Source organism: Stenella coeruleoalba (assembly GCF_951394435.1).
Source record: "Stenella coeruleoalba genome assembly, chromosome: 2".
Lineage (NCBI taxonomy): Eukaryota > Metazoa > Chordata > Mammalia > Artiodactyla > Delphinidae > Stenella > Stenella coeruleoalba.
Window position 1 is genome coordinate 116,812,567 of NC_137147.1, and position 288,358 is coordinate 117,100,924.

The 288,358-nt window shown below is 43.5% G+C and overlaps 3 protein-coding genes and 1 pseudogene across 12 annotated transcripts; 2 read left to right on the top strand and 2 right to left on the bottom strand.

Moving 5' to 3' along the window:
• The first annotated feature begins 1,029 nt into the window (after nt 1-1,029).
• LOC307182804 (uncharacterized protein) lies at nt 1,030-15,280 on the top strand. Of its 3 annotated transcripts, none has more exons than XM_079914325.1 (5): nt 1,030-1,967; nt 3,703-3,769; nt 4,324-4,409; nt 9,273-9,346; nt 14,066-15,280. In XM_079914325.1, the coding sequence occupies exon 1, from the start codon at nt 1,057-1,059 to the stop codon at nt 1,516-1,518; it is 462 nt and encodes a 153-aa protein (XP_079770451.1). In that variant the 5' UTR covers nt 1,030-1,056; the 3' UTR covers nt 1,519-1,967; nt 3,703-3,769; nt 4,324-4,409; nt 9,273-9,346; nt 14,066-15,280. The 3 variants fall into 3 exon arrangements, with proteins under 3 accessions (XP_079770451.1, XP_079770452.1, XP_079770453.1); XM_079914326.1 differs by having other exon boundaries at nt 1,030-1,718; nt 14,066-15,279; XM_079914327.1 differs by having other exon boundaries at nt 1,030-1,398; nt 14,066-15,277.
• Nucleotides 15,281-15,643: 363 nt separating this feature from the next.
• Nucleotides 15,644-140,109, top strand: CHD2 (chromodomain helicase DNA binding protein 2). 7 transcript variants are annotated; one of them, XM_079910698.1, is made up of 41 exons: nt 21,341-21,453; nt 22,129-22,227; nt 31,830-31,884; nt 33,175-33,379; nt 35,152-35,383; nt 38,793-38,879; nt 40,641-40,702; nt 46,899-47,006; nt 49,700-49,840; nt 51,345-51,478; nt 52,702-52,927; nt 54,260-54,360; nt 55,502-55,546; nt 55,720-55,898; nt 57,541-57,665; nt 60,573-60,789; nt 62,681-62,770; nt 63,639-63,829; nt 72,480-72,668; nt 83,507-83,669; nt 84,009-84,161; nt 86,630-86,701; nt 89,746-89,895; nt 90,654-90,802; nt 91,828-91,924; nt 92,425-92,517; nt 94,629-94,799; nt 95,738-95,913; nt 101,645-101,686; nt 102,265-102,404; nt 107,675-107,813; nt 108,007-108,157; nt 109,278-109,400; nt 110,842-110,970; nt 111,875-112,015; nt 113,753-113,887; nt 117,580-117,758; nt 119,696-119,795; nt 122,447-122,660; nt 133,920-134,166; nt 139,327-140,109. In XM_079910698.1, the coding sequence occupies exons 6-41, from the start codon at nt 38,793-38,795 to the stop codon at nt 139,658-139,660; spliced, it is 5,193 nt and encodes a 1,730-aa protein (XP_079766824.1). In that variant the 5' UTR covers nt 21,341-21,453; nt 22,129-22,227; nt 31,830-31,884; nt 33,175-33,379; nt 35,152-35,383; the 3' UTR covers nt 139,661-140,109. The 7 variants fall into 7 exon arrangements, with proteins under 7 accessions (XP_079766822.1, XP_079766821.1, XP_079766823.1 ...); XM_079910696.1 differs by lacking the exons at nt 21,341-21,453; nt 22,129-22,227; nt 31,830-31,884; nt 33,175-33,379 and adding exons at nt 15,644-17,170; nt 17,519-17,651; XM_079910695.1 differs by lacking the exons at nt 22,129-22,227; nt 31,830-31,884; nt 33,175-33,379 and having other exon boundaries at nt 20,956-21,453.
• Nucleotides 51,489-52,134, bottom strand: LOC307180464 (translation machinery-associated protein 7-like; annotated as a pseudogene). The gene has a single exon. The product of its transcript is annotated as a translation machinery-associated protein 7-like (transcript).
• A 15,050-nt stretch (nt 140,110-155,159) lies between the features above and the next one.
• RGMA (repulsive guidance molecule BMP co-receptor a) lies at nt 155,160-199,741 on the bottom strand. Its single transcript, XM_079910180.1, has 4 exons — nt 199,335-199,741; nt 180,319-180,434; nt 164,999-165,516; nt 155,160-157,525 (listed from the first exon to the last, which is right to left on the bottom strand). The coding sequence occupies exons 1-4, from the start codon at nt 199,346-199,348 to the stop codon at nt 156,809-156,811; spliced, it is 1,365 nt and encodes a 454-aa protein (XP_079766306.1). The 5' UTR covers nt 199,349-199,741; the 3' UTR covers nt 155,160-156,808.
• Between the last annotated feature and the right edge of the window lie 88,617 nt (nt 199,742-288,358).

Consider the following 288,358-nt stretch of genomic DNA (forward strand, 5'->3'; position numbering starts at 1 on the left):
TGGCAGGTAGACTATGATTGTTCAGGTTCAAACTATCCCTTTAACAAACACTCCCTAAAGGGTGGAATCTGGCCCAACCAGGATTATGAGATACTGATTCATAATGCCGATGGACACCGGACATACTAATAGCCTGCCTCTCATAAACAGGCAACAAGAAGCTTACAAACCCTCAAATAAGTGGCATTTCAATTCGGATATTGGGCTAGGGGGATGCGCTGGTTTTAAAAAACTGGCCCAAACTCTGTGACCCTTAGGGAAGGACTGGTTGTTTAGAAGAAAAATCTTGAGTTCTATAGCTCCTCAGATATGGCTGCTTGCCCAAGGGCTATGAACCTGCATCTTGTTTGCTCGTCATCCTGTCAATCATTTTCCTTTTTTTTAAAAAAAGAAGACAAAAATCTGAAGTCGAAAACACCGAATTCCAAGCTTTTTCCAGGGGCGAAGCCCTTATCTCTAGGGCACTGTACTAATAATACTGGCCTGGCCTACCCCGCTCCAGGAACCCCCTAGCCTTCCCCGAGGGGTCCGCACTGCGAGGCGCAAAGCAACAGCCCAGCTCTAAACCCAAAGGTTCCATCACCAGCCAATCGCCAGCTGGGATCCCTCAAGAAAACCAGAAACACCTACGGAAGGTGAATGGCATTAAGACCAGCCTATCCGCGGGGACTCAGCTGAAGGGGTGGGGTCAGAATTAGCCAATAGTATTGAAGTGGTTGTTGTTAGGCGGGAGGAAGACGCCTGCGAGCGTGCGTGGGGCCGCTCCCGGGAAAGGGTGGAAGGAAGCTCGCAGAACCAATGGCCGCGGCGGGCGGGCGGTAGTGCGCATGCGTACTGTGACCTGGGGCTGCGGGCGGGAGGCGGGGAGGATGGGGGGAGGGGAGCGAGCAGGAACGCGGCGGAGGCTGCTGCCGTCGCAGCAGCTGCCGCCGCAGCAAAGAGGCCATGTTGTGTGGTGTGTGGGGCGGGGGGGAGGAGGGCCGGGGGGGGAGGAGGAGGAGGGAGTAAAGCCGAGAGAGGAGACGGGAGAGAGACACCACACACACACGGCACAAGATGGCCGGAGAAGCAGCAGCACCTCGAGCTGTCAGGCGTTCCGCCGCGGCCGCGGGGCCCGCCGGCTGGCGGGGACTTGCGCCCGGGCGGCCCGCAGGCCCGCGGGAGCGAAGCGGCCGCGGCTGGCGCGAGGCGGGCCGCGCGCCGGGGTCGGAGCCCGCGGCAGAGGCGCCCGGGGCGGCCAGGCCCACGACGCGGAAAGCGCCGCTGCGGCAGCGGCCGCGGAGGCTCCCCGGGGCCCGGGCGGCTCGACCCGGTACGGACGGGAGGCTCGGGCGGGCGGCCCGGCGCGGGACTCGGGTGCGGGCGACCAGGAGGTGCCGACCGCGGCGCTCGGACCTGGTGAGTGGCTCCCCGGCTCCTTTTATTGTCCTTTGTCCTTGGGAGGAAAAGCAAAATGTCCTTGAGCGCGCGAGCAGGAGGGGGCGGCGGGCCGGGCCTCGCCGGCCGGCTCTCCCCTAGCGGCCCCATAGGCGCCGCTCTCTGGCTCTCCGGGCGGGAAGCGCCGCGGGGCCCGGGGCTGGGGGCGCGGGGGCCCTGCTGAAGACCGGGCGGGGGGTGGCCTCGTTGCCGGGACCGGCCCCGCCGGGAAAGGGGCGGCGGCGGTGACCGCGGGCGGGAGCCTGAAGGGGACTGCGCGAGGAGAGCCCCTTTCTGTCCTGGTGAGTTATTTTGATATTTAGGGTAAAAAAAAAAAGAAAAATCCTTTTCAGGTTGTCCGACGGGGGAGCTTTTTAACCCCTTTCCGGTGAGGTGGGAACTCATCTTCGTTTTCGAATTTAAAAGAACAATGGAACCCTGACTACGTTTCAACAAAAATAAAACTTGTTTTTTTTTTTTCCTTTTGGGTGTTGGCTTTTAACTCTTTCAAAGCCGATTTTGAAAACGGCTGCAGTGTTGCAGATGAGAAGGTACTTGCTGCTTGTTCGAACCTTTATTGATGTTAAGGTTGTCTTTTAAAAATGCAAGTTGGAGGAGTGCTTCTGGTATTTCAGAAATTACGAAGACAAGTTTACTATGTCGTCAAGGCTGTTTAATGGAAATAGATTTTAATTACGGTGCTAGACGATGACGTTTGATTAAGGTAGTTTATTTTACTGAGTAATTACGCCAAGATTATTTGACATTCTGATGTTTGAACAATGATTAAATCTACTGTTCGTTACTTTTAAAAAGATCATAAGGAGCCGTTATCTGTAACTTAATCACACCTGAATGTTAGACCATACTTGGGTTAGTTCCTAGACTTTTAAAAGTTTAAGTTCATCATTTGATGATTTAAAAAAATAATGTGTATTATCACAAGCCACGGTCGACAGAACTTTTACAAAGGAATATTCTGACACCAAATCTCTTTGTGAAGTTACTTTCTCGTAGTGTAAATATTAAAGTAGGACTGCTCGGTAATGGGCGATGAAGAGGAGCCATATTTGTTGCATTTGTTGCATGCATAAAAATTCAGATATGCTCAAAACGGAACAGTATTTTAATAGTGTATTTTGGTTTTTAAAAAACTTGTAGAGTCCTCTGTATAGTCTAGGAATTTAAAAAAATTGTCTGAGAGGGAATTTGAGTTTAGTGATTTGAAGAACAAACCACAAATGAACAAACCTTTGTGTATTTTAGAATATATTTGTCTTCATCCTGCGGTAGCTCTGGTGTTGTAGAGGTGCAGATCTACGTAAAAATAGTGTTGGGCAGATTTACGTAGTACTTATAAAATCAAAGATACTGGTGTAATGGACTGTGTTTCTGAGGATATTTTTGTCAGTGACATTGTTTTATTTTCCTAATAGCATTCATATAGTGCTACACGTTACATCAGTTGCGCATATCTTGATTTTAGAGACTCTTGGTGTTTAAGTAACAATTTGGTTTTTCAAATCAACATTTCTGAAATTTTTGAGCACTGCAAGTCGTTTGAAATTAATATTCTGAATCTAGTTTTCTTGAATAGCGAAATGCAGAATAATTGCTAGCAGTTTAACCTCATAAGGTCTTTTTACATGAGAAATGGGGGAAGGGAGAGACTGAAAATGTTCTAGACCCCAGTTTGAAATTGAATAAAGGACATAGATACTACATGTTTTAGATTTGCTTTAAAGACAAAGCTAATATCCCACTTGGTGGGATCAAATAACTTGTGGTTTAAAAATTTAAAGTAACCAGTGGCCATTTTAACTTCACTAATTTCTCCTGGAGGAGTTAATTTTTAATTGCTCATAATTGTAAAAGGTATTTCTAGATGGTAAAGAAAATTTTAAGTTGATTTCAGTCTTTAAAAATGGTAAACTTTTCCTTTGTTTTCGTGTATTGCTTGCCATCAAAAGAAGAATAAAAATGAAAACAAGGTCATAATCTTAAATCTGTCCAAAGATGTGAATTTTTTGTTTTTAATCTCAATGCCTTAATCTCTAGTGTTTGTTCATACAACCAAAAGATGAGGAAAATAAAGACTGATAGATATTAAGATAAATAACTGCACCCTTAAAATTTACAGGTAGCGTGTCGATGAGCCATTTCTTGAATTTGTCCAATGATCGTTGTCTCTGGAATATTTTCTCATTGTTTCATCACAGTGAAACTTTGGCCAAGAAGTGTTTAAAAATCAAAACATTGATAATCATCTTCCTTTTTTTTTTTAAGGTAACTTACAAGATTAAAATTATATTTGGTTGATGATGGTTCTGAACAAATACAGCTCTTATTTGAGGTAAGAGTGGGTAAATTTTTATTACTTTGACATAAAAGTAAACTTACTAGGTTTTTATTTTTTTTGATAATATATGTTTTTAGTGAATAGTGATTATGAGTAAGTATCTGAAATAATTTTACAAGGTCTTTAAACCTTTTCATTGTATGAAAAGTGTATCTGCATAGCCATTGTAACTTAATGTGCCTTTTGAATAGTTTAAAATACTGAAGGTCCTTTAAGCCTTTGTTTAGTTTTGGGAACAAGAAAAAATATTATACTTTGAGGAAAACCATAAACCAAAGATATGCTTTTTCTTTCTTGCTATTTAATATACTATGCAAACAATTTAAATCTTTTAAATATTTAAAGAGATAAATTTTTTGGGAAATTTAAGCTAGTTGCTATTCATACTAATGGATTTTAGGAAAGAATGCTTTAAAAATCAGGTTTTGTGAGCATAGATTTTATTTTTTCTTCTATGTAATAAAAAGTTTTAAAACACATATTAGTATTTGGCTATTGGTGGTTCCATCAATAAATTGTTTAGAATATTGTTTTTTTTCCCCCAAAAGGTATGCCATTTTGAAGACTGAGACCGTGGAATTTTATCCTTGAGGATAAAGGAAATCTTTGCGATAGTCTGTATTTTATATAGCAAGTAAGTAAATGTTTTTATGCAACATCTGAAATCTAATAGCTACCAACAGAAGAATATCACTAAAGTTTGTCAGTGCGACATAAACTGTAGACCTTATCTTGAAAAAGGGATAAGAAAAAACCCATCAAATTCTTTACCTTACATCAAAGCAGTTCTGTGTTAATGTTAAAATAGTTGATACGTGTAATTTACATCAGTAGTGAGACATTCAGTATTTTTCAATTAAATGGTTTAGAATTATGGTTAAATCAGTAGTTGAGTCATCAGAATTACGTATCTTTACAATCTGAAATGTACATTCTTTAGCCATTTTTTTGGTGATGCAGATTACGTTTTAGAAATGGCCTAGAATTTTGTATTTGCAGATCTTATGATTTATCTTAAAAGAAGTATATTTCAAAAACTTAATAGACCCTCTCATATTCTAGTTATTATGTAAAGGATTTAAAATACTCATTTTACCTGTTTTTATGAGTCTTTTTTCCATACAGGTGCAAAAATAAGTTATAGGAAACTAGAATGTGACTAAAGAGACTTCTAATCTATAGCGTAGTCTTTTTAAAGCATAAAAGGAAGAAATAATTTCAATATGTGTATGGTATTTTGACATCTTAAAATTAGATACATGAATGAGAAAAATATGTACAGAATTTTCAGGAATTACTTCTTACTCTTAACACTGAAAGGGGACGTTACTGTCAAGCAGTGTATATTAGGAAGGGATTTATCAGAGGAAATATATAATGAGATACCTTGGGAAGTTTTAAAAATAGCCAAATAAACAATTAATTAATGTAAGGGCAGGTTTACCTTTGTCCTTGTAATTTTTGTGGAAAATTCATCGTTGGTGTTGGCTTATTCTGTTGATTCAAATAGGTGATAAAGGTAATATTTTTATTGCTTTTGCTTTAGCTTTTTTTGCTTTTCAGCCCTTTTGCAGTTTGATCAGATTTGTGTTTATTATAGTGTACAAAAGAAAACCAAATGTTAGACCTTTAACAATGTTTTAAAGATGTAACATATAAAAAAGTTAAGACGTCTTTCATCCCAAGGTCGTTTAACGTAAAAATGCCAAGGTTAGGGTTTCCTCTTTGTAAATGATAGGATATTAGGTTGGCATTCAGATGAGGCTGGGCACTGTTATAAAAATTGAGAATTGGGCCTCTTAAGACACAAATGTATGTGAAGTTTAACCTAAGTTTAAGTATAAATTGGCAGTAATTTATAATGGCCTACCAAAGGCGTAATTTGAACCCATAGAATAAAAAACGAATGGTTAAAGAAGATTAGAAATGTTAAATGAAAATTTGTATCTTTTTTAGTCAAGTATTAATAATTATAAAAATAACTTAAGTGTTGTAGTAACTCCGAAGTTAATGTAATGGAGTGTAGTTTTCTTTTTATCACCAACAAGATAAAGGATTATAAGTCACATTTTAAAAAGACCTACATGTACTTCGACCTTCATGATAATATTTAGAGTCAGTGTTTTGAAATCTGCTGCTGAGCCAAGCCTGTAAAATTGGCAATATATTTGGTGGACAGAAATAATGGACACATGGGGGCAAATATAACTGAAGATACTGTTGTTTTAAATTACTGTATTTCATAAATACATTGTTTAGTTTACTACTATTTTCTGCTTAAGAACTGAAGTGATAAATACTTAAATATTTGTTTTTATTTTAGCATTTTGAATTCTTGAATCATAAAAGTCACCTGATCAAGTTGGTGATTGGCTTGCATTGCGTTTGTTATTATTGGTAATAACTGTTTAAAAAATTCCCTGGAGTTCCACAGAAATGAAAGAAGCCATGCCCCATAGTTAACAAAAGGTTTTCATGAACTACGACATAATAAGAGGTTGGATTATGTGGAATAGGTAATTTTGAATATAAATTTTCTTTCAAGTTTCGTTTACTGTTCAGTTTCTTGATTATTTAAAAATTTGGACTGCGGACAACCAATTATTTTACCTTTTCTCCTCTGATTTTCTTCTTTGTTGAGAGGCATAAGGGGAGAAATGTTAATTTGAGGACATCTCCATCTTCTGCATTAATGAGAGGTGTGTGATAGAGTGGAAAATATAACTGTGATTCAGCAGTCAGGAGACCCAGCTTCTAATGTAAATTAGCCCTGTAATCTAGACGATTTATTCACTGTGGACCTTAGTCTCCTAATTTGTATAAAGTATTTGGAATTTCCAATTTCTTAAGATACATTTTTGCTCCTGAATTGTGTGGTAAAAATAGAGTGTCTAGTTCTCTTAAACTGTAAAGTAGTTTTTGTAATTTTTGCATTGCAAATCATGGATGTTATTTCTTTGTTGAAGTTATTTGAATAACATGAAACCTGGGCGATAGTGCACCTGACTTTCCTAATTTTAGGTGTTCTAAAATATTAATAAATAGTATAAATGCAGGCATAATGGAAAGTTGATCTTAAAAAGCAGTTAAGGTGTGAAATTGTGTTTAAAAAACAAAGATTTAGAATGCTGCAGTGAAAGCATTGTTTTGATTTTTTTTTCCTAATTATTAAATAATTTAAAGATTAGTGTATTTAATGTAACATTTGCAGCTGACCATTGTGAGTATAAATGATGATTTATAGCTTACATGCTTGACTAGGCTATATAATTTCCCTTAAGAAATCTATATTTCAAAGATAAATATCCTCATCTTACCCACTGCCTTTCCCTTCCAGATTGAGCGGGCCAGTACAAACTTTTAATTTTCAAATTGACTTATTTCTGCATATAATTAACTTTTACAACTTAAATTCAGGGATATTCTGGACTTTATAAATAAAAACTATGCTATTTGATTGTTTACATAACTTTCAAGTAACATGTTTCCTACAACGGTTTTATTTATACTTTGTGTACAGCTAGATAATCCAGTGTTTTGGAAAACAATCTTTGTTTTTTGAAATTATACTACTTATTTGAAATTGAATATTTCCCAAAAAGCAATTATATCCTAATGTGTGTATTACATGGTAGTCAAAATCATTTTAATTTAGGTTATCAAGCTAAATATTTTGCTTAACTTTAATGCTTTATGAGTTGTGACAGAGTTTTCTTATGACTGTTAATGACTTTATCACTAGTACCTTATTTTTGTTGGTGGTTTCTTATATTTCACAGTGCTCTCGGATTTTATTCTTAATTAAAATGTAAAAATTGTTTTCAGGACTTCAAAAGGTGACAAAACCAAATCTAAGAAAAGCACAAATGGGCTAGTAATGATAATATTAAGACTTGACTAAAGTCGTCTTTGCCTTTTATTATAAAATGAGCAGCAATCAAAGTTGTTATTTATATTATACCTATAATTTCATACTAAATGAGGATCCTCGATACTGCAAAATATTAAAGATAGGAGTATGAGCAAAATTATCAACTTTTGTAATCTGCTTAAGGTGAACTTGGCTTACCCCCCTTTAAAGGAAGGCAGAGTACTACTTTGTCAATTTTTGGTAAGGAGATCGAGTGGTAGATTACATTGGTGTCAGTAATTTTTGTGGTGGTGCAAAGTGTGATCCAAGTCCTCTGGTTTTGATGCAGTGAGCACCCCGAGCCACATACTTGTACTGGTAGGTAGCCTTTTTATAAGCGTGTTGTCAGACTAATGTGATGGGTTTCCCTCAGACATTTCTTTCGGGGGGATTCCTTAAGTCATTTCTGCCCTTCTCTTAGGGGTTAAATCAATTTATTTTACTTGACTGATTTAGGTTTTGTCATTGTTCGGTGTAACTGTCTCCTTTATAAGATCAGATTAAATTTGGAAGCTTAATAATGCTGTGTTTCTTGTAAATTGCTTCATTTTATCAACTTGTTGGGAGGATATTTTAGCACCTTGCTCTTGAAAGAAATCTTGAAACAGATCTTACTATTTCTTGGCCTATGACTAGTCAAAACGATTAAAGGGATTTAAATTTGGTAAGATACTCAGGAACTTGCTTTATAATTTGAAAAATTGGAAACCTTGGTCATGGAAAAAGCATTTAGGTAGCTTAGTTTTAGCTTAAATCCTAAACTTTTGCTTTCTAAAAATCCTTAAATTGATACACTTTAATATTGAACTTTTGAACAAAGCTTTTTGGGTAGTTCTACCTATTATTGTGATTATTATAATCATACTTTGGCACAGGAGTGACTGGAAAAAGTATATACCTGTATTCAATTTATTTGAGATACAGGAAACATCTTCCATGTTTATGAGGTATTTCAGTCTAACCAGTGAAAAGTAATGGTTATCAGTAACCAGATAAAAAGTAATTTTTATCACGCACATATTTTAGAAAGGGTTAGTGTTGTGTAGGTCAATATAATTAGTAGAGAAAAAAATTTGAAATTATGCTTAAGGTTTCTATCCTAGAATAGAGTTGATTAAAGTACATGATATTATGAAATAATATAGTAATATTGAAGAGTGAGAAACATGGCCTTGCCAGGTTGGTAATGGAAGCTTTCCTTTAGAAGTCTGGAAAGCAGATTAGCTGAAGGACCAAGAGATAAAATAGTTCTGTACTGTTAAGGAAGGAGTGATGTTGACTCTGTTAAACAGCTGTTTTGCAACCATGACTGCCTGTTAGGGAGCCCAGATTTTTACGTAGGAAGTTCTTGGGGCCTGAGACATAACGTGCTTTTATAGTAACTTTATTCTACAGGTGAGCCCTGTGAACAGCCAAACTTAAGATCCTCTGGATCAGAACTTTTGATTTTCTGCTTGGACTGTATTTATAAATACATGTATGTCTCGGTCTTCTGGCTAGTGATCCTGTTAAGATGTTGAAGTTTCCAAATAAATCTGTTTTTTTCTTTTTCTGTACATACAATTATATTCTTTTTGATTTCTACAGAAATATGAATCCTGAGGCTGAATTATCTAAGGGGCCAGTACAACGAAAATAGATGTTGGTGAAGAATTTATTTAGTAAGTTTTCCTCAATTTACATGTTTAATTTGTTTTTTAATTTTAAATATGACTTTAGAAATTTTGAGTAACTGAGTCAGAGTCTGTAAAAATATAGAGGGATTTAGTGAGGCTCAAAGCAGTACAAAAATAAATCAGCATGGTTAGATGTATATGAAGTTTATTATTAAAATCTTGCACGTTAATTTACTCCAACCTTTTATTATTTTCTACTTTTTTTTACTTAAGCTCAGGCAGAGTTAAAATGGAAAAAACCCTACATTTGAACATGCTTTTAATACTGCACCCTAGGACTTCCCTGGTGGTCCAGCGGTCAAGACTCCACGCTTCCACTGCAGGGAGCATGGGTTCGATCCCTGGTAGGGGAACTAAGATCGCGCATGCGCTGTGTGGCCAAAAAAACCCACAAAACCCTGCACCCTAGATCTGGGTGTTGGTAAACTCCCCCCTATTTTTATAAGTAAAATTTTATTGGAACACAGGTATGCGCTTTCATTTACACATTATCTGTGTTTGCTTTCCAACTCTGGCTACAGAGTTGAGAGTAGCTATAGCTAATGGCCACAAACCCTATAAAATGCTTAGTATTTTTTCCTGTTAGGCAACCTTGCGTACTCTTTCCCTGGATCCTTCCTTTTTGTCAACTTCACATGTGTAAAACTCAGAAGCCCTTAGGTTCTCTTGGTAATAGAGCATACTTTTAATGGATTTCATTGTTAGTAATTCAAATAAATGAAGTAATTATGAGCTTTCCTTAAACTTGAAAGGCCAACAAAAAGTTTTTCTTCATACTGGGGTTTTGCCTTGATATTAGAAGGTTTGGTTACTACTACTACTGTGGAATTTCTAATTCCCCATCTGAGAAATAGTGGGAAAGAGTTAGTGGTAAGACTGTAGAAATGGATTTGGATGAATTCTCAAAAGCATTTATTATTGACAGAACTTTTTAGGTATGATAATTATTTAGTAGTTGTTTCATAAAAGTAATTTTTTGAATCACATTCGGGAATCTAGATTCTAGATGATAATCTTTGCTTCTAATTGCTACTTCAACTTCTGTTGTATAAATGGCTACTAGAGCCTGTAAAATAGTGAATATTTTTTTTTTTTTCGATGGGGGATGGTGAGAGCAGAGATGAAAACTTTACTAATGTAGTGTAATTTATTGACTTCATGCCTTATATTTTAAAATGATTGCCTGGCACATAGTGGATGCTCAATAAATACTTGTTGATTTATTGTATATACTTGCTATTAAACATTATCAACTAGTGTTTTGGGTCTAATCTAGTAAAAAGTGAAATTCATTATTTATAATGCTTTAAATACTAATTTTTAGATATGCTTGAATGCCAAAACTTTGACTCAGTAAAAGTTACAAGAAACCACAACTTTCAATCTTTCATGGACATGTAGTCAAGTTTTAAACTAAAATGGGATAATGGGGAAGATTTGATTTGATTGTAAAAACCTTAAGTAAGATGACTCTTTCTTAGCATAGTTGAACAACATAGTTTAGCAATGTTGTGAACAGCTGGCTGGGTTTTTTGTAGTTAGTTTTTATGCCCACTTTATTTAGGACCCAGATTTGTTAATAAGTTTTAATCCTGTTGAGGAGTCAAGCTTTTTTGGTAATAAGACAAAATATGTGAAGTCAGTATTAAATGTTTTCAAATTTAAAGACAATACGAAGATTGAAACTGTCATAAGTACCAAGAAGCTTAATTACACGATGAGAATGATCATCATGTAAGCATCAATTTCTGCTTCTTATTGTAATTTTGTACCCATTTGTCCCACTGGTTTTACAGTAACAAATTGTAGTATTTATTAGAGCCACTTGTTTAAAAAATTAAGAGTCATTAATCTTTTTCCTTGTACTCTTTCCCTGTCCCGCACATTTTTTGTTGCTATTAAAATGGGGGTTTGCTGGGAAGTAGAGGTAAGGAAATTGAACCCCTGTTAAACACATCCAGTAATGAATCACTTGCTTGCATTTCAAATAACAACTTATTTTACAATATCCCAGTGTTTTTTTGAACAAATTTACTGAATTAGAATTTAAGACCTCCTTGCTCAATTTTATGTTTTTAATTTCTGGATGTATAGTATTTGGGGATTTTAAGCAGTAGCAGGTACTTATCACCTTCTTACCATAGAAGTTTTTTCTTCTTGGAAATTATCTTAGAACAAGCAATTTGTTCTTAAAAAAAGGAGGTATAAAATAGTGAACATCATAGTGGAAAAATTCTCCTAACTTTTCATAATATTAGCTTGAAGCTTGTATGTTTGATGATGGAATTCTAGATCAAACCATCATCTCTGCAGTATGTTTCCAGTAATTCACAAATCTGGAAAGATGTGGAGTAGTAGGGCTTAGATACTAAACCCTACTCAGTTTTCTGTACTGATCTTATTTTAATGCAAAATGAAATGCTCTTTAAAGCAGAAAGTGTTTTGTCTTTTACAAGTTGACCCCATGATCCTAGAGCTTTCAGAGATATCATGGCCACTGGAATATAAATTATTTTGATTCATTAAGGTTAGTTTGTAGGTCCTCAGGTACTTTGGTTACTGTGGTATATTGGAGGTCTATTTATTGAGGTCCTTCTATATACCGGGTAATGTAAAAGCTATAAATGTACTAACTCATTTAATCCTCACTACTACTGCCACGTAAGGTAGGTACTACTGTTACAGATGAAGAACTGGATTTTGTTACCCAGAAAATTTCCAGGGTCAGAGAACTCATGCCTGCTTTCTTTTTCACTTTTTAACTTTGCTTATTTGCAAATTTAATTTTTGCAAGAAATTGGAATTCCATGAAAATAAATGGATTTTATTCCTAAATCCTTTACTGTTCTTTTAGGTGCTTTGGTATTTGAGCACTTTTGCTTATTAACAGAATTCTTACTTCTGGGTTTTCATTGGCTTTATAGGAGTGCAGATTGATCATGGCTTTCTTGTAGCATTCTTTTTCTTCTCCTCCCCCCGCCTTTTTTTTTTTTTTTTACCATGTTAAATATATGACAGTGTATGTGATAGCACGACCAATATGCTAGTATTTTTTAGTCTCTATTTTTGCCACACAAGCTGGTGCATTTTATTAATTAGTTTTGATATGGTTTTAATATCATTTGGCTTTCTTTTGAAATTTTTTTTAAAAATGTCGTTTTAAAAAGAAATTTCTTATAGTGTCTGCGATGAGTTTTTTACCTCTTGTGGCAGAAGAATATAAAGCACGGAGTTTATCACTTAATGTACTAGATTGAATAAAGTGCACCTATAGCCATTGAAATGACTAGCTTGATATGAATGCATTAATGTCACCGTTCATCATAATAGTATTTACATTCCCAACTCATTGAGAGATTGATCCTGCATTGTAACAGTAGAGATGGGGAGAAATTGGTTTATAATTAACTCTGCAAGAGGAATGATGGTGTTTTTATTTTTATACTTCTATATAGAAATATGTCCCTTAATTGTAAGGAGTGAACAAGTGGAAGATATTTTACTGATATGGGGAATAAATGAGTTATTTTTAGTTCTCCTTTTAGGCTGGAGAGAAATCGGCAAAAAATGTTTTGGGAGGAATAGCTTTCGTTTGATGCTTATTACTGATGTTGTGATGCTCATTTTCAGTATTTTTTTTAATGAGTGGTGGTGTCTCTTGGTTAATCAAATGGTTTATTAAGTAGATTTTTGTATTGTATATAATAGACAAATCCTCATTGTAGTTTTGGAATCAAGGTACTAACTATCTAATGAGCAAAAAATGTCCTTATATTTAATAATCTCCTAGTCAGTCACTCAGACTTCATTGCTATAAATTTAGTTGGAGAGCTGCAAAATTTATAAAGAAGACCAGGGTTAAAACTTATTTTTCTAATTATGTTTTATCATGATGAATCAGGACCATTTATTTAATGGTAAAATATCCTGGCTTCCTTTAATCTCCTTCAAATTATTTAAGCAATGAATTTTTTTAAAACAATGAGGAACATTTGATGTTTTTGCAATGAGAATATTTGTATTGAATTTGAAATCTGATAGCATTTTATGGCAAATATCAAATAAGGCAGGGAAATATTTTGCATTTCTGATCATTTTGTTTTCTAGTGGCTACCTATTTCCTGCATTCTCGTATATGTAGCTAAAGATGGTGACATCTATATTGGCCATTTGTGTTATCTATGCAAAATTAATTAAGATCTGTTGGACTGAAAAACTGCTATGATCCACTGCTTTGGTTTTTTTTTAATCCTTTAAGATTCTTTTCCATATTTAGTTTTATTTGAAGAAGCTTGGAAAGTTTTCTGCATTGAGATTTAGAATCCATAGTGTTGCTGTAATTTAGCCTTCCAGAATTTTTGAATTTGAATTTTTGTTTTCACTTCTCATGTAGACAGTATAACAACATTACATTTAACTATTAAAAATTTGACTCTTCACTGCCACATTTTTATGGTTACTGTGTATCTGTGACAGTAAAAGAACTTTGTTACTGGTGTGCAGTTTTGCCATGATTCTCTTACTGAGAAGTATGTGCAGCACATACAACTTTAATATAATACAGTTTTATAGTTTAAAGCGGTTATAAAATTATTAAAGCTTTGTGTATGGTAAGAGTATCTTCAAGGTGGGTGGATGTTCTCTGAAGGAATAAGATTATTGATATTCCAACAGCATTTTTTTTCTTTTAATGTTTTCATCAAGCACCCAGTCAGCTTGAAGAGTCTCAAATGGACCCTACCACTGAGAAATCAAGATGGCAGTCCACTATGGGGAATTGAGAAAAATGGATTAATACAAGAGTGCTGTGATAATATACAACCAAGACAGGGTTCTTTTAACATGGATTTCATGAAATGAATGAAGATATAGGTTTCTTACCCAGCACAAATGGACAGTGAATTTGACTTTCTAGAGACTTTGTATCATTAAGAACATTTTTGACATTTGGAGAAGAAAGATGGCACATTAACAGATGATAGTTTGTATGCCTGGAATCTTTTGCAGTTTGATCTGTATGAGTATGATCTTGTGGAATGTTAACTTTAATAAAATTTCTAACACTTTAAAATTTCTCAGTTTGGGCTTTTTTTCTTTAAGCTGAAGCTTCATTAAATACTCGGTGTCGCCTTAAATAACACTTTGACCTTTACAGTTGCCCAGCAGTAAAGTGTACTGAATAAAGCTGGTAAAATGGAAATGGTGTACTGGAAAATGTTTTACTTGGTTAATATTTGTCTTTTTACAAAGTTGTGGAAATTTGTGCTTTAAAAGATGGTTGTCCAGTTAAAATGCTATTTTATGCTTTCTTGAAACATCTTACAAAATAGGTTAACCAGTGGGTAATAATAGAATGTTTAATTTGCTGTGAGATTTTAATGAACTTTTAAAACAAAATGCCTTTTGCCTCAAAATTCAGCATGAGTGATACAATATTTTTCTGACTTTGTTTTGATGGAAAAGGTCCCTTTTACCTATACTTATTAAATATTATAAATAAAACATCTTGCAGAATATCTGAACACTTAAATTCAACTGAATCCTCCTATTGTCTTAATATTAGGTGAAGAGGTGTTGGATTTATAAGGGAAGGTAGGGAGGTCCTTAGGGTATTCACAAAAGGACTTGAAATTTTGGTGTCAATAATGTCTGCAATAGATTTTATGAAATAGGATTGATTACTGTATTTTTATTACTCTGTACATTTAGGAATTTAGAATAAATGAACCACAGTATGTCATAGATAACTTATGTTTGAATCCTAGGTGAATACTGGTTTCATTCATTGATAACTAAAATCAGTTTCAGTTACTATTATGGGGTGTAGTAGGCTTTTGATAAACCAAATGAATTGTTGATTAAATTTTCCCGTTATACAGAGAAGAAGTAACAGTGCAGCTTTAATTTTCTTTTGGTGAGAAAGTGTTAATCATACCATGTTTGTGATTAATGTCAAATAGCAGGGTATACATGTAGATGATCAATATATATGCAGTATTTGTTCTCATTGGCTGATTTGAGTTGGTTGGTTTGTATAAATCAAAATTGAGATTTTGGATTTTGATTTTGGTAGAGAATTATCTTGTAGAAAGTATGGGATTGAAGCTGGGTTTTGATTATGGATTTTACATTTACCTAGGTGCGACATTGTTGCTTTTGTTGGGTATAGATCTAAAATGGATTTCTCAGTGAGGGAAGGACAATTGTTCTGGCAGATAATAATGTTGAGTAAGGAAAGTTGATTTGATTTTTTTTTGGTTGTGTGAATGTTTTCTTGGGGTGCTTGTTGAGAAAGTGTTGAATAATTTGGTTTTGGCATTAGTAAATTTGTTTCCTTAGATCTCACGGTTTTGATATTTAGGAGAATTTGCCCTGTGACATTACTTTGATAACTTTCCATCAGATATGACAGATTGTTATTAGTTTACCATTGTTGAAATGGGTATATACTTAGAATTTGATTAGATATACAAGGGAATGGTTGAGATATATGTGTTGTGTTGGTTTTGGAGGTGGAGTTTCTTGGGTTTGTTTTTTCATGGTAGTTACATGCTCTTGAATTTAAGAACATTGTTTTGCCCCCATATCAGTGTGGTATGAGAATTTTTTGGGTAAGGTTTTGGCAAGGTTATATAATGGGTTAAAGAATTTTGTGAAAGTACGAAGAAAATTTGAGATTCTTGAATAAAAACTAGTTACATTAATTTTTGCCCTAATGCAACTGAACACTAGGGAGGCGCTCTTGAGTTGTACCCCTTTCTTCCAGTTGGGATGGAAAATTCCCCCTTAAACTTAGTCCTTAGATAATTTCTAGGCTTCCTAAAGAAGGCAAGACTTGAATTTAATTTATTAAGTTGAGGTTTTGCTTTTATTTAGAAACCATTTTACCCATGGTGGGGGGTAGTTTTTAAAAAGATTAATACTTAAGCTGAGCTTTATATACTCTAAGAATTATCCCTCTTTCAAAATGGCTTGATAAAACACCACTTCCTGTCCAGAGAGGAAGTTATTTTAGCTCAAGGACTGAAATATTTAGCAGATCTTTAGACAAAAGGAACAAATTACATTTCTCTCTGGCTTAAAAAGGGTGCTTGAGCCAGAGGGGGTTAAGAAACCCTCCCCCCTCCCCCTGATGGGGTGGTCTGGAGGGGCAGGGAGAGGTGGGGGTAGGGGTCCTTAGGCTCCCTGGGATGGAGGATCTTTTTTTTTTTTTTTTTTTTTTTTTGGTGGAGATGAAGGGGTGGGTCTATGGTACATCACCTGAGTTGTGGGGTAAATGTAGAGAGTGTCAATCAAAGGCAGAGCTCTCAGAGCTGGGAAGGAGGCTCTAGATGGCGGCTGTGCCTTAGAGAGAGCGCGCTCTGCTCCCTGCCTTCGCCTCACTTTACGCAACTTTCCCTAACTTTCAGGCAGCCTCAGGGGGCCCCCGCAGCCCCCTGCCTGTCCTAGTGACTTACTGGGGTCGATTCGAACCTTTTTTAGGGAGAAAAGCAGCTTTTGGGAGCTTTCTTTTCGTGCCTTGTTGGAAAGAAGCAGCCGTACTGAGAGCCCAGGTCGTTGTTTTTTCCAGCTTAGAAGCCATGGCGCACCTCCATTTTTGTGCGCTCTGCTAATGAGGTTTTTTTTCTTCCGGACCCGTTTTAGGATTAATTGTTGCTGTATTTTTTTGACCAGTTAACATATTTGAGGATAATTTTATTTATTTTTTGTTTTTTAACGGAGAATTTTGTTTTTATTTTTAATTATTTGGATCTGATATTTTTCTACTACTAGATAGGACTCTTGCTTTGGACCTACTACATGGATCAGGTAAGTTCATGATCATTAGTGATAATTTAAAAGATTTATATGTTTATGTTTGCTTTATTTTCTGTAAATATGAGAAATTCCTGGATGACGCAATAAGATACAGAGATTGTTATTTGTATCCAGTGTGTTACTTTGAGAAACTTTCCTTATTGATAGTGATGATTCTCCCTGTTCGGTTTAGCCTGTTTTTATGTGTTTTTTTTTAAAGAAAAAATAGAAATATTTTGCTTTTTGGTGCTTAACCGCTGTTGTGTTATAACAATATCGTTACATCGTCAGGACTTTGTTCCTGATAATAAAATCCATCGATAGAAGCTGGGACCTTACCTTTCTTTCAACTTTTGACAGTAAATACCTGGGCACAGGACTTCAAAGCAAACACAGATTCCCCCTCCCCCTTAATATTTAAGAATTAAAAGATGATGAGAAATAAGGACAAAAGCCAAGAGGAGGACAGTTCGCTACACAGCAATGCATCGAGGTATGAGCTATCAACTTTCTTCCTTTTTTCTTTTTTTTTGGGGGAAACCTCAGCTTACATTGTTCACCTTGACAGACAAGGATAGCTATCTGTTTTATTTTAAGTATTTTACTAATTTGGATTCGTTTTTTAAAGCGTGACCTTGAGATTGCTAATATGCCACACCCTAATTTTTTGGTAGCAATTTATGAAAGTTAAGTTGTGACTTAAGGCCTCTTACAGCAGTCAAAAGGTAAGGTACCTTTATTCAAGGGGGCCTTTCCTGTAAACTACAGTTTTTTTGTCAATAAATTTCAGTTTTTAGGTTTTCGTGCTGTAGGAAAATGACCTTGTCGGTTTAGCCATTGCTGCATTGCACCATTTTACATACAAGGCAAATTTTTTCTTTGAAGAATCTAGGATACCCAAACTTGTAACTGAAGGCCATAGAGGAGCCTTGTGGTAGTAAATTATAGTAAATAGACATTTGAGAAAGTTATATGAATGAAAAAATGTACATTTTAAAATGAAATTGCAAAAAGGACCCTTTGACTGATGCCTCTCAGTTTATATTTTTATTTGACTCTGTATTTCTTTTGATACTCTTGACATTTTAGGAAATTTTGATAAGATTTATCAAAACCTTTACTCTCGATGATTACAGTTCCTGCATTTATGAGATCAGACCTGTGATCACAGAAATCTTGGAATACTATTAATATGCTTTTATTTTGTGTTTGCTACTGATTGTAATTGTATGTTTTATATTTAAAATACTTTATGGTTTGCATTTGTATGCTTATATTCAGACAGTGCTCTCTGGTTGGTAGATGTAGTATTTTATCCTTGCATTTTAGTTGTAGCTGCTTTAAATTTATTGATTTATTTCGACAGAGTCGCCTGGAATGCTTTATCTCCTGAAGCTTACAAATGTACTGTTTGTTCAAATCATGATTTGTTTCACATTTGTTGGAGTTCACCATATTAGTGACTAAGTAATAAAGCCTCTAAGATGTTTTGTTGTATGAAAAGCCTCTAAGATGTTTTGTATGATCTGTATATTAATTTTTTAAAGTATATATGAATGCATTTCTTGATGTGTGTTCTATGAATTGTCATGTTATAAATTTTAAATCATGCATTTAACAAGAATTTGATTATATGATTTTTTTTCTCCCCAGCTTTGCTCTTTTATAATTTTATATAAACAATATACTTTATTATTAGGTTAGTGATTTGAAAGTTTTGAAAATGGTTTTTTAATAATGTTAAATTTTTATGTTTTATAAGACTTAAAATATTTTGACCCTTGCTTTTAAAAATACCTTTCCAAATTCTTTTGCAAATTGAGTTGTCACATAGTTTGGATTACTGTCTTTGGAATTGAATTGCCCATGTATACCTAGGTTAGATTTAGGACAGAAAACTTCTCTACTGATTCTAAACTGACTTTTCTGAAAAGTGATGGTGATTTGAACAAATAGGAATCCCCAGGTATCTTTGACAAATTATTAAAGATTCAATACCTAAAATTGGTACTCCCTTGAGTGTATGATTTGCATATCTCACATGGGTTTTGGCTTTCTCAGGCAAGGTTTGTGGTTAACATCATTGATCAGACTCTGCTTTCTAATTTAAAAAAATTAAGCGGTGTTGTTATTCTTTCTTTTAATGATACTCTGACCTGGAAAACTACATGGAAGTTGCCATGCATTTGTCTCCTGGTAATGAGGTTGCAGCTTAACTAGAGGCATGCACTGTACTTTTAAATGTCTTTTTTTGTCACGTATATTTTGATTCATATACCTGATGAGTGTCAAAAAATATTTGAGAGACTCCTTGAAAAGAAGATGGAGTGTTAAATTACTTTTACCCCAAATTGCATACCTTAATACATGCACATAATTATGACATCACTTCCTTTTAAAATTGTAAAGCTATAGAATGTTAGTGGTGTTTTATTGTAGTAGATTAATGTTATTTTTAAGTGAGCTAAAATTAAGGTGACTGTTATGGTAGCCAGAACTTGGTTCCTTAATCCATCAGAATTTCTCCATAAGGACCTAGTTTCTGTGGCATAAAGTCTATAGCGTTTAGGGAATACTACAGATATCCACTTTTGCAGCCTGAGCCACAGGAGAGGAAGGGAGGAGTTTGCAGGTCAAGTAAACTTTTTGGTCTGAGATTTACTTTAGCACCTGAAAGAATTGAGTGTAAATTTAGGTATGGCTGGTATGCTCCAGTTTTTGGAAATAATGGCAATACTTAACAGTCATTTTGTAAGTTTGTTGTTCTTTTGAAGTTAATGCTTAAGTATAATGTTATACTTTGTATATCATGATTTTTGAAGGTTAAAAAGTTCACTTTCAAAAACATTTTAAAGATACTTGATATCTAAATTTTTAAATATCTGAAACAAAGTTTTCGTGATAGACATATATAGAAAGGTATACCACACACTTATCTAAAATAATTTGCGGTTTGGGGTAACTTCAGTAATATCACAAAATGGAAAGAGAAGGAAATGTGAATGGAACTGCACACAAAGAGCTGTGTGTTCTAGGACGCTGCGTTTTCAATTTATCATAAGAACTGAAACAGTTTATTAAATTTATCTCCAAAACGTCTGCCTCTGAACCAGATTTTATTTTGATAACCTGAGGTGCGGGCAAAATCTTTTTAATCAGCCTTTTAGTTGTTACTCTAAAAGGCTGGGGATAGTTAGAAGTTGGCATAATGCAGTTGCTTGTGGAGTGGAACAGGGAGTTTTTTAAGTGGCAGCCATTTTATGATGCTGATAATTCTTAGGAATCGGGATTTTTTGAGAAGATTGAAAATAAAGCGAATTGAAACCTGAAATACCGAAGTATCTCCCCCCTCCTCCTTTTTTGTTCTTTGGTACTGAAATAAAGGGCAGCTTGGTAGTTAGCGCCGGCAGCAGCTCTCTGAGCCCCTGGCATCTTGGTGCAGGTCCAGCTCAGTCACAAAATGGCTGTTCCTTTGTGCCGCAGCGCTGACAGACATACTGCATTGCACTGTGTACTCGCCAAACAGCAGGAAGTTGCCGTGCCGAGTTCAAAGGCCGGCCGGCGCCGGCGCCGACTGCTGATTGGCTGTGCGCGCGCTTGGTAACAGCGGGTCAACAGCGGCGGCCTGTGGACAGGCTCCGCCCTGCGACGTCAGGCGCCTCGTCGCCGGGAGGAGCGAACGCAGTGACGTTAGGCTGCGTGCGCAGCCTACGTCGTTCCTCTTCGCCTAGGCAGCCGCACGCCAAGGGCCACGGGGGTGGGAGCGGGGGTGGGAACGGGGGAGGGGTGGGGGGGAGGGGAAGGGAAGGCTGTCTGGGACTTTCCGGTGGGCGCCCTCCTGCGCGATTTCGCCCCAGGCGGCGCCCTCCATCCAGCTCTGTGGCCGTCTCCACCCTGCAGCGTGTATTTTTTGCCCATCCCTAGGAATGGTTTTCCTCATTTAGAAGCGGCTTCTGCTTTTGGAGAAAGTAAAAGGCACTAATCGGAAACCTTCAAGTCGAAAACCTGCCAGTTTTTATCGTTTTCGCTTTCCTTTCTCATATCCTAGCGGGTCTTCTTTTTTTTTCTTTTTTGTGTTCACTGTGAAGAGATTAGTGAGTTTGTTACCATTGACCAAAAGCGTTTCACTATCAAGAGGAGATATTTTTATTTTAATTGAAACTTGTTAACGGTGTTACAGCTGTTGTTTAATACATGGCTCATAAACAAAGGGAAGATTATTTGAACTTGTCCCCGTGCATTTTTACTTGGTACCAAACATTTTCTCAATTGGCATTTGATGGCGAAAAACTCAGGTCAGTATGTGCAAAGTGATTTATTTTTAAGATTAACAACGGGATAGTTAAGTAGAAAATAGCTAAAGATATTCACCTGACCAGTAACTACTAGGTTACTAATATTAGGTTAACTTAAACAACAGAATACAGCAATAGGCATCCATAACTGTGCAAACAGGTGTTAGAAAACAACTCTTCTTAAGTGTTAAAGCACTTGCTGAAGAATAGTGACTCCCAAAGCTTGGCCAGTAGTGGAATTACTTGGCAAAATCTTAGGAAACTTCTCAGATCCCCCATTCTGGAAATTTTAATTCAATCCTGGTAGACTTGTTAAAATGCTGTAATGATGCTCATGGTCTGCCTTGTTTGGAAACCCTTGCAAGGATTTCTGGTTAAAAAAAAATCATAGCTTACCAACGGTGACTGTAATTTGGTCACACGTAATGAATTTAAGTAAGGAAAGACTATATTGGTGTTTTCGTAATCGTACCCTGGTGAAAAGTTTTTTCTAAACTTTTGGAGTGTTTTTAGCAATAACTGGAATGATCTGTCACATAGTTGGCAATAGTTCAGAAATTTTTTATTGAGTAAAAGTATGGTACTTTGAAAGAGATGTTTACCTGGGCATATCATGAGTTTCTGAATAAAGTTTATAGAAGATAAAATTCACTACATTATTAATTGGTTTTGTAGGTTCGCATAGTCTTGGTTCTTTACGAAGAATTCTTTGTGGAAACTTCAGGTGAAATTGGGTTTTCAGTTTGTTTTATAGACTCGTTCATCAAAGCTTCTGTAAGTGATTTTTAAAGTATATGCTCAAATATATATGATGAAATTTTTAACAGTCTTAGGGACAAATACTTAAGAATTTGATGATCATTAACATGTTAGCAACTTCTGAAGGTGATATAAAGCAAGAAGAAGAAAGGTTCTTTTTGTGTATTGAGACTGAATTCTGGTTAGTTGTATTAAAATTTTATTTGCTAAATACCCTAAATTAAAAGATAGAATTAAATAACACTGCAGTGGTGTTCCAGGATATGAACTGCTCTGTTGTAGATGTAATAAATATTGTTACTATGTGAGTTAAAATGAATATTATGATATAGCAGTATATCTGTGAACAGTTTGCATGCCACTTGGAGCCAATTAACTTTAAAGAACCAGAGTATTAGGTCTGTTCATTGAGCTTTCTATGGGTTTTCCTCCTGTGTGCAGAATGTAATGAAATGGCAAGAAAAGTGCTGATTAATCTTTCCTCTTTCTTTTGGATTCTTGTTTTGAAAACCTGCAGTTTCCAGTTGATATTTGGCTCTTTGGAGAGTAACATCTTTTGTAAAGGTTAAGCAGTTGCAGGAAGGTGGGCAAACAGTATTTCATAAGAAGCTTTAGTTATAAAAAGTTTTAGCAAGTTGTTGTTTGAGAGATGAATCTGGAAGTTTAGTTGAATTTTACCTGACAGTATGTGAAACTCACAGATTTTATAATTGATTGGTTTACTTACCCCTTCCCATATATAGCAAACCCTGACAACTGTGAGAGATACCTCCTACGACCACCTATTTTCAGACTCCTATCATTCATTACTTGTGACCAAATTACAGTCACCATAAAATGTGGCACAGTCAACTTGCTCCTGACATAAAAATTAAGTGACTGCTCTGTGTGACATTTGGTAAATTTATTCTGGGCATGAGCATCAGTTTTTTAAGGTCTTTTAGCTTTTTTGTTTGTTTGTTTTGAAAACCTTAGAACTCAGTTGACTTTCTTAAGGAGGGCGTTTTAGCGAAGAAAGTGTTCTTTTTAATCACCCAAGAGTTATTTTGCATACATATAAAAACAACTATGTTGGGCTACTTAGCTGGTATTTGGTACTATAGCTGAATAATTCCCTCCTGCATTTCAATCTGATTGATTGGGCACTGAATTCAAATTCATATCTCACCAAAATTGCCTATTACTATTTCTTTGGAACTTCAGTGTTATTAGTATAAATCCAAACAACAGAAGTTGACACAATTCACCAAATGCCCAGGGTCTGTTTTATGTTTATTTTGTTTTCAGTAATTTAGCACAGTGTTGGAGCACATATTTTATATGTTATGGCCTTGCCCCTAATCAGTCTAAACTAATTGATAAGGGAAGTCTGAGGGCAGAGACCCTTTTATTAAAAGCTCCTCTACTGGGTGTATTGGAGGTGGGGGGACAAGGCTTTGCTTGGTGAAATAAATCATGGAGAATGTAGGTGTATGGAAGGCACTCATGCTGCATTTCAAAGCAGTTCCAATTTAGCATCTTACTGTTAACATGTTTGGTTAAGTCCCTTTTTTTCTTCCAGTTTTATTGAGATAATTGACGTACAGCACTGTATAAATTTAAGGTATACAGCATAATGATTTGACATACATACATCATGAAATGATTACCACAATAAGTTTAGTGAACATGCATCATCTGGTAGATACAAAATTAAAAAATTGTTTTCCTTGTGATGAGAACTTTCAGGATTTACTTTTTAAACAAATTTTCTGTATAACATACAGCAGTGTTAATTATATTTATCGTGTTTTACCTTACATCCCTAGTACTTATTTGTCTTATACTGGAGGTTTGTACCTTTTAGCTATCTTTATTCAATTCCCCCTCCCCACAGACCCCTCACTACCCCCCCATCCCCCAACCCTGCCTCTGGTCCACAAATCTGATCTCTTTTTCTGTAAGTTAGTTTGTTTTCGAAGTATAATTGACCTGCAACATTATGTTAACATGTTTGGCTAAGGTCACCATTTTTGTTATTTTAGTGATAGCTTCTGGAGAGTCCCCACAGTTGAGGGGAAAATGTGATTACTCTGACATTGATGGGGAGAGTGTTGCAGAAGAGCAGCAGCTGAGGCATCATTCTAAAGATAGTCTTGATTTTATACTTAGGATCCAGTTCTGATGAGTTATTTTGTAATTTGTGAAGTCTTTAACTGTTCCTTCCGTGCCGAGCAAGAGCTGTGTACAATGATGGGCACTAGTGCAGCATTTACTTTAGTACTGAAAACTTTTCTTCCCAGTTTAGGCTAATGAAGTACACTGTTGGAATTTTCTCATTTCTGAAGTGTGGATATGGGACTTCCCTGGTGGTCCAGTGGTTAAGACTCCGAGTTTCCACTGCAGGGGGCTCGGGTTCGATCCCTGGTCGAGAACTAAGATCCCGCATGCCGGGTGGCATGGCCAAAAAAAAAAAGTGTGGATAATGACAGTCTTCACTGGGTTATGAAGATTAAATCACACAATGCCTATAAAGTATTTAACAAAGAGAGACTGTTACACTGAAAGTACTCAGTAACTGCAAGCTGCTAGTAATATTTTATTACTAATGCTTCATCTTTCTTTTTCTGTTCTAAGTCCCTCTTTTTTTTATATATAAATTTATTTATTTATTTTTGGCTGCATTGGGTCTTTTGTTGCTGTGCGCGGGCTTGCTCTAGTTGCGGCGAGCGGGGGCTACTCTTCGTTGTGGTGCTTGGGCCTCTCATTGCAGTGGTTTCTCTTGTTGTGGTACATGGGCTCCAGGCACGCGGGCTTAGTTGCTCCGTGGCATGTGGGATCTTCCCGGACCAGGGCTCGAACCCGTGTCCCCCGCATTGGCAGGCAGATTCCTAACCACTGAGCCACCAGGGAAGTCCCTCTAAGTCCCTCTTTAAGAGCCAGGCTGCCCGTGAGGTTCTGTGGCTGGTGGCCTAGCCTCCCACAGGAGTCTGGTCTATTTAGGCAAGTTAGGAGAGAGGTTTGTTAAAATGATTTTAGGAGGCAGGTCCTCTTATAGTTAGTTGAAACCTTGGGTGTATTTTGCAGTTAATCCTTTAATTGTTTTTATTTTTAAAATTTATCCCCCTGAGAAACCCAGCCTTTTGAAAGGAGCATATGACTCTTTCTGGAGTAGACCAGCTTGTGTGAGTCATAGCCCTCCTCTTGGCAGTCACTCTGAGTAGATGCCTTATTTCCTCCTTCTGGAGCTGGTAATTATTGCCCTGGTTTACCCTCTGTCTCATTTCCCTCTCAAGCTGTACAAGAGTGAATAATTAATACCAAGGTGCAGTGCTGTTTGGATATAAATGTAACTACAGTAATATTTACAACAAAATCTAATTGGCGGGACTTCCCTGGTGGCCCAGTGGCAAAGAATCTGCCTTACAATGTAGGGGATGCAGGTTTGATCCCTAGTCAGGGAACTAAGATCCCACATGCTGCGGGGCTACTGAGCCCACACACCTTGACTAGAGCCAGCGTGCCGCAAACTACAGAGCCCACACGCTCTGGAACCCGCGTGCCACAGGTAGAGGGAAGCTCGTGCACCACAACGAATATCCTGTGTGCTACAACCAAGACCCGCCAGAGCCGAAAATAAATTAAGTAAATAAATAATAAATAAATCTTAAAAAAAATCTAATTGGCTGTAGCTTGCTTTTACTAATCAGTCTTCACCATAGCGGCATTTGATTTAACATAATGCCTAATGTCCAGTTTATTGTGTTAGACCCATAGTCTCATGATTTGTGTTTTGGGTTTCCTCTGCTTTCTTCATTTCCTTTACTTTTGGTTTGAGTTGTTGAATTCTATTTTTTGTTTCTACCTCAGACCTTGGAGAGCTTCTAAAAATACCAATGTCCAGCCCAACCCCTGTGATTAATTTTTAAAAGCTCTCCATGTGTTTCCAATTTGCATGTGTTGTTTCCATATGTTTGCATGTTTCCCCGTGTGTTTCAAATCTTCTGATGGAGCACTTGTTACATTTTTTTCTAATCCTTTGTCTCTCCATTCCTTGTCCTATTTTCTCAGTTCCCTTTTTAGGGCAGCTTGAATTTGGAGGTCTGGAAGCAATGGGGGATGGGGTGCTGATAAGGGGGAGTTGTATGCTTGATGGAAGAGGAAAAGTTTCCATTTCAATGTCATGCCAGATCCTGCTGTAGCATACCTTTGAAATGTTTATACTAATGGGATGTTTTCACCTCCAATTGCTTTAAGTTCTAGTGCTATCTCTTCGTTACTGTGATTGTCTACTTGAACCCGTTTAGAGACCTCCAAAAGTTTGGATTCCAGAATTAACTTTGAACAGTTACATTCCATTCAGAATTCCTTTTCCCCATAGCTGATAAAGGTAACTTAGGGCTAGAGCAGTGGCCCTGGCTTGTGCTGTGAATCAGTTATTTAGAGTGGTATTTGTCACCCACTGGTGGGTTGTGAATTGTAACCAGCGTTAAAAACAGAACAAGAGAATAGAATATAAAAATAAACCTCAGGGTATTGCATTTGTATGAGTTCTTTCTTAGCCCAGTCGTGGCTGGTAATCTTTCATTTGGATTTTGTCATGAAGGAAAATAACATGTGAATACCAGGGTAGATTTGCATTTTATTGAGTGTTCACTGTGTCAGGCACTGTTTCAAGGAGTTTTGAATGTATATTTTATTTAGTGTGAGGGTTAGTGTAGCAGAAATGATAGTGACCTCCTTCCACTAGCATTCCCAGGTTAACTGTCACAGAGCTTTCTTCTTTTGAACTTCTGTGGGTGGTCCTGCCTCCTGCTGAGCTCTTCTTATACTCTTGTCATCCTGTTCCTTCAGTGGGGTTGTATACTTAACGAGGATTTATAGTTACTTCTCCTATCCGTTTATTCTGGTTCTGCTTACAGTTGCGCAAACCAGTAGATGAAATGATCATTGAGATTTTTCATTGAAAACTGCATTGATTGTTTTGGAGAGATTCAATAATCGCTAACAATAGTGCCTACTATGAGCCTGCAACTTGTTCTAAGTCCTTGATATGTGTTACTTTGAGTTGTCCTCACATCACGTCTGTGAGGTAGGTAGGATTATCACCCGTCTTTTGTAGATGAGAAAACTGAGGCACAAGGGGGAATAAAGGGTAGCTAGAACTGGATTCAGACATGGGCAGTTTGGCTCCAGGATTAGATAGGTAAGAGGAAACTATGTAGGTGATTGGGGAAGATAGTAAAACTGTAGACTAATTGTGTACTCTGTTTGTCTTAAAAAACTTTACATTTTTAAAGAAACCAAAAGCTGAAAATCACTGGTGTGATTTATGCCAGAGACAGATTGCTTTTCAAAAGGCGGTGATTTTACATGGAAAGATTCAAGTTAACTTGTATCCAGTGATTTCCCCTGGGGGTAGTTTGAGAAACCGATGGGGGAGTAGTATGAGGAAAGGTGGTGGGTGGAGGGGTGCTGGAGACGAGAACCTGGCCCTCCTCTGGTTGGACAGACTCCAGCACCACACATGCACTTTGGATTTGGCCACAGTTTGTAGAGACTGAGCTTTGCTTCTAATTTTTGTTTTTTGTTGTGGTAAACTTAGTTCCAGCATAGGCTTTGCATCAGAATCACTTGTGAATTTAAAAAACCCGGGCCCATACCTGATTGGATTTAGGGGGTCTTGTAGTGGGAGGGGAGGGAGGGAAGAGGAGAGAGAGGAGGGGAGGGGAGGGGAGAGATTGTCAGAAGGGCTCCAGGTGTGTCCATTGCAAAGCCAGCGTTGCGAACACTTGTCCTATAGACATGCCCTCTGGGGAAATGGTTCCTGAGTGTGGTGGCTGTCAAAAACCTTAATTAGAGGGCGCCTTCAGTTCCAGTTGATAATGCTGGTTGATTTGACCTTAAAATGGAGGCAGTATATGGCTGGTAAGTTGTCATTTTGAGGGAAGGGGGTGATGGGTCAAATCCTTGCAGTGTTCCAGTTCCCTTGCTTGATTAAAAAGTTGGTTTCCTCTAAATTTAGCTTTATATAGGCATTTAAGTCCCCAGATTTACTTGCTAAGAATCACCTGGGGTGCTTGTTAAACATATTCCCAGGCTTCTTCCCTGGAAGTGTTGAGTTCAGTCATTCTGGGGTGGTGTCCAGGAATCTGTATGTTGAACAACAGCCTCCCTTGATTCTTGCACTGAGGCAGGTTTGGGAAATAAGGGCTAATGGAACGGGACTTTGGGTCTCTTTTCTGTTTCTTTTTAGCTGTAGAATCTCGGGCAGGAACCTCTGAGCTTGTTTCTCTGTCTTTAAAATAGGAGTAAGGGTATATAGTATGTCTCTCTTGGGGAAGTTAGAATTAAGTAAAATACTGTTTTTTATAACACTAGTTTTCAGCTTGGGGACACCACCTCCTCCCCCAGCAAGACTTTTGGCAGTGTCTGGAGGTATTTTGGGTTCAGGTCGGGGTGCTGCTGGCATCTAGTGGGTAGAGGCCAGCGATGTTGCTCAACATCCTACAATACACAGGACAGACCCCTTATTCCCCCGCAACAAAAAAACATCAATAATGGTGAGTGTGAGAAACTGGTCTAAAACACTAAAGTGCTTGCCACAGCGAGTGTTGGCTGTTATTAAGAAAGTTGGGAGGCCTCACTTTTCCTTTTCTGTGGCCTGATTCAGGGACTTCACTTTACTTCCTATGACAGTGTGGTCGTAAGTTCCACATTTACTACTGAGGTTAGCAGCCAGGACTTTTAAATCTCCTTTGAGCTTTGGAGTTGCTAACTTATAAAAGTCTAAAACTGTAGCCTGAAAGTTGTTAATAAGGAAAGATAAGACTCAAAGGGCTGAAAGGAACTCCTGGTCAAATAAGTTCATCTAACCTCAGGGTTCTAAATGTATGTAAATACATCAGTTGGCATGGTAGATTATAGGGAGAGTTCTCTCTGTAACTGCCTTTCACCGCATGAAGGGTTAGTCTTCCATGTTGTTACCCGAGTAGAAAGCTTGCCTCGCCTTTTATGTTAATCCTTAGTGCTCTGCCAGACCCACATTGGGATAGGTATTTGCCAAATGAATATTTAATTTGTACCTTACCCAGGCTTCTTGTTATAATTCACTTTTCCGTAATGATATGTATGCCTGGGTTCCATTTGTTTAATGCTTCCTAAACTATGTAGGACTACTCAAATGTTTACTGGTTATTGGGGAGCAGAGTAGCATAATAGAGATAAAGGTGACTTCTGCCTGGTACCAGTTGAAAATTTTAGAAATACGGTTATTAAAAGTAGATTTTTCCTCCATTATCATTGGGTTTCTTAATCTTGGGGTGGGGTGGGCTGGTTTACTGGTGGGACTGAATTAACCCTTTATCTTCTGAAACTACACAGCATTTTTGTGTGTATTTTGTCTCTTACATATATGTACCTTTTTCCGAAAAGAGGATCCTTAGCGTTTCCAGTGTTAAAGTGAGTTCCAAAAGAATTGCCGAATCCTAGGAAGGTCTACTCCGGAATACTGATCAGTTCTCCAGTGTTAGAAACAGCTCTTTTTTGAGAAATTAAGAAAAATTCAGGGAAGTTCAAAGAATAAAATTAGAGTTTTCAACAAGTTAGATATAGTTAAAATCCTATTCACCCCTTTTCCCTAGTCACTTTCATGAACTTGGCATATAAAAACCTTGGCATTTTAAAAACGCACATGGTTCATGTAATATATTTTGTGTTTAAAAAAATATGATAGTTTTGAAATTGTCATATTGATATTTATAGGTCTGATTCATCCCTAGTCTTAGCTGTTGTAGTTAATTGCATAGTATGAATGTTTCACATTTTATTTTTGCATTTTCATACATGAACATTTAGGTTATTTCCTTTTTTTAATCTTATGAGCAGAGCTCTGAACATTTTTATACTTTCCATCTCCTGCACACATTTGATAATTTGTTTAGGTGATATACCCACTGATTAACTCACACGATTCATGCATATTTCTAGGGTAATATGCCAAATAGCTTTCCAAAGCTTCTACTGATTACTTTTTCAGTAATGGTATATGAGTACTATTTTCCCTACTTTCTCATCATACTTTAATGTTAACCAGACTTTAATTTCTGCCAAGCAGATTAATGTGAAATAATATGTTGTAAATACACTTCCCAAATTACCAGTGAGGTTTAATTACCTTTTTATATGTTTATGGGCTACTGCAGTTTGGGTTTTGTAATTGTCCATTTCCTTTGCCCAGTTTTTTATTGGATTTTTCTTTGCTATGTAATTCTTCATATGTTGTATGTATAAATCCTTTGTTGTGTATACATTGAACTTTCTTTTCTCAGTCTCTTACTTGTCGTTGAAACTGGTTTATAATGTAGCTTATTCTTAAGAATCATAGGACCTGAACTAGAGGTGGAGGAGATCTTAAAGATACTGTTCAATTTATTTAAGGAGCTACATCCAGTATTTTTTTCATCAGTAAGAAACTCGTGACTTAATCTTTGCCTTTCTATCCTCTTATGACACATAGAAGTGACTTGTCCTGCACCACCCTTGGAATGATTCTGGCCTTAATCTCTTGTTGGGTGGTTTAATAATCTGTTTAACTGATTATGACAGGGACAGCAACACCACTTAGAGGTTAATAGTAGTGTGGATTTCATAATTCAGGCTGTGGGGCTGGGGGGTGACATTACACGCACTTGGGCTAGGCCTCTTACGTAAAATGAAGGATTAGAGGGGAATGTTTGCAAATGGCACAGAAGTGCTCCACAAATGTTAACTATTTTAATATTGATAGAACATAGTCTGGAGATAAACTTTATGGAATGCCAGTGTAGATGGCTTTGCGTTTTTACCAGATTTTGCTTTCACCACCACCAACAAAAAGAAAATACAGCTCTGCCAAGCAGTTCAGCCATTTTGTAAGTTTAGGAAAATAAACAGTACCCAGTAAGTGCTGAAATGGCAGCTCTTGGGCCGAGAACCCGCAGGCTTGCTCTGTAGCGAAGTGTTGCTGTGCTGCCCTCTTGTGGTTATCTGGGAAGCGGTGATTAAAAATTAAAAATGGAACAATAGCTATTAATGCTGCTTGCTTTCAGAGTCCAGTTGTAAGAGACACTTAATCACTCCATTTTTGCCAGCTTCAAAAAGGATTTTGAACAGATGTCAAATCTTTTTTATCAGTGAATGAAAAGAAGTAAGCTTTTTTTAAATAAGCATTTTTCTATTGGAATTGAAAAACTCCCAATTTTGACTTGTCCCTTTTATTTATTTTTGCATTGTATTTCCCTTGTGATGATTGTTCAATCAGAAATTATAAAACTTGTTTGCAACTTAGGTTTTGAGTAATTTTTAGGTAAGCTTATTTTTCATGAGGATTCTGTATTTATGGTGGTTAATCATTCCTGGAAATTCCATTTTTAATTGCCTTATAACTGTTAATGCCATTGGAAATAAGGTAATTTTATTACTTTAGGTGAAAGCTTAGCTAAAGGACTACTCACCCACTAACTTGATTTGTCCCTTTTTTCAGTCCTGTGGACATCCCACATCTCCTACTCTAAATCAACGTTACAAACTATAACTTAATATTGATAGTATTTATTATTATCATTCAGCATTAATAGTGAATCTGCATAACATTTCAGGAAATATCCTGCCTTTGGAATGAATAATTAGACCGTCAGTGCCTTAAATGTGAAGGTATTTATAGTTTTTTCCTAAATATTCTTTTTCTCTTTCAACATTTAGAAACTTGTCCTCCTAGGAGAAGTATGCAAATTAATTCATTTATGTCTTTATTAAGGCTTATTTTTAAAAACGTTTTTTCCCCCGAATATTATTTTAGGTCTCTTAAATCTGACTTGTTTTAGAAATGATGGGAAAAAAAAAACAACACTTGGTCTCACCCTCATTCATATCTTTAGCTCATTTTGTATAGGATTGGGGATACTTAACGTCCCTTGCCTTGAATTTGACTCTTCTGGTTGGATTTTTTATGAACCATTTGAAACATTAAAAAGATTAATACTTACATAACAAATGACTATGAACTCAACCACTCAGCCTCAGTCATAAAACCCACCAATATCATTTTTTTTTTTCCTTTGGTCTGCGTCAGCTCTTAGTTGAGGCGTGCAGGATCTTTATTCGTTGCGGCGCAGGCTTTTCCTCGTGCGCGGGCTTCTCTCTAGTGTGGCGTGCGGATTTTCTCTCTCTAGTTGTGGCGTGTGGGCTCTGTAGTTTGCGGCACGGGCTTAGTTGCCCTGTGGCATGTGGGATCTTAGTTCCCATGGACCAGGGATCAAACCCGCGTCCCCTGCATTGGAAGGTGGATTCTTTACCACTGGACGACCAGGGAAGTCCCCCACCAATATCATTTTCTGATTACATCTACCTCCCTCAACCCCCAGAGGTAAATACAATTGTAAACTTGATGTTTATCTTTTCTTGAGTTTGACTTTCAGAGTTACTAATTTTTTTATTTTTTAATTGCACCAGTAAGTAGTTCATGGAATCCACTAGGTACTCAAATAACCCATCTCACAGAGTAAACCACTGTTAGCAATTTGGTGATTAAAATGTATTTATGCACATAGACATAGATTTGTTTTTTACCTAAAAGGTGTTATATGTATTTTTATGTTTCCAGAGTTCACTTTCCTACACAAACACAAATACAGAGCTGCACATGAAGGCATATATACAAAGATATTATAGTTTTATTGGTTATAGTGAACAATTTGGAAATCTAAATACTCAGAAATACAGAGATATGGAAGTGTATCACGGATATTTGTTGCTGGTTGGTTAAGAGAACAGTTTAAAAATAACCTAAATGTTCCATTAATAAGGGGGCAGTTTAAATAAATGTAGTGTATTCATTCTATGAGGCAGTTTAAAGAGAATGAGATATTTGTATACACACATATACCCTGATGTGGGAGTTGGCATTGCATGTTTACATCATATTTGCAATGATTTATGTCACAGGTTAAAAGAGGGCACAGGCCTGAGATGATCTAGGACGGAGACCCAAGCCATGGAGGCCAGAGCCTACACCTTTTAACTGTACTTCCTCTTTTATCCTCTTGCCTGGTGACCACCTTCTGAGTGGTCACAGGTGGAGAAAAAGTGACTTAAGATGCCTTAGTCAGCTGGACTAGTCAGCTTTCCTGTGCAAAGGACCAAGGAGTCAGTAAGTATAATGAGGCCTTGTAGGTACTCAGTCGCTGTTACAGGGATGCCTGACTGGTTTTGGATGTTGTGTAACAGGGATAAGGTTTATTTTCTGAGTCTCTAAGGCTTTGAACTCTTGTGGTAAAATAGAATATGAGCTTTTTAGAGCCACACTTGAGGTGGAATTCCTGCTCCCCTCCCCGACTCCCCCAGCACTTTCTAGTTTTGTCATTGACCAGGTTATTTAAAACTTCTCAATTTTTTCATCCTTCACATGGGAATAATAGTGTCTAAAAGCGTTGTTCTGGGAAATAAGCAAAGTGAACATGTAACGTACTCAGCGTATTGCCTGGCATCTGTTAGATGATAGGCAATTAATAAATGGTCTTCCCCTTCTGCTCCCCTTCCAAGGTAGACGCCCTCCCCCTCCATTTATTCTCACTGCTTTCTCATCTTAACTAACGTCCCCTCAACTGCATTGTGCTTGCTGTGGATCACACTGGACATTCCCAGTGTACTCTCCTGTTCATTCTGTGGACATGTTTGTCAAGTGATAGTGCCTCATTTCTAGTTTGGAAGGGAGTGGTGGTAAATAACAAAAATACAAAGCCTCTCTCTCTTTTTTTTGTTTTTGTTTTGAGCCTTTCTGGTTTCGTGCCGTGTGTCTTTTATCTCCTGGTTGCTAAACTCGGGGTCCTTTCTGCTGATGTTACTCTAGGTTGTGGGTTGCTGCTTGCCTCCTCCTCTGCTCTGCCTCTCCTAAATGAAAAGATAGCTTTTAAGCGGAAGAGTTGAGTGAGCTGTACACTTTTTTCCTGTAGAGTCCATCAACTTTAGTCTTTTTGCTTTAGAGTATCCTCACTCCTATCAGCATGCCCATGAATTACTTTTTAACTATTGGAGAACAGGGGGTGGTATATTGCCTTCAATCTTCCCTGGCCGCCTTTGTGTGTGTGTGTGTGTGTGTATGTGTGTGTGTGTGTGTGTGTGTGTGTGTGTGTGTGGCTTCTGCTTTCATCTACCTACTTACCATTGCTCTTTCCTGGGAGGGGTTTGGAATGAGGAAGGGGTGGGGGTGTGTGGAAGCCAATGGCAGTCTTCATTGGGTTAGGCTCTTTGTTTATTCTTTTCTGTTAAGTCTACCAGTTCTGGGACTCACTGCAGGAGATTTCAAGGCAGGAGTTCTGGTTTGGGGTTCATGTGTATGTTTTAATTTGCACCTATTTTTCAGAACCACTGATTGGATAATTGCAACCAGATTGCATTTTTATTCTTTGGGTGACTCTGCCTTGGTTTTGTTTTGTTCTGCGTTGGTTGCTTTTTTGTTTGTTTGTTCGTTCGTTTCATTTTGGTTTGGTTTTGTCTCTTAAGGAGGGAGGGACTGATGATGAACAAATAAGACTTAGTGGATTTCAGGCAGATGGACCTGGTTTCAAATCCTACCTGTGTCATCTTGGGAGAGTTATTTAACTACTTCTGAGCTTCAGTTTTTCCTCATCTGAATGAAGGACAAAATAATATCCCCCTTTTAATTTTTTTTTAAAAAAGCTAATCTATATAAATTAGGTGGCATATGGCATCATGTACCTACTCAGGAAATGGTAGCTATTAGGGATGTTGAGAATGGGACTAATGACATTGTTTGCAAATAAGACTATAAAAGTGAATTAGAAAATTTTGATCTTGTATTACCAAATTACTATCTGCTGTCATATTAACACTAGGATTTTTATTTTAAAACAGATTTATGTGGCAGTTCTTAAATATTTAATTTTTTTTTTTTTTTTTAAGTCATTCAGCATCTGAAGAAGCTTCGGGTTCAGACTCAGGCAGCCAGTCGGAGAGTGAGCAGGGCAGCGATCCAGGAAGTGGACATGGCAGCGAGTCAAACAGTAGTTCTGAATCTTCGGAGAGTCAGTCAGAATCTGAAAGTGAATCGGGAGGTTCCAAATCCCAGCCAGTTCTTCCAGAAGCCAAAGAGAAGCCAGCCTCTAAGAAGGAACGGATAGCTGATGTGAAGAAGGTATCGGCTTTGCTGTACAGTACAAACGTGCTGTGAGCTAGGACCAGCTGGCAGACCTTTGTTTCCCACGGAAAACTCCTTAGTGTATCTTGATAATGAAAATTCATCTACAGCCACCTTTTCTAATAATATACTGTCTGTGGGTCTAAATGGGGAGTGCTTTCTGCTCTACTCATTAGACACAGGGCTATAAGGAAAATAATTACATAAACCATCAAATTATAGGGCAGAAAGACCAGTTTTTGTTATTTTGGTTTTTAACATTTAAAAAAGGTGGTTAAAATATATATTTTTTAATACAGCACTGAATTATACCAGAGAAAGTCATTCACAGATGATTGTGGAATGCAGTTGTAGTGTGATGGATAATCCCAATTCAAGAATAAGGGTAGTTTTTGTTCTATTGAAGAATGGAAGGAGAAATACTCCTCACAGAAAAGAAATTATCTGTACCTAGGCAATGTAGGTATTTGCTTAACAAGAATCTTCCAGCAGAGAATGCAAAAAGGCGAAAATAGAGTTGCATAGCATTTTTTCATTGATGTCCAAACTTTGGGATGCATCCCTTTTGGGGAAGAATTAATGACTTGGTCTAGTTAGTCATGAGAAATGCAGCTGATGTTTTAAAATTCCCTTTTGAGAGAATTAAGTTAGAATCACTGAAAATATAAAAAAGATTGCTTTTAGAAATTTAGAAGTAAAATGTCTTAAAGAAACTAAAAGCTTTATGCTAAATCAGTTTTTCTTCTAAAATACAAACCTACATCTGCACACAAAGATTTTTGTAGCGATACAAACAATTTAAAGTTACCTGCAAGTTTTACAAAATAGCTTCAACAATCCTGAAATTAAAAAACAAAAACTGCTTTTATCTCTTGAAACAGAATTGGGATTAACTGTGTTATTTCATTTCTTCTATTCCCAGCGTAGTCATTGCTTAATGGTAAGTGACGCTTAAGAGCTGGTGGGAGGTTGGGGAATGCTGATAGTAGTGTTAGGGATAGGAAAATGAAAGCTGTCCTTGCTAATTAACTCATCACCAGAGAAGTGACCTTCTAACACTCAAGTGTTGTGCTTTGTTGCCTGCTCAGTGTGTGGTGACCTTTCACAAGAGACATTTCAGGTGGTGACCTATTTCAGAAAGACCCTGAATGTCGAAGTACCACTTAGAGATCTTCTCTGAGTGTCATTCAGCTCAGAAATTTACCTGCAGAAGGTCTTGCTTGGCCACCTTTTAACTTTCTTCTGTACAGGGGAGAGTTCCTTACTTGCAGATAGTAAAAGAAGCCATAGAAAACACGACTTGCGTCAGGTGTTTAAAACTTTGCTGAAATCGTGCTCACTGTCTGGAATTCACAGTTTAACTGTAAGACCATATACATATATATATATATATGAAACTCCCTTTAAAGAGATAAAGGGGAATAAGACTGAATTTTAAGATAGAAGTACAGCTTTAGGCAGGAATATTAAAGTTAAGGTGATAAGTTCCAAAAAGTTAATAAATACATAGGTGAATGTACTAGCCAGTTAGAATGATTGGATTGTGACTTTAAAAACTATTATTCTAAAATGAGCTTCTAAAGAAAGCTCATTGTTTTCTGTACACACTTCCCTTTCACATGGTAGCTTTTTATTGACTAGTTGAATTAGATATCATTAGCCCTCAAAAGGACAAACAGGAACACAAGATGATTTTAGGATGTATGTATTACAGTATATACTGTGATAAAGTCCCAACAGGTGAGCCAGAATGCCTGTCTTTTTAAATGGGAAAACTAATTGATGTAGTGCCATTTAAAGCATTGAGCCACCCAGTTAATAAAAGCTCCATAAATACCTGTGCTGAGTCATTTCATAGCTCTAGGAGAGGTCCAAGAAAGGATGGGGGAGGGGTTGGCAGGCAGCGCTAGAGCAACGCTCTTTGCTGCCTTCCTTTCTCTGCCCCATTTGTTCAGAGCGTTTGGCATGTGCTGCCTCTTTTGCCTAGATTTCTTTCTGCTTGGTTATTACTGACTCCTGGTTGGGCCTTTTGTCCTCCAACTCATATTATTCTAAGGTTGTTAAGGATTTTCTACTTTTATAAACTGAATTTATAAACTGAGGATGCTGGATTACATGATTATATGGCTTCTGGTTCTAAAATGCCTCTTCCTAGAACATCATGCTTGTTCCCTTTGGAGGCCTTGTTTTTCTTCAGCTTACTTGGCTTTTTTTTTTTTTTTTTTAAAGGCACTGTTGATTATGTCCTTCCTTGGCTTAGTGACATTATGTGTTTTTGGATCGTCTTTCATCATTTTTGTCTTTTTGGGGGTCCACTTTCCACACATTTCACGATGAGCCTCAACCTGTGGCTTCTCCTCTTGCTTCACTCCAAATATTTTCATGACGTTAGCTGTCACCCGTGTTTCGATGACAAACCCACATTTCTAATCTTGGCTTTTTCAAGCATCTCTTCTACGTGTTTACCTCCTGTTGAGCATCTTCACTTCATTGTTCCACAATCCGTTTAAATTCATTTTGCCTGTAGGTGATTGATTTCATTAAAAGAACACACAACATACCTGTTAATAGTTATCTGTGGGAAGGAGAGTGAGGCTAGGGGTTAGACTAATTGTTAGAGGTGGAAGAAGGGGGGCCTTTTATAATTTTTTATATTTATTGATTTGAGTCTTTTAATAAAATAGTGTCAGTATATTGTGAAAAAAATGTTCTCTTCAACTGATTCCTCTTTAAACTTTGTTTGATCACTAGTGAGGATCCTTACTAAAAATCAGGTCTTAAAGGCAAAGGGTTAACTACTGTTAGAGAATAAAATGAAGTGTGCTAGAGCAAGGGTGCCACTGGGTCTCATTCTGAGAACTTCTAGCTAAACATAAGAAATACCGAATTTGCCTGTATCTGGCATGTTACACATCCTGAGGAATTAAAAAAATATGCAAATGCACTGATTCTTATTTAATGAGAGTTGGTGGTGGGGCCCTGCTGATTTTTTTGAGTTTCTCAGATGAGTCTTGTGCAGTCAAAGCTAAAACTGAAAGCATTAGGGACTTAAAATTCATCAGTAAATATTTTGTCTTTAGTGGAAGCAGTTGTTCTCTTATGTTGCCATATTATTCAACTGTAAGTTTATATTTTAACAATGGGTAAGCAGTGTGACCTCTAGTTTAAAGCCATTTAGTAATGAAGAGGCATCGTTACAACTTTAATGAGTTCTCGGATAATACGCCTTATTCTTTTTAAAGATGGTCCTTCACTGTCTCATAAACAAAGCTAACAAAAAACCCCTTTTGATATATAACCAAATAACTAATTGAATTCTCTTAAATTGAAATACGTATTCCAGTAATGTAAATAGTAAATGGGGGTCAAGAAAAAACGATTCACGCGTGGTCTATTAATTTTACAGATGTGGGAAGAATATCCTGATGTTTATGGGGTTAGGCGGTCAAACCGAAGCAGACAAGAACCATCACGATTTAATATTAAGGAGGAGGTAAGAAAAAAAAAATGTTTCAAGGTGATACATTCAGACTCCTTAATTATCTTATCCTTTTTGACTCTGATATGTATTACCATTAACGAGACTGAACTTCAGGCATGGGAGTTAAGTGACTCGAAAGTGAGCTTTCTCAATCTAATACAGAAGAAAAGCCACATGTGGCTTTTAAAAAAATAAAATTACCAGAAAGATCATGTTTTGTGATGCTCTAGTAGAGAGTTAGATCATTTAGAGAGTTAGATCATGTCATGTGAATGCTCTAGTAGAGAGTTAGAGTATTATATAGAACTGGCCTCAAATTCTCTCTCTTTTTTTTAATGTTTCTCATAGTGCAGTTGATTATAGCAAGAAGTTTACTTTTTAAAATACCTAGTTTCTAAATCTTCTAGATTTTGTTACCTGGGTAACTAAGCACATGTAACAATGGAAAGTAGTTTCAGATTTACTGCTGAGAAAGGAAGGAGAGTTTGCTTAACTTAAGTATTTTATTTTACCTAAATGGTTTAAATTTGGTTTCCTAGTTCATTTTTAATGTGCAGTATAAAATGTTTAACACATATTTACTCTCTGATCAAATTGTCAGAGATTGAATAGATTGATGGTTTTTAAAATTAGTGTTATGTACTGGGTTCTGTTGTTTCTATAGAATCAGACCTTTTCTCAGTTTGTGTGATGTTTTTACGGAAATCCTCTTAAGTTTTACCTCTATGTTAGGTTTATAGACTGCATTCTGAAGACGCGTTCTTTGGTCTCTCAGTGAAATGTCCCCTCTCTGCATTCTTAGGAGAACTTTGCTATTCTTAAATATATAATATCTTTCTGACGAAAGTTAAATATTAGTAGCCAAAGGTTAGTGAGTTTGGGGTAGTAAATACACTTAAAAAATTTAATTGACCGTAACACCTTCATTGCATTTATGGTGTTTTATTTTCAGTGACCTCTGAGCTGGTTTACCTTAGCTACCTTTTTTTTTTCCCATGTTTGTTATAACCAGCCGCATCTTTTCTCTTTTGTGTATAAATTAACACATTCTCTGTAGGGCACAAGACTAACAGCAACGGGAGTACTTTGCCAATTTGCTTAACTTGGGAGAAAAAAGAGTTGTTCAAATGTCTGTGACTGTAAAGTTACTTGGCCTTGTGCTTTTAGCAGAGGGCTGCTGGCTCATGACTGAACATGCTCTTTAATGAGTCTGAAATGAAACAGGTCCGTAGTCACCGCCTTTAATGGCACACTAAACGTGTGGCATTTTAGTGTGACAGTCTATATCTGCAGCATCCACTTTGATCTCCATTAGACATGTGTCTTTTAAAATGTGTATTAATTAAATTTAGGTAAAATGAAAAATCCATTCCTTGGTCACACCAGTCACATTTCAGGGGCTCAGTCACATGTGGCTGCTGGCTGCTCTGTGGGCCACTGCAGATACAGGACATGTCCATCATCACAGAAAATTTTATTGGACTGTGTTCTTTCAGAAGTCAAGCTGAAAAAAATATTTCCTGGCGTTTGTGTTCTTTCAGAAGTCAAGCTGAAAGAAATATTTCCTGGTGTTAGAAGTAACTCAGCAGTAACAGACAAATTAATTTTCAAAGCAAAAGAAAAGGGAGCACCACCAATCAGATGCTTAGGTTCCTTTCTGTCTAAAAACTCATATTGAATATATTGAGTAGATTGTTGAACCAGGGGGTAGTGTTATCCCTAAGAACTGTGAATTAAAGTCTGTAATCATTTTTTCCCCCTCACACACTGAAGGCAAGTAGCGGGTCTGAGAGTGGGAGCCCAAAAAGAAGAGGCCAGAGGCAGCTGAAAAAACAGTAAGTCTTTCATGGGGGAAATTACTTGATTTGGTAGTTTGGAGCATGTGAGCATTTCTGGGACTGCCTTCATTGTGTCTGTAGCGCACCCCAGGGCCCAGAGTCCACTTCTGTCTCTTGCTATCTTGGATTCCTGTTCATCTGAATCTGCTGCAGCAGCAGTGGCATTTGAAGCCCAGGATTCTTAGTTTTTCACATGTAGGTGTTAGGCTACTTTATGGGGCAAACCCCAGCTATTCCATCTGATTTGCCCAGTTAGCCCAATTATTTTTTTTCTTAAAAATGTGCACGAATATCAAACATATAGGCATTTGGTATTCTATTGTAGATAAACAAGGGACACATTTAGATTGGCTGTTTTTCCTATTCATTCGTTCTTTGTGTTGGCATGGCAAAGTTATATTGGTTGGACACCCATTTTAGTATGAAATTTCACATTGTTGTTTCCATGTAGTTTTACTATTGCAGTTCATAAGCCAGAAAATTTTAATTCATGGGCTTAATATGAAATCCCTTTATGATATAGATTATATATTTGTTATTTTAAAACTTAAAAAATTCTACTTATGGTAAAAAAAATTTGGCTTTTTTTTGGGGGGGGAGAAATAATTAAAAAAACCTTTTTTGGGGGGATGTGTGGATCCCTTTGACAAACTGAATTCTACAGCCTGTCTCCTCAGAAGAATACTCAAAACCCTGCACACAAATTCAGGGGGTTCTCATGGTAAACGATTGTCCTTGGCTCCCACTGAGAGCCCCAGTTATATATTCTCTGTTTTAAAGTATTAGTGATCGTTAATTTAAGTGTTTGGCCTAAAGCAAAGTAATGTGAGTTTTTAAAATCCATTTCCTCCTCTCCAAAATAGAGTAATACTTATTCTGCTGACCTAACAGGGTTATTAGAAACTATGCTAAGAAAAGTCAAGTAGTATTTAATATTGCCCTGCCCACAGGGCATATGATTTTCATTTGTGTTTTAAATATTTCGTTAGAGTTGGAGAAATGATAACTGTAGGCAAGCCTGTACTTCTTGGCAGCTCAGAAGGCTCTTGTTCCCCAGTCCCAGGGCCTGCTTGGGAGACTCTGTTCTCAGCTTCCCAGGCTAATGGCCTTTTGGGGGCTTTTGGGAAGTCCATGCATGTGCTTTTTCCTCCACCGTCTGGCTACATTCTGCTGGTCTCTTGGCTGGAATCTAAATGGGCTGTACTTGAAAACATGAACTCCTCGTTTTTTTTCTTTCCTTTTTTTGGCCGTGCTGCATTAATTCCCCAACCAGGGATCGAACCCGTGTCCCCTGCAGTGGAAGCGTGGGGTCTTACCTACTGGACCACTGGGAAGTCCCTGAACTCCTCATTTTAATGGCTTTATCTGGGTGTGGAGAAGCCTTCCATTTTTTCAGTCCCTGTGTAACACATCGGACTTACTCTTTTGACTGGCTTCTGTATTTATTTTCCCTCTCCTATCAATCCTGAGAGCTCTCCAAAGTTGGCAACTCTCAGTGGCCTTCATGGACCATTCTTTCCCTTGAGTAGAACCTTTTCATTCCTTGTGGGGGGTTTGTGTCTTCTGTGATGCTGCTTTTCTACCCCTGGCTGCTTCCATAGGAACTTAGCAGAAGCTGAGGTTCTCCTCATGCTTGTTTATTTGGGCCCTGGGCTGGCCTCACTTCTTGTCATCCTCTGGGCAGCTGGAGAGTACTAGGGCTTATGGGGACCTCTTCTCTTCTAACATTAATTAGAGGAGGTCCTACAACTGCTAAGGCTTAGGTTGCAAGGCATAGCACTACAGGGGCCTCTGTGATCTGAGCAAGGGTAACAGAACCCAGTGTGTGTGCACATGAATTTCAGAATTGAGAGACTCACTCAAAGGGAGTGGAAATTTGGAAATATTAGCACAGAAAAGTGTTTTTCTGAAACCCTGCCCTGCAGATTGTATCACAGATTTTAAAGTTTTTAAAAGGAGCCATTTTTAAACTTTTTTTTGGAATTAATTTCAAACTGTAGCAAAATTGTAAGAATAAGAGTAGTACAAAGAATGCCTGTGTACTTTACTGAGATTTACCGTTGGTTACCATTTTTGCACCATTTGCTGTATCGTTGTGGGTGCTCTCCTTATATATTGCACACATGTTTCAGACTAAGATTCATACATCAAGGTCTTTCACCCCCGAGTTCTAAGTGTGTATTTCCTAAGAATAAGGATTTTTTTTCATAAGCACAATACAGTTTTAACGTAAATAGATTTAACATTGCTACAACCCCTTTGTCTAATTTATATTCCCATTTTGTCAGTCAACCCAATAATGTCTTTCATAATATTTTTCCACCCCCAGGACAGGATCCAATCTAGGGTTAAATATGTTAGTTGTCAGGTTTCATTAATCCAGAGCACTTTCACAGACTTTCTTTGCTTTTATGACATTGACACTTCTGAAGGTACAGTCTTGGAAGGGAGTAACTCTCCTTGAGTCATGTGAATTAGCATTTTAAAAGCTTAGAAGAGGAAAACATTTTTTGAATTAGTTGGCAGTGTTGAAAATTGAGGGATGGTATGTAAGAATCTAGATTTCTAGTTTTTGAGAAAAGCTGTCGGTGCTGCCCCATATAACACTGGTCTTTGTAACCTTTGGAGAGGCCGTGAGTTCTCCATTTGACCCCATTTATGGTCCTTACCTGGCCCCAGTGGGTATTTGAGATTGTAACCCCTGACTTAAAGTCATACAAACAAAATTTTGAGTTTTGCTTCACCCACTCATGCTGGTTTGATCATTGAACCCTTTTTATGTAGTCGCTATTCATGTTACCCTAATTTGTGAAATGTTGTATGGGATTTCTCCTGACTCGTTACGGTCCCAGTAATGCTTAACCCCACTGTACAGTGGTTCCAAAACCCTCTCTCCCAACTGGAATTTCAAAAAGTATTTCAGCTGTAATCATTTGAAGTTATTCTCCTGGGATTATAGTTATTTCTCCCTTTCCATTGCTTTGAATTGAAAGTCTGTCACAGTCCTGTGACACTGGAAGAGAATCCTCGTTAGCCCCAGATTTCCCCTTTTCACTGGGAATTGGTACTGAAAGGCATTCTCTACGGGAAAATCTACTGAAAATCAGTGAAGTTAAAGCAACTCTTTCCCTCTTTTCCTTACCTGCCTTCTAAAGTGGAGGAGAAAGGAGTTCCCTTCTTTGAGCTCTTAGAGACAGTTAATAGGAAGCCTCAATGGCTCTTGACCAGAGTTTAGGCCCATTTTATTTTAAAATGGCTTTTGTTCCTTCCCTCCTTTACAGTTCAGATTTGATTTGTGTCCTATCAACCACCTTTTCTTAGTAAAGGAAGAAAACTATACCCAGTTAACTTGCATTCTGACTTTTTCCTATCTATTTATATTGCCTTGAGGCCTCAGTGGCCAAATCTTGGTAGTTTTCTCCCCAGTTCCCAAAATTTTGGCAAAAATTCCATTGATTCCCTTTTAGGGAATCCCATTGATGGCCTCTTAGAGCTGAATCTGGCAATTCAAGTCTCCTTTAATGTATGAAAAATATTTTAATCACGATCTTATATTTTAGACTTCTCTTCATTGTAGCCCAGCATATAATATACAGCTTAGTCAGGGAGTCTCCCTCATAAAATTTGCATTATATGAGAAGCTAGCAAACTAGAAGTGGACATCGGTTTCACCTGTTGGAGAGCCAGGGTTGGGCAGTAATCTTTTTGTAATTGATTGCCTTTTTCACCCCTTATACAAAATGACTTAGTATTGCTGGTTGTAACTTACTTTTTTTCCCCCTCTATTCTGGAAAATTAAAATGAAGTTTGAAGTAATCCAGCCAATTTCAAATACACATACATAAAACTCATTTAGATCTTTTAGGCCTCTGATTGTTCAGATCCTCCCAGAATGTGTAACCCTGGCTTTAATGTTTGCAGATTCTGTGGTCTTCAGTAGGTTATGGTTGAGAGTAGCAGGGTTGGGGATTTGACATGTACCAAACAGCTTGTTCTCCCTGGTCTTGAGCTTCCCCCTACCTGGGAAGAGGCCTTTGAACCAGACAATTTGCTAATTTTTTGTACATTCTTTTTTTTTTTTTTTTTTTTTTTTGTGTGTGTTACGCGAGCCTCTCACTGTTGTGGCCTCTCCCGTTGCGGAGCACAGGCTCCGGGCGCGCAGGCTCAGTGGCCATGGCTCACGGGCCCAGCCGCTCTGTGGCATGTGGGATCTTCGCGGACCGGGGCATGAACCCGTGTCCCCTGAATTGGCAGGCGGACTCTCAACCACTGCGCCACCAGGGAAGCCCTTTGTACGTTCTTATATTGGGAGATTCTAAGTCCTCCTGGTTGTCTGTAAGTCTACAAATCTGCAGTTTAACTGGAAAACTAGACTCAACATCCATTCTCTCAGTGTTTACTGCCAGTTTAGTCTCCTAAAGTTATGGAAGTGGACCTTATTAGCTACCCTGATATAGATTCTCAATTTCTGGCAGAGTTATGTAAATTACAAATAATACTTGACTGTGGATCTTTCTCATCTGATCTGCTCTCCCTTAGGTCTTACGTGCATGTTCTTTCAAGCTTGTTTCCTGTGAAACCACTTCTCTCCAGTTTGACTGTGTGAGTTCCTTCTAAAGGGTAAACTGTTCTGGACTTGGCCCAAGGGAGACTGTAGCCGTAGGTGCCAATCTCCCAATTGCTGGAGACATCTTCCTTTTTTCCTTCCTGGTCGTCACCATCTATTCCTTGGATTCCTTAGCAGACATTTATTGTACGAGGCTCTAGGCAAGGAGAATAAAGCAGGTTCCCAGAGTATAGTTTGCTTTAAAGAGAGAGTGAAGGATATTAGGTGACAATAGTAGGCCTTAATATCTTACCAGTCTGCTTCCGAAAGCACCCTACCTGTCTGACAGTCTGATAGGACTCATTCTTTAATTATTTCTTTATTTAACAAAGATGTATCTCCATTTGCCTGCCTTTGTGCTAAGCTCTGGTACAAAGATACCCTGCCCACATGTAGTGACCTACTGTTAGGTAAATGGATATGAAATGGTAGTGCCAGTAGAACTTGAGTAATGTACGTAGAAGTGCTCCACTGCCTTTTCATGGAAGGGTTGAAAAACATTTTTTCCTGTGATGTTTCCACTAATTCAAGTGCAGGGTGGCTCCTGGACCTTTTAGGAAGGTTCTTCCCCTATTACTTGGACTTACTCTCCCATGAAGAATATTGATTTGACTTTGCAACTTGGCAAGAGTTGTCTTTAGCATAACCTCATTTTCTATACACAGACCCAGAGACACAATGGTAATTGTTTTGTTTAGAGAGAACCCCAGGTTCTTGCCTATTAAGTTTTTTTTTTTTCCTCTAGATATTTCATGCCCAGTAGCTATTATATATGCTCCTTCCTTCTTCCCTGCAGGTGAGAAATGAGCTGAGTTTATGTGATGTCTTGTTTGGTATTCAAGTAAACTTCAAAAACTGTTTGGGGATAGTAGGGCACCTATAGGGTATGGCTCTCCCAAGTCTTCTACGATCTTGAGGAGCAAAAGAATACCTACTGTATTTAATAATTATTAAAAACTACTTCATTAGTTGAACAGGTTATTTAGTAGGTAGTAGATTTATCATTGAAAAATAATTTTGGGGATTGTTTTCTCAGTGTATTCTAAAGATGTTAAAATAACTAGTATAGTAGTTCTCAAGTCTCTCAGCATCATCTGAATTTGTTAACATTCAAATTTTTAGGCCTCACATTACACCTACTGAATCAAAAACTGGCTGTGGCCCAAAAATCTCTTTTAATAAGCCCTTGAGGTGGTTCTGATCCATGCTAAAATTTGAGAACCTCTGATCTAGTATATATTATGGCTTCAATCTGGTCAATGATAGTAGTAAATAAAAATAGAATATTAGAGATTTAGCAGGATTTTTTTTTTTTCAGAACAAACGGTTTAAAAAATACAGCCTTAGCTTCCATTTTCATTTATTTTTGATACCAGATATAAAATAGGAATAGATATTACACAGCCTAGGAAGGAACACAACCAAAATTTAAATGGAGCTACAACAAATCTTTTAGCATAATATCTAAAATATACATGTTCTGCCTTTTTGGCTAATCAGATTGTCAGATTTGTCAGATTCTTCAAGCTAAACAAATCTTGAAGAATTCTTTTAGAAAAAAAAATTTTGCTTTGCTTTTGATCACAGAGAAAAATGGAAACGGGAGCCCTCAGAAGATGAACAGGAACAAGGCACCAGTGCAGAGAGCGAACCAGAGCAAAAAAAAGTGAAAGCCAGAAGACCTGTCCCCAGAAGGTGCAGTGTTTGCTTGAACATCTCTGCTTCTGGTCGAGCTTAGTTTGTGTTAGATTGAGAAGGACGATGTAGTGCTAGCCTGAAGGCCTTAATTGATGGGGTACAGTGTGTTGTGATTCCGGATTTTGAATGTCTGGTTAACTTCTTGCCAGCCTGCATCATTAACAAGTAATTCGATTACTGAGCTACTTATATTGATTTTGTGTGTTTGCATGGTATGTAGCTCAGAGTGGATCTTACTGTTCATACTCCAGGCAGACTAGTTTTGAGGAGCGAATGTATCTTCCACTCTTAAAAAAAGCTCCCTGTGTATTTGACTAGTGTACAAGTTCTTTTTGGGAGAACTAATTGTTAAGTTTAATTGGCTGGTTCAAAGCATACTTTACTGTTTATTACCCTGTTCTCATAATCTTTATAACGTTAAGCAGAGAATCTGTGCAGGGAAGGAAGTAGGTGGCGATGAGAGGAAACTGGTAATTTTTGATCAGACATATGGCAATGAAAGGTAGTGGTGATGGGGAACGGAAGGCAGGAGGCAGAGAGGCCCCAGGAAAATTTACCTCCTTGTAGTATTGCTTAGGATGCTTTTGGCAGATACTGACTTTGGGCCAGATCCCACTCACCACCTATTTTTGTATGGCCTGCGAACTCAATATAGCTTTTATAGGTGAACATTTGTAGTTTGGTGATGGGGAACACTAAATTTGAACCCTAGCGAAGTGAAATGTTATCCCTTCAAAAAGAATTCTGTTCTTCTCGTTAGTAAATGTTGTATTACACAAAAAAGTACTCAATGATTATTATTTTATTTTGACTTTCGTCCATAAAATATTTGTTAAAATTTATTTTCTCTTGTTATATAAGTACCTATTTAGTGGCCTCAACTTTGCCTCTTGTCTGAGAAAGTAGAAGATACTTATCCTCTAGCCATTTACAGCAAACATGTGTCTATCCCTGGCTTAGGACATTGTACTTGACCCCTCACCTCCCACCCCAGCAGGGAAATTCATCAGTGAGTTTTGTCTCCTTTCTTCTCAGTTTCAGTTCTCAGGGCTGGAATCCACTCCAGTTCTGTCTTCTAGATTTTACCCATCATTTATTGAGTCTCTGATCATCTGTCTGTGTAGTGTTGGTTATGGCAGGTATGAGAGAAACAGGTGATAATGATTGTGAGTTTCCGTCTCCCTCTTTCTCCTTTCACCTTTTTACCACTGATGGAGAACTTGGGGATTTCCTTTTGAGAGCTCCTAGTCTGTGGCTCTCAGTCCTGGCTGCAGGGAAGTCAATAGAGGGGCCACCTCCTCAGTTCGTTCCATTGGTCTGTAGCAGGGCACAGTCTCTCAGGTAGCCTTCCTGGTATATTTAATGTACATAGGAGAAAAATATATGTGCAGTTATTTCTTGTCCTTTACTTCCTTTATACAGATTATAGCATTCCATGCATCATCTTCTGCATTTTTCTTTCATTATCTTGGAAATCTTTCCTTATCAATGCACAGAAAACTCCCTTTTTTATGGTTGCGTAGTATTCTTTTTATTGAACTAGTTCCCAGTTGATGAATGTTTAGTTTTTCTAATCTTTTGTTACTGCAAATACCACAGTGAATACCTTACTGTGTCTGTATCAGTCTATATCTGTAAAGTCAATTCCCAGAAATAAAATTGTTATATTTGTAATTTTTTTAAAAATAAATTAATTTATTTTATTTATTTATTTTTGGCTGCGTTGGGTCTTCGTTGCTGTACACAGGCTTTCTCTAGCTGCGGCCAGCAGGGGCCACTCTTCCTTGCCATGTGCATGCCTCATTGTGGTGGCTTCTCCTGTTGCGGAGCACGGGCTCGGCGCAGGGCTTCAGTAGTTGTGGCTTGCGGGCTCTAGAGCGCAGGCTCAGTAGTTGTGCACGGGCTTAGTTGCTCCACGGCATGTGGGATCTTCCTGGACCAGGGCTCGAGCCTGTGTCCTCTGCATTGGCAGGCGGTTTCCCAACCACTGCGCCACCAGGGAAGCCCTTTCATTTTGATAGATATTTCCAAATTGCCCACCAGAGAGCTGTCATCAGCAGCGTGCTGCATGTGTATTTTTATGTCAGGTGATCTTGAGGAATAGTTGAGAACCGTTGCCTCAGAACCCACAGTACAGTTTTCCCTTCGTCCCTGCGGGGAATTGGTTCCAGGACCCTTGTAGATACCGGAATCTGCAGATGCTCAAGTCGCTTCCTTATATAAAGTGCTATAGTATTTTCGTATAATCTATGCATCTCCTTCTGTATACTTTTAATCATCTGTTGATTACTTATAATACCTAATACAATGTAAATGCTACGTAAATAGCTGCTAATGCTCAGCAAATTCAAATTTTACATTTTGGAACTTTGTGGAATTTTTTTTGCAAATACATTTTTGATCCATGGTTGGTTGAATATGCAGATGTGGACCTGCAGATACAGAGGGCTGACTGTTCCTATAAATGACTGAAGGGTGTTAGCAGTAGAATCACTTTCGTGTTTCTAGTGAAGCAGATCTCTAGTGAATTAGAATCTCAGGGAATGGGACCTGGGAATATTCATGTCTAACATTCCCCGGGTTAATTCCTATGTATGAACCCTGCTCTGGGAAATAACAGTTATATAGATTTGAAGTAGACAACAGATGATAAAGTAAGGACTTCGCCATTTTTTCTTTTCTCATTTTAGAGCAATGCCCAAACCTCGTGTTAAAAAGCAACCTAAGACGCAGCGTGGAAAGAGGAAAAAGCAAGATTCTTCTGATGATGAGGATGAAGATGATGAAGCTCCCAAAAGGCAGACTCGCCGCAGAGCGGCTAAAAATGTTAGGTAGGTGATGCCCCAGAAGGTTTTCATTAGTGTGAAGGGAAGGTGATAGTGTAGTTGGCTAGAGCTTGGTTCTGATAAGTCCAGAATTAGGCATTTGATAGGTAAAAATAATGACCTGTGTCTTGAGGTTGTATTCGGAAATCTGGTCAGGGTTCTTGCAAAAAGAATGGTTCTGGCCAATAGGAATATGGAAAGAATAGTGATAACTCATTTCAAGCCTTCATTCCTATGAAGAGAACTGCTTTATTTCAAGTTCATGTTTCGTTGAGGTGGTAGTGATGTTATCTTCATTTCATAACATCCTTTTTTAGGAAGGACATTAGGATTGTATTTTCACTTTTGAATTGCTGTTTGAATCAGCCAAATTCTTTTGTTTCAGCTTATGTATTATTTGGATATAATAATCTTATCAAGCTTACGATACGATATGAAGCATTAATAGAAAATGAAATAAAGGAATAGATATATGCAAACATAAATATTTTACTTTATATGAGTCAAAGGGTATTTAATTTCCTTTTAGAGGATATGCAGGTTTCTTTTGGTCTACTTAAAGATGGTGAAACTGAGTCCTGGAGTTATTAATAAGCTGTTCAATGTATCCAGTTAATACTTTGAAAGCTAGGACTAGGTTTTGAGTATGTTAATATGTAGCTCAGCACTTTTTCCTCCTACAGCTGTACTGCATCCAGAATTGTGTTTTTCTCTTCTGTAACCCCCAAACCATTTGTTGTTAATATATGGTGGAAGGTTACATTTTAATATTTTATTACCAGGAAGTATGCTCAGTAACTTGAGAATACTTAAATTTCATATTCTTGTTATTGGGAGACAAAATGCAGGGTCGGTACATTCAATCTTAGATGTATTGCTCCGCTTTTGTGTAATGGAATACTAGTAATTTTTGTCATTTATCGTGCATTTTCTTTCTTTGTAGTTGTTTCCTTGTTTATACATAGTAATGACCTCATTAAAAAATGAAAACAGGGCTTCCCTGGTGGCGCAGTGGTTGAGAGTCCACCTGCCGATGCAGGGGACACGGGTTCGTGCCCCGGTCCGGGAAGATCCCACATGCCGCGGAGCGGCTGGGCTCGTGAGCCATGGCCGCTGAGCCTGCGCATCCGGAGCCTGTGCTCCGCAACGGGAGAGGCCATAACAGTGAGAGGCCCACGTACAGCAAAAAAAAAAAAAAAAAAAAAAAAAAGAAAACATAAGAAAACATAGGAGTGTCTTTGTAGTAGTTTTCTATGTCTTGCTTACAGAAATCACTGTAGTCAGTTTCTATTTTGAAATATGTTAGCCTTCCTGCAGCTATCTGTGAACATGCATTAATACTTTAAGCAGGAAAAAAAATGAACTTCAAGCCCACTTTATCGTGGCTGATCTGCACAACAGCATGTTGCAGCCAAAAGGGTATGGTTCCTCGTCCTAATGATACTATGTATGGTGGTGTTTGAATCTGAAAAGGTAGTTTCTCATTTATTCGGCATTATTCCTCATGCAGTTATAAAGAAGACGATGACTTTGAGACTGACTCAGATGACCTCATTGAAATGACTGGAGAAGGAGCTGATGAACAGCAGGATAATAGTGAAACTATTGAAAAGGTCTTAGATTCAAGGCTGGGAAAGAAAGGAGGTATGTGAAGACAACACTTCATTTTTGCCATAGGTGGCAACAGATGTTATGGCAGGGAGTCCAGATGTTTAAACAGGAATAGAGTTAAGGATCATCATTGCCTCAGGCACAAGGAACAGCTTACTTTTTGCCAGATTTCTTAATGCCACCTGTGGCCAGGGACCCTTCCCCTTGGCCTTTGCTTTTAGCTCCTTGAGTTACTTCTTCTGCTCTTTCTGTTTCTGCTTGCATGCTTCACCTTCCTCGTCCATCTGCTTAGCCTGATCCTTGGGTTGCTTCAGGGGCTTCTTGACACCTTTGCGGCCAGACATGACACCTGCTGCCCCTTCCCTGCCATTGGAAGCTAACAAATTACTTTTTATATCTGCTCAGTAAGGCCCAAATTTTATGTATTGAGCTCTGAAGTGATGAATTTCAGTCCATGCCCTTATTTGTTGTGAAATGTGGAAGTTTTTCTGACCCACAGAAAAACTGACCTGAGACTATAGGGCTGTGTCCCATATGTCTTTGAGATTTTAAAATTGAGCTGGTTAAAGATGTTTTAATATCTTAAAAACCAGTGATGCAGCAGAGATTCTTGATTATTAACATTAAGTAAATCTACCTTTAGTTACTTGTTTTTGAATCTCCTTGTGATAAGTGTCAAACGCGTTAAATACATATTTGGACAGTAGTGAAGAATTTTTTATATCCAAATTGAGATATCTCACAACTCAGTTTTTTAAAGTAACCTTTCCATACAGGAAATATCAAAATAATACATAATTCATTTTTCTTTGTCTTTTTTTTTATCCAGGCTTACTTGAGGTTAAGAGAGTCAACAGGGAGTTTTGGGTGGTTGAGTAATTGGGGAGATTTTAAATTCTCTTACCTTGTTCTTAATATTCCTGGAGAGAGAGACAGATTTGTTTTCTGAGTTAGTAGGGACCAAAACAAAAGGATATTGCTGTTCCATTTTTATTATGTTTGGATACAGAGATTTCTTTGATTTCACCAGCAAATTTTGTAATGTTTTAAGTAGTGAAAATTGGGTTTGCATCATGAAAATATTTGAAATTGTTGAACATGTTCATTCTGTATTGTTTGTGAATTTCTGCTTATTTCGAGTCAAAGGATTTTGGTGCTTCATCCATAAAGAGACTTTTTAGACATCTGTGTATTTGGGAAGCTTTTCAATGTCTGGTTTAATATGCTTTTTAAAATTTAACTGAATCCTTTTTCAGCCACTGGAGCTTCTACTACTGTATATGCAGTTGAAGCTAACGGAGACCCTAGTGGCGACTTTGACCCTGAAAAGGATGAAGGCGAAGTCCAGTACCTCATCAAGTGGAAGGGCTGGTCGTATATCCATAGCACGTGGGAGAGTGAAGAGTCCTTACAGCAGCAGAAAGTGAAGGGCCTAAAAAAACTAGAGAACTTCAAGAAGAAAGAGGATGAAATCAAGCAATGGTACATTATCCATCCTGGATAAAAGAAATACATTTGCAGCCTGGAGGAAGGGAAGGTTTTTAACTAGTCCATGGAGAACACAGCTATCTAGAATATCAAATTTTGCCTTTAGCATCTGAATGAACGTGGAGGCATCCACGATTACGTTTTATAAAACTGTGAGCTGAAGATAGTATATATTTTTGTGTGTAGCCACCAAGTCTGTAGAGTTTAATAATAACTAGCTTATGGAGCATTTTTCAGACATGATCTCATTAATCCTCACAGTAATCCTATGAGATTTGTACTGTTGAACAAAATGTTTTTTTGTGGGAAGAGTGAGGTACAGAGCAACTCTGTGAGAGGGCCCAGGATTGGAATTCTGGTAGCCTGAGTCCAAGGCTAATGTACTTAAGCACCTTGTTACTTTCTGTGGTTGTCCTGGGGTAGCTTGGATGTCAGGAGTTAATAATCTAGAACTCTCTGGGTTATGATATACTTAAAACTAATCTTGGTTTTACACAGTTTACAGAAAGGATGTGACAGAGATGTTCTGAAACTGTGATAGCCTGTGGTTTGTAGTTTACTTACAGCTTTGAGCATGTTAGGTTGCATCTGAGACATACGTGGGGTCACAGCATACACACAACTAAACTGACAAAAAGAAGCATAAGTTCCCCCCGAAGACATATGTGTCAGTGTCATGTGATGAGGTTATTTTGTGTTAGGAATAGGGACAAATGGGTTCCAATTCCTGTTTTATTACTATGCAAAATCTGCTGCTTCAGTAAATCAGAAATTTTTTTCTTTGAGTTGAAAACAAAAATATGTATCCCTAAGATATGGGTAGTTTGTAAAGCGATTAGAATTTTAAAAATGCTTGAAAGCTATAGCAGTATTCAATTTCAGGTTGCTGGTGTTGTCGTTTTATAAGTATGAATAACTGGTTTTCTAAAAAAAGCCACATTTAATCACGCCTAAAGCCCATACATATTTGAAAAAAAGCAGGTTTTCTTGTAAATCTGGAAGAGTTTTATTGTCCTTATCTATTAAGATATATGAATTTATCACATGAATTCATCACCCAAAATAGTTATTGTTAGGTTTCTTTATTAATGGGCCACATCAGAGAGAACAACTGGTGTGTCCTATAAGTCTAAGGTTTTTAGTGTTTTCTCTAAGTCTTACGTGTTTTTCTTAAAATCTCTGGCCTAATTATTAGTAAAAGATTATTAAGGGACATATGAAAGTAAAGACTAAGTTTCCTTTCCTACCTTGACTTTGCATTGACAGATGTATATGGATCCCCCAAATCTAATAAGTATTTATTTTTTCTGTCTGTCTTCTGTCCAGGTTAGGGAAAGTTTCTCCTGAAGATGTGGAATATTTCAACTGCCAACAAGAGCTGGCCTCAGAGCTGAACAAACAGTATCAGATAGTAGAAAGAGTAATAGGTAAGTACATGGAAACTCATCTAAGCAGTGTTTGAGCTCCAGGAATAATAGAACTTTTTCTTTTGGGAGTAATGTATATATATTGAAAAAATGTGGGACTTCGCTGGTGGCACAGTGGTTAAGACTCTGCGCTCCCAGTGCAGGGGGCCCAGGTTCGATCCCTGATCAGGGAACTAGATCCCACATGTATGCCACAACTAAGGAGCCTGCCTGCCGCAACTAAGATCCAGTGCAACCAAATAAATAAATAAATATTTTTTAAAAATGCATTTTTGTAGGTATACTTTTGGAGAATAGACAGATGCCTAGATTTATTTTGAAGGAAAAGCTAACAGGCTTTACCAGTAGATTTGGAGATGCGGGGAAAGAAAGAGGTGGCAAGGATGGTGCCAAGATTCTTGACCTGAGCAAATAGGAGACTAGAGGTACCATTTACTGAAATAGAAAGAATGGAAATCAAGAACTTATTTTGATATTTGTCAGTTTGATATACTTCTCAGTCATCTAAGTGGATAGTATTGTGAAGGCTGTAGCATATATGAGTCTGGAGTTTAGAACTCAGTCCGGGCTGGAGATTTAAATTTGAGGATATAATCCGTATGTAGATGGTATTTAAAGCCTAAGGTTTAATGAGATAATCAAGAATGTGTACGTGGTGCGAGTAGAAGTCAGAGGGCGTTCTAGCTTTCGGAAGTCAGGAAGAGAAACCAGCAGAGGAGAGTGAGAAAGGACAGCCAGTGAGACAGGGGGAGAGCCAGGAGAGGGAGGTGTGCTGGGAGCCAGGTGATTCACGCGGCTCGGGCAGGAGGAGGCGCTGCCAGTCAAAGAGGACTGGGACTTGATCCTTCAGCTTGGCAGCAGGCCTGGCCCTGGGGAGATGGACCCATGAAGTGGTGGGGCTACAGGCCTGATGGGGTGGCTTCAGGGGAGAGTGAGGGGACAGTATGAAGAAAGCTCCCCTGGGGAGCCTTGTTGTAAAGGGGGAACAGAGAGATGGGGTAAGTGCTGGATAGGCTGCTTTTTCTTTTCTTTTTTTAAGATGTGAGATAGTAGAGTATATTTGTACTCTTATTCATAGGACCTAAAATGTCACCGTTTTCTTGGTTATGGTGATAACTTACCCAGCTTTCCATTTATTTAGCTGTGAAGACGAGCAAATCTACACTGGGTCAAACAGATTTTCCAGGTAAGCAAGACAACTTGTTTATAAATACTGTTTAGCATTTAAGAGCAGGTCATGTTTTGCAGAATATTTACAGCTTTGCCACATGGTGTTTCCTTGGTTATACATAAAACAGAATGTCACTCCTCTCCTTTAATTGACAGTTGCTGATCTGTAAATTTTTATATGTGAAATAGCTCACAGTCGGAAGCCGGCACCTTCCAACGAACCTGAATATCTATGCAAATGGATGGGACTGCCCTATTCAGAGTGCAGCTGGGAAGATGAAGCCTTGATTGGAAAGAAATTCCAGAGCTGCATCGACAGCTTCCATAGTCGGAACAACTCAAAAACCATCCCAACAAGAGAATGCAAGGTGTGGTGACTGCTGGCTTTTGAATTTTCAGGGGAAAGGTGTATTGCTACAAAGGGTTGACCACATAGATAGATGTTGGGAAGAGAGAATACCACAAAAGTAAGTGATAATTCCTATTTTGAAGAGAAAGAAAATGACTTAACCTTGACATCAAAGGAAAATAATTAAAACAAAAGGAGAGGATGAGTTGTATAATGGCTTTGCTGACTTCTTTAATCTTCTTATTTACACAATTAGATATATCTAATATGGAGATATTGTAGAGAATACTGGAAAGAATTAAAGCACTTTAAAGAGAAGTGACGGGAAAGAGGAGTGTCTGAATTCTAGGTTATAAACTAAATATATAGGCTCTTTTATTTGCTAGATTGGTTGTACAGTTCCTTTTCTTTCTTTGGAATTCATTCCCTGTGTAAATTGGTATGCTTGGGTCCTCAGTAGTAAATGTTTATGTAAGACATGGCCTCTCTCTCCAAGAGGTTGACATTCAAATTCATGGCACCAAACCTCTATCTGTGAAAAGCAGTGTGTAACTGAAGGTCAATGAGTGTGATAAAGACTATTCCAGAAGTAGGAGTCACTGAGCCACAGGGATCATTGAAGCGGTTTTAAAATGAGGAAATTGTGGTGCTTGAAGTGCCCTGTCCTTGAAGACTTGATTGGAGCTGGTTAGACAGACAGAAGGGGGCCCAGGTTATTGGCCTCCCGTGAAAGATATTAAGAGAAAGATGTTCTTATAGTCAGTAGGAGGACCACCGGACCTCAGGGTAGGAAGAGAGGGAGGTGATATTGGCGAGTCAAAGTGTGTATGTCTTGAATACCTTGGAGAGTATTTGGATTTTATTCTGTGGGTCTTCATAAGCCTACCCTCCTGAGCAGAGCAGCAGGCAGGAAACAGTATTTCCTTTAGAAAGTTTCATCTAACGGCCATGTGTTGGAGACCAGAGTAAGCAGTTGTTAAAGCCAGAAGGTCCCACCAGGAAGGTGTCGTAGAAGCCCACGGAGGGAGAATTAGTGTGAGGATGGGGGAAGTGGCAGCAGCTGGGGGGTCGGATGGGAGAAGCACTGTGGGGCAGATGTGGCAGAAGTGGACAGCCAGAGGCATCTGATTCCATTTACTGCCAGCTGCTCACAAAGGAGAGCTGCAACTAACAATAATTACCTTATCAAATACGTTATTAGGACGACACTTCTCATAATGGGGCACTATTCCAGAGAGTGCTAATCTTCAGAGAAATGTTCCCTGAGAAAAACACTATTGTGGCCAAATAACTTTGGGAAATATTCCTGAATGAGTTTCTCCTGTAAGTTCACAGCATACACAAGAATGTTGAAAAGTCATGAGCCGTGAAATTTATATAAGTTTTTAATCCATTGTTTCCCAATGCTATTTAATGATGTTCGCAAACTTACTTCAGGAAAGGAGCAATGACTAAACATTATTTCGGGATGCAGTCTGGCTTTGGGAATGCAGACCACAATGCAAGAGCTCGTGGTGGGTTGGGTGTGGTTGGTGATTCAGATGTGAAATTTAAATTCTTATGCTTTGGTGTAGAGCACAGAAATCATGGCTAGCATTTTAACATAGGAACAGGAGGAACGTTTTCTTCAAACCTGGGCTTTGTTAAATTTTGCATTTCAGGCCCTGAAGCAGAGACCACGATTTGTGGCTTTAAAGAAACAGCCGGCATATTTAGGAGGAGAGAATCTGGAGCTCCGAGATTATCAGCTAGAAGGTCTCAACTGGCTTGCTCATTCTTGGTGCAAGTAGGTAGAAAAATATGTTTGATGTTTTCTCTACTGTTTCTGGCTTTTTAAAACTGTTAGGTATAAAGAATTACTTCCTTTTCTTGTACATTATAGAAATAAAAAAATTATGTGATTGAAAAGGGCCACTTCTGGGAGTTTTTATGTATATATAATTACCAGTTTAGTCTGAAGTAAAAAGTACTTTGTTATTTAGTTATTTGGGGGTTAATTTCTCATAGCCAGAGACCTATGTCTTACTATGTTATTTATGAGTATAAATAGCAAGGTAATTTGCCCATATCTTTAGTGGGGAAGGAGTTATTCTCAGAAGAAAGAAGAAAATGTCTTTTTTCCATTCAGTTGTCTTTCTGAGCCAGGGAAACCTTTAATTTTACATAGTGGTGCTGAAGAGTGATGTGACCCCCACCCCCCCTATTGCTGTACAGGCCATCCCTTGTAGAGGAAGTTCTCTGACAGTTGGACTTGTGAAATTATATCCTTTACTTTTTTGTAACAAGATCACCATAGTCTTGGAAAAAAGAAAAAGAGAGATGAGACAACGAGGTTTAAAGGTACTTTGAGGCTGTACTCATAAATTTTATTCACCAAATTCAATCGCAAATTCAAGTAGTTCCTAATTACTATGTATTAGGGACCTAGGTAGGCCTGGAGAATTTTTTTTTAAGATTTTATTTATTATTTATTTATTTTTGGCTGTGTTGGGGCTTAGCTGCAGCACGTGGGATCTCTGTTGAGGCATGTGGGATCTTTCGTTGCGGCGTGCGGGCTCTTCGTTGTGGTGCGCGGGCTTCTCTCTAGTTGTGGCATGCGGGTTTTCCCTTCTCTAGTTGTGGCATGTGGGCTCTGTGGTTGTGGTGCACGGGTTCCAGACCACGCGGGCTCTATAGTTTGCAGCACGTGGGCTCTAGTTGAGGTGCGTGAGCTCAGTAGTTGTGGTGCGCGGGTTGCCCCGAGGCATGTGGGATCTTAGTTCCCTGACCAGGGATGGAACCCACGTCCCCTGCATTGTAAGGCAGATTCTTTACCACTGGACCACCAGGGAAGTCCCAGGCCTTGAGAATTTAATAGTGAACCAAGACAAGACAGGATTCCCCTGTCTTCATGGGACATACGGTGTGAGAAGTACCTTTAATGTATGTCTCCAGATTCCTTCCCCCACATGTAAACTCTTAATTTCTTAGTGTTTTATGGCAAAGCAAGAATTCTTATTTCAGAATTAGACTACAGCCTGAAGACAAAAACATGCCAGCTTCTTTTCTCAATGCCGAAAAGATGGTTTTTAAGTTACAGAGGTGCATTTACAATGACTTTCCCAATTGAACCATGTATTACTCTTTGTCTTGTAAAAATTTATGTAATATTTAACGTTCAATATGAGAATCAGAGATCTTGAGGAGATTCAGTTTCTGTGACTGAGAATGGAGTGGAGGTCTGATGTTCTAAATTCCTTGAAAGTTATTTTTGTTTCAGAGAATAGTGAGACCTGATCTTCCTAAAGGACGGTTATAAGCTAGGTGGAGCCTTAAGGAGTTGTGTAACTAACCCTCTTGTTCTGTAGTTGAGGGCTCTTAGGAGCCCTTGTCCAAAGTCACACCATGTAGAGTCCTGAGCCAGCATTTTCTACTTTAAACTAATTCAGAATCAGCTGAAAAGGGCCCAGGCAGCTACTAGGCCCTGGTCATGGGAACCCTGAGTTAAGTAACATGCTGTTTTGGTCTAGTTCCAGAAAAGCAGGCAAATCAATCCAAACTTTCTTTCATGTGTATAAATGGACAGTGGCAGTTTGCTAGGGAGAGGAAATGTTGGAGAAAATTAACCCTGTTTCCTCCCCAGTGGTGTGAAAAGGTGAGAGAAATATGAGGAAAATTACTCAAAGGAATCTCTTCTTGGTGAATTAAATGTCTTGTTTTTCTAATCGATTAAGTTGTCTTTGACTTGAATATTGGTTTTAGTTCTCTCCGGTCCACTGATTAGGCATGTATTATATATGTGTAAACCTCCCATGGCCTGATTTTCAAGAACCTTGTAATATTTTCAGACTTATGGCATACATGCAGTCCTGGTTTCCTGTCAAATGGGCTCTTTTCTATTTCTGGAACATACTTTCCTAACTCTATTTCTTTCAGTTTAAATTAACTTAATTTACTTAAAGGTTTTTTCTTAATATCTTTACAATACTTTTCTATTAGGATCCTGTTGAAATCCTGCCTCCTGCCTGTCTCCTAGAGCCTTGTTTCTCAAAGTGTGGTCCAAGCCATATACCCATAGCACAATATCCAGAAGTACTTGTTAAACAATACAGATTCTTGAGCCCTTCCCCAGATACTCTGATTCAGTAGGTCTGGGGTGGGATTCAGAGATCTGATCTGCAGCCTACCCCTGCTGTAGAGTAGTGTATTTAAAACAAGCTCTGTGTACCTGCAGCATTTAGGTCTAGGGAGCAGTGTATGTAGCATTAAACAACCCAGTGGCCTGCAGTGGAATGGGTGGGCACTTTGAACAAAGGCACATGACTGTCAGCCTGTAGGGTTCATCAGCAGTGGGGATAGCCCATCTGCCCTTGCTTTCTGTACTGATGGAACCCAAGGTCATGTGCTTGCATACACCGATATAACAAAACCTGCCTTCTCTGTTACAGGGGATAGATGTAAAAGACCAAAATGCAAGATAAAGAACATACAGTCTGAATAGGCTCTTGTAGTAATCCAAACCTTGATAATACTTAGATTACTTGTTACTCGACTGTCATATGTAGGAGAGTTAATTGCAGAGGAGAGGAAAGACATTAGAGGCTCACAACCCATGTCTTGCTTGGTGACATTGTGAGGCATTGATGCCTTTGCTGTTTGTGCACGTACTGTTTTTTTGTGAACTAATGATCTTTTTGTTTTTTTCTTTCTGCAGAAGTAACAGTGTAATCCTTGCTGATGAAATGGGCCTAGGAAAGACCATCCAGACCATATCATTCCTCTCCTACCTGTTCCACCAACACCAGCTGTATGGCCCCTTTCTTATAGTCGTCCCTTTATCCACCCTCACCTCATGGCAGAGGGAGTTTGAAATCTGGGCACCAGAGATTAACGTAGTGGTTTACATAGGTGACCTGATGAGCAGAAATACGGTGTGTAAACAAAAAGAATTGGGATAGAATCTGTGTTATAAATGTATTTTTGGAAATTGACCTAAAGCCATTATAGCCTTCAGTAAAATTGTGATTCTGACACGGTGCTATGCCCCTGATATTGGGAGATTGATGTATCCCAAAAATACAATTCAGTTAGTCTTAAAAACATATGCTTACTTTGTAAAGAACAGCAACAGCAGTACATGAATGGGAATCTCTTTTAGTTGGATTGCAGTATTAAGTTTTTCTTTCCCCTGTACTTTCAAGACCACTTTATTTATAAAGGATTATAAGATAGAGTTAATGCCTTGTGGAATGTTAATATTATTTTTGCTATTTGAGCAGAGAGATATTACTGAAAATAATTGAGTTCTTAGAGTTTGTTTCCTAACCTTTTAAAATAGTGAGGTGGCATAACTTACAAGAAAGAAATAAAAGGACAGTGAGCCATTTCAGAGCTGCAGAAAAGACAATTATCTGTCTGATACCAAAGTTAACTTGAGCATCAGGAACTTAGAACACATGGGCTTAAGTTTGTCTTTGTCTGGCAAATCTTTTTCTTGATAACAACTTTTTTTAAGGTACTTACTATGTGCCAGGCCCTGTGCTGGGTGCTTTATGTATATTACCTATAATCCTTATGATAATCTTCAAAGTAGATGATATTGTTTCCAATCTCCTGTTAAAGAAATTGACTCAGAGAGTTTAACACTTGTCCCCAGGCCAGCTGGAATGTGGCAGAGCTGGGATTGGGACAAAGACACGTCTGGTCCCAGACCTGTGCTTTTTTACCACTGTGTGTATGTTGGAATAAACTGTTTCTAGGGGATTGCTTATAATAAGAGCAAGCCATCAGGAGTCCTCAACGTTTGAGAGAGATGTTACAACCATATATTACCATGCTAATGCAAATTCATTTTTATTAAATATTTTCATTAAAATTTTCTAACCTAAACTCTGGCAGACTTCATTGCTCTAATTTTGAGTTTCTAAGTCTATAGTAGTTCTTAAGTTTGTTAATCCATTCGTTAACCATTAACAAAGTTCTAGATTGTGCAGAATTGCTTCAAGCACTACTGCATTGAAAGGTGAAGACAAAGAAAGTGAACTCTAAAAAACTGTGAAATCAGGGACATTTTCTTTTCTTTCCAGTACTCCTTTTCTTTGTTCTTCTTCCCACTTTGTGGTGAGTCCCTGCAGCTCTCCTTGACTTGTCCTCCAGTTCTTAACTTGACAACCAAGCTGTAGGAGCTCTGTCATGGGCCATTGTGCTTGCTGGGTGTCCAGTTAAATACATTATATTATACTTCAGTACGAATGTTAGTTTTTGTGTTCCTTTGCGTTGACGTGATTTTCATTCATATTAAATTGTATTTTCATCCTGTAAGCCTCCCTTTCCTTTTTCTTGGGGGCCACATCGTTCTGCTGTATGATTAATGAAATTTCTGACCAAGCCAGAGGTTGGAATTTGTTTTATTTACTAATAAAAATATGCCCTACCCAAAGAATGATCAAATTGTATTTCCTTAAGAAAGTTCTTATTCTGGGAGATTCCCTAGATAAGTTCAAGTTACCAGGGTTTTAATTGCTGATGAAATGCATTTTTGTGGTCAAATATATCGGGGGTGGAGGGGGGCAGAGGGAGGTGACAATTTATTTGAATTCTGGCAATAAAGTTTTTGCTGCTCCACGATAGATCTTTTAATTCTAACTCATATTGCTCTATACTTTGGTTGCTTAGGTCAGTTTAGAATGTATAAGGTATTCATTAAATTCTAATCAGATTTAATTTTTATTTGGTATATTTATTGCATCTGTCATAAGACTTGCTGGTGATATAGAAAGGTAAAGGTAGAAATTATATCTTAATGATTGTTTTCTCTTATAGATACGAGAATATGAATGGATTCACTGTCAGACCAAAAGGCTGAAGTTCAATGCACTTATAACAACATATGAGATCCTCTTAAAAGATAAGGTGTGTAATTGGTAACCAAAAGGCTAAATTTTCGAGTGTGACTTGTCCAAATGATGGGGTCTTTGCCTCCCCCTTGCCATGTTACTTTTCTTTTCGTATTTAAAAAAAGCAAACAAATGAACAAACAAAAAAATCCATGAAGAATATTAAGGTTATTAGAAAATAAACAGAACCTTACAGTTGAAGGGGACCTTGGGTCACCTAAGCCAATTGAATTAAATAGGTGAAAGGGATTGAGGCCAGTAACTTACTGGAGATTCTAGTGAGTCATTGGAAGCTGGTCTTGAGTGCCCTCTCAGGTACTTCCCATCTTATTATTAAGCATTTCTCCAGAACAGATGTTGTGTAAGGGTCTCTGAGGAGGAGGACAGAAAAATGAATCTCTTAAAATTATCTCCTTCCCACAGTTACTAAGAAATGTATGTGCCAGGTGATCCCAGTGGTGATAATAAGCATAAACAAGTGCAATTTGGTGGCTCTTGGTGTTTCTGTGCTTCAAGGTTGGGGTGGAGAATAGGCAGAGAAGAATCTTGATTAAGGAGAGACTGCAAAATCATGTATTTTTTGTTTTTGTGTTGTTCTTGCCCAGCATACCAGTTTTTGTGTTTTCACTTTGAGGCATGCAGCAAAACCTGGCCTAAAAGACCCCCCCTATAGCTTTTAGAGGATGATCTGCTCTTTTGAGTAGACACCAGTCTGTTAACTAACGGAATAAACAGAAGAGTCCTGATATACTTTAAGTCAGTGAAGAATAAATGTTTCTATGTATACCTTCGTGATGGTATTTGTACAGAGATAATTAACACTTGAAAGTACTTTTGGGTTCCCTTCTGACCTGGTGGCTCGTTCTGTTTTGTTTTTACTTTAGACTGTGCTGGGCAGTATTAACTGGGCCTTTCTGGGAGTGGACGAAGCCCATCGGTTGAAGAATGATGACTCTTTATTGTATAAAACTCTGATTGATTTCAAGTCCAACCATAGGCTCCTGATTACGGGGACCCCTCTTCAGAATTCCCTCAAAGAGCTCTGGTCCTTGCTGCACTTTATTATGCCGGAGAAGTAAGCTCCTTCCTATGTGTTTCAAAAGATGCTAGAATGTCTGAAATGCCAATGCTCTTTAACTTTTTTAGTAAACCTTAGGGAAAACAGATGGCATGGTTTGGGGAAAGCAAAGCATTGAAGCAGCAACAAAAGTAGTAAAATGTTTCATAACAAATGATAGAAAGCTCAGAAATCAGTCTGTTAAGAAAGAAAGCATACTGTCTACCAAACATTTGAATCATTTAATGCTTTGGGGGAAATAATTGATAAATAGGAAACATCACACCTTCTCCCTGTTGTTATAAGGTGATCAATATAATTGAAAAAAGTATACGAGGTACACAATCTGACAAGTATTAAAAAATATCTTAAATCTAACCTTTTGATAACAATAGCACTGGGTTTAGGTCTCATTAAAATCTAACTTAGTAAAGAATTGTGGAATGTCTTTACTGAAAAGATTTTTGTGGGGAAGATGGTATGCACGTTTCATAAAACTTAAAATTATCCATTGGTGTTCAATGATACTTAAAATGAAATCTAAATTCTTTACCCTGATTTGGAATACCATACTTAGTCTGACCCATCTCATACCACTTTCTCCATTACTAATTGTGCTCCAGCCATTCTGGCCATATTTCTGTTCCTTTAACATGCCAAGCATTGCTATTCTTTTTGTCTGGAATGTTTTTTCTCCTCCTTATCTTCATATGGCCAGTCACTTATTAACATCTTTGCCTCAGCTTATATGACCACCTCCTTTTAGAGGTCTCCTCAGACCACTGAACCTCAAGTTCCTTATCAGACATGCTTATCATCCATACCCCGTTTTATTTTCTATATGGCACCTTTCTCTTTTTCATTTATTTCCTCATTCATACCATGTCATTAATTAAATTATGCATTCAGAAGTAGCAGAGATCTTATTTACTTTATTCATCCGTGGTCCACATTGCCTAGAATGGTACCTGGCATGCAGTAAACAGTTAAATTGAGAGTTGTCAAATTGACAGGTAAATGCTCCACAGTTTTGTTTTTTTTTTTAATTTAGAAAAGACTTGAGTGCCTACTGTATGCCATAAACTGAACAAATAGAGAAATGGTCCCTTTCCCCATGTGTTACCTTTTTTTTTAAATAGCCTATTGGGATATAATTTACATACCATAAAATGTACCATTGTAAATATACAAATTAATATTTTTTTAGTAAATTTATAGAATTGTGCAACCATCACCATTATCTACTTTTAGAATATTTTCCTCACTGAAAAAAGTTCCCTCTTGTCTGTTTGTAGTTAATCTCTGCCTCAACTTCTAGCCGTAGGCAATCACGAATCAGCTTTAATCTCTAGAGAATTTACCTTTTCTAGAAATTTCATCTAAATTGAATCCTAATAAGTAGTGTTTTGATTTTGGCTGCTTTTATTTAGCATAATAATTTTGAGATTCTCCCATGTTACAGAGTTTATTAGGAGTTATTTTCTTACTATGGAGTGATATTCCATTGTATGCACATCCAGTCACCAGTTGATGGATGTTTGGATTGCTTCAGTTTTGGATTATTTTGTCTTTGTGTGGACGTATGACTAGATCTATAGGAGTGAAATTGCCAGGTTGTTCAGAAAGTGTACATTTAACTTAAGAAACTACCGGCTGTTTTCCAAAGAGACTGTACCATTTTATATCCTCAGCAGAAATGTTTGACTTTTCTAGTTTGTCTGTATCATCACCAATACTTGGTGTATTGTCAGTCTTTTGGATTCTAGCTCTTCTGGTGGATGTGTAGTGGTATCTCATTGTGTTCTGACTTGCATTTGTATAATGACTAATAATATTGCACATCTTTTCCTGTGTTCATTAGCCATTTGTATATCTTTGGTGAAATATCTGTTCAAATCTTTTACCCATTTTTCAATTGGATTTTTTGCCTTCTGAGTTGAAGAGGTTTTTATTTTTATTTTTTAAGTAGTCTATATTGAAGTGCTTTATATTAGACTCAGATCTTCTCTAAGTAAAGGCTGTAATACTTCATTTCTCCAATGCAGGTGGATGCCTTTTATCTTTTGCCTTATTGTACTGGCTAGAACCTCCATGTTGAGTAGAATTGGTGGGAGTAGGATGTTACAGAATTTTTGTTAGGCACCCTTTATAAGGTTGAGGAAGTTTTCTTGTAATTCCTAGTGAGTGATGAATTGAGTGTTGGATTTTGTCATGTGCTGTTCTTTACCTGTTGAGGTGACCATGTGGTTTTTGCTGTTTATTCTACCAGTATGGTACGTAACATTAGTTCCTTTTTAGATTAAGCCAACCTTTTATTCCTGGGATAAATCCGAGTTGGTCAGAATGTTTAAGATTTATGTTACTTGTTTTTAAAATATTTGATTAGGATTCTCAGTGTTGCCTTGTGAGCTTTAGCTTCTGTTTGTGGGAAAATTTTTAATGACTATTTCTGTTTCTAGTTATAGGTCTATTCAGGTTTTCTATTGCATCTTGACTTAGTTTTGTTAATTTGTGTCTTTCTGACAATTTGTTTATTTCATCTAAGTTGTCTAATTTGTTGGCATAAAGCTGTAGTATTTCCTCATAATCCTTTTAATTTTTGAAGGATCAGTACTGATCTAAATAATTTTTTGATTATGGCAATTTTGTGTCTCATCTCTTGGTCTTTTTAGGTAAAGCTTTTAACAATTTTGGGGATGTTTTCAAAGAAACTGGCTTTGGACGTTATTTTGTTTTTTTCTCTATTTTAGAATTTCATTTATTTCTACTCTCATTTTTATTATTGCCTTCCTTTGTTTTTCATTTAATTTTCTTGTTTTCTGTTTTCTTAAGATGAAAGCTTAGATTATTGATTTAAGTCTCTTTCTTCCTTTTCTCAATATAGGTACTTAAAAGTATAGGTTCCCCCCATGTCCTACTTTAGCTGCATCCCATAAATGTTGATATCTTGTGTTTTTGTTTTCATTCAGTTTCACCTATTTTTGAATATCTCTTTTGACTTTTTCTTTCATGCATGGCGGTTTTTTTTTTTTGAGAAGTATGTTATTTAATTTCCAAATATTTAATTATTTCCCAAATGATCTGTAGTTTACTTTTATCTTAGAGAACATGCTTTAAATGAATTGTTACTTGTTATATGCTCTAGTATGTTTTCTGTCTTGGAGAATATATTCCATGTGTACTTGAAAAGAATAATGTTTATTCTGCTTTTGTTGGGTAGAATTCTATAAGTGTCCATTAAGTCAACTTGGTTAATAGTCTTCCTTCTGTATCTTTGCTGACTTCATGTCTAGTTGTTCTATCAGTAATTGAGAATGAAGTATTTTAATATTGAACTACAGTTGTTGAATGACCTACTTCTTTCAGTTCTGTCAGTTTGGGGGTTCTGTTGTTAGGTATGTGCACATTTGTATTTGTTACATATTCCTGATTTATTGACCTTTTTATCATTATAAAATGTCCCTCTTTATCTTTAGTAATATTTCCTGTTCCTTAGGTCTATTTTGATTTTCTTATAGCTCCTCAGCTCTCTTCTGGTATCTGTTTGCATGGAATACTATTTTCCATTGTTTTACTTTGAACCTGTTTATTTGGGTCTAAAATGTGTCTCTTATAGACAGCTAACAGTTGGATCTTCCTTTTTTCTCTAGTTAGACAATCTCTGCCTTTTGGTTGGAGTATTTAGTTCATTCACATTTAATGTAATTATTGATATGGTTGGATTTATGTCTGCTATTTTGCTTTTTCCCTCTGTATGTCATATTTCTTTTTTGTTTCTTTCTTACCGCCTTCTTTTGTTTCAACAAGTAGTTTTTAGTTTTCCATTTAGATTCTTCTGTTAATTGATTTTTTTAAGTTTTATTTTGTAGTGGTTGCTCTAAGGTTTTTAGTGTATACATCTTATCACAATTTTCTTAAAATTAATACTGATTTAATTTTGGTAAAATATAGGAACTTTTCTGCATCATAGTTCCATTTTCACCTCCTTCCTTGTGTTGTAAACCTAGGGCATCCGAGCTTCAGTAGTTGTGGCTTGCAGGCTCTAGAGCGCAGGCTCAGTAGTTGCACATGGGCTTAGTTGCTCTGAGGCATGCGGGATCTTCCTGGACCAGGGATCGAACCCATGTCCCCTGCCTTGGAAGCCGGATTCTTAACCACTGTACCACCAGGGAAGTCCCTTCCCCCTTTTTTTTTTTTGCGGTACGCGGGCCTCTCACTGTTGTGGCCTCTCCCGTTGCGGAGCACAGGCACCGGACGCGCAGGCTCAGCGGCCATGGCTCACGGGCCCAGCCGCTCCGCGGCACGTGGGATCTTCCCGGACCGGGGCACGAACCCGCATCCCCTGCATCGGCAGGCAGACTCTCAACCACTGCGCCACCAGGGAAGCCCCCTTCACCTTTATTTTTGAAGAGTAGTTTAAGACTCTTCAGGAGATGGGTAGAGAAACTTGACTACTCTGATTATGCATGCGCTCACTATAGCTGTTAGTAGAACAGGCCTAGACTGTTTCCTTTTTTGCAGGTATCCTCACTATAGTATGCTTCTGAGAGAGGAGGCCCCTCTGCACCCCTGCTCCCTATGCCTTCTGTTAGAACAGGGTTTCTCAACCTTAGCACTATTGACATTTTGGGCTGGATAATTCTTTTTTACAGTGGGGGCTCTCCTTTGCATTATATGATGTTTGACAGCATCCTTGTCCACTACCCACTACATGCCAGAAATGACTCAGTTGGGACAACCAAAAATGTCTTGCAGCATTGCCAAGTGTACCCCAGAGGGGCAAAATTACCACCAGTTGAGAAGCACTACGTGAGCGGGTTCCTCAGTTCTTCCCACATTGCTCATTCTGTCCTCCTCCACCCTCCCCACCTCGTCTCACTGCTAATCTTTTGCCTGTCCTGTTTCCTGCTCACCTGGATCCTCTGTTCCTTCCATAGAGCTCTGTTAAGTCAACAGTAGTCACCTTTCTGAGGAGGGAGGCAGTTGCCCCCTTCTCTTTTTGAACATTGTATCCATTCTGTAATGAATACCCTGTCCATCATGTATTAGCAGAAGCCCATGTTTTTATAAAGTGTGCTTTTCAAAGGTTATATGTGCTGTAAAACAAATAGATAATGTATAAAAGTTTAGAGACAGTGGGGGTATCAATTATTAGTTATTAATCTTTGTTTTCTGAAATGGATAAGAATTTTCATGTATATTACTTTATAGTTTTTATATTGTTTTCTCATATCTAATTTTTGATACACTCTATACGTTTAGCCTCAGATTGTAATAAGAATATGCTATCGTAGAGAGATGATGAAAATGTGTCTCATATCACACGGTTAATAAGTGGGTGGACTGAGTTCAGTTTCTGGTCTTCTGTGACCGAGGCCAATGTCCTTTAAACTTCAAATTCTAAGAGAAATAGTGCATCCTTCATAGCACCACTGAGATGAACTAAAAGCATTCTACATAGTAGGGATCTTGAGGCACTGTGGGAACATATGTGCTTGATATTTAGAAAAAGAAATGTGATGCCTAGTTTCCTCCAATGAATGATTAGCTAAGATTTGCCCTTCTGTACTTGGCTACTGAAGTGGATGGTAGGGATTTTGGCTCCTAAATGGCCATAATTCATTTTTTGTTGCTGTTAAGCACCTGTGGCATTCCACCCAGCATGGGCTACGTTTTGGAAAGAGAGGAACTTTGAATTACTTTTTCCATTAGAGATGATCCTTCAGATAGTGTCTGCCAAAGTTTTCCATATGGCCAGTTGGATTACTTATTGAAGGATGGATTGGGGTTAGAGATGCACTGTGTGTGTGTGTAAGAGAGGCTTTTCTCTTTGCAAACTTTGTTTTTAAAACATTATTATTTTCAAACATTTTTAAAAAACCATTATTTTTCACAAAGATGCGTGTATAAGAAGGAAACCCATTAGTTAAGGAGTGGAGATTTTCCTTTATTTCTGCCTGAGCTTACTGTGTGGATGACAAATCCTGTGAAGTATTTTCCCCACCCTTAGTGGTAGTTTCTGAGGTTCATTATGGCTCTATACAACCATTTGTTCTTTTTAAGGAAATGATCCACTGAAGAATTGTTATTGTACAGAAGAGAATTAGGTTTGCTCAGGTAACTTCTGGACTCTCCCCTCCTCAACTGTGATAGGCCGTTGTTCTCAACATCCAAAAGTTAGTCGTCTTTTTAACCAACTAAAATGCTGTTTCCTTTGTGCAGAGTCAGTCTGAGCACCTTTCCTGCATGGCGGCTCTGGCCAGGAGCCTACCCTTACTGTATGTTGTTAGTACCCTTATTATAGGTATATATCAGTGAGCCACTTTGTTTTGTATGTAGTATTTTGCAAAGCATGGAGCTTGGTATTAAAGATAGAGCTATGACTACATCAAAGAGTTCAGCTTATAAAGATAATCATGTGCACATATGTACTTCATGCCCACCCTACAAAATAACTCAGTTTGATAATTTTCAGAGATCTTACCTCTTAGTGTTGAAATCTTTTTTTACTTCTGCTTCTGCTGTCTAGGCCAGTCTGTGAATTTTTTTGCACTTTTCCTTTCACATATTTATCTCATGACTTCTAGTATAACATTCTCACTGCTTTGATTTAATTTTTTTCTTTGCTATTCCTCAGTAGAGTGAGCTTCTATTTTTCTAAAATCCCAAGGTCTGGAAAATTTAAATGATCAAAATTGTTTCTACTTTGGTGAGAGACATGTTAAATACAGAAGTTGATTAACAGGGAAATAACTAAAATAATGACTCTCTAGGCTGTGGTGTGGTATCATTATAAGTTCACCACGATGACCATATACCTTTTATATATGTGGTGTTATAAATTGACGGTTGTCTATTGCAGGGAACAGCAAACTTTTTCTTAAAGAACCTGGTAGTAAACATTTTCAGCTTGTAGGCATTATGGTCTCTGTCACAGCTACTCATCTGCTGTATAGACAGAAAGCAGCCACAGGTAGTTCATAAATAATTCAATGTGTATATGAAGAAATAGTATCTCATATTAACTCCTTTAATGTAGTAAGAGTACACTAGGTGGGTGAAAATATTTGTTCCCTAAAACAGTAGGGGAAGTAAGTCTTGTAAAAAAAAAAAAAGTTCATTATTTAAGTTTTTAGACTAGTAAAGTTTTAATTAATTATAATATGTGTTACATAAATTAAAACATTCTCTTGAAATTATCTCCCAGTTCTTCAGAAAATGGCCTGATATATAGTGATGGTCCCTCATTTCCAGTTGCCTCATGCATTTTGTGTGTGAGATGGTATTAACATAGCTTAGTTTACATTGTTCCTTTTAATCCTCTTATCAGTTTTAACTCTTCATTTTATTTTATGTTCCTAGAGTATCTTCATAGCAGTGTGACAAAATACAGTTTACTTTAGTTTTGTTGAGCTAGAAGCATTAATTATGTTTATAGATCTCTACCCCAAAAGATCATTTTGTCTGCTTCTCCGAACACGGTTGTTTCAGGCATTACCAGCTGTCACTAGGGCTGATACTGATGCCCCTAGTGCCTGATGAAATGCTTGGCCATTCATGAGTTCAGAAATGACAATGGCAGCAGACTCTCTTGACATCCTTTAGCCCGGTGACAGTGTTGGCATTTGCTGTCTTTGACTTTCTGTCTTATCAGAGAGCGTATTACATAGCTCTTGGTAATGTCGAGTCACTGAGTTTATCATTCTGGGACTTCACTGGCCTCAGCAGAGCTGGGCCTCCTGGTGTCAGAAAGCAGACCATGGGGCAGCACCTCACGCACTGGGCTCCAGTCTGCACACAAAACTAAACAACTTCTTCCAAGTGCTTTGCTGGCTTTCTAGTAGCAAGTCAGAGCATATTTTCCTAAGCCTCATGAAATAAATTTCTTTCAATTTTTATTTTTGAAAGAAATTTGATCATAATGTCCCGTACTGGATTTCTGCCACAAATCCTTTAGTGACCCAAAGATGGTTAAATTAAGATTTAAACAGGAGAAACTTTTATCTGTAGAGTTCAGGCAAAATTATTACGGGTGATAACATTTTAAAATTCATTAATAAATTTTGTGTCTCCAAGTTCTATTAGTATTAAGTTGTATCACTTATATTGCTCTTCTTGTCTGGGGGCTGTCACTTGTTTACTGTCATTATAATCCATTAACTTTTTAATCTATGAGCAGTGAGGATTACTGATGGAAGCTGTATAACTTGTACCTCTGACCAGTGATAGCTGTAATATCACCACTAATTATTCTTTGACCTCTGAATTTTGTTTTCCCAGTAAATTGCAGCTTATTAAAAGATACCTTATGATTAATTTTTCTGCCTAACATTTTATCACAGTAACTTATTATGTTACTTACATACTACTTGCATGATATACTGAAATATTTTGTGAACTCTAGATCCAGTCTCAGAATTGGAAACCTGCTGTTATCTAGTGTAGACTGATGGAATTGATTGAGTTGGTTTTCCCTTGCCTTTTTGTTTTCCCCTCTCTTGTATTCAAGAGCTAGTGACTGATAAAATTTATTTTTCCTTATAGGGAAGACTCTTTTTTTTTTAACAGATTTTTTTTCCTATTTGGTTCCTTAAAAAAGAAATTTTAGTTGGAAAAATGTTTTTTTTCTTCTTTGTAATTAAGTAACACTATACTATGTCATCTCTAGGTTTGAGTTCTGGGAAGATTTTGAGGAAGACCATGGGAAAGGGAGAGAGAATGGCTATCAGAGTCTTCATAAGGTGCTAGAGCCTTTCCTTCTCCGGAGAGTGAAAAAAGATGTGGAGAAATCCCTTCCTGCCAAAGTGGAACAGATTCTCAGGGTGGAGATGTCAGCCCTTCAGAAACAGTATTACAAGTAAGTTATTGGCTGGGTTAAGCCTGAGTGGGATTAGGATCAGTACCAGGGGTACTTCCCTTGTGGTGCAATGGTTAAGAATCCGCCTGCCAATGCAGAGGACACGGGTTCGATCCCTGGTCCGGGAAGATCCCACATGCTGTGAAGCAATTAACCCTGCGAGCCACAACTACTGAAGCCTGTGCACCCTAGAGCCCGTGCTCCACAACAAGAGAAGCCACCGCAATGAGAAACCCATGCACCACAGTGAGGAGTAGCCCCCGCTCGCCACAACTAGAGAAAGACCAAATGCAGCAGTGAAGACCCAGCGCAGCCAAAAATAAATAAATAAAATAAATAAATTTTTTGTTTTAAAAAAAGATCAGTACCAGGGGGCTCCCCTGGTGGTGCAGTGGTTAAAAATCTGCCTGCCAATGCAGGGAACATGGGTTCAAGCCTTGGTCTGGGAAGATCCCACAGGCCACGGAACAACTAAGCCCGTGTGCCACAACTACTAAGCCTGTGCTCTAGAGCCTGCAAGGCACAACTACTCAGCCCACGTGCCACAACTACTGAAGCCTGCATGCCTAGAGCCTGTGCTCTGCAGCAAGAGAAGCCACTGCAATGAGAAGCCCGTTTACTGCAACGAGTATCCCCCGCTCGCTCGCCGCAACTAGAGAAAGCCTGCACGCAGCAACAAAGACCCAACACAGCCAAAAATAAATAATAAGAAATAAATAAATAAATTTTAAAAAAAAAGATCAGTACCAGGAAGCCATGAGATATATAACCGACAAATAAACTGCCTTTTCCAGTGAAGCCTCAAGACAGATTTAAGTAGCAATTTATTTATGGTCAGAAAGAGGAAGATTTACTGTTCTTTCTTTTTTAGGTGAGAATTTGCACAGTACTTTTCATTATCTTAGTGGTCTGAAATATATGTTCTTAGGCTTATCCCCCTGCTAATAAACAGGCATGCTTTACTCATTCTCTTCTCTGCCATTCATTCAGTCATTTGCTTCAAGTTCTGCAACACGCGAGGCATTTTGCTAGATACTGGAAATATGAACGTGAATGGAATGTGTTCCTGTCAGAAGCCTGTTGTTTAGTAGAGAAGACAGACTAGAGACAAATAATACAAAGTGTTGTTTATAACTGAGGCATATGCAGGGGAGTGTGGAAGTTCAGAAGGAAAAGCACTCACCTCTGTACCGAAGGGTGAAGACTCTTCTTCTAGCACTCCAAGTGGCATGGGCAGGTTATGGACTTGGTTTAGGTTATAATATGTTAAAGGTAAAATGGTGGGTTTGAGACAGAGGGTGGTATATAAGGTACTTGTCATGGGCTTTCAGTTTTGATGATTTAAAGTTGGATCTGGAATGATTGGAAATAATTGTATTGTCATGAAAATTACAGTCTTTTAAAGTTAGAGGTCTGGTAATCTTTCTAATGATACTCCTTGCTTTTTTTTTTTTTTAACATTGTTACTGGAGTATAATTGCTTTATAATGTTGTGTTAGTTGCTGCTGTATAACAAAGTGAATCAGCTGTATGTATACATACATCCCCGTATCGCCTCCCTCTTGCGTCTCCCTCCCACCCTCCCTATCCCACCCCTCTAGGTGGTCACAAAGCACTGAGCTGATCTCCCTGTGCTATGCGGCTGCTTCCCCCTAGCTATCTGTTTTACCTTTGGTAGTGTATATATGTCCATGCCACTCTCACTTCGTCCCAGCTTACCCTTCCCCCTTCCCGTGTCCTCAAGTCCATTCTCTATGTCTGCGTCTTTAGTCCTGTCCTGCCCCTAGGTTCTTCAGAACCCCCCCAACCCTTTCTTTTTAGATTCCATATATATGTGTTAGCATACGGTATTTGTTTTTCTCTTTCTGACTACTTCACTCTGTATGACAGTCTCTAGGTCCATCCATCTCACTACAAATAACTCAATTTCATTTCTTTTTATGGCCGAGTAATATTCGATTGTATATATGTGCCACATCTTCTATTCCTCTGTCGATGGACACTTAGGTTGCTTCCATGTCCTGGCTACTATAAATAGTGCTGCAATGAATGTTGTGGTACATGACTCTTTTTGAATTATGGTTTTCTCAGGGTACATGCCCAGTAGTGGGATTGCTGGGTCGTATGGTAGTTCTATTTTTAGTTTTTTAAGGAAGCTCCATACTGTTCTCCATAGTGGCTGTACCAATTTACTCCCTGCTTGTTCTTAATTAATACAACTGAATAAAAACAAGAATTTAATTTTCAAAAATTACTATCCAACTTTTTTGCTTAACACTGCCTTGATTTTTTTAAATTTTTTAAAATTTTTTTACATCTTTATTGGAGTATAATTGCTTTACAATGCTGTGTTAGTTTTTGCATTATAACAAACTGAATCAGTTATACATACACATATGATCCCATATCTCTTCCTCCTTGCGTCTCCCTCCCTCCCACCCTCCCTATCTCACCCCTCCACGCAGTCACAAAGCACCGAGCTGGTGCTATGCGGCTGCTTCCCACTAGCTACCTACCTTACGTTTGGTAGTGTATATATGTCCATGCCTCTCTGTCTCTTTGTCACAGCTCACCCTTCCCTCTCCCCATATCCTCAAGTCCGTTCTCTAGTAGGTCTGTGTCTTTATTCCTGTCTTACCCCTAGGTTCTTCATGACATTTTTTTTTCTTAAATTCCATATATATGTGTTAGCATACGGTATTTGTCTTTCTCTTTCTGACTTCACTCTGTATGACAGACTCTAGGTCTGTCCACCTCATTACAAATAGCTCAATTTCATTTCTTTTTATGGCTGAGTAATATTCCATTGTATATATGTGCCACATCTTCTTTATCCATTCATCCGATAATGGACACTTAGGTTGTTTCCATCTCCGGGCTATTGTAAATAGAGCTGCAATGAACTTTTTGGTACATGACTCTTTTTGAATTTTGGTTTTCTCAGGGTATATGCCCAGTAGTGGGATTGCTGGGTCATATGGTAGTTCTATTAGTAGTTTTTTAAGGAACCTCCATACTGTTCTCCATAGTGGCTGTACCAATTCACATTCCCACCAGCAGTGCAAGAGTGTTCCCTTTTCTCCACACCCTGTCCAGCATTTATTGTTTCTAGATTTTTTGATGATGGCCATTCTGACTGGTGTGAGATGATATCTCATTGTAGTTTTGATTTGCATTTCTCTAATGATTAATGATGTTGAGCATTCTTTCATGTGTTTGTTGGCAGTCTGTATATGTTCTTTGGAGAAATGTCTGTTTAGGTCTTCTGCCCATTTTTGGATTGGGTTTTTTGTTTTTTTGTTATTGAGCTGCATGAGCTGCTTGTAAACTTTGGAGATTAATCCTTTGTCAGTTGCTTCATTTGCAAGTATTTGCTCCCATTCTGAGGGTTGTCTTTTGGTCTTGTTTATGGTTTCCTTTGCTGTGCAAAAGCTTTTAAGTTTCATTAGGTCCCATTTGTTTATTTCTGTTTTTATTTCCATTTCTCTAGGAGGTGGGTCAAAAAGGATCTTGCTGTGATTTATGTCATAGAGTGTTCTGCCTATGTTTTCCTCTAAGAGATTGATAGTTTCTGGCCTTACATTTAGGTCTTTAATCCATTTTGAGCTTATTTTTGTGTATGGTGCTAGGGAGTGATCTAATGTCATACTTTTACATGTACCTGTCCAGTTTTCCCAGCACCACTTATTGAAGAGGCTGTCCTTTCTCCACTGTACATTCCTGCCTGCTTTATCAAAGATAAGGTGACCATATGTGCGTGGGTTTATCTCTGGGATTTCTATCCTGTTCCATTGATCTATCTTTCTGTTTTTGTGCCAGTACCATACTGTCTTGATTACTATAGCTTTGTAGTATAGTCTGAAGTCAGGGAGCCTGATTCCTCCAGCTCTGTTTTTCGTTCTCAAGATTGCTCTGGCTATTCGGGATCTTTTGTGTTTCCATACAAATTGTGAAATTTTTTGTTCTAATTCTGTGAAAAATGCCAGTGGTAGTTTGATAGGGATTGCATTGAATCTGTAGATTGCTTTGGGTAGTAGAGTCATTTTCACAATGTTGATTCTTCCAATCCAAGAACATGGTATATCTCTCCATCTATTTGTATCATCTTTAATTTCTTTCATCAGTGTCTTATAATTTTCTGCATGCAGGTCTTTTGTCTCCTTAGGTAGGTTTATTCCTAGATATTTTATTCTTTTTGTTGCAATGGTAAATGGGAGTGTTCTCTTGATTTCACTTTCAGATTTTTCATCATTAGTGTATAGGAATGCCAGAGATTTCTGTGCATTAATTTTGTATCCTGCTACTTTACCAGATTCATTGATTAGCTCTAGTAGTTTTCTGGTAGCATCTTTAGGATTCTCTATGTATAGTAAGTATCATGTCATCTGCAAACAGTGACAGCTTTACTTCTTCTTTTCCGATTTGGATTCCTTTTATTTCCTTTTCTTCTCTGATTGGTGTGGCTAAAACTTCCAAAGCTATGTTGAATAAGAGTGGTGAGAGTGGGCAACCTTGTCTTGTTCCTGATCTTAGCGGAAATGCTTTCAGTTTTTCACCATTGAGGATGATGTTGGCTGTGGGTTTGTCATATATGGCCTTTATTATGTTGAGGAAAGTTCCCTCTGTGCCTACTTTCTGCAGGGTTTTTATCATAAATGGGTGTTGAATTTTGTCGAAAGCTTTCTCTGTATCTGTTGAGATGATCATATGGTTTTTCTCCTTCAATTTGTTAATATGGTGTATCACGTTGATTGATTTGCGTATATTGAAGAATCCTTGCGTCCCTGGGATAAATCCCACTTGATCATGGTGTATGATCCTTTTAATGTGCTGTTGGATTCTGTTTGCTAGTATTTTGTTGAGGATTTTTGCATCTATGTTCATCAGTGATATTGGCCTATACGATAGGTGTTAGCTCTTCTCTAAATGTTTGATAGAATTTGCCTGTGAAGCCATCTGGTCCTGGGCTTTTGTTTGTTGGAAGATTTTTAATCACAGTTTCAATTTCAGTGCTTTTGATTGGTTTGTTCTTATTTTCTATTTCTTCCTGATTCAGTCTTGGCAGGTTGTGCATTTCTAAGAATTTGTCCATTTCTTCCACGTTGTCCATTTTATTGGCATAGAGTTGCTTGTAGTAATCTCTCATGATATTTTGTATTTTTGCAGTGTCAGTTGTTAACTCCTCCTTTTTCATTTCTAATTCTATTGATTTGAGTCTTCTCCCTTTTTTTCTTGATGAGTCTGGCTAATGGTTTATCAATTTTGTTTGTCTTCTCAAGGAACCAGCTTTTAGTTTTATTGATCTTCGCTATCATTTCCTTCATTTCTTTTTCATTTATTTCTGATCTGATTTTTATGATTTCTTTCCTTCTGCTAACTTTGGGGGTTTTTTGTTCTTCTTTCTCTAATTGCTTTAGGTGCAAGGTTAGGTTGTTTATTCGAAATGTTTCCTGTTTCTTAAGGTGGGTTTGTGTTGCTATAAACTTCCCTCTTAGAACTGCTTTTGCTGCATCCCATAGGTTTTTGGTCGTCGTGTCTCCATTGTCATTTGTTTCTAGGTATTTTTTGATTTCCTCTTTGATTTCTTCAGTGATCACTTCGTTATTAAGTAGTGTATTGTTTAGCCTCCATGTGTTTGTAATTTTTACAGATCTTTTCCTGTAATTGATATCTAGTCTCATAGCATTGTGGTCGGAAAAGATACTTGATACAATTTCAATATTCTTAAATTTACCGAGGCTTGATTTGTGACCCAAGATATGCTCTAACCTGGAGAATGTTCCATGAGCACTTGAGAAAAATGTGTATTCTGTTGTTTTTGGATGGAATGTCCTATAAATATCAACTAAGTCCATCTTGTTTAATGTATCATTTAAAGCTTGTGTTTCCTTATTTATTTTCATTTTGGATGAGCTGTCCATTGGTGAAAGTGGGGTGTTAAAGTCCCCTACTATGAATGTGTTACTATCGATTTCCCCTTTTATGGCTGTTAGTATTTGTCTTATGTATTGAGGTGCTCCTATGTTGGGTGCATAAATATTTACAATTGTTATATTTTCTTCTTTGATCGATCCCTTGATCATTATGTAGTGTCCTTCTTTGCTCTTGTAATATTCTTTATTTTAAAGTCTATTTTGTCTGATACGAGAATTGCTACTCCAGCTTTCTTTTGGTTTCCATTTGCATGGAATATCTTTTTCCATCCCCTTACTTTCAGTCTGTATGTGTTTCTAGGTCTGAAGTGGGTCTCTTGTAGACAGCATATATATGGGTCTTGTTTTTGTATCTATTCAGCCAATCTGTGTCTTTTGGTGGGAGCATTTAGTCCATTTACATTTAAGGTAATTATCGATATTTATGTTCCTATTCCCATTTTCTTAATTGTTTTGGGTTTGTTATTGTAGGTCGTTTCCTTCTCTTGTGTTTCTTGCCTAGAGAAGTTCCTTTAGCATTTGTTGTAAAGCTGCTTTGGTGGTGCTGAACTGTCTCAGCCTTTGCTTGTCTGTAAAGGTTTTAATTTCTCCATCAAATCTGAATGAGATCCTTGCTGGGTAGAGTAATCTTGGTTGCAGGTTTTTCTCCTTCATCACTTTAAATATGTCCTGCCAGTCCCTTCTGGCTTGCAGAGTTCCTGCTGAAAGATCAGCTGTTAACCTTATGGGGATTCCCTTGTGTGTTATTTGTTGTTTTTCCCTTGCTGCTTTTAATATGTTTTCTTTTATTTAATTTTTGACAGTTTGTTTAATATGTGTCTTGGCATATTTCTCCTTGGATTTATCCTGTATGGCACTCTCTGTGCTTCCTGGACTTGATTAACTATTTCTGCCTTGATTTTTAAAAATCTTTTTATTGTGCGAAATCTCAAATACATACAAAAATAGAATGGTGTGTATCCATAATCCAGCTTTTATATTTACTGACTCCTGGCCAGTCTTAGTTCATCTGTATCTTCTTTTGCATCCCCATTTCCACCCCCAGGTCATACGAAACATATTCCAGGTCCAAATCGTAAGTGTTTCTGTATATCTCTAAAAAATAAGGACTCTTAAGAGTTAAGTAAAAAAAACCCCAAAACCCCCCAAGCTCATGGAGCAGATTGGTGGTTGCCAGAGCCAGGTGTTGAGGATGGTGAGAGAAATGGGTGAAGGGAGTCAAAAGGTTACAGACTTCAGCTATGAAATGTATGTCACGGGGATGAATTGTACAGCATGGTGACAATAATTAATAATTCTGAAGTGCATTTTTTTTTTGAAATATGCAAGAGAGTAGATCATAAAAGTCCTCATCACAAGGGAAAAAAAGTTGTAGCTATTTATGGTGATGGATGGTAACTAGACATTGTGGTGATCATTCTGCAATGTATACAAATATCTCATCATGTTTTATGCATCTGAAACGAATATGACGTTCTATACCTCAATTAAAAAACGTTAAGCATAATTTCAATACTATTTTTATTATGCCTAAACCCCCCCCCCCAGTAATTCCTTACTATTTTTATAATGTACAGTGAGTGTTTACGTTTTCCTGGTTGTCCTAGACACACACACACACACACACACACACACACACACACACACACACACACACACACACATTTTGCTTGTTTGCATTGGGATCTAAGTAAGCTCCATACATGATGATTGGTTGATGTATCTCTTAAGTTTATTTTAAGTCATTTTCCCCTCTGTCCTTCTAAATTTTTGAGTGAAGAAACTGGGTTTATGTTCCATAAATTTTTTTCACAGCCTGGATTTTGCTCATTCCAGCTCCATGGCATCATTTAATATTTTCCTGAGAACACATTGTTTCCTTTACATTCACAGATAAGTGTAGAAGGTTGGTTAGACCCAGAATCCGTGTATTTCACAGAAGGCAGTCTATCATAGAAGGTTGTCTTCTTGTGATATTAGCAAATGTTGATGAGCATTGCCTAGATCATTAATTCATTAGGGATTACAAAGTGGTAATATTCAACTTTTGTTACTCCTTTGTTTATTAGGTGGAATACTTCTGTAAAAAGAAACTTCCCCACATCAATGAGGAACAGTTCATATAGGAAAGACAGAATAAATGCATGGTTCTTTCTGATTTTCGAATTTAAAATTTTTCATCTATTTACTGTTTTTTTAAATTGAAATACAGTTGTCCCTTGGTAACTACAGGGGTTTGGTTCCAGGGAGCCCCCTGGCCCTCCGCTCGGATACCAAAATCTATGGATCCTTAAGTTCCTTACATAAAATGGCAAAGTATAGTTGGCTCTCTGTATTTGCAGGTGTGGAACCTGTGGATGCGGATGGCTGACTGTACATTTGACATATAATGTTGTACAGTTTAAGGTGTGTAGCATGTTAATCTGATGCATTCATATATTTTAATCTGATGGCCATTGTGATAATTAGCCCCTCTATCACATTACATGATGATCCCTTCTTTTTAGTGGTTGGGATTGTTAAATCTAGTCTCTTAGCAAGGTTGATGATTATATAATACATTGTTGTTGTCTGTATTCACTGTACTGTGCATTAGATCTCTAGGGATTATTTACTACCCATTCCAGGTTTGTACCCTTAAACATCTGTCCTATCCCCCACTCCCCGCCCCCTGGTAACCACTATTTTACTTTCAGTTTGGCTGTTTTAGATTCCACATATACATGATATCATACGTTACTTGTCTATCTCTGTCTGACTTATCTCACACAACATAGTGTGTTCAAGGTTCATCCATGTTGAATTTTTGACGTTTTCAAAAGAAAAAATGGATTATCTATCTTCCTTCAAAGGTTTGACCAATGAGACTTATTGGTACGATTTCAATATTTTTGTATGATTATTGATTCATCAATAAACATATTTATTTCTGTTTTATTCTGTTGCAGTTATTATCTATACTCATGGTCTAATGGTCCCAGTTTTAGCCAGTGGGAACTTGTTCAAGTTCTTTTGACAAAATCCAAGTTGTAGTTGATAGCTTCTTTGCTTTCTGGAATGACAAAATGCTCAGATTCGTCTCGTTCATTTCCTGCCCCAGAACTAGAGTCAGCCAAAAAGCTTCACATCCTGTTTCATTGGAAAATGATATTTGGAGGTCACAGACGGCACTGGGGGTGCTCTTTGCAATTGCAGTGGACATCATTCACTGGTCTTTAAAGTGGACAGAGTTAGGAAATTTGTTTGTTTTTAAAGATAAAAATACATCATGAGTTTTGTCCAGTTAAATAGTACTACAGAAATTTTATTTGACCTTAATGAACTTATACCCATGCCAAAAATTCGACTTCTCAAGTGCACCAGCCTAATTCACACTACACACACAGTCTTAAAATAATGGTGCCAGGATTACCACTAGCAAGATGAAGAACAAAAACAGGTTAAGGTTTTTTAAAATAGTATATTTTTTTTTTGTTTTTAAAGGTATATCCCACTAGAAATGGTAAGAGGCTTAAAGCACTTGAGATGGTTTTTCTTCTCTTTGGTTAGGTACTGACTGGATACAATTGTTTATTTACTTCATTTTAGTGGTTTTTTTTTTTTTTTAGAGATTGGTTTGTTTAATTTTGTTCATGATTATTTATAAGATTTATAGAGTTCCGAAGGCAAAACTGCCATGCCTGCTATGTTCAGAGATATCTGGCTTCTATCCTTGTCTCCCCCATTCTAGTCCCTCTTTTCCTTAGGTAAGAATTACTTTTATATTTAAAAATCTTAATGTTTATCTTTCCTTTATTTTTTAATTTTTAAAATATAAGCAGATGTTAACTTTTCTTATTGCCTCCTTGTGCAAGTGGTAGCATGCTGTATGCATTTTTCTATACCTTACTTTTTTCACTTAGTGATGGGAATCGGCTGTGCTGGAGAGCACTCCATAGTAGTTTATAGAGACAGTCCTTTCTTTTTACAACTAAATAGTGGATCTGTAGCATAGTTTATTCAACTAGTCTCCTAGTGATGGACATTTGGATAGTTTCAAATACTTTTATAAATAGTGCTACGGTGAGAATCCTTGAGAATTCCTCTTTGAGATGGATTCCTAAAAGTGTGATTGCTAAAAGTGTAAAGAAATTTCACTACTCAGAAAAAAAGCAGTTCTAATATTTTCAAACTGGGATATAAAACATACTCGTTATGAACACTGTATTATGTAAAATACCCTTTTACAACAGTTTAAATGGATATGTAGCTTCTATCTTTTTTTTTTTTTAAACATTTATTTACGTATTTATTTGGCTGTGCCGGGTCTTAGTTGCGGCATGAGGGATCTTTTAGTTGCAGCATGTGGGATCTTTTAGATGTGGCACGCAGGCTCTTAGTTGAGGCATGCAAGATCTAGTTCCCTCACCAGGGGTGGAACCCAGCCCGCCTGCATTGGGAGCGTGGAGTCTTAACTGCTGGACCACCAGGGAAGTCCCTGTAGCTTCTATCTTTGGTATATCTAATTTATTTAACTGATTTTCTAATTAGAGACAGCTTAATTTCCACTTTTATACTACAATAAAGACTGCTTCAGTGACAGTCATTGTTTATATAAAATACATATATGTAATATATGTTCTATGAATATATATATTTTGTTGCTATTATTTTCTTTTAATATTCCTGTGTTCATCCAGGTTGAAATAGCCAATAGAATGATTAATGGTCTGAATCTGACTGGAGATGTGTGAGGGTTCCTGGTTAGGTGGCAGGAGATATAAAATAAAGCATCCCTCCCTGCCTTTTTAACGCCCCCACCCACCGCCTCCCACCCTCAGTAACACTATTTCCTTTTATAATCTGCTGGTATCCCCAACTCTCTTTCTTTGAATCTAATAATATCATTATTATCTTAATTTGCAGATGGATTCTGACTAGAAATTACAAGGCTCTTGCCAAAGGAACAAGAGGCAGCACATCTGGTTTCCTTAATATTGTGATGGAACTGAAAAAGTGCTGCAACCACTGTTATCTCATTAAACCTCCCGAAGAAAACGAAAGGGAAAATGGACAGGAGATTCTTCTGGTGTGTGCTTACCTTGTTTGTAATTGCTTTCTTAAAGACACTTTAGTTTCTATAGATGCTTTTTATCAAAATGCTCCCTTTCCTCCTCGGTAATTTCAAGGAGCATCAAAAGAAGCTTTAAAAACAGGTGAGAAAAGTCAAATAGCTAGGAAAAATCTGGAAAGTATATTGTCACAGATACTAGGTAAAGGGCATTTTAGGAATTGCTTGTCAGCTAGATTGCAGAAGTCTTCCAAAAGCTTAAAGATGATTTTAAAAATATGAACTCTTATTAGAGAGGAAGGGCAGATTGAAGTATGCTTTTGAACATGATGATTAGAATGTCTTTTCAATCTTCAGTCCTTGATCAGGAGCAGTGGGAAGCTGATTCTATTAGATAAACTGTTGACAAGACTTCGAGAAAGAGGGAACAGAGTCCTTATCTTCTCTCAGATGGTGAGAATGTTGGATATCCTGGCTGAGTACCTGACTATTAAGCACTATCCTTTCCAGGTGAGGATGCTTGGTACTTGGGGTCTCTCCCTTCCTCCTTTCCTCCCTCCCTCCCTCTAGGTTGTATGCTTTGCTTGGTAAATTATCCTAAAGGAGAAAACAAGAGTTTTCTTGTTTCAAACAAATTGAGATAAAGGTTCCAGGCGGGTCTTAATTTTTACTTCCATGCCTTTAGGCTACCCTGTAATGAACAAGATCATGGGAGATTATTCTTTTTTGGTGGGTGAGGGATGGGGATAGAAGTGTTGTTAGATGGTATCTTACATCTCTGAGCCTGTGGTAAAAGTAGCGAGGAAGGAAGTGTGAACCTGATGACAGAAGCCCAAATCCTAAGAAAGAAAGAAAAAGAGAGGTGACAGTGTTTTATATTTCACCCCAAAGGAAGCTGACCCTGGCCGTGAGGCTGGGGAACTCAGGAGAACAGTATACTTGAAACCTTGCTCGTCCCTGAATATACTTTGCAGAATTATAATTTTGGGTTTTTGTCTTCATTCATTAATCTCTTGTAAGATGAGAAAAATAAGGGGGAAAAAGTTTCTTCAGCATAATATTTTTCTACGTGTTAGACAATGGGAAACTTATCTCTGATTTATTTATGGATGTGTGCAATTTACCTTGACTTTTGGCCTAATATTTTTATAATGCCTTGATTTTTTTAAAAAATTAATTTTATTTTTGGCTGTGTTGGGTCTTTGTTGCTGCACGCAGGCTTTCTCTAGTTGCGCCGAGCGGGGGCTACTCTTCGTTGCGGTGCGTAGGTCTCTCATTGCAGTGGCTTCTCTTGTTGCGGAGCACAGGCTCTAGGTGCACAGGCTTCAGTAGTTGTGGCACATGGGCTCAGTAGTTGTGGCCTGTGGGCTCTAGAGTGCAGGCTCAATAGTTGTGGCACACGGGCTTAGTTGCTCTGCAGCATGTGGGATCTTTATGGACCAGGGCTCGAACCCGTGTCCCCTGCGTTGGCAGGTGGATTCTTAACCACTGTGCCACCAGGGAAGCCCTGCCTTGCATTAAATAAACTTTTTCTTTAATTTTGGATGGACTCATGCAGTTATGCTGATACTGAAGATACTTGAAGGCAGTGATTCTCTCTAAGAAGGCCAAGCTTTAAAACTCAGTAACAGGTTTTCTTTCAGCATACCCTGAAAGGCGTTGTTATATCCACAACACTTTGTGTGGTCTTTCAGCAGTTGTCTTAGAATATAGTTAAATACCGTGGTTGTTACCAAAAATAGCACAGTACAGAGAGTCAGTGATCTCTCAGTACATCTGACCCCTGGGAGCTTTCAGGTCTAGCTCATCATTTGGGTATCAAGTAAAATAAGAATATGTTACTTTTCTCTCTAGGGAATGAGTAGTCTGGTGTCTACTCAGGTTATCATGCCTAATGTCTTCTCTTAGAATATTGAAAAGAGGGCATTTGGGTTTTCTCATTTCAAATACTGGTTGTGAACCTGCCATTTAGACTTATCTTTGGGTCAAGGCTCTCAGTAGAGTTGGTAGTCAGAAAGAAGAAAGGGGGTTCCCATGTGTGATTCTACCTGTGATCAGGTGGCTCTGGGTTTGGTGGACAGAGCGCTGAGCTGTAGGTCCTTCCACAGACTCCACCCCTCCCCTGTCACTGATCACTGGTCAGCTGACATCTGCCCGGTCAGTTTTGCCTTCGGTAAAATGAGGTAGTTTATCTCAAGTGGTGATTAAGGGGAAGTAATGTGAAAATGATTTTAAAGAGTCCGAAATGCTTTATATATAGCATACAAGTAGGAATTCTTCAGTATTTACATATCATATGGTTTCTCTATGGTGACATTGTTTTGGACCTAGAATTGACATATAGTCTAATGTAAGAATTGTATGTGCTAGTAAATGCCAGAGGCTCTCTTGAAGATACATTTTGGCTGTTTGAACACTTTGCTCTGATTTTAGAGTGTAATTTTCAGAAAAGCTGGGATACATGACTCACTTAATTTTAACATTTTCAATATTATGGGAAAATGTTTTCCAAACAAAATTATGTAAATAATTTTTTGGTTTATGGAGCACTTAATAACAGGGCAACTTTTAGCCATGTAGCTAAGGAGCACCATTTTCCTGCAGGAGCTAATTATGAGGTGACCAGTGGTACTATTTCCTAATCTCTTTGGTACGCACAGATGTAGAAGCAGACAAAGCCTCTAAGCACAGCTTGGGTTGCCACCTTTCTCCTTATGTCCTGGTGGCCATTCTGATCCTTGGATAAACCTAGATGGCCCTTAGAATCAGAAGCTTCTGACCTTGAGTTTGTAACCGGAGAGCTTGGGGCAAAGTTGGGTGTGCTGCTGAAGCACAGCCCCTGGACAGCACTTTGCCAGTGTGTTCCGGTTATTTTTACTCAGTGGGTGTTGGAGTGATGAAGGTTACAAGTCTGGTGTTCTATTTTGAGTGTAGCTGATCTTCCTACCTTATGATTTTCTTATGGTTTATTTTTACAGCGTCTGGATGGTTCCATCAAGGGAGAAATCCGAAAACAGGCACTGGACCACTTCAATGCAGATGGGTCTGAGGTATAGCATGCATGGCTTTGTTATTTGGGCAGCTTGGGCTCTGTATCAAGGGGAAAGCCTTTCTAGCTTAATGTATTCTGTTTCAGAAACATTTCACAGTGCAGCTCTCCTACCTGATAAGGGAAGGAGAAATCACTAAAGATGCCTCTTAATTTTGTTGTTTGTCAATCCAGAAAAGCATACGCATGCTTGTTTATCTCCCCTGGTCTGGATTAATGACAGAGTAGTTCCGGTATCAACTGAGGGTTCTCTGCTGGCTTTCAGATGCCAAATTTCTGGGCCTAGAAGAACCGCAAGGCGAGGGTTGGGGAGGGCTGGCTGGTAGGATTAATTTTGACATGTATGTTACATCAGAAGGTTCTGATCTATACTTTTTTTGCTGACTTGAGTCTTAAAAAGTATGTTTGCTATGTCTCAGATTTGTTGGACCCCGGCAGGATGTGGCTTAATTCCCTTGCTTGAGCTAATAGCAACATTGGTTAATCTGTTAAGTATCCAACTTGAATTTGGCATTATAAAGTATTTTGTTTTTAAGGTACATGTGGAAGAGTACTTAGGACAAGTTAGAAACCGTGGTAACCTTGTAATTTGTGCATATCAAACTGTTAAATACCACGGGATGTGAGAGAAGAGGCGAAAAGAAGTTTAGTGTAAGTAAGGCTATAGTGGTGTGAGGAGTTAAGAAAGCTGTGGTGAGGGCCAGAGGTAGAACTAGAAGTGTTTTGGAGAGAACGTTAGAGCTTCTGAAGTCTGGGCCCCTATTCTCTATAAATAGACCAGGCTTAACTTTCTGCTTTCTCAAGAGCTTTGAACACTCTTAATGTCTGTCTTTCAGTCCAGAATGGTATGACTCCTGCCCCTTGAATAGCACATAAGCCTAGTTAGACTATGGTATTCTGCCTATTTCTCCAGCCTAAAATTTTAGTTCTCCTTGAGGAATTTTGGGCACTAATCTCTTCAGAACCAAGGCTCTGAATGGTCAAGGAGAAGAGGAATGTAATTACTAAAAACACTGATAACCATCTAATTCCATCTTCCTCTCTCTCCTCCCTATTTTCTCAACTGTAAAAGCACCACGATGCCCTACTTCATAATCCTGCTGTGACGACTAAGTGCCATGCTCCACACACAGCACTGAGCGCAGGGCCTGGTACACAACAAGCACCCCATCAGTGTTACCTGTTTCTCTTCTTCAGTATTTGTTGAGATTGGTTTTGTGGTCCCTACTATTAGTTTAAAACACAGTGTGAGTTGAATGTTTCATATCGCCCTTTCTCAAGAAAAAGCTAAAGTGGCTTTCTTCATAGTTCTGTTGATTCCCCTGTCCGATGGCTAGATATAGAATAGAGATTCCTTACCATTTTCTGCAACTCTGAGTTTTCTTTTAATTAATTTAAAAAATTACTTTATTACTGGGGGAAAGTAATATAAACACATTTAGAAATTTTGGAAGATGGTGAAGAGTACAAAGAAGAAATACTATACAAAGAAGAAAACTTCCATCCCAGAGAAGGCTTGCTATTCACATTATTTGGGTGCATTTCCATTCATCCTGGAAGAAACCCTTTGTTTCTTTCTATGTTTGCCCAATTGGGATCATGCTGCATATAGTTTTGTGCTCGCCTTTCATTCAAAATTCTACTCTGAGCATTTTCCCGTGTCATTAAATATTTTAAAAAACTAATTTCTAATATTTTCTCATGCCTGTTCCATCATTTATTTGACCATTTTATTGTTCTCAGATGTTTAGCTAGGATATGAGCATATAAAAAAGATTTTTGATACATTTTGCTAAATCACTCTTTCCAAACAATTTATATTCATAATGTTTATGTATGAATATTTCCATTTTACCATTTGATAATAGGCACAAATATCTTAATATAATTCATATTGTCTTTGATAAAGAGTGACATTGAAAATATTTCTTATGATCATTCAGACCCCAGATTTCATTTAAGTTTTAGGTGTCTCATTCTCAAGTGTTTACCTGCAGGCTTCTCTTCAGAGTGTGGTGTTGCTTGGTATCTCCACCAAGGCTCACAGACTATGCTTCAACCCCCCTGTTAATCAGTTCTTTATTGGAATTGTTTAAAGCTCTTGTGAGACAGCTCTCTCCATTTTTATTTCTACGGCATAATGTTGGTGAATGTGACTGTTATTTAGAATGTGGAGACCTTTTCATTGCATCTGTGTATATGTGTTAAATACACCCATTTATCAAAATGTAACTCAGAACTACCAGTTTTTGAGTGCCATTTCCAATGCCAGAAAGGTGTCAGTCTTTGATACATGACCAAATTCCCTGGAAATAGAAATGTTTGGCTTTGGTTTTCTCTGGCTCAGAGTTTATTCTCTGCCTCCTGCCCATTTTTTTTCTGAGCACTCAGATGCAGGCTGGTGTACTGTTCCTGCCCAGTCTCTATTATCATTGCTATGGCAACTGGAATATGTCAGTGCCTGGGTCTTTCCCACACACTGCTGTTCGGCCACACCTGCTCTGGTTTTCTTTGTGCATGTTCTGTGGTGATTGAGGATCCTGTGCTGTCCAGTGGTTCAGTCATGTGATCTCTTAGTACAGTGTTTCTGTATTCCTCACCAGCCTAACAAATGAATGGACATTTACCCAATAAAGTCTCCTTGCTCATACTGACTGCCTTACATGGCATAATCCACCTTTACCCAGGAAATAAGTATCTAAGCAACTTGCTGAAACGATCCTCATGATAATTAAGTTTGTCTGGTTTCTGTTAACTGCTTGTATACTAGTTTTAGCCAGGAGAGAACACCAATTCTTTTGCTCCTGTTGCCTTATCAGATTCTACTTTACTCCTTAGTTCATTGCACTGACTCTTACCTCTTAATCAAATGAAAATTCACTCTGCCATCAAGTCCCTGACATTCTTGTAGCCTCCATAAAGTTTGTCCATCATATCTCACTTTTCTTCACACCTGCAGGGGTTTCCAGGTATAAGGGCTTATTGGACTGTGAAACTGTTTCTGAGAAGGCCACTGCATAAAGTAGTATATTGCATTGTGTACAGGACTTCTGTTTCCTGCTCTCGACAAGGGCTGGTGGCCTGGGAATCAATTTGGCTTCAGCGGACACAGTTGTCATCTTTGATTCTGACTGGAACCCCCAGAACGACTTGCAGGCACAAGCCCGAGCCCACAGAATTGGTCAGAAGAAGCAGGTCAGTGGAGAGGGGCCTCTAGATATGGCTTGGAGGGGAGGGGGCAGGGGAGGTTATTCAGCCCTTTCAGGATGTTTGTAAAATGCTTTTTTTTTTTTTTTCCTGTTTTGTCTTCATTTCCCCAAGGGTAGATGTCTGTTTGTTAATTAGTACAGAGAAGCTGTCTTTGGGGCTGAGATGAGCTTATAGATATGAAACTATTCTCTTTTGCTGTTTGAAAAGTATATCACCAATAACTTTCTGGCTTACTCAAAGATATATGATGAATAGACTTAGAATTGAAATTTTCCATCTATTTTATTACGGAAAAGTTGTTAAAATATTCTAACATTGTTCAAGATGGTCTACTTTTATTACACACGAACAGTATTAGCTCTGTGGTATGTTGGAAACGTACACACTTGTTTCCTTCGTAGATGAATTTCAAAGTCTGCTCTAGTACTGGGTACCTCTTTAAGTTTCATATGTGGCCAAAGATTCAGTTTCAATGAGACAGATCATTCTTTAGCAGCATTTTTATTGTTAGAACAAGGCTATAATAATTCCTTAGGGGCTATTTTATTTAAGAATGTAACGTGCTGCAAATAGTAAAAATATTGCATGTACAATACTTAAGTTGTCTGCTTGGATGGATGGCTTACAAGTGATATGCCATAGCAGAGAACAAATATTTTTTTATTTTCCCCCTTGGTTTTAGGCAGAGGTAACTTTTTTGTATGTGTGATCAGGCATAAGCATAACATTTCCTTTTCCTACAGGTAAATATTTACCGCTTGGTTACAAAGGGGACCGTGGAGGAAGAGATCATAGAACGGGCCAAAAAGAAGATGGTATTGGACCATCTGGTGATTCAGCGCATGGATACCACTGGCCGGACAGTTCTGGAAAACAACTCTGGAAGGTCCAAGTAAGTGCCAGAAAGATGGGAGAGGTAGCAGAGTCAATTTTATGTCAACATTTGGTATAATTCATTTTTCTAATAGGATGCTTTACAACAGACATTAATCTATTAATTACCTGGAAAAGGCCAAGCCAAAATTGCAAGAAGATGGCATTTTCATTTTATTTTGCTCCCCCTGTTTCTCCTTCTTCTTCGGGTTCTTTTTTTTTTTTCCATATCAGCTCTTTTCTTATGTGCCCTCTCTCTTTCTTTCCTGCCCTCCTCTCTTGCCTTTTGCTTTTGGCTCTGCCTGTGACATATGACACAGCAGCAGCAGTGGCAGCTGTGTGCTCCCCATTGGGCTTTCATCCTGGCACAGTGTTGCCTTGGACTTTTCAGCAGTGAGAACGCACCAGATTGAATTGGTATCTATTTCTTGGTAAAAAAGTTTGTGTGGAGATTATCTTTCCTATTGAAAACAGAAGGCTATAAAAGGAAAGTAGTTAAGTTTTAGTTGGCTTTATTTGGAAACACAACTATTTCTCTTAGAGAGTTTACATTTTGACCAAATTGTTGAGTATCTTCTGAGGCAGTCCTGCAACTTATGTTACAGGTGAGATCAAATGAGCCCTTCCTAATTAGATGATGATAATTTTCCATTAAAGAGGAAACTAGGCAGAAAAAGCTTGTTCTTTTAGTTTGGACCAGAGATGAGGAGTTTGAAAATTCATGGTGAATGATAGCTTTCTGAGTCAAAGGACAAAGAGAGAACTCCCTTCTCTCATGTTGCTAATTATCTTTCTTGCTTAACCATGTAACAGATGAATCAACAGGAAAATAATTGATTTCTTAATCTTTTGTTAGGTTAGGTTTACCACTGCAGACTCATCCTGTGGATTAAAAAACATGAAATATTTGTGAGATCATTTTTCTTGTGGCAGAATTTATATCTTCACCAGTAATTTGACCTCTTTATGAAGAATAGATATTTAGAACTCCATAGAGGTTATCTGACATTCCTAAAAGATTACAACTACATTTTATTTCTGCAGTTCAAATCCTTTTAATAAAGAAGAGCTGACAGCGATTTTGAAATTTGGAGCGGAGGATCTCTTCAAAGAACTCGAAGGGGAGGAATCAGAGCCTCAGGTAGTCAACAATAAGGGAAAAAAATTTCTTGATAAGTATCATCTGTGAGAGTCTGAAATTTTCTGGAAGCGATTCTGAGTCTGAGGCTTTTATAAGGAAATAGTAGTTCATCTGTGAGAGTCTGAAATTTTCTGGAAGCGATTCTGAGTCTGAGGCTTTTATAAGGAAATAGTAGTTACTTGCAGAACATAGTTTCTCTTTTTTTCTTACAGGGCTAAAAGCTCTTACTAAATTGACTAGGAAAGAATGAGAAAAGCATTTGAGGATTTTGTCTTTGGTCTTTTTTATTCCAATTTTATTTCTCATAATTTCTGAAGTTTCATCTTATCATTTGTATAAATAGTAGTTTGAAACATTAGATGTAAAGGACATGAAACTGAGAGTGTGAAAGAAAATGGAATATCAGAGAAGAGAGTCGGTTTATTTGCACCAGTCATTTTCAGTAAATGCTTACCACTGCTTGCCTTTTTACCATGTTGGTGTTGCTCCTGTTCTTTTAGGAAATGGATATAGATGAAATTTTGCGCTTGGCTGAAACCAGAGAGAATGAAGTCTCAACAAGTGCAACAGATGAGCTTCTGTCACAATTTAAGGTATGAAAATCATTGTCTGAGAAAGTCTTTGGCATTGATTCATGAACCAAAAATAAGTAATGCCTGTCAGTACTTTCTGGGTGCAAGGGACTCTGCTTTTCTATTTACCGAAGTTGACTCATACCCCTCAAAATCATTCTCTAGAGTTCCAAGTATGACGTGGGTATAGACCACATAGTCCTCCCCATAGGGGTCACCACTGAAGCGGTCCATCCTGCCCAGATTCAGTGGGTAGAGGAAAAGAAGTCGCTGTGACAAGGGCTGAGAATAAGCTGTCAGTGGGATAGGTGGAGAACTTGGTAGTGTGGAGCTCTGGGAGGGGTGGAGAGGTTGTGGGAGAGACATTAATAGAATCATAAGAAAGAGAGGTCAAAGGTATGAAAATCGAAGGTGACAGTTGGGAAGCTCTTGACTTGGTGGGATTTTTTTTTTAAGGACAGTTGTGGGGTAGTTAGTGGTATTTGATAGAAAATTAAGTGAGATCAGGACTAAATGCAGGACTAAATCACCTGATGAGTAGGAGATGACAGCATTGAGTATAGACATTATTAAAAAGCTTAGTGAAGAGAACAGTGAAAGTAATTTATGAGGATAGAAGGATCAAGCAAGGCAAAGTTTTTTAAAGGTGTTACCACGTTTCTAGGTTGAGGAAAGAAATTGAGAATAGGGAAATACTGAAGGTTCTAAGGAAAGAAGGAATATTTGGTTGCACATTGCCCAGGAGGAGACTGGAACAGATATAATCAAAAGCACAGATGGAGGAACTGGCCTTTGAAAGAAAAAGGAAAGTATACACTTCAGGAAATAGAGGGGAGAGAAGATGTAGGAGTTCCAACTGGTGACCTTAATTACCAGTAAATTAAGTGAGGTGTTAGCTGAGAAGTGGAAAAGATTTGGGATAGTCCCATCCAGGGGCCAGGAGTTGCCAGGAGGAACTTGGTTTAGGGTGTAGAGCTGAATTTAGAAGATGGGGCTTCACATTAGAGCCAGTCAGCAGGATCATATGACTTGCTCCAGAAATACTTGAGGTCAGAGAAGTTGAATCAGTTGGCCATCCCAAGGTGGGAGAATTGGCTTGGGAGGCATCGAAGAGTCATTAAAGTGGCAAAAGTTTCCCAGATTCCAGTGAGAACGTGGTTGAATGGATTCATCATGGTTTGGTTCCATGCGTGTTAGAGAAGCAGGGAAGACCTGGAGGTTACATTGATGGTTATGTGTGGTAGACCCGTAAGGGCTGAGGAAGAAGTGTTTGAAAGGAAGCATTATTTTGTGATGAAGTCCAAGGTTGGCCACAGGTAGAAGTTGTCTTAGTGGAAGAAAAAGGAAGGAGTTGAGTGGATCACAGAGCTCTAGGATCAGAGTTAATGTGTCTGTGGATGCAGAGGATGGAGGTGAATTGTTAGTGTTTCAACTGGATTTCACTTCTATGGCTACTGCTTCCTTCTTAAACAGATGTAATCTTCATGATGGTGTCCTGGTCTAAATATATTAAATATTTGATATGAAATAAATGGAATATTCTTCCAGGTTTGTTTCAGTTTTTTGCATTTTGTGTTCTTGTTTTTATTCCTAAGACTAATATGCAGTTTTGAGCATATGAAATTCTTACAGACATTTAGCTTCTATACTTCTGATAAAAATGAATAAGGTAACCAATAGCTACTGCTTTGAGTTATGGGTTGTTTCAAATGAGCTCTATTCAGTAGCGATTTATAATGTATAGGACTGTAAGTTTGTAATGGATTAGTATTAGGTTTTCAAATGTTATAATCTAAATAAATCTAAAATTTCTAATTAGTACATTAGAAAGTATGTATGATTTAACAGCAAATCTTTCAATAAAACTTATAAGGCAGTTTGTAGCTTTATATCTTTCCCTGTTTTTCTGTAAAATTTCTGATGAACTTTAGGATTTGGCAAGTAGATTTTGTTGAGGGGGGCGATAAGGGAGAGATGAGTAGAAAATTGATTATTTGATTATGTAATATCACAGGAGTCCTATTATCATTCATAGCATGTTAAATTAAAAACAGTGCTTGAGTTGGTGTGTTAGTAGATGGTGTTTGGGAAATAGGGAAATGTCAGACAATGGGTTGTCCATTTGTTTTAAGGTTGCCAACTTCGCAACAATGGAGGATGAAGAAGAACTAGAAGAGCGTCCTCACAAGGACTGGGATGAGATCATTCCAGAGGAGCAAAGGAAGAAAGTAGAGGAGGAAGAGCGGCAGAAAGAGCTGGAAGAAATTTATATGTTGCCTCGAATTCGGAGTTCCACTAAAAAGGTGAACAAGTAACATGAAAGATATGGAAGTATTGATACTTCTTATTTTGTTCACCTTATGTTGTTGTCCGGATGTGTGGAGGGTTCCAGGGTAGAGTTATAGGAAACCTAGCAGAGGGAAATGGAAAAATGCACAAGGCTCACGTGCATACCTATGAGCCATTTGATCTTTGCAGATTGGCTCTTTGTGAGATGGCTGGACAGGATTTGAGTTTGACAGAAGTTTACATTTTGCCCTTGAGATTAGAACCAGTAAGTCTAAGAGTTTGGTTCTAATTGGCAAGGCCTTTGCCTTTCAGAGTCAAACCTCTTTTCACCTTTAAGTGTTTGTTTATAGCACTTGGCATAAATACTTAGTAAGAGATTATATAAAGGTGCTTCAGTTTACAAAGCTCTATCATAGGCACTATCTAATTTGATTTTTGCAACAACATTTAAGTAGATAGACTGTTTTATTACCCAGTTGTTGGAGATAACAGACTCAGGTTTGTCTGAGATCCTAGTAAATCAGTATTAGCTAATAGTAGCTATCATTGAGTATTCCCTGTATGTCAGGCATAAGTTAATGCTTTTCCACTTACTGACTCATTTAATTCGTATGAAAACCCTGTATTATAGGTGCTATTGTCCCCATTTTACAAATGGAAAACAAAGGCATGAAGAAGTAAAGTAATTTGCCCAAGGAAGTAAGCATGAAGCCACAATCCAAATATTTTTATTCCAGTTTACTTAATGACATTACAGTATGTCTCTGGCAGAATGACTGTCCCAAGCAGGTCTTCTTTCATCACATGCCATCTGCCTCCTTCTTTCTTAAAGGGAAATTGACTTGCATGATACGATGGGAAGTTCTGAGTATTAAGGAGTTAAGATGGGCTGGTCTTAGTCCTTGGATCTTTTGGACCTGGCACTTGCTACAATGTGACTTTGCCTTTTCAGGCTCAGGCAAATGACAGTGACTCTGATACTGAGTCTAAGAGGCAGGCCCAGAGATCCTCTGCCTCTGAGAGTGAGACAGATGACTCTGATGACGACAAGAAGCCCAAGCGCAGAGGGCGCCCCCGAAGTGTGCGGAAGGACCTCGTGGAGGGATTCACTGATGCCGAGATCCGGAGGTTAGTGGGGGCTCTGCTCTCCTTCCCCCTCACATTTGGAAGGACATGCTGTAAGCCTCAGATTGATGGATCCCTGACATTGATGACAGGGAGGTCAGAGGAAGGCAAGGGGGACTGAGTCATGCTCCAAGGCCCCAGGATGATTCTCCCTTCTCCAAGGTTTTCCTCAGTTGAGCTCTTTCTTTTTGTTTACTTCTTGTTCTGGGTTCTGAACATTTCACAAAGAAAGTCCAGCCAAGAGGAAAGAGGCTGTTGGAGGTAAACTTGGGCTGAAACTTTCTTTTTTGTTTTTATTGAAGAATATGAATAAATACATACATACATATGTATCAATGTGTATAAAAGAAATGGTATAAATATAAAAAATTAAAGTAGTACAGATAACCCCAGTTTACTTTCCATCAGTGTTAGTGCTGGTATCAGTTTGGTTTATTGGTATATACAACATACTGTTCTGCAGCTTCTTGTCACTTATAACCAATTTTAGGCATCTTTCTATGTCAGTACTTACTACACATTTGTTGGTGTCTGATTCACACCCCTTTTCCCTCCAGAAAAATCTAAAATTATTGCTTCCAAACCACTTTTCCCCTAGCTGCCATGTTATTTTTTTAAAAAGCTGAAGAAAATAGAAAATATGAAAATGATTAACTTTATGATCTAACCCAAATTTTAGCTGTTATCAAATAGTCCTTTTAGGTCAGTATTTGATATCACAGGGTCTTTGTTTCCCACTAAATGTTATACCTGTTCTTTTATTCTTTCTTTGTTTAATTTATTACGGAAAAATGTAAATGTATACAAACATTGATAGAATATTAGCACACCCCCTCCCCGGGTATTATTTTAACCATTATGAGTTTGTAGTCAATCTTGTGTGTGTGCCATATTTCTATTTTCCCCTACCCTCAGTGTTATTTTGAGAAGGATGTATATTCTGCTGCAGTTAAGTGGAGTGTCCTATAGATGTGTTTTAAGTCTATTTGGTTTACTATTGTTCAGATCTTCCATTTCCTTATTGATCTTCTGCCTGATCTATCCATTATTGGAAATGGAGTATTGAAGGCACTATTATTGCTGTATTGTTTATTTCTCCCTTCTGTTCTGTCAGTTTCTGCTTCATATGTTTTGGGCCTCTGCTGTTAGGTGTGTATGCTTTATAATCTGTTGTCTTGATGAATTGACCGTTTTCTCATTATAAAATGTCCTTCTTTGTCTCTAGTAACAATTTATGTCTTAAAGTTTATAACTTGGTTAGATATTAGTGTAGACACTCCAACTCTCTTTTGGTATTGTATGTGCAGTATCTTTTTCCTTTTTTATTTCAATCTATTTGTGTCTTTGAATCTAGCTTGCAACTCTTGTATGTAGTATATAGTTAGATGTTTTTCAAAAATCCATTCTATTGATCTCTTCCTTTTGATTGAAGTCTTTAAACCATTTACATTTAATGCAGTTACTTATAAGATAGAATTTATGTCTGCATTTTGCTGTTCATTTTTTATGTCTTGGGTCTTCTTTGTTCCTTTATTCCCCCATTACTGCCTTCTTTTATATTACATATTTTTTAGTATACTATTTTAATTCTCTTGTTTCTTTTATATTTTAAAAGTTATTTTCTTAGTGGTTTCCCTGGAGATCATAATTTTTTTAAAAAATAAATTTATTTATTTATTTATTTTTTGCTATGTTTGGTCTTGGTTTCTGTGCGAGGGCTTTCTCCAGTTGCGGCGAGCGGGGGCCACTCTTCATTGCAGTGCGCGGGCCTCTCACTGTCGTGGGCTCTCTTGTTGAGGAGCACAGGCTCCAGACGCACAGGCTCAGTAGTTGTGGCTCACGGGCCTAGTTGCTCTGCGGCATGTGGGATCTTCCCAGACCAGGGCTCGGACCCGTGTCCCCTGCATTAGCAGGCAGATTCTCAACCACTGCGCCACCAGGGAAGCCCCATGGAGATTATAATTTAATGTTTTAACTTAGAACAGTTTAGTTTGGACTAATACCACCTTAATTTCAGTGGTATTCTAAAACTTTACTCCAGTTTAGGTACGTTTCTTCCCCCTCTTTTGTGCTTTTATTGTCACACAGATTATATCTTTATAAGGCCACCAACACAGTTATATAATTATCGCCTTATGCAGTTGATAGTTAAAATCATTTAGGAGAAGAAAAGAGTTACTGACAAAAATACATATACACTGTCTTTTTATCTACTTACTCAGGTATCCTCCTGAGGCTCTTATTTATTCATGTGGATTTGAGTTATTGTTTCATGTCTTCTCATTTCTGCCCAGAGTACTTTCTTTAGTATTTCTTTCAGGGCAGGTCTGCTAGCAACAAATTCTGTCTTTTTATTTATCTAGGAATGTCTTAATTTCTCCTGTGTTTGTTTTTTTTTTTGCGGTATGCGGGCCTCTCACTGTGTGGCCTCTCCCGCTGCGGAGCACAGGCTCCGGACGCACAGGTTCAGCGGCCATGGCTCACGGGCCCAGCTGCTCCGCGGCATGTGGGATCTTCCCGGCCCGGGGCACGAACCCGTGTCCCCTGCATTGGCAGGCGGACTCTCAACCACTGCGCCACCAGGGAAGCCCTCTCCTGTGTTTTTGAAGGCTAGTCTTTATTCTTTTTCTGTCTTTCACATTGGATAATCTCAGTTGACCTATCTTTTTTTTTTTTTCTCTTGTTGTTGTTGTTTTTTTAAATTTATTTTTGGCTGTGTTGTGTCTTCGTTGCAGCAAGCAAGGGCTACTCTTTTTTTTTTTAATTAATTAATTTATCTTTGGCTGTGTTGGGTCTTCGTTTCTGTGCGAGGGCTTTCTTTAGTTGCGGCGAGCAGGGGCCACTCTTCATCGCAGTGCACAGGCCTTTCACTGTCGCAGCCTCTCTTGTTTTGGAGCACAGGCTCCAGACGCGCAGGCTCAGTAGTTGTGGCTCACGGGCCCAGTTGCTCCACGGCATGTGGGATCTTCCCAGACCAGGGCTCAAACCCATGTCCCCTGCATTGGCAGGCAGGTTCTCAACCACTGTGCCACCAGGGAAGGAGGACTACTCTTCATTGCAGTGCATGGGCTTCTCCTTGTGATGGCTTGTTGCAGAGCACGGGCTCTAGGTGCGCGGGCTTCAGTAGTTGCAGCATGTGGGCTCAGTGGTTGTGGCACGCGGACCCTAGAGCACATGGGCTTCAGTAGTTGCGGCGCACGAGCTTAGTTGTTCCTCAGCATGTGGGATCTTCCCAGACCAGGGATCAAACCTGTGTCCCCTCTATTGGCAGGCAGATTCTTAACCACTGTGCCACCAGAGAAGTAAATCCCTCAGTTGACCTATCTTTTAACTGATTTTTTTTCTTCTGCTAATTCATATCTAATCCTGAGCCTCTCTAGTGATTTTTTTCATCTTAGTTATTGTACTTTTCAGCTCCAGAATTTATATTTGACTCCTTTATATAATTTCTGTCTCTGTTGATATTCTCCATTTGGTGATATATTATTCTCAAATTTTCTTTTAATTCGTCAGACATGGATTCCTTTAGTTCTTGTATATTTTTATAATAGTTGATTAAAACCTTTGTCTAATAAGTTCAACTTCTGGACTTCCTCAGGGTCTATTTCCATTGAAAACCATCTTCTTCCCTGTATAGGGACCATACTTTCTTGTTTTCTGTAATATTTGTTGAAAACTAGACATTTTAAGTAATACAATGTGGCAAGTCTGGAAATCAGATTCCCCCTGCCAGCAAGAGTTTTTTTGTTTGCTGTTTGTTGTTGTTGCTGTTTGTTTAGTAACTTTTCTGGGCTAGTTCTGCGAAGTCTGTCTTCTCTGTCTTTTGAAGTCTCTGCTCATTTAGCTTAGTGGTCAGCTAATGATTGGACAGAGACTTCCTTAAACACCTTAAGTCTACCAACCAGTAAATCTACCAGCCTTTGCTGAAGGGCTACTTGTGTATTTTGGGGATGTCTTCAATGTTCTGATAGGCAGTTTACAGCTCTGCCTTAGCCTTCAGTTCCTGTTTGTGCAGAGCCTCAGTGCCAGCCAGAGGTGAGAGATTCACAGCTTCTCAGGTCTTCTCTGTGCCTGCACATAGCCCTGCATATATGCAGCCTTCTAGATACCCAGGAATATGCCTGAGCTTTTCAAAGACCCCTGTGCACATCTTTTCCCCCAGGTTTTTCCATTGCAGTTTTTGGTCAGCCTGTTCATATTGCCAACTTATAATGCTGCCTCAGGCAGCTGTGGTGTTAAACCTTTGCCTCTAATTTTTTTTTGACCGATGAACTACAGACAGTGTTCTTCATACAGAGTCAGGTCAAATGAAGACAAGTCTGAGAATGGAGCTTCTCAGGGTGCTGTCAGTCAGGTCAAAATAGCACTGTTCCCTGGGGAAAGAGCTTTTGGGGAGCTCTAGGCCTGTTCTGCTCCCTCTAGTGGCTGCTGTGTTGCTTCTTTGCACAGCTGCAGTAGTTGGGAAGGTATAGTTTTCAAGGCAGTTATGGAGCTGGGGAGAGGGCATGGGAAACAGAGCAAGTCAGAATGCCAGAGAGCTCACTGTTCAAACTGAGATTCAGCCATTTTCTTGAATAAATGCTCATAAGATGGCTGCAAGCCTTTGGTTAATTTCCAGCATTCTAACAAAGTTGATTTTGACAGTTTTGCCAGTGTTCTTGTTGCTTTTACGGAGGAGCGGATTTTCAAAGGTCCTTACTCCACCATTCCTGGAATGCTTCTCTGTCTCAATATTATTTTGAAGTAATCACAAATGGCATATTATTTCAGATGTAAAATATTTCAGTATATATCAAGAAGAAGAAACGTAGAGTGGAGGAATAATTCTCAGGTTTGCTTTCACATATATATAGTACTTTCCTAATCCATGCTATTCCTTTAATATTGTTTCTTAGCTATTGTTATATTCATCCCCATTTTCTTTAATTGCTGTGCCCTCTCTTTTCATTTTTTTTCTCCATGGTATCTCTCCCTTCATTTTTATCTAACCAGGTAGTTTGGCATGTTACAGTGATGCCCTTGATATATCATGGCATCTTGCTTCTTTAGTGAAAGTCTAGTGGTTGGCTGTAGGGAGGGGAGTGGATTAAACATGGATTGGCGTATAGCATGGTTTAGGCTAGAGACTTGTGGAAGGATAGATTAGATTTTTGGCTGGAGACAATGTTTGGCAGAAGGAGTCAGAGTTTCCAAAAGAGTTTTGCCTAAAATGTTTAAAATCATATGTTTATTTTACTTTGCCTCATTACAAAAAGTATTTGAGGCAGTCCTAAAAACCTTATATTTGTATTATTGACCAGAAAGTAACGGAAAATATTGCAGTGTGGAATTGAAAGTAACAATAGTGGACTGAATAGACCACTTAACTGTACTGGATTTTATTATAAGAGGTTGTGGTTTTTAAATCATTTATTATGTATTGAACTCCATAAACTTGTACCTTCTAAAAATGATAGTACTAGAGTTAAGTCACCATTCTCAATTATGTTGCTAAGCAGTTTCATGACCAGTCACTGAGAATAACGTTAATCTTTGGTTTGAATAGATTTTTAGCACTCACTATTTTAAGCTGGCCATTTTCAAAGGCCACCTTTAGTTCATTTAGTGGCAGTTGCAAGGATTGGGCCCAGTCTTTTTGACAGTTTTTATGGCTCATATTTCATCACAGGATGTGTTTGCATTAATATAGCTGAAGTCTTTTTTTTTTAATGTGATTTATTGATTATTTTCTTAGGTTCATCAAGGCGTATAAGAAGTTTGGTCTCCCTCTTGAACGGTAAGCTTAGTAATGTAATAGTTCCTTATCCGCCTCTTTTTCACTTCTGTATTGTAGAGGTTTCTTTTTTTGGTTCTACTTTCCATTTTTAAGGTCTGGCACCTTTTGACAGCCTGGCTTTTAGACATTAATTTACTCACCTGCTCCAGATGACTTGGAGATCAACGAAACATATTGTACATGTAACTGTACTTCGCTTCTAGGAACATTGCAGTGAATGAAAGTAGGCTAGAGAAAGGAAAGTGAGCACAAAGAAACAAACTAGTGCAAATAGCTTTGGGGCACTTCACCTGCTACTGTTATCAGACAGCGCATTTAGTTAATAAAGAAAGATGAACCCTTTCTCCTCTGTTTTTTGAAATTAGTCTGTTTTTGTGGACTATTCCAAGTCAAATTCTTTATGATGGAAAGTAAGTCATCAGTCACTGTCCGAGGGTTCTTGTTGGAAGGATCAATTAAGGCATGTAGAGAAAGTGTCTTTGCAGGAACAAACTTATGTGAAACCAAGTGGTAGTTCACGTGACATTAGAAACGTGGGCACAGGGCCTTGAGGTATCCCCGTATTTGTCTTTCCTCAGGCTGGAGTGCATAGCACGTGATGCTGAGTTGGTAGATAAGTCTGTAGCAGATCTGAAGCGCCTAGGGGAATTGATTCACAACAGCTGTGTGTCAGCAATGCAAGAATACGAAGAGCAGCTGAAAGAAAATGCCAGCGAGGGTAAGTCAGCATGTCTCCCTCAGTGATTCTCAAAGACCTGGCACTTGTGGATTGGGATCTCTGCTGCTAAGCATCTTTTTTTTTTTTTTTTAAGATGAACACACTTATATCCCGTGCATCCCTAATTTTTTGAGGTGTGTATTCTCACCTGCCTTTACGTGAGGTCAGTTTTTGGGGTTTTTTTTTTTTTTTTTTTGGTACGTGGGCCTCTCACTGTTGTGGCCTCTCCCGTTGCGGAGCACAGGCAGGCTCAGCAGCCATGGCCCAGCAGCAGGCTCAGCAGCCATGGCCCACAGGCCCAGCCGCTCTGCGGCATGCGGGATCCTCCCGGACCGGGTCACGAACCCGTGTCCCCTGCATCGGCAGGCAGACTCTCAACCACTGCGCCACCAGGGAAGCCCGTGAGGTCAGTTTTAAGATACCAAAGATTTACTCACAAATGAAGTTGATTTGCAGAAGGTGCAAAGTAATGAACAAGATGAATGATTTCTTTTAATGTTACTGTAGAAAGTTTAGATTGGTTTGAATGATGTAAAGATGTGAGTGGGTAAAGCTGAGTGGACACATTGCATTTTGGCTGTAAGTGAGGACATTACAGACCACAGACATCAGTAATTATCTTGGATATACATACATGTATTGTTTCGTTGTGATAAACTTAAAGGATTTAGAGAATTAGTTAGAATAAAAATAGTAGATGAATATTGTAAACCTTTTTGTTGCAATGAGACTCTCTTTGGCACTAGAATTTGCTGTAATTCGATTCGACCTGTAGTGTGTTTTGTCTTATACACCAAGAGTGCTTTTGCCTGTCCTTTAAAAGCAGGAGGTGTCAGGAGAGAGCTGAGGTCCTTGTTGTTAAAGGACACCCTTATAGTTGAACCTCAAACAAAAAGATGAGGGTGTGGTCATTCCACAGTTCACTGGACTGTGGTTTATCTGTGCCATTGCCCCCATTCTTTTGTCACCCTTCACTGACGTTACAGGAGGCTCTGTCATCTGTGATTAAGTATTCAGGCCCTGGAGGCAGCCAGTTTACCTGGAATCTTGGTCCTGCCATTTCTTAGCTGCAAGACCTGAGACAAGTGATAGCCTCTTAACAGTCTCATGTGCAAAATAGAGTAGTAGTCTGTGCCTCAAAGGGTTTGGATGGTCACTTGAATAATTCCATACATGTGAAGTGCTTGTCATCACATCTGGCTTGCAGTATTAGCTATTTCATTAAGTAAAGAAGTATTTGTGCTTTGAAATTTTCTTCTTAAGGCTGTTACTAAAAGTAATAGAATTTTTAAATCTCTTGAATATAGTCGAAACATTTTTAGATTTTTTTTTCCATGAAAAAAACTTAAATAACTTGAGTGGTTTGGACAGTGATCCAAATATGTGCTTTTATAGCGCCAAGAATACATCCAAAAGTAAATCTTAACTTTACAGTGTTTTTTTTTTCCGTGTAACTATTTTGAATAAGTATTATATTCACATGGCTCAAAAATGAAAAACAGGTATCCCTATTTCTTGTCTCCTTCTAGAAATATAAAAATACATATGTTCAAAAAATGGAAAGATACTGTTTTAACACACTTGGTGCTGTAGCATGCACTGTTCTGTACCTTGCTTTGTCCATCTCACAGCATATTTGGAGATATTTCCTTGTAACAGTCCCTTCCTTTCCACATGTTTCTTTTCTCTGCATGTTCACATTCTGCATCTGGTTCATTGCTTCCTTCTGGCATTGCTTAACTTGTTTCCATATACCTGTATTTTCTATAAATTGGTATTTAGCATATTCCTGAGTCCAGGTAAACATTTCCAATTCTAATGTAAGATTATTGATATCTCTTTGCTTAAGTTGAAAATTTTGTTCCTAAAAATGTTAACATAATCATGTATTTGTCTTATACATTATACACGTTTCCAAATATTAGTACCAATTTTACTGTTTTTATTTGTGTGTTTTCTTCTTTCTTTCTTTGGCTGTGCTATGAGGCTTGTGTGATCTTAGTTCCCTGCCCAGGAATTGAACCTGGGCCATGGCAGTGAAAGCGCCAAGTCCTAACCACTAGACTGCCAGGGAATCCCCCTGATTTTACTGTTAACTATAAGACTTCTTAATGCAGAGTTTGATTTCTTTGTGTTTCTTTTTGTCCTTAAAATACACCTCATTAGCAGTACACAAAGTACTATGTTTTAAAATTATTTGAAATTGTTCTTTTCTCTGTGTGGTTATGCTACCAACTTAATATATAGTTTAGTATCTTTTGTTTTCTTTTCCTTTCAGTTTCTAGGGACTACTTTTCTCCTTTTGCTGAAACTTTGTTTCTTTAATTATGTAAAACATTTGCATGGCCCAAAGTCAGAACAAAACCAGGAACACGATGAGAGAATCTTGCCTTCATTCCTGTCCCCCCAGTACTGTTCTCTTCCTCCCCTGTAGGTAATCATTTTGATTAGTTTTGGGCTTATCTTTCCATTGTTTCTTTTTAAAATTTTAAGTCTGTGTGTGTGTATTTCCTCTATCATACAGGAGATATCATACATTATATTCTGTTCTGCATCTACTTATTTTTACATATGGCGTTCACTCCATCTTACTGTGTAGCGTTCATACTTCCTTCCTTTTACAATTGCACAGTATTCCACTGTGTAGATAGATGTTAATTCAAACTTTATTGTCCCCTAGTAATAAATATTTGGGTTGTTTTCAGTCTTCTGCCACTATAAATAAAGCCACAGTGAATAAATAGTTTAATGAATATGCTGTTTCATATCTCTGCCAGCATATCTTTGGGATAAATTTCTGGAAGTGGGATTGTTGAGTCCTGGGAAAAATGCATATGTAATTTGGTTAGATACTGCCAAATTCTTCATAAATCTGATACCATTTACATTGCTACCTACAGTGTATATTCATACACAACAGAATGTATTGTCAAATGTTTGGATTTTTGCCAAACTGACTGTTGGGAAATGGCATCTCACTTTTCTTTTAATGAGCAATGTTGTGCATCTTTTCTGAGGGCCACTTGTGAACTGTCTGTACATATATTATGCCCATTTTCTATTGAGCTGTTGGTCTTAATTTTTAGGATCTCTTTTTCTTGTCTTTTTTTAAGAAGATTTAATACAAGGAATTTAAAAAATTTTTTATTTATTTTATTTTTGGCTGTGTTGGGCCTTCGTTGCTGCGCATGGGCTTTCCCTAGTTGCGGCGAGCGGGAGCTACTCTCCTTTGCGGTGCGTGGGCTTCTCACTGCAGTGGCTTCTCTTGTTGCAGAGCACGGGCTCTAGGCATGCGGGCTTCAGTAGTTGTGGCACACGGGCTCAGTAGTTGTGGCTCACGGGCTTAGTTGTTCTGCGGCATGTGAGATCTTCCCGGACCAGGGATCGAACCTGCGTCCCCTGCGTTGGCAGGTGGATTCCTAACCGCTGCACCACCAGGGAAGTCCCAGGATCTCTTTTTCTGATAAAAGTTGCCAGTGTTCTCCTCCAGTTTGTGATTTGTCCTCTCACTTTGCTATGGTATTTTGTACAGAAAACTTAAAAAAATTTTATATAGTCAAATTTATCAATCTTTTACCCTATTGTTGTTTTGGATTTTGATTAAAAACATTTTCTCTACAAAACAGAAACAGACTCACAGACATAGAAAGCAAATTTATGGTTACCAAAGGGGAAAGGGATAAATTGGGAGTATGAGATTAGCAGATGCACACTACTATATATAAAAGAGGTAAACAACAGGGATTTAATATAGCACAAGGAACCTATTATATTCAATATATTGTAACAAACTAAAAAAAAATTTTTTTTTCTACTCTGAGGATATAAAGGAAGTCATTAAGATCACCCCCACCACCACCAATACCTATGTGATTTCATTTACTTTTATATCTCTGATTCACTTGGAGTTTTTCCTGGTATTGCATCCAGGTTTTTTGGATTTTGGATTTTTCCTATATGGCTACTATATGTCTCAACAGCATTCATTAAAGATGGTTGATCTTTTCTCCACTGCCTGATTTTTTTTTTGTTTGAAGAGCTACATAATCTGTTATGGATTTACAATATTAGTATCCTGTTAATGGACGTTCAGCTTTCCAATCTTTTGCTTTACGGTGTTGTGGTAAATAATCTTGTGTGTATGCCATTTGCGCCATATCCTCCCACCAGCATTGACTAGAATGGCAGTGTCTGTCTCCTCTTAGTCTCACCGACATATTTTCAGATCTTTGAGTTTTCCCAGCCTGAGGTTAAAAAGGCTATGTCTATATATTTAATTTGCATTTCTCTTACCATGAATGAGGTTGAGTATTTTTCACATGGAACCATTTGTATTTCCTTTTCTGTGAATTGTCTCTTTATCCTTTGCCCATTTTTCTGTTGCAATCTTTTTATTTTACAGATGAGGAAACACAGACCCAGAGAGGTTAATAACTAGAAGTGAGAGGGGAAAGGGGACAGGGGGTAGTTTGTGCAGATCCGGGAATAAATCCCAGATTTCTGATCTTCAGAGGAGGTGCCTTTCCCGTTTTGCCACATTCTGTTCCAGAACTCATCAGTATTGTTGGGAATAGCATTTGCAAGTGAAATTCTTGTGGGTTATATGAGAATCCCTAAATAATTGTTTATAATTGTAGTGCCATTTCATCGACTTGAATGTTAAAAAAAGAAATCTTTTCTGAGGCTCTGAGCCATCTTTTCCCTCACAGACAAGTGTCATTATCATGCATTTCGATTTGGACTCTGGTTAGAATTGACTGCTTTGTTTTTACTTCTAGGATTACTTTAATTGGAAACTCGGGCTAGGGTAACCTTTCCATGACTTCTTTTGTTCATCATTTCAAATGTGTTAGGTATTAACTTGATCTCATACTTTTTTAGTAGAGAAGATCATCTTTTAAAGCACTTAAAAATCTGTTGATGGGTTAGAAAAGAAAAAACTTCAGCATTAATATTACTGCTTTAAAATCTTCTTTCATAAATTTTATTAATTTTAGAGCCAAAGTATAAAACAGGAATAAGAAGATTAAAATACAATTATAAACACTACTGGATTAAAAAATTCTAAATCTTAAAAAACTGAATTGTTTAGAGATTATTTTACAAACATTAATTGAGAAAATTTTTTGCCTTACTTGATTATATCTTTGAATTAACGATAAACCAGAGATATACGCTGAGGGAATAAGAGTTCAGGATTTGTTGACCTATGTTTTTTGTGAAACTTCAGCGAATTCTCACTTAACGAATATGAAATTGGTGTTCTTTAGGGAAAGGACCAGGGAAAAAGAGAGGCCCAACTATCAAGATATCTGGGGTTCAGGTTAATGTGAAATCTATTATCCAACATGAAGAAGAGTTTGAGATGCTGCATAAATCTATCCCTGTAGACCCTGAAGAAAAAAAAAAGTGAGTATAATACATGCCCATGCATGGGTGGTTGTGCCATTAGAAAACAGATTTGAAGTTACAGTTACGTGTAGTTATGTAGTATTTTCATTATTTTTTCTCTAACATACCAGAGTGCTTTGCTCATTGGTGTTTATTCCCAAGTCAGAAAGACCCTTCCTCTAATGTCCTCCTGCTTTGGAAATCTTTTCAGATACTGCTTAACCTGTCGTGTCAAAGCTGCACATTTTGATGTCGAGTGGGGAGTAGAGGATGATTCTCGCCTATTGCTGGGAATTTATGAACACGGCTATGGAAACTGGGAGCTAATTAAAACGGATCCAGAGCTTAAGTTAACTGACAAAGTAAGTATTTCTGTGATGCTGGAGATGTCTAGAAGATTTGTTGTATAATATTTTTATATTGATTACTTACTTTTAACTATTTTCTGGGGGGTGGGGATCAAATTGGAAATTAGAACAATAGTATATTCCTGGGATTTCTTTATCCCTGGAAACATTACCATCTTTAGTGGACTGTGGCACTATTTCAGAGATGACAGTTATAGCCAGGTGAAATTTTTGGGAAATTACAGGAGAAGCCTTCAAATTCTGATTTTTCTTGTAGGTCAAATCTCATTGCAACAAATACCAGGGTAAGATTATTAATAATAAGAGCATTTCTCGGCCTTAGTTGTTGGCACTTTCTTTAACGATATTTGAAACAGCCATATTTCAGTTCTACACATGAAGAAAGAATGAGCCATACCTTGGTATTTTTTGTAATGGAATTAAACTGTGGCTGTACTTCTCCCACAAAATCGAGCCTCCCACCCTATCCGTTGCACATCAGGCTACCAAGTATAGTAAGGCCGTGCTCAGAGCTGTAAGCAGGGAAAGCTGGCTCAAATTTTAGTAGGATGCGCTCCATGTTGTGCTCCTGGCAGGGCTTTTCCTGGCACGTCAAACAATGCTCATCCCAGGTGCAATGTTCTCAGAGGGTGACAGCACCCTGCCATAAGCACTGAGACCAAATCCAGTCTGGCCTGAGAGGTCCAGCTGTGTCCTGGCATAGCTCAGTGCTTTCCAGCAATGCTCTAAGAAGCATTTTCAATCTAAAACGAAGCTTTAACCTAGCTCCAGGGATTCCCTGCTCCTGGAAGGAGGAAATCCACGACGGCTGGGATGCTCTAGCAGATGAAGCCAACAAGCCCCTCCTACCTGAGTTGTTCTACCCTGTTAACAGCACAGGTAGGAGCCAGTGGGAGAGCTGGATTTCTCCATCCCATTTTGTAAAACGAGAACGGCTCATAAGGGATTTTCAGTGACTGGGAGCCATGGACATGAGATAGGATCTGAGGCTTTATCTGTATTTTGGGTGGTGGGGAGGGAAAGGACTGCTCAGTTGTTTGTCATCTCTGTTTATCCTGATCCACTAACCGGGCCGTGGGCCGTGGCGGGTACTTCTCTTCCTTTCCTGTTGAAGATCCTGCCAGTGGAGACAGATAAGAAGCCCCAGGGAAAGCAGCTGCAGACCCGAGCGGACTACTTGCTGAAGCTGCTCAGGAAGAGTCTGGAGAAGGAAGGGGCCGTGACGGGCGGGGAAGAGGTGAGTGCAGCTGCCAGCCGGGCACCGTCCAGGGGTCTGAGGCTCCAGCCCTGCAGGGTTAGGTAGGGGAAGAGATGCCCTCTCCAGGCATCTCCACAGAATGCTAACCCTCTCCTTGTCAGGTGTTGGTATTGAGGTTCCAGTAATGATGGTTTGGTTGAGTGATGATAGTAATGTTCATTTAGTAATTGACCTAAACATCTTGGCATTCTCCTCAAATATTGCCTCAAAATAGTCCTCATTTCTCCCAGTGCCACTGGTCTAGACATACTGTTGCTGTATCTTTATGCTCCTTCCTCAATTTTGGAGTATAGTTCTCAGTACTGCGTGAATATCACTGGGTTTGCCTGTTGTTACAGCTAATACTCGGCTGCTTGTAATCATGGGTCCCAGGGATAAAATGGGTAATTAGGATACACAGTTAATTCAGAAACTGGACTTCAGTTACACTTGCCTTACTTGCTCAGTGAAAAATTTCAACCGAGTTACTAATGGACTCATCTGAGCTTTAGCTTTTATTTCCCCAACTTTTCATTTCAATTCAGGCTTAAAAAGATGAGAATCACAGTTAGGAGATACTATAAGTTACAGCCAGTAGTAGCAGCCTTTGTGTGTGCATGTTCCTTAAGTGCTCTTAGAGCTATGCCATTTGTATTAATTTCCCTATATTATAAAGAAAGCAAATTTTAGAAAAAAATCCAATCCCGTACCTTGTCCGTTTTTGCGTAGTAGTGTCATAATTAATGTCATTCTTCACATAGTATGTTGAGGATATTCTGTAAGTTAGGCTCTGGGGAGATAGATTGCATCATGTTTTTTTTATTTTTTTTTTGCGGTATGTGGGCCTCTCACTGCTGTGGCCTCTCCCCTCGCGGAGCCCAGGCTCCGGACGCACAGCCCCAGCGGCCACGGCTCACGGGCCCAGGCGCTCCGCGGCACGTGGGATCCTCCCGGACCGGGGCACGAATCCGTGCCCCCTGCATCGGCAGGTGGACTCCCAACCGCTGCGCCACCAGGGAAGCCCCTGCATCATGTTTTTACTTGCTTAAATTACTGTATCGGTTTGAGTAGATGAACACCTTTTCATTATTTTTAGATATAACATGCTTCTAGTTTTTTTAATGTTACTCTTATTTTATATATTATCTTTATTTATATCTTTGTACATAAGGGTTTTTTTTCTTCTTTTGAATTTTATCTTTAGATTGAATTCCAAAAAATGGAATCAGTAGGTTCAAGGATATGGATGTTTTTGTGTGGCATAGGAGATTTATATAGTTTCTTTTTTTCTACTTCAGGTAAAATTGGTTGCACTCCTTTGAATTTTCTCTTGAGTTTCCTTGTTTGAATTATATGGCTGCTGCTGTTCCAAAGAATCATGATGTTATTTGGTCATGCTTTTGAGGGACTTGATTTATCATCATTTTCTTACCCTTTCCAGGCCAAATTAAAGAAGCGGAAGCCTCGAGTAAAGAAGGAAAACAAAGCACCGAGGCTGAAAGATGAGCATGGAATTGAGTTTTCGTCTCCTAGACACTCAGATAATCCATCAGAAGAGGGAGAAGTAAAGGTATGAGGCTGAATTTCAGTTGAGATTATTTTTAAGTTACATTTATTGTGCCAACTGGTATAAAATTATCTGAAATGTGTTTGGTTTACATTCCAGAGTAGATAAAATAAAAATAGAAACTATGTTATGTCTTTGCTTAACCTGTGAGAGAGGAATATAGTTGTTCATTTAAAATCAGCAATTGAAAATTCATAATGGAAGGAAATGAAGGGAACCATGCACATTTCAGTGATAAATGGCAATTGACACTCAGCCTCATTGCTGGGAGCGATAGGGAGTGGTGGAGACTGTGGTTAACCAGGGAGCTCATGCCTAATATATAGGGGCAGCTGTTATGCAGTTCATTGTTGGGCCAAACAAAACTCATCTGTGGATCAGGTTTGGCCCAAGGCCTGTCAACTTGTAACCTCTGGTCTAAGCAAAAGGAAAAGTAACTTGCTAGCATTCAGTCTGTTGTTTCCGTGACTGAAAACTTTATGGGATTTTATTTTGTTACTCTTCAAGTGTAATTGCCCTTTGAGGTTATTTCCAGGAAGATCAGCAGTGGGTATGTGAACTAGCATGGATTTGAGTCAAGCATGCATGAATTCAAATACTAGCAACCTTACCAATTACTACCTGGCAGGTATATAATCTCTTTGTTCCTCAGTTTTTTCCATCTGTGAAATGGGAATGATAATGCCTGTGTTGAAGGGTTGCTATGAGAAATAAAGAGAAGATGTAAGTGAAGAGCATCTGCCTCTACAGGCTTCACTTTAAGGAGATAGCTTTAAGGCTGTATGCTTGAGAACATGCTTCTGTGGACACAGTGATGAACCATTGGGAGCAGTGCTTTTTTTTCTAGAAAGTAAATGAGGAAATGTAAAGTTTGTGGCAAAAGCTCATAACCTTGTTTGTTTTCTAGGATGATGGCTTAGAAAAAAGTCCAATGAAAAAGAAACAGAAGAAGAAAGAGAACAAGGAGAACAAGGAGAAACAAATGAGTTCTAGGAAAGACAAGGAAGGGGACAAGGAAAGGAAGAAATCAAAAGATAAGAAAGAGAAGGTATCGATGTCATTCTGCTTACTGAGATGCCTGCAGCCTTTGAAATTCCCTTCTAGGATTTAGAAGTAGAATGGGGTTTGAGGGCCCTGAAATAATTGTCGTTTTATGAGTATATCCCAGAAGGAAGGATGGGGCTGTCAGGGGGATGCCTGCATCTCTTCCTGCAGAGAGAGGGGAGTGTGTGAGTTGTGTTCTTTAATATAGAAGCCTTTATTTGCTCTTTTATTACACACTTCAGAGGGGGTGTTGGAATGAGACAGGACAGGTAACTACTTGATACATGTTCTCAGACTACTTGATACATGCTCTCAGACTCATACATGAACTCATGTTCTCAGAAAAGCACAGTCCACAGATGAATCTGAATATGTGAAATACTATCAAATACTATCAAGAGTTAAGCTTCTGGAGTAGAAATAGATGAAAGCCCTACTATTATTATATAATCTTCATGTTGGGGTTTTATGAAGTTCATTCCAAACCACAGAATTCTGGTACAGTGTTGCATCTTGCTGACTTCTGATGAAATTATTCTGCAATTAATCTTTAATCATTGTTAAAACATACAAACAAATAACTGCCTTAATTCCACCATCCAGTCATAACTCTAAGAGATTTCTTGATGAGCACCTTTGGAACTTTTTTATTATGCGTATAAGAACAAATATAAAATAAAAATCAGACCAGACTGTTCGGATAACCTTTTCTCCCCACTTAGCAATATATCACAAACAGCTTTCCAAGTGAATAAATAAAAGTTAAAATCATTTTTAATAGATAAGGAAGATTTTGTTTGATTATAATATTTTGGAAACAATTTTAAGTTTCCCATATTGAAATTGCTTTCAAATTTCTAATGTTATAAACTGTATTGTAACAGATACCTTTCTTTGCATCTGTGCTTCTGCAGAAAGGTATTCTTCTTTTAAGGTGAAATATTTAAAAAATAAAAGCACAAAGAATGATTTAGCCAGCATCCATGTGTCCACTACCCAGATACTGCAGCTGTTGTTAACATTTTTCATGTTTACTTCAAGTGGGTTTTTTTTGGGCTACTGTATTTGGTATCCATGCACTCATTACTGGGACTCCCCTCTGTTTCTTCTCCCAATTTCATTGCTCTCCTCCCTCTTCTCTCCTCCGTAACACTGCCCTGAAGTTCGTGTGAAACCTTCCTGCCCATGTTTTTATACTTTTACTACATATTACATAATCGCATAATCGTAATCAAAGCGTAGTATTGTTTTATGTTTTTAAATGTTCATACATAAAATTTTTTATATGTATCTCTGTCTCCATCCTTCTGCACCCTTTCATGGATAAATGAACTTTACCCATGTGGATTTATGTAAATTTCAGTCACTTGAAATATTTTAGTTAATACAGTTTCCAAGATCAAAGTGTACTTTCATTTTGAAGTTGCTACAAACTACTCTGTGAGGGCTCTGCCAATTCACAATCTTAACCTCTTGATGACATTCTTATGCATTTTATGGATTAGGGAATAGAAGCCAGAATAGCATTGGTGAAGCTAAAATTATAATTGGCTCTGTTTAGAGACAGAAGTGGGAATGACATATGATTAAACTGTTAATCAAATAGGTTTGGCTTCATGATGTCTCAAAACTGAGGCCATCCTGTGTACCCACTCGTAGTGATGTGACATAGCTGAGAAGTCCAAATTGCAAGACAGGAGTACACAAATGACAATGATTCCTTGTAACTCTTTTTTAAAAGCCTAAAGGTGGTGATGCCAAATCTTCAAGTAAATCAAAGCGATCTCAGGGTCCTGTCCATATTACAGCAGGAAGCGAACCTGTCCCCATTGGAGAGGATGAGGATGATGATCTGGACCAGGAGACATTCAGCATAGTAAGTCCTGAAGTTGAGGAATTCTGGGGTCTGCAGCCACAGTGCTTGCTGCGGCTTTGCCTTTCATAGTTCCCGCCACACAGCCTCAATCGGTCTAAGCAGCATGACCTGAGACGAGGCTGGGGTCCTGGCTGCGTGAGCTGGAGCGGTGGCGAGCAGGGCCTGTCTTATGTGTTCCCGTGTTGTGGGGCTAGGAGCCAAGACGTGGCCTAGGATGTGGTTCATCTCCTCATAGGAGACAGGGCAGGTGAGGGGAGGAGTCATGGACCAAGCCTTGTATGGGGTGGAAACAGGCCAGTGCGTCCTCAGGCACTTAGGCCCTTAACTGGAGCTGCATGTGTATATTTCGTTGTGTTGCACTCGCTTCCCTTCCCCTCCTCTCTTGAGGTCTTTTCCTTTCCCCAAACTTCCACACATCACTGTTCACTTGAATAGTTAATTTAGTTTCAGAGAGAAAGTGATCTTCCAAATCTCAAAATATTCCTGCTCTGGGGAAGCAAAGCATAGAATTTTGACCTCATCCTGTAAGGCAGTCTTCTCTCTTTTCACCCTTTTATTCCCGTGTTCCCAGAAACCTGTATGCATACGTGTATATTTTTTTCTCTTCGCACTTATCTCATTTTTCTTAAATCTCTTTACTCTTCTTCCTGTAAGCTCTCTGAGGGCAAGTACTGTGTCTTATATAAAGTATGTGTAGATGCTAGAAGTAGCTCAATAAATGAGTAAATGAATAAATTCATTACACAACCAGCTCTCTGATCTGTTTCCTGCATCTTCCTTAGCCCAGTGTTTAAAAGAGAAAATCATAACTAACGCTTCTGTGGTAGCATACTATTTAAAAAATTGCTCTTATACAACATTGTAAATCAACTATACTTGAATTAAAAAAAAAAGAAATTGCATTTACATACTGGCTCATTTACTCTTGTTTTTATATTATGATATCTTCTAAAAATACAGAAAAATTTCAGGAATGTAATAGGCATTGATAGAGGTACCATCAAGTTTTGTCAGGTCTGAATTTTTTAAGGCTCAGGCTATGGTTTGTTCTGGTCATGGTTTGTTACCTCCCTAGAAGTGACCACAATTCTAATTTCATTGTAGATCAAATCGTAATTCTCATGCGTGGTTCTAGAGTTTTACTACTTAATGTCTCTAAAGACAGTAAGTAATAGCTCATATAAACAGCCAGGCATTATTAGTGTGCTTTTTGTGTTTTTTCTCCACAACAACCTATGAGGTAGGTAATTATCTCTATTTTACCCCTTAAAAAGTAAGGTGAGGAGAGTTAAGTAACTTGTCCAAGATGTAGAGCAAAAATTTGAACCTATCAGTAAATGCCACACTGTGTGTATCCTGTAACTTGAGTTTCCTCCCTCAGCATGTACACTTTTGAGATTTATCCATGTTGATAATTATGTCTCTGATTTCAGTGTTTCATATTATTCTGTTTTATGACTTCCACGATTCATTCTTTCTCCTATTGATGGACATTGGGGTTTTCCAAATGTTTACTACTACAAATTGGCTGCAGTGAAATTGTAAATATTTTCTTATACACATGTGTAAGAGCTTCGCTCGTGTGTAGCTTGAGCAGAAAAGCTGGGTGTTTCTTTGGGTCTGCACATCTACTGCTTTTAGATGTTGTGGAATTAGTCTTCAAAGTGATTGTAGAGATTTGCGCTCTTTCCAGCAACGAATGTGAGTTCCAACTGCTTCCCAGTCTCGGAAACACTTGGTAATTTCTACCTTCTTAATTTTTGCCAATCTAAGAGGTATGATCTATTGACCAGTGGTGTTGTTGAACATTTACTTTCATATTTATTGGGCATTCATGTTTCTGGTGAATTGCCTTTTCACATCCTTTGCCTGTTCCAGGTAATTTTTCTCTTCTTACCTTTTCTATAGGAATCCTGTATCCATTCGCAATACTAATCTTTTATCTGTTACAGTCATGTATCTTCCAGTTTATTTTGTGTACTTTTAAAAAATTTAAGTACAATACTGAAAAATAAATCGTAAGTATATAGCTATGGAAATTATCACAAAGTGATGGAAGTTTGTCAGATTTTCACTCTTCTGAAGTTACATGGACATGTGCCTTAATAGTTCCTTATATTAGATACTTAGTGGCTGACAACCATGCCCTACAGGTCAGAGAAAGTTTCTTAAATTATTTTGTGATAATTTCCTCCTCAGTCCTTAATTTTATCCTACTTTTTGGATGTTGAACTTTGGGAGTGGTCCCTAATATTATCTTAAACTTTCTTGCATTTCTTCTTTTCTAACTCTACTTTCTTGGAGATCTCCTCAGCTTTATCTGCCATTATTTCTTTTGAGGTTTTCATTTCTCTTGTCATGTGTAATTTCCAAGATCTTTTTTCCCCATATGGTTCTCTGAATGTTTTTATATTTCTCTTAGATTTGTTTTCCGTTGCTCATGTTAGATATTTTTCAAATGGCTTGGTAATCCTTGGTTGTCTGCTCGTATCTAAGAGTAGGGACTAAACATCTGATTGGAAGCTCTGAACATGTGGGTTGGGCTTGATCGACTTTGAGAGTGTTCTCTGTAGGGTGATCTGGCTGGGCTGCTTCCTTGGAAAACTTCCAGTGGGGAGTCAGCATCATTTGGTTCTTCCTCTTGGGTGGTCAGATTTTGGGGACGAGAATCCTCCAGTCTCCTGACTGGAGGGTTAAGGCCTGGCTTTCTTCGTTCTAGAATCTGAGAGGCAAAAAATAAATAAATAAAAAGACTGGGCGGTGGCTTATCTAATATGCATATATTCATACAGTGCTATTCTCAGTGTAGTAGCCTTGCCTCTCAACTATGCCTGTGTAGCCCAGTTCAGAGACTTTTCTTTTATCCTCTCCAAAGAATAAACCTCCATATCTTTTGTCGGGCAGAGTTGGAAGTCTGGGCGTCTATTATAAATCTGTTCCTCTTAGGCAGTCTTAAAAAAATAAAACAAAACAAAACAAAATCCTTATTTTTAGCCCTCATCCCTACTTCCAGAGATGCTTAGCTAGCCTCTGCAGGAATTGCAGTATAAATCAGGTTGGTTCTCAGCTCTTTCCACTGCTGGGTTAGGATTTCATTGTCTCAGGTCTATTGAGTCATTTCGCTTGCTGCCAATATTTTGTTGCTGTTGCTTCCTCTCATTTTCCATGTCTTTGTGGGCTTATCTCTTCTTATGGCGATTTCTTTACTGTTGTTTTAGTGGATGGGGAGGGGGAGAAAAAGATTCTTGTGTTCAGTCTACTATCTTTGTCTGGAAACCTTTCCCTCAGTTTCTTACAAGTCTAAAGGACTTGTAAATATTTTATCCTGTAGTTTTAGATAGTTTGTGATGGGAGGTTTTCAGGTTGGGTCTATAATTTTGCTTCTCATTTATCTTCATAATGGCCTTGGGAGATTATCATGCCCCTCTTGCAGATGAGGAAACAGAGCAGCGTTTTGAGAGGCCAAGTAAGCTGTAAAAGTCATCGCTCTGAGCGATGGAGCTGGGACTTGAACCTCAGGTTTTTCCGACTCTAACATTTATACTTGTTCCTCTGCCATTACCTGCTTCTCCTCTAGTGATTATGTGGCCTGGGGGGCGCTGTGTGTTCTCTGGGAATTTAGGGCCCAGTAAGCACAGCTGAAGCTGTCTTTGCTGCAGATGTTTTATGTCTCTACTCTTGGTCTGTTCCAGTGTAAGGAGAGGATGAGGCCTGTGAAAAAGGCACTGAAACAGTTGGATAAACCTGACAAGGGGCTCAGTGTACAGGAACAGCTGGAGCACACCCGGAACTGCCTGCTGAAAATCGGGGACCGGATAGCCGAGTGCCTTAAAGCTTACTCAGACCAGGAGCACATCAAACTGTGGAGGAGGTAAGCAGCCACAGCCTCGAATTGCCTGGTTTGATTTGATGACAAAGTATGTGTTGGGGTTCTGTTTTGTTTTATGCAACATGACACAGCCACCTAATGAAGTATTTTTTTTCCCAGCAAAAGCAGTCTATTAGCAGCATACCTGCAGGCTTCAGTTTTCTTTTCCTGAAATAGGCCATTCCTCTGAGACCAGTCTTTTGAATGGGTAGGATGATGTCATTATTTTATGAGAGAAATACCGTGATACTGGATTTGCTGGCCTGTCCTCAGAATAAAGACTCAGTCTTTAGACCTGGAAGGGATAGAAACCATCTGTAATTTCACTACTTTACCCATCTCAGGTTAATATTCAGAGATAATATAATAACTAATTGGTTAGTTCTCTGCTAACCTCATGAGAGGAAGCAAAGGCTAAAACCACCAGAGCTATGAGTTCTCTTCTCTTTAATAATTGAAGAGCTCTAGTAGTTATTTGGATTAAGGCAGTTTATCCAGAACTTCAGTTTGTAAGGCATTATGACTTACATATATTCATTTATATACTCACTTTTGATGTTTTAAGAAAACATGACTGGAATTTCTCAAAGACAATTGTAACATTAAGTCTCTTTCCATACTCCACAGTTACGTTGAACTCATATATTGATAATTCATGGTTAATGAAGTATCTTTGTATAATATACCTAATATCAGTGGATTGGCTTTTGAGTGAAAAAGAGATTTAAGAAAACCTTCTGTCATGATGCTATCCATAGCATGCTTCACACCCGTTAAAAAAAGAAGATCTAAGTTTTGAAATGTGGCTTGACTTTCCTTTTACACTGTTCCCAAACCAGATCCCTGTATCTAGCCATCTGGCTTTCTGTAACGAAAATGCATCCTAACGTATAGATCCACGAAGCTGGGCTGGATACTGTGGCCCTGGACTGCTGTGTGGTTCATAAGCAGTTCCTTGCCCACTTGTGAGGAACTGTCCACGATGAAGTGGTGATTGGAAGATCAAGTATAGTAGGAATTCCAAGAAGGAATAAGCACATGCAGAGGAGTAGTGAGGGAGGGAAGTCTTCTGAGGGCTGGGCAGGTACACTCGAGCCGGCATGGAAGAGCAGAGTGGACCTGCTTAGATGAGGAGAGGTCTCAGGCTTCAGCAAAGCCTTGAAAGTGGGACAGTGAAGGGCCTGGGAGGGTCTTAGGGTTTAAAGGCAGTTCGTTAAGATGACTGAAGCCCTATTACAGAAGGCTTTAGAAAGGCAGGCAGTGGTTTTCCACACTGTGCAGCAGGTTTACTTGTCCGGAGCCAGGGCAGCATCCTCTGAGTGGCATGGCACGGTGTGGTGTGACTGCTCTCCAGGAAGTGTGGGAGGATGTGAGCCTTCCATTCCAGCTCACGGAGGTTACCTGTGACTCCTTGTCCTACACACCCGTTTTACCAGTCACTCCCCTGTTGACAGTAATGGCATGCTAGAGTGAGTGCAATGGAATTGGAGGAGAAGAATCCCTTGAAGTTTTAAGGTAGAAATGACAGGCCTTGGTGGTGACGACCGGGAGGAAAGAAGGGGCAGCAATGCAGAGGTGCCCAACTGTACATAGATCCCCACCTGGGATATGGCGGTGATGACATTGCCTGGCAGAGTCCAGGGAGTGCAGAAGGTGGAGGAAGACGTTAGGTCCGGAGTCCTAGGTGCCAGTGAAATAAATTAGAGGGGTTTTAGCTGTGAGACAGACCCTCGTCTCCAGACCCCTAGGTCAAATTCTATTGACAGTAGCATTTAAAGGTGTGTTTATTACTGTTGCCAAGACCTGAAAGATTATTTCTGTAACTTATTTTCTATACTTGGAGAGGATTCCACAGCAAAATTCAATAACTTGCCATCTATAAAGAGAATAGTTATTTTTAAAATCCTGTAATTCACCAGAACAAATTTTTTTTTTTTAAGGAACCTATGGATTTTTGTTTCCAAGTTTACAGAATTTGATGCTCGAAAATTGCATAAGTTATACAAGATGGCTCACAAGAAAAGGTCTCAAGAAGAAGAGGTAAAATACAAACTTCATCCTAATTCATACAAACAGATAAAAACCATTTCCACAGAAAAATTCCTTAATTACTGTTTTTTTCCTGAGGAGATGATCATAGACTCATAGGTTGTTGGTGCTAGAAAGGGCATGGGTTCTCTGCCCTTACTTTGCAGATGGAGGTCTAGGTCCAAGAGGGGGTGCAGGAGCCCACCACAGCCCAGCCTGTCTTGGATGGTGGGCTCTTCCACTGTGTTAGCTGTGCAGTTTCTCCACATGTTCCACGAGTAGTCAAACTAACACTTAAGACCCGATGGGTAAAATAGCCAATGTATTGGAACCACACAGTGTGGAAATTCTGACAAGGAGTTGTTCCTCTGTGTTCTTACATCCTGGAATCATTTATTCACCAGGGCTTTTCTTCCATATGCACATGTCTTATGGTAGCTTATAAATGTGGCTCCTGAAAGATAACAGTTATGGGCAGCACATAATTTTTCTGTTCTTTTCTGGGCCACATGTACTTGGTGTCCTTCCAGCTTTTGTACGTAGGGTCCCAACCGCTCATGTAAAGGAGCAAACATGAGAAGGTGCCCAGAAGCTGCCTCCCATTCTTTGGTGGAGGGGCATGGGCATGAAGTGATTTGGCCAATGCTGCAGGGGCAGCGTTCCTTGTTCAGGCATGTCCATTTGCAGATCTGGTGACTTGTCACGTGGGCCCTACCCCAATTAGCCATGTAGCGCCAGTCTAGGAACATTTAATACCTCCTTCACTACCATGTCAAGGCTGAGGTCTTATGTCTCTCATCCCCTCCTGTATCCTCAGCACCTGGAATGGTGCCAGGCGCAGGGCAGGTGCTCAGAAGTATTCGTTGCATGAGCATATCCTGTGCCCAGCACTGTGCTGAGCTGTGGAGGAGCACCCTCAAGTGGTTTATAATTTAATTTTACATGGAAGAATATGGTAGAACAGTAATATACAGGAATAATATAGTAATACTGCTGAATGTTACTGTGAATTTTAAACATTGTAAAAAGTCTCTGAAAGAATAGTCAGGAAAAGCCCCAGGAGGGAATGAAATGGTTGGGGAAAGGCCCTCTAGGAAAGAGTGAAAGTTAGGATGAGTGAAGTTGGGCAAATGATGTAAAGGGTAAAGGGCTTCATTAGTCTAGGTATCAGAAGTTAGGATAAGGTGAATAATCAAAGTAGTGGTCCCACTAGTTGGGGTTATAGTATACATTCACAACCTTTCTGGAGGACAGTTCAGTAAGATTTACCAAAAGACTAAAACATGTAATTCTCCTTCTAAGAATTTAGTCGAAGGAGATAATTAAGGGTTTAAACATGATTATATGGAAATGACTCGATATATCCATATCAGGGAATTTTCAACCATAAATATAATATTGTGGAAGTAAGTATTCACATAAGATTTTTACAATACATTAAGTAAAAAAAGAATATCAAATAATATTTTTGTTTAAAAAAATACGCACACACGCACGCACGCATGCGCACACACACAGCAGTTCCCCCCACTGTGGTTTGCTTTCCACAGTTTCAGTTACCTGCAGTCATGGTCTGAAAATATTAAATGGAAAATTCCAGAAATAAGCAATTCATAAATTTTAAATTGCGCACTGGTCTGAGTAGCGTGATGAAATCTCGTGCCGTCCTGCCCTCTCCCACGTGGGACGTGAATCATCCCTTTGTCCAGCATATCCACACTATATGCTACCTGCCCATTAGTAACTCGGTAGCTCTCTTGGCTCTCAGATCGACTGTTGTGGTATTGCAGTGCTTGAGTTCAGGTAATCCTTATTTTACTAAATAGTAGCCCCAAAGCACAAGAGTAGTGATGCTGGCAATTCGGATATTCTCTTATTGTGCCTGATTCATAAATTAAACTCTCATAGGCATGTATGTATTGGAAAAAACATAGTACATATAGGGTTCAGTACTATCTGCAGTTTCAGGCGTCCACTGGAGGTCTTGAAGTGTATCTCCCATGGATTAGGGGGGTCTACTGTATTATGTATAAACACGCAAAATGGCTCAGAAAGACATAGACCAAATTATTAACAGTAATTCCCTTGGTGGTAAAATTTTAGGTCACTTCACAGTTCTTATTTTTTCCTTGTTATATTTTCTGATGTTTTTATGTCAAATATTTCACTTGTGTGGTAAAGGTATGGTGTTACTTAAACATTCAGATGTTTAGCTTGATGACTTTGGCATGGGAACTAGTTCCCACTGGGCCAGTCAGGGGTTGTTTGTTCGAGTTAGCCTGAAGAAGTTGGTGGTCCCAGTTTTACATGGCCTGAGAGCAATTTCCAAGAGTGCTGACAGCCTGACCCCTGTTCCTCGCCCCGTGCAGTGATATCCAGTGGCCTGGGCCCTTTTGCTGACAGCTGCAGGTCACTGGAGATTGGCTTCTTTGTAGTGGCCTAGCAGGTTGAGCAGCAGATGGAGCTCTGTGAGGCTTTCCCTGCCCTGGGAGCTCAGTGGAATTTATGAGCATATTTTTCCTAAGAAGGTAGTAAACAGCAGGGAAGCCGAGAGGGACTTGTCAGAAGTCAAGAGGGAAATATTTAAAGGTGATGATCTTTATACTGTTCTTGGGAATTCCACCTGGGATCCTGAGGGTCTTTGGTTTCCTTTTACTCTACAGGAGCAGAAGAAGAAAGATGATGCGATTGGTGGTAAAAAACCATTTCGACCAGAGGCCTCGGGTTCAAGCCGGGATTCCCTGATGTCTCAGTCCCACACCCCGCACAACCCTCACCCTCAGAAGCCTCATTTGCCTGCCTCTCATGGCCCACAGATGCATGGACACCCAAGAGATAACTATAGTCACCCCAACAAGAGACACTTCAGTAATGCAGGTGAGTCATTAAGTGAAGTTTTTTTTTTTTTTTTTTTTTGTGGTACGCGGGCCTCTCACTGCTGTGGCCTCTCCCGTTGCAGAGCACAGGCTCCAGACACACAGGCTCCGGACGCACAGGCTCAGCAGCCACGGCCCACGGGCCCAGCCGCTCCGCAGCAAGTGGGATCTTCCCGAACCGGGGCACGAACCCGTGTCCCCTGCATCGGCAGGCGGACTCTCAACCACTGCACCACCAGGGAAGCCCTAAGTGAAGTTTTAAAAGCAGGTGCCCAGGGGACTTCCCTGGTGGTCCAGTAGTAAAGAATCCGCCTTCCAGTACAGGGGATGTGGGTTCGATCCCTGGTCGGGGAACTAAGATCCCACATGCCGCGGAGCAGCTAAGCCCAGGCGCCTCAACTAGAGAGCCTACGTGCCACAAACTGCAGAGCCCACACACTCTGGAGCCCGCATGCCACAACTAGAGAGAGAAAACCCACACGCCACAACTATAGAGAGTGTGCGACTCAGCGAAGGGCCCACGCACCGCAACTAAGACCCGACGCAGCCAAATATAAATAAATAAAAATAAATAAATAGATATACCAAAAAACAAAACAAAACAGAACTCAGTTGTTTAAAAAAAAAAAAAAAGGTGCCGAAAGAAGAATCACTTTTTTTTCCCAAAGACAGTAGCTGGACCTTTGTGCTTTTATTCTCTTCCATCACTTTATTGTCCTCTTTTTTCTCAGTGAGATGAAGCATGAGACAAAGATCCAAAAGGCTGTTAATTCAAATCTAAGAAGAACATGACCAACATAAATAAGCAAAAGACAAATGAACGACTCAGGGAAACAATTTACATTATATATGGCAGTTAAATGATTAAAACTGCTAATATTGAAAAACTCCTTATGAATTGATAACAGAAGGATAACCAAATAGAAAAATGGACAAAGGTTAGGAATAGGGAATTCATTTGGAAGAGGAGATTCAAGTGGCCAGTAGGACAAGATGAACAATTGCTGCTAGGGAAATGTACATTAAAGTAACAATAAATTAAACCAATTTCTTACCCATTCAGATCTGCAAAAATTAAAGGGTGAAATGCACACAAGCTGCTAAGAGTGTGAATTGCTACAGTCTTTCCAGAAAATAATCTGAAATGTCTAAATACGTAGGCCCTTTTTCTGGAAGTCTGTCCTGTAGTAATGCAAACACATACATGTATGAGGATGCTGTTACAGCCTTATAATGGCAAAAAGCTGGAAATAAATTGCCCATTAATAGAAAAATGGTTAGATGAATAATAGGACATTTGTACTCTATATTATTAGCAGTTGTTAAAAAAATGAGTTGGCTTTATAGGTAAAAAAAAAAAAATTGGAGGGAAAAAAGAGCAACAGCAACAGCAGAATCTCTGTTGTGTGTGTGTTTAACTTTATTGAAGTGAAAATCACATAACGTGAATAAACGTAACCATTTTAAATGAACAGTTCAGCGGCATTTAGTACATTCACAGTGTTGTGCAACCACCACCTAAATCAAGTGCCAAAACACTTTGCTCACCCCAAAGAAAAAACAGTTTTCATTCTCCCCTCTCCCCAGCTTCCGACTACCACCAGTCTGTCTTGTGTCTCTATAGATTTACGTATTCTGGATTCTTTGTATTAAAGGAATCACATGGAATTGTACAATATGTGTCTGACTGCTTTCACTTGGCATCCGGTTTTCAAGGTCCATCCGTGTTGTAGCATGTATCAGTATTTCATTCCTTCTTGTGGCTGAAAAATATCCCATTGTATGGTTAGACTAGAATTTGTCTTTTCATTAGTTGACGGATCTTTGGGTTGTTTCTGCTTTTTGGCTATTGTGAATCGTACTGTTGTGCACATTTGTATGCAACTATTTGAGTACCTATTTTCAATTCTTTTAGATGTATACCTAGGAGTGTGGAATTGCTTGGTCATGTGATAATTCTATGTTTAACTTTTTGAGGAACCACCAAGAAAACACCAAGCTGTTTTCTGTTGTATATATTTGAATAATATATTTGTATAAGCATAGAGAAGGATGTGACAACATACACACACCAGTTACCTTAGGCTGGTAAAAATGTGGACGGATTGGAGGAAATTAATAATTTCTCCATTGTCTGTTACTTCACTGGTTACAATGAGCGTGAATTACTTTTAAAGATAAAAGTAATAAAAAAACATATAGAACAAAAGCTTAAAAGAATATAGTATATATAGAAGCATAGTATAAAATTTTACAGAGTCAGGTGTTCCATAATCAAAATGAAGTATACATTTTTTTCTAAACTTCAATGTTAGGATTTCCTTTTTTTTTTTTAAGTACATTCTAATCTTCCAGTAAAATTCTCAAACTTCTAGGAAAATTGATTTTCTCCATCTTTTCCTCTTTTTTGGAACACATTAATTATAAGTATTTAAAAATTCTTGACTGTTATTTCTAATATCTGAATTATTGTGAACCATTTGTATTGTATGCTTTTTTTTTTTTTCCCCTTGGTTTTCAGTCATACAGCCCTATCTTTTAGCATGTCTGGTTATTTTTGATTAGATGGTAGGCACTGTGTTTTAAAAATTGTAGAAGCCCCAGATGATGTCACTCTGCCCCAGAGAGGATTTATTCTTTCCTCCCCAGGCACATAGGGTGGGAGACAGTCATCTTAATCTAGTTCTCGTTTGGTCCCCCTGTTCCTGGGGTTTGGCTATCCAGGGTACTGGACGGAGGGCCTGCTGCACTCTCTGCCCCACCCCATTGGCAGGTCTTAAACTAGGATCTTGGTTTCCTCGGCACCGTGAGACAGCCCTGAACGGCTCTGCTTTTCACAAGATATCTAGCTTAGCTTTTTAGCCTCCTGCTCCCTGAAGATTCAGCAAATGTTCTAAGGGAAAACTGGCTGTGTGTTTGCAGTCCCTCAAGTGTCCAGTGTCCCTCTAGCTTAGAAAGACCACCAAAAGCTCTGCCGGTGTCTCTGTTTCTCCAACAGTGGTTCTCGGCTGGGAAAAGCCCAGATATTCAGCTTCTTGCCCAGGCTCAGAGTCACAGATCTCCTCAGTGGCTGCAGAAGTCAAGTCAACTATTATTACTTCTGAGGGTTTTTTTTTGCTCTTCGGAATCTTAGTGCTTCTAGTCTTCATTGCTTTGGCTGCTCTTTGATGTCTTTAAGCAGATTATTTTCTGTTTATCTGGTGTTTTCTTATTGTTCTTGGCAGAGTGTAATTCTGTGGCAGCTACTCTGAATTACCTGGAAGCAGAGGTTCCATGTCTTTTAATCTTAAAAATCTTAGTTCAATTAATTGAACACCATTTTATTAGTGGGGGGAGGTAATGACTGTACAAAAAGATGGCTGGGAAATGTTTCCATGTTCTTAGATGTAGTTGTATCAGTTGTACTGATTTTTCTCCTGGGATTAGACTGGTTTTATGTCATTCATATGATGTCACTGATTTTATATTCTGATCCTTTGAAAGGACTCTTCTTATTAAGCTGACTGTAGTCTTTTATTTAAACTTCGGATTTCTCATCCCTCTCCTTAATAGTCAGTACTTCCTAACCAGTTGTCTACCCCACGGAGGGTTCAAGAAGAAAGAAAAGCGCCTTTTACTTTCTCTGGAAATAAATGACTTGGCCATCTCCATAGTACCACAGACCTTGACACCCTGTTTGAAGCCTACCTTTCTATTTAGTTTGAAGCCATCTTTAGATGATCCTTTCATGTTGTGAAGGTGTCTTTTTTTGTTGTTTGTTAATTTTTAGGTTGAATAGTCAGAAGTGTTTTAATTCTTGGTTCCCTGGCCTGCTCCACCCTGGGTCAGCAATGAATTTAAGCCACTGGTCGACTATATATTGTTTTAATGGTATAAATTTCTAAGCTACACAGGTTCCTTTATGGTATTATTCTCTGGCTCTGTAAAAAATGCTAGAAGGCCAACAAAATGAGTAGACATATATTTGGTGGCACGTCTTTGATCTTAACAAATTGTAGCTGGAAGATGGATTTCCCATGAGGCCACATAGTTCCTACTAGTTAAGCCTCTGTATTAGTTTCCTGAGACTGTGGTAACAAAGTGTACAACAAACTGGGTGGCTTAAAAGAACAGAAATGTATCCTGTCATAGTTTAGGAGGCAGAACTCTGAAATCAAGGTGTCAGCAGAGTTGGTTCCTTTTGGAGGATCTGATGGTGAATCTGTTGCACGCCTGTAGCCTGGCTTATACTGCTTACCAGCAAGCCTTGGTGTTGTGGCTGCACTGCTCCAATCTGTTTTTTTTTTAATTTAATTTTATTTATTTTTTTATACAGCAGGTTCTTATTAGTTATCCATTATATACATATTAGTGTATATATGTCAATCCCAATCTCCCAACTCATCCCCCCCCCCACCGCTTTTCTCCCTTGGTGTCCATACATTTGTTCTCTACATCTTTGTCTCAATTTCTGCCCTGTAAACCGGTTCATTTGTACCATTTCTCTAGGTTCCACATATATGCGTTAATATACAATATTTGTTTTTCTCTTCCTGACTTACTTCACTCTGTATGACAGTCTCTAGATCCATCCACGTCTCTACAAATGACCCAATTTCGTTCCTTTTCATGGCTGAGAAATATTCCATTGTATATATGTACCACATCTTCTTTATCCATTCGTCTGTCGATGGCCATTTAGGTTGCTTCCATGTCCTGACTATTGTAAATAGTGCTGCAGTGAACATTGGGGTGCTAGTGTCATTTTGAATTATGGTTTTCTCAGGGTATATGCCCAGTAGTAGAATTGCTGAGTCATATGGTAATTCTATTTTTAGTTTTTTAAGGAACCTCCATACTGTTCTCCATAGCGGCTGTATCAATTTACATTCCCACCAACAGTGCAAGAGGGTTACCTTTTCTCCGCACCCTCTCCAGCGTTTGTTGTTTGTAGATTTTCTGATGATGCCAGTTCTAACTGGTGTGAGGTGATACCTCATTGTAGTTTTGATTTGCATTTCTCTAATAATCAGTGATGTTGAACAGCTTTTCATGTGCTTCTTGGCCATCTGTGTGTCTTCTTTGGAGAAATGTCTATTTAGGTCTTCTGCCCATTTTTATTTTTATTTTTATTTTTATTTTTTTTTTAACATCTTTATTGGGGTATAATTACTTTACAATGGTGTGTTAGTTTCTGCTTTATAACAAAGTGAATCAGTTATACATATACATATGTTCCCATATCTCTTCCCTCTTGCGTCTCCCTCCCTCCCACCCTCCCTATCCCACCCCTCCAGGCTGTCACAGAGCACCGAGCCAATATCCCCGTGCCATGCGGCTGCTTCCCTCTAGCTATCTACCTTACTACGTTTGTTAGTGTGTATATGTCCATGACTCTCTCTCGCCCCGTCACAGCTCACCCTTCCCCCTCCCCATAACCTCAAGTCCGTTCTCTAGGAGGTCTGCGTCTTTATTCCTGCCTTACCCCTAGGTTCTTCATGACATTTTTTTTTTTTCTTAAATTCCATATATATGTGTTAGCATACTGTATTTGTCTTTTTCGTTCTGACTTACTTCACTGTGTATGACAGACTCTAGGTCTATCCACCTCATTACAAATAGCTCAATTTTGTTTCTTTTTATGGCTGAGTAATATTCCATTGTATATATGTGCCACATCTTCTTTATCCATTCATCCGATGATGGGCACTTAGGTTGTTTCCATCTCCGGGCTATTGTAAATAGAGCTGCAGTGAACATTTTGGTACATGACTCTTTTTGAATTTTGGTTTTCTCAGGGTATATGCCCAGTAGTGGGATTGCTGGGTCATATGGTAGTTCCATTTGTAGTTTTTTAAGGAACCTCCATACTGTTCTCCATAGTGGCTGTACCAGTTTACATTCCCACCAACAGTGTAAGAGTGTTCCCTTTTCTCCACACCCTGTCCAGCATTTATTGTTTCTAGATTTTTTGATGATGGCCATTCTGACTGGTGTGAGATGATATCTCATTGTAGTTTTGATTTGCATTTCTCTAATGATTAATGATGTTGAGCATTCTTTCATGTGTTTGTTGGCAGTCTGTATATCTTCTTTGGAGAAATGTCTGTTTAGGTCTTCTGCCCATTTTTGGATTGGGTTGTTTGTTCTTTGTTATTGAGCTGCATGAGCTGCTTGTAAATTTTGGAGATTAATCCTTTGTCGGTTGTTTCATTTGCAAATATTTTCTTCCATTCTGAGGGTTGTCTTTTGGTCTTGTTTATGGTTTCCTTTGCTGTGCAAAAGCTTTTAAGTTTCATTAGGTCCCATTTGTTTATTTTTGTTTTTATTTCCATTTCTCTAGGAGGTGGGTCAAAAAGGATCTTGCTGTGATTTATGTCATAGAGTGTTCTGCCTATGTTTTCCTCTTAGAGTTTGATAGTTTCTGGCCTTACATTTAGGTCTTTAATCCATTTTGAGCTGATTTTTGTGTAAGGTGTTATGGTATTAGATCACTCCCTAACACCATACTCATACTTTTACTTGTACCTGTCCAGTTTTCCCAGCACCACTTATTGAAGAGGCTATCCTTTCTCCACTGTACATTCCTGCCTCCTTTATCAAAGATAAGGCCACCATATGTGCGTGGGTTTATCTCTGGGCTTTCTATCCTGTTCCATTGATCTATATTTCTGCTTTTGTGCCAGTACCATACTGTCTTGATTACTGTAGCTTTGTAGTATACAGTCTGAAGTCAGTGAGCCTGATTCCTCCAGCTCCGTTTTTCGTTCTCAAGATTGCTTTGGCTCTTCGGGGTCTTTTGTGTTTCCATACAAATTGTGAAATTTTTTGTTCTAGTTCTGTGAAAAATGCCAGTGGTAGTTTGATAGGGATTGCACTGAATCTGTAGATTACTTTGGGTAGTAGAGTCATTTTCACAATGTTGATTCTTCCAATCCAAGAACATGGTATATCTCTCCATCTATTTGTATCATCTTTAATTTGTTTCATCAGTGTCTTATAATTTTCTGCATACAGGTCTTTTGTCTCCTTAGGTAGGTTTATTCCTAGATATTTTATTCTTTTTGTTGCAATGGTAAATGGGAGTGTTTTCTTGATTTCACGTTCAGATTTTTCATCATTAGTGTGTAGGAATGCCAGAGATTTCTGTGCATTAATTTTGTATCCTGCTACTTTACCAAATTCATTGATTAGCTCTAGTAGTTTTCTGGTAGCATCTTTAGGATTCTCTGTGTATAGTATCATGTCATCTGCAAACAGTGACAGCTTTACTTCTTCTTTTCCGATTTGGATTCCTTTTATTTCCTTTTCTTCTCTGATTGCTGTGGCTAAAACTTCCAAAACTATGTTGAATAAGAGTGGTGAGAGTGGGCAACCTTGTCTTGTTCCTGATCTTAGCGGAAATGCTTTCAGTTTTTTACCATTGAGGACCGTGTTGGCTGTGGGTTTGTCATATATGGCCTTTATTATGTTGAGGAAAGTTCCCTCTATGCCTACTCTCTGCAGGGTTTTTATCGTAAATGGTGTTGAATTTTGTCGAAAGCTTTCTCTGCATCTGTTGAGATGATCATATGGTTTTTCTCCTTCAATTTGTTAATATGGTGTATCACATTGATTGATTTGCATATATTGAAGAATCCTTGCATTCCTGGAATAAACCCCACTTGATCATGGTGTATTATCCTTTTAATGTGCTGTTGGATTCTGTTTGCTTCTATTTTTTCAAGATTTTTGCATCTAAGTTCATCAGTGATATTGACCTGTAGTTTTCTTTCTTTGTGACATCCTTGTCTGGTTTTGGTATCAGGGTGATGGTGGCCTCGTAGAATGAGTTTGGGAATGTTCCTCCCTCTGCTATATTTTGGAAGAGTTTGAGAAGGATAGGTGTTAGCTCTTCTCTAAATGTTTGATAGAATTCGCCTGTGAAGCCATCTGGTCCTGGGCTTTTGTTTGTTGGAAGATTTTTAATCACAATTTCAAGTTCAGTGCTTGTGATTGGTCTGTTCATATTTTCTATTTCTTCCTGATTCAGTCTTGGCAGGTTGTGCCTTTCTAAGAATTTGTCCATTTCTTCCAGGTTGTCCATTTTATTGGCATAGAGTTGCTTGTAGTAATCTCTCATGATCTTTTGTATTTCTGCAGTGTCAGTTGTTACTTCTCCTTTTTCATTTCTAATTCTGTTGATTTGAGTCTTCTCCCTTTTTTTCTTGATGAGTCTGGCTAATGGTTTATCAATTTTGTTTATCTTCTCAAAGAACCAGCTTTTAGTTTTATTGATCTTTGCTATTGTTTCCTTTCTGATGTGATCTTTATGATCTCTTTCCTTCTGCTAACTTTGGGGTTTTTTTGTTCTTCTTTCTCTAGTTGTTTTAGGTGCAAAGTTAGGTTGTTTATTCGAGATGTTTCCTGTTTCTTAAGGTAGGATTGTATTGCTATAAACTTCCCTCTTAGAACTGCTTTTGCTGCATCCCATAGGTTTTGGGTCGTCGTGTCTCCATTGTCATTTGTTTCTAGGTATTTTTTGATTTCCTCTTTGATTTCTTCAGTGATCACTTCATTATTAAGTAGTGTATTGTTTAGCCTCCATGTGTTTGTATTTTTTACAGATATTTTCTGGTAATTTATATCTAGTCTCATAGCATTGTGGTTGGAAAAGATACTTGATACAATTTCAATTTTCTTAAATTTACCGAGGCTTGATTTGTGACCAAAGATGTGATTTATCCTGGAGAGTATTCTGTGTGCACTTGAGAAGAAAGTGTAATCCGCTGTTTTTGGATGGAATGTCTTATAAATATCGATTAAATCTGTCTGGTCTATTGTGTCATTTAAACCTCTTTTTCCTTATTAATTTTCTGTGTGGATTATTTGTCCATTGGTGTAAGTGAGGTGTTGAAGTCCCCCAGTATTATTGTGTTACTGTCGATTTCCTCTTTTATAGCTCTTAGCAGTTGCCTTATGTATTGAGGTGCTCCTATGTTGAGTGCATATATATTTATAATTGTTATATCTTTTTCTTGGATTGATCCTTTGGTCATTATGTAGTGTCCTTCTTTGTCTCTTGTAATAGTCTTTATTTTAAAGTCTATTTTGTTTGATATGAGTATTGCTACTCCAGCTTTCTTTTGATTTCCATTTGCATGGAATATCTTTTTCCATCCCCTCACTTTCAGTCTGTGTGTGTTCCTAGGTCTGAAATGGGTCTCTTGTAGACAGCATATATATGGGTCTTGTTTTTGTATCCATTCAGCAAGCCTGTGTCTTTTGTTTAGAGCATTTAATCCATTCACGTTTAAGGTAATTATTGGTATGTATGTTCCTATTACCATTTTCTTCATTGTTTTGGGTTTGTTTTTGTAGGTCCTTTTCTTCTCTTGTGTTTCCCACTTAGAGAATTTCCTTTAGCATTTGTTGTAGAGCTGGTTTGGTGGTGCTGAATTCTCTTAGCTTTTGCTTGTCTGTAAAGCTTTTGATTTCTTCATCGAATCTGAATGAGATCCTTGCTGGGTAGAGTAATCTTACTTGTAGGTTCTTCCCTTTCATCACTTTAAATATATTGTGCCACTCCCTTCTGGCTTGTAGAGTTTCTGCTGAGAAATCTGCTGTTAACCTTATGGGAGTTCCCTTGCATGTTATTTGTCATTTTTTCCTTGCTGGTTTTAATAATTTTTCTTTGTCTTTAATTTTTGCCAGTTTGATTACTATGTGTCTCGGCGTGTTCCTCCTCGGGTTTATCCTGTATGGGACTCTCTGCGCTTCCTGGACTTGGGTGGCTATTTCCTTTCCCATGTTAGGGAATTTTTCGACTGTAATCTCTTCATATATTTTCTTGGGTCCTTTCTCTCTCTGTTTTCCTTCTGGGACCCCTATAATGTGAATGTTGTTGCATTTAATGTCCCAGTGGTCTTTTAGGCTGTCTTCATTTCTTTTCATTCTTTTTTCTTTATTCTGTTCTGCAGCAGTGAATTCCACCATTCTGTCTTCCAGGTCACTTATCTGTTCTTCTGCCTCAGTTATTCTGCTATTGATTTCTTCTAGTGTAGTTTTCATTTCAGTTATTTTATTGTTCATCTCTGTTTGTTTGTTCTTCAATTCTTCTAGATCTTTTTTAAACATTTCTTGCATCTTCTCGATCTTTGCTTCCATTCTTTTTCCAAGGTCCTGGATAATAATAACTATCATTATTCTGAATTCTTTTTCTGGAAATTTGCCTATCTCCACTTCATTTAGTTGTTTTTCTGGGGTTTTATCTTGTTCCTTTATCTGGTACATAGCCCTCTGCCTTTTCATCCTGTCTGTCTTACTGTGAATGTCTCTCCATTCTCTGTCTTCATCTCTCCATGGCCTTCCTCTCTGTGGCTCTTTCTCCCAAATCTCCCTACACCTTTCTCTTAACAGGATCTATCATTGGATTTAGGGCCCACTGTAAATCCAAGATGATCTCAACTGAAGATCCATCATTACAACTTCAGAGACCCTATTTTCAAGTAAAGACACAGTCAGAGGTTCTAAGTGGACATACATTTTGGAGACCACATTTCAATACAGCATAGCCTCCTTTCCTCTACTTCTGTGTCTTCAGTGCCTTTTTGGATTCAGATACGTGTGATTCTTCTCCTCAGGGGAAAAGGGAGGCTTACTGAAGCTATAACAAATTTCAGTTTGGCTCTATCCTTGAGAGTTACAGAATCCAGAGTTAGAGCAATCACGTTTTACAGGAGGAGTGCCATTCTTTTGGTGTGGGCTAAGGAAGAAGAGTAGAATCAGTAGGTATAGTCTGGAAAGATTTTCAGGAACCAGGCACAGCTGATGGTACCCGCAGGTAAATAAACCTTAGATGTGTAAATGGAGAGTATTACCTTGTGGCTGTGAAACTCAGCAGTGCCTTTTTCCAAATTAATGTTTGGTGTGGTTTTTTTGTTGTTGTTGTTGTTGTTTGTTTTAGTGAAATCTCATTTTAAGGGTAAGCCCCAGGTTGGAAGGTAAGCAGGTGTAGAAAATGAAAAACAGTAAAAAAAAAAAAAAAAAAAGAAAGAAAGAAAGAAAATAAAAAACAGTGGTTCTTGAATTTCAGAAGGATAAAGGTGAATTTTCTTTTGCCTTAAAATTTTGGGGAAAGAATTATGGACTCATTACTTGTATGATAACCAGCAGCAAAAAGGTCAAGAAGGAAGAAGTGTAGTGTTTGTAACATGTGTCAGGCCTTTTCAGTTTAAACTTTAGTGGAAGTGAAATGCAGCCAGTTCTTGGAATCACGAGATCATTATTTCTCTTTCTGCAGATCGAGGCGACTGGCAGAGGGAAAGAAAGTTCAACTATGGTGGTGGCAATAACAATCCGCCCTGGGGTGGTGACAGGCACCATCAGTATGAGCAGCACTGGTACAAGGACCACCATTACGGGGACCGGCGACACATGGACGCCCACCGTTCAGGGAGCTACCGACCCAACAACCTGTCCAGAAAGAGACCTTATGACCAGTACAGCAGTGACCGAGACCACCGGGGACACAGGGATTATTATGACCGGTATGCAGAGGGCCCTCAGACACCAGGCACTGACCTCTGCCAGGGGCTTACTATTTATAGGTGGAGAGACAAGCAACAGAAACCTCATGTATTTATCCGTCAGATGCTCATTCTTACCCTGTGCCAGGCATGGTCCCAAGTCTGGTGCTGTGTTTCTGCCGTCCAGGCATCTTCAGAATGTTGGGGAGAAATCATGATGTAGGCAGCTGACATTGTGTGCTGAGTGGACGGTTGAAAGAATGGATTTTTGAGTTTTTCCTGAGGGCTGAGGAAGAGGGGAGGCTGGTGATTCTTGGTTTGGGCCCTGGAGAGTCAGCAGAGAGAGGTGGACTAGGCGTCACAGGCCCAGGCCAAGGATAGGCCCCCAGGAAGGGATGCCCAGAAGATGAATAGGTGGTTGGATGTGGGGGTGGGGCTTGAATGCCGAGTTACAGGTTTTAAGTTTTATTCTCTGGGCCAAGGAGCCATTTATGGTTTCATCATCACACTTGTGCAGGGGGAGTTTTCTGCCGTCCTCTGAGGAAATCTAGAGAAGTGGTAGCCATTAAGTATCAGAGTCTGCAACCAAAATGATTAAGCTCTGTGCTATGGTGTCGGCCACACTAGGTGGGTACCAGCCTGTGGTCCTTTCATGCTAGGAGCCCGCAGTTTAGCGGTCAGAGTCTTTTGAAGTTGTCCCTTCTCTACAACTATATAGTATCATGATATGATGGGCCAAGGTTTTGTGAGAGTAGTTGTGAGAGTTAGCACTAAGTACAGGAAGGGCTGAAGAGGTTTTATCTATTCTTCTTAATTTCAGGACTTAGCTGTATTTTAGCTTCCTAGCAACTTTGGTTTCCCCGAGGCTAAAGACATGCTTTGACTGCACCTTGAAATTAATATAGGAAAATTTCATATAAACATCTCCGTGTCCTGCCTTCTTTTGGAGGATCTGGTAATACCAGGCTGCTTTAGCACAGCAGCTGTGGCCGAGCAGCAGCAGCCTGTTAGGAGGGATCTGTACCCCTCACCCCCCACCCTTCTGTACCATCTTGTCTGACTCCAGTGGGCATTTGCCCTACATTCTTTTGTGTAGATGTGTATTTCCATTTTGTATCATTTCTCTTCTGCCTGGAGGACTTTTGTTTTAGTGTGGGTCTGCTGGTGATAAGTTCTTTTAGCATTTTTATGTCTGAGGAAATCTTTATTTTGTCTTCACTGATGAAAGATATTTTCTTTTGGGTATAAATTTATAGATTGACACTTCCTTTCAGTACTTTAAAGATGTTCCTCTATTCTCTACTTGTATTGTTTCTGATGAAAAATCTGTCATTTTTCATGACAGATTTTTTTTTCATGTCATTTTTTTATGTCATTTTTCACTTTATCTTTACTCCTCTGTACTAATACGTCTTTTTCTTCATCACTGGTTTTTAGCAATTTGATTATAACGTGCCGTGGTATATTTTTCCTTATGTTTCTTGTGCTTGGGAATTCTTGGATCTGCACCTTTATCATTTTATCAGATTTGGAAAATTTTTTACCATTATTTCTTCAAATACTTTTCTGTTCCCCCACTCTCCTTTGAAGATTTCAGTTACACCTGTGGTAGGCTGCTTGAATTTGTCTCACAGCTTACTGATGCTAGGTTTATTTTTTTTAATTCTGTTTTCTCTGTTTCATTTGGAAAGTTTCTGTTGCTTTGTCTTCAGGTTCACTAATATTGTCTTTTTCAATGTCTAATCTGCCTCGAGGCCCATTTATTGATAGTATATTTTGTATTTCTTACATTGTAGTTTTATCTCTAGAAGTTGCATTTGGGTCCTTTTTTTTAATCCTCCATGTCTCTCTTTGACCTTTTGAAATCTGGTATACAGTTTCAACATGGTATTTCTATCCTTGTCTGCTAATTCTATGATTTGGGTCAGGTTCAACTGATTGATTTATTGCCTCATTATGGGTCTTATTTTCCTGGTTCTCTTCTTTTTCATATTATTTTCCATTACAGTTTATTACAGGATGTTGAATATAGTTCCTTGTGCTATACAGTAGGACCTTCTTGTTTATCTATTTTATATATGGTAGTTTGTATCTGCTAATTCCAAACTCCTAATTTATTCCTCCCCCACATATTTTCCCCTTTGGTAACCATAAGTTTGTTCTCTGTGAGTCTCTGTCTGCTTTGTAAATGAGTTCCTTTGAATCATTTTTTTAGATTCCACATATGAATGATATATGGTATTTGTCTTTCTCTTTCTGACTTAACTTCATGTAGTATGATCTCTAGGTCCATCCATGTTGCAGCAAAACGACATTATTTCATTCTTTTTTATGGCTGAGTAGTATTTCATTGTGTGTATGTACCACATCTTCTTTGTCCATTCATCTGTCAACGGACATTTAGGTTGTTTCCATGTCCTGGCTATTGTAACTAGTCCTGCTATGAACATAGAGGTGCATGTTTCTTTCTGAATTATAGTTTTGTCCAGATATATGCGCAGCAGTGAGATTGCTGGATCACATGGCAACTCTTATATTTAGTTTTTTAAGGAACCTCCTCTGTACTGTTTTCCATAGTGGCTGTACCAACTTAAATTCAGTTGCAGGATTCCCTTTTCTCCACTCTCCAGCATTTGTTACTTGTAGACTTTTTATTGATGGCCGTTCTGACCGGAGTAAGGTGATACCTTATTATAGTTTCGATTTGCATTTCTCTGATAATTAGCGATGTTGAGCATCTTTTCATATGCCTATTGGCCATCTGTATGTCTTCTTTGGAGGAATGTCTGTTTGGTTCTTCTGCCCATTTTTTGATTGGGTTGGTTTTTTTTTTGTTATTGAGTTGTATGAGCTGTTTGTATATTTTGGAAATTAACTCCTTGTCAGTTGCATTGTTTGCTAATATTTTCTCCCATTCCATAGATTGTCTTTTCGTTTTGTTTATGGTTTCCTTTGCTATGCAAAAGCTTATAAGTTTGATTAGGTCCCATTTGTTCATTTTTGCTATTATTTCTCTATGCCGGGTAGTTTTTGATTAGATACCTAGTTAAGTGTTGGACATTTTTGTATTCCTATAAACGTTCTGGAGCTTTGTTATGAAACACAGTTAGGTTACTTGGAAACAGTTTGATTCTTTCAGATCTTGTCGTTAGGATTTGTTAGGCAGAACTGGAGCAGTGCTCAGGCAAAGGCTCATGATTTCCCAGCACTGAGGCCAGGACCCTCCTGGTACTCTACCAGTGCCCCTTGGATCTTGAGGTTTCCCTATCTGGCTGGTGAGAAGAGAACAGGCACTGTTCCAACTGTGTGTGAGCACAGAGCACTGGCATCTCATCCTTCTCAGTGTTTTTTTTCTCCTGGCCTTTGGGTAGTTTCCTCACATATACACCCTGAGCGGTATCCAGCTGAACACTCGAGGGGGAAGCTTTGCTGGTCTTTGAACTTCTTTCTCTTTGTAGAACTTACTTCTCTTGCACTCTACACTTTGAACACCCCCACCCCAACGCAGGAAGTCAGGGCTTCTCCTGAGCCGGTGCTTGTAAGGCTTATCTCATTAGTTTCTCTTCCCGTAGGGTTTGCGGTTCTTTGTTATGTGACATCTGGTGTCTTGAAGACCATTGTTCCATACATTTTGTCCCTTTCTGATTGTTTCAGCAGGAGAGTAAGTGTAGCCCCTGTTACTCCATCTTGGCTGGAACATGGACAGTCTCTCTCTTTCCCTCCCTCCCTTCCTCCCTTCCCCTCTCCCTCTCCCTCCCTTTCTTTTATTCAGGTGAAACTCACATAACATAAATTTATTACTTTAAAGTGAACAATTCAGAGGCATTTAGTACATTCACTATGTTGTGCAAGCACCACCTCTGTCAAGTTCCAAAACACTTTCGTCACCCCAGAGAGAACTCTGTAACCACTAAGTAGCCACTCTCCATTCTTCTCTCTCCCTAGCCCCTGGCAACCACCAGTCGTCTTCATTCTGTTTCTTTGGACTTACTTAGTCTTGATAGTTTGCATAAATGGAATCATACAGTACGTGGCCTTTTGTGACTGGCATTTTTGACATTTACCATAATGTTTTAGAGGTTCATCCACATCGTAGCATGTATCAGTACTTCATTTCTTTTCATGGGTGAATAATGTTCCAGTGTATGTACATGCTAAATTTTGTTTATCCATTCATCCATTGATAGGCATTAGAGTTTTTCCACCTTCTGGCTCTTGTGAATAGTGCTACTGTGAACATGGTATATAAGTGTTTGTTTGAATATCTTTTTTCAGTGCTTTTGGGGTATATACCTAGGATTGGAATTGTTAGTCGGTGGCAGTCCTATGTTTAACTTTTAAGGAACCACCAAAATGTTTTCTACTGCAGCTGACCTATTTTACATTCCAACCAGCTATGTGTTAGAATTGCAATTTTCCCACATTTTCACCAACATTTATTTTTAGTGTTTTGAATGTAGCCATCCTAATGGGTATGACGTGGTATCTCATGGTAGTTTTGATTTGCATTTCCCTGGTGATTAATGCCCATTAAAGATGTTGAACAGCTTTTCATGTGCTTAGTAGCCATTTGTATATCTCCTTTGGAGAGATGTCTGTTCAGCTCCGTTGCCCATTTTTGAGTTGTATTGTTTGTCTTTTTGTTGTTGACTTATACAGATTCTCTGTTAATAGTATAACAAGCAGTTTGCCATGGTCCTGACTAAAAATTTTAATATTCTTCACATTGAGTACGTGTTAAAATAATTTAATTAACCCTGCACTTATTGTTGCATATTAGGTTATAATTTTTGTTGTTACTAATAACTTACAAAATAATTTCTGTGGCTTTTTTTCTCCTGGGCTGGGTCGAGGAACATGAGGACGTTTGTAGATCTTGCCAGCTTTCCTGAAGGGAATGTGAGTTTACAAAGCCATCAGTGATTCAAGTGTGTACTTGTTTCACTGCAGACCTGATGAGGCTTATGTCCTTTCATAGGCTGTGTTTCGCCAATAAGTATAAAATAGCCCTTTGTTACTACTTTAGTTTTGTTTTTTTCGATTCCTAGTAATGTAAGTATTTGCATCTGAGTTTCTGGAAGCGTCCTTAAATATGAGTGCATGAGGAAGAGCCAGTGGATGACGGAGGAGGGGTGGGAATCCGGCTTTGGTCTCCAGCTGATCCTTGCATCTCTGTTTCAGGCACCATCACGACTCCAAACGGAGGCGATCCGATGAATTCAGGCCTCAAAATTACCACCAGCAGGATTTCCGACGAATGTCTGATCACCGCCCCCCTATGGGCTACCACGGCCAGGGACCCTCGGACCATCACCGCTCTTTCCACACAGACAAATTGGGGGAGTATAAACAGCCCCTTCCCCCGCTGCACCCCGCAGTCTCAGATCCTCGCTCGCCCCCTTCTCAGAAATCTCCTCACGATTCCAAGTCACCCCTGGATCATCGGTCTCCTTTGGAGAGATCACTAGAACAGAAAAACAACCCAGATTATAACTGGAATGTTAGAAAAACATAAAGGACAGCTTGGAAAGAAGGGGAGTGCAAGAGTCATTAAGCACCTGGATGTTTTTGGTCTGATCCACAGGAGCCAGTTACCTAGACCAGTGATGGCGTTTCTGGACACGCTGCTGCTGTCAGCTCGCCGCTGAAGGAGCACTTCAGGGAGTGGGGGGCCTTTCGCTCGGTCCAGCTTTGATTTGGGTCACCACTCCCGCACTTGGGCACCCCATCCCATTCCAGCCTTGTCCTGGCCTCCCACTTTGATGGGTGCTAGGAGGAAGAGGTGACGTTTTGTCTACCAGCTTCACGGGCTGTTCCCCAGTGAAGGAAGAAAGGATCTTAGAGTCGTGAATGTTTTATCACCAGGGCTGGCGCGCCCTGGACCTCGGCGCGTGGTCGGGGAAGGCGCGTGTGCACGAAGGCTGCTGGGACCTGCTGGACAGCACGGGGTTTGGTTCACCATGACGTGACAGATGCTGCTGTTGGGGGGCGGGGTGCGGGGGCGAGCGGGTGGGGTCTCGCATCATAGGACTTGAAGGGGAGCAGGTACCCCCCTCAAACGTGTTCTTGGGAGAAGTGACACTCGGCCTCATCATGTGACACCTGTGGTGCTGGGGGCGTGGGGGACTGAGGGGGAAACACTTCCACAGCGGCCGCTTCCCCACCAACACTAAGTTTTCCCACACTGTACATTTCAAAGGTTTGGTCTCCCAGGTGGGCCTCGCTTGCCCCCTGTGCCAGGGAAAGTAGGGCCTGTGCAGCTGACTTCTGAGGACTGTGAGTCGGGCAGCATTGAAGTGGGCGTGGGTCCTGTTTGGTTGGGCGTGGGCTGCATGCAGGGCAGGCGGGGCGAGGGCTGGGTGTGTGTGGCCAGGGCACGGGAATCCCTGGTGGATTCCGATTCCTGGGATGAGCGGTAACGGTCCTGGGCCTGGCGAGCAGGGGGCTGAGGGAGCAGGCCTGCTGACGAGCTGGTTGCTGGCAGCACCAGGGCGGGCTGCTGGGGAGGGGCGGACGGGTTTCCCAGCCTGGGGGGTGGTAGTGCGGCAAGTTGGGGAGGGCCAGCGTGGCAGCTGGTCACCATCCGCAGCTGCGTCGGAGTTGCCTTCGCCCAGCTTGAAGAGGTAAGATTCCGCAGAGTCACACATCTCCTGCCGCTCATGTGGTGGGTGGACAGACACAAGTTGCCTGTGGTGAACACGTTTCCACTGCTAGTTGGAGATCATTAGAATTGAACTCAGTATCTTTTAGAATGAAATCAAGTTAAGTGTAAACCTCAGTTCATTTTTTTTTTTTTTCCAAAACAGGAAACATCCAAGGACAGGGTAGAGTTGAATTGAGTCAGGATGGGAGGCAAGTTGGTTACATCCGTTAAGGAGGCTCCTTTCATTTTACTGGTTCTGGGGCCTTCCCTTCTGTTCACTTTAAATATAACTTGCCAGTAATTGTTAGAGTATCCAAAGGCCTTTCTAGATGGAGACAGAATAACTGACTTGAACATACAGTGTGCCTATACGTGTCCAGGCTCAGAGCTGCTGGAAACCCTTCCATTGGGCATATACAGGATTGAACTCCCTGCACTAACCCGAGGGGACTTCATAAAATCATTATCACTTACATGCTGGTATCCTGGGCAGCACCATTAATGCCTTTACTGTTGCCTCACCAGTGAAGCAGAGGTGGCTTTGGGGGACCGTCACACTCTGTTTCCCAGAGCATCCTTGGGCTCGCCTGTGCTGAGGTCCACATGAGAGTCTGGGTCTGCACAGCTCGTGAGGGGAGCTCAGTGGGCCCACCACCTCCTGATCTATTTCTCCTCCTGGTACTTGGCGTCGTTCACCCTGGGCTTGTACGACACGTGCCCGGAGCACAGCCCCAAGGGACCACAGTGGAGCCCCCGGCCACCGTCACCCCAGTGAGGACGTGTGAGACTGCTCCGTGGGGGAAGATAGGAAATCATGTCTCTGCTTTGGCCACAGGTTGGGCTCCTTGCCAACAGTACTGACACTACCTGTGCTTGTCTTGCTCAGGCCAAAGGGGACGGGCAGCCTGGCTTGCAGATCCTTGAGCCATCCGTGGGCCCTGGAGGTGGGCAGGGTGGGCCCTAGCACGGCTTCCCCTGTGGGAAGTTGGGTCGTGTCCTTTTCAGTTAGAGGAGGCCAGGAGGAGGAATTGGAGGGCCTGCATTTCAATGCTCATCAAGGTTTTTTTTTTTTTTTTCCCCTGAAGTTCTTCGTAGGAGATGTGAGTTATTCCCAAAGATGTCTCATCATGAGGAAAAAGGAACTTCCTTTTGTTCACATTCAGGATTTTTAGTGCCATATGATGTAGCAAAAGGCAGTGTCAGCCATGTCAGTGTTAAATTGATTATGAAAAGTACAGTATCCCCATAAAAGCATCTATTTTAGGTGTCGGAGTATGTCTGAAGGGTGGGTTGGGAGAAAGGCATTTCCTCATTGTCCTAAATCAGTATGAATACTATATGCTTATATCAAAACCAGAAATTTGCACAGGTAGGAATTCTCTCACTTGTGGATGGGAGAAGCTGCCCCCGGAATCTGTGAGGATGGTATTCCGTGGAGCCTAGCTTTGAAAGATTTAGTTATTAGGTAGAAAGAGCAGGGGCTGAGGAAGAGGGAAGTTGAACAGAAACCCGGATTCACGTGTATGTCCTAGTCCTAGCAGAGGACACGGTAACTCCAGACTCGTCCCCGCCATCTGTCGCTGGCCCCGGGCTCCCCTTCCTTTTAGGCATTCCTTAACGCTCTTTGATGGGAACCCAGAACGCTTCTCACGTCCTGCTGCAGACACTCTAGCTGATGTCTGAGAGCCGCATCAGGGTGCGCGGTGCAAACACGATTCAGTTATGAATTCACACAGTGACACTGAAATCCTACAGACCAAAACCAGTGCGTCAGCAGGAGCGGTGGCCCGGGGCCCAGTGCCAGCGCTCGCTCCTCTGGCTCATCCGAGGGCTGCCGTGTCGGGCGAGGAGAGCCAGGCCAAGGGTCCAGGCTGCTTTAGTCCATCTGAATCCCACTCGGTTGGGGACAGATGGTTTTTCTTTATTGTAAAATTGTGGACTTTTAAAACCTGTTGACTAAACAGTAATTAATTTATATTTGTGAAAAATGCCACTGTCCTAGTGATTTCTGATGTAAATAATGTTGTTTATATAGTATGTATTAAATTTTCCTACATTGTAAAACTGCTGTACTTTTGATTCTTGTATATTAAAAAGTGTTACTAAGGATTTTTAGAATTGGGCGAACACGTTGCATTGCATTGGCGTGACCCGCGACTGTGCATGCCTCCTCGTCTCCCTTCCCTTGGTTGCTGGGTCAAGATTGACAGCTTGCGAAATGGAGCCTTTTAAAGTTGCGTCTCTTCCCCCTCCCCAGGCCCAGTTGTGTTGTCGGGTCCAGGTCCTTTCACCACACGTTCTAGATTTTCTCTGAGTAGCTGAGGCTGACAGTCCCCCGGCCCAGCAGCAGTCGTCTTAGCCCGAGTCCCTGCACTTGATGAGGAGTTGTCGCCAGTGGCTGAGCAGAGCCGCCTTCAATTTCCCACGTTGGTCGTGCCGGGCGGGGAGGATCCCGGGGAGACCCGTGCCGGTCAGGTGCCCATCAGCAGCGGTCCCGCAGCCCCCCCGTCAAGAGGAAATCAGAACACCGGGTCCGCCAGCCTGCAGCCTTGAGGGTAATTTTACGGTTGGGCTGTATATTCTTGAAGGGGGGAAAAGAGCACTTGATAATGGAAACACTGACACAAATGTTAACTTGAGCATTTGGCACGGGGCTGGCCCAGCTCCTGCGAGCCCCAGACAGAGGAAGGGTGGCACAGCCGTGGCTGGCGAGCCGTCTGAATAGGAGGCGGAGAAGTTTGCCAGACCCAAAGGGTTTTGCTAATACTTAGGTGACTCTGGAACCGAACTTCAGTCTTTGTGAAGGTCTTAATTGCTAATAACCAAATAAACCCGTGTGTCTGCTCAGGGCTGAGGGCTTAACTCCTGTGACTGTCAGCCCAGGACACGTGGCTGCAGGGAGCCTCGCCCGCCTGGTGGTGCCGGGGTTTTAGTGCATGCAGTGGGAATCAGAGACTCAAGAGCTGAGGGGGTCTTCCTGCCTATAAACTTAGCTCACAATCGTGTTGCAACTCACAGCTCGGCTGGAACAACTTTGGGAAATTTTAAGAACAAGTGCAATAATCAGCTTATGATTTACAATAGCAACCAGGCTTCTAAACTGACCGCTGCCAAAAAACGCCTGCGTTTTACTGGAAGGAGCAGGCCCAGGCCCCTCCCCGCTCCCTGGCAGGGCCTCACACATCTGGCATCAAGGCAAGTCCTTCTCAATTAGCGCCAACAGAAAGGTCACTTATTGAAACACAGGCCCCGCAGTTTGCCAGATCTGTGGCTCTTAAAGGAGCAGGACCAGGTTTGTCTTGGAGGCAGCCTTTCCATCACGTTTTGAGACTGGAAAACTACTGGGCTCATGTCACCTCCCAACCTGCATTTGTTCTGCTTTGGGAAGTGGGGAAGAGACATGGCTCATCGGAGTAAATGCTTCTTACCCTGTAGAAACCAGGGCCCTGGTGGGTCTGCCTCTGCTGCTGGTGGTGGGGTCCTAACCTGGGCTGAGTCTTGGGGATTCCTGGTCGGTTCTGTGCCGTGTGACCGGGCTTTATGTGGAACACAGGCAAGTCTCTGACCTGCAGACTTCCGACCTCGAAGATGGGCAGAATGACAGCCACTTCCTGGGGCCAGTGCTGCCCCACAGAGGGTTCATACGTGCTGTCTTTTTCTTAATGTCTTTCGTGATCCAAGAGGGAATTGTCATCACTAAAGCATGGTCCCCACTGACGCCATGCACTGGGTTGGCCTTGGGGGGCAGGGATGGTCTAGGAGGCGGGCAGGGAAGTCAGTGCCTTGTCTACTTTGGTCCTTCCCTGTGTGCAGTAGGGCAGGTGGATTTTTCACCTTCATTTGCACACGAACCAGGCAGCTCCTAGGGTTAATGTAGTTTGTAAGTGAGAGCTCCAGCTGTGGGAAAGGAAGAGGTTTGCAAGCGCCGGGGACCACCTGGAAGGAGACAGCATCCATCACTTCTCAGCTGGGGAGGGTGCAGGTAGAGGAGGGGAGGTCAGGGGTACCTAGGATGTAGCAGCCCTCACCCTGGAGCCGGCCAAATAATTGGAGCTGCCTGTCCTGGGAGCCCGGGAAAGGGGCTTCTGCAAAGCCTGCTCTGGGCGATTAAACCCAGGGAGGAAGGCCCAGAAGGGACTGGAACCATCTAAACACAGAGACAAGGCTCCCAGTCTGGTGGGGGAGACACAGCTGGGACTAGACAGTCATGAGAGAGAGGTTCTCCCTGTGGGCCGGGCCCTGTTCTAGGTGGTGTGGACACGCACAGGAAGGACGGGGCCCTGCCCTCTTTGAGTTGATTTCCTAGCTAGGGTGATTGGGGAGGCAGACCCTAGGCAAGCGAACAAAAAGAGGACACGAGGTCTGACAAATACCAGGGAGAAAAGAGCCAGGAGATGAGTAGAGGGCAGGGGTCCAGGGAAGGTGTGAGGACCAATGGGAGGCGTGGGTCTGTGAGCTGCACAGACTTGGCTTTGAACCAGATGGCGTTCTTGGGCGACCTTGCTGCCTCTCCAAGCCTCAGACTCAAAGTCCGCATGAGAGCCCTTGGTCAGGCTCTGGTGGCCTGAGTGAGGTCCCTGAGGGGTCCCTGATGGGCTCGGCACTTGTCGATAAAGGGGGATGTTGGGCCATCCTGCGGTGCTGGGAACTGCACCTGGGAGACGATTCTTGGGGACCCCAGCTGGGGTCTGCGTTGTGTGTTTTGGGATCAGCTCCCGTTCTCCGATGGAGGGCCCTGAGCAAGTATGGTTCTAGAACTTTCCTGCAGGGGGCAGCAGATTTCCACTACAAACGGCCTGTCTCCGCCACCACCTGAACCCAACCCTGGGAGGGCTGAGCCATCACTCCCCTGCCCCCTGGGGGCTGTTCTCCTTGGTTGTGAGCCCACACTGGAGCCAGAGACCTGGAGGCACCTTGTCCCTGCCGGAAGTGCGACGGGGCGGGGACACAGGAGAGGGCTAGAGGCTGCAGGGAGAGGCTGGCCTCACCTGCCTACACAAGCAGGAGGCCCAGGGCCGTGCTGACCGCCACCACCCAGCCTCAGGAGGGGCCTCAGGCAGCCCGGTGGGCTCTCTGCCCCCCAGGGTTGACGGGGCAGCCCTGCTTCACGGTCACCTCCAGCCATCCTTCAGGGATACACAGGCTCCTCCCAGCTCCAGCCTCTCCTCCCTCCCACCTCCGTGTGGCAGGAAGAGGGTCCGCCCTGAGCCGCAAGGCCCAGGCATCGCTCTGCTGGTCCCCCGTGACCTTCCCCTTAGCTCTAAGCTCACTGCTTTGGGTCCGAGGCCATGGGCAACAACCTGCCCTGCTGGCCACGCTCATCTTCTCTGTATCCCTGAGCCCCCGGCTGCAGCCAGCCCAAACTGCCCCTGCAGCCTCAGATGTTTGACGGTCTGCTTCTAGGCCACCGTCCCCCTTTTCTCCACCTCCTTCACCTCCGCATGCCTGTGAATCCTGTTCAACCTCAAGATGCAATTCAAGCTTGGTTTCCTCCGAGCAGCCTCCTCTGACCCTGCTGTCCCTGTCCCGTCTCTGTCTGTCCCTTCCCGGTGCCCACAGATGCCACCAGAGCCCCTGGCATACTCTGTTGCCCCCATGTTCTCATAGCCGCCATGCCCCCCTGGAAAAGTGGGGCTCCCAGCGGGGACCAGGTTTCCTTCACCTCCAGCTCTGAGTCCTGACTTTGCATGGGCCCTGTGGGTGCTGGGCTCGAAGCCTTCTCTTGTGAGGTGCCCAGAGAGGGGACCCGGGGAGAGGAGGGCCGGGGTGCTCCCTTCCCTGGAGGATGAGCATGCTGGGGGCTCGGGCCAGAGCTCAGGTCCCAGTCGGCAGGCCTCCTGGACCAGGGGGACATTTAAAGCAGTTAGAAGCCAGTTCTGGGCAGTAGAACAACTTCCCCAAGGCTTCCTGGCCTGCCGGGCATTAACCCTTCATTTGCTGGATTTTTAGAATCTCCAGGGAACGGACTGGGAGCACGATGAGGCTTTAGAAGCCTGGGGCAAATATTAAGTAGAGGCAATTTACTAGCCCTGATGGTATTATTTCAGCATCGTAGCTCCTGGAAGGGTGGCTATGCTGCGGCAGGCATGCGGTTCCTGGTCTCCGGCTGCCTCACCTGCGGAGGGAGGTACCCAGGCCCGGCCTGGAGCTCACTGTACCAGGCAGGAGGGTGAAAGAGGCAGCAAGGTCTGCGGTGGCAGTAGCAGGGTGGAGAGCCTAGTGGACTCACCCAGGAGGGCCCCAAGGCCCGGGGAGGAGATCCAGGGCCCTCATAGCAGTCTGGCTGACAGCATGGGTACCAGAGAGAACATCTCACTTCAGATCAGGCTGCACCCCGACTGCTGTGACCTGGGCCAGGTGTTAACCTCTCGGGGTAGGGGTGGGAAGTGTCACCCACTTGATGGGGGAGCAGTGCCCGGCCGTGCTAAGCGCCATGCAGGGGGAGCCTTAACTGCTGTGGCCAACTCCTCGGGGCTGCTGGTCCTCAGCATGGACCAGCCTGCCTGGGCCTGGTCATCTGGTCTGTCCTGAGGCCCAGCCCACTCCCTGCCCTGGAGAGGCTGGAGATTAAGGCTCTGCGGGCCTCCCTGCCTCCTTTTGGGGCCACCTCTTCCCACGTTGCTCTGGGCTCCTGTGGTGCCCAGCCCCCCACCCGGGGCCTCTCTGCCTACCCCTCTGAGCCCCGTGTCACGTCACTCTGTCCCCTGCACGGAGCCTCACGGCCCCCTTCACCTCCTGAGTTCTGCTCTGACAGTGGGTGTGGCTGGGAATCAGATTAGCTAACTGTCGCCCAACTAGGTCCTAGTTCAGTGTTTCCTGAACTTGGGGCCAACAGATGTACGGTGGGGAGGGTAGTCCTTTGAGATTTCTAGAAGAATTGAAATTTTTGTATATTTTCGTATTGATGGACATCTTTTTCAATCAACTGAAGCGAATCCTGGGTCATTGGGAAGGGCAGGAGGGAGAAAGGAAGCCGGGACTGGAGGGGTGTATTGGAGCCGAGGAATCAGTGCTACTTCCCCGGGGGGACAAGGGAACTCACACCCGAGACGGGCTTCCCAGGGTCAGAAGACTGAAAGGCAGGGGGACAGATGACAGGCAGCTGAGCTGGGGAGAGCCTGGCCCGAACGCTCCCACCTCCGCCCCCCTCCATCGCACAGAGAGGGCCCACTTAGGGTCTGCAAAACATCACGCATTTCTTAAATTAATGCTGTCCCTTTGCGTTTTATTGGTTTTGTAGTTTTGTATGGGCTTAATTAATAAATGTCTTGATTTTATAGTTGAAAGGAGCTATAATTACAAAGATTCTCTCCCTAAACTCATAAATTACACAATGAACTCCAGCCCTGGAGGGCCTGGGGAGATATTGGCCCCTAGAAAGCATCCGTATGTCATGTACCTTTGGGAACCCCGAGCTGGTCACGGCCTTGACTTGGGTGTGAGTGAATAAAGCAGCTTGAGTGATAGGCCCGTGAGCAGAAGCCACCACCTACAGAGGGCTGGTTACTGGGTGCCAGGCTCTGGGCCTGTTTATTGTGTTTTCTCTTTGAGTCCTCACAAAATTGCCATGAGGTCGGATTTATCCCCATTTTCCAAGTGGGGATCCTGAAGCCCAGAGACTTGAAGTAACTTGCCCAAGATCACACAGCTCAATGGTGGAGCTCAGATTCCAACGCGGCTCCTCCTGCCTCTAAAGGCCGAGCTTGTCCCTGCCTTGTGCAATGGCTTCTCCGACTGTCACCCAAGTGCCTTTGACTGGTATTATCTCATTCTCCCGACGGCCCTGTGACCCAGGACTAGAGAGAGAGGCTCAGGGGCAGCGTGTGGCTGCCTCAAGGCCAGAGAACAAGGTGAGCGACGTGAGGACCAGCGCAGGGCCATTTCCCGCCGCCATTCTCATCCCCTTCCTACTCTATTACACCCTCTGTAAGTCATCTGGGGAGGGCGGCCACACTCATCTCCTGGAGCACTGCTGTGTCCTCAACACGAAGCACAGCCCCAGACACGGCACAGGGCCTCAGTGAATGTGTGTGGACTAAATGAATGTGTCCCCAAACCCACACCATGACCGGACCCACAGGGGAAGCACCAGCTGGTGTCTGTGCAAGGACCGAAGAGAGAGAGAAGGGAAGGTCAGCACCCAGAGGGAGGGGCCTGGGTCCTTCCTGGAGGGATTCACCACCCACTTCCACCCTGACCATTAGCAAAGGGCAGGATGTGTCAACTCACCAAGGCAGATGCCGGAGTTGCGCTGCCCGGCTCCCCTTGGCATTGGTCCCTGGTGGTCCAGGCCCCCGGCCTTGACTTGAGGGCCACCTGGGAGCCCTGTTGACCAAGCCCCTCTGATGGAGCCCAGGATTCCAGTCCCCTGAGCGGCGGGAAGGGGGCTCCGCTGTGACAAATCAGTCCTTGGATCAAACACTTGGCAGGGCGCCTGGCACACGGCAGGTGTCCAGAACAGGTAGCTGTCATGGCACTGGCTGGAGACTCCAGTCCCCATGCATTAGGGAGTGGGGTCCACGCCAGCAGCTGGATCATGTCTGGGATTGCCAACAAGGCTGACCCCAACCTGGGAAAGCTGATGGCCGCCCCTGGACTGGGGTGACCCAGCCGAGACCCCACAGGCAGCCCGGGCTGTCTCCTCCTTCGACCCCAAGCCTCTCAGGCTTCAGGCCTGGCATACCTTCTTTCCCATCCTCTTTCACTTCAGGGTCTGTTGAGGTCCCCCTACCTGCCCAGACTCCAGGTGGGGGTCTGGTCCCCTGCTTCCCCCAGGACCAGAGCCTTGGCTTGATGCCAGCCCCGTTTTGGGGCTCCTCAAGGGAGGAGCAGGTGGGTGGCATGGGGTTCACCTGGAAACCAGGTTGATGGCATCTGCCTGGTAGGGCTGTTGTGAAAATGGTCAAAGGAACTGCAAGTTCAGGGCAGGTGTGGGCGTCGCATTTTGTCTGCAGGAAGACCACGTGAGGACACGCGGTCATCATCCCTCATGGCTGGGAGAGCTGAGGCTGACCACACGTCACCCCCAACCATGAAGATGAGGCAGGTACGTGATTCTCCCAACACAGGACTACTCCATTTAAATTATTTGACTGTTTCATTTAAAGTTCTCAAAATTCCTTGGAAGAATGTTTGAAGAATTTAAAATCCTCACTCCCTCATTTCCTTACGTCACACAGTCAGTAGGTGGGTGACAGGGCTGGGATCCTGGGCCAGGTCTGGTCCTGGAGCCTGGGCTCTTCCCTCTGCCCGGGTGTCCCCCTGCCCACACCACTGCCCATCCCTGGTCATCCAGGCCCACCCAACCCAAGGCACACACCCCCTGCCCCCAGGTGAGGGCTTGGCCTTGGGCAGGGTGGGGCTGGTCCAATGGACCAAGCACTTGCACTGCCTCCTTGAGGGCGTGCTTTGGGGACGGCCTCTCCACCCATTTCTAGCCCTCTCAATCCCTTCAGAGGCCTGCTTTCCGGGGTGTCCCCCTCAGCCCCAGCCAGGTCATCCACGTTAATAAAGTGCCCGGCCCCGGAGACAGCGGCTACTGTGGCTGGACTTGTGCACAAAAGGAGCTTGGAGTGAACTTGAGACCCAGGCCCCAGACCTTTTCCAGCAGACCTTTCCGAGCATGTCTTTGTTCTCCCCGCCGGCAGATCTGCTTGGCCAGACAGTTTGCTCTGGCTAAAGGGGCCGGCCTGGGGAGGGCTCTGCTTCCTGCGGGAGGGAGGGATGAAGTGGCAGGAGGAGTTCAAATGCGGAAGAATCTGTGAGCCTTCCCAGCACTGCTCTGGGCAAGGATGGAGTGATGCCCAGCGACATGCCTGCCTCGGCCTCGGGGATCCAGGCTGCCTGGGATTGCGTCCCCCAGTTCCAGAGACACCCTCGCCCCCAGCACATCATGCCTTGCACACCTGCTGCCTGTTGCAGTTTCTTAATTAAGTCCATCCTTCTGGGACCTTCCGAGCGTGTTCATTTCTGTTCCTCTCCTTCAGGGCTCTTGCACCAAACCCACGTCAGAGGCAGGAAAGGATTAAATGGTCAAAGGTGCCGAAAAGCCTGGAAAGGTGGGGAAGGTAGCTAAGAGGGAGCTGTGGAATCAGGTGGTAGAGTCTTTGGTCCCACTGATTCAGGAGGTGATGATTTCCCAGGGACAACGGGCACCTCCCTGGGATTAGGGGTCCTTGGACTCCTGATTGGTGCTGGGGCTTCCCCCTGACCACTGGCCAGAACACCAAGCTTCTTCAGCCCGTGTGGGAGCTGCATGAAGAGCTCTTGAATTGTTTTAAGGCCAATCAGACCAAAGAGATGTGATTCCTGGGCCATATTCAAGAGATGAGCACATGGTAAAGGACCGTGAACCAAGCAGGGTCCCCACCCTGAGTGTCTGGTGGGAGACAGGTATGTGAGGCTAAGGGTGGGCCTTTCCTTCAAGGCGCCCTCTCTCCGGATCTCATCGGTCAGCCGGGGAGTGGGCGGGTGCAGGGGCCCTCCTGGTGGGGGAGCTGCCCCAAGCAGGCTTACTGGAGGAGGGAGTCCGTGAAGGTGGTGTGAGCTGGGGGGAGGAGATGGGGAGGGGCTGACACTAGTGGGGGTCTGTGGTCTCGTTGGTGCTTCCTTCCGTGTTCTCTCTCATTTTTGTCTGTCTTCCCAAGAACCTCTGCAGCAGGACCACTGGCTTCATTTTGCAGATGAGGAAACAGGCCACAGGTCCCGCGGCCAGCAAGTGGCTGGGCCAGCACTTGAAGCGGACTTGTTCCAGCCCACAGGGGCTCCAGCACATCGTCTGGTAGCTGTGGGGAGTAAGTATGCGCCTCCCAGGCTTCCCTCCTATTCTTTTAACTTCCTTTTTTTCAAATTTTAGCATTGCTGTCCTCATCAGGATCAGAACTTTGGTCCATGCGTAATTGGGTGTTTGCCGTAAAGCCCAGTCTTAGTGAAGCCAGCTGTCCTGGGCCACCCAACCCACCAGGTTCCCAGGATTCTGTTGGGTTGTGGCCTTCAGGTGTCTTTATCCCCTGAGTGACAGCCGGGAGACCCCTGCCAGTCCTCTTACCGACCACGGCTTTGCAATCGGCTCGTTCAGATGTAACACATTTCCCTTTGGGAGGTTTATTCTGTGAGCGTTGCACTTCTTAAGAAGTTTTTCTTGGAAGTTTTGTCATTTACATTTAAAAATTAAGAACAACCCAGCTGCGTGTGCTTTCTAACGTGTCCTAAAGTAAGATCTGGATGTCGGGGTCCGGACCTGCTCCTCCTGTGGTCCTCCCGGGCTCGGTAAGTGACACCACAGCTTCCCCGGGTGCTGAGCCCACACACCTGGAGGCAACACCTTGGTCCGCTCTCAAGTCCTCTCGTGCCCCAGAGCTCCACCTTCACAGTGAACCCCAAAGCCCGTCATTCGTGCCACCTCTGGCTCTGCCACTGCCCTCCCACTTCTGGCTGGCTTTGTGCCGCACCCCCTGATGGCCTTTCTTCCCCGCAGTGATCTCGCTCTTTGCTGGAATGATTCCTTTAAAACCAGAGTCCAGCCCGTCTCCCCATGCTCAGAGCCTGCTAGCAGCTTCCTATGGCAACTAGAATAACAAGGCCTGTCCTGCTCCAGCTGCCTGTGACCTCACCCTGCACCCTGATCCATGCACCTGGCTTCCTGCGGTCCACACCCTCTGGGCTGCTGCTGTGCCAGGGCGTCTGCACTCACCGTTCCCTGTGGAGAACGCTCTCCCCAGATCTTTGCACGGCCCATTCTCCGGATTCACGCAGGTGAACTAGTACGAGGTCCCCGCTGACCCTACCAGAGAGGAAAGCTTCTCTCCACCACCCCCCGATCCGGGGTGCATCTCTCTCGGGTCCTTTGACCCATGAACCTTTCCTTCATGTTGCTGTCACATGGGACAGTCGCTGATGTAACTGCTTGGTTAGGGACCCGTCTCGCCAACAAGAATGCAAGGGAGTGTGTACAGATCTCTGTCGCATCCCCCCAGCACCCGCAATCACGAAAGAGTTATCCAATGAATCAAGGAACACGGGCAGTTGCAAAGGGAGGAGATGGCCATTTCTGGTGGCCTCTGCATGCTGCCGGGGCGCCAGGGCTCCGTGTGCAAGGCAATTTATGAGCGTTAGCGCATTGGATTTCTGTAATGGCCTTGGGAGGTAGGTACTCCTAATTCCATTTTACAAAGAAGGAATCCAAGGTTCAAAATATCCAAGGGAGACCACACAGCGACGGGCAGAGCCAGTTTGGATGCCAAGTCAGCCTGCCGTCTGAGACCAGGTGCCCCCACCCCCCGGCCCCAGTCCGTGCAACCTCCGGCTCCACCCTGCACGCCGGCATTGCTCTGATGAGCCCCATTCTGGCCTGGCTCAGATGGGTTCTCGGTAAGCGGGGGCGGTGGAGCGCAGAGAGGGGCCCGCAGCTCCATCTGCTAATGCGTTTACCTCCAGGCTGACTGGCCTCGGCTGAGCTGGCACAGAAGCGTCCCTGCTCCAAACCCAGCCTGCGGAGTAAGATGAAGCTGCTTCTTGGGAATCATTTAGCTCACGACTCTGTGTTCCATATTCATGATGAAATGCAAATTTCCATGTTCACTGAGGGCAACTAGTAGCATGGTACTTGGAAAAGAATTCCAGCTGGTTAAGTTTAGGGTCCTGAACAAATTCCAAACCAAGACTCTTTTCTGGCCAGTGCCGCAGCTTTTTCATCTGATGGTGAACGAGATTTTTTTTTTTCTCTCCCGTGTGCCCTGGCCCTGGCTTCTCACTAATTTGTTCTTCTGTGCTGGCCAAGTGCCAACAGCCCTCGTTGGTTCCCCACCCCCTGCATGAGTATTCATTTCATCTCACTTTCTAGTGAGGCTGAGAGGACTATCAATTTGGGTGACTGGGTAAGATGCGTGGGGATGTCCCAGCCTTGTTTCGTCCCTTCCAGGATGGTTCTTCCTCCCAAGGCCCGGACTCCTGTGTTCTCTCTGGGAGCCTGCTTAAGAACAGGGCTCTAGAAATTTCTCCCTTCCTATTTTTAGCTTCCTCCTCGGCTTGGGATTGGTGTACATGCTCACTCTCTGGTTTTCTCGGTTCACCTCCCCCCCGAGGTTCCAGGGTCCACGTGGCCCTCTCCCCTCTCCTTTCACCCACCGTCTCACTCAGCCCCTCTTGCCTTGGGGTAATAGTGACACCGACACTGGACACTCACTGTGTGCCAGGCCCTGTCCTTAGTACTTCACAGGAATTAACTCGCTGAATCTTCAAACAACCCTATGGGATGGACACTCCCCACTTTACAAAGGAGGGGATGCATGCTCAGAGAGGTTGACTCGCCCAAGGTCACAGAGCTAGGAAAGTGGAGAAGCTGGGACGTGGCCTGGCTTAACTGGGCTGCTATTCTGCTGCCTGGCATTTAGTATGAACAGCAGGGACTTTGGGGGCAAAACAGGCCTAGGTGTACATGTTGACCCTGCCCTTGCTAAGGAACCCTAGGCCAGTCAGTCCATCTCCCCGAGTCTCTCTTTTCCCATCCGTAAAATGGGCATGCATTTGTTCCTGACTCACTGGATAACTTTATTTTTATTATTTTTTTATTATTCATTATTATTATTTTTTTAATTTTTTGCGGTACATGGGCCTCTCACTGTCGTGGCCTCTCTCGTTGCGGAGCACAGGCTCCGGACGCACAGGCTCAGCGGCCATGGCTCACGGGCCCAGCCGCTCCGCGGCATGTGGGATCTTCCCAGACCGGGGCACGAACCCGCGTCCCCTGCATCGACAGGTGGACTCTCAACCACTGCGCCACCAGGGAAACCCTGGATAACTTTAAAAGATGAAATGTGAAGACCTGAAGCAAGCTTCAGTCCTGTGCACACTGATGGACCCTCTGCAGTGCCACCACCCTTTCCCTGGGCTGCAGGCGAGGAGGGGGACCTTTGGGGAGGGAGGCAGCCACAGTTCCAGATCTGGGGTCCTAGGCTGATGGACTCCTCCTGGATCCCAGGCCAGCCCACCCAACCTCGTCCCAGAAGGCCCTTCATGTCCCTCCCTCCACGTGATCATCTGTCTCCAAGACGGTTCCAGCTTTGCGAGGGAACCTGGACCCCTCAAGCCCCAAAGGCAGCTCATCACAAGGAGAAAAAGTAATTTTAGAGAAGGAGGGGGTTTTGGTTGTTTAATTGCTTCTCCTTCTGCAGGCACTCACAACACTCAACTCGCACACACACACACAAGCGTGCGCGCGCTGCCCGCTCCCCTTTCCCTGGTAGATACACTGTAAGGGGGCAGCCACCACCAAAGTCAACCCTCCACCCCGAAAGGAACCAAAGTCCGTTCAGATAACAAACTCCAACACGTAGTCCAAAAGAAAGTAACAAAACAAAACAAAAATCCCAAACTTTACTTGCATTTAGCCATTAATAAATAATTTACAGTATGTACACGCGGTGACACTCCACACAGGTCGCAGACACGGGACACAGTGAGGGGCCCCCACTTCCAAGCAGAACGTGATCAAACACAACCAAAATAAAGTGCTTCACTTTTTACTTCCAACATAGGGACCATCTACAAACCAGCAGGGAGGGGCTGGGGCTGCGCCTCCCCCCCACCTGCCCGCCTAGCCCACGGCTTGGCAGAGAGAGGGAACCTCTCGGAGGGGGAGGCAGGGACCAGTCCGCAGCCTCCCGGGCCAGTGTATGAGAGGTCCCTGGGCAACAGCAGAGGGACGGTCGGGGACAGTGGGGCCTGCGGGGCTTCTGGGAGGATCGCCCTCCGGGACACGGCCGCGCCTTTAGGAGTGGAGCCCAGCTCGGTGCTGGTCCCCAGGGTTCTCTGAAACAGCAGCAGAGGTGGGACTGGTTCGGGGCTCCTCGGATGGGCAGCTTGGCTGACGTGAGGTGGGAAAGTCTCCTGGCTGTGTGGCCACGGGGCTTAAGAGAAAGGCCTAGAAGGAGGAGATCCTCTCAGGGATGCTAAAGGCTGAGACACCTTCCAGGCCCTGCTCCTTTCCCCAGAATGCAGACCTGGGTGGACAGGGCAGGGAGCAAGGATCTGGGGGGCAGGTGAGGAGAAAGCAGAGGATCAGGGCAGGCCAGCTGGCCCCATCCGCTGAGTCTCCAGCCCGCACCCTGCGGCCTCAGTTCCCCTGCTCACCGCCTCTTGCCACCTGCTGGGGAGGAAGGAACAGAAATCAAGGGGGTGGCTCTCTGTTTAGACATTTAGAAGCAAAGACTCGACTTCCAAAGAACAGTGGGGACCGGGGGACAGGAGGATGGGCAGTGGGGGAAGGCGCCAGAGCAGGCATTGCTCAGAGCACGTGCCGACGACATGTGTCGTCCCCCACCTGCGGGGCCTGGTAACTGGGGCCTGAGCCTGTGCCCAGCCAGGGCGCACACGGTGGTCTCTCCTTGGCTCGCAGGGAGGCCACAGGCGGGAAGGCACCAGGAGGACACAACTTTTTGGCCAAAGGGTTACGTTAGTTTTCTAAAGATGCCAAGCAGCACCCCGGGGGTGTCCTGAAGCCCAAGAAGAAAGGATGCCCGGCCCAGGGGTCCAGCCTCGAGGCTACCTCCGCCCCCCCGTCCTTGTGTGTGCGAGTGTGTACGAGTGTGTGTGCGTGGGGTGGGCGCAGGTGGCCCGGGATGCGCGTGCAGCAGTCAGCCGGGCCTGTTTCAGTGCATTGCAGGGGTGAGGGCAGGTCGACTCTGCCCACGCCCAGTGTCTCTGTTGGGGTGAGGGCTTAGGCCTGAGGGGCTCTGATTTGCACATTCACACGGCGGGGCGGGCGGAGAGGGGCAGCTCTCCCTCTGCACAGCTCTATGTCACAAACGTCACAGCACTGGTCACCACAACCTTGTCCCGGGCCCCGGGGGAGGGGAGGGGACGTCCCACGCCCCCAGCCCTTGCCAGCAGGCAGCCCAAGGCAGCGCGGAGGTGCGTGGCCGCCGGGGCTCCTGACCCCTGCAGGGACTGCGGGGCCACCGGGAGGCCACCACCGGCCCTCGTGCAGCCGCCGACCAGTTCGGTGACGCCTCGCTCTCGGTCCTAGGTGGCCTCCAGCAGCACAGGAAGCAGGGGCAGGAGTAGAAGGCTGCCGAGGAGGGGCCAGGGGGCCGGGGGCAGCCCTGCGGCGGCCGCCCGGCCCGGCGGCTCCCGAGTCCTCTCGTACAGGTGCAGCTTGTCCTTGTTGGAGTGGAGCATCTTGACGTCCTCCAGGGCGTAGTAGGCGGCCAGCGTGAAGTTCACGTCTCCTGTGGTGAGCAGGTCGAAGACGCAGGCCTGGTAGTAGAGGTCCTCCACGGGCAGCTTCTCCTTGCACTTGGCCACGGCCGTCTCGTATGGGAAGGTGTCGGGGGCTGAGGGGGCGGGGCTGGCGGCTGGTAGCCCGTGGGCGCCGGGGCTCTCGGCGCCGGCTCGGAAGGCCTGGAAGTCGATCTGCTGGTTGAGTGGGCAGCCCCTCAGGCAGAGGTAGAGGCCCTGGCTGTCCCGGTCTTCCACCGCGTTGACTACCTCCTCGGGCATGCGGACCGCGAAAGTCAGGTAGCCACCCACCTGGCGGACCACGATGGTGGTGCCGATGTACTTGGCCTGGATCTCCACGTGCTGGCCCGACACCTTCTCGGTGATCTTCAGGCTGTTGGCCCCGTGCTTGTCGCCGCCGTTCTTGGAGCCGTCGGCGAAGGCGGCAGGGAGCTCGTCCATCTCGGCCTGGTACACCTTCTGGTCCACGCACTCCTGGAAGTTCTTGAAGATGATGGTGAGCTGTGGGGCAAGGGGGCAAAGAGAGGGGGTGAGGCAGTACCAGGAACTGTGGAGGGGACAAGGCCCAGCCCCAGACTTACAATGCTCTGGACTGAGCGGAGGGATGGCAAGAGCCCCCAGGATGTCCCAGACCGCCCCTTCCCCACTGTGGTCACTGTGCAGTGCCACCTGCCCTACTCATTTAATATTTTTCTTTAAAACAATTTGCATTTTTGCTTAAAAATTTTTTTGACTTAGGGAACTTTATACTCCTCTCCTAAATAGAAAACCGGCTCATTTACTATATACAGAGAGGAAACATAACAAGAAAAGCATGGCTAATTAAAAATGAAAGGTCGTTACCCACTGGAGTAGGCTGAAGAATGGCCTCCAAGATATCAGGCGCTAATCCCTGGAACCTGTAAATGTTACCTTATATGACAAATGGGAGCTTGCAGTTGAGATTAGGTTAAGGATACATTATCCTTAACTTATTAAGGATAAGAAATTATCCTGGTGGGCCCTAAATGTAATCACACGTGTCCTCATAAGACGGAGGCAGAAGAGAAGGCAGGGTTTCCACAGAGGCAGAGACCAGAGGGTTGTGGCCACAAGTTGAAGGATGCTGGCCACCAGCAGAGGCCTGGAAGAAGCAACGAACAGACTCTCCCCTGAAGCCTCCAGAAGGACTGGTCCTGCTGACACCTTGATGCTAGCCCCTTAAGACTCATTTCAGACTTTCGCCTTCAGAGGTATGAGAATAAATTTCTATTTGTTTGAATCACTTAGTTTGTGGTACTTGTTACAGCAGCAATAGGAAACGAATATGGACCACAACCAAAGGACCATAAGCCACAGGCCGAACATAACAGCAGGTAGAAGAGACTGATGTTCAAAGAAAGAACAAGCAGGCAAAATCCATGCAGGCAGGCAGGCAGAGGTCAGCAGAGGCCACCGCAGCAGGGCTGCCCTGCGGGGTCTCCCAGCCGGGCCTTGGCAGTAGCAGGAGGAAGAGGGAGGGGAGGGAGGTGCCAGTCAGCAAAAGGGAGACGGGGGCTCCAGATTAATGGGCAGCCCTGGCCAGGGGAGCAGCGAGGCACATTTCTGCTGGAGCCTGCAGCCGGGCTGAGGGGCTGCGCTGAGCTACCGGAGAAGCAGAGGGCTAAGCGGCTCCATCAGTAACCGTCCTCCTGCAAACCACAGACACAGGCACACTTGCTGCATTTATTACTTCTGGGCCTGTGCGGCGCTGCAGGGAAGGTGACATTACCTCGGATTTATAGACAAGGAAATTCGGGTTCAGAAAGTAAAGTGACTTGCCCAAGGTCACACAGCCAGCAAGAGGCAGAGCTGGGATTAGGCTCTTGGTTTCCAGTCCCTGGGCATTTTTGGCCAAAAAGTCATAGGGTGGGAGGCCTGGGAGAAGGACAAGAGACCAACAGTCCGGGGAGTGATGTGTTTCCCCTGTCACCCTGGGTGAGACGTCTGGCTGTTCTTTCCTCCGTAACCCTAACCAGGAAGATGGGGTGGAGACATGAGTGAAACTGGGAAACTTGCCCCCGCCCTGTTCCTGCTGGACTCTCAGCCTGAAGCCAGGAAAGGAGGTGGGGCGATGGGGGCAAGATGGTGCCCAGGCATCTTGGGACCTCCCGCTAAAAGCACCCCACTCCGGCCCGGCCCCAACCTCTTCACGGCCCCCAGCCACCATTCCCAGGCCCTGTCCCCTCATCCCCGCCACCAAGCCTGGAGAAGAAGGGCCTCACCAGCTGGGGTACCACACCTCCTCATAACGTCTGTAGGCCGAAGGGGCTCTAGCAAAGGGCGGGGGGCTGCTGACGACATGTATGGTCGGCCGTGGCTGAATTCTCTGCCTGGGCACCCCAGGGGGATGTGGCAGTTGAGGGACATGAAGATGGCCTGGACAGCTCTCGGGGTTGAGGGCAATGCAGCAAAGCACTAGGGGAATTTCTGGCCGAACAGTGGGTGTATGACAAAGGCGAGGCCCCAGACTTGCTAGAAACCAAAGAGGAAACCCAAAGCAGCTCCGATGGGGAAGGGAAGGCGGGGAGAGCTGCCACAGGACCTCAGCTCAGGCAGGAGGGTCAGGGAGAGGCCGGCCAAGACAGGCGGAGGGGGAGGTGCCGGTGGGGCATGGGCCAGGGAGTGTCTGGCTGCAGTTCCGGGGTGGCTGGGGACACAGCCAGGAGGGGGAAGCCGGCAGGGAGTGGCCTTGGCTGGGGGCCCCAGGAGCAGGTGCTGAGACACCTAAGGACTGGAGAGGGGCAGCCTAGGGGCTGCAGAAAGTTCTAGGCTGAGCAAACCCACAAAGTAGCAAGAGCTGGGCTGGAGGTGTCGCCGGCTCTGTTTCACGGCTGCTCTGCGCGTCCCCTCACGCCAGTATAAAGCTCAGGGGCGACCAGGCAGGGAGTGTACGAGGGGCCCTCAGAGGGAACGCAGAGAAGACCCCAGCCCTTCTCACCCCGTTCCTGAGAGATGTAAGGATGAGAGGAAGTCTGAGAGGGGCAGGCCACAGCATGACTTTGGGGAACTCCAGGGCACCTGGGCCTTGCTGGGTCCCTTCCTCCGTCAGAAACATTAAAAACTACATTCATGACGGAGATTGGGATTGACATATACACGCTACTATATATAAAACAGATGACTAATAAGGACCTACTGTGTAGCACAGGGAACTCAATACTCTGTAACGACCTATATGGAAAAAGAATCCAAAAAAGAGTGGCTATATGTATAACTGCCTCACTTTGCTGTACACCTGAACCTAACACAACATTGCAAATCAACTATAGGCCAGCAAAACTCTTTTAAAAGAAAGACGCTGCATTTTGGGACTGCATTGGCGTAAAGATTAATAGTCTAGGTTGGATCATGTTGGCTTTTTCCTTCTGACTTTAAAAGGAAAGAAAGCCTTCTCGTGGCCCTAGAAGTCTTGGGGCCAAGGCACTGCGCCTGTGGGGCCTGACGGGTGTGCAGGGGGCATTCTGCGCGGTCTTCATGGGACACGAGGAGGGGCTGGTGCTCTGAGGTCGAGAGCCGGAGACCCTGCCAGAGGCCACAGCGGGCTACAGCGGGAGGCCCGCGTGCACAGCTCCCTGAGCCCGGGGCTCTGCTTCCCCGTCTCCTCCCTGGAGGTCACAGGCTGGTCCCGGGACGAGGCTCTTCTGCTTCGCTGTGGGATGTCCAAGGTGGCTGCAGCCCCTCCATCCTGCCCCTAGCCCCACGCATCATCGAACCCCACGAAACTGCCGCTCCTTCACTGCCCAGACCTATGAACGTGGCGACTTCACAGGGATCCACCTCCTGCTGCTTCCTGTCTCCATCCTAGGCTCCTGCCCTGATGAGGCCGCCTGCCTGCCTGCTTGCCTGCGGGGGGCCGGGAGGTGGGCCAGCCGGGGTGGTCTGGGCAGTGGGTGGTCCTGCCATGGGGGGAGGGGTGTGCAATGAGGGGCTCTGGTGTCCCTGCCTGGTGTGCAGGGCCACACAGACACTGGGGGCGGGGGAGCAGGGGGGTGGCGTTCCCAGTGCCATCGGCCTCCCTGGAACAGGAAAGGCTGGTTTCGCTCTAACCGCCATCTCTTGCGGAGACAGTCTCCTGGAAGGCTGACAGGCTGCTTGACTCTTCCTGGCACCGGTGCCAGGGACTCAACCACAAGGAACAGCATGAAGGGGGCCTGTCGAAAGCCAGGCGGCTCACTGCCCACACAGCCGCAGGCGTGGCTGCCGCTCCCGCCTCGGCTGCCCCCCTTCCCCGAGGGGCTCGCGCCCTCTCCACTGCTGGGCACAGGGCAGAGCCCGAGTGTCATCAGAACTATTCATGGAGCGCCAACTGTGTGCCAGGCCTGGGGCTGGGGGCTGTGTCCACATGAGGGGAGGAAACAGCCCAAGACCCCCGTCCTCACGGTGCTCACACTGCGGGGGTGGAAGTCACAGACTAAGCGGATGAAGGATGCCGTGTGATGGAATGGAAGTGCAACGGGGAACATGCGAGGGGGCCGCCGTGGGGGGAGGCACCGAGATCCGAGCTCCTCTCCTCCCTGAGGCTCAAAACGGGGTGCCCCCAGCGCAGCCAGAAAGAGGAAGACAGAGCAGGGGGCGGGCATGGGAGGCAGTCCCACGGGAACAGGAAGTTGAAATGTCAGCTTGGGCTGGAAACACTAGATCTCGACCCTCCACAAGAACAGAGGGCTAGGCAGGGTTGGACAGTGAGAATACCGGGCTCCTGGGCAAAGCACCACGGCTGAGGGGATGGGAAATCACAGAAGCCCAGGTTCCACCACCTCGGGGATAAGAGCCCACACTCTGCCTGGCTCTGCTGCTGCCCCTCCCGTCCTGTCCTTCGGGGCCAAGCTCAGGGCAAGGGCAAGTAGGAGGCCTTCCCCGGTGCTCTGTGCAGAGCCAGTGCCCCGCCCCAAGACCCTCAGCATCCTGCTGCCCCACCCAGCACCCATCACCAGCATCCTGTGGCTATCTTTGTGCTCCACTATTAGCCTGGGAGCTGCTGAGACGGAGGCGTCGCCGAGCACAGAGGCTGGCACAGAAGAGCTGTTTGGTCGATGTTTTCTGAATCAGCGAAGGAACACACACACCTGAGTAATGGAGGCCCAAGAGAACAGGCAGAGGCAGGCCGAGGGCACTGGGGAACCAGCCACCCATGTCTCTCACCCGGGTACCATGAGACCCCAGTCGGCCCTGAGGCCTGAAGCTGGCTTGGCCACAGACACGGACTCACTGCCCGGCCTCCAGCAGAGCCTTGTGCTGCCTCCTGGCCGATGGGGAGATAAGAGAAGGCTGCTAAAACTCTTCACCTGCTGGGAAGATCAAGGTGGCCCTAGGTCACCGCGGAAATGGGTTGGCTTGATCAAGGGGCTCTGCTGCAGAGCCCCAGACCCTTCTGGAAGCTTCATGCTGGGACAGGAAGGGAGGCGCTCCCATGCCTACTTGGGCAGTTCTGCTGGCCAGTGCCCAGCAGTGAGCCTGAAACAGAGTGAGCATTTGAAAAATGTGGGCTAAGTGAATGAATGGAATACAAGAACAAATGAACGAATAAGCCGTTTGGTTTGTGGACGGCCCCGCTGAGCTCAGGGTCCCACTGTGTGCCAATAGAGAGCTGAGGGTGGTATCCAGGGGTCCGAAGCCCAGGCACCTCACCCCGGCCTGCAGGACCCACTAGTATGTGACCCAAAGGCTCCTTCTCTAGCTTTCACCCCCAGTCAAAGGGGCCAGCAAGCCCCCCTTGCTGGTCACTAACCACAACTCCTCCCAGGTCTGTTGTCACATCTGACGCTTACACCACCCTTGTCAGGAGGGGTAGGCCTCCTGAGGTCCACAGCCCCCTCACGCCCTCAGACCTCCTGTGTGCCCCCCTGCCAGCTGGGGACAGGGAGGCGGGGTCCCCCTTGCACAGTGTGTTTGCTGCTGAATTTGGAAGCCGCGGCCTCAGGCTCCAGACATTCATTTATCTTGGCTCTAGGGAGGGAGGCGGGTAGGTGAAGGCGGTCGCTGCACAGAAGGCGGCCGGCACCTTGATTCAGGCCCCCCCTTAGTCTGTGGAGGGCTGAGAGGGGGGAGGGGGAGGAGGGAGCCCTGGCCGCAATTTGCTGCCCACTGGGCTTCATGGCCTGCTGCCAAAGGCCTGTCAGAGCATCCATGGGGCTAAGGCCTGCTTGTTTCCTACCCAGCAGCTGGTCCCAGGAAGAGACCCCTGTGGGCATGCAAGGGCCACCGGAGCAGAGGGAGGTGGCAGGAATTTTCCTGGCTGCCAGGTCACCTCAGTGTCCTCCTCTGGGGCATGGAGGGACGAGAAGGAACAGAAACGCCCTTGTGGGCCAGCCCGGCACTACCCCACACACTGCCTTGCAACGTGCTCTTCCTGGGAAAACAGACCCGCTGCCAAACTGGAAACTCCAGGGGCTCTGGTGGCCCAGGCCCCGGGGAGGTAGAGTTGTCCCCACGGCCTGGACTCTAATCGTCCACCAGCCTCCTGGACCTGAGACCACGTTCTCCGGCCGAGTCTGAATGTGAGGTCACGGGAGACCCTCCTGGAAAAATGCGAGGGAGAATCTGGAGTGGACAGGAATGTCCCATTGCCTGGGCCACGGGCCACGTCATGGCTGCCTCTGGCTGTGGCTCTGTGAGTAGGACTTGAGTCCTGCCACCCAGACACTGAAGCCTCCTTGGGTCAGAAGATGACTGGCTCTCGGTGGCCTCCGGGGCTCCAGATGGGAACCTCCTCTCCTGGCAGTGAGAACACGCTGGGCTCTGGAGTCCCCTGGCTCCGGTGAAATCCCAGCTTGGTTCCCAGCCGAATGCACTTTGGGTGGGGAGGCCACTTTCCCTCTTACAGCCTCAGGTTCCGGAGCTGCCCTGGACAGACAGGCTGCATGGGTGGCCCTGGGCGTGCTCAGTGGGCTGATGCCCTGTCCTTACTTGTTCCATCTTCCCTGTGCCCAGACACCACGGCCCTCTCTGCTCTGAGGCTGCAGGCTTACTGTGTCGGTGTGGGACAGAGACAAAGGGCAGGATGGTACCCTGCAGCCCCGACTGGCACCAGCAGCATCCAGCAGCCGTGGCCTCCAACCGGCGTCCTCAACGCCCTCCATGCCCCAGAATCACTGGGGGTTTTAAAAAAAGAACACATCTGACCCCCACCCAGAGATGTGGTGTCAGAGCGGCCTGGGGGGTCCAGAACCATTATCTTCTAAAATCCGCTCGGTTCGTAAACGTACAGCCACAATAAGAACCGCTGGGCAGGACCGTCACCTCCAGGAGGCTGTTGGGTCCGCTTGTCTGGGGCGGGGTTTGACTCCCACTGGACAGTAAGCTCCGCGATGATAACGACAGAAACATACCTGCATATCGGCTCCCCTCTATTGGGATTTGACACTGGAGTTCTAAGAAAATATAGTTTGGGGCAAGAAAAGACTATCCCAGAAGTTTGAATGCTCTGGGAGTGTTTTTAAACTTTCTGGACCATTGACCCTAGTAAGAAATCCATCTTACTTACAGCTAGACCCAATGTGCACGCACGTGAACAAACGCACACAACAGAAACTAAGTTTCCTAAACGTTTACTCTTGCACTGGGAAAGCATTCACAAACTGCCTTAATATAGGCTAGGTTTGGCTATCCTGTTCTACCCTGCGCCCCGCAACCCAGACCCACCCCCAAACTATGCCTGTGTGCTAGCTTCTGGCGCCAGAAGGCTGATTTCAAAGACCCCTAGTGGACGGTGTACAGCAGCAGTTTCGGAAACACCGCACTCTGGGCAAAGGGCAGAGGTGGCTCCAGGGTAGTTCACCTGACGACAAAGAACGTGCAGGACATTCCTTCCTAAATAATTTGCTCAGTTACCGACGAGAGGAACATGGCGGGTCAGGGGGCGTCTGGGTCGGGGGGAGGAAAGTCCGGGCCCTCCTGACGGCAGGGCCTGGTGCCGTGACCCGCCTCACCACCCCCGGCCCCCCTCCCCCGTACCTTGCTGGTGGCGGTGGCGGCTGAGCCAGGCAGCACCGGTGTGTTGGTGACCTGCACGTTTAGGTAATTATTGTCGATGAGCGGCCAGGCGCCCTGCACCTTGCAGGTCTGGAAACGGTCTGTGAAAGTCCGGAGGTGCGGGTCCCCGAAGAGGCCGCAGTGCGTGTAGTTGGGGGCGGCCGCGCGATTGTGGAAGCTCTTCTCGTAGTGGCAGATCTCGGGGCTGTCCGAGCGTTCCTGGCTGTCCCCCGGTGGCGGCGGCAGCGTGCGTAGGTGCGGCTGCGACGTGGGGCCATCCTTGGAGCAGTTGTGCTGGCTCATGAGGTCCTCGATGCCATGGACGGCAGAGTGGTAGGCCAGGTCCCCCCGGCAGGTGCGGGCTGTGCGCCGCGTGCACAGGGCGTAGGTGCGCAGCGCCGCGCAGAACTCGGGGGCGTCGTCCGGGGCCGGCGCGTGGCTGCCCGCCGTGGCGCTCCAGAACTCAGAGTTGCACTTGAGGATCTTGCACGAGGAGATGGCTGCGGATACAGGAAGGGAGGCGCCGTCACGTTGGGAGTGGTGAACCCAGGCCTCCTCCACCCCCGTGGGCCAGGGCTGTGGGGCACGTGCAAGGGACAAAGGACGCCTCATCTCAGGCGTTGGAAGAGTCCCTGCAGGCGCGGAACCTGCCTTTCCCACTTTCCCGATTCTTCTGCGCAGCCATAATGACCCTGAGTGGCTAGGCCTGCGGACCTGCAGGCTGAAAGGCCTGGCGGAGGACTACCGGCGCCCCCCCCCCCGCCCCCCCCAACCGCCGCAAGCTCTCCGCCCACCCTTGGGCCTTTGGCGTCTGTTGACACTTTCACAACTACCGCCAAGAATTTCGGCACAGCAAAAGAAATCTGGCAGGGAATTAAGCCCCACTATTCAGTATGCGTTCTGATCTCTGCCACTGTGTGACCTTGTACAAATCACTTAACTTCTCTGTGCCTCATTTTACTTATCTAGAAAATGGGGTAATATAGTATCCACCCTATGAGGTTGCTGAAAGTGTTAAAGGACTTACCCCGGCACCGGGCACAGAGCAGAAGCTCAATGAACGTTGGCTAGTGTGATCATTATATTAGCCCTGGTCACAGAGGGCCTGGTTCTGTCACTTCGTCTGCAGATGAAAGGCAGCTTCCCTCTTGGTCTCCGGAGCTCCACCCCCCATTATTCTGCTCAGGAGAGCAAGCTGGGAGGCAACTGAGTGGCAACCTTGGATCGGCTCTAATTCATGCTTTTTTTTTTTTTTTTTTTAAGGTCACTTTAAGCGTTGAGACCTTAGTGATAATTAGCTACAGATAATTATCATGCCTGAGAACTGTGACCTCAACACACCTGCATCTTGTACCTAGACACATGGAATCCGCCCTTTCCCGGCCTCCTGGATTCCTCTGCACGGCCCATAGTGACCAGAAGTGGCAGCAGGAGGGACGTTTCTAAACAGGCTTCCAGGTGCAAAGGGGCCGGCAGACCAGCTGCGAGGTGCAGCTTTCGGTGTCTCAGCCCAATCAACAGAGGGGAAGGAGGCGCTTGCTCCAGCCACTCCTGGCTCGGCCACTCATCTGGCTCTTAACCTTGGAAAAGTCAGTTTACTTCTCTGTTGCTGGCTTTTTACCTATAAAATCAAGTTGTGCCTGAAAGCAGGGACAGAAGTATATGAGGGCAGGCTAGCAAAAGAACCATCCAGGCAGCTGCCCTGTGTGGCCCTGGTCTGTGCTGCCAGGCCCCGTACCTGGATGCCTGGGCCACCGAGCTCAGGGAGCTCTCCCACCTCTGCAGGTGCGGGCGCCGTTCTCCTGGAGCTGGTGTGACTTGCCCCAAGTATATCTGGTAAACACGGTGCTTGTCCTAAAATTCAGGCTTTTCCCCTAACTTGACCTGTATTTGTCACACCTCTGGTAAACAAGGTCATTTCAGGAGGTATCTGGGTGAGCATTTTTCTTTTCACTTGAGAAGTCACATATTTAAGTATGTATTAGGAAAAATAAAACAGATTTGATAGAAGAGCTACAGATTTCCCATTTTAAGTGGAAGCAGCATGCTGACCTAGAGAAGCAGACCTGGTAAACGATAGGGGGTGACCGCTGTGAAGAGGTGCCCGTCCAGGGAGACCCCCTGTGTGGTCGCCCTCCCAGAGCCATGTTCCTGGCCCAGGTCTCCTTTGAAAGGCGGCTAGAAGATTCTCCGGCCCCGTCATCTTCATGATTTCCCAACCTGTAGAAGATGCCCAAGGGCCTAACATCCCTGTGGGCGGCAAATGCTACTGTGCCCTGAGTGGGAGACGGTAAAGGGGGCCTCGAGGTGGGGGTGTGTGTGGAAAGGATGCCGTGGAGAACGAGCAGTGTGGAGGAACACAGGTCAGGGGAACTGGCCGCTGCAGCTGCCAACCGTCCACCTCTGGTCTGCGGCCTCCCCGTAATGCCCACTCCGGTAGCCTCGGTGATTACAGGTGAGCTGACCTGCCATTCTGCTTTCTCAGAATTCTGGAGGTAGGCATCTCAGGGGCAACTACCCCAAAGGGACTCGGGCCTCATGCTGAGTGGCAGCTACCTTGGCTCTGCCCACTGCCCACTGGCCCACCAGCCCTGGGTCCCCCTCTGGCCTTCACCTTGCCCAAAAGACAGAAAAGACAGTGCCCGTCCCTTTACAGCCAGACCACTGCAGCACACGCAGGGCTGTGCTGGCCTCAGCTCTCCACCAGAGCCAAGCTGGGGTGGCACAGACTGAAGTCCCAGCTAACTGACTCTGTTCCAGGCTCAGTGGCCTGGGCCCTGCAGGCCTCACCTCATTCAGGGCCCCGGGCAGCCTCACAGGTGGGCACTACAGCATCCCCGCCTCCCAGAGAGCAGAGCCAGGCTCAGCGAGACGGACTGAGGTTCCACTGTGAGGAGGAAGCAGGATGTGAATCGAGCCCCTCAGACCTGAGAGCCCAGGCCCTTGGCGATGCCAAGACCTCGGACAACCTTGGTGCATTCACGATTCCCTCCACCGGCCGCTGGGTGGTTCAAAGGCACACTCCGCCACAGGTGGGCTACAGCCTCTCCCTGAGGACCCCTCCCGCGACGCTGAGAGACTGCCACCCGCCAGGAGGCCCATGGTCCACACGCTCCGCGGCGTTGCCTCCACAGACTGGTTTCCAGGGCCTGTTTCTCAGGGTGCAGCCAGGGGTGGGCAGGGGCTTGAAGGCTGGGGTCGGGATGCTGCCCAGGGCAGGGCCAACCTGCACACAGCGTGGGACGCGTTGGGGGTGTCCCATTCCCGACCCCTGTCATGCGTGGCTCTATTCCCCCCAAACGGGCGACGGGGGGGTCTGCTGTCTGCACAGCCTTGACACCTGGGCTCAGAGCAGTGTCTCAGCTAAAGAGCTCTCTGGTGTGTCTGGAATGCATGACCGAAATCCCACTCCGGTGCCCTCAGAGAGAGTCCCCGAAGTGCCCTGGGGTCATCGAGTGGATCTGTTCAGAGCCGCGCTCCTCGAATGGGCCCACCAACCACCGGGCTCTGCCTCCGCCGGGCCCAGTGGGCCTGAGGTCTGCACCGCTGTCAGGTGCTCTGGGGGTCATTTTCTCTTCAACAGCCCGTCACAGAGGGGCCAAGTTGCCCGTCACCCCCCCGGCTCCCCCGCAGGTCTGGAATGTGTGAACGGGGCATCTTCTCGGGGGGTGGGGGGCGGGGGGGCTGCAGGCAGAGAGGGCAGTGAGGAGACCGGCCTCCCGAGGAGCAAGCCCAGCTGCGACCCAGCTGCCAACACTGAGCAGCCCGGGGCACTCAGGCTGTCAGCGCTCGGAGACAAGGCCTTTCATCTCTCTGTTCACCGTGGCTCCGCCCCTTGCTCCCCCCGCCCCCTCCTGAGCCACAGGTAGCAACCGGCCACCCCCTGAGGGCGCATGGCAGCTCCGCCCACCACCCGCAGGCGGCGACAGGGGTTGCTCTCCCGCTGCCCTCGCACCCAGGGCCTCCCTCCAGCCTCCATCCCGGCGGGGCGGTGGCGGTAGAGGGGCTGAGCTTGAAGTCCTGCCAATCCCATTTCTCAACCCTCTGGAGAACATTCTCGATGCGATCGTCCAGGGCTGGGCCAAAAGTGGGGAAGTCTGAAGGCGACGCTGGTCGCGTGGGATGGCGGGCAGAGTGTGCGCCGGAGGGAGGGTGTCTGGCCCAAAGTCCCACTCTGTCCCCTACGAGTAGTTGTGGGAATTGGACTTGACCTCAGTTTCCTTAGCTGTGAAGTGGAGGTAACACCCACCTCAGAAGCTGCTGAGGACTGAGATGTACTTGGCATGCCTGGGACCCAGTGGGCACTCAACAAATAAGGTCCCCGACAAAGGTCTCAGAGGGGGACAGATACAACCCCCCTGTGAGGTCGGAGGTTAAGTCACCAGGCAGGGGACGGAAGGGCATTGGATGGGAGCCAGCCCCTCCCTCTGCCTCTTCCCTAGCGAATCCCAGGGACTGCTCCCAGCCCTCTACCCTCCTCCTCGGGTTAGGGCCCTGGCTGGCGCTCCGACTGCCCTTCTGCCTTGACTCAGATCAGCTGGGTCTGGCCAGCTCTTCCTGCCCACTGCCCACTCACACCCAAAGGCCCAGCCCCAAAGCCCACCTGGATCAGTCCAGGACCATGATGCCTGGGCCCACATTTCCCTGATGTCCTGGGTTTCCCCAGCTGTCCCGAACCCTTGGGCCTTGCACATCTTCCTAAGGGTCTAAGAGGAACCCCAGGCGCTCCCATCATAAGGGAGAAGCTTCAGATCAGGGTGGGGGAATGGTGTATAAGAGGCCACTGAGAGTAACGAGAGCTGGGACCAGAATTGGGGGATATCCCCTCTGCCCTCTCTCCAGGTGGTAACGCAGCTCTCCCAGGCCTGTCTGCCATCATTTCCTGGGGGCCTTAGGGAAGGGTGCCAGGGATGCCAGGGCTGGACAGTCCCCACGGGTGGCGAGCCAAGGGGCCCTAACCCCCATGGAGTCATCCTGCCGCCCTGTGTTCCACTCCAGTAAATCATAGACTGAAGGCTCCCCAACCCAGGTCAGGGACCTGAATGTAACCTGGCCCAGCATCAAAAGGAAAAGCTCTGGACTGTGGCGTCACCTGCCAAAGAGACCCCAGAGGGGCTGATTTTTATGTGCTGTATCTTAAAAAAAAAAAGGCAGACAGACCTGAATTCCAGGCAGTAAACCTTGGGCTTTTCTGATGTGAGTGTTCAAGGAAGAAGGAAGGAGAGGAAAGTCCGAGAGTTTGAAACATCTTACTGCAACTCGTATGAGTGGGAAGAGGTAGCAAGCTTTTCTGAGCGCGGCTTCTTTGGTGCTTTCAGTGCGACAGAAGGCGGCCTGCTGCCCTGTTCCTGCCTGGCGCCTGCAGACGGCCACCTCGCCACGGTGCCACGGCAGCCCATGTGCGCACGGCCAGGTGATTAAAGTTCTCCTGAGCTCCTATTTCCATCTCAGACGCTGCGTCCTCAGGCACCGGGGGCTCTCAAAGGGCCCCTCCTGACCCTTGGTACCTGGAGCTCCACCTCAGACACCCAGGAAAATGCAAAGACCCTTGCACAGACTTCATGCTCCTCGGAAGCCTATTAGGCACGTTTGGATTTGACTCAAGTCTCTTGAGACGTAGAACTTCTGGGATTAGCTACTAGGGAACAAACAGAAGAGAATGCAGAGGCTGCAAAGACAGTGGCCAGCCAGACTCACCCCCAGGAATCCCGATTCCCTCTGGCGCCCCGTGATGCCGGACACTTGGCTCAAAAGGTGGGGTGCAGGCTGGGACCCTGGGCAACCACTGGACCCGCTCGCTCCCAACTTGTGCGGTTAGGGCCAGGCCTCCCACGTCTCTGTGCAATTGACTTTGTTAAGATCACTTTATCTAATGATCACTTGGCGACCAAACTCCATGTGGGCTTCCCGAGGCGCACCATGGAATTTTAGAACCTGGGGCCTGAGGGATGCCACAGGTCACCAGTTTGTACCTCCAGCCAGCCCCCATGGCAGGAAATCTGCCTGCAGCATCCCTGCCCGGTGGGCGTCCGGCTTCCACTGCCATTGGGACTCTGCTGGGCAGGGCTGGCCCCTCCTGCTCTGGACAGCTCCAGCTGTGGACCCACAACTGCCCCCCAGGGAGATCCGTGGGGCTTTGGCCCTTCTCTAGAGCCACACAGAAAAGGCTCAAATGTAACCCTGCAAATACTGGAGATGGCCCCTTGGCTTCCCTGTGTCACCTTCTTTGGTCTCACCCTCTGGCCACTCCTCTCTGTGGGGCTCACTGAACTGTCAACCATCGACGCCCCAGCTAGGGTGCCACCTCCTCCCTGAAAATCCCGAGAATCCTCTGACTCCCACACTCTACGCTCAAAGCATCTGTGCTCCGGCACCCCACATCTGTAACCTTTCACTTCTGCAGGAGGTGGGCTCCAGACTGCCTTCCTCATGGTCTGAGATGCAGCAGAGAGAAATCACAGCCACACACGGCTTGTCTGACTTAATTCTCTTCCTTTAAATAGCAACCCAGCTCCTCTCCGAGCAGAAAGACGGGGGGAGGGGGTGGGCAGCGGCAGCCAGGAGCTGGAAGCTGCAGCTGTACCAACCCAGGCAGGATGAAAATATTTATGCACCAGCGCGGCATTAGCCGCTTTCAGAGACCTCCTTTGAACTGTTAATCAAGCCCAATCTTTCAGAATAATAGCCTGATTATTACCGGCTTGTTTGCATAACAAAGAAGCCCAATAAAACTTATTTTGCTGAGCGCCACGGGGTGTGAAGGCTCGGCCCTGAGAAAGGAGTCTTAGGAATGCAGGAGCCGTTCCTCAGCCCGAACCCAGGAATAAAGACAATGCAATTTGCCACCAAGAAAAGCCCAATAGACCAATAAATTACCCTCGTGCAAAGGGATTAGATCAGGTTTCAGTTGCCGTGTAGGAGGGGTGGGGTGAGCCGGGAGAGAGAAAAACCTGCCTCTTCTTAAAGGAGTATACGGCTCGTTTGAAGGCAAGCCCCACAGTCACGTTGGCTTTGCCTCCGTGGTTCACAGGGTCCCTGCCTGGATTCATGGACTTGCTGAAGGTTCTGGACCCCACGAGGTGCCCGGCACGGTGCTTCCTGCCATTCCTCGAACAAGCCCCAGTTGGTTTCTGTGCTCAGGTGGAGTCAGCTACACAGACCCCCGGGATGCAGGGAAGAAGACACGGTTCATTTGAACATAGACTTAAGGATGGAGGCGTAGAGGGGATCAGGGAAGCAGCCTTTCCACCAGGTCCTGAAGGGCAGTGGGATTTGACAGGTGATGCAGGGCAGAGGTCCAGAAGCCCAAGTGGCTCCGGAACTGCTGGGACTGGCCGGAGGTGAAATGCCGGATGGTTGAGCGTGTGGCCGCAAGTTTGGGGCCAGGCACGGAAGCCCCGAGTGAAAGCCGGCGATGAAGCAAATGTCGTTCAGCTTCAAACTGCTTTTCTCCGCTCTGTGTGGGGCTGGGATGCAGCAAACCCCGTTTCCCCGTTCACCCAGCTCCCTGTTAGATTGCACCACCGGGGAGCACTAGACGAGGCCCAGCCAGGTTAATCTCAGCACCACCATCCAGCCCTGGCCCTTCTTCCCCTCCAGCCGCTGCTCCGAAGTAGCCAGACCAGCCAGGTAGCGGCCCTCCTCCGAGCCCTGGGCCCCCAAGGTCCTCTTCCCTTTGTGCCTCCAGCCCCAGGAGTGGAAGTCGCTTCCTGCAACTCTGTGTGTGCCTCCGTGGTCCCTTGTGGCCTCTTCCGTCCTCCCACGCCCATCTAGACACAATCCCCTGTATCAGGTTCCCTCTGTGGCAATACCCCATGTGGTTTCTGTTTTCCTGACTGGACCCCGATACGCCAGCCTAAGGATTTCAGACCAGATCCCGCTGACCGTGGGGAGTCCGCTGGATAACCTTCAGTAAGTACCTGGCATGATGAGAACACTATTTTAGGAAGTGGCATAACATTAAGAGGCGATGGCTTTAATTAGGACAGAAGCAGGCAGAGCAGAGGGAGGGCAGCTTCAAAGAGAATTCACTGCACAGCCTCTGTGGAAGGAGCAGCACAGAAGCCTGAGACGCCCCCTGTCCTCACTGCCCACCTGTCCCAGGCAGCGCCGATGCTGGGGCTCGCCTCTTAGCAACGAGTTGGGATGTGGGTCCCAAAAGAGGTGGGAAATGTGCTTGCGCCCCGTGGGAGACCCAGGCTGGGCACCAGCAGCAGAAGCAGTGGACAACTCTCCACCCTCTCCTGTCCCTTAGCACCGAAGCTGGGAGGGGACAGTGGATGGATCTAGCGCCAGAATTTGGCAAGCTCTTGCCGGGGCAGTGTTCTGGAGTCTCTTTGCTTGAGAGATGCCTGTGGCTGCCGGGTTTGTGTCGCTCCATCCAGGTGTCTGGCGTCAGATACCGAGAGGAACACACCCAGGTGAGGGACTGGATTTTTCACCAGGTGCAGCCGACCCTACCTTACTTCACCCACAGGCAGCCAGAAGCGATCAGCTTTCCTCAGAGGCATTCCTCCCAGTTCAGCCTAAGAACGTTCCAAGGAACCGACCTAGCCCGTGACTCCAAAGCGTCTCTCGCCCCTTGAGAGCACTGGGACTTTTCTCAGGGGCTTCCTACAGGGACCTGCCTACCCGAGAAGAAAGCCCGGGGCAGGAGGAAGCTTCTCAGAGAATCTGCATTGGCTTAGGGAGTGGAGGAGGGGAGATGGGGGAGCAGCGGTTAACTCACTGCTAAGTGTGGGCACAGGTGGCCGAGTGCCACTCACCAAGCTGAGGCAGGAGGCGCTGCCCCCTCGTCACGCCCAGCCAGGCTGCTCTGTCCCAGCCTCCACACGTGCCAAGTCGCTGCAAGAAACCAGGCCGAGTGCCAAGGAAAAGGGCACACCCACCGGGGCCACACGGAGCCAGATCAACAGCCACAGCTGAGAGGACGTTAGAAAGCACATGTGCTCACCCTCGGGCCCAAGGCCACAAGCAGCCCTGCAGTCAGGCAGCTACGGGCTCCTCTGGGTTAGAAGGGCCCATGGCGGGCAGGGGCCAGGCACAGGATTCCATGCCCAGACCACCCTGCCTTAGGGCAGAGAACTAAGCGACTCTGGGTTCCACGAGCAGGATGGTAGGGGCAAAGACATCACTTTTCAGGTATAAATGAAGCTTGTAGGCGAGCAGTTGGGCTTCCTACTTGGAGGCATAACCCCTTTTCCTGAGTCTAGGACTGGCTCTAGAGGTGACAGTTTTCCATTCCGGTTCTGCCTCTAGTAACCCTGGGCTCATCTGCTTGGTTGCTCCGGGTCAAAATTCATTTGAAGTGGCTTTTCTCCCCCACTTCCATCTGCAGGCAGGCCTTCCTCCACCTTCCTCATGCACTGGGAAGGCACACGCCTGGCTGGTGCACACCCGAGTGTGAGCCCGTGTTCATGGAACATTCCTCAGCATGGGGAACTATAATGGGCTCCTTTCTGCAGGGACTTGGGCGCAGAGGGATCACTTCAATAGGCGTCTCGGTATTCTGACTGCCCAGGTGAAGTAGTGAGTGAAATGAATAAATAAGCAAAACCCAAAAGACACAAATCTGACTTGGGAAAATTTGCACCATGACAGCTCTGCCAAAGTTGTTTTCCCAACCTACGGCTGGGTGGCATGTGCTTTGGAATGCTAAGCCAGGGATAGATAGGGAGCAGAGAGGGCCTTTGGGAAGAGGCAACAATGTGAGATCCATGGAAGAGCGTGGTCACTCTTCATTCTGCTGTCTAATTATATCTCCAAAGTTTCTTATTCTTTTCCCCCCACCTTAAAGCCTTATACGCTACATAGCTCCAAGTGTAAAATGCCACGTAGCACGTTTAACGAGTGTTTACCCAAAACCTGGTGTACGGAAAAGGGCAGGGGTCTGGGCTCTACTCCTGGCTCTGCCACTAAGTTGTGCGATGTCAGGCAACCTCTCTGACCCTCTGGTTCCTCATCGATACAGAGGGAATGATGCTCACAGGGGAGGGGTGACCATCTCATGAGGTGACATAGTTCAAGTATTTAGCAGAGTGCCTGGTATATGTGGCCGCTCAATAAACGGAAGAGCTTTAAAAACTGTTGTTCTTCAAATGATCATATTTTGGAGAAAACAATATGAAGGTATTCTGTCTTGAAGGTTATTCATGAATGTCAATTAGTGATGGTAGCCTGTGGGAGACTGGAATTTGCGTTATTTTCATTTTCTTATTTATCCTTTTCGGTCTTTAGATTTAAAAATGAGTATTGTCTTTATAAGCAGAAACAAATTTTTTGAAAAAAAGATTGGGGTATCTGGACATCCCCCACCCCAACCCTGTGGTCTCTGCCTGTTGAGCAGAAAACAAACAGACACACAAAAAACCCAAGGGTCCTGTAGTTTCCAGGACTGTGCCGGGTGTGTTTGGGGTGCAGAGCAAAGAGAAGGGTATAAAGAAACAGGAAATGGGGTTCCTGCCCTTATGAACAGCTCCGGTGATTTAGAAGAGGACTAAAAACCCAAGACCCAGGAAGCAACAAGGCCAAGAGGAAGCACAGGCGTCAGCAGTCCAGGTGACAGGTACCCAGGTCACTGGAGGGACGGCACTGGACCCCAACAGATGGCACTGGCCTTGGGCTTTAATCTAGTGGGCATTCCCGTTCCAAACTGGGCAGGGGCCTCAGCAAGGCCTGAGGGCTGCCCACCGTTAAGGTAAGGTGGGTGGTGACAGAGTATGGGGAGACCTGGAGGGGCCTGGAGCCTGGGGACATGCCAGGGAATGAGGCCAGGGATGCGTGTGGGACCAGATGCCAGAGGGTCCTCCCTTCTGGATGCTCCAAAGAGGGCCACAGAGAGCTGTGAGTGCCTGAGCAGGCATTTTAGAGCGATTCATTTGGCAACTTGGAGCGTGAGGGTGGGGCACCTGGGAGGCAGGTCCAAGCTCAGCTGCCTGCAGGTGACAACGGGAACAGGCAGGAAAGGGTGGAGGAAGGAGGCCCGGCGCCGGGTGAACCGACAGAAGGGAGAGGCCACTTCACACCCAGGACTTAACGGTTCTGGGCAGTGGGGTCTAACAGACACAGGCCAGGCACTAGTCCAGGGGACAGGAGGAGAGTCTAGGGAGACCCACCATCCTGGTGTGCCCAGGACTCAGAGGGCTTCTAAAAACACGGGACTCTCAATTTTAAAACAGCGGAAAGTCCTGGGTCCACTGAGATGAGTTGGTTACCCTAGAAGGAACAGTGCCTTCAGTTTTAGGCAGGTTGAGTGTAGCCAGGCATTACAACGGCATGGTACCCCCAATCACTCAACCAAACATAAATTGGGGTTTTCTGCCCACTTCTGCTGAGGGCCTTGCACATTGCACCCGAGAGGGAAATTTTAGCAGGAACCATATGACCTCCAACATGTAAAGTGGTCCCCACGCAATCCTCTCACCTCCACAGAGACCCGGGACCCCAGTTCCCCATCTCATGGAGCAACTTTATCTGAGCCCATGGATCACCTCTCCCCAGTTCTCCTCTGGGCACTGGGGTGACTGCTAGCAATTCCTCCAACCTTGCAGAGGTTTCCCTTCTTAAACCAGAAGACCATAGATCATAGATCCTCTCCTTACTCTCCAACTCATCCTCAGGGCCAAAGCGACCAAGCATCTGCAGGATTTTACATCCTGCCCTCCCTGGGAGCCAGGGCTCTGCCCTGAAGGCCCCTTGGTGTGGCACACACCAGCCTACTGGCTGACGCTGCTGCCATCCGGCTCTTGCAATGGGACTCATTTCAGTCTTTCCCTCTGGGACACAAAGTCCTACTGGAAGGACAAAAACACGGTAAGTAGGTTGACTTGCTTGTACGTTTTGAATAGCAGCTCCGAGATAAATATTCTCATCTCTACAATGACACAGATGTACTTGGATACTGCAGAGGACTTGCGTCTCTGCAAGCCTTAGTTTCTCCACTGAGGACTAATCTTTCTAAAACAGCTGTGGTTTAAAAGGAAGGGGAAAGAGGAAAAAAGAAAGGCCCAGGGCAATGATTTTTAGAACAGTGGTCCTCCCACTTGAGGTGCATCGGAACCCTCTGGAAGGCCTGTTACAGTACAGACTGTGCATCCCACCCCCAGAACATCAGCTTCAGTAGGTTTCTAACAAGTTCCTGGGCCGGGGGGGAGGGAGGGGGTAGATGCTGCTGGCCCAAGGACCACATTTTGAGAACCACCATGCTGGAGTATAGCGTCCATACGTAGCCAATGGGAAACATGCCAGCATGTCTACAACACGTGACTTTGCCGGGTTCCTCTTAGAAATCTGTTTTATTAAGCCAGGGTGGTTTCAAAGTTTAAAAAAGTATCTATTAATTGTGTTTTGAAGCAGACGCTATTAGTGAAAGACTCTCCTAAGAAGGCTTTCTTGGCCTCCTGCCACCCCCCCTCCCAGCTAGACCACAGCAGTGGCCACTCTGTCCATCTGCTGAAGGCACAGCATGGTCCACGCAGACACCCTGAGAGCCCAAGGGACACCGAAGGGCCCCTGTCCTTCCACCAGGACTGAAGGCGGACGCCAACCTTGCTCCGATGAGGGCGCCGAAAGCTGTCCCTGTGTCAGGACCACAGGAGGTGTGCCACGCACGCTGAGTACATGTAAACACTCTCAAAAGACACAAACCCTCTCAGTCTAGCGGAGGTTAAGGCATCTTTCTCCACATAACTATGTCCAATTTAATTTGCAGTCCTATGGGTTTACTCCTGGAAGCCATTCAAGTCGACTAGCACTGAACAAGCCTATGCTTTCACGAGGCTGCTCCAGCCAGATTCCACCTGTCTTTAGAGGGAGGGGCTGGCACACAGGGCCCCTGACTGTCTCCAGTGCTTTCTTTTTTTTTTTTTTCCTCTAACGCCCACCCAGCTGCCCAGCAGACCTGCAGGTTCTCTGACTCGATCCCCAAGCAGCCCCTCTGGCGACAGTCCACCTCTTTGTGGTGGAAATGACCCATTTCATCTCTTAAGAAACCGTCTTCTTGACCCAGGTTTCTGGAGCACACACGTTTTCAGAGCCCCCAGTGTATTATTTCATGCGGGCATACTGGAAGCTCAGTTTTCAGCAAGGTGGGCAATTTTGACTAAATGCGGCTGTCAGGGCCTCAAATTAGAAGAAACATTAGCCAGTTGGCATGACAGTGCAACAGCTATCTGCTCTATCTGCCAGGTTTTAGTTACCGGCCTTGAAGCCAAAAAGAAATGGGCTTCTTGGACACAAGTGATGGAATTCGGGTTATGAATTCTATAACCCACCAGCTCTCCTCAGACGATGGGGGAGACTTTTAAAATAAAGTTTTTAAGATGGAGAAATGAAAACAGCAAAACTCCACCACCCAGCCCTGACAGCTCCCTCCTACCTCTGAGTACTTCCTGCCAGCCCTTCCCTTCCTCTCCCTCCAGCCCAAGAAGTTAACAAGTGCTGCCGCTTTAAGAGCGGGAAGGTGTTGTTTTAAGGGCTTCTAAGCCCCCTTTCTCAATTTCAGCTCCAAGCTGAGATCACATCTCCCATGGCAGCTAAGGGACAAAAGCCATTTATCAACCCATCTGATAAAACTTCCAATGGGCTGGATCTTTATCTGGACCAAACCGAGATGCACACACATTACAAACTTCTGCATCTCTAAAAGGGGGTTTTCTTCTTTTAAGAAGACGATCATTTCAAATTTTAGTTTCTTAGTTCTTGGGAAGGACCCAAATCAGCCTTCCAGCCAGAACCTTCTATAGGTGGGGAAACTACCTTTAAAAAAAAAAAAAGGGAGGGAGAGTAGGACTCCCTGCTGCTTGACCCTCTATGGAGGTTGTAACATTCTGGGGCGAGGGTGCACGGGGTCTAAAGGCTCTTTAAGGCATTGACACCCCCCATTTTGTCTTTGGCCGGGGCATCCCCAATGGAATCCAGGGCTGCGAGCAGGTTGTGACTCTCCGGGGACGCCCTTGGGGCGCGCGGTGCCGGGTGGGTTTTGGGGGGCCCCGGAGCAGGGCTGGGGCGGGAAAGTAAACGGATTCCTCTTCCCTTACAGCTGCCTTGCATGTCCTCCCACCGGGAGCCCCAACTTACAGCCAGGCCGAGTCCGGACTGCCCAGTTCTGCCAGTTCCTGAAACCCAGCTGGCTGAGGAGCAAAACAAAACAACCCAATCCCGGTCTAACTCAAGTCCTTTCTTGCAGAGCTCGGTAGAGCGCTGCGGCTGCGGATCCGTTCCGCCTGCGGAGCGAAACAGGCTCTCATTTTTGCAAAAAAAGACACCTCGGCATCCCGCAGCACAATGGAAACAGCCAGGAAATCTCGCCTTGCATCGGGGACCATTTGACCCGTGACGCTGGGTTTATTTGTATTTTTAGCGAGGGGAAAATGGGTACAAAGGGTTTAACTGGCATTTCGAGGCTGTGAGTAGCATATGGCAAAAATGGAATAAACTTTCTTGAAACATTAAAAAGAAAACAGACCCGGGATTTAAGTTTCGTGCCTTCCCCCTCCCCCTCCGAAAGGGGGGGAAAAAAAAGTAAAGAAACTGGAGCGTTTGGGAAGGAACAAATGCTTCTCTGTGGAGTTGGTCTCCCTTCCCCCAACAAAAACAAGAGGTCCGGGCTCGGAGGAATTTGAAAGCAGCGATCTGCCAAAAACATTGTGAAAAACTATGGGGGATTCATTGGAAACAGATGGGCTTTTTCAGCTTTAATTCTGAAATTCTCTCCCTTTCTGACACAATAAAAACAAACAGGGGGCGACGCGGAATGTTATCAAACAGGAATAAGGGCCCTTCGAAGCCCAGTCCGTGGGCTTCCCCGCGTGGGCGAGCGCGGGGGGGAGGGACGGGGTCCCGCGGGAGGGGGCGGTCCGGGTCAGGCCTGGGACCTCAGGGGCGCCCCCAGCTCCACCCCCGGGCACCCGGCAGGTTTGCAAACTGCTGGGCGAGGAGCTGGAGAAAGTGCCCCCTGCTCCGAGTCCGTGCCTCCCATTCTCCCCCTTCTCGGGGGCCCCTAAGGGGCGCATCCCGGTACCCCCTTTTTCTCGGAAGTTGGCAGACGTCCCCGGCGCCTGCGACCTCCCCGCCTGGCTCTTTTTCATTATAGCCTGGGAGGGGTTCCCCCAGGTCCCCACTGCCGCATCCATCGCGCCTTCGGCGGGACGCGGGAGAAACAAAGACGCGTGGAGATGGGAGGCCGGGGGGCCGGCGAACTTGAGCTCCGACTCACCGACCTGTGGCCCGGCGCTGCGAGGAGACCCGGGGAGCGGGCCCCGCGCGCCCGGCCGGCTGTCCCCGGGCCGGGGGCTGTGCCTTACCTGCGGGGAAGCTGCAGAGAAGGAAGGCGAAGGTCGGCCAGAATCCCAGGGCTGAAGGTCCTGCCCCTCTCCCCATACCCATCCATCCAGCTCGGCCTGTTACCACTAGCCTCTCCCTGGAAGAAGAGTTCAGAAGAAAAGAAGAAAATAAATCACGCTGCGGAGAAAGGGCAGCCTCGCTCCGCCGGCGGGAGCAGCGAGCCGGGAGGCTCGGTCCATCTCGGCCGCGGGCGCCCGGCGCGCCCCCCCTCCCCGCGCGCCCCTCCCTCGCCATCCATCACCCAGTTCTCCTCCAATGTCGGCGCGGCCCCGCTGCCCCAGCCGCCTCGCGTTCCGCCCCCTCGCGCTCGGGTTTCAGCGCGGCCCGCTGGGGGCTGGGGGAGAAGAGCTGGGCGGGGACCGAGGCGGCCGGGCTGCGGCGCAGGCCGCGGGGACCTGGGGAACCCAGGGCTGGAGGACGGTGGGCGCGCCCCGAACCCCGCGGCTTTCCACGCAGAAAAGGCCCAAATGCCCCGGGACAGCCAAGGCCGGCAGAGAGCAAGGACGGCCGCGCCCCCTTCCCCCATCTTCCCTATACGTATCCAACCCAAGTAGAAACTGAGCTTGGAGAAAACCCCCAGGATCCCTTTACAACTAGACTGCTGTCCCGAAGACGCCACCGACACCCCGACTCATTGCTCTCACTCAGATGTGTCCCCAGTGCAGGAGGCTGAAAAATCCGCTTCCGAGTTGTCCGGGGTTGGGCGGGATGGCCCACTGGATGTCGGCCACTAAAGCACCTCGAGGCTCCCTCCCTACCTCCCGCCCCTCCCTTGGCCCCGGGCCACCCACCCCGCCTGGGTTCGGCCACCTCCAGCATCCCCTCCAGGCACCTCGCTGCTGCCCCAGGACTCGTACTGGCCGCTCTCCGGAGTCGGGGGCCTGCGAGCCTGACGGAGGCGGCAGGGCAGCTGCCACCCCAGGAGGTGTGGATGCAGCGGGCCCCGCGGTGCGCAGGGCCTGGACGCTCGGCGCCGCCAGGGCAAGGCCACCAAGGCCGCTCTTGGGAGAGCATCAGGGTGGTGACTTCCTTTAACTTGGTCACTTATTTTTCCAGGAGCAAAATGTCTCCTCCCCAAGATTCCCTAGGCCCCGCAGCTCTCCTGCCGCTGCTGGGATATTTAAGACTGGCCACTTCCCCTGAGAAGCATCTTTTGGATGGAACACAAATACGCCAGAGCAAGTGTTTTTAGTCAAACCAATTGCTCCTTTGGCCCCCCTCACCTCACTTCCAAGCCAACTCATCTGGTTCTTTGGAAAAAATTCTGAGTTTTTATCCAATTTAGATGTTTCTTTTAAGCACTATGGCAGTCCTCACTTGCTGAAGGCCACAGAGGCTGCAGGGCTGCGTCTGCATTTAGGACTCTGCCTGCTGGGAGGGGAGTGAAGCTCTGAAGGAGAAAGCTTTGGGCTAGGGGAAGAGGACCCTAGGTCTGTAGATGGAACCCAGAGCAGTAATACTTCTGAATCTGGCTTCTAGAAAACAAGTACGAAAGGGGACTAATGTCTCAAGCACCGCACCATGGGGCAAAAACAAGCTGTTGTTTCCTTAAGGCAAAATGCTGTGATGGCTACTGCTGGCTTTACAATTTGGGGTGCCACCGTATTTCCCTCAAAAATGTGGGCCTCACGGGGCTTCCCTGGTGGCGCAGTGGTTGAGAGTCCGCCTGCTGATGCAGGGGACACGGGTTCGTGCCCCGGTCCCGGAAGATCCCACATGCCGCGGAGCGGCTGGGCCCGTGAGCCATGGCCGCTGAGCCTGCGTGTCCAGAGCCTGTGCTCTGCAACGGGAGAGGCCACAACACTGAGAGGCCCGCGTACAGAAAAGAAAAAAAAAAAAAAAAAGTGGGTCTCAGTCCAACAGGTTCTGTCTAATTATCATTTCCCCAAACCGGGATTCATTTTAAGCCCCTGTTGGCAAAATGCTACAGGTTTGTCCAGTGAAAGGCCACCACCTCAAAATCCAGATCGCGGTTCGCGTTCCTCAGGCTTGGCCCATCCAGGAGCCAGATCCACCATTTATTCTCTAGAATCGCAGGACAGCCCTGGCACACTGAGGCAGGCACAGAGCCAGACTGCACACAGGCACCTTTGAGGTCCACCAACGAACACCCTTTGCTAGATCCTGCCTTACACAAGTTAGTTCTAAAGCTTCTCGCTAACGAGAGAGAAAGGATCCATTAGCATTCCCAGCAGCCCCGACTGTAAATTCACCACCACCACAGCTGCAGCATCTCTGGGTCGTAGAACGTGGCTTAGGATCCAGCAGAGAGGCCGTGCAGGCTTCAGAAGGCCTGGAAGCAGGCCCTCCCGGTGCTGTCCTTGCCCAAGAGTGTGCACCTTTGGCTGCAGCCTCTACACCTCAGTTTCTTTGTCTGTAAGGGGCAGGCTGATAATACTGTCACCCCAAGACTGCAACTGAATACAAGCATCCCTTGGAGATCTTGGGGGTTCCATTCCAGGCTACCGCAATAAAGCAACTAATGCAATAAGCACGTCCCACACATTTTTTTTGCTTCCCAGTGCATATCAAAGTTATGTTTACACTATACTGTAGTCTGTTAAGTGTGCAGTAACATTATGTCTAAAAAACAGTATACCTACCTTAATTTAAAAAATATTATTGCTAAAAAATGTTAACCATCATCTGAGCCTTCAGCGAGCTGGAATCATTTTGCAAGAGTAACATCAAAGATCACTGATCACATAACAGACAGAACAATAAAGAAAAAGTTTGAAATATTGAGAGAATTGCCCAAATGTGACACAGAGACACAAAGTGAGCAAATGCTGTTGGGAACATGGCATGGATAAACTTACTGGATACAGGGTTGCCACAGGCCTTCAATTAAAAAAAAAAAAAAAAAGCAGTATCTACAAAGCACAATAAAACGAGGTATGCCTGCACCATCTGGGAGGGGCACTGGGCCATGGGAGCTCCCCAGCCTTCCGGCCAGGGGACTGGCTGTCATTTTGGGAGGAGATCCAATTCCTACGGCATAAGCAAATCATTTGGGAAAGGGACGAAAAGGGCTTCCTTCTCAGAGGAGAAATGTATGAGGCTGAATTTGGACATCACAGAAGTAGAGATTTGGCTTTTACACAGTTTAGACTATGAAGAGAAATCCAGCTACAAATAGAGCAATATGAGGTTGTGTTGACCTTGAGGAATCTGTCTATACCGGCCAAACCAACCAGCTTATTGACAACTCCACAAATCTTTGCAAAAATAAGAAATTCTTGAAATGTTGGGTTTTGGAACTCAGCACGCTATTTGCCATAGAAACTCACTTAAATCAAAGTGTAGTTGACTTCAGGGCTTCCCTGGTGGCGCAGTGGTTGAGAGTCTGCCTGCCGATGCAGGGGACACGGGTTCGAGCCCCGGTCTGGGAAGATCCCACATGCCGTGGAGCGGCTGGGCCGCTGAGCCTGCGCGTCTGGAGCCTGTGCTCCGCAATGGGAGAGGCCACTACAGTGAGAGGCACGCGTACCGCAAAGTGTAGCTGACTTCAGACTGACAGCTCTCATTATAGAGTCTCACCACTTACGCATTTTCCCCTGGATGCAGCCTGGGCGGAGGGGCAGAGACCTTTTCATGCTCCTGTTCCCCTTCCGCCAGTCCTGGCTGTGGAGGCCCCACCACTGAACCCTCGCCCCCCCCATCTCTCCCTCTCCATTTTCGGGGGGTGGGGTTGTGTGATGAAGGAGCAGGGAGCTTCTGAAAGGCGAGGTTTACGTAAGGTTGAAGCCCTCCCAGGGGCAGCGGTGGGGAAGGAGTCTGGCTTCCCCTGCCTCTGGGTATGAACAGGGTGTTCTCAAATGCAGGGCCTGAGTCATCAGTCAATAAATACATATTTAGGACTAGTACATGCTAGTCCCTGGGGTATAAAGAAATCAATAAGACAACTCCTATCTTTGAACTGCTAGTAGAAACAGATATTAGAGGAAGGTGAGGGGCAAAACAGAGGTGAGGAGTGAACAACTAACTACCTGGGGAGGGCTTTACCGAAAGGGTGGTGTATCTTGCGAGGTACCTTCAAGGATTCATTTTCACTAAGAATGATAGTAATAATGGCTCATGTTTCAGCGTGCTCTTACATTATGTCAGGTGCTGGCTAAGTGCTTTACATTTCTAGACACTTTAAGCTAAGGTGGGTTCTATTACTATCCCCATTTTGCAGATGAAGAAACTGAGGCTGAGTGAGTTTAAGTACTCACCCAATTACCAGCTAATAAACGGCAGAGCCAAGCACACCGAACCCCACCCCCGACGTGCTGTATGTGCCTTTCATTCCGATGGTGCAGGTCCACACTGGGCTTAAAGTCAAGACAGATAACTTAACAATCACTTTCAATAAGGCATAACACAGGCGCTGTCGGGGAGGCACAGAACACGGGCGCCAGGGGCCTCCAGCCCAGCCTGGGGTGCAGCGTGGGAAGGGAAGTTTTCCCAGTTGGGAATGTGCCAGGGGAAGGTGGTGGGCAAGGGAGGAGGAGGAGGGCAGGGCTTCCAGGTAGAAGGAACACTGAAGAAACCGTGTACCAAGGTGTGGCTTGCCTGAGGAGCTGGAAAAGCTTGAGGATGGCTATAGGAGAAAGAGGTGAGGCTGCAGAAAGAGAAAGCAGGAGCCTGGGGAAGCCTGGGAAAGGCCAGCACATGCTCTGCTAGGGTGTGCATCTTTAGCACTTGGGAGCCCCACCCAGAGCCTCACAAAGGAGAGGGGTATATTCTTTTGGGAGATCATCATGGGGGATTTAACAATAATACAAATGCCCAGGCCCCACTCGGAGCAGCTGAATCTGGATCTCGGGAGGTAGAGCCTTGGGTATCAGCATTTTTAGTCAGCTCTCCTGGGTGACTAATGCGTAGGGACTTGTAGGTTCTAAGTTCCATCACCCTCCATCAACCGTGGGTGCACATAAGACCCAGGATGAGTCAATCAGTTTATCCTCTTGGACTTAAAGTCCAGGCAAGACAGAGAACCTAATACTTGATTTCATTAAAGCAGTGACTGGCACATGACCCAAGATGACCAATCAGAATCTGTCCTGAGACTGTTGCCATGAGGGAGCTCCCAGTTCTGATGTCTGATTCCTCCATAGGATGGGTCTGCGGATAGTAATCTGACGGGAAGGTGAGTATTGATGAGTGCTGTGGGTTGAAGCTGTGTTTGCAGAGTTGGCATACTGTTTATACTAAAACTGCATTGTGTCTGGTGAGCTCTTCAGGGACTGATGGCGATTTTCAGGGCTAACCACCCCCATGCCACTCTTCAGCACATGATTCTCCCTGAAGCTCCTTCTTAGCTCCTCGGAGCTCCACGAGGACCTGCTCCAGCTATGGGAGCCAACAAAGTCCTTGTTTTGCTGAAACTGGTTTGATTTTGGTTCCTCTCACATCTATGCACAGATTCTTGACCAATCAGGAGGAAGCTAAGGTCCAACTGGTCCCAAGAAGTATTTTAGCCATCCTCAGAAGTGCAGGGATGTGTTGTTGATGGCTCTTAATCCATTATCCATTTACTGGCAAAATTTCTTGAGCCTACTCCCATCCCCTCCACTCTCCACCTTTGAAAAAATTTTGCCCTATACCACATTTTGAGGAACTCAGTTGCTTCATTGACAACTCAGAGTGGGACCCAATCCTGCTTTGTAATTTGTCCCTCAAAATCCTCTTTCAAACTTCAAGGGCTACGCTGGGTCTGTCCATCTCAGATTTGATGAACCAGAGCTGCTCAATCTCTGCATAACCTTTAAGGTTTTATAGACTTTGATCATGTCACCTTTCTGGCTTCATCTTTCCACACTGACGTCCTTAAAGAACAAAGCAGCCCAGCTTCTCAGGAAAGCCTTCTGCCTGGGTGATTACTCACCTTTCTACAGTTTTGAGACATTTTTCTAGGAGAAGGTCATAAAACTGCCAGGTTTGGGTAGAGCCCAGGGAGAAGACTATTTTTGGCTTAGTTTCCAATACCATTTCTGAACGCTTGGTCCTGCACAGTCTTGGGCAAACAAACATTTTGCAAAGACCCCCAAGATCCCTTGGGGGCTATAAACAGACTGGACACAGTCCGTTATTTTTGTAATTTGGGTTGTTTTCCTAAATGTATTAACTGAGGCTTGCCCCTGCAAAAGCTTAATATGTATCTTCTTGCAAACTCATAAACTGGTCCTGCAGTTAATCACCATTTGTTTGCCATCTCTCTGGAGAGCCTGGAACCATTTCATCTGCAGGCCTGGAACCAGTCATTCCTCCAGATGATCTATGGACATTTAAACAAAGTCTGGGAGCACCAGTGATCCTTGGGGATCCCCACTGTTTATAATTCTTCATCTAGAAAAGTACCTGTTTATCCTCTTTTTTTTCCTGTCTCTAAGGACAATTCCGATCCATGGAGATTTCCCTTTATGTTTTGGAGGAATTTACTATTGGAAATGACCTTTGGGGTGGAACTTTGTCAGAAGGAATTTTGAACGTTTAAACATAATTCATCCCTGGGTTGCTCCAGACCTGTTTCTACCTCCTCAAGGAATGCTAACACATTGGTCCAGTTTCATGTTCTCTTTTCAGAAAGCGTGTTGTGCTTTGGCCAGTTAATTAGGACTTTACAAAATGCTTGCTGATACTACTTTTTTAGTATCTATTCCACAAAGTGGTTATTAAAAGTGACCCTTCCTGGATAGGTGGGCTTCCTTTGTGGGCAGGGGGCCCAGCATGTACGCCCTTGGGTGCAGGCCAGGTGTGGAAGGAAAGTTGGATATTTTGGCCACAAGGATATGACTGCCATCTTTAATTGCCATTGCTCCCTTCTCTCCAGACGTTCCTGGGGTAGAGGGCCACAGGCTGTCCTTGACCTATTTGTTTCCATGACAATTTAGGAATCTCCCTGCTTCTCTTCTTCCAAAGCATTTTTGGGTCTCACTGCCCTTACTCTGGCATCAAGGAACCTCTTTACTGTTGATTTCGGAAAGCCGTCCAATGTGTTCCCACTTTGGCTTATCTTGGTTTTGTTTGTTTGCTGTAGCTTTACTTTCTCTGTGTGTGCACACTACTTCCGTGGCTTATGAGCTCTGTCCCTCACCCTGAGGGACGCTTATTCTTAGTAATTAAAACATACAGATTTTATTCCAATATTTTAATGGTTTTTTGAAACACACATTTCCCTGACATTCCAACAGCTCTTCAGAAACTGAAGAGATATGTCACTTTCTCTTCGAACTCTCTCAATGGATTTAAAACATTAGCAGATTTTATTTGCTCTTGGACATGTCTTTTAATGTCTGTGATCAGGTTACTAAGATCCACCCCCCACCGACCTCCCCCCCCCCCGCCCCCGCCCCCGCCACCCCACTCGCACATGCAAGGCAGATTCTTTTAATTTATTTGTTTTTCTGTTTCATTCATTCAACAAGCATGCACTGAGTATTAGGCTCTGAGTGGGTTTTGGGAGTTTTCGGATAAGCAGCAGACAGTTCGCCCAGGAAGTCCCCAGGAAGCCCAGGGGCGCAGGCAGATGTGGAGACAAATAATTCTAGTTCTGAGGACTCTGAGAGGGGTGATTGTGTGGTGTCTCAGGAGCCCCACGTTTATTCCCCATCCCTGTTGCCTCAAATTAACTTGGGACTTTACCAGGCTGAAGAATCTTTTAGAATGGGGGGTCTTTGTCAGTAGCTTCTTTAACGAACTTGACCACTGACTGCAAAGCAAGACTTCATTAGTACCAGATCTGGTGACAACTGTGTCACCATTGGCCTCATACTGTCTGGTACACATCTGTCAAAATTCCACCTTGTGGACAAATCACATCAGACTGCTCCGTGGGGTAGCAACATCCCTGCTCAGGAGTTCACTTTGGAGGACCAGATTGGCATGGGACATCAGCATGGAGTGTCCACCTCAGAAGCTTCCAGAAGCACACCCCTGCTTGGTAGGCATGGGCATATTCATGATGCTGGAAAGATATAAAAGGGATTTTTTTAAAAAAGAAAATGCTAGGAGAACAAATTTTCTGGACTTTCCGTTTCCTTCAATCTAACATCAAATTTGTTTCAAGAAATTGAAACAGTAATATGCACACATGTTCAAAAATCAATTTCCTGTTAAATGAAATCAGGTGAGTATCCCTGGAGGCCATAACTATCAACAGTTTCATGTGCATCTTTCTAGATATTTCCATATGCACATAAGCACACATAAAAATCAACCAATCAATCAATCAACCTATTTATCTATGTAGCTAGCTATCATTTTACCAAAAAGTATTAGCAAGCCCTCAACTGCTCCCTCCCCAGTGGGTATTTCCTTTTTTATTCTGACTTTCAGCGAAATAGCCCTATGAGTCCCTCCATTATGTCAGGAGCTGAGGACTCCAAGAAGAGTCAAAGGGGATGTACGTATGTAGAGGTAGACTTAAATATAAAACAGTCCATGTGAAAAAAGAAGCAGACTCAAAGGTACAGAGAACTAGGGGTCACCAGTGAGGAGAGGGAAGGGTGGAGAGGAAATATAGGGGTAGGGAATTAAGAAGTGCAAACTATTAAGTATAAAATAAGCTACAGGGATATACTGTACAACAAGGGGGATATAGTCAATATTTTGTAATAACAATAAATGGAGTATAACTTGTAAAAATTATGAATCCCTATATTGTACACCTGTAACATATAATATCATACATCAACTATACTTCACTTAAAAAATAATAAATAAATAAATAAAATAAAATAGTCCATATGAGGAATGCCAAATGCCTTTTAAAACTACATCCTAGGGCTTCCCTGGTGGCGCAGTGGTTCAGAGTCCGCCTGCCGATGCAGGGGACACGGGTTCGTGCCCCGGTCCGGGAAGATCCCACGTGCCACGGAGCGGCTGGGCCCGTGAGCCATGGCCACTGAGCCTGCGCGTCCGGAGCCTGTGCTCCACAACGGAAGAGGCCACAACAGTGAGAGGCCCGCGTAGCGCAAAAAAATAAATAAATAAATAAAACTACATCCTCTTCTCTTCCTGGACTTCAATTCTCATTCGAAAACACGTCTTGTCTCTTCTCTCATCCATAAGTCAGACAACACTCATTTACCCCAACTTACACTGCAGAAGGCAAGTAACCTGCCTGAGGTGACCCAGCTGGCTTGGTGGCAGAGTGGGGTTTGGGCAGGTCTGGGTGACTCCCAGCTGTCACACCACCTCTGATGAGCTCACTAACTCCTTCCCAGGCATGGAGATGTTTGGTCTTCTCTCTGCCTCCACTGACCCTCGTGCATCTCTGTACTCATCCTCTTACTCAGAACAGAAGGAAGGACTCCCTTTGAGGTCCCCCAGCCTCAGCCCAGGCTGGGTTGGAGCCCTCCTGATGACATGCTAACAGTTTCTGAGGTCACATTTCCATAATTTAAGCCCCTCCTTCCGTCCTTCGCACCTCTCCTTCTTGACCTCTGAGATTCTCAGTAAGCTCCTGGGGCAGCCTCATTTATTCTTTTGATACCTCTCCCCTTCCTTGCTAACTGGGATTATAAGCTAGTTCATAGCTGGAGTTTCATGTATGAAAGTCTTCCTCACTTTCCTCTTGAGCTCTTGTCTGCGACTCCAGTGCACACCTACTAGCTGGTCTACAGTTGCAAATTCTTCTGCCTACAAAGCCCAGTACGAAGTGATAGTATTTGTGAATTGCTTCATTGTCGGTGTTCAGATTGAGAGTTTTTAGACACTGCAGTGGATGTGGGGAAAGAGAGAGACCTGGGATTTGGAGCAGTTCTACTTCTAGCTGTGTGGTCCCTGTCCTTTCCTACCTCTGGACCCGCAGCTTCTCAATCTGCAGAATCGTGGCCTGGCTGCCCACCACATCCCACCGCCCACCCCCAGGGGGAGGGCGGTCTCCCAGCTTCACAGTCTGGTATCTCTAGGAATTCAGTGAACTAGTGTTGGCTTTGTAACTAACTGGCCTTGCCCATACCTGACTCTGAGGACCCATCCTGGGGCCTCATCTGGAACATTTCTGGGTTCTCCCAAGAGAAATGTTGCTGAGCAAGTAGGAAATGTTATTTGAAAAGTGACACTTCTATGTTTTAGTGTCAGCATGAAATTCTTCAGCAGTCATACCCAGCAATACTACTGTATACCTGAAACCACACCTTGTAAACATTTAGTAACCTCTTGTTTTAAAGCAACTTCTGGGTACCCATACTGAGATGCACCAGGTTCCTGTAAGGGAGGACAGACCACCCAGTGTCTGCTTCTCCCCATTCCAGTAAGTTCCTGGGAGAAGAACCAACTTGGACCCATTTATCCACCAAATGGCAACTATTTGAATTGATCAGCGAGTCTGCGTCTCTCTCCCAACCAGCAGAAGGCCGCAGTATTTGGATTAATGAACAAGTCGGTGCCGAGCACAAATACCACAGACATTTAGCAATAGGAACAGAGGACCAAGTTATTCATCAAATTCAAAATTGTTTAGAATGGCTAATGCAAAGCTGAAATGAAGATCCCCAGCTGATGGGCGGTGGGGAAGGGTGCCAATCGAGAAAGAACAAATGTGTTGCTTATGTGACATTAGCCTCTACCACGACGGTATTCTTTTCTTCAATTTGTTGGAGGCTGAGGGAATGTCTGCACTGTTACATTACAGAGGCAATATGGCACGCTGGCCAAGAACATGCAGTCTGAACAGACTGTCTAAACCTCAGTTATCTCATCTGAAAAATGGGGATAGACTCTGGCTCCCTCAGAGGATTATTGTGAGGATTAAATGAGTTAACACAATAATAGAAAATTTAGAGCAGATGCCTGGCATAGAGTAAGTGTTGATAAGTAGTTGCCAATGTTAGTTTTATATCATGGATAAGAACCATTGTTTTGATTGTAACAAAGTATCTACTATGTACCTGATTCTGCTACAGCCTTTGTATGCGTGGGGACGGTGGGGAAATCTGTAGCGTTCCCCAAGGACTTTTATTTAATTTTTTAAATTTAAAAATATTAAAAAAATATTAATACAATTTTTAAAGGTTACACTCCATTTACAATTATTACAAAATATTGGCTGTATTCCCCATGTTGTACAATACATCCTTGTAGCCTATCTTACACCCGATAGTTTGTATCTCCCACTCCACCAGCTCTGTATTGCCAGCCCCTCCCCACTGGTAACCACAGGTTTGTTCTCTATACCTGTGAGTCTGCTTCTTTTTATTTTGTTATATTCACTAGTTCGTTGTATTTTTTTAAATTCCACATATAAGTGATATCATACAGTGTTTGTCTTTCTCTGTCTGACGTATTTCACTTAGCACAATGCCCTCCAAGTCCATCCATGTTGCTGTAAATGACAAAATTCCATTCTTTGTTTATGGCTGACTAATATTCCATTGTGTGTATGTATATGTCAGTGTGTGTGTATATATATCTCTATATCTAATCTATCTATCTATCTATCTATATGACATGTCTTCTCTATGCATTCATCTGTTGATGGACACTTAGGTTGTTTCCACATCTTGGCAATTTTAAGTAGCGCTGCTATGAATACTGGGGTGCATGTATCTTTTCGAATTAGTGCCCAAGGACTTTTAGATAACCTTGACTTCTGGGTGGGTTCTAAGTGCATGATCAGTTATACTCAAGTTTTATTGATCAACCACTATAAGACAAAGTCTCCCACGTAACTGTAGGGTTGTCTCAACTATGGGATGGGCACAGCTGTCTCCAATTCAAAATGAGGAGCCTGAGACTCAGGGAGATTATGTGACTTGTCCAAGGTCACCAAGAATATAAATGGCAGAGAGAGGCTCAAAACCAGGCCTTGTGATGCCAAGTCCAATGTATTTCCCACCAAATCACAGCTACTTCTCATCTTCACTGGGGTTTACTTTTTCCTGTTATGCTCCATATGTATAATGATGGGTCATTCATTAGAGATGTGAGCATGTTTAGAGATATACTGTTTTCCATAAACAAACAAAAATATTAAAATGTTTTAAGGAAAGAAAAATTTTCCTGAACCATCTCCCCTACTCCCCTAAAAACTTATGAAGTTGAAATACTTATAGATTCTTCTTCTTTCTTTTGGATGTTAAATGGTATCTTTAGGTCAAGGTTTCATAGAGTGCTTACCTGACTTAATAGCCTCTGAGTGACAGGTAAATATAACACAACAAGATGTTTAGGTAAATCTATCTACAGTATCAATTCACCGCAGTCCGTTCAGACCTCAAGCTATTCAGAGCATGTCTTAATTAAATTCAAAGCCAGATGGGCTTCCACCCCTAGAGATTGGTCACTGACCCAGAAAGGGAGGACTTACGTGCCATCTTGGTTTGGGTGCCGTTTTGGCTTGGGTTTGCTTTGCCCTCATTGACTCTTGGCCCAGGTGTGTGTATGTAGGGAGCAGTATGCTCCCTAGCAATGAACCCCTGAAGTCAGTAGGCTCTGCCAATAGCGTCCATTTGCTCATGAAGAAATCAGATGCTTGGAGTTTAGGGATCTCCTTTCTCAAAATGCTCTTAGCAGAGAAAAATAAAAGCAATGTAAAACTCTCACAGCATTGAAGAGGGTGGCCTCTAGCTTTTCCTTACCATACGATCTTGAGATACCCAAGGATACAAAAACAAGTATGCTTCAGGATAGTAAGGGAAGCACTTTGAAATCAGTATTCCGAAATTTCAAACTATTTTAGCTGCACTGACTGATGTAAAACAACACAAATTAAACTCCCACGAATCCCTTGCTCTGGGGCAGAATGACCTACCAACCTTAGGAGTGAGGGGTCATTAGCAGGTCTGGACCTGTGAGGGGAAGCCCCCATGAGCCTCATCACGTCTACAGGTGAGTCTGCACTCAAAGCTCTCTCTCTCTCTCTATTTTTTATTTTGGCCATACCACACAGCTTGCGGGATCTCAGTTCCCCGACCAGGGACTGAACCCAGACCGTGGCAGTGAAAGTCCCGAATCCTAACCACAAGACCACCAGGGAACACCCATAAGCTCTACATTTCTTTTTGCTTGCATAAATGGAAGCCCATCTGAGAAAGTGCAATTGTCTTAAAAATCTATTTATTATTTATATTCTACCTCTTTCCATGAAGGATATTAAATGTAAATGAAAGTTATGTACCAAAACTTCCAAACAAACATTACTTCTTATTCTTTCCAATTAATTCTTATCCTTTTCAAGGTACCAATTGTTTTGAAGAAAGCTGGTAGTTTTTACAATTCTGTGAATGAAATATGCATTTCCACGTGCTCTTCTGTTATGAATCTGTCACATTCACACTTGTCAAGTGGAGCACAAGGTGCTGGATGGTGAGCCAGGGTTCAACTACAGACCACGAGAGAAACTGAAATAGGGAAGTTCATTACTCACAGGTCCTGGAGGAAGTACCTGGTGCACTTCTAGGGGCCACATGGGGAAGGCAAGGCCCAGTGCAAACAGAAAACAGGACCTGGGGCACATGTCTTTTTTTGTGTGTGTGGTACACGGGCCTCTCACTGTTGTGGCCTCTCCCGTTGCGGAGCACAGGCTCCGGACGCGCAGGCTCAGCGGCCATGGCTCACGGGCCCAGCCTCTCCGCGGCATGTGGGATCCTCCCGGACCGGGGCAGGAACCCGTGTCCCCTGCATCGGCAGGCGGACTCTCAACCACTGTGCCACCAGGGAAGCCCTGTGGCACATGTCTTGATTAGGGTCTGTGGGCAGAGTGCTTTGGGGTTCCTGAGCTAAGGCCAGATAGGTCAATTCAAACCAAAAGAGTGAGCTTTCGGTGAGCCTGATGGAGGTCTTAGCTGACGGGTGCACAAGGGGTAGGCCCTGGGGAGGAGGGGAGACTGTGGGTCACGAGGGCTGGCTGCTACCTAGCACATGCACTTGTATGAGGGGGCTGGTGTCAATTTAAGGTCCTCACAGGCCACTTGGCCAAACAAAATGGATGCAGAGGCAGCAATACCATGGGGTAGCTTAGCTGCACCCTCAGCAGTCCAAGGGACTTGTTCTTGTAAGAGTCATCTATTCTATTTTATTCTATTCTATTCTGGGGCCGAAAATGCACACTGGCAGCAAATTTCCAAGTCACTGCGATGGCCCAGCAGATGTTTCCTGAGCTAGCCTCTTTGACAGCCAGGTAAATGCATTCCTGCAAGGGGTAACCAGGAAGATGTGGTAGTCTCACAAGTGGATTGGACTTTGATGAAGAGGATAAAACGGTGGAAGCACCTTGAACAACTAGATATCATGGATTTTAAATAGCGAACCTGGAGGAAAATACACACTGTGGTCCAGATCAATTGGGAAATGTATTAAAAAGTCTGTCAGGAGACTGAATTCTCAGGTGGAGTGTTCACATTGTAACCGACAAGGCTTATACCATGACGGATGTTTAGGAAGCCATCATGGGTCAGTCTTTGTGTGTTCCTATGCTTCCACCTGGTCTCGTTTAAAGAAGTCATCAAGGAGAAAACTCCTAAAGAGGACGAAAAATTGTTTGCATCCACCTTCAAGAAGAGTAAGTGTGCTAAGAAGAAGTAATGGGAGAGTTCTCAAAAAACTAAAAATACAACTACCATATGACCCAGCAATTCCACTCCTGGGCATATACTTGAAAAAAAAACAGAAACACTGATTCTAAAAGATATGTGCATCCCCATGTTCATAGCAGCATTATTTACAATTTACAACTGCCAAGATATGGAAGCAACCATAGATGTGATATATATACATGCTGGAATACTACTCAGTCATAAAAAAGAATGGAATTTTGCCATTTGCAGCAACATCGATGGACTTGGAGGGCATTGTGCTAAGTGAAACAAGTCAGACAGCAAAGAAGAAATACTGTATGCTATCACCTATATGTGGAATCTAAAAAACACAACAAACCAGTGAATATAACAAAAAAGAAGTAGACTCCCAGATATAGAGAACGAACTAGTTGTTACCAGAGGGGAGAGGGAAGTGGGGAGGGACAATACAGGCATAAGGGATTAAGACATGTCAACTATTATGTATAAAATAAGCTACAAGGATATATTGTACAACATGGGGAATATAGCCGATATTTTATAGTAACTATAAATGGAGTAAAACCTTTAAAAATTGTGAATCACTATATTGTACACCTGTAACCTATATAATGTGGTATATCAACTACGCTTCAATAAAAAAAAGAATAAGTAATGGTACCGAGCCTCTTGCTGAGGACTGAGGGAGAATATCTCTGCTCACAAGGGCAGATATAGAGTGGGTATCATCAGGAACCAGGACAGATCGTTGTTGTCAACCAGGGCAAGCTGCTGCAGAGACCTTGAGCTCGGAGCATCTCCAAAGACAAAAAAATAAAACAGAAGTGGAAACCACATCGGATGGTAACTACTAAACGATACCCTAGTGAGATATCAATCAACAAGTTTTAGGGCACTGGTACTCATACCCACTCATCTCTGTTATGCCCTGTGGAGGACACAGAATCTGTAAGAATTGGTCTTGTTTTACCAGATTGTTGACAGAATCTTTTGTTTTCAAGTTTCTGCCAGATTTTCAGACTCTGGCAAACCCAGGGTCCTGATTCCTGAAAGTTCTCCATCTTGGAATGTTGCTTTAAACAAACAGTTGAAAAATGAGAAGTAAACTCAACCGGCAATTTTGTCATTATTTTCCACAAAAACAGTGCCTGCTACACTTTAATTTTTTACAGTCGTAATCTGGATATCATAATTTTATAAGGTACATAATGCGTATTTATGTTTGTCAAGTAGCAGTGACTTTAAATCTTTCAAATGGGGCTATAAAAGGTACTTGCATTTACCATTTTTTCTGATTTCTGCCCAAATCTCAAAATTTCTTCTTCCTCTTGCCCACAGATTGTGAAGTTTCACACCTCAGTGGGTATTCTTGCCTCCTGACCCAGAGGCTCTAGTGTGATACAGCGTTTTCTACTCATAGGTCAGACCTGGCTAAGAAACTGGCATCGTTTTAAAAGATGTTCATTTGCCACCAAGGAAACTGACTTCTGCCTGACCTTGTCTGCACACTTGAGCAAGACAGTTCTTCATTCTTTCCATTGCCCTGTTCATTGCTCTTCAGAGCTCTGTTGCTAAGGGAAGAGAAGCTGAAATTGTGGTGTCATTCAGTCAAAATGAGAAAAAGAGAAGCCTGTCATCTGAATGGGGCTGGATACCACAGGTGAGAAAGCCTGGCTCTCCTTCAAGTTAAGTCTATGTTATGTTTGCTGAATGGATAAACAATGAATGTTGTTTGAAAAGCAAAGCCGTTCTCCAGAGAGCCACAGGAACACTGCAGACACGTCAACGTGGTTTGAACTTACACTTGGGATGTTGTAAGTCAAGTTCTAGAACAGTGATCTTTAAGTAGGAGTGCCTCCTTGTTTCACAGAAATAACAGATTCCAATAAGCCTGAACTTGTTTATGATCAGTTTCATCTGGGTATATCCTGTCTCTTTTTCTGGATGGCAGGCTTCTGGAGAGATAGGTGAACACATCTCCTATGGCATGCCCTATTTGGGGGCCATACTTGGTAAAACCAAGTGCTTGAGTTTGATTCATTTGGTAGCAAGGCTGTAGGGAAAAAAGCACTTTAAACTTACAGAACCTTGGCTATTCCTCTGCACCTCTCTGGGCATCAGTTTCCTCTTTTGAGCAGTGGAAATGCCAGCACCTCTTCCTGCCTGCTTCCTAGAAGCAGCGAGCATCACTGTGAGAGTGACTTGAAAAACTCCCTGTCCCGATGTTAGGAATGCTGACTACCTATTCATTTTATTTTGCATCTCCTCATCTAAGAATTTCTGTATTGGGCTCCCACAGGGCGGGTGAAGAGCCAAGTCAAGGGTCATATTAACCAGGAGCTTCTCATCCTCCATTCTGTATTATTACACCCCCTGGGGATGGAGCGAGTCACGCCTTGGAGAGGCTTGTAAGGAAAGAAAGCAGACAGAGGTTTCTTAGCAAAGGTCAGAGAAGCCCTCTTTGAATAAGATGCCAGGTTACTGCGAGACCCTCTTTGTCATAAATCTAGTTATTAAATAAACACCTGCAAACGGCGAGGCAGTTTGAGATAGCGTGGGGAGTGAGCAGATAAGCCACTCACCACTCCATATGTCTATTCAGAGCATAAGCACCTGTCACCTGGGAGGGAAATGATGGGAGCAGGGCTATTGAAAAAAGGAGGCTGGGACCTCCCTCACCGCCACCACAGCTCAGAGGATCTTAAGGGGGCAAGGGTCCTCCCCACAAGGAGAACACCACACTGCTCTACAAGGAAGCAGACTACACTTCAGAACAAGGAGAATCCAGCTCAGTGCTAATATCATCTGGCCTGGAAGGTGGCAGCAAAAACCAGGCACCAAGGACAGGGAGCCCCACCCACAGTCTTTGTCGGCTCAGCTGGCTGTCCAGCGAAGTCCGCCCCAGTTGCTAACTGGAGACCATGTCCCTCTCATAAAGGAGGCCTGCTTGTCACTCGCTGTGGTAGTGGAACAGCAGGAAGCCTCTTCTTTGTGTAAAAAAAAATGCCATTTTGGTATATTATACCTTTCCTGTACAGATCTGCACCAGACTCTTTCCCAATTCTCTCCTTCAGCTGCCCTTTAGAGCACAGCCAATCCCTTTTCTAGGGGTTACGGCTCAAGATTCGCCTGAAAAATCACTCATCTGTGATACACGGGAGAAGACCACGGTCCGTGCATAGGTTTTTCCGATTTCTGGGACAGATGCCCAGAGAACAGGCACAGACTCACCGGCAGGCAACATTTTGCGTTATGTTCTTGCTAGAGGACCCTCAAGCCAGAAGGAGAAGGTGACGATCTCCTCGAGGTGACAACCTGCCACTCAGTACGAGGTGCAATTCTGGCCCTTGAGCTCGGCGTGCGGAGCTGGGGGCGTCGCTGAGCTCCCGCTCAGCCGGACTGTAAATACACCTAGAAATACTCATCCCAGGACCCGCCTGCTGGTTCCTGCCTCCACGCCACGCGCCGGAATCTCCTACTTTGAGAACATCCAACTTCTCGGCCTAAAAGAAACGCGCAGCGTACCATTTCCGCTAGATGGCGCGATTTCCCCTAATCCGATCGCAAGACGTCCGATTTATAAAATAAATACAATCCAACGCCTTCCGAAACCACACCACATAACAGCAGCTCGCAGGCTCCCATTAAAAAACTCAATTTGGGGGAATTGATTCTACCTCCGAGCAAATCTTATGCAATTACATTAAGAGGATGCAATCAAGAATTGCATCCGAGCGTCCCCCACATCGGTCCTCCCCCTAAATACACCTGTTCCCCTGCCCCACTCGTTCCCTGGGATGAGCCACGGCTCGGGCCACGCGCGCAGCCGTCGCGGTGCCCGGGCCGCCGGGCCCACCTGTCCACTTAGGAACGTCAGGGCCACTCGGGGATCCTATCCCTTTAACACTCACCCCAAGCCCCTCACCTTCCTGCGCACCTGCCCTCCCAGGCGAAGGACCGCTCGGACCCGAGCTCAGACAGTGCGCCGCGTCGACGCCCCCCGGGGCAGGCGCTCCAGCCGCGACTCTGCAGCTGGTTAGGCAGCCGGGCGCAGAGCAGGAGGAGGGGGCCGGGCGAGTCGTGCCAATGGGGTTCACGGCTGGACAGCCGGGTGGCACGCTCAGTCCCAGGCTCCGCGGGCCGATTGCAACGGCCGCGCGGGAGAAAGGGAGCTCCCAGCACGCGCACAGTGGTACAGACGTTCGCCGGGTCTGCCCAACCACGCGCGCTGCCGGCTGCCCGGGGAGAGCATTTTAGGAAAAAAGAGCAAATACCAAACCACAAAAACTTTACTGCTGCCAAGAGCTAAAGGGATCGAGGCGCAGCAAAGCTCCAAATCTGGGCAAGATGGGAGCAAGATGAGACGCAGGGTTGGGGAGGACCACAGCGGTGTCGTGCCCCGAGCAAGTGGCGGCGGCGCCTCCGGGATGTCAAGAGCCGGGTCCGTCTCGCTCCCAGCCCGCGCTTACCTTGGCGGCTGCATGAGCCCCTGCAGCCCGCGGAGGGTGGCGCTGGCGGGGCTGCGGGCGAAGAGGGGGTGCCGGGGCGCCGCTCGTCGGCCCCGGGGCAAGGTGGGAGGGGTTCGGCAGGCGATGGTCCCCGCCGCCCGGGCCGGCTCAGCAGCGGCCCGGGGCGCGCCGCCTGCTCCCGGGCTGCATGCCTGCGAGCGCCTGGAGGAGCCGGCCCGTGAGCGAACGGCTAGTGCTTCCCCAGCCTAGCGGCTCGGGCGGCGCAGCCCGCGCTCGGGAGACTACTGCAGAGTCAGGCTGTTCGGGCTAACCCCCTCCCTCGCCCGGCCCCAGCCGGCAGCCGCGGAACGCGGCGTCGAGAGGTTCGTTTGCGCGCGGAGGGGAAGGGGCGGGCCGGCCGCCCGGGGCGCAGGCTGGGGGCGAGGCGGGCGGGGCCGGCGGGGAGGGGGCGGGAGAGGAGGTGGGGGTGCGGGCTCGGATTGCCCCGCCCGCCGCGGCAGCACCTTCACGCATCAGCACCAGTGCGGCGGTGGGGTACGCAAGCTGCAAAGTCAAGACTTCCCTAAACGCAGGGTTAGGGGGGCGCGGGCGGCAAGTGCGGCGACCCGCGAGGCGCCTCCAACTTTCCTAATCTCCCGCTGGGATGTCCTGGAGAGTACGTTTCCATCATCAGTTCCATGATGGTCCAAGGGTGGGCGGGCGCGGGGTGTCACTCTGAGGTTTCTGGAACAGACAGTCACATCCACGAGAAACGCTGCTGCTCTCTGCAGCGATGCACCTTTGTTGTACTGAGATGTTTGTTTGTTTAAGAATCTTCTTTTAAAAAATGAACATAAATGTATTAAATGTGTAATACGCGAATACGTTCTTGTGTACAATTTTACAAAGCTCAGGCGTATCTAGAGTAAAAAGAAGACCATATCACATCCCCTCCGCATGACTGCGGCTCCCCAGAAGTAACCTCGGGTCAAGGTGTGCTCCGCTGCGGGTCTTTCCGGTCCTTGCTCTGCGATTTTACGTGCACACGCACGGATTGCGAGCGGATTTTCACGGACTTTTCAAAAGAATGTTTCGCCATGCAGCGCGCATGCACACACTGGCGAGAACACGGCCACTTCGGCCGCGGTAAATTCCCCAGAGGCTTCCGGAGTCCAGGGAAAGATCTTTGCAGTGAAACAGCAAAGAGCCACCCAATCGCCCTGTGCAAATCTGAAACTCTAGCCGGGGCATGAAGTCAGCCTGAACACACAGCTCACGCCTAAATTAGCATTGCACGGTTAGAGAAATTTGCTAGTGCATTTCAAACAGGGTTATGGCCTTCGCGTTCTCACAGAAAACAAGCTGTCTTGGATTTTGATACGATGAGAACTCTTTGGATTTGCAAAATAAAAAGGTATCATCTACATTAAAGCGCGATCGTTATTTATGCTTGTGGTCTTGAGGGGTGTGGTTTTAACTCAATATTCTGTTTTATTGGCATTGAGGTAATCTATAGCTGGGATAGAAATAAAATCCATGTGATTTAGCAGAAAGAGATTGGGTATTGGGAGCGTTGGTTTCTATAATTAGCTCTGACCTTGGGCAAGAGTTTTAGCTCTGTTGGGCCTCAGTTTCCTCATCTATAAATAGAGGAGTTGTACTGGATGTTGGGGGTGGAGGGAGAGAGAGAGAGAGAGAGAGAGAGAGAGAGATCCAGCCCTAATACTTGGTGAACAACAGACTTCTTCCTTTATCCATCTTTCAACTCAGCTCTAACCTCGCCTCCTTAGGGATGGCTCTCCCAGCACTGCATGCTTTCCTTCCTAACACTGATCTCACTTTGCAGTTATGCACTGGTTAGCATGACCCTTACCTAGTTGGGCCTCTCCCATCAGACTGTATGTGCCTTGAGGGCAGTAACCAGGACCGCCTGGGGTCATCATTACATCCCTAGCACTTATTTTAGTGCCTGGCATGTAATAGGCACCCTACAAGAATCTCTGAATGACTATCACCCAGATAGTAGATTTCTTACTGCTCTTCCAAATCCCTTGGTATTTTTAAAAGATCTGTAAGTGGAAACATTTTAAAATGAAACCTTTGGAAAGTACCCAGCAGGGTTTTTCCATCTCGGGGGGGACAAACAGTCCACTGTCTAGATGAGGACAGACGATTCTTAGCCTAACCACAGGCTGTGGAGACAGCCAGCAGCTATTTACCTTGATGAGCATCAGCTCCCATGGAGAAGACAACGAATATTAATGCTACTCATTAAGTGCTTGATTAAGTTGGAACCAGGCATAGGCAGTTGCAATGCATACACGAGCACTCAGAGTTAAATGAGGCCGTGGGGTGTGTTTAGTTTGCAAATTAACAAATGTACATGCTCTGAACCAGCCATCTAGAAACATTCCTAATATCAAGCTCCAGGGAATGCTTGCCTTTCTTTACTGCAAAGGGTTTGAATTCCTTAAAAAGTTGCACGGGAAGTGGGCTAACCTGGGTTCAAGAGTTAAAAAAACGATTAAGGCTATTATGAAATAAGGGGTGGGGGGGAATGAATGTCTAATGCAGCATAAGACTAATATTTCTTAGTCTCTCTCTTGTCCCATGCAGAGTTGCCAAGGGAGAGGTTAAAATCTGGCTTCACATTTAAATAGGAAAACAGGAGTGCTGGGGTGTCCATTTCTCGGCCACTCTTTTCTCTTGTTTGGAAGGGGTAGGTACTGTCCCGGATGCCCCTCCAACCCCCTTGCGGAAGCCTTCGTTTTCCGCGGAGAGCTTTAGTCTTCCAGGAAGGATGCTGTGTCAGTGAGGCTGATGGGGCTCCAGCTGGTGGGAGGAGGTGCCACCCCAGTGCAGGGAGCGCCTGTGCTACTGGCGGGCGGGGCAATGTGCTGTCTGTTTCCAACGAGAGATGGTACCTGCTGGCAAGAGGGCACCCTCAGAGAGTGGATTCCTGGTGAAATTGATTAAGGATTTCTTCCCAGCTGGCAAAACAACGTGAAGTGATTGGCATGACTCTCCACTGAGGGCTGGCACCAGGAGCTGTCCCTTCGGATTGGGTGTCACCCCATTATGTTTCTCTGGGTAAATTCAGGTTCAAAAGTAAAAGTGCAGCTTAAAGGAGAAGGTCAGGAGCTGTCGTAGGAGCCTGTTAAAGGGAGGGGCCGGCTGCCACATCCTTGGCTTCAGTCAGACGCAGCGAGGCAATGGGTGCTGAGGGCTTACTTGTTTTGCATAGACGAGAAGACGTTGTGCTAACTGGATGTGTCCCAGAGGCATCACCTGCTCTAATAAATCTAGTGTGTTTTGTGTCAAGCAGTTATTCTACGGCTGGCACTGTGCTTGACCCTGCAGTAGGCGTTTGCTTGAGGAACACAGCCTCTGTCTGTAAGACACTTGCAGTCCAGTGGAAGAAAGAAAAGCAAAGCAAAGAGGTCTCCGTAGTTGGGGCTTGGAGGGTGCCTGAGCAGCTCCATTTTTCATCTCATCAGCCCCTCTCCTCATATATTGTAATTAGAGTGAAACGTGGTGCTTGTGTAAATGCAGCTTTTTTTTTTGTCCTGACTTTTTTTAAAAAAATTTTGAATTTTATTTAATTTATTTTTTTATACTGCAGGTTCTTATTAGTCATCAACTTTATACACATCAGTGTATACATGTCAATCCCAATCGCCCAATTCATCACATCACCATCCCCCCACCCCAGCGGCTCTCCCCACTTGGTGTCTGTACGTTTTTTCTCTACATCTGTGTCTCAATTTCTGCCCTGCAAACTGGTTCATCTGTACCATTTGTCTAGGTTCCACATACATGCGCTAATATACGATATTTGTTTTTCTCTTTCTGACTTACTTCACTTTGTATGACAGTCTCTAGATACATCCACGTGTCAACAAATGACCCAATTACGTTCCTTTTTATGGCTGAGTAATATTCCATTGTACGTATGTACCACATCTTCTTTATCCATTTGTCTGTTGATGGGCATTTAGGTTGTTTCCATGTCCTGGCTATTGTAAATAGTGCTGCAATGAACATTGGGGTGCATGTGTCTTTTTTAATTATGGTTTTAATTATGGTTTTAATTATGGTTTTCTCTGGGTAGTTTTCTCTGCCCAGTAGTGAGACTGCTGGATAATATGGTAATTCTGTTTTTAGTTTTTAAGGAACCTCCGTACTGTTCTCCATAATGGCTGTATCAATTTACATTCCCAGCAACAGTGCAAGAGGGTTCCCTTTACTCCACACCCTCTCCAGCATTTGTTGTTTGTAGATTTTCTGATGATGCCCATTTTCTAACTGGTGTGAGGTGATACCTCATTGTAGTTTTGACTTGCATTTCTCTAATAATTAGTGATGTTGAGCAGCTTTTCATGTGCTTCTTGACCATCTGTGTGTCTTCTTTGGAGAAATGTCTATTTAGGTCTTCTGCCCATTTTTGGATTCGGTTGTTTGTTTTCTTGATATTGAGCTATATGAGCTGCTTGTATATTTTGAGATTAATCCTTTGTCTGTTGATTCATTTGCAAATATTTTCTCCCATTCTGAGGGTTGTCTTTTCATCTTGTTTATGGTTTCCTTTGCTGTGCAAAAGCTTTGAAGTTTCATTAGGTCCCATTTGTTTATTTTTGTTTCCATTACTCTAGGAGGTGGATCGAAAAAGATCTTGCTGTGATTTATGTCAAAGAGTGCTCTTCCTATGTTTTCCTCTAAGAGTTTTACAGTGTCCAGTCTTACCTTTAGGTCTCTAATCCATTTTAAATTTATTTTTGTGTATGGTGTTAAGGAGTGTTCTAATTTCATTCTTTTACATGTAGCTGTCCAGTTTTCCCAGGACAACTTATTGAAGAGACTGTCTTTTCTCCATTGTATATCCTTGCCTCCTTTGTCATAGATTAGTTGACCATAGGTGCATGGGTTTATCTCTGGGCTTTCTATATTGTTCCATTGATCTATGTTTCTGTTTTTGTGCCAGTACCATATTGTCTTGATTATTGTAGCTTTGTAGTATAGTCTGAAGTCAGGGAGTCTGATTCCTCCATCTCCATTTTTTTCCCTCAAGACTGCTTTGGCTATTCGGGGTCTTTTGTGTCTCCATACAAATTTTAAGAATTTTTGTTCTAGTTCCGTAAAAAATGCCATTGGTAATTTGATAGGGATTACATTGAATCTGTGGATTGCTTTGGGTAGTATAGTCATTTTCACGATATTGATTCTTCCAATCCAAGAACATGGTATATCTCTCCATCTCTTGGTATCATCTTTAATTTCTTTCATCAGTCTCTTATAGTTTTCTGCATACAGGTCTTTTGTCTCCATAGGTAGGTTTATTCCTAGGTATTTTATTCTTTTTGTTGCAATGGTAAATGGGAGTGTTTCCTTAATTTCTCTTTCAGATTTTTCATCATTAGTGTATAGGAATGCAAGAGATTTCTGTGCATTAATTTTGTATCCTGCAACTTTACCAAATTCATTGATTAGCTCTAGTAGTTTTCTGGTGGCATCTATGTATAGTATCATGTCATCTGCAAACAGTGACAGTTTTACTTCTTCTTTTCCAATTTGCATTCCTTTTATTTCTTTTTCTTCTCTGATTGCCGTGGCTAGAACTTCCAAAACTATGTTGAATAATAATGGTGAGAGTGGACATCCTTGTCTTGTTCCTGTTCTTAGAGGAAATGCTTTCAGTGTTTCACCATTGAGAATGATGTTTGCTGTGGGTTTGTCATATATGGCCTTTATTATGTTGAGGTAGGTTCCCTCTATGCTCAGTTTCTGGAGAGTTTTTATCATAAATTGGTGTTGAATTTTGTCAAAAGCTTTCTCTGCATCTATTGAGATGATCATATGGTTTTTCTTCTTCAGTTTGTTAATATGGTTTATCACATTGATTGATTTGCATATATTGAAGAATCCTTGCATCCCTGAGATAAACCCCACTTGATCATGGTGTAGGATCCTTTTAATGTGTTGTCGGATTCTGTTTGCTAGTGTTTTGTTGAGGATTTTTGCATCTATATTCATCAGTGATATTGGTCTGTAATTTTCTTTTATTGTAGTATCTTTGTCTGGTTTTGGTATCAGGGTGATGGTGGCCTCATAGAATGAGTTTGGGAGTGTTCCTTCCTCTGCAATTTTTTGGAAGAGTTTGAGGAGGATGGGTGTTAGATCCTCTCTAAATGTTTGATAGAATTCACCTGTGAAGCCATCTAGTCCTGGATTTTTGTTTGTTGGAGGAAATGCAGCTTTAAGGCCAGTCTCTGGCCTTTCCTTCTAATGAGACTGCTGGTCAGAAGCCCCTACAGACTCTTTGGAGTTGACACTGCAAGGTAGAGGAGCAGAAGAGACAGAAGGAAAGTGCGCAATGTCACGGGATTTAGAAGGCATGTTCATTACTAGTTGGAAGGATTGGGAAAGTCTTTAGAGAAGTGTTGCTTGAGATGGTCTCTGATGGATGGACTTGATTTTAGTGTATGGATGATAGGGAAGGAATGAGAGTATTCTAGACAGGGGCGTGCCATGAAAAAAGGCCTGGAGATAGCAAAAGGTGGGCAAGTTCGTTAAAGAGTGGTTAAATATAGTTGGAATTCGTGTGCTGGAACAGAGATGTCATGGAGACAGCAGGTTAGGGTGATAACGTGGGAAAGCTTGGTTGCAGAATGACTAATAGGGAGCCATTGACGGTTACTGAGCAGAGGAATAATGTAAGTGAAGCTGCACTTTAGGCAGGTCAATGGAAGATGGTTTGGAGAAACAAGAGGTGGAAGACCAGCCAGAAGTTTCTATTAATCTTGGCACGTTTTTGTCAGGAGCATGACCCAGGGTGCTAAGAGTGTACTGGGAGGTATGAGGCTGGTAAAAGACCTACATGCTTTGCAGAAGTGGGAGACAGAGGAGTATCAAATTGTCAGAGGGAGTAAGTGCTCATTATAGAGACTGGTAAGGTATGAGGACAATCTTGGAAGGGGGTGGATGGCTATTGGACCAATCAGCGTTGTCTCCACATGGGAGGGAGCCCTAAAACCATACTGAGAAAATCACCCAATTTTCCATATTTGATAGTATGTACATGTGTTTAAGCTAAAACCCAGTGCCTGTGCTCATCATAAGAAAAGAAGACTTAGTTCATTCATTGTTTCTCTGCAGCTTTCTTTCCCATAGGCCGGTCATTTGCTGTCTAGTGGCAAGGACCAAAATAAGGTAAAATAAAGGTTTTTTTTTTTTGTTAGATAAGCAAACTGTCAGCCTCAGGAATAGAAAGCAAACAACACATGTCTTCATGGCCGTTTCATGCATTTGGACAATGGAATAAGGTGGTGGGAAAGCAGGCTGTTCTGTGAGGCTTCGCTGGCTGCTCAGCCAGGAGGAGAGCTCAAAGGTTTGGGCAGCCACAGCTGCAGGAGAACAGCTGGGATGTGGTCGGTGAGCACATCCACCCACCCCTCAACAGCATCCACAGAAGCCTGTCCTTGACAATTCAGAAACCTTGGGGCCAGCTGGCATGCTGCGTTCCGTCACAGTGACGTGGCCAGGAGGGCAAGGCTTGCTGACTTCTTTATCTCAAGGCAGGATCAGTTTGGGTTTTGTTTTGCTATCGTTTACTGAACGCTGACGGTGCCAGCACATTCTCTCTATGTTATAGATGCTTCCTTACTCCTCATAACACTCTCTGGGGTGGGTGCAATTCTCATTTTATAAAGAACTGAGATTCAGAGAAGTTAATGAGTTGATAAACACGTGGCAGAGTCAGGATTCAAATCCATATCCACCCGAGTCCCCAAACAGTGCATTTCCCACTAAGCATGTGGCCCATTTTCCTTACCGTCCTTCTCCACCTCTCCTGCTTAGGTTTAAGCCAGAAACATCTATACCCAGAGCTCTGGGGAGCAAGCTCGTGCCTCATTTTCTGCAGCGCTGGCAAGGCTGGTGGAGTATATAAGTAGTGCTATCACCTCCAGTCAAATGCACCTGATGTCCACAGAGCGAGTTCTCCTGGTGGGATGTTTTTCTGGTGGACTTTGGAAAGCTTTGTCAGTCTGTGAACCACAAGAACGGTCAGGGAGACATTGGGTTCCTTTCAATATTCAGATGTGCTTCCCCCAAAGTGACTGAGTCACACCCATCTCTGGGGCTCTTAGGATGGTATTCAAATTTGGACCCTTTGGGAAGGAGGTCAATGGCTGATATAAATAAATTCTCATTGATCAACTAGGGTTTTCACCTTGCTCCTTGACTAATGTACCAAAATCTTTAGTAAAATGATTCTTTAACATATGAAAGCCAGATCTCATGACCCCCAGAGTCTGGCCCTTCTGGAATAAGCTTAATTAAAAAATCTATTTCTTTCCCAGTGGAATTAATATTAGATTGCATAATTTAAAATTTGCTTTATCAATTGTTTAGCATTTATTAAGAACAAGGAATACATACTTAATTCAAATATTTTTTATAAATAAATAATAGTATGTTAAAAATTCTCATACCTCATGCATGAAGGTCTTGTTGATTTTGTTTTCCAACCCAAACTGGGTTTTATATATATATATATATATATATATATATATATATATATATATATATATTTGGCTGCATTAGGTCTTAGTTGTGGCACGTGGGATCTTTGTTGTGGTGCATGGGCTCTTCATTGCAGCACACGGGCTTCTCTCTAGTTGTGGCTCGGGGGCTCTAGAGCATGCAGACTTAGTTGCCTCAGGGCATGTGGGATCTTAGTTCTCCGGGATCGAACCTGCGTCCCCTGCATTGGAAGGTGGATTCTTAACCACTGGACAACCAGGGAAGTCCCCCAAACTGAGTTTTAAAGGTACTCCTGGGAGAGCACCAGGCATTGAATCTAGTCCACTAATTAGACAAATTCAGCCAAGGATTGGAGTAAGGAGACTCAAGGATCTACCCATTGTCTGCAGGTATTGTTTATGGGGTTCAATTATTTTTTAACAAAAGAGGTGACTTGTATTTAAAAATAGATAGATCAGGGCTTCCCTGGTGGCGCAGTGGTTGAGAGTCCGCCTGCCGATGCAGGGGACACGGGTTTGTGCCCCGGTCTGGGAAGATCCCACATGCCACGGAGCGGCTGGGCCCGTGAGCCATGGCCGCTGAGCCTGCGCGTCCGGAGCCTGTGCTCCGCAACGGGAGAGGCCGCAACAGTGAGAGGCCCGCGTACTGCAAAAAAAAAAAAAAAAAGATCATTTAGGGTAAGACTGGACTGAACAATAGGGTAATCAGGAGACCGAACAATAATATAAACTAAAGAATAAAGTTTATATTCTTTTTCTCTCACATAACAGTCCCCTCCAGGCTGGTGATCCATGTGGTCATTCTGTCATTCAGGTTCTTTCCAAGTCATTGTTCCATTATCCCCCAGAGCCTCATCGTGATCTGGATAACTGAAGCCATAAATAAATGGTTTCTGCTTGCATCATCATTTCTCTTAATATTCCACTGGAGGAAGACATAGGTCCACTCCTAGCTGCAAGGGAGGCTGGGAAATTAATGTAGTTCAGCAGTCATTGTTCTGTTTCCATGGAACAAGGGGGCTGGGCTTTGATTTTGGTGGACAACTAGCAGCTGGGTGTTTTGTGTCAACCTAGCACGTGGCATAGAGGAGGAAGCGCTAGCTCTGGACCCTGAAGATTTGGGTTTGAATCCTTGCTCTGCTGCTCTGAACTAGACAAGCTGCCTTACCTCTCTGAGCTTTGCTTGCTTCAACTGCTGTGCCCTTCTTAGAGGGCTATTGCTGCATGGCCTCCGTCAAGGTTGCCAGAAATGAAAACCAGTTTGAGTTAGCTTTGAGGAAAGGGAGATTTAGTTTAGGTCCAAGTCATCCCACAGAACCTAAGGCAGGAAGTATAGATGAACCTTGGTAGGGAAGGACCAGAATTAGAGCTAGAGGCATTTGATGGGAATAGGAGGAAAGACGGGAAATCTTAGGAGTCATCCATCCATTAGCAAGTACTGTTGGTTCTAACTCCAAAGTCAATCCTGACTGCACCTACTTCTTTCCCTCTCCACCTCCTATCCTAATCCAAGCCACCCCCAAGCCTTGGCTAGACAGCGCAGCAGTCCCGGTGACTGGTCTCTCTGCCTCTATTGTTATGCTCTCAAATCTATTCTTTCACACAGCAGCCAGAGAGAAGTTTAGTAACATTAATGAGATTGTCTCCTGTTTGAGATCTGCAATGTCTTCCCACAGCACATAGAATAAAATCCCAGCTCCTTACCCTGGTTTGCCAAACCCACATGATCCAGCTCCTGCCCAGTCTCTGACCTCATCTACCACTCTGCCCCTCTTACACTTTGCTTTAGCTGCATGACCCAGCTGTATCTAATCATGTCACCTAAAGCTCACTCCTGCCTCAGGGCCTTTGCACTAGCTGTTTTCTATGCCTGAGATGCTCTCATTACTTTCTCCTCTTTGTTATTCAGATCTCAGTATAAAATGTCAGAAAAATCTATTAATTAAGTCACTAACTTTATAGTTTTCTCAGTAATTTATTCATTGTTATCCAATCCCCAGACTCCATCACTCCAGTAAATGCAATTTTTATAAGAGCAAGGAACTACCTTTATCTTTCATGGATTCCTCTTTTTTTAGTAATATTTGTTGAATGAAACAATGAGTAAACAATAAAAAGTATGCTTACTGTCTGTAGCCCTTTTAGAACAACAGTAAATTTTGAATCCCTGTCATTTCAACACAACTACCATATCATTTAAGCTGCTCACTCTTCCACTACTTAGAGAGACCATAACTGACTTAAACAACTCCCCACTGTTAGATATTTAGTGAACATTCTCATAGAGGGACATCTTTGCGCATTCTCCATTATTTCCCGGAACACATTTGTGAAATCATGGAATCAAAGGATACACATGTTTTTGACATTTGATATGTAAAGCAAAACTGACTTCTGGAAAAAATGGCAATTTTTTTCTACTCTCTCCTATGGGGTGTCAGTTTCCCTGGAGCCTGGGAAACAAGACTATCAAAACTTGATCTTGCCAATCAGATGCCCTAAAAACAGTATCTCATTGTATGGATTCACAAGTTACCAGAGGCACTGAACATTTAAATTCTATTTGTTGGCCATTTGTATTTACATTTTTGATCCTTTTCTAATGGCCCGTTCATCTCTTTGGCCCCTTTTCAAAATGAGCGCCTCATCTCCTGGTGTTATTTCTTGGTTGTCAGCTTCCTCTTTCATCCTCAGAAGCCCACATTCAGGTGGGAGAACATTTGCAAGGATGAATGAAATTGATTCTTGCTGTGCACTCCAAGCTCCCAAGAGGCCCACCCCTTCCTCGCCATTAGAATACAAATTGGACAGTGTGATGCTTGGGAATGTGCCTTGGTGAAGGCCAGTCAACTGTGACTAAGAGTCCAGAATTATACAACCCTGGTCACGGGTGCATCCCCCCTTCAAATAATTCTAATCCCTTACAAATTGCTTTGGAATGACGATGCGGATCTCTCGCTTGGCACAAAGCTGGGGCATCAGTATCTTTATCAGAACGAAGGAGTCCATTTCTCCATTCTGCAGGCCTGCTCAGAGCCAATCAAACTGCAATTAGCTAGGTGTCCATCAAGCACCAAAGCATCCCAGTCTAATTTGGGTCTCGAGATGGCTTCCTGGGTCTTTGCAAGTTATTTGGAGTGACTTAGGTCTAATAGTGGAATATTAGCAGATAGCACTTCCTTCTGCGGCTGACTTGGGAGCAGGCCACACCACAGCTCCAGCCAAGCTTTGGGCCAAGCCTCTGTCACCACTGAGATGGAATCAGAAGTTTCAGACTTAAATTGACTTTGGAAACGCACACTGGAGTGGTGGTGAACAATGGATGAATAATGGGCACAAGATTTTTGTTGTTAGTCTTTTATCTTTCTGCTCCTTATCCAGGGAGGGGATGGCTTTCAGAGAAGCTGATTTATTCTCATGTACTGGAGGAGTTCACTGCAGAAAATTGGGGCTCTCAAATTCACTAATCTTTGCTGAGAGGTGATGTAGATGAAGCCTAGGTCCCCATGCACAGCCAAAGGATGAGACAGATACCCCACACCAGGCTTTCTCAGTGGTTGGCTTTCCAGAAAGCTCGACATTATCAACTGAAGGGCAGTTCTTTACTCTTGAGGGTTTATCTTTCCGAGTGTGTGTGCATGCATTTATGTGCATGAGTTAAAGCACTCTTTCCTAAAAGAAATAATGGTGATAATAGGAAGTCATTGTTTTAACAACATCGTTTCTTAAGGGAACCCTCCTACACTGTGGATGAGAATGTAAATTGGTGCAACCACTATGGAAAACAGTATGGAGTTCCCTTAAAAAACTAAAAATGAAGCTACTATATGATCCAGCAATCCCACCCCTGGGCATGCATCTGGAAAAGATGAAAACTCTAATTAGAAAAGATAGATGCACCCCAATGTTCACAGCAGCACTATTTACATTAGCCAAGACGTGGAAGCCACCTAAGTGTCCATCATCAGATGAATGGATAAAGAAGTTGTGGTATTATACATGGTAATATTCTAGTAATATTCCATCATATATATACATGTATATATATGATGGAATATTACTCAGCCATAAAAAAGAATGAAATCATGCCATGTGCATCATTGATGGACCTAGTGATTACCATACAGAATGAAGTAAGAGAGAGAAAGACAAATATTATATGATATCACTTACATATGGAACCTAAAAAATAATACAAATGAATCTATTTACAAAACAGAAACAGACACAGAAAACAAATTTACGGTTATCAAAGGGGAAAGAGAGGCGGGGAGGAATAAACTAGGAAGAGGGGATTAACAGATACACACACTATTATATATAGAATAGATAACAAGCGTTTACTATATAGCACAGGGAACAAAATTGAATATCTTGTAATAACCTATAATGGAAAATAATCTGAAAAAATATATAACCGGATCACTTTGCTGTACACCTGAAAATAACATAATATTGTAAATCAACTGTACTTCAATGAAAAAAATCCTCTCTTGGTAAAATAAAAAGTTAGCAAATGCATATTTGTTTCCCCATTTTTTTTCATTATCTGTGAACTCCCCAGATCATTGGATCTACTGTTTTTGGTGACAGGCTCTCCATGTACCTGGGGCTGTGTATTCTGTCTTAAGGGGAAGCTTGCTGTACTTTCTACAGTGAGCCCCAAAAGAATGACACCAACTTCCTTCAAATCCTGGGAAGGCCTTTTCTTTACTAACAGTGGGAACTGGGGCTCCTCTGGCATCACCCTAAGGAGGCGGCAGTGCTGCCAAGTTCAGGTGGGGTTCACCTAGGCCTCAGGGCTGGTGCAGCTGTGGTGGGGCGGGCATGGCTCAGCCCATGGGGGAAGCTGCCTTGGCACAGAGGAGGGTCCTCTGATCACAGGCCTGAGAAGATTCTGGAAGGAAAACTGAGGCAAAGTGAGAGCAACACCTCCTCCATTACTAGTTCTCTCCTCTTCCTCCCTACCTTGTGGCTTCCTCAGATGGATTCATTTTAGGAATCTCGGGGCCTCCAGAGAAATTATGTAGGAGGCCAGTTTATGCAGCGGAAGTTAACTATTGTAGCTTGTTTTTAAATAACCAGGGTCTGGACATTGCATTTTTAATTTTAGAAAACTCCAAAAATAAATCAAAAAGATAAATATAAGTAAAAAGAAAGCTTCACTATGTTCCCTATTGTTGGGGAAAAGAAATGCGTGGTGGAGCTTTTGGAGTCCAGAGCTGCATAATCAATTAAACGGATGCAGAACGATGGCAGGAGGCCGAATCCCCTTATCGCTTTCTGTGTCATCATCCTTGCTAATTCTCAGGGCAGGAGACTTTGGAGGTGTTATTAGGAAATAAGAGGACAGTCTCATATTCCTGGGAGAATAATCCCCCTCTCCCCTGCTCCCCCGTCCCCCCACCCCGCCGCGCGATTTGCAGTAAGATCTTGAATTTGACCTATGACTTCTGTGTCACAAAGGATCAGTGATTGCAGTTCGCTAATAGGACAGGACAAGTTCGCCGTTCTCTCCTTCCACCCTTCCCTCCCTCCCAAGGATAACCTCAATCTCTTTGGAATTATGTTTAAACAGCAACCTTATGAAATACCAGAGGCAAGCTGGAATCTACAGTCAATGTGTTTTGGGGCCCTGACTGCCCCCGCTCCCCGCCCCCCAGAGCTGTCTTACAGATGAATAGGCGAAGTTTCTAGAGGGGAGTCCCCACCGAGACCCCTTGGTTTGCATTTCTATCCATCCCGGAGAGGGGGGGCAGTGCTTAGCTTTCGATCATACTGAGTAGGTGGGGGTGGGGCTGGGGTGTGTTTGGGTGTTGTACACTTGGAGATCAGAACAGCTTGGGAAATGTAATTTAAAAATCTTTTTAAAGGTTGCAAAGGAGAGCCCGCAGCTGGGCTGGAAGCGCGGGGGACGAGAGGCGTCTGGCAGCTCTAGGGCCGCTGGCGCGGTCTCCCCGGAGGGCCAGGGCCCAGCCCTGAACTCCCCAGAGGTGGTCCAGGCACAACTCACCTTCTGATCGGCCCTAGGGCCTGTGGCTTTCCGCGAGGGGGTGGGCTAGGGAGAGGGATTCTCCAGTTCAAAGAGAAGGCTTGCAGCCACCTGTTACCCGCAGAGGAGGCCTGGGGGCGGGAGGCCTGGGGGCGGGCAGGAAGGCCAAGGAATCCTCCGGAAAGAGAGCAGGTGGGAGATCGCCTTCAGCAAAAGAATACCTAGGGGACACGAAAGCCGGCAGTTCGGAGCCCAGAACCCTTGTCCCTGGGAAGACCTACTGGTCAGAAGTCACAGCTACTTCTCAATGATTAAACATTTTGCACGCTTTCACACCGTTTAACACTTTTATTATCTGGTTGAAAAATACACATAATGGAAAAAATCTATAATTAAAAATTCCTTAATGAATTTGTGAAATCAAAACGGAACCTATATACAAGTTAAAAATAGCACTTAGGTGTGTTAGGCGTGTCCTATGCTACGGAAAATGCTAGTTTGCAGGGGATTGGTGGGCCCCTGCAGCAGTGCCCAGACACTGGGGGGCGTGGCCTACAAGGGAACCAATAGACGAGCCTAAAAAATCAGGCCCCCTCCCCTCATTAATTTTAGTGATGGGAATGGCGGAGTTTCCAATTCCATATCTTCAGCCCAGATTTGACCCTGATTTTGAATGCTCGTATCCAAATGCTTTGGGCTATATGGATGTCTTGCAGCCCAAACTCAACATTTCCAGACCAATTTTTTTCTCTGTCTGAGTTAGAAACCTGGAAGTTATACCGGATTCCTCCCTCTCTTTCAATGGTGCCTCTCCCCGTCTCACTGGTCGCCATATTTGGCCAACTTTACTTCCTAAAGCATTGCTGGAATCCCCCCCGTCCACCCCTCTCTATCCCTTCACTCTCATGTCCTGGCTCAGGCCCCCACTGGTTCTTATCAGGTTTCAATAGAAACCACTTCCACATAGTGACCTTTCAGAAGTGCCCATTTGCCACACCACTCTGGGGCTTAACACTCCACCACATGAAAAGATGCTCAACATCAGTAGTCATCAGGGAAATAAAATCACCACGAGATACCACTACACAGCAATTAAAATGGCTAAAATAAAAAATAGTGACAACAAACGCTGGCGAGGATGTGGGCAAGCGGAATCCTTCATCCGTTGCTGGTGGGAATGTAAAATGGTTCAACTCTGGAAAAAAGTTTGACAGTTTCTTAAAAAAACCTAACAGGCAGCTACCATGGAACCAGCAAGTGCGCTCCTGAGCATTTACCCCGGAGGAATAAAAACTTATGTTCACACAAAAACCTATACACAAATGTTCATAGCAGCTTTATCATAATCCCCCAAAACTGTCCTTTGATACTCCAGACATCCTTCAATAGGTAAATGGTTAAGCGAACTGTGATACATTTATACCATGAAATACTATCCAGCAACAACGAGGGGCAAACTACTGATAAATGTAACAAATTAGATGAATCTCTGAGAAATGATGCTGAGGGTAAAAAGGCAAACCAAGAAGGTATATTTGAGTGATGTGAATGTACAATTCCATTTATATAACGTTCTTCAAGTGATACCATTTTGTTTCATTTTGTGTCATTGTCCATGGAGGACAGGGGTTTGGAATGGGGGAGGAGGGGAGGAGGGAGGTGGGTGTGATTATGAAAAGGGCAGCATGAGGGGTCCTTTTGGTGTTGAAACTGTTGAGTAGTTTGACTGCGGTGGTGGATACTGAAAACTACAGAGGGGACAAAATTGTTTATACTTAATACACGCGCACACACACACACACACACACACACACGAGTACAAGTAAAACTGAGAAATCTGAATAAGATGGGGGTAGACTGTATTAGTGCTAACGTCCTGGTTGTACTAGAGTTTTGCAAAATATTACCATGGGAGAAATTAGATAAAGTGTACGCAATTTTTCTGTATTATTTCTTACAGCTGCCTGTGAATCTGCAATTATCTCAATTAAATTTTTTTGTGAAAATTTTAAATTTATTTCTATTAAATTTTTTGGTGGTAAAATATACATAACATGAAATGTACCATCTTACCATCTATAAGTGTACAGTCCTGTGACATTACATTTACATGGTTGTGCAACCATCACCACTGTCCATCTCCAAACGTTTTCATCTTCATCAACTCAAACTCTGTACCCATTACACAGTAACTTCCCATTCTCCCTTCCTCCCACAATTTTTTTTTAAATCTGGAAATAAAGAACCCCAAACAACCTTCCTGAGCATCTCATCAACCACAGAGCAAGCTCTCTCAGTGTCCTTGGACTACCTTTGCTCTGCTGTTGCCCGTGTACTGGCACTCCTGTGACCCCTGTCTTGCCTTATCAAGCCCCCCGGGGATTTTGTTGATGTTATCTCCTTGTTGGGACACTCAACTTCTCTCTGCCTTGTAGATTCAGTTTCAGGGTCCTTCCGAAGTCCTGGGAGGGGTACTAGCAATATGTTTACATGGCCATAAGTTTTTTTTTTTTAATTGAAGTATAGTTGATTTACAATGTTTCAGGTGTGTATACAGATATATGTATAAGTATTCTTTTTCAGATTCTTTTCCATTACAGGTTATTACAAGATATTGGATATAGTTCCCTGTGCTATGCAGTAGGTTCTTGTTGTTTATCTATTTTATACCCAGTAGTGTGTATCTGTTAATCCCCAACTCCTAATTTATCCCTCCCCCTCCCCCTCCCCCATAAGTTTTTGTAAATTTGCAAAAATAAAATATTTTATCTGCAATCAGGTATGACTTGGGTATTTCTTTCCTGGTCCTCCTGCTGCCTCTACTATGCTTAAAGTTGTTGACTATTTCGATACATTGCATCTGTTCCATGTTTTCTTTCCAGGTTGGCCAAGCTTGGATTTTTCTTTCAAGAGTTTAAGTGTCATGAGAAGATCTGCCCATTAGGAAGCAATGCGAGATGTGTCTTGCAATGTGGGATGTGTCTAGGACTCTAAAATATATTTCTGAAGACTTGGGAGAGGGGCCTACACATAAGCGAGAGGAAAAAGCTTATTCAAAAAGTCGATAAACCTTGAATATGCATTTTTCTTGGAATTTGGAAAGATGTTTTGGAACATTTCAATAGCAGAAGTGAGAAATTACAGACTCCTAATTTGGATGTAGATGAAAGTGAATCTATTTTGTCATCTTTAAATTAGTTTAATTGTTTATTTGAGAGCCAACAGATAAACTTAATGGACTATGAAAAAACATAATCAAAATAATGAAATCAATAGAAATCATTTAGACATTAAAAAATTGTAAGAAAAATTTCTTAGATATTTCAAAGGCAGAAGTTCATCAAGAGAAAGATATTCTATTTCTAATAGAAGGGATGGCTAACTCCTTGGATTTTTGATAATCCAGTTAATTAAGAGGAGTGAATCATATGAACACATTGGGAAAAGGTTTGTTTCTTGCTGATTTGCTCCAGAATACTGACGTGGATAACATAGTTTAAACTTATAATACCCACTATAATAAGGAAATCAACACCAAACTGGTTAATGACTTTCATCAATTCAAAGAATTTGAAGACTACGAGAGTAGTCACTACCTAAGAAAACTTGAAATACCCTGACATTTCACAGCTCATATATAAACCGAGAGGTTTTCTCAGTTTTGACAACAATCCTACAATTTACATGACCAAACCAGAAATTAGTTGGGAACTGGAAAGAATTCTTTCTAAACTGTTGAGAATAAAAATAAAATTTCTATCAACCATGTCAGAAGGAGAACTGAAGGATCTATTTTCTCTGTAGAAAATATTTCATTGTCAGAGGAAAAGGCAATCAAAGAACATGCAGGACAGATGCGTAGGGATGAAAGTATTGCTGAGGTGGATTAGGCAGTTAATAAAAATGCTGGGTTTTTGGATAGTGTAATGTTTGTGATAGTTGATCAATTTTACAAATTTGCAGTTTGTAGAGTTTCTTTTTATTCTAAGTAAGTATTCATTTTGCACGTAATATTGTATTTATAACTTTATAGTTAAAGGAAAGCCCCCAAATTACATTAGCCCCACAAAATCCGGATCTATCCCTACCCCGATTCTCCCCTCACCTCTTAGTTGCATGATTCCCAGGCTCGTTCTAAGACCCCTGTCTAATATCACCCCTCCCAACACATTAAAAAAACAAAAACAAAAAACGTTTGTTTATTCTTTTCATCTTCCTGACCATAAACAGTACCATGTAATGGACACGAACACATACTTGGGAACAAGGCTGCCTGGGTTTGAATTCCATCAATCTGGCCTGGTAGCCTTGTGACCTCAGGCAAATTTCTTATGCTCTCTCTGCCTCTATGTTTTCTTCTATAAACCAGGGATGCTAATAGTATATACCTTAAAGTATCATTGTGAGGATTAAATGACTTTATACATATGAAGTGCTTTAAAAAATCCTGGCATACGTTCTCAGGACCTAGCAAGGTGTCTGGCAGAAATCCTGGCATGTGGTAGGTACTCAGAGGTGTGGCCTGGTTGCAGAGAGGGGCTGGGACACGTGGCTTAACAGGGTACAACTTTCATTGATCAGGGTACATCGATCTTTTTGGTCCCGGATTTTTTCCCCCCCGTAAAACAGTGGTCTCACATCGAAGTCCTTCATAGCTGTAAAATCCTATGACTTAGTGGAGATACAATAATATGCGATTTTATTACTCACTAGAGTGAACGTTCAGGGAAGCTCAATAATTTTAGTTCTCTTGACAATTTCTAGATTTTTGCTCTTGACTCTGATTCTTCAAATATTTTCTGTAAGCAGACAGGATATAAATAGTAACAACATCCCAACTCTAGACCTTGTGATTACAAGTTCATATGATTATGAACAGTTGTCAATCTTGAACATCCTTCTTCTCCTTCTCTTTAGTAGTGTCCATAGTAACTTCCATTTTTATAAATCTCTAGCTTCAGGAGGTATGTGCTTGTGGTGGCGAACGCTGTGTGTCAGCTCGGCTAGGATGTGGTGCCTGTTCGGTCAGACACTCGTCTAGATGTTGCTGTGAAGGTGCTTTTCATATAGGATTAACATTTACAATCAGTGGACTCTAAGTAAAGCATTTTATTTTCCATAATGTGGGCCTCACCCAACCAGTTGAGGTCGTTAAGCGCAAAGACTGAGGTATACGAAGAGGAAGGAATTCTGCTTCAACCCTGGAAAATAGAAACCCTCCCTGAGTTTCCAGCCTGCTGGAGTGCCCCACAAATGTTTTGCCAGCCCCCAAATCATGTGAGCCAATAGAGAGATGGATAGAGAGAGAGAGAGAGAGAGAGATTGATTTTAAGATCTCTATCTATCATATATTTATAAATATATGTTAAATAAACATTCTGTTTCTCTGGAGAACATGACTAATACAGCACTCCAATAGGTTAACTCAAGACATACGAGAAGCATGCATACATTCCTTCCTTCCTTCCTCTAGTCAGTAAGAATTTATTGAGATGAACGTGTACATGGCACTGTAAAGGGCATTGGACATGATCTGTAAAATATCACGGGAAGTCTGATGGACTCACACTGTAACTTCCTGAAAATACCCAGTAGAATCGTATTAAGCAACAGGGTAGTAATTGTTATAGGGGCTCAGAGACACACCGTAGGTTTGGTTAGACAAAGGCCCCTTTTCTGGGACCTCCAGAGTCTAAACTCCAATGGCTGAAAGATAAGAAGTGTAGCAGAATGTTTGCCGAAACGAGAACCTTCTTTTTCCCTGGGATCCTTGATGGCATCCGTCTTCAAATCCTGTGATTTTTAACCCTTTTAATCTGTGAAATGTTTTGAGGAGGCCAAAAGGCCTTGGGACTGCTTTGGAGCTGGGAGGTGGGAAGGCGGAGTGAGAGGGACAGGACCTCACAACCAGGACAGAGGGATCTGGTTGCCAATCTTGGCTCTAGCATCAGCTGAGTGACCATGGGCAAATCACGCAGCTTCCCTATCGCTCATGTTCATATTTACAAAGTGGAGAGAATCTCTCCTTGAAACGCTGGTGTGAGGACTCTTTAAGATCACGCGTGTTCGATGACAAGAACAGGATTTTTTTTTTTTCCCAGCCTGCACCTCACCGCTGGTCCGCCTCCAGTGGCTCACCTCCTGAGCGTATGTGCTGCGGCCAACAGGGTCTTGGTGTAGCAAAAGGCAGCGAGCCTTTTCCTGTCCTTTCATCTTCTTTTTGTTAAAGACAGTGAGAAGCTGACCAACAGTTTTAAAAGCCAAACATATGCCATACTCACTGTTTCCAAGCTGTGAAAGACAACTTTCCAGAAATGAAGAAGCAGGTCTCTGACAGATGCTGCTCTCACACTCTGAGAGCCCACTCCTACAGCAGTGCCTGTGGGGTGCAGCCCTTTTCTCTCCTGTTACTCTTATCCCGTGGTGTTGGATGATACCCCGCGTGACCCAGGAGAGCTGCCACTGGTGTAGAGGGGTCAGAGGGCTTTAGTCCATGAGCCTAATAGCATGGTTTTTGGATGAGAGAGATGAGCTTGAATCCTGGTCGTCGAGCTGCAGTCTCCGTATTGTAAACAGGAAGATCAGATGTCCCCTGTTCAGACTCTTGGAGCTGACGTTTACAAAATGGAACTGTCTTTACTTTCATTGGGGTGGGATTGCAAGGGAACCCACCTGACTGCAAAGGAACTGCAAAGAGGACTCTGAGCTGGGATTAGCACCAATTGTTCAGGGATTCAGTTCCTTGTTTCCCAAACCTGGTCTGGCATTAGAATCAGCTGGAGGGGTGGGTCTTGTTAGAAACACAGTTTCCCAGGACACACTCCAGAGCTAGTGAAATAAAATCTCACAAATTAAGAGTTGGGGATATGTGTTTTTTAAAAAGCTACACAGTTTGAGTAGATATTTGTACAGCCATATTCATGGCAGCATTATTCACAGTAGCCAAAAGGTGGAAACAACCCACGGAAGCATTCGTGTACGGATATCAGGATAAACAAAATGTGGTCTATACATACAATGGAATATTATTCCGCTTTAACAAGGAAGGACATTCTGACACATGCTATAACATAGATGGACCTTGAGGACATTACGCTAAGTGAAATAAGCCAGTTACAAAAAGTCAAATATTGTATAATTCTAGTTAAATGTGGTACCTAGAATAGTCAGATTCACACAGACAGAAAGTGGAATGGTGGTAGCTGGGGCGGGGCTGGCGGTGGGTGGGGAATAACCGTTAAATGGGTACAGAGCTTCAGTTTAGGATGATTAAAAAGTTCTGGAGATGGATGGTGGTGAGGGTTGCACCAAAGTATGAATGCACTTAATGCCACTGAACTGTATACTTTAAGATGGTGAGTTTAATGTCATGTGTATTTTAACACACACACACACACACACACACACAAGCAGCACAGGCTTTTCTATCGCAATGAGTCTGGGAACATAAAATTAAGAATACTTCACCATTCCAAATGCTTATTTTCTGTTCTTTTACCCCCAGTTTATCCTGCACCCTTCTTCCTGGCATCACCACCTCAAGGCATCTGTTTAGACAGGGATGTGGTTAGAACTGGAAGGGACCCTGTGAGTCCTGAAGGAAATACGGTAGCAACACTGGGAGGTGGAAATGATCAGCTAGAAGAGCCGCTGGAGGGATGTCCTACCAAGCCATAATCAGTCTCCCCTCCTGCCGTCCCATCCTCTCCACCATCAGGGTCCCTTTGGAGTGTGAGGACAGTAGTGCTTGGGGGAGGTGAACACCAGACCCATCTAGGTTTCGGAGACCACTGTTGGCTCAACCTTCTCCCCCATCACTGAGCTGTCATTTCTGACATCAAACAGCCAGAATGGCTTAGCCGGGCCATCTCATTCTCACCTCCTTGGAGGGTTAGGGGAAACAGAAGCCTGCAGCCTTCCTCCTGGGAGACAAAGTCCCATGACTGTGGGAGTTGAGAAGTCCAGAAGGAAGAGAAGGGCAGATCCCCAGGGACCTGCTGCTCCCCCAGCAGCCATCTGCTGCTGCCTGGGGTCAGAGCCACATTTTCCTACAAGCTTCTCACTTCTCCCAGCTCAAATGTTGCCCTTGAATCAAGATTGTGGTTAAATAGCTCAAAATAATTAATCAATCTCTTGAATTGCTGTTCTCGGCTGGCTTATGCTTTTCTGGTTGCTTTTGCTGTTCTTTTTCTCTTTTTAATTCAAAAGTGGTATTAAGAATTTATAAGCATGTCTGTGGTCACATATACCCAGGGCCCTCCGTCACTCTGCGAGTCAAAATCAATACAGGGAAGTTACAGCCTCCAACCTCAGGCTGTCTCTTTCCTGCTCTTTTTGGACCAGAAATGAGGACCGAGTCTATGTATAGAGAATTGGCCTGCATCAAGCTCGAGAGCTTTTTATTCTGTTCAAACAACTTTGACAGGCGCTGGGTCCTGACAGACCTTAAATAGAACAATATACATTCTGTGACAAAGAGCACCGGGGGAGAGAAATTGGAAAACGGAAAATGCAACACTACTTTTCATTCAGCCAGGACTTCAAAAAAGGGGAAGCGGGGCTCTGGAAGGTTTGGATTCGTTGCTACGGGAGTAGGCAGTCCTGGAAAAGTGGGAAACAAAGCAGGGCTGGACCTGGTGCAATAGATCTCTGGGGAACATTTTAGGCTGGCAGATAAAGGATGTCCTAAAGAAACCAGGAGGGAAATAGAGCATATAGAAGGTCCCCAGTTACAAAATGACTGTGGAGGACAAAAGAGAACACACTAAATGGGATTGCTCTAGAAGGGGAACAGGATGGGGGATGGGGTAGGTGGGAGATTCATGTTTTTACTGAGTATGTTTCAGAACCTTAAAATTTGTTTCATTCGCAAGCATTACTTCTCCTGAAAAATCAGGAAACAAATACATGAGTACTCTAATTGGGGGCAGATTAAAAGAGGTTTATTTGTGATGAACAAAAAGAAATCAGAAAGGCATAGACTGAGAGAGGACTTTTTTCCTGGTTTGTAAATGTTTTTGTTACGTCCTTTAAAGATGTAAAACATGATTAAATGAGGTTGCCCTATGCAAAATGACTTTATTTTTAGGTCAGACATGGTAGAATATTGGCAGTTTTACATGGCTTAACCCAGGGCTTTTCAACCTTGGCATTATCGGCATTTTGATAACTGTTTGTTGTGTGGTAGGGAGTGTCTTGTGCCTTGTGGGACGTTTAGCAGCATCTGTGGCCTCTACTCACCAGATGCCAGCAGCACCTCCCCAGTCGTGACAATCTTTGATGTTTTCTACGTCTCCAGCAGGAGTGGCAACATAATTTGTGGGGTCCAGTGCAAAATAAAATTGAGGAGCCCCTTATTATATAAAAATAATTAAAAATTTTAAGACTGTGACAGCAGAGGATTAAATCAAGTGTGGGACTGGAGCCATTCTAAGTGTGGTACCCCATTCAACTATGCCAGTTACAAGCCCGCAAAACTGATCCTGGTCTCCAGACATTGCCAAACGTGAGAACCACTGGTTTAATCTAATATATTTGGGTCTGCATATGCACATGCTCAGAGTCACAGAGAGAGTTCATCTTTTTTTTTTTTTTTTAATAAAATTACGTGAAGTCTTAAGAAATGTTATAGCAGGACATCAAGTACCAGGAGGTTTGGATGGCAGCCAAATCTGGCCCTCCACCTGTTTTGGTAAATAAAGTTTTATTGGCACACAGCCATGCTCGTTTGTTTACACATTGTTTGCGGCTGCTTTCCCGTGTGGCAGCAGAGTTGAGAAGTTGCAACAGAGACCATATGGCCAGCAAAGCCTGAAATATTTATTATTTGGCCTTTTACAGGAAAAGTTTGTTGACCCTGTTCTAGATGATTGAGTTTGCAACCAGTGCTTGTGGTGGTGGTCGTGGAACAGATGGAATTAGCTAGAAGCCCTTGGGTACGTGGTCCTCTATCTCTTGTTATCCACACAAGCTAGAACATTTAGGGTTCTTGTAGGGAGGAGATAGAAAACTACCCGGAGCTTATTTAAGCAGAGGTGAATTTATAGGAACGATATTGGGGGTACTCAGAATTGGTGGGTGGCTTAATTAATGCATGAAGTGCTGTGTGGAGTGCACAAGAAGTAATACCTTGGTTTCTTTTGGTTCAACTTCCTAACTCAGGTGGTAACCTTAGTGCATGTCAGAGAAAATGAACAGGATAGAAGCTATTTGAGTGTTAAAAAGTGTTGTATGCTGAGCAAAGTTAGTGTCTAGGTTAGTTTTTATTTTATCCAAACAGGTTTGTTTTATTCCTAATATTCTTTTGCATTGCAGTTACTTTCTTTTTCTTCCATGAAAAAAAAAAATTACATTTCTCAGGAGACATGTTTGGCAAAAGTAGTTGAAAGGAAGGACGTCTGATGGAAACTTGAGTAGTTTTGCATGAGCAATGGTAATTATTATGATGATAGGTTTCCTGCCTAAGCCTCCTCGGTGGGTAGTATTTGCAAATTAAACACACCATGAAATATTCAGCCCCTTGCCACACATCTTGGTTGATTTGCATAATCCTCTTGCACAGGCTCTGGGGTGAGCTATTCCCTTATTAATTATTAAATTCCCATCTGTACAGTGTGAACAGGATAATGAAATTCCAGCAGGTCCCAAGAAAAGCGGAGCACCGCCTTCTGGAGAAGGCTCCTGGCTTTCCCGGGCTTGGGTCCTTCTTCCGGCCAAGGGTCCCTTCCCGTGCATCTCCCCCAAGGGCTAATTGTAGATTTGGCCTCTGACCGAAGCAGTTCCGACCTTCTTATAACCCAGGATTCCACGGTTCTGGTATCAGCCCCTTACCACCCACAGCTCGGCCACCGAGGAATCGCCATGTGACTTTATAAGGACATTCTCAAACCCATCATCCTAGGCTTGCTTTGTGGACGGCCCCTAAGGTTCATTGCTATTCCCCTATTACTTCATTTTTGGGTGCGTTTTTCCATGTGGCAAAAGATCAATTTTCCTCTAGTTGTTCAGCAAGGAGTTTGAAAGCCATGACACACTCCCTGCTGCTCTGTGAAAAAACAGACCCAGAGCACTTGGAGAGGGGTGGGTGGGCATCTTGGGTGTAGAGGCGGAGTTGCCGTGGCAGACGATACTGATGGCTGGGGGCCAGGGGAGCTGAGGATTCGGGTGTAACTCGGGGTCCCCCAAAGCGGGCTCACTCACCTGGAAACAGATTCCCGAGACACTTCCTTGTTTGGGAGCTGTGTCTCTGGGTAGAGTTTTTGTATTTAAAAACCAGCACTCACTAGTCAAGGCTGTCTTTGGATACACCGAAGAGAATTGTCCATAAAGGGGCCGATATTTGAGATCTCTTGGGGTCCAGGGCTTCTCGAACTTTCCTGTGCATACACATTACCTGGAGACTCTTTCAACATGCAGATTCCGATTCAGGGAGTCTTGGGGTGGGGCCTGAGATTCCACATTCCTGGGAAACTCCCAGATGATGCTGCTGGCCCATGGACCACACATCAAGTAGTGAAAGGCTGGGAGACAAGCTCATACTTGTAAATAGGGAAGAAATCAGACTTACAAATGAAGGGGAAGAGCCAACATGCTAAGCTCATGTGTGCTTTTCTTTTTTAGCTTTTTAATTAAAGGCACGATTAGCAGGGATTATAGCAAAGCCAGCATTAAACATTTTTCTTATGCTTATTATAATCATTTCTTCATTTCCACTAAGCTTGTGTTAAAATTTAGAAGTGGATCTAGAACTGCTCCTGGTGTAATTGCGAATCTTCTTTTTTTTTTTTTTTTTTTTGCAGTACACGGGCCTCTCACTGTTGTGGCCTCTCCCGTCGCGCAGCACAGGCTCCGGACGCACAGGCTCAACGGCCATGGCTCACGGCCGGACTGGGGCACGAACCCGTGTCCCCTGCATCGGCAGGTGGACTCTCAACCACTGCGCCACCAGGGAAGCCCGCGAATCTTCTTTTATACCAGCTGGACTTTTAGGAAGTTTTGTAATCTCCCTGAGCCTCTTCTTCCATCTGGAAAAGAGGGAAAATAATAGGACCCATGAAGTTTGTACAGCTAACATCATGGGGTGTAGACTCTGGAATTGCTTTGACTTGGGTTTAAATCCTACGTTTGCTACTTGAGTGTATTTTTCCTTCTCTGGCCTTGCTCTCCTCACCTGTAGTATAGTACCAAGCTAGGACTGGTCTTTAGAGGATTGTTTCAAAGATTTGATGAAGAATAGGACCTGGTGCCTGGTTGGTACTCAGTAATGATGGGAGCAGTGGAGGTATATCAAGCTTCTGGAAACCCAGCCTTTCAGCTGGTCTCAGGCAGAAATGCTTGCACAGGGACAGAGAAGAGAGAGTGGGCTGAAGGTTTGGGAGGGCTTTTGTTCTCCTTTTTCACATTTTTGAAATGTTCACTATTGCACAAATAGTGTGTGAAGCTTTGTGGGATTTTCGAGGAAGAATCTTAAAGGGATCCTATAAGAAAGTAGTCAAAAGGCTGATAGAAGCAAAAAAAATGCCAAATCTGACACAAGTGAAAAAATAGTCTCCTTCTGGGAGGCTGACTGATCTGAATGGACCATTGGTTGAGCAAAATTAGGTGGTTTTTCTACTGTGAGTTGAGGAGAAAGATACTATGGAAAAGCAAGAAGTTAGGTTGAAGCAGGCAACCTTGTTGTTGAGGGTGTCATTTCTGGGATTGAATTCTCAGAAATGCCAGTCCTCCAAGAGAGGTAGCAACCAAAGTGATGCAGGAAGCGCTGGAGCTGAGTTAGATTAATTTACATTGTTTCACCCCAGGCCTAGGCAGTGAGCCTTCACCAGAGCTTACAATCTGCCACGTTTGGCTTGCAGATGTGCTTGTTTGGTCCTCAGTGTTTTTTGTTTTTTTTTTTAAACATATGGATTAGGTGCCAACAAAAAAAATATTGCAGATTTTATATCAAAGTCCAGATTTCCAACTACCAAAAAAAATTAGTAACTCTGCTCTGAATAAGCCCTGGGACCTGTAGGTGGACACACTTTCTCAGGTAGGTCACAGTCCCTACCTGGCTTGCTTCAGCCATTCACAGTCCCTGCCTGGCCTCTGTAGGCATTTAAATTTGTGACATTATTGTAGTTTTTGCACCTCTGCCCATGATTTATCATCCAATCTTCTGTTGGAAGGCAGGCAAGCAATGTTCTGAATTTTTGCCCTCCTAATATCTTTAAAAAAATTTTTTTTTGCGGTATGCGGGCCTCTCACTGCTGTGGCCTCTCCCATTGTGGGGCACAGGCTCCGGACACGCAGGCTCAGAGGCCATGGCTCACGGACCTAGCTGCTCTGTGGCATGTGGGATCTTCCCGGACCAGGGCACGAACCCGTGTCCCCTGCATCGGCAGGCAGACGCTCAACCACTGTGCCACCAGGGAAGCCCCTCCTCCTAATATCTTCATTTCCTTAAAGCCTTGTTACCTGCAGCCACTGAGCTGTGAAAAGGACAGTAGACTTGGAATCAGAAGATCTGGGTGTATGTCTACATGCTGATACTTACCAGTGTTGGTACTTTGGGCAAATACAATCTTTCCAAGTCTTAGCTTCTTTATTTGTAAAATGGTAGCTCATAATCGTAAAGGTTAAATGGGCAGTAAGTGAAAGATCTCTGTGATCCCTAAAGGGTGGTAGAGGTATAGTGTACCACGGGAGGGGAGTGTGGGAATGTGATACCTCCAGTCTAGCGAGGGAGATAGAATTGATATAGACAGTTGTATAAAATCATAAATGCTATTATACGGAAATGTTGGGAGCAGGGCAAGTGCTTGGTTCAGCCTCAACGTAGGAGGGAGTCCTACCAGGGCTTCTTGAAGAATGTGATTTGCTGAGTCTTGAAGGACTATTTGGCGTGGCCAAGAGGACCAGATAATGCAATGCTTCTAATGATTAAAGTGCACAGGCTTCTAAGAGGGTCTGTTAGGGAGTGATTCTAGAGCCATAGATCCCTCACTGGTAGTGGGGGAAAGAGGGCTCTGGGTAGACTTCTGGACACCCCTCAAATGTCCTGGGTAGAAGCTGCCCAGTTTGACGCAAGTTCAAACTGACAAACTGAGGTTTTCCCCACCAAACCTCATTTGCTGGTGGTGAAGAAGGAAACTGAGCATTTGGGAAGGAGGACCTTGTTGAGAAACTTTGGGTGATGGCTTAGTGTGAGAGTCAAGACAGAGTTAAAAATAGGAGTTTGGTCCTTTCGGTCTGGAACCATCACCACGCATTGATGACTGGAGAAAATAATGTAATTTGATTGTTCCATTGGGTGATTTCTGGGAATACGAAGACATTTTTCCAAAACTGGAAGTCCGCGTGCATTGGGAGAATACCTCAATGCTGGGTCCTGCGTCCTCCTTGGCATCCCCCTCCCTGGGCCCCTGCTCTATCCACGGCAGGCTTAAGTTCCCCCTGAAACTCGACTGAATTAGAGGTGTGCCAATTTTTTCCACATGGAACTCTGTTAGGGTTGAAGATGCGTTTGGCTGGGCAAGGAATCGCCAGCCTGCTTCCCCTCCCTGCATTGCATTTGGCAGATGTTTTCTGCAGAAGGAATGTGGAGAATTTCCCTTTTCATCATGTCAGATCATCTGGCCTGGGCCTGGCCCTTCCCCAAGAGCCCAGTGGACACAGCTGGAGCCGGGCGGGGCCCAGGCGGATTGCTGAGCTGGGAGCTGTGGCCTTCCCTTGGCTTGAAGGACATAGTGGAGCAGGACTGACCAAGGCCAACGCGTCCCACGGGGTGGGGGAAGGTGCCCAGCCTGACGCACAAGTGAAAGGAGGTGGGGCACACAGAGGCCTCTGCCTGCCCCTCTGATCTAAGCTTTAATCTTGAGATTGTGGCCTGTGAACTCTCCCACAGCACCTTTCCCACAGCACTCCACTAGGAGATCTCCAAGAGAAAGAAATCATTTCGCCAGGGGTGGATCCAGGTTTGGGGTGGCCTGAAGTTCCCACGATTTTTGGAATCCTCTTTGAGAAGATAAAATTATGAATACAGAATTAAGTGCAGGGCCTTATAAGGGGTTCTTGCAAGGGAGGAGGCCTGATGTCTAAGCTACCTTAGTGTCACGGTGAAACTGCCTTTTCAGTTTCTGCTCTATCAGGCAGAAAATGCAATCAGAAAGCCTGGGAAGACATTCTGGATTGGGCTTTGGGTGTTCACTTAGGAACCTGCCATTGCTTGGTCATCTGATGGTCAGGGTACCCCTGACAGGTGGGAGAGGGTGGGTGTGAGGCCCAGAGGACCTGGACATGTTGGGACATCCATGGGGATAGGCCACACTGGGGAAAGTCGGGGAGACAGACAAGGTCAACCAAAGTGCCACGTGCAAAGTAGCAGGATATAATTCAGAGAGGCCAGAGTTTTGTTTGCTAGATTTTGCACAATAGGTTAGAGGTTGAGAATTATCATTTCAGAGCCTCACCGATCTGGATTTCTTTTCTTTTTTTTTTAAATTTTAGAATTTTATTAATATTTTTTATACAGCAAGTTCTTATTAGTTACCCATTTTATACATATTAGTTTATATATGTCAATCCCAATCTCCCAATTCATCACACCCTCCCCACCACTTTCCCCCCTTGGTGTCCATACATTTGTTCTCTACATCTGTGTCACTATATCTGCCCTGCAAACCGGCTCATCTGTACCATTTTTCTAGGTTCCACATATATGCATTAATATACAATATTTGTTTTTCTCTTTCTGACTTACTTCACTCTGTATGACAGTCTCTACATCCATGCACATCTCTACAAATGACCCGTTTTCGTTCCTTCTTAAGACTAATATTCCATTGTATATATGTACCACATCTTCTTTATCCATTCATCTGTCGATGGGCATTTAGGTTGCTTCCGTGTCTGGGTTATTGTAAATAGTGCTGCAATGAGCATTGGGGGTGCATGTGTCTTTTTGAATTATGGTTTTCTCTGGGTATATGCCCAATAGTGGGATTGCTGGGTCATATAGTAGTTCTATTTTTAGTTTTTTAAGGAACCTCCATACTGTTCCCCATAGTGGCTGTATCAATTTACATTCCCACCAACAGTGCAAGAGGGTTCCCTTTTCTCCACACCCTCTCCAGCATTTGTTGTTTGTAGATTATCTGATGATGCCCATTCTAACTGGTGTGAGGTGATACCTCATTGCAGTTTTGATTTGCATTTCTCTAATAATTAGTGATGTTTAGCAGTTTTTCATGTGCTTCTTGGCCATCTGTATATCTTCTTTGGAGAAATGTCTATTTAGATCTTCTGCCCATTTTTTGATTGGGATGGTTTGTTCTTTTAATATTGAGCTGCATGAGCTGTTTATATATTTGGAGATTAATCCTTTGTCTGTTGATTCATTTGCAAACATTTTCTCCAATTCTGAGGGTTGTCTTTTCATCTTGTTTGTAGTTTCCTTTGCTTTGCAAAAGCTTTGAAGTTTCATTAGGTTCCATTTGTTTATTTTTGTTTTTATTTCCATTACTCTAGGAGGTGGATCAAAAAGGATCTTGCTGTGATTTATGTCAAAGAGTGCTCTTCCTATGTTTTCCTCTAGAAGTTTTACAGTGTCTCGTCTTATATTTAGGTCTGTAATCCATTTTGAGTTTATTTTTGTGTATGGTGTTAGGGAGTGTTTTAATTTCATTCTTTTACATGTAGCTGTCCAGTTTTCCCAGGACCACTTATTGAAGAGACTGTCTTTTCTCCATTGTATATCCTTGCCTCCTTTGTCATAGATTAGTTGACCATAGGTGCATGGGTTTATCTCTGGGCTTTCTATCTTGTTCCATTGATCTATGTTTCTGTTTTTGTGCCAGTACCATATTGTCTTGATTACTGTAGCTTTGTAGTATAGTCTGAAGCCAGGGAGCCTGATTCCTCCATTTCCGTTTTTTTCCCTCAAGACTGCTTTGGCTATTCGGGGTCTTTTGTGTCTCCATACAAATTTTAAGACTTTTTTTTCTAGTTCCATAAAAATGCCATTGGCAACTTAATAGGGATTGCATTGAATCTGTAGATTGCTTTGGGTAGTATAGTCATTTTCACAATATTTATTCTTCCAATCCAAGAACATGGTATATCTCTCCATCTATTGGTATCATCTTTAATTTCTTTCATCAGTTTCTTATAGTTTTCTGCATACAGGTCTTTTGTCTCCATAGGTAGGTTTATTCCTAGGTATTTTATTCTTTTTGTTGCAATGGTAAATGGGAGTGTTTCCTTAATTTCTCTTTCAGATTTTTCATCGTAAGTGTATAGGAATGCAAGAGATTTCTGTGCATTAATTTTGTATCCTGCAATTTTACCAAACTCATTGATTAGCTCTAGTAGTTTTCTGGTGGCATCTTTAGGATTTTCTATGTATAGTGTCATGTCATCTGCAAACAGTGACAGTTTTACTTCTTCTTTTCCAATTTTTATTCCTTTTACTTCTTTTTTCTTCTCTGATTGCCGTGGCTAGAACTTCCAAAACTATGTTGAATAATAATGGTGAGAGTGGACATTCTTGTCTTGTTCCTGTTCTTAGAGGAAATGCTTTCAGTGTTTCACCATTGAGAATGATATTTGCTATGGGTTTGTCATATATGGCCTTTATTATGTTGAGGTAGGTTCCCTCTATGCCCAGTTTCTGGAGAGTTTTTATCATAACTTGGTGTTGAATTTTGTCAAAAGCTTTTTCTGCATCTATTGAGATGATCATATGGTTTTTATTCTTTAATTTGTTAATATGGTGTATCACATTGATTGATTTGTGTATTTAAGAATCCTTGCATCCCTGGGATAAATCCCACTTGATCATGGTGTATGATCCTTTTCATGTGTTGTTGGATTCTGTTTGCTAGTAGTTTGTTGAGGATTTTTGCATCTATATTCATCAGTGATATTGGTCTGTAATTTTCTTTTATTGTAGTATCTTTGTCTGGTTTTGGTATCAGGGTGATGGTGGCCTCATAGAATGAGTTTGGGAGTGTTCCTTCCTCTGCAATTTTTGGGAAGAGTTTGAAAATGATGGGTGTTAGCTCTTCTCTAAATGTTTGATTGAATTCACCTTTGAAGCCATCTGGTCATGGACTTTTGATTGTTGGAAGATTTTTAATCACAGTTTCAATTTCATTACTTGTGATTTGTCTGTTCATATTTTGTATTTCTTGTTGGTTCAGTCTTGGAAGTTTATACCTTTCTAAGAATTTGTCCATTTCTTCCAGGTTGTCCATTTTATTGGCATAGAGTTGCTTGTAGGAGTCTCTTATGATGCTGTGTATTTCTGCGGTGTCTGTTGTAACTTCTTCTCATTTCTAATTTTATTGATTTGAGTCCTTTCCCTCTTTTTCTTGATGAGTCTTGCTAATGGCTTATCAATTTTGTTTATCTTCTCAAAGAACCAGCTTTTAGTTTTATTGATCTTTGCTATTGTTTTCTTTGTTTCTATTTTATTTATAACTGCTCTGATCTTTATGATTTCTTTCCTTGTACTAACTTTGGGTTTTGTTTGTTCTTCTTTATCTAGTTCCTTTAGGTGTAAGGTTAGATTGTTTATTTGAGATTTTTCTTGTTTTTGAATGTGGGGTATCGTTTTTTGTGAGTTCCAGTGTCTTCCTGTCGATGATTGTTCAGCAGTTAGTTGTGATTCTGGTGCTCTTGGAAAAGGGAGTGAGCGCACATCCTTCTACTTCATCATCTTGAACCAATCATCTTGTGTCCTCACCAATCTGGATTTAAACACAGGCTGAATTGCCTCTACTTGCCCTGGCATCTAGATCATTTCTTCAGTTGCAGATACCGACTTCTGGAAGTCTGATTCCTTTTTAAAAAAAATATTTATTTATTTGGTTGCATAGGGTGTTAGTTGCGGCACGTGGGATCTTTTTGGCATGTGGGATCTTTCATTGTGGCATGCAAGCTCTTCGTTGCAGCGTGTGGGCTTCTCTCTAGTTGTGGCATGCGGATTTTCTCTTCTCTGGTTGTGGTGCCAGGCTACAGGGCACATGGGCTCTGTAGTTTGTGGCACGCAGTCTCTCTAGTTGCGGCGCACGGGCTCAGTAGTTGTGCTGTGTGGGCTTAGTTGTCCCGCGGCATGTGGGATCTCAGTTCCCCAACAAGTGATCGAACCTGTTTCCCCTGCATTGGAAGGACCACTGGACCACCAGGGAAGTCCCTGGATGACTGATTCCTTTTAAAAGCAGACAGGTGCCAATCCTGAGTCTGTCACTTCCCAGCTTTGAGATTCCCATTTCTTCATCTGTAAGACTCATTTCATACATGTTTTTTAAAAGTTGTGATGATCAAAATCACTGATACAGGTAAAGGCCTATACTGTAATTCTAAACATAATTATTTAGAAACCAGAGTAAGTGGACACATTTAGTAAGCATATGCCACTTACACGCTTGATCTAATAGACACATGTGGAACCCCAGAAACAGAGACGAGGCATACTTCTCAGGCCCACATGGAACATTTCCATAAACTGACTGCATTCCAGGCCTTAAAGTCTCAAGTCCTAGGATATATATCATGCAGACTCTATTCCTTGCAACTGCCCTTGCATTCATGAAATAAACCCAGCAACGTTGCTGAACTCACTTATTGATCTACACTGTCAATACCCACAGTTCTTGAAAACTCAATGTCAAGTGAAAACATGAAGCTGCAGAATGTAAATAAAATGTGATATCAATTCCCTAAAATTTAAAACACACGATGCTATTTGCTTTCTATGGGTAAATACTTAGATTAGTAAAAGCATAGAGACACGGCAGGAAGGATTTACATAACTGTAGTGACTGTTTCAGAAGTTGTTTAAGTTATATCAGAAAGGTTTTGCTAAAAAATAAAAAGGAGTAAAATAAATGTGACGAACCTATATATGTGAAATCTAGTCCTTGTTGACCTAGAGGATTGTCATATCCCTTACCTCATGTCCTTTATGCTCGAGATTGTTGGAATTAAAAAGAAAAGCCTTGGGGGCTTCCCTGGTGGGGCAGTGGTTGAGAATCTGCCTGCCAATGCAGGGGACACGGGTTCGAGCCCTGGTTTGGGAGGATCCTACATGCCGCGGAGCAACTAGGCCCGTGAGCCACAACTACTGAGCCTGCGCGTCTGGAGCCTGTGCTCCGCAACAAGAGAGGCCGCGACAGTGAGAGGCCCGCGCACCGCGATGAAGAGTGGATCCCGCTTGCTGCAACTAGAGAAAGCCTTCGCACAGAAACGAAGACCCAACACACCCAAAAGTAAATAAATAAATAAATTTATTTATTTTAAAAAAAAGAAAAGCCTCAGTGTTGGACACGTGTTGGTATTCAGCAAATGTTAAGTTTTGTCCAGACCAGGTTTCAAGAGAGCATTCAATGAACCAGCATGGGTGAAACTTCCTAGGGCAGGTGCGCAGGATGGGTGTGCAGCCTCCTTCCCTGTCTTCCTGTTCTGGTCCAGCCTCTCATCTGTAGGGTGTATCCCACAGTGCCAGGCTGGCTGCTCCCACTTGTTTCCCCCAAATCTGTGCAGCTCCATGGGCACTGCTGGAAACATCAGAGAGGCAGCAGAAGTTGGGGAGACTGGGCATTAGTCCATGTCCAGCTCTCAGATCCCTGCATCTAATAGGGCAGCAAAACACTCTCCTGCCCAGTCGTGCCTGGCAGGTCAGGGAGAAATGTGCGCTCCCAGCTGCCCCGTTCCTCCATTATCTTGCTGTATTACTCATTAATACCCACCTCGATCTCCCTTTAGGCAGTGGGCTTTCTTACCTTTTTAGGATAATTAGCAAACCTATTACACAATAAAACATGGCTTGGTTTCCATGGTGATTTGCATGCTCTGTCTCATGATGCTTTCCAAGGAGCCTATCTTAATCTTCATCAGCCCTACCACAGCTAGTCTCTGCCATATCTCATTACGGGGAAAGTTTCCTTAAGAAAACATTGTATTTCTTAATGCTCCTTTTGCCAGGGCAAAAATTCCAATGTACGGCATGATGATTATAGTGAACACTATTGTATTGCATACTTGAAATTTGCTATGAGAGCGGGTCTTCAGTGTTCTTGACATAACACAGGCACACACACACAATGGTAACTATGTGAGGTGATGGATGTGTTAACTGAATACAGAGTATCAGTGTATCAAATCATCACATTGTACACCTTAAATCTATACAATTTTCTTTGTTAATTGAATCTCCATAAAGTTGGGAAAAAAGAAAATTTGCATTTTGAAAACAAAGGCTTCTTGGGTTCAAGTTCATTGATTTGTCTCTCATGTAGCCTGTAATTGAGAGCAACTTGTTTCTCATCATGAGTTTAATTATCATCAGGATGGATTAAACACTTAGCATACATGCTGTTAAGCATCTTAGAGACACTTAGGGCATGTGTCTGTGTGGCCACTCCACGAATATGTGTGGTGAAATCCTGAAGGCTACGTTCAGAGACCTGTGCGATATGCATGAAGGATTTCAATCTGCTCAAATGGAGATTCTGTAGAGTCGGCAAGCACCGTGAAATATCAGGCAGGTGGGAACAAATCATTTTGAGTCAGATCCAGTGGGAGACATGCAGTGTGGGCAGCTTCTTAATGAATATAGACCCGCACCATCCGTGCATTATTCACCCAGCTGTGCCTATTACTATTTCAATAATTTAAGGCAATTTGTTACAGGGTAACTTGACTGATTGCAATCAATAATTAAGAAGCCCAGAATCCAATGTAAACTGCTCACACCAGCTGGTTTTCCTGGGGCAGAACAATGCCCCTCCCTTAACCCTTTCTGCCCCTGGAGCATCTCAAGAAGGGTGTTAACAAATGGCTGTTGAAGCATCCTCACTGTGCCCTCATCCAGCTCCAGGATGCACTTGGCACGTTCCCTTCGCTGTTGCTACTCAAAGTATGGTCCATGCATTGGTTGCTTCAGTTTCAGCACCAGCATCAGCATCATCTGGACCTTAGAAATGTAAATTCTTAGGCGCCACGCCCCCAGACCTACGGAATCAGAAACTCTGGGGTGGGGCCCCGTAAGCTGTGTTCTAACAAGCCCTCCGGATGATTCTGGTGCTCACTCAAGTTTGCCCACTGGACTAGAGCAAGACCACGTGTTAAGATAATAATAGAAAGTGTAAGTAGAGTTCAGTTTTAATATCCATCATGTCTGCTGTATAGTGGTCCCCAAGATTATGAGCTGCAGAGCATACGACTTCTCCATCCCCGTCCCCTGTACTCCCCCCTCCCACCTTCCCATGTGTCCCTCCAGCATCCTCTCCACCATAGCATCCTGCATCCTTCTGGCTTTGCTCCACAGCTCCTGCAAGCGGAGCTCTCACTTTCACACCCCACGGGTAGAGTTCTGGTTTTGCACATATTGCAACTGCCAGAATTGACAGAAGTGACGTTTATTATAAAATATGTATTTCACTTTTTCACATCTCCTCGACAACTAGCTATGATATTCCTTCCAACCCCCAAACAAATCTAGGAATAAAACGAGTTCAGCAAGTAGTTTTTGAGAGCAACATTTCTTGATTAGTCTCCGCTCTCCTGACAGAGGAGTGGCTCTTGCTTTAGTAATTGAGTTAATAGTCAGCATTACATTCATCACCATTTAGAACTGATCAGTATCTAGAGCCAACCCCCCTCTGTATAACAAGTATAAGAGAGAGCCTCAGTACACTTAAAAAAAAATATATATATATATATATATATATATAAAACAGCTTTAGTGAGATATCATTCACATACCATACAATGTACCCATTTAAAGTATACAGTTCAGAATTCCTTGGCAGTCCAGTGGTTAGGACTTCATGCTCTCACTGCCGAGGGCCCAGGTTCAATCCCTGGTCGGGGAACTAAAATCCCACAAGCTGCACGGCATGGCCAAAAAAAATAAATTAAAAAAAAAATACAGTTCAAGCCACTCAGCTAGCTCAGTCGATAGAGTACGAGACTCAAAGTACACAGTTCAATGGTTTTTAGTATATTCCAAGAGTTGTGCAACCATCACTACACTCAATTTTAGAATATTTTCATCACTCCCAAAACAAACCCTGGATCCTTTAGTCATCACGCTCCCCCCCACCCCCAATTCCCTCTTCCCCTGTAGCCCTAGGTAACCATGAATCCACTTTCTGTCTCTGTGGATTTATCTATTCTAGATATTTCAATTATTTCATGTAAATGCACTTCTACAATATGTGGTCTTCTGTAGGTGGCTGATTTCCCTTAGCATAATGTTCATCCATGTTGTAGCATGAGTCAGTAGTTTATTCCTTTTATGGCCGAATCTCAGCACCGTTTTACTTCCCAACTCCCTTTTCACCCTGTCACTTTTTTTTTTTTTTTGCAGTACGCAGGCCTCTCACTGTTGTGGCCTCTCCTGTTGCGGAGCACAGACTCCAGACGCGCAGGCTCAGCGGCCATGGCTCATGGGCCCAGCCGCTCCGCGGCATGTGGGATCTTCCCGGACCGGGGCACGAACCTGTGTCCCCTGCATCGGCAGGCGGACTCCCAATCACTGCGCCACCAGGGAAGCCCACCCTGTCACTTCTGAAGTTGGATTTTAGTTCCAGACTGTGTGTGTATGTTTATTTTATTTTTAGGAATCAATAGTTATTTACAATTAGTTTCAATATCAGCACCTTTCCCCTTTTCCCCTCCTCTGCTTCTCCTTCTCCTCCCCGGAGTTTCCCCCATGGTGGAACCAGATTCTTGCATTGGGTGATTGTCAAGGCGGTTTAAAACATTTTTTAATAGTGTTGTTTATTTAACTCAATATATCTAAAATATTATTTTAACATATAATCAATATTCAAAATTATTAATATTTTACATTCTTTTATTCATACAAAATCTTTGAAATCCAGTGTGTATTTTACACTTGTAGCACATCTCAATTCAGATGCGAAATTTGCACTAGAAATACTTGGCCTGCATTTGAATTTCGTTGTTTACTGTGAAAATTCTTTTCATTGAATGGTATCTCCCATATTGCACTATTTATCTCAAGTTAAAAATAAGTACTTGCAATTTTTCAAATTTTGAATCAACACATCTTTGATGTTATTTGAAAGCTCTTATATGCTACAGGCAATGGTTTGGGTCTTAATTGAAGGTCTGTCACTTCTGGGGAATACATTTTTAATTTTTCTCTTCATAATTTTAAACAAAACTTCCCTAGCTGAAATAACAATTTCTTTTACCACCTCTCCATCTAAAAATGTTTTTCTTTTTGTGCAGACACCCAAGCCATTTTATAGCTGGCCAAAGTTATAAGCTCAGATCTGTTCAAAATTGTTTAAAAATGTTTGTTGGACACAATTCTGATTTCAGACAACTAATTTTCTTGTTTTCTGATTGTTGAGAATAAACTTCTTATAAAATTCACTGTGTATTTGTTGAACATGTATTATCCACTTAATTGTCCTAAATTTTCTTTTACATGACAGATATTCATTTTACTCTGCTGCAATAAGTTGCATTTACTATTCATTGTGAAATTTGCAACATACTTTCTTTTAGTCTCTTATTTTCTTTCTGCAAAAAATATTCATAAGCAAATTACAATGTTATATAAGTGTGTAAAAAAATAACTAGAACTGAGTTAGTTCATTGATGCTGAGAAGATTGGTGATGAGTTGTAATACTAGAAACGACACAAGAAGTTTGAATCTTGTTGCTGGGCTTACACAACCAAGACTTATCAAGTGACTTTGTTAAACGCTCTCCATCCCCCGTCCCCCTTAGATGCCGTGGTGGCCTTGCCTACAACACAGATTGTAGTACACAAGACAGTGCCCAGTGGCTCTCAGCTGCCTCCGTCACAAAGAGACATTTTCCTTTCCTCCCAAAGAGAGGAGTTTGCGCATCATCAGAACAACATGGGTCTATGGCTCCCTTAGGCAGGGATTGAGAAAGGGACAGTGCCCTGACGTCATGTACCTTCGGAGACATTCGCCATGGACTCTACTGCCATTCCTCACTCATGGTGGCGTCTCCAACTTTATGGCTGAGTTTCTTCATTCAGGAACCTTTCCAATACTCCCGAGCATGGCCCCAGACCCAGCACTGTGCCGGCCCAAGGGTGTAAGCACAGGAGTGATTTGGGCTCCGAGGTGAGGCGTTAAAGGGACTACAGTTACACCACTGAGACGAACTCTCATTTCACAGATGGGATCCTGAGGCTTAAACAGGGGCAGTGACTTGTCTGAGGCCACAGGGAATATTGGCAGGACCAGGGTTGGGGGGCAAATTCTACTGATGGATGGTTTGCCCACATTCCCACTTATAGGAAATCTGGAATTTATTGCAGAGGGTGATTCCTTCCCTTCAATACCCTTTCTTATTTTTACTCCAAAGCCTGCCTCAGTGGAAACTCTGGGGGCTATTTCATCTTTTGTGTTCCCTTCTGGGATAGACGATGTCATCACATTTCTGCTCTGCAGTCTTTGAGTTTCTTTCTGGTTCCAGTTCAGACTGGAACCCTCCCACCTCCACAACCCCGAAACTCCAATCCCAGCCCCCGAGCTGCAGACTCACGTTTGCCTGCTCCCTTAGCATCACTACGCAGATGTCTCAAGCTTAAAATATCCAACACAAGGCTCTGATTGCCCCCTCCCCACCAATGGTTCCTCCCTATACTCAGTCTTTTCCATCACACAAATGGCATCACAGTTCCCTCACTGCCTAATTGAAGAATCACTCTTCACTCTTCTTTATGTCATCCCCCACGTTGGTGGACCCCAAAGGTACACCTGAAGTCCATTCCCAAATCACCACCTCCAGGAGCCACCCCTGTCTAATGCTCTCCCTCAGTTGCTGAATCTACTACAATAACTCTTTTTTAAAAAAATTTATTTATTTTTTAACATCTTTATTGGGGTATAATTGCTTTACAATGGTGTGTTAGTTTCTGCTTTATAACAAAGTGAATCAGTTATACATATACATATGTTCCCATATCTCTTCCCTCTTGCGTCTCCCTCCCTCCCACCCTCCCTATCCCACCCCTCCAGGCGGTCACAAAGCACCGAGCTGATCTCCCTGTGCCATGTGGCTGCTTCCCACTAGCTATCTACCTTACGTTTGGTAGTGTATATATGTCCATGCCTCTCTCTCGCCCTGTCACAGCTCACCCTTCCCCCTCCCCATATCCTCAAGTCCGTTCTCCAACTCTTAATTGATCCTACAACGCATTGATTGTGTCCCAACAGTCCATCCTTTCCTTAACTGCTAGATGGCCCATTCAAAGTATGAACCAGAGAATGTCACTTTCTAGCCTAAAAGTGCTTGACAACTTCTGGCTGTCCCTAGAATGAAATCCAAGCTCCTCTTGGCTGTAAGGCACCAGTCTTTTCCACTGCCTACCACCTCTCAGGAGAATAAGAGCTCTTTGAGCAGGGACTATTCTGTCCTGTCTACCACTAATCCCATGTGCCTGGTGCATAGTGGGAGCTGTTGACTGATCGACTGACTGACTGGTTCTATTCCTGCCTCGGCCTCCCCGCTGCCTTGTCTGGCCGCTCGACCCAAGGTCTGTTGCTGGCCTTGGGATTCCAAGTGCTTTGAGCAAAGGCTGATGGCAGCGCAGTGATTTTTGTGATGAGTGCACTCATTTGAAAATATTAATTCAAGGTATGTGTGTTATGATAGCTTATGAGGAACTATCACATGGTAAAGTTTGGAATTTGTTGAGAAGGGTGGGTTCTTCCCCTTCGCTCCATCTCTAATTTCCATCTGAGAGCTCAGCTGTCCTCTGATTTGGGGCCTCTGAGGTTTGAGGACCACATCCTGTGTTTCGTCCAGAGGTCAGGCTGAGGCTCTTGAACACGCTTCCGTGTAGATTACTTCCAGGTGAAACGACCCTGGGAATTAAGAATGCTCTTCACGGTAAGAAGCCTCTAACGTTTCTGCACGGGAGAAGAAAAGTAAGCATCAAACCATAAAAATTTCCTGGCTAATGAAACGGAAGGACAAAGCGCTGTGAGAGCAGCATTCCCTACACTCGTAAATACCAAGCAGTGTTCCTAGGTGACCAGAGAAAATGCATGGGGGATCCAGAGAAGTTTTCAGAGCATACTGGGCTCTCCAGGGAGGGAAGGGGCTTGTACCATTTTCTCTTTCCCGTAAAGGGCAGGTTGCTGGTTTGCAAACTTTTGGGGCACTGTCCTTTAGCCCAGCAATCTGATCTGCCCCATGGGTTCTTGTCCACAGGGGTCTGTACACCGAGACTGGTGCTACCTTCTGAGGTCAGTCTGGGGATCATCATGGGAAGAAGGGAAACATTATTGATGAGGCAGAAGCTCTCTTCCGATCCTTAATCAGGAGGGATTTTCTGAAAGTTGCTTAGATGCTGGGGATTCAGCCGGGGGTAAAATGTGGAGCTCACGTTCTTAATAAACAGACCCAGAAGTGAGGGACTAGAGGCATCCGATGAGTGCAACGTTAGAGCCAAGCTCGAATGACGGGGGACACAGAAGATGGGGAAATCAACATTGAGGGAAAGGAGTCAGGCAAGGCAGCCCAGATGAGCAGACAGCCTGAATGAGGGCCTGGGGGTATGAAACCTCTTGGGGAGCTGTAGGCAGATCTGTCTGGTTGGAGCATCTGGTTTTGGAAGCAGAGTTTACTCTGGAAGGTCAGTGCTGGGCAGGTCAGTGTTGGGTCTGCATTTTAGAGAAGATCACTCTGGCTACAGGGTGAAAAGCAGATTGGAGAGGAAATGAGGGCTCAAAAGATGCATGCACCCCAAGGTTCATTGCAGCACTATTTACAATAGCCAAGACATGGAAGCAACCTAAGTATCCATCAATAGAGGAGTGGATAAAGAAGATGTGGCACATATATACAATGGAATGTTACTCAGCCATTAAAAAGAATGAAATAATGCCATTTGCAGCAACACGGTTGGACCTAGAGATTATCATACTAAGTGAAGTAAGTCAGACAGAGAAAGACAAATATCGTATGATACCACTCACATGTGGAATCTAAAATATGACACAAATGAACTTATTTACAAAACAGAAACTGACTCACAGACTTGGAAAACAAACTTATGGTTACCAAAGGGAAAAGGTGGTGGGGAGGGATAAATGAGGAGTTTGGTATTAACAGATACACACTACTATATATAAAATAGATAATCAACAAGGACCTACTGTTGCTGAGTCCAAGTTTGCTCTGCTCGCTGCACGACAGGCCAATAAATCGGAGAGGAGGTATTGTGGCAAGGAACGCCACTTTATTCCAGGAGCCGGGCATCTGAGAAGATGGCAGACTAAAGTCTCAAAATAACCACCATATTGGGGTTTGGATGCCAGTTTCTTTTATAGTGCAGAGAAGGGGAGGAGATGAGGAATTACAGTAAAAAGCCATACGTTTTGCAAATATTCCCTGGAATGGCCATCCTCAGGGAGGGGATGTGTTAATTTCTTCTTTCTTGTAGCCATCCACAGGTGGACAGGGTCCGGATGTTCCCCTGAACAAAGGCACTTTGGTTTAACATTCAGGCAGAGGGGCGGGGCGAGGCAGGCCATTATGTACAGACAGTATCCTTTTAGTGAACAAAAGCAGCGGAAAGCTAAGGTTAAAGTAAAAGAAACAGATCCAACATGTAGTCAGATTCGGCTCTTTCCTGTTACACTACTGTATAGCACAGGGAACTCTACTCAATATTCTGTAATCACCTACATGAGAAAGGAATCTGAAAAAGAATAGATACATGTGTATGTATAACTGAACCACTTTGCTGTACGCTTGAAATGAACACGACAGTGTAAATCAACTATACTCCAATATAAAATAAAAATTAAATTAAAAAAAGAAAGAAGGCTGTTGTTCTAGCCCAGCCACGGCTGCAGTGGGGATGGAGAGGAGTGGGTGACAGAGATATCAAGCATTTAGGATCAGCAGGTGGTGGCAGCTGGTTATAGGAGGAGTTGAGAATAATTTTCATGAATATGGCACGTAGCTTGTTCCATATAGATGGGGCCAGGAAATGTGGTTAGATGATCAGGTTTTGGGGGAAGATACAGAGTTCATACTGGACATACTGAGTCTGAGGTGTCTGCAGGTCACCTGAGGATGCTCTGAAGGTAGGGAGTTCCAGTTTGGGGCTCAGAGACGTTGTCCCGTCAGACATAGGTTCAGACCCAGGGAACAGCCTCAGCTTCAGAGCCGAAATGGATGCCAGTAATGGCTGAGATTCCCCGGGGAGATTACAGGTAAATGGACACTGGGCTTGTTTAGTCAACAGCATTTGCATTTGAAATTTCTCACATCCAGCGCCCCGATGGTATTGAGAGGCAGCTGAATCCCTTGTAACCAGGTGAGAAACTGTGTCACTCTGAGGGTCAGCTGTGGACCTGCATGCAAGCCTTGCTGTGATGCTTTAGGACACCTAAGTAAGCAGGGTTTCAGTTTCTTGGTAGAGGGACAGGGGTTTGAATTCAGTGTATTTAGTATCGGAGTGGGTGTGAGGGGAATGAATGTCTAAATGAGGAGATCCTGGTGGCTAAAACTTGGGCCCGTGGGACCCAGATCATTTGAAACAAATCACTGGAAACAAAGAAAATATGTTTTTTGTGCCACATAGCTGAGCTTTCGTTTCTTTCCTGGGGTCGGAGCTGAGCTGGTACTGTCTGGAGTGGAGAAGGAGGCAAGCTGTTAAATCATCAGAAGGAGGCGTTGAGGAGCTATTGATATTCTAAACCCAAGGGGCCAGCAGCACATCAACAATCAATAGCTTTCCCCACCAGTTTAATCGTCCCCATTAGCTCTGTCTCAGATGCCCTTACTCTAGTGATAGGTGTGGCCCACAGTCCGGGCTGCGTGTCAGGCCCTGTGGAAAGAATGTTGCTCTTTTCTTCTGAGTGGATTGTTTCATTACCCATTCAGTCATCAAAGACAAATCATACTGAGTTCAGGGCTAGAAGGGGTGCCATTCTTGATTGCAAGATGAGCGTGGGCAGAGGAAGCCCTGAGCTTCCTTGTGACAATGGCCCCTGGAGGAGAAAAGGGCAGAGGATGTCCTAATAGGCAGTGGCCAGGAGGCAAGGTGCTGGGACTCCAAGCCAGAAAGCTGCCTGGGCAGGTAAGGAGCAAAGCAAGGTCAGGGACTCTTCAGCTGCTAAGAGGATCGCACTCAACTCCAGCTCCAACTGGTAAGTAAAGAAAAATAATGCCATTGGTTCATATTGCTGAGATGCCTGGCCAGCATCATGCATGATTGGATACAATGCTCCGATGTACCAGACTTTGTCTCGTCATCTCTTTCCTCTTTCCTTTGTGTGACTCCATTGTTGGACAGATTTTTCTCATACAGTGGCTACTAGCAGCTGTGGCTTCATTCCTATAGCTTAGCAATATCAGTTGAAAGAAAGTTCTGGCTGAAGTTCCAGAACTGAATCTCATTTGTGTTGGTTGGACCACTTGTTCATGCCTGAACCAATCACCATGGCCGCAAGGATGGATGTTTGGATTGATCTGGCTTCGGTCGGGTGTTTCCTTGTTGAGATGAGGGGAGATGGAGTCAGCCCCATCCCAATGATATGGAAGACGCATGAGAATGGGGGAGGTGTCCCCCCAGGGAATACTGGGATCCTGGATGAGTTGAATCAGTAAAAGCAAAACAATGGGGGGCTTCCGTGGTGGCGCAGAGGTTAAGAATCTGCCTGCCAATGCAGGGGACACGGGTTCGAGCCCTGGTCCGGGAAGATCCCACATGCCGCGGAGCAGCTAAGCCCACGTGCCACAACTACTGAAGCCCACGCGCCTAGAGCCCATGCTCCACAACAGGAGAGGCCAACACAATGAGAAGATCGTGCACCACCACGAAGAGTAGCCCCCGCTCGCCGCAGCCAGAGGAAGCCTGCGCACAAAGAACAAGCAACACACAACAAGCAATAAACAACGCACAAGCAACAAAGAACCAACTCGGCCAAAAAAAAAAAAAAAAAGAAAAAAAAAAAAAGGAAATCTTGCAATGAGACATGGAAGGGCCCAGCAGCAGAGAGGACTTTGAGTTTCATTCGGGGCCATCACTCCATTCACAATAGGGCCCTAGTGTCAGGTGGCAAGGAGCCTGCTGGGGGCAGGTGGGGTCTCTGGAGCCCAGCTAAGTCATTGGGGTTCACTTAGGACAATGGTTTTAGATGGGTCTGGGACAGCAGGAAGGATGCCTGAACATTTCCAGTGGGTGGGAGGAGGTCAAGCCCCAAGCCCAGACTTGGGAGGAAGGCAGTGGATTTTAGATCCTAGGCCACAGAGCCGTGTGGCCTGGTGCAGATGCCTCGTGGCGGGGGTGTGGCCCCTGGGCAAGGGTGCATCTGGGCAGCCCAATCTGGCTTCAACCAGAGTCTGCCTTGTGTCTATTTTGCTAATAGGCTCCCATTTGAAGAAAGTATTTAGTTGTCAAAAAAGCTTCAAAAAATCCACCGGACAAGGGTGATGGGAATTCTGCATCTCAGAAACCAGACCTGGGTCTGCTCAGGTGGCAGCATGATTCAACTCCAGAGGGGATGGTGGTACCTAGGAATCCCCTGTGGGTCCTATTGCTGTTGTCATGACAAGTTCAGGCCCTGGGGTAACCTGCACGGTGCCCATCTGAGAAGAAGGGTCAGGAGACAGGCAGAGACTGCCAGGTTCCAGGGCGTGCTCCTAGCGGCCGGAAGGGACGGTGAGGGAGCAGTGTGCATAGGTTGGTGACTGCTGTGCTGCCAGGGACAAACACTGGAGAGCAGGTTCTTGTAGGTGACCTCTGCCAGGTGCAGAGGATCTGATAAGAGTCATGATCTCCTGCCGGAGGGGTGGGGGAGGCTAGGAAAGGAGACACCCCCATCCCCACTGCATGGAAGGTGTTTGTCCAAGAGCTGGTTTATTATCATCATTGTTGTTATACTGTCATCATCTTTTCTTTACTCGTGTCTTCTAAAACGATTGGAGGTGACTATGAGAAAAGATCCATCTATTGGTACATCTATTTTTTTTTTCTGCTGCCATTTTATTTATTTAGTTATTATTTATTTATTTATTTTAGGCTGCGCCTAGTGGCATGCGGGATCTTCCTTGACTAGGGATCGAACCCGTGTTCCCTGCACTGGGAGTGCAGAGTCTTAACCACTGTACCGCCACAGAAGTCCTGGTACATCTGTTTAAAATGCCTTTACCACCAGGCACTGGGCGAGGTCTTGGGCGTGTAGAGAGGACACAGCCCTGGGCCCGCCACAGCTCAGAGGGGGAGATGGGCATGTTAACAAACTGTCGCATGGTGAGATAGCAATGATGACAGAGGGATGTAAACATTGTCCTGGGAGGCCGCCAAGGGAGCCTGCCTGACAACTGGAAGATTTGCAAAGCGCTTGACGTTCGCGGTGGGGCAAGCTGGAAGGAACAGGGGTCGGGAAGGGCATCCGGGCTTAGGGAAGAGCAGTACAGAGTCACAGAGGTCCCAGGAAGCAGACTCCAGGTAGAGAGGTGAATTCCTGTGCCTGGGACCTAAAGGGCTGTGTAGGGAATGGGCCAAGGCCAGTCTGTGAACCACTTAGAAGTCTGGACTTTATTTCTTAGACACTTTATTTCTTAGACAGTCAGCGGGGTGGGCACTGAAGGTCTTGAAGCCAAGGAGTAGGACTGGCTGGTAGAGGATGGATCGGCTGGTGGCTGGAGGAGAAACCCGAGGTGGGGAATGAGATCTGGAAGCAGAGGCAAGTCACAGGTTGAGAGGTAATGGAGCCTGACCTTCAATAGGTAGGAAGGAAGGGTCTCCTGGAGCTCAGAGATGGTCAGGAAGGGGGAGCCACATAAATTAAAGTCATCAAACAGAAAGAGTAAAGGCGCAAAGGGAGGGGGCATTGTTACTAAAGTCACCAAGGGTCCTGGATGGGGTGTGGTCAACAGGAGGTTACGGTGGATGTTTCTGCAGAGACTTTGGCTGCCACGGATACTCCACAATTAAGAGAGCTTCTCAGTCAGGCATCTGGGAATGATCTCAGAGTCCCGAGCCCCTCAGGACCTCCCTGAGGAGGTAGGAAGGCGTAGAGAGTCCGTGGGCAAGGGCTGTGAAGTGGGTGTCCTTGGAGAGGGCTGTGGAGATGGGTTGGGAAGGGGTACGGGAGGGTGGAGCTACCCTTCCTAAAGCCTCATCAGAAGAGGGCAGGCCTTACAGGGACCTTCGGAGAGTCCACTGTCTCCTGGGTTTGAGAACACAGAGCAGTGAGGTCTGGGTCCTGACCCAGGGGGTGAAGAGTGCAGGACTGACGGCAGTTGGACAACGACAGGGATGAACAGGTCTGGGTCCTTCTCCCCTAATGGGCCTTGCCCCGGTGGGTCACGCAGGAGTTATGGCCTGGAGGAAGGGCAGAAACACTGGACAAGAGAAAGAGAAAAGTAGTGTCACATCCTCCCTTCCCCACCCACGAGCAGCCAGCCCAGTGCGGGAGGAGAGAAGTGTTGCCATTACAAGTTCGGAGTTATTATCATTATTGGGGACTGGACATTCACATTTCTAAAACGAGGCTATGATTGTGATTTTATATGTGAGTACAATCCTCTATTAAAAGTCAGCAGAGGGCTTCCCTGGTGGCGCAGTGGTTGGGAGCCCGCCTGCCGATGCAGGGGACACGGGTACGTGCCCCGGTCTGGGAAGATCCTACGTGCCAGAGCGGCTGGGACCGTGAGCCATGGCCACTGAGCCTGCGCGTCCGGAGCCTGTGCTCCTCAATGGGAGAGGCCACAGCAGTGAGAGGCCCGCGTACCGCAAAAAAAAAAAAAAAAAAAAAAAAAAAGTCAGCAGAAATGTCAAGGGATTTGCCCAAACTTTCATTCTGAGGCAACCTCTCTCGTGAGAGAGAACACTGTAGTTGATAACACTGTATTGTGTAATTGAAATTTGCTGAGAGAGTAGAACTTACATGTTCTCACCAAAAAAAGAAAAAAAACACATCTTTTTGTGTGCCCTTTGGCCATCTTTATGTCTTCTTTGGAGAAATGTTTATTTAGATCTTCTGCCCATTTTTTATTGGGTGGTTTGTTTTTTTCATATTGAGCTGTATGAGCTGTTTGTATATTTTGGAGATTAATCCCTTGTGGGTCACATCATTTGCAAATATTTTCTCCCATTCTGTAGGTTGTCTTTTTGTTTTGTTTATGGTTTCCTTTGGAAAGGGAGGGGAGGGATAAATTAGGAGTTTTGGATTAACAGATACCCACTGCTATGTATAAAATAGATAACCAACAAGAACCTACTGTATAGCACAGGAAAATACACTCCATATTTTGTAATAACCTACAAAGGAAAAGAATCTGAAAAAAATTTTTATATCATTGAATCACTTTGCTGAATACCTGAAACTAACACAACATTGTAAATCAACTATACTTCAATTTAAAAAGAGAAAACAAAAGGTAAATATGTGAGGTGATAGATGTGTTAATTTAATGGGAGAATCCTCTCACAATATATTTGTATATCAAATCATCATTCTGTATTCTCTAAATATCTCTCAATATTCTTTGTCAATTATACCTCAGTAAAGCTGAAAAAGCAATCCTCTCTTTCCCTGTCTCCCACTCTTCTGCTCTTCAGCAATTCCTAGAAAGAATAATCTACCCCCTTTCGCTCCTTTTTACTCTTCTTATTATACATGAAATGTGTGGCTACATTCCTTAAAAACTTTTAAAATAAAACTGGAGCATATAAGTAAAGAGGGTAAACCCCTTCCCTACTTCTGTCCCCTCTCCAGTGGTGTGTATGTGTTTGTATACGCATTTGCGTCCACACATGCATACTTACGGAGGTGGCACTTGAATTCACGTTTTCCCTCAGTAACTGGCCAAAAATCTGCCACTGGTTCTGCCTTGGCCTTAGTCTCATGCCTCTCTCAATATAAGTTCCCGCATTCTTGAACTTGTCTGTGATCAACGAGTGTGTGCTCATAAAAGTCCATCATCACATCTAATCAGAGGAATAATGTCCACATTATGAAAAAAGCATGGCACTGAGATGTGCGGCTGATACCCAAATAGTCACTTCAAACATAGGTAGGGATTTGAGTGGGATCTGAAATGAAAATCTCTTATGTGTTTCATGTAATGAACTGTTACTAAATATGTCAATGTGTATTTATTATTGCAGGACAAATTGTTGCAGTTGTTGAGGATTGTCAATGCTATTCACTTTATGTGCGACACAATTATTAGGAACTTTCAAATAATTGAATAGGAAAATAGATGAACAGTTAATTCAAATATTAAAAGAAAGTCTAGGATATAAATGTATTATCTTTGATCCTACAAAAGTTAATAACCATTTAAATAATAATATAAGGAAAGAAAATAGAAATGAACTCATATTGTAATTCTAGTCTTTCTCAAATTGTTTAGTATATTGTTGTATTATTAATTGACTGCAGGCTTGGCTGGGCCCTGCTAGACCCTAGATTTCAGATTGGGCTCAGGTCTGCTCCATGACTCCGTGATTCTGGGACCAGTGGCTACGCAGGGCAAGTTCTCACGCAAGTAGTAGCAGCCTCCAGGCCAACCCAAAGCACACAAGCACATATAGAGCCTCTGTGCCTGTTAAGTCTGCTGACATGCCATTGGCCAAAGCAGATCACATGGGTGGGCTCAGTCAGCTGGGGTGGGGCTCTAGAGGGAGGGTCTGCAAAGTCACATGGCAGAAGGTGGGCAAGGAAGGGGGCTTCCCTGGTGGCGCAGTGGTTGAGAGTCCGCCTGCCGATGCAGGGGACGCGGGTTCGTGCCCCGGTCCGGGAAGATCCCACATGCCGCGGAGCGGCTGGGCCCGTGAGCCATGGCCGCTGAGCCTGTGCGTCCGGAGCCTGTGCTCCGCAACGGGAGAGGCCACAACAATGAGAGGCCCGCAACAATGAGAGGCCCGCGCACCGCAAAAAAAAAAAAAAAAAAAAAAAAAAAAAGTAAAAAAAAAGGTGGGCAAGGAAGGAATAACAACCCAGTCTCCTCAAAGGCAGAGAAGATGCAAGTTCTCTGTGGATGGTTACCATATATTAGAAAGAAGAGACTGTGTCACAGCCTGTGTCAACTTCACCATCAACAGTACTCCATTCTGGTAGAAGTAGACAAAAATTAACTGGCCTCCTAATAGCTTTAGTGTGTGTGTGTATGAATAATTATTTACCTATAATGTACACTGCCTATCTCTTACAATTTGGTTACTAAATTAATAGTAAAATGGTAGTTACAATTAATTTTTATAGACTTTGAGATTTATTTTTGGATCCCAGAAGTTCATTCCACATGGTGATACTTGGATTTGACCTCTTTTAGCAGAATGTATATATATTCTTTTCACTCTTGACCTTTCAGCGTGTGGCTAAATGTATACTGGTGCATCTCTCCTATTTCTCTTTCTCTCTCTCTCTCTCTCTATATATATCAGACACATTTGGATCATATCTATATATTACATATATTTTTCCTGCAATTTGTTTTTTCACTTAATACATCTTTGAGCTCTTTCTATACCAGCACATACAGACCTAAGTCACTATTTTTAACTTCTACAAGTTGTTCCATTGATGTACAAATCCCTCCACTGTGTAATTTATTAACACATCCCCTATGGATGTGCACCTGAGTCCCCACTTTACCCCATCCCAGCACTGCTATTACGGCCAGTCCCACTTTAACTCACTACTGTCAGGCCCGCTGGAGCCAACAGTCTTCCGAGAGTTGTGGGGAATGTTCACTCTGCTCTGACCTTCCTTATGTCACTTGTCCTTTCAGGAGCATGTGACAGTGTTGGTCTGTCCGTCCTTTGTTTATTTTGTGCTCCCTCTGGCCATTCTGCTTAGTAACATATGGCAACTCCTTTCCTTCCTGCCTATACGTACTTTCTCTGGATGATCCCCTCTGCTTCCTGGTCACCCACATCCATGACCTGATGCCTCCACGATCAGGTCCCAGCTCAGACCTCTGCCCACCCTCCGCCTCCAGACACACCACTTGTGCTCCCACCCCAGGCTTCATCCTCCCTTGTGCTTGCTGCCTTGGTAATTGGTGCTGCCATCCACCAAGCCATCACGGCAGGCCACTGCCTCACTCCCACATCTGGTTGACACTTCCATGTGTGGCAATCCTGCCTTCCGCCCCTCGCATTCTCTGCTCCTCTAATCATCACAGGCGTTGCTCTGCTTAACTTCACTGGTGGTTGCTCTGCCCGCTCCGTGGCCACAGCACATCCGAGCCGTCACATGATATCCAGTGCCCTGGACGTACTAACAAGTCCAGTGGTGTCAGACCCTGCTCTAGCCCTGAGATGCCTCCTCCTGCCCCGTCACAGTGTAATCAAAGTGACCACCTGCCTCCCAGGGCTCTTATTTAAAATGTATATTATGGGGCCCCGCCGCACATGCACGGAATCAGAATTCCTGTCCTGGGGCCCGGGAATCTGCATGTTCAATGCACTCCAGGTGATTTTTAAAAAATTTAATTTATTTAATTTATTTATTTTTGACTGTGCTGGGTCTTTGTTGCTGTGCGCGGGCTTTCTCTAGTTGCGGCGAGCGTGGGCCACTCTTCGTTGTGGTGCGCGGGCTTCTCATGGCGGTGGCTTCTCTTGTTGTGGAGCACGGGCTCTAGGTGCGTGGGCGTCAGTAGTTGTGGCTTGTGGGCTCTAGAGCGCAGGCTCAACTGCACCACTAGGAAGCCCGCAGGTGATTTTTAGCTTCACTCGTTTGGGATCCAGTGCTATAGAACGTAGTCAAGATTCCCTCCTGGCACGTATAAGAAAGGCCCTTTCTGGAGCTTCAGTCTCTTTACCTGCAAATTAGAACTCAGTATTTGCTTAGAAATCTTGGGATCATGAAATCTTGGGATAAGTTCATGAGATCACACATGTGAAATGCAGTGCACAGTCTGGCCCTCGGAACATAACGAGGATCTCAGCGCCTCCGTCCTGGTTATGTGCAGTTTGCACGGAACCAGATCCAGGGCCCATGGGCCAGATCCGCTGTGCCTGCTGGCGTCCTAGGCGTGCAGGGTAAACCAGCCTGCCTGTTGCCCCTCGGAGCTTGTGGGGCACTGTAATCTGTGTTCCCTTCTCTCCGGGCTCTCACAGCCCTGGGCCTCCCTTCTCCCCAAGGGACCCACCTGACTCTTGGGGCGGGGGAAGTCATTTTACTCTGACTCAGCTCCAACTTTCCAGGCTCATGTTGAGTTCTGAGCACAGAACTCAACTCCTCTCAGATGTACACTCAACATTGAGTATGAACTGATGATTCATTGTAGATTATTCTTCCTTCGCCCCCTGCCCAGGGCCCCTTCATGCCCTGCCCTTCTCTGCTCTGCTCTGGGCTCCAGGAGGCTGACCCCTAAGGACCACATGGCCACGTTGCTTTGCACGCTGACTTCCAGCTTTGTGGCTTTATTAGCTTGTTCAGATACCCGGAACACATACCACCATCTGGTTTAGATGACAGAAATTCTTTTCTCACAGTTCTGGAGGCAGGAGAGTCTGAGATCAAGGTGTTGGCCAGGTTGGTTTCTCCTGAGGCCTCTCCTTGACCAGCTGAGACCATCTTCTCCTTCTTGTGTCTTTACATGATCAACCCCCAAGCCCCCATCTGTGTGTCTGTGTTTGAATCTCCTCTTCTTATAAACACACCAGTCATATTGGATAAGAGCCAATCCTAACAACCCCATTTTACCTTAATTACCTCTATAAAGGCCCTATCTTCAAATACACTTATATTGTGATGTGCTGGGTGTTTGGACTTCAGCATAGGAGTTTTGGAAGGCACAGCTCAGCCCTTGATAGCAGCCAGTAGGAGGCATGGGCTGGGGATGAGGTGGGGGGAGAGGCAAGGACCATTTTCTCCACCCTCCTCCTGCCCTAGCATCTCTCCCCAACCTGCTCTTTTCTGCTAACATCACTGTCCCCCCTCTCCCCCCACGGGGGGCAACTGCTTCCCTGGCATTGGCCTCTGAGTGCTTCAGCCTGCTTTGTTGGTTCTGTCACCCCTGTCACCCCTCTGAAACTCTGCCTTAAGTAGAGCCTCTCCATTCGAACCACCTGAGGTAGATTCTGTTTCCTGCCAGGGGGCTGATGGGTACGGTTTGTTCATTCACGGTGTGTTCGGCCCCATCTGTCTTCCGCCTGCTTGTCCCAGACACCCAGACATACCACCTCTACCCAATGGAGAGGGATCAGAATCCATGCTGATGGAACGCTGAGAACCAACATGACACTAAAGGAGAGAGGGTTCCTTCCCCCTTTGATGGTAAGGAAGGCTTCCTGGAGGAGGAGACACTGTGACTATAAGGGGGACAGAATTTGGTGAATGAAGAAGGACGTGAGATGGGACAGAGGTTATAGCCAAAGCCAGAGCAGAGAGCTCTCAAAGCAAGGATGGCCCTCCCCCAGCTGGGGTCCCTGGCGTCACAATCCACAAGGTCACTCAGCTAAAGCCTTGGCACCAGCATCAACCCTTCTCTTCCCCCCCCCCCCTTCCCATGCTTGGCTTGTCACTGAGGCCAGTTGATTCTCCTTCAGACACACTTCTCCCCTGTCTGTCTTCTTTTCTCCATCTCTCTGCCACTTCGGTGTGGTAGTCTGACATGCGGGGAGAGTGAGGTCTTATCTGGCCATTGCATGGCCGGAAGAAAGGCAAAGAGAAGAGTCTTTTTTGGGCATCTACTTGATGCCTTGCACTAAGCTAGGTAGTTTATCTTTGACTTTCATAACATTCCTGGGAGGTAAGTCGGTACTACCCCATTAGCAGATGAAGAAACTGACCCTCCGAGGTGCTCATGAACTGTGTTGTTTCCCCTGCTTCGAAGGTGCCTTTGAATTTGGACCTAGGGACAGATGAGGATTGGTGGCAGTCTGTCTCTGGGAGGCGACCAGGCAAGTTCCCAGGGTTGAGGGATTGCAGCGTGCCCCAAAGCTCAGCTGCTTAGAGACAGAGCTTGTGCGCAGAATTTAACGGGCAGGTTCTCCAGAGCCAGCTGGACACAACCTTTCAGGAGATCTGGACGGTCCTTGAAGGGAGGTTTTGTTTCTCTGGGCAGCTCTAGGTGTATTTTCACCCAGTGGGCCTCAGAGAGGAGACCAGAGCAAACTATTTTTTGTCCTGACTGCTTGTGAAATGGAGAATATTTTTAGCAGATTTGAAAGCTTTGGAGACAAATCCCATTACTCAGGGTCCAGCTCATAGCAGGCACTCAATAAACCTTTGTTGAATGTTGCTGAATGTTACTCATTGGCACAAATGATCCGTGGTGAATGTGCACATTAGGGGATTTGATGAAGATGTCAGCCAGCCTGACAGTAAAAAGTAATCTTTATGATGTCATAAAAAGGAACATGGACAATAGCTTAGAATGTCATTGGTGAGCACAATAACTATTTCCCTGAAGTTCCTTTGCCCATCAGGAAACCGCGTTACATGCACTTTCAAAACCCGTGGCTCGTTTCGACGTTATGTAAAATGCCATTCTTTTAGTGGGAAACGATGGGGTTTGCAATTAAACAAAGTGCACAATAATCACGTCCACCTTGATTGATTTATGGGGCGTGGAGTTTGCTTTAGAGAGTTACAGGAGGGATAGTGAGTGAGCAGGGTTTTCAGTGCCACCAAACACAGTCACTTTGGCTTCAGGGTACTGTTCCCTCCGTGGATTAAAAAACAAATGCATCTACGATGGATGACGAGGTTGCTCTATTCAGCCAGCCAGCCAGCTCTTGCTGAGCACTTGCTGTGTGCCAGGCATGGTCCTAGGGGTGCAGAGTTGAGAGGTCAGAGGTTCTACTCCCACGGGACTCACAGCCTAGTGGCAGCCAATGGCGAGAAAATGTCATGTGGGCGGTGAGGGAGTCACTAGGGAGTTGTGCCCAGGTCACTAGGAGAGGACAGGGAGGGAACAGCGAAATGTGACTTGGATGGGTAAGGAGACATTCAGGAAAACGGAAGGGATTCTTGAGGGGTGACGCAGGGAGCAAGGTGAGGGGGCCCTGGGCCCAAGCAAGGGCATGGACTTGATGGAGGACTGGGAATGTGGGTGGCAGCTGCAGGAATGATGGGGGTGCTGAGGCTGGACAGGGTGTCTCTGCCTGTCAAGGAGCCTGCACATTACCCTACCCCCTGCCTGAAATCAAGTTGTAACTCTCTAACTTGGAGCCTGACCCTTGCTGGGCTGCCCTAGTGCATAGAAAGGTTTTCCTCACTTGGAACTGAGATCTGTCTCCCTGAGGTTGGAAATCAATGACCTTTGCTCTGCCACCTGCAAGATCCCAGAGTAAGCCTATCTTTTCGTCAGGTATTATTATTATTATTTATAGTTTATATTTTTATGAAGTTGACTGTTACAAAGGCTACCTCTTTAGATATGTGACGATAAGCCTCCTCTAAATCTTCTCAAGGTCCAATATCACCGTCTCCTTGAAACTTTCCCTAAATGGCAAACTTCTCCTTTCCACACAGTCCACAGTGTCATTTTCAATCTTAAAATTTTTTTCCGTTTATAAAAGTGATATATGCTTGCTGTAGAAAATTAGGAAAACACAGACGATGAAAAGAAGACAAATATAGCCAGTTTGTTGGACGCTTCTTTCAGCCAGACTCTCTCTGGATCGCCGCCCCTGCTGATTCTGGGGCACACAGGTTCCTCTGAGTGATTAAATGCAGCCCAGTTTAACTCTTGGATCTCAGATTCGGTATAAATCTTGTCTCCTTGCCTCCCTCTGCACAGGCTCAAGCCGGGACCTCTCGGTCTTGTGTTTCTCCTCCCCTCCCTTTCAAGTGCCCTGGGATGGAGAGCAGGGAGAGCAAAGTGACTTTTTCCTTTATTTACCTGGACTGCCCTGGCCTCCCATTCTACCTGTCTGTTGGCGCTCCCTCTGTGGCAGGCACGAGAATGTTGGTGATCTTGTGGAGAACGTAGAGGAGTTATTTGGGGGAAACTGTGGAGCTCCCCCTGGCACTGTTCCCAGATGCAGGAGACAAGGTTCTTTGTATCCCCTGTCAAGTCACCAGCAAACTCAGCTCTGTCCTCTTGCTGGGTGGTGGGGTGGGTGATTCTCGCTCAGTGGGCTGCCTTTCTGGGTAAGGCACCATCCCCCGCCGCCCCCGTGCAGGTATCATTTGGCCCCCAGGAAGCATAGGCATCCTTACTGGGGCACATGGCAGGAGCGTGTGGAATCTGCGTGTCTCTCCAGAAACTGTCATTGTCTTTTGTTGTGTTGTTGAATTCAGCGTGCTAATATCGAAATAGGATTTCATTAGAAGCTTTGTATCTTTGTTTATTATTGAAATGAATTTATTCACTTTTCTGCTATATCCTTTTTTAGGTTTTATTCTTAATGCTGTGCTAGATTTGTAAAATAAATTAGAGAGTATTCCTTCTTTTTCTGTACTTTGGAACAGTTTACATAATGTGAGAATTATCTGTTCCATGAACATTTGAAAGAACATGCTGTGACAACAGTCTGACCCTAAAGCCTTTTTTGGGGAGGGAATTTTTTGAAACTTGTTTGCTTCCTTCCATGCTTGCTGGTGATTGCAAAATTTTTTTCACTTCTCTTGGAGACAAATTTAGTAATTTGTGTCTTCCCAGAAAATGATCCATTTCATTGAGACTTTGATATATACTAGCATGAAGTTGTACCACCTTATTCTCTTATAGTCAAAAAACCCCCCTGCATATCTGTTCTTATGTCTTGTTTTTCATTCCTATATATTTTCTGTGATCTCTCTCTCTCTTTTTGGTGTTAGGATTTTCAGAGGTTTTGCTACCCAAATGCAAGTTTGTAGAACCTGGTCTTGGAATTACCGATCATTTCTACTAGTGGTTAATTTCTTTGTGTTCTGGTTTATTTTTATCATGCCTTCTCATTTACTATCCTCGAGCTTAAAAATTCTCAAGTTGAATGTTTCTTTAGTATTTTTAAAAATAATACAAATGTTTAAATCTATGACTTTATTCTCAGACTACAATCTGGTCCCTTTCTCTTAGTCCCCCAGCTTTCAGCCACAAAGTGTACACCATCTTGCAAATTTTTCCCAGACTCAGAAGAGCCCACTTTCCTCTTCCCTATTAGCAGCCCCTCCTTAGCGATTTCTGCTGCAGCAAATCCACCTCTGGTGAATGACCTGCTTGCTTTGGAGCGGCCGCTACTGCACTTGGTTGGTGACCTTGGGCACACTTGAGGTGTGTTTGATTCCTTTACACCTCCTGTAGGCTCCTCCTGCAACGAGCATGCCTTTAACTGTCCTGGTTTCTCCTGGACTCTTGGTGGAACCCAATTGCCAGAAGGTGGCACAAATTTTAGAACATTCCACCGTGAGATGGAAATGGCACCCAAGCTTGGCCTAGGGACTTTAGCCATCCTGAAGAGGTGGCTGTCTACACATTAGCCTGAAACACAGCCTCACCTACTGCTTGACCCAAACTGATGCTCTGCGGAGGGTCTTCTTATAACACTTGCTTCTTATAACACTGACAAGAGAGCACGGGTGAAACAGCCAGCCCAGAGATGGGAAAATCCCCTGGAATGTCCCACCCACTCAACTGTAATGGTGCTAAGTAGCTGGTGACTCGTGGCAGAGGAAGTTCTGCCCAAGGCGCTGACTTCGGGTCAGGACCCTGGCCATGAGATACACTGACCCCAAATTTACTGAAGTAACCTACATGCTCAGTCCCCCAGACACCCAGTACTGGAACGCTAAGGTCACATTCACAGGAGGTACCTTCCTATGGAATTGAATCCAAGGAGCCGATCACGAACTTGATCTTTGTTACCCATGTACACGTCCATATGAAGCAACTATACCTAAAGGGAAGCAACCCATCAGCAAGCGAGGCTGTCGTCTCTACTCCAGGCCTGGACCTGTGCTTGAATCCACTGCAGGCATGGGGCTGGGATGCTGAAGGGGAAGGCCACCGTTCCCTGCAAAGGGGCTCTACGCCACTGTGCCAGTGTCTCCAGAGACAGCTTCCACAGGGCCTGCTGGCCAATTATGGATACATTGTGCACAGCCCTGCCCTGCTGCCTGGCTGGGCTCCTGGACACCGGCGAGGCAGGGCTGGGGCACAGGGAGAACACGGGGAGTGACCGTATACTCTTCTCCTTTCTTTCGAGCAGGACACATTTAAAGAGGGGCCATACTCTCCTCTCTCTTTGTACCTTCTTTGATCTCAGCAGGTGGATGGAAATTTATGTGATGTCATCTGATGGTTCCTACTGCTCAGTTGCAGGACACCTGAACAGACATGAACTTGGACCCTGATTTTGCCTTGGGTAGTTCTACAGCCCTCGCCTCTGCTTTAAAATCACTAATGGTGGCATCTGTATCCCTCTTGAAGTCATCTCTTGGGAGAAAGGAGGGACCATCTGGCTCATCCCCAAAGGGTGGTGGAGAGAGACCTCAGCTGGAAAGGTGTGAGCATATCTGTCCTGGGCCAGCAGGATATGTGAATGACTTTCCTTTATTCAAGCATAGATAGGCACCATCTGAAATGACTTTCCATAACTGTCCCAGACAGGGACTCAGTGCCAACTCCTCATGGTGGTGGGTATGTCCACTTTCTATCTGATGTACCTGAAGGGAACCTGTGGACACCTTGCCCCAGCAATGCTAAGAAAACCACTCATCCTGGTGTCGGCCAAAGCCTGTGGAGGAACTTGCAGTTAACAAGCCTCCAAGAACAGGATGGAGGTTTCTTAAAAAACTAAAAAGAGAACTACCATACGACCCAGCAATCCTGCTACTGGGCATATACCCTGAGAAAACCATACTTCAAAAAGAGTCAGGTACCACAATGTTCATTGCAGCTCTATTTACAATAGCTAAGACATGGAAGCAACCTAAGTGTCCATCAACAGATGAATGGATAAAGAAGATGTGGCACATATATGCAATGGAATATTACTCAGCCATAAAAAGAAACGAAATTGAGTTATTTGTAGTGAGGTGGATGGACCTAGAGACTGTCATACAGAGTGAAGTAAGTCTGAAAGAGAAAAACAAATACCGTATGCTAACACATATATATGGAATCTAAAGAACCAAAAATGGTTCTGAAGAACCTAGAGGCAGGACAGGAATAAAGACGCAGACTTAGAGAATGGACATGAAAACATGGGGAGGGGAAAGGGTAAGCTGGGACAAAGTGAGAGAGTGGCATGGACATATATACACTACCAAACATAAAATAGATAGCTAGTGGGAAGCAGCCGCATAGCACAGGGAGATCAGCTCAGTGCTTTGTGACCACCTAGAGGGGTGGGATAGGGAGGGTGGGAGGGAGATGCAAGAGGGAGGAGATATGGGAATATATGTGTACGTATAGCTGATTCACTTTGTTATATAGCAGAAACTAACACAACATTGTAAAGCAATTCTTCTCCAATAAAGATGTTAAAAAAAAAAAAAAAGCCTCGAAGAGCCCGGGAGTGCACTGAGGGGGGACAAATCTGTGTGCCTGGAAGCTCCTTTCCTCCTCCCTTTTGGCAGTGCTGCATCGAGCTGTCTTAGCGGGTCTGAGTTAGATCAGTGGCAGAACCGCTGGTGTCAGCCTCTGAATTTGGGGTGCTGCCCTCTTTCTCCTGGTGAAGGAGCTTCTCTTGTTACAGAGTTGCATGTCTATAGCTGCCCCATAGCCCTATAAATAGGTCGAGCTTAGTGGGGACCGGTTTCTCTCTCCTGGAGCTTTGGCATGCAGTCCATCCATGCCTGACCTAAGCTGGGGACAAGAGTGTGTGGGATCCCACGGACACTACCATGTGCTCCTGTTTTCCCCAAAGGACCTCAATTTTCTGTCTGCAGGACATGGCGCTAGTGTGCGTGTCCTTTGCATGACAGTGCTAAAATTGTTGCTGCCACCTTCTCAGACCAATCCTATTCTAGATTCTGCCCTTTCGTGACTGTAAGTGGGGATAATATATCTGGAGCGGGTATATAATTTATCATAGCAACAGCTAATAATTACTGACTGTTACTACAGGCTGGTCACTCTGCTAAGAGCTTTACATATATTAACTCACTGAGGGAGAGAAATACAATGATTTCTTCTTTTCTATTCATTTCTCTTTTTTCCCCCAGAAAAGGAAACAGAGGCACAGAGAAGTTAAGAATTTGTCCAAAGTCACACAGCTATACGTGGTGAGTCCAGGATTCAAGTTTGGGCCATCTGCCTCCAGAGCCTGGGCCATTAAAATCACCTGTGTTGATGACTTGCAAGTGGGCTGCAGGGGGTATTTGGGGGGTGAAAATAAAAAGTATTCTGGTCGTCTCTGAAAACAGCACCCCTCTGTCCAGTATAGTTGCATTATTTTCTGACCCCGAAGAAGGATCTCCTTACTTCCTCTTAATCCACGTATTCGCTTCTCACGCAGAACAAAGCCTTTTGCCCACCACTGACTGTGCCCCAAAATACACTGTATAGGTCTTATATCCGATATCACTTCTTCCAAGATTTTAGCAGCAGGTCAGCTATGAGGTCCGAACTTTCAGGGGTGCTAGAGTTTCTGGGATTTTGTTTGTAAGCTTGCTTTGCTGTGTGTTCCTAGATTCTCAAGCGGGAAGTGGGGTGGGAGCAGCTGTGGTCCATCCCCGAGGCTGCCCAGGTGTGGGCTCCATCACCCGCAGTCCTTGCAGCTAGGCTCTGGCTGCCCCCAAACACTGCAGCCCCTGAGATTTGGAAGGAGAAGGTGACCACGTGAGGTGTGGGCTGTGACAGCTTCACTAGAGGTCCCGGGAGCCCGAGCAGGGTGGGAGGTGACCCTGGCACTGACAGCCGAGACGGTGGTATCCTCATCACCTGGTCATGACCAAGGCAGCAGCTGGTTGTCTGGAGTCTTTTCTAGAAGCTCAGCTCTGGGTCTGCTCCTCCAGCCCTGCCATCAGTTTCATAAGGACCTAATTCCCTTTCTGTGTCAAGTAGGTAGAGTGTTCCATGTTATCTGCCCCTTGTTGCTGTCACTTTGTGAGTTTTTTTTTTTTTTTAACACAATTGGTTCAGATTGAGCCCACGATAAACTAAAACCCTCAGATTTCTTTTCCCATTAATGTTCTTGGGCATCCTCCATCTGGGTGCGTGGGAGCAACTAAACTTATCTGCATTGGGCCTAGCAACCCAGCCAGTGAGGTCCTTTGAATGCTTGTCTCTATGGGAAGCCTGCCACTGAGAACCGCACTGTTCCCACTGCCAAAACCTTGTACTGGGGCTGCAGGATGCTGTCTCCAACTGGGTTTCTGCCAAGGATTCTCTTGGCCTGTTCTCTGCTCCTGGGAAGGAATGGCCTGGGGAGCTCTTCAGTGCATCTACCTTTCTCTCTGTCTCCTGGGTGACCCCGGGGTTACTGACTCTGGCCTCCCTCCCCTCCCCTGGGGGTAGGCATCTCCATTTTTCCAGAGGCTGCCCTGCAGAGTCTTGCACATGCTTTGTGGGTGGGACCATAGGTACCGTCTGGGTACATTTTCCCTCAAGAATTCCTTTTAGGAAGGTGTCTTTTCTAATACCCAGACCTCCCAGGGGAGTGTGTGAAGTTTTACTGTTGTTGTATAGTTTTTCAAACGGCAACTTATGACCCTTGAATAGGATATAAAATGGATTTTGAGGTCTGGACGAACATCAAATATGTAGAATCGAAATTCATTATAAACAGGAAGGATAAGTAGTGTCTTGGGCATCTATTGTTATTTGTAGGTGTGTACATATGGGTAGCAATCAGGGGTCCACAAGAGAAACAAAACCAGTAGAAGGTATGTATATCTATCTATCTGTGTATACGCATTCATATCTGTGTTTGTATATAAATACGTATCAGTATATATATCTATATATTTATATCTCTATATATAGAGACATTGATTTTGAGGAATTGGTTTAGGTAACTGTAGGGTCTGCCTAGGCAGTTCTTTTTTTTTTCATAAATTTATTTTTGGCTGCCTTGGGTCTTTGTTGCTGCGCGCGGGCTTCCTCTAGTTGAGGTGAGCGGGGGCTACTCTTCATTGTTGTGCGCGGGCTTCTCACTGCTGTGGCTTCTCTTGTTGTGGAGCATGGGCTCTAGGCCAGCGGGCTTCAGTAGTTGTGGCTCGCGGGCTCTAGAGAGCAGGCTCAGTAGTTGTGGCGCACGGGCTTCATTGCTCCACGACATGTAGGGTCTTCCCAGACCAGGGATTGAACCTGTATCCCCTGCACTGGCAGGCGGATTCTTAACCACTGTGCCACCAGGGAAGCCCCCTTGGCAGTTCTTAAATCCATAGGAAAGGCCAGCAGGAGGAGCAGGCTGGACCTCTCAGTCACAAGTTGAAGTTTCTGTACACAGGTGGGATTTCTTCTACTTTAGGGAAGCCTCAGCTTTGCGCTTAAAGCCTTTCAGTTGATGGAACCAGACCACTCAGATTATCTACGGTAATCTTCCTTATTTAAAGACAAATATCATATGATATCACTTATCTGTGGAATCTAAAAAAAATGATGCAAATGAACTTATGTACAAAACAGAAATAGGCCCACAGACATAGCGAAAAAACCTTACGGTTACCAAAGGGGAAAGGGGGGGAGGGTTGTATTAGGAGTTTGGGATTAACATATACACAAGACTATATATAAAATAGATAACCAACAAGGACCTGCTGTATAGCACGGGGAACTATACTCAATATTTTGTAATAACCTATAAGGGAAAAGAATCTGAAAAAGAATATATACATACATACATATATATAAATATATATTATATATAAATATATAATATATATTTATTATATAAATATATAATATATTTATTATATAAATATATACTTTATATTAATATATTATTATATAAATATATACTTTATATAAGTATATAATATATATTATTTATATAAATATATAATTTATATATATAAATCTGAATCACTTTGCTGTACACCTGAAACTAACACAACATTGTAAATCAACTATACTTCAATTAAAAAATAAAAGGAAAGAAAGGAAAAAAATAAACTGATGACAGAGTTTAATCCCATCTCCAGGAACCCCTCACAAGGACACCTAGCTTGTGTTTGAATCCCTGGGGACTGTAGCCTGGCCAAGCTGATGCACAAAACTATCCGAATAAGTGTGTGTGTATACTGGATGGTGATTAAAAATGAATTTCTTACTGTAAAGTATAATTTGAAAAACTCAGGGGAAATAAATCAGCCCTGCTGCCCTCTGTTTTGCAGGCAGATGCATTCAGACCCGTCCCCTTTCTTCAGTCACACTCTCTAGGCTTTTCAGGCCTGGTGGGTGAAGTGGGCAGGCAGGTGTTTACTTTAGTTCTGTCTGATGTTTCACCTTCCTCCAATGGCATGGGGTCAGCCATGTGGAGCAAAGGTAACTGACACCCTGGGGCACTGGCTCCCTGGACCGCGGGCAAACCCGGAACTAGGGACCGCTCACAGCCGGGCTCTGGGAATGAGCCTCACTATTGTCGGAGGACAGAGGAAGAATCTGCTTCCTGTGCCTTCAGGGTGAGTCCTAAGAGCCCAAGATTCACCTCCTTGTAAGAGGAAGTGGTGGGTAGTCCCAGAGCGGAGAAGCTTGCAGGCGCGCAAAACTCCCCAACCCTGATGTCAGAAAACGTCTAAGGAGGCGATTCGAGAAGGATATGAGAATGTTGCTTCTCCTTTATACAGTTTCTCATCCCTCCTGCAGTTCAGCTCTCCCGGGTTGTTTTATAAAGGAACAGCTGACTCATAGTTCCCAAGCAGAAGATACTGGTGAGGAAGGAATATGTGACATCATGGATAAACAGAGAAGTCCTTAATTTTTAATGTGTATAATAGTGTTGTAGGAAGGAGGACCCCTTCTAGGGCCCAAGAATGGACTCTTGTCTAACACTTGGAAATGAATTGCCCCAGGAGACACACCTGCTGACAAAGAAAGAGACTTTATTGGGAAGGGGAACCTGGGCAGAGAGCAGCAGGGTAAGGAAACTCAGGAGAACTGCTCTGCCACGTGGCTCACAGTCTCAGGTTTTATGGTGATGGGGTTAGTTTCCGGGTTGTCTCTGGCCAATCATTCTGACTCAGGGTCCTTCCTGGTGGCACGTGCATCGCTCAGCCAAGATGGATTCCAGCGAGAAGGATTTTGGGAGGTTGGTAGGACATATGGACTGGCGTTTCCTTTCTCCTTTTGACCGTTCCCTAATTCTTCCGGTTGCTGGTAGCTTGTTAGTCCTGCGTTCCTTAGCAGGAACTCCTGTTGTAAGATAACTCATGCAAGCGGTTACTATCTTGCCTGGCCAGGGCAAGCAGTTTCAGTCAGTGGTTCCCCTAACAATAGTAGAGCATCATAAGTGGGATCTTATTTAAATTGTGTGTGTCTTCCTTAGGGAGCAATTCAGTCGTTCCACGAGTAAGCCAGGTGGCCTGCAGGGAACTGGGCTATGAAGCTAAGATGAATGCCTACGAGGAGACAGAAGGGGACGTGGAATCTCAACACAGTGAGAGTTCTGAGTGGCGAGCACACACGGTGGGGCAGGGAGGGCATGGAATGGTGAGTGCCAATGGTGCGCCAGGCATTGTAGTTGGCACTGGGGATTGGGTAGCAAGCAGGACAGAGATTGAGCTGGGATCTAGGTGGGGAGATTAGCATCATAACAGATGTCAACCAGTCACCCCAATGCCCATCCCTGGCCCTGCCATGGGCACACTGCCATGAGGTCCTGCTTCAAGTTTAGTTTCAGGTTTCCTGTAGAATTCCTGTTCTGGGGGGGCCCACTGGTACCCTCCCCACACCAGCCACTAGCCCGAATAGGATCTTACCTGAGAAAGTGACATTCCCCAAGTAACGTCACTGCAATAGAGAAATTCCTCTCTTTGACAGTCAATTCCCTGTGACCAACAGATTAGATGGATGAAGTTTGCGTGAACCGTTCTGTTTGGTTTTAGAAGCACACACGATAGTTTCCTTCTTTGTCCCTCCAAAGAGCTTTCTTGGCCCCTTGCATCTGAATACGTATTAGATCTTGCTCCTCCATCCCCCATCCTCCCTAACTGTCCTATTTATAACTTTCAGCTGTTGGCAGGTCTGCAGTGCTGGGCCTTCTGGGAGACATACACAGAGCAAGATGCCTGTGGGTTGTCTGGGAACACGGGTTGGGGTGATGTAGACACCCAGGCCAGTCTTTTCTTTCAGAATTTATAGGGAAGACTTGGCTTTCGAGAGCCAGGGGTTTTGTGATGGAACAGTCCTGTGCCTGGAGCACAGCGAGGCGGGGTGGGGGGCGCATCCCACTTAGGCCGGAACTGGCTAAAACCAGCTTTTGGACTCACAAATTAGTCAATAACTCTCTAGCAAAAATTAGAAATAGCTGTTTCAGTTATAAGTTGTCTTAGCTACAATAACTTTTTTTTTTTCTTTTTAAACAGAAAGTGAGATGTTTGGGACAAAATTTAAATAAGGGTTTTGGGCAGAGAGTGTTTTCTGGACCAAAGATGCAAATTTTGGTTTTGACCCAACCAAAGAAGTTGGGTCACTTTGTGGTGTGTAAATGGGTCTGGTGAGAAATGTGCCAGGAGGAGGTTAGTGGAGGTGGAGACTGATGGTTGCTTGGGCTGCCTTTAGGTAGAAATCATCCATGCTAGGCTGGCCCCGATAAGTGTAAGTGTAAATAATTCCAGATTGACCTCTGATTTCTTTGCTGGGGTTCAGAAAGCTACACTTCCCCAAGGCTTTACCTGCTCATTGTCATCAAGGAAATAAACACCATTTGAGAACTTGCTTCCCCAAATCTGATTTCCCTCCTTCTGAGAAGCTGCTGGTGAAGTTCTTGTTTTTAACTCTTTCACCACAATTCTATCCATCAATTCAGTTTGGATCATGAGTCTTTTTCTGTGACTGGGAAGATCCTGCTGGAGCATCATCATCATAATTTTTCCAGAGTTTTTTGGTTTTTTTTAATTTTATTTTTTAAGTTGCTCTTCCTGGGATTTATGCCCCTTTAGTTTTTTCACTTCACGAAGCCTCAGATTAAAAAATGTGTTTCCGATGCTCGGTATCTTGGCCTGAGATGGGCCCATAGGGAGGACTTCTTCACCTAAATTTGTCTCGGGCTTTAACACCTCAAACCCGTTGTAGTCCAAGTCAGCAGAACTCCAAAGCTCCAGGCTGGGGCAGTGAGGTGTGGAGTGTTGCTAACTTATCAGATGAGCCCAGGCACTCAGAGCAGCCCTGGCTCATGGATGGACTCAGACAAAGTGATTGAGGTCAAAATATTATATCCCCAAAGCCATGTCAAGATGCATCTGTGTAAACTGGAAGGGGAGAAGTGGTCCATCTTTGTCTCAGATCGTGTAGAGTCCTTGGTGTGAACAAAACAAGCATTTATTGCTGCCTCTTCAGTGTTCTTTGTTCATATGGTTGGTTAAGCTTTCAACCTGGAGAGTCACTTATTTGTTTGTTTTATTGAAGTATAATTGATTTACAATTTCAGTTAGTTTTAGGTGTACAGCAAAATGATTCAGTTTTATATATATATTCTTTTTCAGATTTTTGCCCCCTTATAGGTTATTACAAAATATTAAATATAGTTCCCTGTGCTATACAGTAGGTCCTTGTTGGTTGTCTATTTTGTTCATGTATTTCTCTCTTTTGCTGGTACATATTGACCCCATAGGGCAGGGTCTGTGTTTTAGGCCAATCCTTAGTCTCCAGGCTGGTGAGGGAGGAATAGTCAGAATCGAGAGATGGTTGTTGAATGACGGAGTGAGTGTATGATGGTTGACTTTATTGTCAACTTGACTGGGCTAAGGGATGCCCAGATAGCTGGGAAAACAGTATTTCTGGATGTGTCTATGAGGGTTTTTCCAGAAGAGAAGCATTAGAATCAGTAGGCTGAGTAAAGAGCATCCTCACCAGTGCTGGTTGGGCATCTTCCAGTCTGTTGAGGGCTTGAATAGAACAAAAAGGTGGAAGAAGGGCAAATCTGCTCTCTGCTGGAGCTGAAACATCAAACTTCTCCTGCCCTTAGACATTGGTAGTCTTGTTTCTTCTGTCTTTGGACTCTGACTGGAACTTACACCATCAGCTCCCTGATTCTCAGTCCTTTGAACTTGAGCTGGATTATACCATGGGCTTTCCTGGTTCTTCAGCTTGCAGATAGGCAGATCGTGGGAGTTCTCAGCCTCTGTAATTGCATGAGTCAATCCCTATTATCTATCTATCTATTTATCTCTCCATCGATCGGTCCTGTTTCTCTGGAGAACTCTGACTAGTAGAGAATCAGTGATCTGTCCCTGGTCTATGGAGCCAAGGTTGCTGTTATGCTGTTTATCTCAGTGGGGACTTATCCCAAACAAGGAGGTCTTGGGTGGACCATAAGAGTCTGGGCCAGGCTGCAGGGGGCAAGGAGAACAGAGGTGGGTGCTGCCAGGTATGCACTAGGTGATGCCTGCCCTGACTTCTCAGGGCCTCTGTTTCTTCATTTGTAAAAAGAGCTAATAGAAGATGGTTTCACCAAATGCCTGTCCTCTAAAGAACTCGCTGGCCATCCAGTTTCTTTTTATATTCCTGTAATGCAGAGGGAGAGAGGGAAATTATCCATTTGTGCCCTGCAGTGGTGTACATGAGGTGGTGGTAATCCAGGCCAGTGACAGCCAGCCCTGCCAGTCCTGCCTGCCCTTTCCAGGGCAAGTATGTAGTCACGCCCTGTCTACTCTGCTGAAATGAAACTTGTAGTTTATATAAGCTACCCACCCAGATAACTAAAAAGAATAAGGTTTTCACTGTTATATAAAGGAGAAATAGCAAGAAATATTTATAAGAAAATATTTTGTATTTAATAATGAAGTAGAAGTGTTTCAGTGAATGAATTCTGGTTTTTGAGATGTGAGATAATATTCAACTGAATAATTTTGAAACTTTAACAATATTTGACCTTTTAAAATCAGGGCTAATATATTTATACACATCTATAGGATTACCGTGAACACAATTTCTTTAGATGTGCACCTATTCAGGTGTGCTTATTGGCAATCAGGATACTGTGATACAGTAGGTAATAGGATTTTCTGAAATGGTGAACAACTTTTGGCATTTGTTCATAAATGAGGAAAAGAATCATTTTTTTTCATAGTAGTTGCATTCCTGGAAAACTATCTATGTAAAAAAATTTCCTTGTTCTTGTATCTAAAATGGAGTTAGGTTTCAAGCTCAGTTATTATAAGCAGATTTTTCACCTATGTGACTGTCTGTAAGTACATTAGAAAATTGTACAGGACACAGGACACAGGACAATTCTTTATTGTGCAGAACAGTCCCTGCACTGAGACATCTGACATCCCTGTTTCCTGGCCGCTGAATGCCAGTAGCCCTTGGGCCCTGCCATCATTATGGCAATGAAAACCTCCCCACATTTCTAGCAAGTTCCCTATGATGAGTTTCTGCCCTGTTGGAAACATTTGCTCTGGATGGGCATGCAAAGTTTCTAGACAGGATCGATGACAGACTCAGGATCATCTAGAAAAGAAAACAGTAAAATCTTTCAGTGAAGGACAGTAGCTAAAAGGGATAAAAAGCGATAATAGGGAATGAGAGGGTATAATACAATTTTTTTGTTGTTGAAGTGTATTTCACTTACAATATTATATTAGTTTCAGGTGTACCACATAGTGATTTGGTATTTTTATACATTATAAAATGATAACCATGATAAGTCTAGTTACCATCTGTCACCATACAAAGTTATTACAATATTATTGATCATATTCCCTGTGTGGTACATTTACATCCCTGTGATTCATTTATTTTGCAACTGGAGAGCTGTACCTCTTAGTCTCTCCCACCCATTTCACTGCCCGCCCCCCACCAGGAACCACCTGTTTGTTCTCTGTATCTCTGAGTCTCTTGCTGTTTTGTTATGTTGTTTCATTTGTTTTGTTTTTTAGATTCCACAGGTTGAGTGAAATCGTATGGTATTTGTCTTTCAAATAATGAATACTTTTCTTGATAGCACTTGTATCAGTTAAAATGCCTTGGGCTGCAAGTAAAGAAAATTCACCTAGAGCCAGCTTAATCAATAAGGAAATGCACCCTCACATATGGGGGAAATTGAGAGGTATGGAATATTGCCAACTGTGAAATGGTGCAGTGAGTATATATTCTGGAGCCAGACTAGCTGGGTTTGTATTCTAGACTCACGATTTATTAGCTAGTTTTATTGTCTTTGGCAAGTGACCTAACTTTTCTCTGTCTCAGTTCTATCATCTGTAAAATGGGGTAGATTGTACCCACCTCATAGCATTAGATGAGTTAATATAGGTAAAAGTGCAGAACAGGGCTTGGTGCTAGTGTTAGCTGTTATTATTGTCATTAGCATCACAAAAACAGTTTGGCCATTTAGAATCATCTTGATTTTCCTATGGTAAGACCCTGAGCAGAGAATCCAACCACACTGTAACCAGACTATAGAAACCAAGAGATAATTGCAAGTGTTGTTTTAAACTGTAAGTTTGTTGTATTTTGTTACACAGCAACAGAAAACTCATGCAGCTGGCTTCCTCCTAAGGCTGTTTCCTTGGGCGTTTGCAAGAGGGCTACCAGGAGTAGTTGGTGCCAAATACACCTCCAGTGGGAGAAAAAGGGGCCACTTCATTATCTGCTTTTCCTTAAGGACACAGAAAACTTCTCCAAAAGTCCCCAGAAAACTTTCTCTCGTATCTCATTAATCGATGGAATTGGGTCAATGTACTTGCTTCTTAATGAATTGCTGACGGCGGGACTGGTATTACCACAGTTTGTTACGCAATGTCAAGTTTGAAAATGGGACGATTAAAAATACACTTAAATGGAAAAAAATTGGCAGTGAAGAGGTAAGATAAAAAATGATCAAATACTTAAATCTTTTTGTACATTCCATATTCCCATCCGTGGCCCACTTTCCAAGCACATACAATGAAATCTGGATCCTTGGATTGAATAGAATTTGAGATGTTTAGGGAAGCCCTATCGCTGATTGCCTTTGGGAGATGAAGGAAGGCGGGGTGGGGGTGGGCATCCAGGTTCCGGCCTCAGTCTTGTGTATGTGGAGCTCTGAGGCACTACGGGATCTCCAATGTTCAGTGGGCAGTTTGGAAATAGGAATCATGAGCTTAGCAGTGAATGTCAGTGGTGGACTTGGGGGTCCCTTTGGGACTCTCTTCTAAGTGAAATTCTCTTTTTCTGTAGAGCTACCAGTAGGTGAGTGTCTGGCTCAATGTCTTTGTGGCTCTTGGGTAAGAGTAGAGCATGTCCTTCATTTGTAAGGTTGCATGATAGCAGATTTAAAACAGCTATGAGAAGTTATGTATTTACCCAGGATAAAGCCATGCAGTAATTCTACAACAGCTAACGTTTTCATCTATTTCATACTTGCTCTGACTTTTTTATGAACCATCATTTTATGTCTCATGAAGAGCAGGTTTTATTTCTAATAGAATAGGACAAAAGTAGGTGTGACTTGGAGAAGATTCATGAGGTGGGTGTGAATTGTGTATCTGGCAGGGAGCTGGCAGGGGGCAGATGGCACAAGCCAAAAGGTTATTTGGAAAGCTTTAGTGAAAGGACTATTTAAATGCGAGCAGTGATAAGGGCAACCCACTGGGGAAGGTGAAGCGCCCTGGCGCTAGCAGCAGCCAGGAGCTGTCACCACCCGGAGGGCATGGTTACTGGAACTAGAGTTGTAGCTATAGGAGATAACACAGCCACTACCAACCTGCGGTCCAGCAGGGAGGGTGCTGGAGAGTAAATGCCCTGACCTCTTTTTTTGACCTCTAATCCTCAGAGGGCATCCATCGGAGTGATGCAGTGGGGAAGTGGATCTGGAGGTGCTAATGGGGATTATCCAGCATAGGTTATGTAAAACACACTGTGTGTAATCATCTCCTTTTTGATTTTGTTTTGACACAGAAAGACATTTATGGTGTGTCCATCCATCCACCCATCCATCCATCCTTCCATCCATCCACCATTCTATCTATTCTGTTTATCTACCTAATTTTTTTAAAATAGCAGCTTTATTGAGATATAATTCACATAAAATTACTATGAAATGATCCTTTTGTACCATAAACTTTTCCCTTTTAAAGTGTACAATCCAGTGATTTTTACTATATTTACAGTCTTTATTGATTTTTTAAATGTACATAAGGAAAGTTTTTAAAGACCTGCTATTTGCCCCAAAGTGTGCAGGAAGTTTGGAGAAACGAATAAGCTGAGAGATATAGCACCAAAACGGTGGTCTTCAAAGATTCTGAGCTGAAAGACCAGTTTTCACATTTCCAGTCCTTGGTGGACGGATATGTGGTCACAGTGCACAAGACTTGTTGTAGCCTGGGCCATGTACACCTCCGCGCGTGAGTCCAGTGATGTCCAAAGTGGTCTACATGCTGGTCGACCAGCCAGATCCCTTGATCTCATGCTTGGATATCATGGAGATTTCAAATTGCTGCACAAGTTCCTAAGTGCTCATTCCCAATTTGTGGACCAGTAAGAACAGGTCTCAGACGGGCACTGGTCTGTGAATCACATTTTAAGTAACACTACACTAGAGGAAACTTCTAGAAAATCAGTACCCTTATAGTTTTCTTCCTGGTTCCCTTTTTTTTATACACAGATTCTTTTCTCCTAGGTCTTAGTCACCTCCTGGGCTCAGCTGTGGCCTCTGAGCTTCCCCACAAAGCCACGTTGCCATCGGGAGGCAAGTCCCAAATGCTGCTGACAGGCGGGTTAGAACTGGAGCTGGCGCTCAGCCATGATCTCACGCCCTGCACAACCACACGTGATCTCCTCTCCAGTTTCCTGATCTCTGTGGATACTCCTGGATTCTCAGACACTCAGCCGTTTGGGGACCAGGGGAAGAAGCGGAGCTGGGAGCTTCCAGGCCCTCAGGCAATATTTAAAGAGAGGTCAGCGGCTAGGTGCAGATAGTTACCCGATGCAAAACTGTAATAATAGCCGAGTACTGGGAAACCTTTATTGAGATGTAGCAGTCAAACCACACAGTTGTTAAGCAACCATAACGATGTTTTAAATAATCAGTTCAGCCGGTCTCTATTTAACATAATAGCTGCCTATTAAACATAAATTAAGTACAGAGTTAAATGTCTCCAGGACACAAAAACCTCAAAACGACTGCCAAACCTAGAATGGAGCCTCTGGCTGGAATGAGCTAGGAGAGCGGCCGCCCCGTCTGGGTGTGCTCTGGGCTGGATAGAGCAGGAGTCCCGTCCCCCTGCCCAGCTGTCTGTGCTTGAAGAAGAAGATTTCCCAGGGTTGGGGTGTGGGGGAGGACTGGCTTTGCAGTACACTTCAGTCCCGATTATGTTTCATAAGTCTTTTACTTTCATAGACATTCCCGAATATGCCAGAAATACAGAAATGCCTCCGAGAAGTCTTGTGAGGCCTCTGTGGCCTCGAAAATGCCAGAATGATTGTAAGTTCTTCCCCTTCTCCCCACTCCTACTCCTCTGCCATAGACAGGTCTTTATCCTGTGCTTGGACCACAGTAAGAGATTTCCAGCCCTCAACCTCCTTCCAAACCATTCTCTACCCTGCCTTATTCACCCTCCCTCCCTCCCTTTTTCCCTCCCTCCCTCCCTTCCTTCCTTTCCTCCTTCCTTCCTTCCTTCCCTCCTTTCTTCCTTCCTTCCCACCTCCCTCTCTTCTGGAAATACTTACTTTGCGCTAAACACTCCGGTAGCAATACAGTAGCAGCAAAAACAGACCCCTGGGGCTTCTATTTTGGTGGGAGAGGCAGCCATTGATCAGCGTGCCCTTTCTAAGACACAGTCTGACCTCAGACTCTTTGGATCTTCTCTCCCCTGATCTCTAAGTCTCCAGGAATAAAGACCCTGTTTATTTCCATGCTCACTTCCTGCATCTTCCACCTTCCTCCCTACAGGCCAGCCGCTAAGTACACCCATTTAGTTATGTTGCTTAGGGCTCCTTCTGGGGACCACCTGCATAGAATTTACCTAGGATTATACTGATAATTTAGAATGCATATTCCCAGGATCCTCCCCAGATCTACGGAACTGGAATTTTTTTGTTGGTTGGGCTGGAGAATCAGCCTTTAATTTTAAAAAAAATTTATTTGTTTTAAAATTTTTTATGGAATATAGTTGATTTACAATGTCGTGTTAGTTTCTGCTGTACAGCAAAGTGAATCAGTTATACATATACATATATCAACTCTTTTTTTAGCTTCTTTCCCCATATAGGTCATTACAGAGTATTGAGTGGAGTTCCCTGTGCTATACAGTAGGTCTTTATTAGTTATCTATTTTATACATAGTAGTTTGTATATGTCATTCCCAATCTCCCAATTTATCCCCCCCACTTTACCCTCTGGAAAGCATAAGTTTGTTTTCTACATCTGTGACTCTATTTCTGTTTTGCAGATAAGTTCATTGGTACCCTTTTTTTAGATTCCGCATATAATGGATTGGAGACCTTTAATTTTTTATCAGGTTCCCCAGGCAACTTTGCTGCATGCCAAGATCAGTAAGTCACCACTGGTCAGCCTTTCCCCAGTTTTTCCTGCATCCAGGCCTTTGCTGCCAGCCTCCCTTGTCCTGGCCCTCAATCCTGTAGATCTGCCTGGGGACTCCCATCTGTCAAGGCTCAACTCAGTGTCTCAACCTCTATGTCTTTTTCTGACCCTCCCCCATAGCTGAGTTGGTGGCTCCCTCCTAGGGGCCTGCCTCTCTTTGCCAATGCACATACCCACAGAGATGGCTGGCAAAGGCCTAATCAGTTCAGAGCTCTGTTGATATAGCTGTGCCCTCTGGGAGAGTCCCCGCAGGCCAGCTCCTCTGCATAGCTCAGTCCCTGGATGGCTCACTGCTAGCTGGCCCCAGGTTCCAGTGGAGTAATGCAAGAACTGCAGTGTACAGTGATCAAGAGAAAAGGTTCAAGTCCTGGCCCCTTCACTCTCTGGCTCTGTAGCATTGTGCACGTAACCTCTCGGAACCTGTTTGCCCAAGTATAAGTGGGGATGTCGACTGAAAAAAATGACAACCTAAAAGTTGAGTTACGTTTTATTTGGTGAACAAAACTGAGGACTTAAGCCCAGGGCACAGCATCTCAAATAGCTCTGAGAGACTGCTCCGAAGAGGTAAGGGGGGAAGCGGGACATATAGGAGTTTTTGCAACAAAGACCAGGTAGTTGGAACATCAAAGGATTCTAATTAAAGAAACCAGACATCTCAAGTTAAAGAATTTAGTGTTTTTCTATGTATGGGAAGATGCAAGAGTTTGGGCTCACTGAAATCATTCCTTTGATAGCACCAGAGCTATCGGGCCAGTATCCTGTGCTTTCTCATCCTGAGTCTCCTCAGGGTGCACTGCTGGGATGGTGGTGGCTGCAGCGGCTGATAGCTTGGTGGCAGGATTTCTGTTTCCATCCCAGGTTCCCTCAGGGCTCACCGCCGTGGGCTGCTGTAGTGGCTGATGGCTGCAATATCCTTTGTTTACTAATACGGCAGGCAGCATTCTTAGTCCACAGGGATAATCCACCTGACTTGTGGGGTTGTCTCGAGGAATAAAGAATAAAAGCATGTAATAATTCTCCAAACCAGTGCTTTCACACTTGAATGTGCCCAGGAACCACCTGGCTGTCTTGTTGAAATGCAGGTTCTGATGCCCAGCCTCTGGAGCAGTGGCTCCAAAGGTTGGTTATGAGTAGTGTTACTGACATTAAAACCAGTGTGCATATGAAAAATCCCAGGGAAGCTTTTCATGAAAGCACAAGGAACTTCAGTTTGGAAAGGGAAACCCTAGGGGTGTCTGCTACCAGTCAGCTGGGCTCAGTGTAGAGGCCAGAAAGTGGCTCCCACAACCTGTCAGTTATGCACCTCCAGATGTGATACTGTCTTGTTCTCCCCTCTACCCCGGGGAGAAGTGGATGGACGGCTGTGAACATTGGGACGGGCGCCGGCTTTTCCCTGGGCGGTGGCGCAGGGGTACCGGGCGCACAGCCTGACCTTGCCCTGCCTCTGCCGGGAGCGCGCATGCGCAGAAACGTTGTCATGTATTCAAGGCGTCTAAATGCTATAGGAGATATATTTGGGGCGCTTTGCATCACCTACATCTTCATTTTCTTACTGCCACTCTTCATCCTCCCACCCCCCTCCCACCATAGAAACAGCTCTTGCTAAGAGCATTAATTACCTTCTGTTACTGCAAATACCAGATATTTCTTTGTCCTCTTTCTTGACCTCTCATCAGTGTTGAACAATGACGATCACTCCCTCCTTCTTGAAGCACTCTCTTCCTCTGACTATCCTGAGTGCCACTCTCCTGATTTTGCAGGATTGCCCTTTTCTATTGGCGTTAAATGTTGGAACTCCTTAAGAACTGAATCCTAGGCTCTCTCTCCTCTCCTGTCTTTATCCTTGGGAAGTCTCATTCACCCCAATTGTAAGTCTTAAAAGTCGGTAAGTCATGTAAGTCTGGTACCACTTAGATGAGAATGGCACAGTCATTTATTTGTATGTCAACTCCACAGAACTTCTGAATAATTGCCAAGCCCCTCTTAGAGCTCTCAAAGGCACCTGAAGATCAGAACGTCCAAAACCACACTTGTGATCTCTCTTGCTTCAGTCTGTCGATTTCCAGGTTTCCCAAATCAGTGACTGACCCCAGTTTATAGGGGGAACACCTAAATATCATCCTCAACACTCCCCTTTCTCTCACTTCCCACATTTTATGCGTGCACAAGTCTTTTTGATTTGACGTCTTAGAGTTTCTCTCAAAATCTGTCCACTTTGCTTAATCCCCATCACCACCACATCTGTAGGGCTGTGATTGTTATTTTGGTTTTGAGCATCACCTGTCTCTTCCTCTACTGGAGGAGACCGGGAAAGCCAAGTATCCCACAAAGTCGAGGACAAGCAATGGATTTCATCTCTTTTCTCTAAGGATAGTTTCATTCAATATGGTGGGAAACAATTCTTGTGGGATGGCTTGGACCACTGATGCAGGATGGCTTGGACCAAATTAGTCTAGGCTTGGTTTTCTTTTGTGAGGTGGGATTGGAGTTCATCTCTTGCCGCCTACCAGAAAACTCTTCCTAAGGGTGTAGGCACTGCTGTTTCACGTGGATGACCTGACTGTTAAGGATAGGAGTGAGAAATTGTATCAGTGTCTGTTGTACGATCAATTTTGCTTTCCACATTTTAAAAGTGAATTCATTTGCTCTACATAATAGTCTGGACACATGTTTTCTTTGTTCATCCATTTACTCATTTGTCTGGGAAGATCTGTTTTGGGGAGTAATTTTTGCTTTATTGAGGAGACAGTGTAATCCATAATGAGAAAATTTCCATCTTCATGCTTCTGCTGAGGACTGTGTGAGTGTAAGAAGCGTGGTGATGAAGAATGGCAGAGCCTGTCCTGGTCCTTGACTTTGCCCCTTGTCTGAAGGGCTCCCTGGGAGCAGGTGTCAGAGCTCCCAACTCAACTTTGTGAGCTGAAACCTTGGTTTTTAGATGTGTTTATTTGTTTGTTTATTTATTTATAGAATTTTGTTATAAATCTAGATCCAAAGCACAAGTTTTAATCCTTAGTTTTCTTTTATTTAGCTGGAAGTCAGTGTACAGTGTTTGCACTCAGACTACTTGGGTTCAAATTCTAGTTAAGCCTCTTACTTGCTAGCTGTGCATTATGGGGCCCATGACTTACCTTTTCTTTGCTGTAGTCTCCTCAAGTGTAAATTGGGGATCATAATAATACTTCACCGTTAGTGTAGTGAGGATTAAACAGGATGGTGTGTGCTGTAGAGAACTTAGCTCAAGACCTTGTTTTTGGTGGCTATCTTTTTCTTTTCTTTTTGACATCACTATTTTTGTTTTTTTCCAGTTTGTTCTTTCTCATCATCTTTTATTGGCATACTGTTTCTATCTATGCCTCAAACATGGGCTTTCCTGAAGGTTCTATCCTTAATCTGTTTCTTTTTTTTCTTACTCAACACATATTTTGGAGGGTGATTTAATTTAATCTTGTGGTGTCAACTCTCCTTTCTTTGGTTATGACCCCAAGATCTGGGCCCCCAGCCCAGCCCCTTTACTGCAAAGCTCAGACCACATTGCTAGAGACCTGCTCGGTGTTTCCACATGGATATCTCTTGGGCACTTTTGAGTCTGAGCCCACCTTTCTGTCCCACCTCCTCTCCTTGACAACAGTAACTCAGCCTTCTCTTCCCGCTTTGGTGTCTAGATTCTAGTTCCTTAACATCCTGGACGTTGCCTTTGAACATGTGTCAGGCTCTCTTAATAATAACGATAATATTACTATATGACTTCAATAACTTTTAAAAAAGTAAATCAGATAATAAAACTCTTATTCTTAAAACATGGTAATGCCTTTTAAATGCAGAAACGACTATTTCCTTTTGTCCAACTTGGCTACAAGTTAGAAGTTCCCAAGACCCCCTCCTCAGGTTCTATAAGTTGTTCACAGAACTCAGGAAAGCAGTTTACTTACTAGATTCCCAGTTTATTATGAAAGGATGCAACTCAGGAACAGCTAGATGGAAGAGATGCACAGGGTGAGGTATAGGGAAAGAGTACAGGCTTCCATGCCCTCTCCAGGTGTACCACTCTCTCAGCACCTCCATGTGTTCAGCAGTCGAGACTCCAAAATCCTTAGGTTAGGGTTTTTTTTTAAAAATATGTTTTTATTTTTTATGGAGGATTCATTATGTAGGCACGATTGATTGAATCATTGGCCATTAGTGATTAACTCAACCTCCAGCCCCTCTCCTCTCCTAGGAGGTCAGGGTTGGGGCTGAAAGTTCTAACCCTCTAATCTTGTGGTTGGTTCCCCTGGCAACCAGGCCCCATCCTCCAGGGGTCACCCCATGAGCATGAACTCAGGTGTGGTTGAGAGGGGCTTATTATGAGTAACAAAAGACGCCTCTCTTTCCCCTATCACTCAGAAATTCTAAGGGTTTTAGGAGCTCTGTCCAGGAATTGGGGATGAAAGCCAAATATATAATATGCACCGTATCACGGTACCACATCTTTTCTTTACATGTAAAATGAAATAAAACTCTTCACTGTGGCCAACTGTGTGGTCTTTATTCTATCATCTTCCATTGGCTGAGTGTTGATAGACTCTACTGTTGATCCAGCCCAAGTGAAATAAGCACCATGTAGAGAAATGACTCTTTTCTCCAAAGAATAATGCTTTTCTGCCAAAAGCAGAGCTTCGAAATTGCTCACAACTTAGTACAGGACAAGAAATTACCGGCAATCAGAAATCAAGGTTAATTTTGAAAATGGACAGAAGAGGAGATAAATAGAACCATGAATAATGCCAGCATATCTCATAGCTTGTTGTTCACACATCAGAAGAGTGAGGGAGATTCCCACAATTTCAGCTCATTGTCCTAATCCCTGACCTGAGAGTTAGCAGGGTCTGAATTTCATCTTGGCTTTCCCTTGAACAAGTCACTTTTTTTATCCGAACCTCAGTTTATCCCCCTTTATAATGAGGGGGATTGGACTACATCATCACTGATGCTTCTAGGGAACATTCTGAAAATTTGTGGGAACATTCCTGATTGTCACAAGGATGGGGCTGGGTTCTACTGGCATTTGGTGGGTGGAGACCAGAGAGTGATGGTATCCTGCACTGCACAAGGCATCCTGAGTCATGTCCCACCAACTTTTCTCTTCTTCACCTAGGTAAAAACCTTGTCTGTAATCACCTGGGCCTTGAACTCAGCTCTGTTTTACATATACACTCAAGCTATTGTTTCATGGTTATGCTGAATTTTCTAGAAAGACAAGTAACATGTAGATGGAAGAAATCATGTACTTTCTCTTGTTTGTAGCTCTGCAAAGAGTTGTTCACCATTATGAAAAATCATGCCACTGATGACAGCATCATTCCTAGTGTCTGAGGTGCCAATACTGCTCTAACTCTGCACTTGTAGGCACTGAGTTCTTGGTGATTATATACCGATTGTTAATGTATTTATTTAGCTCTTATTTCAAAGTGTCAGCTAGAAAGAATAAACGTGGATAATATATCAAAACTAGATTTAAGCTTCTGATTTATTCATTATGTCTTCTACCTGTTCACAAATACTTGAATGTTGAAATTCATCTTATTTTATTATAAATTGCTTTATCTCTCATGGTTTATGGTATAGGGCATTATACTTATTTTTAAAGTTAAGTACTTAGGTAGGCTATACATCTGTAATTTCATTAAGACTAGCAAAGGGGATATTGCAAAATATGTGCTATAAAAATAGGATCTTGGGTTTAATAGGATTAGGACTCTTTGGACTGGGTACTTTTCAGTTCTAATAATTTAGGAAAATGAAATGACATCAAATAAGACAAAAAGGTCAGCCAGAGCTCCTAACAAAAAGAATGAACAGCACAGTAACCAAAGAGACTGAATATACCCTTCATAGGGGCAAGTCTCCCCCCACCTGCCCCACTGAAACAAATGCCAATTCTGTAACCCTTCATGTCTTCATCTCCACTGGGAGTTGAGTCCACCCTCATAATCTTCCCTGGCAACTGTTGCTAGGAAGATGCTGCTTTTCGAGCTGACCTTCCAAAGGTTTGAGATCACAGCTGGTTGTTTCCCAGCTGCTGATGAGGAGATCAGATTTGCCCAGCCAGAGTGATGGAGAAACATGCAAAGAGCACAAATAGCAACAACACATATAGGATGCCGGGGACGATATATAAGACTTGGTGATCAGGAGGTGTTTGATTATTGCTTTCCATTCCTGGAGGTTTGGGAGGAAAAAAAAAAGACCATTACTAATCTCTGCATTGCATTTTCTTGTTATAACAGTGATGGAGACACTGCCAGGGAACTTGCTATTTTGACCCCTTTCATTAAACCTCTTGGCAGAACTCATGGCTTTCAGGCAGGCGGTGTCCACGTTTCACTGCTTCAGCTTTGGCTGTTCTGTTCTTTTGATGTCGCTGAATAGTGATAATGATTATGATAATGATGATGATAGCTACCGTTCGTTGATACTTGCTTTGTTCCTGGCATTGTCCTAAGTGCTTTCCATGAATTGCCTCGTTTAATCCCCACGGCAACCCTATGAGGGAGATATCACAAACTCCACTGTTGTACTAATGAAGAAACTGAGCAGAGAGAGATTAAATCTCTTGTCTAGTCCCACTTAGCCAGTGTGCACCAGAGTAGGATTTGATCTTGAGTCTGAGTGGCCCCTAAGCCCTCCACTCGTACCTCCTTTGTGTGCTGTGTTTTATCCACTGATTTTGATCGTTTGCTTTTGTCCTGGCAGTGGCAGTGCATGCAGTAAGATCCATCCATCCATCCATCCATGCATTCTTCACCACATGTGACCCAAACATGTGCTTACTGCCAAGCTCACTGGGAGCTTGGGTGAGTGAGACCCATGCCCTTTCCCAGGGAGCTGAGGGTCCGGTTCTGTGCAGAATTGAGCTTTCATTCTTTGAACCTGTTGGGTCTATGAAGGTGGGGCTATGGGGTGTGGAGGGTGCCTGGGTGCACTCCACAGACTGTGGCGAGATGTTTGGCCACACAGGTGCTCATGAGACACTGGTTGATTTTTTTACCCTCCATCCTCAACTAGGGCTCCCATCCTAGGATGCTGACAGGCTTAAGGAAAGGGGCCAAAATAGCAAGTTCCCTGGTAGTGCCTCCATCACTATTAAAGCAAGAAAGTGCAATGCAGAGATTTGCAATGTTTTTTGGTTTTTTTGGTTTTTTTCTCCCAAACCTCCAGGAATGGAAGGCAATAATCAAATCTCTCCTATCACCATGTCTTGTATATCATCGCTGGCATCCTATGTCACGGGGCAGAACAAAAGTCATGCTGACAAAAGTCAGCAGCCAACATTGGGGTCAAGCATTGCACTTCGTCTCATTTAATCTGCAGAACGATGTGGACTTGGTAGAATAGGCTCAGCAGGAAGATCACTGTTCCAAAGGGTCAGACTGGCAGAAGCGCCTACCTCTGCAGTACCTGCTGTCCCCTCTTTACACTCTGCTTGGGTTCAGTTAGGCCTTCAACCCAGGCTGCCGATTCTTCTTTCCTTCCTTCCTTCCTTCCTTCCTTCCTTCCTTCCTTCCTTCCTCCCTCCCACCCTCCCTCCCTCCCTCCCTCCCTCTCTCTCTCTCTCTCTCTCTTTCTTGTTAATTGAGATAGAATTCATATACCATAAAATTGCCCTTGTAATGGCTACAATTCATTGGTTTTAGTATATTCCCAAGGCAGTGTAAACATCATTACCATCTAATTCCAGAATATTTTCATCACCCCAAAAAGTAACCCCATCCGCATTAGCAGTCACTCTCCGTTCCTCCACCTCCAGCTCCTGCCAACCACAAATCCTTCTGTTCCTACTGGTTTTTCTACTCTGGACATTTCATATAAATGAATTACACAGGATGTGACCTTTTGTGTCTGACATCTTTCAGTTAGAATATTTTTAAGGTTCATCCATGTTGTATCATGTGTCAGTACTTCATTCTCTTTTCATTGCCAAATTATATTCCTTCAGATGGAGATATATATATATATATATATATATATATATATATATATATATATACACACCACATTTTGTTTATCTGTTCATCAGTTGATGGACATTTGGGTTGTTTTCTCTTTTTGGCTATTGTGAAGAATGCTGCTATGAACATTGGTGAACAAATTCTTGTGTGAACATATGGTTTCAATTCTCTTGGTTATATACCTAAGAATGGGATTGCTGTGTCATATGGTAACTCTATGTTTAAGTTTTTGAGGTACTGCCAAATATTTTTCCAAAGTGGCCATACCATTTTATATTCCCAACAGCAGAGAATGAGGGTACCAAAGTCCCCACATTCTCTTTAATACTTGTTATTGTCCATCTTTTTGATTATTGCCATCCTAATGGGTACAAAGTGGTATCTCATTGTGGTTTTGTTTTCCATTCACCTAATGTCTAGTGATGTTGAGCATCTTTTCATGTGATCACTTAGGCTGTTGCCTCTGACTTCCACTTGTTTCTGTTCAAGAGGCTTTGGGTCTAATAGAAGAGAAGTCGAAAACTCAGGTGGTTGTGGTAGAACCTCTGCCTGCAGACAGGAAACGACTTGATTAGACTGAGCAGAGGGCAACGAGTCAGGTGCTGGGAGATGCCTTTCTAGGTCTTCACTGAAGGTGCCCATGGGACAGCTCCCGTGACTTCAGGCTTCCCTTTGCCCACAGGCTCAGCACTAGAGGGTAATGCTCCGTCAACTTCCCCATCGGGGTCTCTGTCTCCACTTATACCCACACTGGACCCAGAGAAGTGCTAGAAGCCAGGCTGGCTCTTTGGATTGAGCAGGGCTGAGCTGCCCAATCCTGTGGTCCAGGCAGTGGTGCTTGTGTTTCTTTCTTTCTTTTTTCCTTTGTATGGACATTAATAACTTTAACAAATTTTTATTTTAAAATTTATATATAGTACAATTCACTTTTTTGGTGTATAGCTTTATGAATTTTAACCAATACCACAAGGAAGATCAAGAATAGTTCTATCAACACCCCAAAATATCCTTCATGCTGCCCCTTTGTAGCCAGTGCCTGTTCCCTACACCCAGCACCTGGCAACCATTTCTCTGTCCCTATAATTTTGCCTTTTCTACCGTATAATATAAATGGTGTTCTACAATATGTAAACTTTTGGATCTATTTTTACTTAGAAAATACATTTGAAATTCATTCATGTTGTATTTTTCAAGAGTTCCATTCCTTCTTATCGCTGAGAAGTAGTTTATTGTATGGATGTACCACACTTTGCTGGTCCATTCTCCAGGGAAAGGACATTTGGGTTGTTTCTAGTTTTTGGTGAGTACAAATAAAGGTGCTATAAACATTCAGGTATAGGTTTTTCTGTGAACATAGGTTTTTACTTCACTTGGGTAAATATCTGGGAGCAAGATTGTTGCATCATATGGTAAATATGTTTAATTTATAAGAAACCTTTCCAAAATGACTGTACCATTTTGCATTCCCACCAACAGTGTATGAGAATTCCGGTGGCTTCTTTTACTTCCCAATACTTGGTATTGTCAGTTTTAAATTTTAAAAAATTTAATTTAAGCCATCCTAATAGGTAAGAGATGGTATCTGTGGTTTTAATTTGCATTTCCCTAATGGCTAATGATGTTGGCTATCTTTTAATATGCTTATTTGCTATCCATAAGTCTTCTTCAGTGAAGTGTCAGTTTAAATTTTTTGCTCATTAAAAAAGTTGCACTGTTTATTTTCTTATTATTGAGTTTTGAGAGTGTTAAAAAACTATATATTCTGGATAGGAGTCAGATATGTATTCTGCAAATATTTTCTCCCAGTCTGTGGCTTTGGAGTGACATGTGTTATTTCCACTTGAGACCCATTGGCTAGAATTAGTCATGTGGTCCCATGCAATCCCCAGGGGTCCAAGAAATGCAGTTCTACCCAGTGGCTGGAAAGACAGAGAGCTGGCGATATCTGGTGAACAGCAGGGATGACCATCCCACACACTGCTCTTACTATTTCAGAGTCTGCTTCACAATAGTTCATGAACATTCTTCCATGTTAGCCAGCATTCCTTTACAGTATAGGGGCCAGCAAATGCAGACAATGGCCAGTGTTGGCCTCCTGTCTGTTTATCTTCAGCCTGAAAACTAAAAGTGTGCTTGTTACAGATGAATATTTGAAATCAATTTGATGATAAGGGAAACTGTCTTTGAACCCCAATTCAGCAAATGTTATTAGTCCGAAAAGAATTAGATTATTCTCACTCCTTGGCCTGTGTTACCAAAAAAAAAAAAAAAATTCAATAATTAATGCATTTTGGATTTGTCAATAAAAAATTTGTGGAAATTTGTTTTCTCTCATTATTATGAGTACTACGCAATATCTGTGATTTTTACCCTTTGGCCCACAAAGCCTAAAATATTTACCCTCTGGCACTTGACAGAAAATGTTTGCTGAATCTTATTAGAATGGTTTTTCAGAGCTGCGTGGAATTCCATAATGTTCTATATATGGGCCTATTGTAACATTCATACATTCATATTGTTCAACTGCATTGTTTCTAGATTCTTCCTAGTTAAACAATGCAGCAATATGGATCCTCGTATACATGTCACAAAGATAAGCACTGATTATTTCCTTAGAATAGATTCTTAGAAGTGGAACTGCTGAGTGAAAGGATGGGTACATTTTGCAGGGTTTGACTCAACAGTTGTAAGTAATCTGCCAGAAAGCTGCCATTTCACATTCCCTCATCCAGTGGAAATATGTGCTTATTTACTTTACTGTCCTTTTTCCAAGACTGTTCGTTTAACTCTATAACATCAGTAGTGATTTGATTGGGGATAAAATGGTTCCTTATTGTCATTTTAATTTGCTTTTTAAAAATTATGGATGAAGCAACACATACTTTTGTATGTTTTTAAGCCATTTGCACCTCTTCTTTTGTAATTGGCTTTTTCAAGTCCTTTATCTAGTGTTCTGTGGAATAATTTTTAATTCTTTTTTCAGCACCCCGCAGTGCCCTGGACAAGTAGCTGAAAAGTTATTTGTAAGGCTGAATTAAACCCAGTGCAGCCATTCTTCACGGGAGCCATCCAGCTACATTCTCAGACTCAAGGCAGATTGAGTCACTTTCCTCCGCTGTGTTGATCTGTACTGTGATTTTAAAAGAGACTCTCCTCTTCAGTCGGTGGATGGACATCTCCTACTTTGCAGGAAGACACGGTCCCATTGGCCTCAGCGGCCAAGGCTTGGGATTCAAGGTACGAACATACAGCTAAGAACGTTCGTACTTACAGATGTGCTGCAAAAAAGTCTTCTGGTTCGGGATTCATGAGAATTTCTTGGCTCCCAACCAGACCCAACTTCTAACAGTGGCAGATGCGTGGTGGAATGTGGGGAGGATTCTGAGAGCACCACGTGGCTATGAGAAGCGTAGGGTTTTTTCCCATGTGTTAGAAATGCAATCAAACCAATGTTTTCAGAAGTGGTGAGCTACAGATGGGGCTTAGGGCCGGTGTCCCCTTGCGTCGCTGAAGATCCTGCAGTCCTCTCAGGAGTCAGAGATCATTAGTGGGGTGAAGGAGAAAACCAAATGTCTAGAGCTAGCCTGGCCCAGCCGTAGCCAGACCACCCTGTTAGTGGGAAAGCCAGGATCACTGAAGCATCTCCTTTGCAGGTTCTGATCCTTGGGAGACCCCAGATTCATTTCCTTTGATGCTCATGGTGTTTAAGGCCATGCGTGGGTAGAAGAAGACTTTTTCTAACCTGTATCCTTGACACCACTGATTTCTGGACTTCAGTTTAAAAAATTTCCAGACAAAACGTCCACCTTTGTTTTGGGTTATCTCTCCATCGATAGAGTTGTCACCGGCGATGCTGGAACGCTGAGAGAATGGATTCCAAATGAGCCCTTGACACCAATTAGCAGCTTCATTTCAATTTCCTCGGGTTCGGAGATGTGGAAATATAAGGAAAGAAAGCACAGTCTTTGCTTTTAAGGATGTCTCTGTGAGGTGGAGGGAACACGGCTTAACCAATGATGCTAGTACAGCGGGAGAGGAGTCTAGAGCTGTTGTTGTTCTGCGACCATTTGGAGGGAATGGGAGTGGAGGATGGTGGTCGGAGAAGGCTTCTCAGAAAAGGAAAACTTGAGTTGAGTTTTGGGAATAAAAAAAAAAAAAGTAATCAGCCAAGGCAGTGGAAGTTGCAGGTAGAGGGAAGAGTGGGTGGGTGAATATAGGCGTTCAGTTACCCAGCAATCAGCTAACCCAAATATTTCTCAAATTAGGACATACCAGGCATTGCTTTGCATGCTATGTTACAATAATATTCTCTAAGTGAGTCTCAGTTGAAAGTTTTGGTGTTACTCAACTTAACTCTCTCCACCTTACCCCTTACAAATTTCCAGGCTGGTGGGAATGGAACTGTCAGAAAGGGGCTTAGTAGATTAAAAAAAAAAAAATCACTCCATTCCTTGTTTTCCTGGAAAGTTCCCCAGGAATACGCTGCCAAGTCCAGGAAGATACACATGTATGCAAAATATTTGCTGACCTCCATCCTCAATGCACCAGAGGCTTCTGTTAATAACACTCATCCCAGATCACAGTTCAGTGCAATTCAGCCCTGACCCCCATGCAAGAGAGTTGACCACTGACCTCATTACAATTTAGATTTTCGGGAAGGGGCTTGAAAACCGAATGAGATAATGCCCTGGGACAGTTGGGAGCCACAGCCCTGCACTGAGGGATGAAAGTTGGGTTGTTCTAGAAAGACGTTCAAATGATCAGAAGGATAAAAAAGGCTCATCTTTGCAGAGCTCTTCACAGTTTAAAAACCAATCCCTTCACCCTGATAGAGACCAGTTTCACGTTTATCTCCAATATGCAATGTAGAAACTGAGGCCTGGGGGAGACTGAATGATTAGTTACTAAAGGGCCAGGACCTGAACCTAGGCCTCTGGTTCTGGGTCTGATGTTTCCTGCCTTTTATTAACCTTATTGAAATCTCCAGAGACAACATGTTTTCTGTAAACTTTGCTGGGACAGCGACTCTTCCATCTCTCAAGAACCTTCATCTCACTTTGCGGTAAAATGCCTTCTGAGTCAATAGTGTCTTAAAATTTGTTACTTATTTCTTGATCCTTCTCTTCTAAATCCAATTTGGTTTTGCAATTCTGAGGCTCACCTAGGTTTTTAGAGCTTGTTCTCTGAATGTCGAGGAATTTCCTCACGGTAACTTTGGGACAAGGCAGGAGGAAGTTCTTACTTGTATTGAGGGCAAAAAATCTGTATTTTGGGGGTTCACTTTGTGTTTCCCTAGTGCAAGATCTCAAGCACAGCAAACACCAAGAAATAGGTCTTCAGAGCGGATAGGGAGATGGAGAGAGAAGTAGGGGGAGCTGGTAAAAAAGCCACACTGTGCTTGGAAGGATAAGCACTTAGGAAGCAGGAAATGGCAAGCACAGGGATGAGAGAGAGAGAGAGAGAGCGTCTTTATTCACGATGGCCCTCCCAGGGCCCAGCCCCGAGCCTGGCTCAGTACTCACCAAGGTGAAAGCCCCTTAGGGAGAAGCGAGTCTGAAAGCAGGAAGGCTCAGTCATGGACGCGCCCGGTAGTCCTAAAGTGCAAGTGGGTTGTAAAAACTAGAGCGACGACCAGGCAGATTCCACCACAATGACCTCCTCCACCGCCATCTTCACCACCTCTCCCATGCTCCCCTGCGCTACCGATGCATCACCACCATCACCATTGACGGGGCCCTTGTGACGTGCCTAGCACCACGCTAAAGGCTTTATGTGGGTTTAATCCTCACAACACTCCTCCACAGTAGGAATCATTGGTCCTGTTTTCAGTGGAGGGGACTGAGGCTCAGGGCAGTGAAGTCATTTGCACAAGATCACACCCTAGAAAGCCGTAGAGTCAGGATTTCACCCCAGGCTCTGTGTGCTTCTGATGGGCAAGGTGGAGTGGTCCGGAATGCTGCCCCACTGGGCACGAGGCGTGTGCTGGGGGCTGGTTTTATGCACAACTGGATCTGAGAGGCTTCTGTGGGCTGTGACCAGGCCTACCAATCTGTTCTTCCTTCCTTTTTCTAGTTTCCTTTCACACATTCTGGATCCTATGGTCTTTCAGGTGAGAGCAAATAAAAATGCTTTATGTCCCTTCTTTTCTAAGCTTTGCATGTTACTGTTTGCACACTGTTCTGGAAACAGACGGAGGCTGATAGAAATCCCAGATGATAACTCAGACACGAAAGCTCTGTGAAAACACCCACGTAGCATAAATACCTCTGAGCATATGAGAGACAGAGAGGAGAAAGACAGAGACAGAAACAGCGAGAGAGAAAGACAGAGAGAGAGAGACAGAAAGAGAGAGACACAGAGACAGAGAGAGAAACAGAGACACATAGAGAGACAGAGAGAAACTCAGAGAGAGTGATATATATAGAGAGAGACACACAGAAAGACAGAGAGGGACAGAGACACAGAGAAAGACAGACTGAGAGAAAGAAGGAGACACAGAGACAGAGAGACACAAAGAGAGACAGAGAGAGAATGAGAGAGAATGCCTCATGACACCATTCACTGTTCATGCTTTTGGGCCTAGTTGTGCCGGAACCACCCCTGGGCCTTCGGGTCACCTGAGCCAATGACTTCTGAATAGTTTCTGTTCCTTGCAGTGGAAAGAATACGATGAACAAATGTAAAGCACTTAGCTGGGTGTTGGGCCCCGAGTAAGGGCTTGAAGGATAGCTATTCTCTTCATGAACAAGAGCATCTCTTTGCCAGTCGTGACTCTGCCCAATGTCCCTGCAGTTCCCCAGCCTGTTTCACACTCAGGAGCGAGGGGGGCAGGTGCTGCCAGCCTCTCCCTCCCGCTGGGCCTTCTCCGTGCCTGGATGGGATGTGTCTCCTTCCCGAAGAGTCTCCGGCTGGAGGTCAGAGTCAGGTGCGGACACAGCACGTTGAAGTTTGTTGCCAGGTACACGATGTGAATTCAG

What these genes read in the sequence shown, in the direction of transcription:
- CHD2 (XM_079910695.1), top strand. Translation starts at nt 21,353, where the DNA reads ATGGCTCATAAACAAAGGGAAGATTATTTGAACTTGTCCCCGTGCATT. An exon ending in ACTGATGCCGAGATCCGGAG is followed by an intron (nt 95,914 to 101,644) that starts GTTAGTGGGGGC and finishes TTATTTTCTTAG; the next exon opens with GTTCATCAAGGCGTATAAGA. An exon ending in AGCTTAAGTTAACTGACAAA is followed by an intron (nt 108,158 to 109,277) that starts GTAAGTATTTCT and finishes TTCCTGTTGAAG; the next exon opens with ATCCTGCCAGTGGAGACAGA.
- LOC307182804 (XM_079914325.1), top strand. Translation starts at nt 1,057, where the DNA reads ATGGCCGGAGAAGCAGCAGCACCTCGAGCTGTCAGGCGTTCCGCCGCG.
- RGMA (XM_079910180.1), bottom strand. An exon ending in TCTCTGCAGCTTCCCCGCAG is followed by an intron (nt 165,517 to 180,318) that starts GTAAGGCACAGC and finishes CTGTATCCGCAG; the next exon opens with CCATCTCCTCGTGCAAGATC. An exon ending in CCGCCACCGCCACCAGCAAG is followed by an intron (nt 157,526 to 164,998) that starts GTACGGGGGAGG and finishes CTTGCCCCACAG; the next exon opens with CTCACCATCATCTTCAAGAA.